A 288,358-nucleotide genomic window follows, 5' to 3' on the forward strand; every position below is an offset into this window, starting at 1 on the left:
AAATGGTCGACTATGCAACTTAAAACATGCATTTTTGTTTAAAAAAATGTTTAAGAGAACAGTTGCATATGGTCATTGCTTACAGTGATCATTCATTAAAATCCACTAAATGTTGTGTTTTGCCACAGTGGTAGAAATGTTCTGCAGCTGTTCAAAGCCAAACCATTCCAACTTGAGACTCCATAAAAAGGCCCTAACCAGTCACAAAACATAGCACCTAATGAGAAGCTTTTGAACTCCATTTAGACATGGAACACCAAATCCTTCAATTTGACTGAGGAGCTGCGATTAAAAAGGGACCTCAGCTGGCTCATTTTACATAATACCCACGTTAAGAGATATGTCTCAGTAAGTGAACATACATTCTGGAGTTTTAATAATGCACTGAGATGTTCGGAAACAAATCAAATATTCTGCACATTGTTTCATTAAAAAAACTGAGTAAAGTATAATTTTCTTTATTCCTTTTACAGAAGTGGTATTTAAAATGTACACACATTACACTGGCTCATAAATAAAACTTTTTCAAAAAAAACCAAAAAACTAAAAATTACCATAGTAGTTACAGCTAAGAATTGTCTTCATATATTACAAAGCAGTAGGAAAAATGATGAGGCTTGGTAAAAAGTGTATGAAAGTAGCATTTTCCTCATTTCATAATTATTTATATGAAAAATTCCCCCAAGAATTACCGCACGGTATGGCAATGCCAAGTGCTACATATGTTATTTTAAACAACTGATGTTTCATTAGGAATTCCACCAAATCTGATGTCCAACAACATTCCTTTATTTGTCTAAGATGAAATGCCCTATTATGTACAAAAAAGTTATTCTTCAGTTTGTCACAATTTGTTAAAAACAGTGCTCTATTGCCTACGGGTAAGAAAGTTCATTTCTCAACATGGTTGTTTTTTTCAGTGTCAGCCATATGTACGAATAATACAGAAATATTGTGAAGAGACAATATCTGTAGGATTAAGGATGAAAATTATCCTGTTTTTATAAACATAATGCATACAATATGTAGCATATTTTTTGTAAAAAGTCCTAAGACAACATAGCCTAAAACACAAATACTCTTTTTTTCCTATCTTCTAAGAATCATAAATGGATGCTCTTTTCACAATGAACAATTAACTTCCTTTTGATTTCACATTGGTTAAAATGACAGCATCTATATACAAAAGCAAAGGCTTTCGTAGAGAAAATTAACCCCAAAGTATTTGTACACCTGAGCCTGTACTTAGTAAGAAAATTGTGGTTGATCGCAATGTCTAAGAAAGTAACAGAAAAGGTTCTTGCATAGCAGGGTGAAGTTAAACCCAAGGAAAGCTTATCCATAATCAGATAAATTCCAGATCACAGAAGGGCAAAATTGTGAATTAGTGCAAAATCTAGTTAACACAGGTGTAGAGCTACCAAAACCAACTGCTGCTGGTTTATAATATACATATTTAAACTGTCATCAACAGCAGGCGTGATTGGTTGGGAAAGCAATTTTTTTAAAATCTGCAAAGCCTCTCTTTCTGTTGGCTTTTATCATTTTATACACCTTTCCTAGTAAAGAAGCCACAAAAATGAAACACAGTTTTGAGACCGACATGATCATTTGCTCCATGATATCTCACTTAGCAATGGACAATGACAACTCTTACACAACTCCTTCATCATCAAGGCAAAAGTTGTGGCACCACAGTAGAATTTTATTACATTTGATTAAACATAAGGAAAACCACACTGAGGGGTTAGTCCATCTTCCTACTTTTCCCTTCCACACTATCTTAGGATTGTTACAGTTCAGAACAAACCTCCGAAACCTCACAAACAGGTTAGCGAACATTCAAAAGACACCTACATCTGTGGAGAGAACAATGATCTCCATTTATTTTGTTTCATATACATCCATATTTTGAATTTTTAATACAAAAAGGAGAAGGGGAAAAAAATTAGAATCTGACAAATGTTTACAAACAAGATACCTTCGAATAGATTTTACTCTTATCAGTCCGGTGCAGAGTAAATGACAAATTGTACTGTTATATTCAAGGCAACAAAGTCTGTAGTACATGACCACTTAGCCCAACTTTTATGCAAGCTTAATTGTTTTCTTCTACCATGAACGATAAACTCATTGTTGATTCCCAGTTTGTTTGTGCACATGTGTACATAGCAGCTCCTTTCATAGAAAGAAAAGACATTTAGAGGTCATCTTGTACTTTTACCTACAGGAACCATGGTAAGATACAGAATGGGTTACATATAACCAGAGCTGGGGCTTATAAGAAAGAAAGAAAAAGCTGACAAATGAGGGCAGCAATAAAAAAGCGTCCTTTTGCAACAATAAATAAATACAGTCAAAACTTCTCTGTGTGGACTTTAAACCAGCTTCTTCACTGAAGAACAGATGTGGCATTTCTATGGGGTTAGGACTTGGCCCCATTTTACTGTATCTTGTTTTCTCTCGCTTGTTTTCCTCTCTCGTCCTTTAATAAAACGTTTTCCTGTTTCTGTCACAATTTGATCTTGACAAGAAAACGATGCTGCTGAATTTCATTCTTTTGTCCTTTGGACAAAATCAAGCCAAGAATATAATCTGATGCGACTGATAAAAATGCAGTTTACATCAAGACTTGTCAGGATGCCCTGACTTAAAAACCTCTGGCTTTTCCAATTAAAAAATAAAAATAAAAATAAAATTCAGAAAACCAGATTCTTGCTCTTTGTGTTAGGGTAACACGTGGAACTTTAAGAAGTTGTAGACTGCAGTTTGTTGTTATGAGACCTGCAGAATGCAGAAAAGGGGAACAATTAAGCACCCTTCATTTAAAGAGATCTCAGTTGTTTCAAGTGGATGCCAAGGGCCTGTCACTCAGCTGGAAATGCAGCCATCATGCCGTTCCCATTCATCTTTCGCAGGCAAACACCATATACAGAAAGAATCTTTCTCTACATAACCACTTTCAGTTGAGTATAAAAGCACACGATGTTCAATGGAAATATAAAAATAATAACCCAGAAATGTCACATGATACTCAGAGTGAGGTACATATTAATTATATGCAGCCAATTTACATTGCTTTGGGAGGTGTTTAGAGAAAAGTATATTTATTGGAAGAACATGAATTTAAAATATCACATTTTTGTTAGAATTCATCAAAACCTCTTTTGGGAGTTTTTATTAAAACTGATATTACATAGCTTCCTTTGCTATTACTGGACTTCATTTTGACACAGTATTCAAAGAACGGATCGTTTTATTTTCCGACATAGCTGCTAGCCAATGGCAGCTTCCACATTAAAGCGCAGTTTAATAGCGAACAGCACATATGGATTTATTTTTGTTTTTAAAAAAGTGATTTAATGACATGGTACAATGAAAAAGTAAGCCAAACATCCAGTTCTGATTCCAGTTAGAAAGGTCAGACTAAAGTTATCACAATCTGCAAAAAAAGAACATGGGTGGTGTAAATGAAGCAGCAATGGGAGTCAAAGCCAAACAATAAGTGCTGGTAATAAAATAAAGGATGAGACAAAACTAATGACAATCTGAATGAGTGTCACCTCAACTGCCGCTTTCCGCTCATGTTACTATTTCCTTATTTTGGCCTTGCTGGAAAACTACCGCAAATGAAATGCCAAGAGCACCTTCAGATACAGTAAGCATCAGGGAGCAACGGTGCTGCGGCACAAGTAGACCTTCTCAACCTTTGCACTACTGATCTTTAAAGCAACAGGGGAAGGGCTGGAGCAGACACAGACAGCAACACTGACCCCACTAAAAGTGACTCTCATTCTCCTGGAACCAGGAGCTCTCCACAAATTTCTTCACTAGAGGGAAACCAAGCACACGATTAAGTCAACGTTGGGCCCTTAGATCTCCTTTAGTTTCATCAGCAGGTACTTTGTTCTGCTGCATTTGTAATATAAAATCTTTAGCACCTTCGACAGGAAGCAAGTCCCACCGATTCCTGAGCACACATCCCGAGACTGATAGACCTTTGGGGGCACAATCAGCCTACGTAACCAAACAGGGCTTTTGCCTGCCACTACCAATATTCAAAGGCGCTATGGAAATTTTACACCTTCCTCATTATACCGTACACAATTTTTTATTTTAACAAAACTGCTCTGCCATTTCACAAGGATTGCACAATTGGTTTGACAAAACCTTAAGCTAGTCATGCACTCGTTCTACGTTCACTGCTGAAGGTTTACTTTCATGGCAAAATGTGCAGGAGAACCAGACATTTAAAAAATTGAGCATATAAATTGCTAGCAATAAACATGTATGCCATGCACACTTCATAGAAAAGCGTGCTAAGGGGGAAAAGGCTACTTACCTGCTTGCTTTGAATCCTTTTAGTTTCTGTACAAAGAATGATTCGAGAACCTCTGCACACTGATAAAAAGGGGAGTCACTTGGATTGTAGTAACGACAGTTATCAAAAATTTTGGTCATGTCAGCCACAAACTCGGTCACCTTCTTGTAGTAACGTTTCAGTATTCTTTCCTCCATGGTGGAAAGGTCTTCAAAGTAAACAAAGGGGGTTTTTTATTAAAAAAACAAGATGTCAGTAACCTATAGAATTCATCTCATACACTGAAAACAAGAAAAGCAACAGATTATAACAGTTAGTAACAGGAAGATGGAGTAGAGAACAGGATGGAGAAGGGGAGGGGAATGTATTCTCATTAGCTATAAATATGCAGATTTTTAAGAAATCCATGAAGTCACAATGGAGAATTTAATAAGCTTGCTGACATTCCTAATGGAGTTCACTTGGTTTTTATACCCTTAATTTTCAGCTTTGGCTTTCCTTATTTTTTTTATCACTCAAAGCAATTAGTGCTCATAAACATGCTTAATTTGCAGCTCATCTACTCCTGCTGACTGCTCCTTATTTCAATTAATAACCTTGGTTGACTGCTTCAATTAGTTGTCACTGAAATGCACATGCAATCACACAAAGAGCAGACTGTGATAAAGGACCCAGTTCTGTAACTGCCATAGTAACAACCGAGAACGCAATGAAAGCTGCGAAAAGGAGAAGAGGGAAAGCGGACACCTTCTTGTCACAAGAAAATAGTGATAAATAATAGTCAGGAAATAGAACCATTTCTCAAATTCTACGTGAACAGTTTTTCAATACAGGTGATACTCAAAAAATTAGAATATCGTGGAAAAGTTCATTTCAGGAATTCAACTTAAAAGGTGAAACTAACATATGAGATAGACTCATGACATGCAAAGCGAGAGATGTCAAGCCTTTATTTGTCATAATTGTGATGACTGTGGCGTACAGCTGATGAAAACCCCAAATTCACAATCTCAGAAAATTATATTATTAAATGAAACCATCAAAACAAGGATTGCAAATAGAACAATAGTGGACCTGTGAAAAGTAGAAACATGCCTATGTACTCAGTACTTGGTTTGGGCCCCTTTTGCATCAATTACTGCCGCAATGCGGCATGGCATGGATGCTATCAGGCTGTGGCACTGCTGAGGTGTTACGGAAGACCAGGATGGTTCAATAGCGGCCTTCAGCTCTTCTGCATTGCTCTGTCTCATATCTCTCATCTTTCTCTTGACAATGCCCCATAGATTCTCTATGGGGTTCAGGTCAGGTGAGTTTGCTGGCCAATCAAGCACAGTAATCCCATGGACACTGAACCAGGTTTTGGTACTTTTGGCAGTGTGGGCAGGTGCCAAGTCCTGCTGGAAAATGAAGTCAGCATCCCCATAAAGCTCATCTGCGGAAGGAAGCATGAAATGCTCCAAAATCTCCTGGTAGACGGCTGCGTTGACCCTGGACTTAATAAAGCACAGTGGACCAACACCAGCAGATGACATGGCTCCCCAAATCAACACAGACTGTGGAAACTTCACACTGGACTTCAAGCATCTGGCATTGTGTGCCTCCCCATTCTTCCTCCAGACTCTGGGTCCTTGGTTTCCAAATGAGATGCAAAAGTTGCTGTCATCAGAAAAGAGGACTTGAGACCACTGAGCAACAGACCAGTTCTTTTTTTCTGTAGCCCGGGTAAGATGCTTCTGACGTTGTTTCTTGTTCAGGAGTGGCTTGACAAGAGGAATACGACATCTGAAGCCCGTCTCCAGGATCCGTCTGTGTGTGGTGGCTCTGGATGCACTAACTCCAGCCTCAGTCCACACCGTGTGAAAGTCCCCAATACGTTTGAATGCATTTTCCTGACAATCCTCTCCAGGCTGCAGTCATCCCTGCTGCTTGTTCACCTTTGTCTTCCACATTTCCCCCTTACATAACGTTCCATTAATGTGCTTTGATACAGCACTTTGGGAACATCCAACTTCTTCCGCAATTACCTTTTGAGGCTTTCCCTCCTTATGGAGGGTCTCAATGATGGTTTTCTGCACAGCTGTCAGGTCAGCAGCCTTCCCCGTGATTGTGATTCCTACTGACCCAGAATGGGGGACAATTTAAAGGCTCAGGAACCCTTTGCAGGTGTTATGGATTGAGTAGCTACTGCACCTTTTCACAATATTCTAATTTTCTGAGATTGTGAATTTGGTGTTTTCATCAGCTGTACGCCACAATCCTCACAATTATGACAAATAAAGGCTTCACATCTCTCGCTTTGCATGTCATGAGTCTATCTCATATGTTAGTTTCACCTTTTAAGTTGAATTCCTGAAATAAATGAACTTTTCCACGATATTCTAATTTTTTGAGTATCACCTGTACACTTGCTATCACAAACTATGTAAAGCTTTTTATTATTAAAAACTTGCTCTGTCCTTGCACAGTCTTCTGCTAGTGGGACTCGTTAGTTGAATCCTGCATTTTGAGTAGGAAATCAGATTAAAATATGCTTATGTCGGACCAAATTTATTCCTAATTCAGAATATAGAATTAGCACATGAACTTTAACTTATTTAGGGCACAACCTGCCAGACATTAGAGCTAGGCCAAGCACAGGTGTAATCTATGTAACTAAGACTGCTTTACTCTTTAAGTTAACGGCGCTGTTGCACAGAGGTCCTGCTAGTCATCTTTCCATAAGCTTTTGGTTGGCCACCATGAGACCATGTTGCTGGCCTTTGGCCAGACCCAGCATGACTCTTCTTTTGTTCTTAACGTCAGGATCTCTGTTAGAAGACTTTAAGGCATTGGGGTAGGATATTTAAAAGACCATGTTCTCTCACACTGTCACCTTTGGTCCTCTGCCTTCACAGGCACCAATGACTGGGCCACAGAAGAGGGCCTGATTCGGTGGTGGCATCAAGGATGAGGACCTCCCTTCCACTCAAAGTTTGGTTGGCTCTGTGTTTTATAGCAAATACTCCAGACACCCTCATTTTGTCAGGATTTTGGGTTATTCTAACTTTGTACCCTACACTTACAAACGTCTTTTCATGTCGCACTGTTTTCTAATTCTTAGTTATGCTTTATTACAATGTTGTTGCAATTTTATTGTGTGTGTGTGTGTATGTATATGTATGTGTGTGTATATATATATATATATATGTATGTGTGTGTGCGCGCGCGCGCATTTGTTTTCAAACCATATGGTGAGCCACCATGGTGACCCTTGTAGTAGAAAAGTGGGATACAGCTCTCTTTTTAAAACAATTTTAAAATTGGTTTTTAAACAAATACAAATACAATAACCATTAAACACTTATCCAGCAGTACATTGAAGGGTGCATGTTTTATCCATTGTCTCTAGACACGCACTTACACATTCAAAACTCAAACATAATTACTTAATGTAACCGCTTCACTGAGAATACTGAATGGCTGGTATAAGAGAGTCTTCATTTTGGTCATTAACATGGTTAAAGAAAGGGGTCCATGTTTCCTGGAAGGTGTCTCTCTTTGTTGTGCGTTTAATTGCTCTCCTGTGCCTGGTGAGACACTCATAAATTGCTATATCCCAGATGTTATTTTTACAAATCTCTTTAAGGAATCTAAATCAGGGGTCAGCAAACTTTTTCAGCAGGGAGCTGGTCCACTGTCCCTCAGACCTTGTGGGGGGTCGGACTATATTTTGAAAAAAATAAATAAAAATGAACGAATTCCTATGCCCCACAAATAACCCAGAGATGCATTTTAAATAAAAGGACACATTCTACTCATGTAAAAACACGCTGATTCCCATACCATCTGCGGGCCGGATTTAGAAGGCGATTGTGCCGGATCTGACCCCATGTTTGCCTACCCATGATCTAAATAAATACATCATTTTGCTCCGTGGTAAGCTACAGAGCCGTATAAAAATTTCTTTGGCTGCCATTTTTTGCAGTGACTAGGCAGTAAGTCCCACTGAATGCAATGGCACATACTTCCAGGTATACATGAACAGGATTTACCCTTCTGTGTGATGAGCATATCCTGGATAACAGCTCTGTCAATGAAAGGCAGCGTATGTAATCAAATCACGTGGGAATACACTTACCCATCGGTTCTTTGATAACACCGTAATAATCTGGAGCATCATTGGGATCTACCGGTTCTAGGAATGGCCATGCCATCTTGTGAGCCTGTTTGGAAAAGGAGATATTCAGTTCAAAATTCACTTCATTCATTAATATGAACCCCATTTCACCCCAAGTCTAGTGGGCTGGATCGACTGTTGGCTGTTCCACAAACAAAAGGGCTCCTTCCACTCACAGAAGCTACTCAGAACCAGCAGAGGCTCCAGCTAAAGAAGAAGGGGGAGGAGAGATTATCTTTGCTGATTCCCACGCTGTTTCTGAGCAGCTTCTTGGGAGCACAGGGAGATGCAAGAATTGGCAATAATTGCCTTCCCCTTCCTACAGTGGAGCATCACTGAGCAGAAACCAGGATCCAACTCTGTGTGTCTGAACTGCACGGCTTTGGGAAGGGATGTATGAAGAGATATTTATAATTTTGGGCAATTTCTACCTACTATAAGTGGCCTGCTCTGGCTTCTGAGGGAGTTTTATGTACTCAATTCCATGCATTTAATGAAATTCCATTGCCAAAAGATGTATTAGAACCGAATTTAAATAAGCTGGTGGACTAAATTAAAATGAACCAAGTCTGGTCCTTACCTGTAATGAACGTAGCACTCTCTTCAGACCCTCATAATCTTTATCAGTCAAGGGACTGAGTACTGTCATGGCATCTTCAGTTGACTGACACTGCGGACAGACATACTCATCAATGAGGTCTGCCTCACTTTGCAAAATACCAACGCAACGCCCATGATACCAGTTCTGACACCGGTCACAGCCAATGTAAAATCTGCAAGATCCCAAAAAAACCAGTTAACCTTTTCATGAAAACATTCCACTGGTCAGAAATCTAAACAGAGTAAGAGCTTTTACCTCTCGAATTTGAAATGAAACATGCTATAAATGCTAACCAAGCTACATGTTTACTGAAATAATTATAACAGCATTCAATTGTGAAGAAGTTACCAAAAACCACCAGAATGCCTATATCACGCAAATCCAATTGAAAAAACACGTAAACGTAATAGGCAGTATAGTAACAATTGCAAAGCTATTTACTCGAAACTACTTTTCAAAAATTAGATACAGCTTCTTATAATGCCATTATAAGAAGCAGTATCTAATTTTTGAAAAGTAGTTTCGAAGAAAAATTACCAGCATCAACAACATTTAATCTCAAGCAATTGAAGTATCTACAGACCATAAACAACTTGCAAAGCTGAAAGAAACAAAAGTGAAGCCAGAAATCATACATTTTGCATTTGCAAACAGAGATGTTACCAAAAGTAATAGTTTGCCCAACTTTTTAATATATCTATATTCATTTAAAAATGGTAATTCAGAGTCCTGCAACACATAAAAGGGGTACTCATAACAGACTTAATACCACTCAGATACCCTTATCATATTCAGTTTAAAAAAAGCATAACTTTAATTGCAGTAAGTTAGGAACTCCTATTAGCTATTGTATTTTGTAGGAAATGTGCTGTAACAAATCAGTAAAATTTGCCTGCTTTAGAATATTGTTTTATTAGAAATATTGCAGACCCCCCCTTTTCCTGAAAGTCAAACATTCATCATTTTGAGCAACATTTCATATTTTTTTTAAAAGTCACATCACTAGATACAACATATGTGGAACAATATTTCTTTTTTGTTCAAGAAACACATTACCAAATTCAGAGCAGTTTGCTACCTATATATTAAGTAAGAGGTTCTTGTCAGAACTCACTGTGACTCATCATAAGGTGTTCTGCAGATACAGTATAATTCCTCACTGCTGCCCTCTTGTGCCCGTTTACACTCATTACAGATGTACACATCCATTTTCTTAGCCTCCTTTTCTGTGATGCCAACACATTCTCCATGATACCAGTTAGTACAAAGATCACAGCCAATATAGAACCTAAAAGTATTTACAATGAAAATGACAATGTAATTGTCATTTCAAATGGCATGGCACTTGCTAACCTGATTCCCTGAAATGTTCTGATTTCATTTTCCTAACTATATCAACCTACCCTTCCAAAGCTAACCTCTGAAGCTAATGCGGTGGACATAGTTCTTCAGGGCCTATTTCAATAAACAGTTGTATTTCTTAGAAAAACAAGTTGGTTGATATGCACTGAATTCTGAAATATGTGAATGTCTCAACTGTGAATGCACAAAGACAAGACCAAAGAAAAAGATATACATTTTCAAAACTGTGCAGCTAAGAAGCCACTTAATAAAGGCAATTTTTTTAAGATTTGAAAATGTCTATCTCCATTTTAAAAAACAAAGCACAGACACAACTGGAAGTTAACAGGTACACTAAAAAGAGCATGCATACCAGCCATGTGTAAAATACATATTGGTATAACATGACATGAAGGGAAATGGGACAAGTTGATGTAAGTTTTAAAATTTCTAAGAAACAGCCTGAAATCGGTGGAATTTGACTCTTTAAAACTGAAAGGCTATTCCTTCAATAATGTAAATTCTCAAGACAACACTGTGTGACAGATCAAGTATGGTATGGGTAAGGCATGAAATAAAATAAAATAAAAACCACACAATTCTGCAAGTATCTCTCTCACACTGGCAATTTTGCAAGTCAATATATTTTGACTGCATCGAAACTCAAATGCGACTACCAAAGTTATGGAGATAAAAGAGTCACGTCTGTGGCATACTGTGTCAAACCACAGTCTGATGCTCCAATTCTTTCCCATTTGTCCTGGTTTGGGACAAAACATATATCCAAAAGGACAAGCTACATTTTGTGCCTATCCTATACACTAGGATTGTAAAACTAGGTTGCAAGGGTGGAGATGTACTGTGTGCCCAGAAACAAGAAGGGAGGGAAGGAAGGAAAATGCAGCCAGTACGGGAAGAAGGAGCATGTTGATTCTTAATGGTGATTCCAAGCTCGTTCATGTGCCACCAAAGCTGGTTTGCTGTTACATCTTTAATGAGCTTCCATATCAAAGCTTGTGCACCATGTTAACATTTTTTATTAACGTTATGGGCTGAGTACCTGCAGACAGACTGATTGGCTTCAACACAAAACATTGCTGCACAGCAATGCTTAGTATATGTTCTGTTCCCTATCCCCACCTCATAAAAAAGGTTACCCCCCCCAAAAAAAATATTAGCTTGGAATTTATTTACTACGGCTTCAATGCTCTCTTTGTAGCATTGTTGAGGAACTTGCCCGCTACAGATTTTTAAAGCGATATCTCAGTTCACCACCTTCCACTGCTGCCACAACAGAATATCTACTGAGCCTAAAGAAACAGTTTTGCTACAGGATGGCCAGGCATACACATCACAAGGACTGCTAATACCAATACACTATGGCTTGGATCCAGGTAGCATGAGTAGAACTCTGTTCACACAGTGGGACTTCTCCACCTTCTCCTCCTCTGAGCACCCCCCACTCAATTCTGGGTAAGTCCCCTCCCCATCAGGAGCAGCAGAGAGGCAGCAGTAGAAGGAATGCCCCACCACGAGAGCAGAATTCTGCTCTCCCTGCAAGCCTATGGCTCCTGATAGATCTGCTTGTCTTACGTTCTGTCAACCTCTGAGAAGACTGAGCACGTTAAGGCTATGGCTTGAACCCCACGCTTCAAGGCTATGACTTGAACCCTAAGCTTCATCCCTACGCTTAGCATAATTTTAGCATAAAAACATATACAGAATGTGGTATGAACCATCAGCTCTCTTCCATGACATCACTGAAACTTAATGTTTTTTAAAAAATTACAAAACAGCTTGACTAAAATTTTAATAACCTGCAATTCGTAAATACCAATGCTGCTGTTCCATTTGTGCAGAAGTATTCTGCTTGAGCAACAAGACACACCACTTCTCTCCCCTGGTGTCCCTTGCACACTCCCAAAACCTCTTCCAGAAGGTTGGGAGATGGCCTCTGGAGCAGGTTTTTGGGGCATGAGGGAAGAGAAGAGAAAGGGAAGTCACGTTGTACGAGGAACTCTGTTCACGCAGTGAAGGATCCAACCCTAGCTATTCTACTCACAAACGGAATAAGTTCAGAGTTGGAGTAGAGAATGAAACACCCTTCTAATTGTTTTGAACTGCAAGGGAGAAACTACCGTATTTTTCGCTCCATAAGACACACTTTTTTCCTCCTAAAAAGTAAGGGGAAATATCTGTGCGTCTTATGGAGCGAATGGTGGTCCCTGGAGCTGAATTTCCCAGGAACCAAAAGAGGATCATGGTTTTTATTTTACAAAGAGAAAAGGGGGTGTTGAAAGGACCCTGCTCAGCAGCTGATCAGCAAGAGATCGGGAGAGAGATAAGAGTCCCCGGCTCCCTTTCAGCCCCGCCCTCCATTGTTGAATGTGCTGCAGAGGGAGGTTGTTTGTTTCCCCAGCGACATGTGACTGGCTGATTAGATTATCTGTCTGGAAACTGTAGAAAAGGCTCCCTTTCCTTTAGAAGCTGGAGAAATGTGAGTTGAACCCCATAAAAATGGGGCTTTTCCTCTTTGCTTTCTCCCCTTTGCAAAAGGAGCTTTGCTTTTCCCCCTTTGCAAAAAAAGCTGCAAAACTTTTAGCTGATCCTCAAAAAAAACAGGGCTTTTAGAGGAGGAAAAAATATTTTTTATCTTGTTTCCTCCTCTAAAAATGAGGTGTGCCCTATGGTCCGGTGCACCCTATGGAGCGAAAAATACGGTACCTTATTTGTAGAAATGTACCTGTATTAAAAATGCTGAACCCATAAATTAAAATCTGAGATCTACTCCTAAGACAAGACCCATTAAAATTAATATCAGATACAAAGGATCCAAGTTCAGTGGATCATGCTCAGTCTTAACAAAACAAATGCTTTTTCATGCAAATGGTGGAATTAATTTCAAATATGCCACCTCAGCTACATGGTTTCACTATACTGCATTTTACAATATCATACTTTTCCGTCTATAAGATGCCCCCGTGTATAAGAACCCCCCTATTTTGGGGGACTCAAGTTTAAGAAAATGAGGGGAGATGGCCCAAAGTTGTTGAATTTCTCCCCCAATGCAGCTGCATGCGGGAAACACTCCCTAGTTCATTTCCCGCGCACAGCGGCATCGGGGGAAGTTACGCTCCCGCCAACTGACGTGCACGCCACTTCTCCCCCCTCCCATGCCACTATCCATGTATTGGACAACCCCAGTTTTTTGACACAATTTTTGAGTCAAAAAACCTTGTCTAATACACGGAAAAATACAGTAATAAGTTCTAATAAACAAACATTAGGCTGCCTCATGATGTTGTTCCACTGCCAGCAGTTCTAACTAAATTGATTTGTGAAGCTGTTAACTCTTAAATCACAGTAAAAGGCTCATATGCTCATTCTGCTATAAAGTACCTGCAATCATTTACAGGAGAAACTCGAAAAATTAGAATATCGTGGAAAGGTTCATTTCTTTCAGTAATTCAACTTAAAAGGAAAAGGTGAAACTAATATATGAGATAGACTCATGACATGCAAAGCGAGATATGTCAAGCCTTTATTTGTTATAATTGTGATGATTATGGCGTACAGCTGACTTTGGGGTTTTCATCAGCTGTACGCCATAATCATCACAATTATAACAAATAAAGGCTTGACATATCTCGCTTTGCATGTCATGAGTCTATCTCATATATTATACTCCAGTAGCTAATGAAAACAATTGCTTACATAAATGGACTTTTCCACGATATTCTAATTTTTCGAGTTTCACCTCTAATTCCTTTTGCTCACTGTAGTCCAGAGGAAGGAAAAAAACCCCACATACGGCTGAAATTCCAGCCTATGTTAAAATGCAGTACTGCACAAGGGCTTGTTTTTAATTGTGTCCCTCTGCTCTTTGCTCCAGCAGATCTTTCGATGAACTAAAGTGGGAGAAGTGACTTTTAAATTTATTTAATCCCCCCCGTTCTTTTGCAGCCCCTGGTACTACTTCCCATATTGTTCTGGAAGGTTCCTCTGCGGTATGTCGGGGGACAGGGCGGGGAGGCAGCATTCAGGCAGCAGAGGGAAGGAGAAATCAGCAGGACACTCTGTACCCAAAGTTCAAGGAACTGTCTGCTGGACTGAAGAGCCTTTCTTGTGAGCGGAGGGACACAACTGGATAAAACGGAACAAGATTCTACCTTAATATCATGATCATTCATAAAGCTTTGCTCTAAATATGGGAACAAGAAATGGCATACTGGGGACTCGTGACTCCCAAAAATTTAGCACAGCTACAGCAGCTTAGTAAAAAGTCTAAAGTTGGCTTGGCAATGAATACCAGAGATTGGAGCAGGACAAGGCGCAGAAATGAATGCTTCGCTTTGGTACCATAACCAGAGATGAATTGCCGATTTTGATCTATTTAGTAAAAGTGAATTCTGTGAACAGAGCAGTTTCACTAAAAGGACCTTTTAGGTGCTACTGACTTTTACTGGTTCTCAAACTCTAATGAGCTACAAGTCAAAGCTATTTCTGTCCAACCCACCCTAATGTTTTCTCCATTACAGTAGTACCTTGGTTCTCGAAGGTAATCCGTTCCGGAAGTCCGTTTGACTTCTAAAACCAAGGCGTGGCTTCCAATTGGCTGCAGGAACTTCCTGCACTCAAGCAGAAGCCACGTCAGATGTTCGGCTTCCAAAAAACGTTTAAAAACCGGAATATTTACTTCCGGGTTTTCGGCGTTTGGGAGCCAAAATGTATGAGAACCAAGGTACGACTGTGCTTGTAGAACCCTCCCTTTCCTTGTTTAGTATTATTATTGTTGAACATATTTTATATAGAACTGCAGTTTCCATTTTGTTAAGTGCCTTCAGCTTCTAAAATACCAAATCTTAAAAGTCTAAAAAAGTATTAAATAATCTAAGAAGAAATAAACACTTAAAAAAATGTACTGCAGCACAGCAACTTGGACTCTATTGTAAACCACAGAAGAAATGCTTCTCCCCTGTGCAGAAATACAATCCAGAAATCTCTTTGGGGGATGTCCAGAGCCTGTTGAAGAGAAGAAGACTGGCCTATAATCCCTTGCTTCCAAAGCAGAGGCATAAAGACAAAGGAAAGAATAAAAGCAAAATAAAGGATGTGCAATGTGAGACATCATATAATGGAAACATGCAAATAGATAAAATATGAATCACAAAAACTAATAGACTGGTATTTAGAAATACAATCCTGAGTTCTTACATCTTCAGTACCTTCCCAGTGACTGTATAAACAACTGATATATATGATATACCTTTCAACCCCATTTCTGGTTATCTCCCACAACTAACTAAATGCTAAAACTAAACTAAATACAACACAAACACCTTTAAGATCCACTACTCACTTAGATTCATCATAAGGCGTCTTGCAGATGCAGTAAAGCTTGGTGTCCTTCTTGGATTCCTTTGAGGTAGTAGATATCATTTTCTTTTTCTTCGATTTAGAAGACGAGGACTCTTTCTCTTCCTCTCGTTTTCTCTTATGAGATGAAACGGGTGTCGTGACCGTGGTTGTTGATGCAACATTGGTACTGTGTGCTGGTGGTAGAGGAGGAGGTGGTGGTGGAGGTGGAGGAGGAGGAGGAGGTGGTGGTGGTGGTGGAGGAGGAGGTGGTGGTGGCACTGCTGCAGCAGCGGCAGCAGCAGCAGCAGCAGCGGCGGCAGCTGCCTGTGCCTTTTCTTTCTCTCTCTTAATTTTTGCCAGGTCTTTCTTTAGCTCTTCCTAAGTGAAATTAAAAGCAAAGAAACAGCAAACGTGGACAGTTAATTACAAGGTCAATCTAGATATATGCCATTAAACACATGGAGCTAGTTGCTCTTGCTGTGTATGCAAGTTTTTAGTATGGGTGGTAAAGATTTCGCACGGGGGTTCCGGTCCGGGCCTCTGTGAGCGTGGGTGGAGCACATATAAGCACACCCCATCCTCTTCTGCCTTCTTCCAGGTCCAAAAAGACCCGCGCATCAAGTTTGGCCAAACTGTGGGAGGCAGTGAAAGATAGGCGTGCCTGGCGTGCTCTGGTCCATGGGGTCACGAAGAGTCAGACACGACTGAACAACAACAAAATAGTCACCACCTGTGCTATATATAATGCTGTGAGCTGCCCTATGTACAATTTATTGGGCCACAGCATTTGTGGACTTGTGCATTTCCACAATGTTGTTTAATGGGTGTTTATACTTTGTAAACTGCTTAGAAATCTTTTCTGGCATTAAGAGGTAAATTAATTAACGATTATGGGGATGCCAAAGCTCTGTCAAGAAATCAGAAATCAGTTTGCTACTAATGAAGAGAACAAGCCGCACAGGAAATGTAAATTCTAAGAAATAAGCAGAATATGGTTTTATGAGAAGCAAACCAACAGGAAAACATTTAAATGGAATTAGCTTAATGTAGTATCTGTGCCTAATTTATCAAAACACTAACATTTCCTTAAAAATAAATAGCTCTGCATAGGCATATTCATGTGTATAACTTTGTATCAACTTAGCATTTGTTTTGGAGGCCTAAGGAAGCAAATCTCACGAAAACCCAAAGGAAAGATTTAAGACTATGATGAGCTACCGGTATACCTAGAAAAGTGAATGATTAGCCCCTTGCTCACTGCTATCACTAATCTTCAGTAAACACAAAAATTTATTTTTGCTATAACTACTAAAAAAAGTAAGAAAACACCCATATGAGGTGTTTTTAAGGATCTGACTCGGGACTAATAAGCAGTTCTACGAGAGACAAAAATTAGAAATGTATGTGAAGTGGTAACTTAATCCAAGATGACCAAAGGAATCACAAATTAATCTGCAAGTAGGTGGAACATTTACTTTCACCTAAATGTCGTTGTGTTTTGTGGTAAGACGGCATGGAATTCCCACAGTGCTAAATCTGTCTGGAACGGACCAATTAAGATTTCAGTGAACAGGGGTTCTGGATCATCAGTCAAGAGTGAAGGCCAAGGGAATATAATGGGAGAGAAATTGCTAAAATGTGGCGAACTGCACCGAGACAGAATGCACTTAAGTTAAAATGTATATATTGAGTGGGAATATCCATGAGTACAAAAAGTCTAGCTCTAAAATTTATCTTAGTCAAATAAATAAGCTCAAAAATTCATTAAGGAGAAAAATTCATTTTACCTGCACTTCAATTTGTAAGTCTTTGTCCAGAAGTGCCCTTTTCTTTAGTATTTCAGCTTTAAGTTGTTCCTTATGTTTGAAGAGCAGAGCTGAGAGTTTAGTTGCATTCTGTTTACTGCGCTTTTGTTCCACACTCTCTTCTCGCTTTCGTTTCTTAGCTGCCTGTTTTTCTTCTTTATCTATCTTATCCAGAATATACTTCATTACTTGGTTGCACACTATCATTCTGGGAAAGAAATAGCAAAAATACTATTATGAAGAGACTAATAACGGGGCAAGGGAGGACCACAAAGATTGCATTTGGTAATCAAATACAAATAAGAATAGTTTTAAGATACAGTAATGGCTAAAGCTGAAGAGCATTTTTAGGGAGAAGAAAAAAATACCAATCAGATCTTTTTATGGTACCACAGCCTCTAGATTAGATGTTAGTACACATTATGTGAAGCTACAAGGTGTACACACAGGCACCCCAACCAATAATATTCTGTATTCACAGCTTCTCTTCCTTTTCCACCATTCAAATTTTGTAGAATAGTAAAAATACCAGCAGATATGGGATGTCAGGTCATATTGTAAACATGCAGAAAAAACATGAAGCGGTTTAAGTAAAGGGATGTTTACTGCTATCCAATTTTGTAGTACTGTGCATTTCTGTGTAGGATCTGAGGTTGGAAGAAGTTATTTTAAAGAGATCGCCTATTTTCTATACCAATGTTAAAAGAAGCCTTATATTGAGTAGTATGGTCGCAGCAGGAAATAAGAGACCCCCTGGCTTCTTCTCTGCCTCTTGTCCCCCCCTCCTCTCCAGCCTCCGATTCTGGACTGCTCTTCACCACGGACTCTTCCTGCTCACTAAACCCTGTTACCTCTTCACCTACCTACACCTTCTCCCCCCAGTCTGCTCCCTTTTCTCCCTCTGATCACTCATTGTCATCCCACCACCAATCCCCTGGCTCCGGATCTTCTCCCTTGGGGGTTCCCCAGCTGTTGACTCCCACCACTTCTCTGCACCCAGCCAGTTCATAACACAATGGCTCAAACAAACATGAGCAATCATTTCTAGGAGTAAGTTGGTAGTAAATGTTTGCATTAGCACATATTTCTGGCTACACCAGAAAATACTGAAAGGCACCATACGCCTTGCTTAATGTCTGTCCATCTGCCTTACCGCTGATTCTCTTCCCGTTCAGCAGGGGTCAACGTCTTTTTCTGTTTTAGGTGCTCAATCACAGCGTTGTGCTTCATTACCACCTTCAAGAAAAGGGGGTGGGGAAAATCAAAACCTTTGATGGCAAGAAGCAACAAAATGAAAAACACTTTTAAAGCCGCAGGCAATTTAAAACCTGAGTGACACAGAGATTAAACCCATGCCCAGTACAGTAAAAGTGGTCTTCATTTGCTCAGCAGTTGCCTGTGCAATTCTGGTGAAGGGAAACAGGATCCCTTGACTCCTTCTAAAGCTGAGGAAGAACAGATCGGGGGGGGGGGGGGAATATTAGCTGCAGAGGAAGATTTGCTGGAGAATTACGTGAGCTAAGAGTGAAGCATTCTCTGAGTTTCAGTTCAAGAGGACTACAAAATGCTTTTGAATCTCTCTTTCAATTCTGTATAGAATTCCTAAAAGTAATTTAGATGTATGGCACTACAGCAGGGATAGCCAACATGTTGCCCTCCAGATGTTGCTGGACTCCCGCTTCCATAAGCACAAGGTAGCATGGCCAATGGGGAGGGATGATGGGAGTTGAAGTTTAACAAGTCCGGGGGGGGGGTATGCTACCTACTCTAACGTTATACTGTGGCAGCAGAATTGACCGTGTATGAATTTTCTTCCCCAAATCCATCACTAGTAGTTTACAACACTAGGCTGATATGCTGCCAAGTCTTCTCTTCTACAGAAAAAAGATAGTGCGGAAATATTGTGGAAGACTGAGCAATCAGATCCAAGTCTCTTCTCCCCTAAACTGAAGACGCCCTGGCAGCAAACTGTGATGTAGTAAATCATGACCCAGATGCTACCAAGTACTTAAAAAACAGTATTAGATATAGAACATCTGTTACATTTACAAAAAGAGATATGCAATATAGTTTAATAAAGAAAGATGCCTAAGATTTAAACCAAATGCACAGGCCAAAGGATTCACATGCATATAGCTTGATGGCAAAGAACAGGAGTGATAATGTCTTTGGATAAGTGTACCTGTTTCTGGATAATGTCACTCTGATTAGAAGCCTGGAGGGAGTGCTCACGTTTAATTTCAATATGCTGCTGTTTTTTCTTCTGCTGCTGCTCTCTGAGCTGCTGAACCCTTTGCAGTTGCTCTTGAACGCTGGCCGCCTGAACAGTTACCACATTCTGGATCTGATGAGCTTGCACTGGGCCAGCTTGCTGAATCTGAATAGGCAACTGAAGCTTAATTTGCTGAGGCAGACCACCTTGCTGGGCCTGTATCTGAGCCACAACATGGGACTGGAGCTGAGAGAACACCTGGACCTGCTGCTGAAGCTGCGGGACTGTGATCACCTTAGTCTGCGGCGGCTGGATTTGCAGCTGAGGACGTGGAGATTGCACGGTAACTTGATTTACATTTGGTGCGGGTGGCAGAGTTTGAACCGAAGTTGGAACCTGGGGCTGCGAAGTCTGAATTTGGATCGAAGGATGCGGCTGCATCGGGACGTGCTGTGGCGCTGGAGTCTGGACCTGAGCTGGCTGAATCATTTGAACTTTGGGCGGGGTCTGTGGGTGTGCCCCCGTCTGGGCCTGGCTTTGAGCTTGAGCTAAAGGCTGCCCTTGTGGAAGGCTCTGGGGTGGAGTCTGAGCAACGGCTGGAGTTACAGTTGGTTGCGATACTGGAGGCTGTGCTTCGGAGATAACTGGGCACGGAAGTGAAGCTGGGGGCTGAGCTTCGGCGGCTGCCTGGGCTTCAGCCTGAGGCGGAGATTGAGTAGGCTGCGTCTGAGCTGGAGGCTGAGGCTGAATACTCTGGGGCTGCGCCTGAGATTGGCCTTGGAGCTGACTCTGAGGCGGCTGGGGTTCAAGAGGAGGAGGAGGAGGAGGAGGAGGAGGAGGAGGAGGAGGAGGAGGAGGAACCTCTGGCACTGGCTGTGTTTGGGTCTGTGCTTGAGAAGTTTGCTTTTGTTCTCCTGCAGCTGGGAAAACAAAAAGCATGAGTTACCTTCAGAGCCATACTAAGAACAATCTGAGGAGCAGTTTTCCTTCTCTAAAGAAGCCACCACAAGGCTTCAGCATTTCTATGCCTGAAAAGCACTCCTTAAGAAAAACTACTTTTATTTCATAGCTGAAATGCATTTGTTTCCATTTTTTTTTAATCTACCTGGTGTTGAGGTGGACACTGTAGTCGTAGTAGTACTAGCTGCGGTAGCTGCTGCTGCTGCTGCTGGTACTGGGGTGAAAAGAAACCGCTGGATTGTACCATTTGGCATAGCTGCTTGCATTAGCTGTTGTCCTGGTCCTGGTATTACCGTGACACCCTGCGGGATCAACTGCAACTGCCCAGTGGTTTGACCCTGCCCCTGAATCACCACAGTCAAACCTTGACTGCCACCCTAAAAGTGGGGGAAATGTAAAAGTCAATACCCACAAAAGATCCCAATGGAGTATATCAATGACTTGCACTGTGTAATGAACTTTCCAACTGGAACGGTTAGTGACACCCAATGTTGGTGCGTCCCCTTCTCCTCCCTGAAATCACCCACCCACAATTTGCTCCCAGAGGCCCAACAACCTTCCAGAGAAAATCTTGATCGAATACACAGGAGCTGCAGGGAGGAGAGAGAATACCTTCCACCGCTAGTGGATAACATTTCACCCACGAGCTCTGGTATTTGGTTATGTAAAAGAGCAGTCTTTTCTGAAAAATCATTTACCACACCTATAAGTTGTCGCAAATAAAGAGGGGGGAAATTGAAAAGTTTTTCAACAACAAAGCTTACTGGGAAATGATATATATTGAATTGAAAAAGATGTTTAAAATAACACTTGTAAAACAACAACAACAACAATAACAACAACAACAGCAGCAGTTTTTCTTCTGGGAATTATAGGGGTAGAACAGGGTTCAGCAACCTCGTGGGCTGGTGCACCGTCCCTCAGACCATGTGGTGGGCTGGACTATATTTTGAAAAAAAAAATGAACGAATTCCTATACCCCACAAATAACCCAGAGATGCATTTTAAATAAAAGCACCCATTCTACTCATGTCAAAACACCAGGCAGGCCCCACAAATAACCCAGAGATGCATTTTAAATAAAAGGACACATTCTACTCATGTAAAAACACGCTGATTCCCGGACCATCCGCGGGCTGGATTGAGAAGGCGATTGGGCCGGATCCAGCCCCCGGGCCTTAGGTTGCCTACCCCTGGGGTAGAACTACCTAAACGGTATAGAAATTTATTCATGTATGCGACTACAGTGGCAATGATGTTATTTGCCCCAAAATGGAAAGAAGTTCTGACGAAAGAAGAATGGATACAAAAACTAATGGACTATGCAGAAAAGGTGAAACTTACTGGAAAAATAAGAAATCAAGATAACTTTTTATAAGAGGATGGAAATGGTTTACTGAATATGCACAAATAAATTGTAAACAGATAAAGACATTGGCAGGGTTATTGTAATAACCTGCAGTTTCATAAGAGTAAATAATTAAAGTAGATGAATAAAAGAATGTTAAGTTAATTTAGAATATGCAGGAAATGATAAAAATAAATTTAAGGAACCACAGAAAGAGGAGGAAGGAAGTAGAGTTTTGAATTTTTTTGTGTTTGATTTTCATATACATTTCAATAGTTTTACAGTCATTTTAACATTTCAAAATTCGACTTCTCTTTCTGAAAGAGTTTTGAAATGTTAAAATGACTGTAAAACTATTGAAATGTATATAACTGGAAATGATTAAAAAAGAAAAAAGAAAAAGTTTTTCAACAATAATGCAACAGAAACTAAACAAATTATTTAAGACCAACCCATTTACATCCAGTGGTAGAGGAACCTTAGCTTATCATGAATCTTTTCCAAACTTCTTACAAAAATGTAGCAGATGCACTTATTAACTCAGAAGATGCCTGCTTTAAATTGACATTGCATGTGCAAGGAAAGGCAAATCGTCGTCACACAACAAACATCACAAAAGCTTACCTGTCCTTGTGTGAGCTGTGTGAGCTGCGCCATTGTAAGTTTCACCTGACCCTGTTGAGGACGAGGTGGGTGTGGTGATGCAGCTTGCTGCTGCATGTGCTGCAAAGGGGCTCCTGGAGTTGTCACTACCTTTGGATTTGCAGAAACGGTGGTAGCACTAGACACTGCTGTGGAAACAGGCTGACCTCTGATTATCTGGGTCACTACTTGCTGGGTCTGGCCTGCATGGACATATCATTTGTATTATTAAGAAGCTGTTCCCAACACAAGAAGCCTCTGTGAAAAAGAATGCCAAGGCTGCTTCTCCCTCCCAACTACCAAGTTCCATTGACCAGTAAAATCACTGGGTCCATTGACCAGTCGTGTGCCTCTATGTTTCTTCAAAGCCATGAAAAAAAATGCAGCCTAGTATTACTTTTCCTCATTCTGCAGCTTAATTATAATATACGCCAATGTGGCTAAGCTTTGGTCCTCTGGATGTTGTTGGGCTTCAACTTCCAACAGCAAAGCCAATGGCCAGGGATAATAGGAGGTGTAGCCCAACTTATCTGAAGGGCCGAAGCTTAGCCACTCTAGATAGAAGCCAGGATGTACAGGAACATGTAACTAGTTAAGGAAGTCCAAGACGGGTTTGGACCTGTGTTTCTGAAAAAGAAGCCTCCAGTGCAGTCTGCAGTGGATCTCGGCTTTTCAAAGCACAAAAAAGAAGGCAAAGATTCCTATCGTCTACCAGAAGCACCTTGTCTGAACCGAAGAACAATTTGAATACCAGCCTGAGTATTTATCGTATTTATGATTCAGAAACAAAAATAAGTAGCAAAAGGTATAGTGCTTTCTTTTTAGTATTATTCAGCTGACTGGCCCTAAATGTTTAAGTTTTATCAGTAATTTAAAGCAAAATCCCTAACACAGACATGCCTGAATTAGTGTTGATGATACTTCTTTTTCTTTTTTATGTGAAGAAAAATATCATGGATTTCACATACTGGAGGTTTAAAAATCAAAATTAACCTACTAGTTGGAAAGAATACCTGCTGTACCACGACAGGTGTCCGAATGATGGTCTTTCCTAATGCCGATTGCTGAAGTGGTGTCCTTATGACTGTCATCCCAGGCCGGAGAGGTGTCCCAGCCATTACCTACAAAAGTTACAAGGAAAACAGTCAACTTTTTCTTGAACTATAAGGGTAAAAGCAGAAAAGGCAAAACTTATTTCTATACATATTGTGACTCGTATATGGAAAACAAAACACTTTTAATAAACCATTTTTTAAAAACGGTTTTTCAGGTAAGCAAAAAGTTGAAAAAAGCAAAACATCCCCCAAAGTAAAATATAAAATATAACAATATATAACAATATAACGTTAAGTTTTTACTTTGGGTTTTTTTGTTTTTGTTTTTCTAAGCTTTTTATTTATCCATCCAAAACACTTTTCAAAAGCCTTTTTAAAGTGCAAACTGCATTACTTTTTCTTTGGTTAATCCACCGCTCTTCAAACATCTCCATTCATATTTCTTTTCATGAAGTTTTATTTATGTAGTGCAACCCGAACATTTGCAGCAATAATAAAACTCTAGCGCTATGAAAAATGAAATCACATACGTTTAAGAAAAAACTGGAAGAAACGACAAACAGACCGAGAGAAACACACAAGAGGACCCATAAAAGAAAAAGTCCCTTGTGGCATTCTTCAAACATGGGTAGCAAGGAGACCTGAACCGGCCCAGAAGCCAGCTGATTTAAAGCAAGTCCCCATGGTAAAGATCTACTGAGAGATAAGTGACAAAAGTAGACAATGTTCTAGTTCGTGCATAATGCTCAGCCAGGCCATGACTTAGCAGAAACATGCAGGTTCCTACAGCAACCATGGCTTAGCCCCAGATACTGCTGGAGGAGTAGAAAAGTGCAGCGGATGCAAGCTTTGGTCCAGGATGCTGGCTTAGTGTTATGTGCAAACTGGGCCAATGAGTGTCTCTTAAGAAAATAAACAATTGTATGAAACCCAATGTTTAGATTTCAGATTTTTAGGTCTGAGTTCTGGAACTGTAAATAAGTTTCTAGATTAAATGCCATCTCAAATGGAGTCCAAGAGCAACCTTATTACAAAACTACAAGATCATTAATCATTCATTCATTCGTTCATTCATTCATAAATAAATATCTTACTTGTGATGCACTCGTTGTACACACAGTCCCTGTGTTATTTGGCCTAATAGTTACAGTTGCTGTCCTCGGCTGGAATGAAGTAAATGTTTGTTGGTTTGATCCAGTAGTTGATGGAATGATTCCCAACACTTTCTGCTGCACCTGAACTACACCTATGCGGGAAAAGTATTCATCAATTTAAAAACATTACTAAGTAAAAGATTAACACCCTCTTGCTTTAAGTGATGTGACTCACTCTGCAGAATATTTATACAGGTCTCAATGAACCCACATTCAGGAGGGTTTGTACTGGGGTGCAGCAGGGAGCATTGACACATGTTCAGTTAAATAAGAACCACACTATGCCTCAAACTTGTACATCACTAAAGAAAAGAAGCAATCTTAGTTGCTGAGAATAGTTCTAAATTGTGAAAGTTTACAAGGGAGTTAAAGCAGAAGAGCAGGTCTTAGTTTGGGTTTAAAAATGATTTAACAGACACATCTTGTAGAAAACCTGTTGAGCATAATGTCAGCTCCTTCTTCAGCTGAGTAATCGGGAACAGCAGGAAGGATCACACATATCAATTCTAATCTGGCACAGATATCTTTAGATGTTCCCTACAGAGAAATGGTATTTTGGCAACCAGTATTTTGGCTAACCATATTCCTTGCTAAATGTATTCCTTTATCATGGTTAAGACAGAAGAAAGAAATTCACTTGGTGGAGGGGAAAGGCAGTGCATGATTGCATGGTTAACTACCATAAAGAAAGTCTACACGTTACATCTCTATCTCTGCAGAGACAAAAATCAAATGCATAATTAAGTCTTTAATTGGTATCTGAAACTGAGGGGGAAATTGAGCTCCCTCGGGGAGAGAATGCTACAAAGGGAGCCTCAATGCAGAGAAGATTCTATATCATAGGACATGCAACCAACCCACATATTCCAGCTGATGGGACCACAAGCAGGGCCTCCCCTGCAGATATGAAAGCACAAGGCATTACTTGTGCAAAAGGCATTCCTGTAAGTAATCGGGCCTAAAGCCTTTTAGGGCTTTGTACACCAGTACAACCACTTGAATTGAGCCCACTAGCACACAGGTATAGTGCAGTATTTGGTTGGATTGGCCACTAAAGCTGCCTGTGCTTCGAGTGTTATCTTAGAATTGAGAAGAACCTGTCCGTTCAGGGTGCTCTATCACCCAGAACTGTCTGGTCTTCCAAATTCCTGAACTTGGGAACCAACTTCCCATAGCACCTCCATCTTATCAGGATTCAGTTGGTTAGCCCTCATTCAGCCAATCATGTCTCCAGATACTGGTCTAGCACTTTCATAGCTTCTCCCAATTCAGATGGATTTTTTTTGGGGGGGGGGGGAGAGAAAGAGCAAGCAAGCGAGCCTGCTGGCTACCTGGGGGGGGGGGAGAGAAAGAGCAAGCAAGCGAGCCTGCTGGCTACCTGGGTGTCAACTGCATATTTGCAACGCTGTGCTCCACATCCTCAGCTAACACCTCTGTTCAGTTTCATATTGATATTAACTAGCATGCCATCAAAGATAGTCCTGAAAGTAGGAGTGGAACTGCTGCGACAGTGTACTCAACCAGCAAAGCCTTTCCATGGTCAACAGTAATAAAAGTAAAAGCCTGGAAACTCACTAATATACCGGTAACTATTTCCCAACATACTGAAAGGCATATGCAGCCCTTCTATTAAGCATGAAAGTAGTTTTTTTCACTAAAGTATTCAAAAGCTGATAATGTGGAAAATTATGTAGGTCAGCAAAGGGATATCAAGATAGGTAATTTCAAACAGGAACAAATTCCCACTGGAGAAACTTAAAAAAAGCTAGAAATCATTTTTCAAAAAATATGTGATCACTCAATTTTCTTAGGAAAATATGCCTTTGGAACCCTCTTGCATTACATACCAGACAGGCACTGTCTCTACCGTCTTTTTGGCCCCTGCTGAAGACCTCCTTTTTTAACAAGTCTTTTAAGCGGGTATTTAGTTATTATTTTTATTCCAGTTTGCATTTGCATGCATGTTTTGATGTTTTCATTGTTGAATCGCTTTGTGATGTTTTATGAGAAAGCGATTCATAAATGGAATGAGCAAGAAAAAAAGAGTTCAATCTGCAACGGCGTTCTCCTACCTCCTTGAGTGGCTGGGACGTAACAGCAACTATCTTGCTATTTGCTGGTAGAGGCAGCTTTGTTATCACTTTGCCTGCCATAGTCACTGGGCTGCTTGCAATCTGGAAAGTCTGACCACTGCTGGAAATAGTTGTTGCTGATGTAGCAGTTGTGCTTGTGGCTAACAAAACAGGAATGGCGGTCAGTTTCTGTTTTCTTGAGACAGGCCACTAACAGCAAGTATCATCGCAGCATTGTAGAAACCTATGGCATGGTTGCCTTTAAAATGCTGTGTGCTCGAAATAACGTCTCTCGACAAGGAAAGGTCTTAAGATCTGGCACTTTCTTATGGAGGTTATAAAATCTTGAATGGTTGCAACAGTGGATAAAGAAATGCTTCTTTAAAAAAAAAACAAGCCCCCTCTTTATAGTACTTCAGTTTGCCCTGTGAAAATTTCAGGACAGATGAAACAGAAGGGCTGCTTCATGCGACTCAATTCATTACCACAAGGAATGGTGACATCCTTACATGAATTAAATCTATAAACTGCTGTTAGCCATGACTGCTATTTCAAACCTTTATGACAGAGGCAACATAACCTTTTGAGTATCAGAATATAGGGATAAGCTTTCCCATCACCACTATGCATTGCTTTGAGCTTCCCTGGGAAACGTGACTGTTCTCTTGAGGAGACACGAGTACTAGGCTCGATGAATGAGCCTTGGCCTAAACAGTTTATGCCCTTATAAAGCAGTTGAGGCACACCCCATACCCCATACCAACAAATGTGTTAACCCACAACTACAGCTTTTAACAGAAAAAAATGTTCTTCCCAGTTCAAGGATGTAGCTGAAGAGAGCATCAATTAGGTTTAAATACTTGTGTGACTGCTTTCCAGCTGCAAGCTTATCGGCAGTCCCCTATCCCATTGGAGATCATGGCTAAGAGATGCCTGGGCATATGAACCACCTCTAATAGTACAAGTAAAATTTAGTTATATGTTTTTGTTTTTAAAGGATGAAGATTCTCCATCATTTTTTTTTAAACTAACTCACTCATTTACCTGATGAAGACTGGCCTTGTTTAACCCAGGTAGCAAAGGTCTGGTGAAAGTTCTTGTTCTGCTGGAATGTTACTGTAGCTGGAGATCCCACTTTAGTAGCAAGCACCACTTTGGTTCCACTAGGAATAGAGCGCGGCAGTGGGCCAACCATAACTTTCTGAGGAGTGGAGACGGTGGTTGCCGTACCACTCGTAGTCGTAGCTGTAGCGGCACCAACACACCGGCAGGCAACTGCTTCTGTTGCTCCAGTCGCTTCTAAAGGAGTTAAGCAGAGGGATAAAATGAAGAAAGCTACCACTAGTCCGCTCTACAATATCAGCCCTCTCACCCTATGTTAAAGAAGCACACTTAAGGCTGCTGTAATCTTACGAAATGCTCATTGGAAAGCAAGTCATGCTAAACACAGCTGGACTTGCAAGTAGGCATATGCCCGTACCACGTGCTTCGGGTGTAAGTCATTTCAAATGTGAGAATTTTCAAAAGTGAGACGTCACCGTATTTGCAGACAGAGCTAGCAATAGGAAGGCTTCCAAAAAACAAGTGTTCACAAGTGCCAAGCTATTATCTGCTGAAAGTCTGCCTAGATTGGATCTGGCGTACCATAGCAGCTATGAGACGGAGCTACAAAGCAGGATCCCTTCGCTTTGAATCTCTCCTCTTGCTACGACCGCTAGGGGGTGTTCCGCTCTTGTCATTTGTAACCTGTAGGTGGTAATAATACTGATCTGCTTTAGGATTTCATATAAGAAATCCTGCACCCTCAAAACTGGGGTTGGCAGAACCCCCCAGAACAGCATGCAGGGGAGAATTGTTCCGTATGTGAAGCTGATATGCTTGCACAGACACTGTTTGCCTTAGCATGATGCTGAATTCCACCTAATTTAAAAATGTGTTGTATATGGTTTGTGCTTAATTTTTTTTTGGGGGGGAGAGGACAGGTTATATTAACAGAAAACACACCCATATAAAGCAATGCTTTCAAAACATAACTTCTGAAGAAGTGTGCATGCACACGAAAGCTCATACCAATAACAAACTTAGTGGGTCTCTAAAGGGCTACTAGAAGGATTTATTTTTTATTTTTTATTTTGTTTCGACTATGGCAGACCAACACGGCTACCTACCTGTAACTATAACTTCAAGTAAATAGCCTTTTCTGATTACATTATTTAATGTTTAATAATGTACAGAAAGGTGGTTCATAACATTAACCAAATCAATTTAAGGAAGATCAATTTAAGGAACACTAAAAATCTGAAAGAAATATTATCTTAATTCTCATTATTAAGTGGTTTTTAACAGTCTGAATAGCTGTATGCATTACAGTGCTTGGTTGTATTTCTATTTTGTTACATGCCCCTCATATACACAATGATTTGCTATAAAAATAGCACATTTTTAGAGAAAAGGGGAATTGGTTGGTTCCCCCCCCCCTTTTAACTGGAGAGGCATTGTATCAGCTATCTAAAACAGAAAGAATGGCTTTGTAATATGATCTCACACTTGTCATTAGAAATTTTAAGCAGTCACTGAATAAACTATTATTTTGGTGGACATTTTTGAGTTGACTTTCCTCTTTTCATTTGTCTTATTTTTGTATTAATGTGGGTTTAGTTTTTATTATAACGTATTTTGTTTTGAAAGTCAAATGTACTAAAATATATACAGCAAGCAAGCAAAATAAATAGGGTTGCATCTTAATTCATCATTAGCTACCCTGAGTGGACATTTTGTTGAGAGAGATAGACATAAGTTTTCCAGAAAATAAATAATGAATGAGATGTTTAAAAAGAATAAGTATTGAAAGAACTTTGCAGTGGTGGACACCATTCTTTACTGGGCAAACAGGAAAAGTTACAGATTTTATGACTGCATGCATGCGTCAGAATTAGGAGATTGAAGGTGTATCCACTTTTAAAATACTGATTTATACAAATTAAATAATTTAGTTTCATTCCAACATGGAAGCGTCTCCGATTCTATACTTGGCAGGATGCCAAACCTTACTTCCATGAGATCTAGGTTATTTAGGTAATCTTAGCAACATCTACCCCGACACTTTTGTAAGAATGAAACACAGCCCTGAAGGAGAGAGTCAAATTCCCACTGTATGTGTAATATTAAGAGCACATCAAATGATTAATTTTAATATCACAATGTACGGTAGTTTTTCCGAATAGGGATATGGAAATATTTACTCAAATGAAAACATTTGAACAATTTTATGTAAGAAAGAGACACTTTCCATGTTTATTTTAAGATGCACAAACGCAAGCAATGCAAACTTCAACAGGCGGGACTACCAAGAGCTACCCCACCTGCTGGGCAGCCAATCGCTGTTGTTTTAGTTGAGGCCTCCATTTGGGCCTTGAATTCCTCAGCCTTCTTCTGTTCACTAACCTAGCCTGTTGCTCAACTGCTTGTGCCTTTTCCTTCTCCACTCTGTCAAAGAGATGAACAGAAAATCACTACTGGGCATTGTAAATTACTACAAAACATGGATTTTAGACCACACAGCCCTTGTTACGTGATAGGAACCAATTCTCAGTTTTAATGAAAGCTACATCTAATTTCCAGAAATTTTCTAGTGCCACCCTGTTGCATATAGGCTTGCTTATGTGTGAACTTTCTTAGACCTGGCTGTCACTTTCTGCCAGTTTAATGACATGCAGCTCCCATGAACATTCTCACATTATGCACTTTACAAGAGAAACTCTATGGGTCGGATGTAGAGTTGTACTTCTGTTTGCAGAAGAGAGAATGACAATCAGCAAAGGCTTGCACTGAAGGGGAGAGAAGAGGGTGATTTTCCATTTTATTTCCCCTTTTCCCTGTAGCCACCAGCACCACCTCCCACATTTTTTCTAGAGGGTCTCCTGAATTGGCAAAAATCATCTCCCTCCTCTTTCTCCTGTGGAGTATCCCAGGGAGCTTCAGTGAGAAGTGACTGAGCTTAAATCTGAAAGGAGACATACAGTAGTTAGAACTGTGTGGATAAGCAAAAAAGGCAAAGGGGTGGGGGCATGGTCCAAAAAGTGTGTGTGTGTGTGTGCCAGGGGAGGGAGATGCCCAGATGGAATATACTGAGCTTGCACCGTGTGGCTGGCAGGGATAAATGTTAATAATGATGTGAAGCAAAGTGGAACCCAAGTTACAACAGAAACCAGGAAAAACATATAATGTAAGGATACACAGCACTGTTGCCATAATGAGACAAGAAAGGTTGAAGTTTAAGAGGTTGAGTGTAAAGAGATATCAGAAAGTAGGTGTACAGGCTATGTAGAAAGCTAAAAATATTGAAACTGGACAGAGATTTCATGAAGCTGATGAAAGCAGGGGTAAAAGCGAAAGGAATAGAGACCAGGGAGGGAAAGAGTAGGAACCAGTATGCAAAACAGCTACAGAAACTAAGGGCTGGGGAACAAAAAGAGGACTGCACAGTTTAAAGTGTTGGGAGTTGTACCCGATGTTGCACAAGCAGAAGGCAAGTTCGCGCAGCACATTTCTCCCTTTTCTTCTGCCCACACTGCATCACCCAAAATGTCAGGTTCTCCCAATCTCCTGGAGAGGCTTTTTGGGTAGAAGGTCATGGAGGGGGAGCAGTCTTTCGCTTGCTCAACAATGGATACCACCCTTAGTGTTTCAAATTCACATATTGATTGCAACTAGCCAACCAAATATTTGGCTTCATGTCTCTAGTTTCCCCGTTTTCCATTAACTGACAGCAGGGCATGCCAATGGAAGGTATATCTATTTGATAGTGTAAAGTGTACTTCTTTAGTTTCTACTTATTAGACTGTACACATAGTTCAAAATTATTGTGCAGCTTTAAACTTGTTATTTTTGATATTAAATCCACACCCAATGGCATATTTACACATCTAAATACGTTCAAAAAGCAAGTCAAAGAGCTTAATTTTAAGCTGTTAGTTTACCTTTCAGAAAATGCTTTTATTTCCCATAGTTCTAATTCCTCCTCTGCTACCCAGGTTTCAATTATAACAGGGCCTGTTTGTTTTGGAGTTTCTGGCCTTTTGGGTCGCAATGCACTTGATCGAAGCCCTTTCCTCTGAGGCGTAGGAGTTTCTGCAGGAACAGAAGGCAAATTAATATTCAGTTTTCGGGTAAGTATCTGATAGCGTCCCCCTAAATTCACATACGCCTCTACAAGTTAACTTGGGGATTTTATATTCATGCTTACCTTTGGGGGCCTCTGGAACACCAATCGGACAAATAATTTTCCGTACACAGTATTCTGATCGAATTCCATATGGTCCAACATCTCTTCGCTTGATTATTTCAGTTGTTGTTATTTCCGTTTCCGATGTGTCTACAAACATTAATTTCAAAAGTTTCAATTACAAGTCTAGTTAGAAATGTCTCTCCACAAATTCTGGAACAACTTATTCTCAAATGTCATGGTTGAAATATTGGTGTTTTGTTAAAAAACAGTCCAGATTTATTTTCAGTTAAAACTTAGTATTGGTTTTTAACGGCCTGATGTACTGCAGCTCAAAACATAATTACAGGACAATAAATATAAAAAGTCAAGCCAGTGTTATGAAGAAAATTTCCATTAATTATTCTATAATTGGAAAGAGAAAACTTTCCAGTTTGCTAAACTACAGTGTCCCCATGATGTCTGACATAGGTAGCTGGTTTAAGGCTCTTTGTAAATCAGGATTGCAAACCACATTTTGATATTTGTTTGTAGAGAATACTAAAACACAGTTTCCTGGTTCAGACCTCAAAGTAACTGTGGTTTAATAAAGCAGGAAGTCTCCATTGTAGTCAGGTACAGATAGAAGGAGCATTTGAGCTTGTGTCCAATGATGTTGTCCTGACAGTGCAAGGACTTCCACCTGCACAATGCACCGTTTTCTACCTCTCGTTGCACACCAGCTGTGCCCCCCCCCAAAATCAGTTTTGGGTTTCCTCCAACCCTTCAGTGCAAAGTGGGGGGGCACAGAGAGAGGAAGTATTGTTGCACAGGTAGAAGAACTTGCACTAACAGGATGACTTCACTGGATGCAACCCATAGTTTGGTTGACAGGGAATGTTACACCTGAATCTGGGCTCAATGTGCCTTACATTCCCTGTTCCAATTAAAGACACCCACACCACGTGGAATCATAGAGTTGGAAGGGAATATTGCCAGGAAGGAATGGAACCAGTGAAATACAATCACTCCAGTTGTCATCCCAAATGATCCCAAGGGGATAATCAACATGGCCAGAACTCACCCTCCCCAAATCTCCTGATGAAGCTTGCTTAGGAGGAAGGAAGTTTCAGTGCCAAACTGGAAACCAGACTGAGAAGGGTCTAGTGAATATGACAGAAGTTATCATGGATCCATCCATGATAAACTTTCTCAGGAAATAAATAAATAAACCCTTTTGATTCAAAAGACTCAAGTTTATAATGGGTATTGCAAGTTCTGAAATAATATTTAACCAGCAATGTTTTTATAAATTAGCAAAATTAAGTATTCCTAAAATATCTACCTGTACGTGTAGTTCCTCCACCAGGTGGGGGTTTAGCAGCCATGTCATCCCATTTCAGACATGCCCAGAGTAACCTCAACATAAGGCTAACACCTGCCAAAGATTTTACGGTTTGCAGTCGGTATCTAGGAAAAAAATTCATAAAGGAAGTCATATAAATCACTTCTCATAAACACCTGGTCTAAATGCTATAGCTCTCACGAGATAGGGCAAAGCTTCTTATTTTACAGCTAAAAGTGGAGTGTATTTTCATATAAATTACAAAAATTTGTGGTTCTCATTATATAGGCCTGTTCTATCATATATCGGATCTTGCTTCATTTAAGTTTTTAGAATGAATCAAATAGGTCCAAAATATTTCTGGAACAGAGGTCCACATAACAGCTGACTTTTTCCTACAAAGATGTAGGTATTAGGTGACATCCAACATCATACAATTGGACTTTGCTGTAGTCCCTCCCAACACCCCAACTTGGGGGCTCCATGCGAGGGAAGGGAGGGAGGAAGGGAAAGTCCCATTGCACCAAACAGAAATGCATTTAACTGCTTTGAGGTTTTATTATAGTCAAGCAGTATAGAAATGCTGCAAAATATGTAACTAAATAATAATAATATTTGTTGACAGATGGATACCACTGGATCTTACCCAAATGTTTCCCTACACCCACATCGATATTATAAATAAGGTAACATACAAAATGTGTAGAGAACACTAGCTGACAATCTCAAACCAAGTATGATAAACTACTAGATACTTGTTTCAAGTGCTCTTAACCAACTGAAAAAAAACTGTACATGAAAGCAAGGGTTTGCAATTAAAAAATCCTTACTCAAGTAAAGCAAGCTGAATAATTTTGGATGCCTTGATCATTCATTCATTCAGCATTTTAAAACTGCCTTTCTGGAAATCACCAAGGTATTATCAAGCTCCAGAGACTAGGCCAGTGGCATATTGCTAGGGTATGAACCATGGTTGTTCTTTTTGAAAATCCCATCACTAAATACTGACAAAATGAGGGTTGTTAAACAAAAGCTTATTTAATAAAGGTAAAATTAAAGGACCCCTGGATGGTGAAGTCCAGTCAAAGGTGACTATGGGGTGTGGTGCTCATCTTGCTTTTCAGGCCAAGGGAGCTGGTGTTTGTCTGCAGACAGCTTTGCGGGTCATGTGGCCAGCATGACTAAACCACTTCGGGCACAACGGGACACCATGACGGAAACCAGAGCACACGGAAACACCATTCACCTTCCTGTCGCAGCGGTACCTATTTAGCTACTCATACTGGTGTGCTTTCAAACTGCTAGGTTGGCAGAAGCTGGGGCAAAGCAATGGGAGCTCACTCGGTCATGTGGATTTGAACCGCCAACCTTCCCATCAACAAGCCCAAGAGGCTTAGTGGGTTTAGATCACAGCGCCACCAGTGTCCCTCCCCTATTTAAAAATCTAGATCAAGGTAAAAAAATAATAATTAAAAAATAAAATAAAAATCTAGATCAAGGCAACTTTATAACGTAAAATCTTTTGTCAAAACAATCTGTTTTTACAGAATATCAAATCATTTTGCGAGACCCGTTTTAACTGGTTCAAATCGCAATGGTCAGGCCAAGTTTTCAAGGCACCTCCATATAGGTTCTTGTGCCTTAAAGGTAAAGGGACCCCTGATCATTAGGTCCAGTCATGTCCGACTCTGGGGTTTCGGCACTCATCTCACGTTACTGGCCAAGGCAACCGGCGTACAGCTTCTGGGTCATATGGCCAGCATGACCGGAATCGTCGTTTACCTTCCCGCTGGAGCGGTACCCATTTATCTACAGTGGTGCCTCGCAAGACGAAATTAATTCGTTCCGCAAGACTCTTCGTCTTGCGGAAATTTCGTCTTGCGAGGCACCTTTTCCCATAGGAACGCATTAAAATTTAATTAATGCGTTCCTATGGGAAAAAAGTCCGGGGGCCCCTCCCGACCGGCACCGGAGCCAAGCCAAGCCGCGTTTTAAGACTGCAGTGAGCGAACAGCAGCGCTGCTGTTCGCTCGCTTCAGTCTTAAAACACGGCGCCGCGGCTCCGGGAGGGAGGGAGGGGGCCGTGGGATGATGCCCGACATCGGGCATGATCCCACGGCCCCCTCCCGACCGGCACCGGAGCTCCGCGGTGCTGTGTTTTAAGACTGCAGCGATCGCTGCAGTCTTAAAACGCAGCTCCGCGGCTCCGGGAGGGAGGGAGGGGCCGTGGGATGATGCCCGACATCGGGCATGATCCCACGGCCCCCTCCCGACCGGCACCGGAGCTCCGCGGTGCTGTGTTTTAAGACTGCAGCGATCGCTGCAGTCTTAAAACGCAGCTCCGCGGCTCCGGGAGGGAGGGAGGGGGCCGTGGGATGATGCCCGACATCGGGCATGATCCCACGGCCCCCTCCCGACCGGCAGCGGAGCTCCACGGTGCTGTGTTTTAAGACTGCAGCGATCGCTGCAGTCTTAAAACGCAGCTCCGCGGCTCCGGGAGGGAGGGAGGGGGCCGTGGGATGATGCCCGAATCGGGCATGATCCCACGGCCCCCTCCCGACCGGCAGCGGAGCTCCGCGGTGCTGTGTTTTAAGACTGCAGCGATCGCTGCAGTCTTAAAACGCAGCTCCGCGGCTCCGGGAGGGAGGGAGGGGGCGTGGGATGATGCCTGACATCGGGCATGATCCCACGGCCCCCTCCCGACCGGCACCGGAGCTCCGCGGTGCTGTGTTTTAAGACTGCAGTGATCGCTGCAGTCTTAAAACGCAGCTCCGCGGCTCCGGGAGGGAGGGAGGGGGCCGTGGGATGATGCCCGACATTGGGCACGATCCCACGGCCCCCTCCCGACCGGCACCGGAGCTCCGCGCCGCCGAGTTTTAAGACTGCAACGATCGTTGCAGTCTTAAAACGCAGCGGCGGGGCTCCGGGAAGGAGGGAGAGGGCCGTGGGATCATGCCCGACATCGGGCACGATCCCACGGCCCTCTCCCGACCGGCAGCGGAGCTTACCTTTTCGCTGCGGTCGGGAGGGATGTTGTCCGCGTCTGCCATTTTGGATCGACTGCGCATGCACAGTCGATCCAAAATGGCGGACGCGGACATCACCCCTCCCGACCAGAGCGAAAAGGTAAGCCAGCTTACAGTGGTACCTCGCCAGACGAATTCGTCTTGCGAAAAACAGGCATAGACGAATTCGTCTTGCGAGTCAACTAAAAACTCGCAAAACCCTTTCGTTTTGCGAGTTTTTCGTCGCGAGGCATTCGTCTTGCAGGGTACCACTGTACTTGCACTTTGACGTGCTTTCGAACTGCTAGGTGGGCAGGAGCTTGGACCGAGCAACGGGATTCGATGCGGTGATTCGGACTGCCAACCTTCTTATCAGCAATCCCTAGGCTCTGTGATTTAACCCACAGCGCCCGTGTGCCTTAAGGAGAGTGTACTCAACGTGAGTAATGTATATGCCAACTGTGTATCATTTGCCCTAACTCTTCACCATGGTGGATGCCAAGCTGCCATATATCACTGGCTATAGAAGTATGCGTTTCCCCCCTTCAATACTGACCCTATTCTTTGACAGTACACAAAACTTTAAGCCTGGAAGTAGGGTAACCTTTCAAATTGAGCACACCTGGGAAACAAACACTCCTGTTAGATAAATTTAGCTCAAATATCCTCAAATATGGAGGACCAAAAAATGTTGGGCTAATATTAAAAGGGATAACACCTGAAGTGCCAGATTTTCATGCTGGAATATAACACGCCTACCATTTGTATGAAGACATGTTCTCCCACCCAATGATTTTTAAGAGCTGTTAACACTGTACCTCCAAGTGATACCAAACGTTGGTCTCGGGGATGGATATGGCCAAATATCCAAAGCAGGCTTCGCAGTATAGTTGAAACAGGGAACCTCTCTTATTCCTCCTCTTCTTGCTAGCTTCTTCAAGTCGTCATTGGGCAAAACAAATATGCTCTTTTTACTGCTTTTGGTAACAAACTTCCGGTAAGATGGCAAGGCTGTTCCAGAACGAGTTTTTTTTCGGCCTTGAAAATTTCATGAGCTTCACTTTGTCCCTTGTGGAATATTCCTTGCTGACTGTCATAGAAGTCACCAAGATTCCTGCTGCAGTAGTCAAGGAATCAGTAACTGTTGCTGTTACCACAGTTTTGCTATGCTCCTTTACAGAAATGACATCAGTATTGCTATCTGTAGTGGGAGCAGTAAGCTTTCTTACAGTGGTCGTGGTGGTCGTGGTCGTTGTTACAGTGGATACAGAACAGTTTTCCATGGATGATACCCCACTTTCTCTATCTTCCTTGATGGCTGACAATCCTGATACTTTATAAGTAGTTTTGGATTCTGTAGAAACAGTTGATGTGGTGGTCACTTCCGTAACAACGGCTTTTACTACACTTTCTCCATTGACACTTTCGATTTTGTTGCTTATTGGTAATCCATTCTGATCAGCAAAGTCATTACTCAAGCTAGATTCCTCACAGGAAATTACAGGTGATGGAGCAGTTTTCGTAACACAAGGTGGTTCAATCTCCATGCATTCGGTTTCATTATATATATTGTTTTCACTGGAGGAATGGACAGATGTGATGGATGCATCATCAACAAGACTAGAACTCTCAGGAGAACACTGCTTTCTTCCAGTATTTTGATTAGACTGAGGCATGTTATCTTGAAGCAAATCATTTTCTCTAGAATCACCACCCACAGAACTCTGTACACCTAACTTACTGACCAAATTATCATTTGCATCTTCCACTGCAATATCACCATTCATAAATGGTTTCAGAGCTTCGTTAGAAGAAAATGATTTGACCAGAGGGTTGCTTTTGCTAATATTGTTTATTTTTGAGTCAACGCCGCTCTCGGTTTGTGCAAGTGTCTCTCTCTTTAAGCACTCTTCATTAGGTAATACTTTAAAATCAGTGTCTTTTCCATTAATCTGAAATGCTGCTGACTTCCCCTTTTCTGTTTGTGTATTCAATTCCCCGTTTTTATTGTTATTTTTGTCAGCAATACTCTTAATCTGATCAAAACACTTGTTTATAGAACTCGGTGGGACACACATCTCCTGGTCTTGCTTTTCACCATTTGTTTCAGTGATTTTAGTCTTCACTACCTCATCAATAATATTTTCTCCAATCACATCAGGAATTTGGGCTTCAAATGCCTTTTCTGAAATTAGCTCAGTATGCAGCGATTTTAGGCCCCCGAGGGTCTGCTTTGGATTTAATGCAATTTTGGGTTCAGATGCCTCTGCACTGTTTTTCACAAGACTCTCTTTTGCTTGCAGAGATACCATGCTGGGATGATTTTCTAACCTACGAGCTTCTGCAGAACCACAGTCGTGTTTTTCAGATGTTAACACATCATTTCCTATCTCAGTTGAAGATGAAGTGTCTCCTTCACAGCTGCTTTCAGTTACCATTGGCCGAATAACATTTCCGCACTGAGACTCAGTATTTGCTTGCTCCAAACATTTTGCATTGTCCTCTAAGATACCACATGTTGTTGTTTCTTTGTTTTCTATTGGTTTAGAGTCTTCTGTTATCAAACGGTCAGTGCTTTTCTCCTTACTCTGCATACTCTGCACTTGAGGGTTATCTGTATCCATGGATTCAGAAACACTTTCATTAGTATCCTTTGCTTTCAAACTTTGAGTATCTGGACACTGAACTGAAGTTGCATCTGCTTCTCCCTCTAAAAGCCTATTCAAGCAAGGCAAAGATTGGACTGATTCACTGGTTTTGGTAAAGTGGCGATTGCTGGGTGACAAGCGGTCTTTAACAGGATCTTCTGTTTGATTTGTATCTGAAGTATCAATTCTGCTTTGGGATGTCAAATCTACTTGCTTCTCATCCCCTGCTTTAGGTAACTGTAGGTCATCCTCACTCTCCTGTTGCCTCAACAATTTACAACCCGAAGAGTTAGAACTAGATTTGAGCTTTATTCTTTCTAGTCGCTGCTTTTCCTCCAGTGTAAACTGTTTTACTCTCCTTTCAAGCAGTCCATCTAGTTTTGATGATTTTACTTTCCTTTTGTAAAATGTCCTTAAGTGGAAACTCTCGCTGACGTTGATTAAATCCACATTGATTGGGGCTTCCTCATATTTTGCGGAGGTATCCACTTTCACTTCATCAACCTCCATAGATTCTTCCTTGATGTCTTTATCACCGTCACCAATTTCTTTCTTCTCTGTGAAGAACAATTTAAATTCAGTAAGACATTTTGGTGATTACTGGGTCCTTCTGAACTGTTTTGCCTAACCCACATGGTTCCATTCATACACATCACAACTGTGTGTGATCACAGCAACAGGAAGTGGCTTCCATATGTGTGCAGGTGAATGTGTCAATGGGACTTTAGTGTCTGACATCCAGAGTTTCAGATTTTTTTAAATGCCCCCCCGATTGTTCTCAGATTTACATAAGCACACATACATTCTGCTAAACAGAATTAATCCATGAAAATCTAAATACTCACCCACCCACCCACCCACCCATATGCCTTAAATGCTTAATACCTTCTTTTGCGTGATCTGATTTTTCAAAATGTTTGATTTCAGATTTTTCTTCATGCAGTTCATTTTCTTCCTTGGTTTGAGTTCTCTTTGTGGTCTCGGAATTTTCAGTTTCTTTTTGGTCCTTCTTGTGTGGCTCACGGAAATATTTTATCTTTTCTTTCGAAGAACCATGCTCGACCTTCACTTTTGCTGGATTTTTCCTTTTATCCAGTTCACGCTGTTTTTCTGGGATGGTAGCAGTTTCACTTTTTGCTGATTAAAAAAGGACACATATATTTATTTATAAGATTTCTATGCCACCTTTTCAAACTCTCAGGGTGCATGCATTAAAGAGAGCATTAAGTTACGGTGTGTAACCAAAGTATTCAAAAGTATTGATTCTTGCACCTAAACACAGTATTTTGAACTCAGAAATATAACTGTAATTAAAAAGGCAAAATTCTTACAATAAAATACTCAAAACTTAGAATAAAGCAATACGCGAATGCATTTGAGTATCCCATCCGTTATTTCTGAAATGCTTCTTCCTGAACGGCAAAAGTGCAAACCACCTCTTCTGTTTTCACTAGATTTTTCCTATCTAAGTAAAACTAGGCATTTCTTCCTATATAAGTAACACCAATGCAGAAGAAGAAAATTGAACTCATTTTTTGTTTTATTGCTTAATAGACACACTCGTCTCCTCATGAACTGCTAAATTTTAATTAGCGTAAAATAAAGATGAAGATCATCAAAATTTATTGCCAAGGCATTACAAATTTGTGTACTAAAACTTAAATGGGGAATGGGAAATTATTTATCCTGTAAAGGTCAGGCAGTAGAAATGTAAACCACTATTATTAACAGTATTCTTGTTATTATTATTATTTTTCTGTGTGTAATGGCTGTTCGCTAAACACAATAAACCGAACTAAGCTGAACTGAAAGATGAATTATTATTCAATTATTACTCAATCAATTTAGAAATCTGTATTAAAACCTGTGAGTTGGATCCAGGTTTGATCTTCTGCAATATGAAAAGGTTCCTTCTGTTCACAGAAGCAACTGAGATCCAGTAGAGCAGAGCTTTCCAAACTGGTGACACACTTTTTAGAGATGTATCATTTTGCAACACTGTAATTCAGTTTTATTAGCAAACTGGAGGTTAAACTAACCAACCCTTTTCCAGTAGGAGCGTGGGGAGCATTTGTGCGACACACCTACACACTGCAGATGTCACACTAATCGCAACACAGTTTGGAAAGCTCTGCAATAGAGACTCCTGCTGGGGGTAAGGTGGAGGGCAGGGAATAGACATTAATTTTCCCCAACAGAGGATGCCCCAACATTACAAGGGGTATAGGGAAAATCAGTGAATATCCCCCACTCCTCCAGTGAGACCATGGAGAAAAAGTAAACAGGGCCATAGTTGTCTCTGCTGAAAGACCAGCTCCACTGGGCCTTTCCTCCACTGACAATCACCTGGCAGAAGCCTTAAAAAGAACAAAACTACAGCATTTGTGTGGGCAAACAGTAGACAAATTTCCCAGTATTTCACGAAGTTTAATAGCAACAGAACTTTAGTGTAATATAGTGGTTTTCCTGGGTCTTCTGAGGTGCTTGTTAATATGATTACAGCACTGTTTTAAAAACAAATTCAGTTAAATCTTGGTTCTCGAATGGAATCCACCAATTTCAGCTTCCGAAATGTTCGACAACCAAAGCATAGCTTCCGATTGGTTGCAAGAGCTTCTTGCACTCAAACCGAAGCAGCATTGGATGTTCGGGTTCCGAAAAACCGGAACATTTCTTTCTGGCTTTTCAGCGTTCGTGAGCCGAAACATTCAAAAACGGAGCCGTTTGAAAACCAAGGTTTGACAGTAGTGCTGAGAAGGGCTGTTTATGGTGCAGTAACTAACAGTAAAATTTATTTCATAGCAAACACTCACCTGGTAGTAATTTCCTGTAATTGACATTAGTATTTCCTGGTAATCTGGGTACAAATCTATGAACATGCGTTTTACTAATCCAGATCCATCCACCATACCCTGTTACTCTATATTCTTCTCCTTTTTGTTTCCAAACCTGTAAAGCATTATGGATACATTTTAAAGTAATAAATTTACTTTAAAAGCTTATATACAATTACGAAAATAAAAGATGGCTTTTCAACAAATGTTGCAGGAAACTGCTTAAACTTTGGCTACAATGTAGATCAGCAACATACATGCATGAAAAAGGACTTAGCACACTACCAGAACGATTGCCCCTGCCCCAAACAGCAATGCATAGAAAAGCAACATTTTAGGGATGCAGACTTGCTATGACCACTTGGGTTCCTAGAACCCTGATTTCCACACAAAGAATACTAGGGGTGCATCTATGCAGCTACTGAGGTCTTTTTTTTAGAGGGGCTTATCAAAGGGTTCCACATAGACTTCTTAGGTATCTGAAGAAGTGTGTATGCACACAAAAGCTCATACCAAGAACAAACTTAGTTGGTCTCTAAGGTGCTACTGGAAGGAATTTTTTTATTTTTTATTTTGTTCTTAGTGATTGTTATGGATTAACTCTTAATAGATAAACGCTACTATATTTTGTTTTTAAGCTTTTTTTGTCATGGGGCTATAAGGAAAAGGAAATCATCTTCATTGAATACATGAAGTACATGGGATCTTGACCTGTCTCAAATTTCTCTTACACTTGGAACTGGGATATATAAATCCCATCCTATGCACATACAGTATCAAAGATGTTTGGTGAAATCTCTCTTCTATCAACTGAGTAAGATTACAATCCATCATGTCTTATTATCCAATTAAACAATGGCCAAGACACAAGTCAGTTTCAAGTTCTCTCTTTTCATCAATCCTATGTTAAAAAACAACACCCCCCCCCCCATACAGCCTTTTAAATTTAATAAAGAGCAGAAATCTGCTAAAAACATTTACTTAAGATTACTATGCAGAAACCGTACCTGATGTTTGATAGGAAATGTGTATTTCACCCATGTTGCTTGCTGCATGGTTTCTTCTTCCTCTTGTTTTCTTTCCTTCTTTTTCACTTTTTCCTTTTCTTCTCTTTCAATAGCTGTCATTCTGCGCAACCTAATCACAAGATAGACATTCTTTTGGGCCAGTTATACTACAGATACACAAACAGCTGCACGCTGCTGTACAAACAGCGAATGCAGTTGAGTCAAGAGCATTTAAAGTACACTGTTGTTGAACTTTCAAAGCATTTTTTTTCCATTTCTGAGATTAACTGACATAAGTCAACTTCCAGGTGGTGAACATATTGCAAAAACTGTGCCCGTGAATTTTCAATGTGCCGGACCGAGTTTTTATAATGGTGTTAAAATCTCCAGTACTTGCACATATTTTAATGTAGACTTATGTTTTTCACTCATTCAGACATCTTACCTGGTGTGTCCCAAGGACTCCCTCCAGATTGGCAGCATGACAACTGGCTTGATTGCACATTCCAATATAGCTAAAGCCAATGCAAATTCTCTAGGTTTACTACACATCTGCACGGCCTTGATCCAGTTAGACCTACAGGTGACAAAAATATTATCAGCCCTGCATTTGTTGCATACAGGAGGATAAATGCTATATCAATAGCACACTTTAAAACAAAACTTCCCAGAGTGGCTGGGGAAACCCAGCCAGATGGGCAAGGTATAAATCAATTATATTATAAAACACTACCTCTCTTCATTAAAATCCCTCCTCAAAGTGTTTCTATGGAACAAATGGTACAACACACTAATTCAGCCTGCAACAAAGCCTAAGCGCATACAACTGAGACAACTACATACTACTGCTCTGTTAACTGCGACCTCAATTTCCCTTCTTTTTCCCATTTCCACCCTGCCAACTTTTACTGTAAACTCATCTTCTTCAGCTACCATGCAAGTTGATGGTGCTAGTAGCTGAACAAACGGTTCATACAGGAGCAAGTCTGGATCCAATCTATATAATTTTAAAAACCACTGCATAAAAAATTATGAAAATCACAAATATATTCACCTGTGTGAAGCCCAGTTGGGGTGAAGGAATGAGGATGGGATGTTGTTCTCTAGCTGAATTATTGTTAATCTCAGGGTGGATATCGTGAGAACCTTTGACCCATGGACAGAGCCATTCCATTTGAACTCTCCAGCAGGACTCAGACAAAATTTGTGAGAGAGGTGTCGCCTCTTGTCATGATCTTCCCGGTGTTGGTGCTTGTTCAAAGCGAAAGAATTGGTGGCATATTGATTGTGGTACACACGGTACTTCCCTTCTTGGCCTAGTTTGAAATAATTGCTGATGTTTCCTTTCATCACTATTTCTTTCTTTGTGTTCAGTCGGGAGATTTCTCCTTGGGAATTAACCACAAGGACCTTATTGAAACAAAAAACAAAATGCACACAAATTTTTAAAAATTACACTCTTTTGTCTTATATTTTAGTGTCAGCCCAATCCCTGTTATCTTTAGGGAATATAATGTCGAAGATTAGCAAATGCAGCTCTTAATCTATAAATACGTGCACAGGATGAAATAGGCTCTGACTGTAAGAACTTAGGCTAAGGATAAACTTGTCTTCAAAGTTGATTTTCCTAAAGAAACAAACTCTATCTATACCCAGGAGTAGGTTCCATTAAAATCAATAGATCTGACTTTTGAACAGCCATGAATAAGATTGTGCTTAGTTTTCGACACCCAGTAGAAGCCGCCAGGTGACCATTTTCATTTTGCTTTCCGTGAACAGGAGTATTTCTGCAGTAAAAAGTCTGCAAAATTAACACAAACCTCTTTGCCTTCTTTAAATAGCTTATTTGCTTCATGTGCAGCAGCAGCAACTTGCTGACTTTTCAGCTGGCTGAGTTTGCTATCTGGATTTCGTAACCTGGTGACCATTCGTGTTGAACCCGGTGTGCCTCTTCCAGTGTTTGGAGATTCACTTCTTTCACTGTTAGCTCTATCCCCTGTCAAAAACCAAAACAAACCACCCATTTAAAGAGGACACAGAAAGGCCAATTAGTACCGATATTGCTGAGTGTCATTTTAGGAGCAGCAATCAGCTACTCCAGACATAGGCAAACTCGGCCCTCCAGATATTTTGGGACCACAACTCCCATCATCACTAGCTAACAGGACCAGTGGTCAGGGATGATGGGAATTATAGTCTCAAAACATCTGGAGGGCCGAGTTTGCCTAAGCCTGAGCTCCTCTAAAGACAGACTGCATTATTTTTACCTAGCTCCTCTGAGCTCTGGGATCCTCCTTCAATAGTTTCCACTTCATCAGAAGCCTTCACTGATTCGTCCTGCATGGAATTTAGTACATTGCTACAGCTGTTTTCTGGATCAGACAAAAGTGCTTCAGTGGAAGAACCAACGTTCAGGCTGGGAACCATCTTAGTTGTTTCATCTGTGAAAGATAGTAACTATTTATGTATGTAGTATTACCTGAAGGGTACTTTAAAATGCAAGATGAACATCTTGAAATCAAAAGGTGCTGAAACATCAATAGTATGAGAATATAAATGATCATTTATTTCTGAATTTAACTCAACAGGTGTTGTATATATATTAATTACGTGCACCACTTCTATAGAGAAAACCACTGTATTTCTTATTTTAGCTCAACAGTTAAGCACGTTGTTATTCCTGCATTTAGCAAACATGATTAATAACCAAATTATACATTCTGAAAAATCTCACTGGAGAGTGGGGGAAGAAGAAAGGTTGAATTTGTATGCACACCCACATTAAAAAAAAACACCTTTGAACACTGAAACGATTACATGGGAAGAGGGTTGGACTACAACTTTTCCCAGATACATGTTTTACATAAAGGGAGCTGTATACTGTATTTTGGTTAGGTGGGAGAGCGTACAGAGAGGATTACTGCACCCAAGGAATACGTAGCAGACATGAGTAATAGGATAGGAAGGAATAAACAAAAGTATTTTAATTACGAAAAGAACTAAAAGGGGGCAATTATTTTTGAATCACTGTTATCAATCTTATCATGAGTCACCTGAAATCAAGGATGAAATCTCTAGATGGCCAGAACTGAAGAAGATGCCACATTATTCAAGGCAGTAAATTCTCGGATCACTGGGCAACGAAACAACTCCTAACAGGTTCATAACAAGCTGCTGAGGCTGCTAATTGGGCAAGAAACAGCCATTCAAATAAGCCTGCACATATTGCTGTGGTATTCACAACTTCTACAGTCGTGGAATAGCACCCTAGAGACATAGTTTCCCAATTGGTCTTTATATCTATCATATCTTTAGCGGGAAGAGGGGGTGCGGGAGAGGCTCCTCCACGGGACGCAGGCAGCCAGCGCAGCACGAAGAGACAGGGAAAAGGATTCCCGGAGAGCAGCGTGTGCAGCAAACCAGAAGAAACAAGGAGGTCTTTGGGTTGCATGAACCTATGCAGCTGGGATCCGGAGCGAAAGAGAGAGGATTCCCGCCGTTTCCGGCTTAAAGGAAAGCAGGACACGCCCCCCCGGTCGACTGGGTTGGTCGGCCTTCGGGCAATGCGGCAGGAATCCTTCCAATTGCACAGGGGCTGAGCTCTCAGCCCTGAGCGCGTGATCGGGTCATGAATGCCCGAATTGCCACGTCCTGCGCATGCGCGGAAGTGATCTTGCCATCATTTCTATACAATGATACTTTCCCTCTATTTACATATTCTCCAAATCTTCCCGAAAGAGGTTCTCATGCATGAGATCGATGACACTGGTTCTGATCTATTCACATTCATTTTTCTGTGTGTAATCTACATTCTTGGCTATTACACCAGGTATTTCTACTGTTGGATGTCCCCAACATGGCACCCATGGGATCATGCTCTGCCACCCAAGAGGCTCTCACTCCTTTGCATACCACACTAAAATATAAGCCAATGCATTCTGGGAGTTCTAAAAATAAACACAGTGCAAATCCATGCAAAATGTAATTTCAAATGCCCCTATGAAGAAAGAGTTTGCCCATGTGGAGGTAATGTGCCTGAAGACTTACTCTACTACTTACTGGTATGCCCAATCTACGAGGACTCAAGAGCAAAGATTTAAATCTCCCAATTGGGAGACTGAGATGAGTATGTGATAAACTTTTTATTAGGGAACAAGCCCCCCTACGCCTCATAAAAAGTGGTCTGTTTTGCCTTTAGAGCGGCAATTTTAAGGAGAAAAGTTTGTGGGGATAAGTTAAATTCTTCAGGGGATTCAAACTCTTATCTGGCAGGATGCCTGATTTTAATAAATATTTTAACCATGTCATGCATTTTATTCTGCTTTCATTCTGTTTTATGTATTTTATCTTTCGTAATGGCTTCGGCTGGACAAAATAAATAAATAGTAGTAATCCCAAATATTTGAAGGATGCAGGAACACAAGTCTATCCACATTAAATCTGGGACACTATTAATTCAGTCGAAGACAAACATATCAGAGTCAGGGATGGCAGTGCAAACAAGCAGCACGAATAGCATACACTGTAAGTGGTTTTAGTTGATTTCCATTTACATAACTATTATGCTCCTCTAAATTACAGAGGTATTTTCTGTACCTGAGACATTCTTGAGGGCCTCTGATGTCACCAGCTTCTTGTTTGCCTCATTATCATCCACGATTTCTGACTCATTTCCGACTGCACTCTTTCCTTCAGAAGCACTACACTCCCCAGCAGGAGGATCTATGCTGTTGCCTCCAACAGCTGATGTCACAGAGTTGCTTTTATCTATAGCATCTGTTTGCTCTACAGTAACAAATGAGTAACAAAGTGCAACAGGTGTTTTAAAAACTGGCTTATACAAAGATACCAAGTTTTACCTACACTGAAATGAAAGTTCGTGAAAACTGCTTGGACTATGTCACTGGGGAATGAGAGCTGATTCTGTGATGAGAAGAATGTCTGTCTAAATCTGAAACTGTTGACAGATCAAAAGATACAATAATAAATGCTATCAAAAAGAAATACATGGGAGTAAACACTACTGCAGAAAATATGTTAATTTTGCAAGTATCGTCTTTACCTTCCTTTCTTCCTTTTTCAGAACTTTCATCTGGTGGTGTTTCTTTGTTTACATCCAGCAGTTGGTTCGAAAGTTCCTCTTTGCCATTATCAGTATCTGTACTGTCTTTATTCTCAACACTAGCCTTTTCCTTTTCCGTTTCATCAGCTATTGAGCTTTTATCTTCTGGTATTTCCCCCTTTCTGGCTCTGATTGCTTCCAGAATCTCTTCTAAAGCAAAAAATGGACAATAGACAACTAGTTCAAAGACTAGGGGCTCCAGAAGTATCCATTGTAATCACTGACAGACTCATCTAACAATTGGATACATGGACCACAGTGCAATTAACATCTGTGAAGTACTGTTTGCACAAGTAATTTTTAAAAAGTCATTTAACAGGTGGATTACAAGTCGATACAGGCGACTCTCAATTTACATGGGGGTTATGTTCCAGGGATAACATGGAACACCAAAATCTTGTATAGTCAAAACACACTGGGTGCAATGGCGGACGGGATTGCCAAAGTTTTTCTTCCCTGGACACCCAGCCCCCTTTTAATTTTTTTGCCAAGTGTGTAAAGTCAAATATGCACAAGTTAAATGCATGTAAATTGCAAGTTACCTGTATACATAGTCTCAAAAACGGCAGGGATTGCAAACTGACAACATAAACATGGAATTTTGTGTACATCACTCAGTCAATATGGATAATCTGCAACTCTACAAGCGATGTCAGAGAACGTGCATTAATTGCTATGGATTCTGCAGATTAATTGAAGTTTTGATAACATGCATATATAGTAACCTAACAGATCTACAAATCTGTGGCTCCTGGACATTAATCTAGCTCCAAATATGCAAAGACCGAAAAATAAGGCTGAGCTGTGGGATTATGGAAACATCAAGTTAGCGACTCTTCCAACAAGGATGATAATCAATCTGACCTGCTCCTGCCCTCAGTTTATTTATCTGCTGCAATGTTTTCAGTGCTCTAGAACTAGACACAGATCCTAGTGCCACCAAGAAATCCATTTGGTTTGAAACAAGTGCAGACTTGAGAAGAAAGCTGCGCTCTTCCAAAAGGCAGGTTTCTCCAAAAGGATGCTCACTGCAAAATAGGGTCCTCAGATATGTCTCCAGTTGTTGCCCTGTTTTAAGGCACCCAGCCTAAATATAGCCAGTAATCCATCCGTTTGCAAAGAAACGAAAATTTGCTACAGCTGTTACAAAACAGAACACTGCCAAGAAGGGATGGTTGTGAATAAAAAGTATGGAGCAGGTCTTGCCCATACTGACCCTGACACTGAAGACTGAAGTATTATTTTCTATAAAGCAGTGGAGGTTTTGTAAATGCCACTAGGTATTATGATCAACTAAGGAAACTGATAATGGACAAACACTAGGCTATACTGGCGACTATTTCAAAGGCACACTACAGCAAGCTATATTTAGGAGTGAAAAAGACAAGCTTAAAGTCATAAGAAGAGCTCTGTAGACTACAGGTGTCAGAGGAAGAATCATATTTTACCTACAGAAGAGCAAAAATATACCATTTTATCTTTAAACACACACACACACACACACACACACACACTTCCACAGCCAACACCATTCAATTTGTTTCCTACTGAAAAGAGCAGAGAAGTCACCTTCCGCTCACATCCTTCTGTATATAATCCCCTGCAGTTTCTCATGTTTTTTGCACTATAAAACAAAGACTGCATAGGTTAGCGCTTTTTCTGGGGCAGCAACAAGGGTAGCCCTGGACCAATGCTTGCCCATTTCCCTGAAAAAATCTATGAGGCCTAACAGGTTTAATTGAACCTTCTCAAATGTAGGCTATATGCATTCCAGTGGCACTATAAATGCAGTCCATGGAACTTGGCCTTCCCAATTTTAACAGACATGCCCTTTTTCTCATAAACCTTTCTTCACTAGAATACAGGTCAATGAGGTAGAAATTCAAAATGTGCTCGATAATCCATTGTGTACTGTTAGCAATTCAGGATTAGTTTTGTAGATTCTTACCATTTGCTGCAGCAAGAAAAGATTTGTTGCTACCCCGTGCTTTATTGGTAAGGTCCTCTGTTATATCCATATGCCGATGTATTTCTTCACGCATTTCTTCCAGAGTTTTGCAGATATCAGCTTCCCAGTAATCTTTGTCAAGGCATTCAATTAATTCTGCCAGCTGGACTTTTGTGCTATAGTACCAGATTTTCTTATCTTTCTCACACTCTGAATCTTCCTCTCTGTGACAGTATTAGAATAATTGTTTATGAGACAAATGGCAATGAAACATATGTATATATTGGGAAAGAAACAGGAATGAAAAGAATAACTGAGTTCATACCATAAGTTCACCGTTGAGCATGTATTTTTAGTCTACCACAAACAACTATTATGAAACTCAAAAAAATGTTATGATAACATAATTCAATTCTTCCATAATTCAACTGTACGAGTTGCCACATTTAAGAATTGTATTATCACAAAACACAAACATTTTCTTCCCTTTCCCATACACAAATAATATGCTTCTTTACTATACCGTACCATACTATAAAGTATTATGACATTCCCATACAAAAGGAATTTCGATGATAATTTCAAAAATTAGACACTAAATCATTCGAAGGAATATTTCTTCCAGAATGTTCTGTGGCTTCTCACCTAAGAAAAATCTCAACATAGGTTTTATTCACCATGAAGTCCTGTACAACCAGTTAATCTGGTCCAATTATTGATGAATTGGAACTGTATAGCAAAAATATGGTGACTCGAAATTAAACTGTCTATTTCACACAAATCAGAATCATTAAGTGGAGGGCAAGCACTTTGGGTACAGGCATTATTACATTACATCACATTTAGCCAATCTTGGTAGCCAGAAGAAATTTGCTGTAATGACTGACCCTGCCCATTCTCTTATTTTCGATATCATGCTGATCTTTGGGGGTGCTCCAAAGCAAAAATTACAGATATGGTCTGAAAAAATAATGCTCTGCCACTTTAACAAATCCACACTATGCACTGAGGAAATAATTCACTTTTAAAATTTAATAGTATTATATGACCTTTGCTTCTTTTTATAAATCCAAGAAGCAAGTAACAAATGTACATACAACGAGATGAGAGTAAAGATGAAAGATATAAAAAAAAGCCCTTAAGGTGGGAAAGAGGATGGAGGGAGTGGAGAAGGCACGGGAGAAAATACCACATCCAATGGGGCTGCACATAGGCTCTGTTCACACATCATGATAAGCAAGAAACCCTACTTTACTATGAATGAATGACCAATATGTTACTGAACATGGCTCAATCACTCCTGCTTTGCTCCACCCTGTCTGAAACTTGGAAGAACAAGCAATGAAATACTATATGCAATGGCTTTAATCCTAATGTTGCATACAAAATTGCATTTAAGTTATTGCGCACCTCAGCCTACAATATGTCTTGCTGCAAACAATGAAGTCATATGAATTAAAGTGTCTACTTCTTTGTCATGTATCTAGATGTCTGCATGATTGCCTGATGCAATTGGTATGGAGTCCAGAGGTTGAGTGGCAGAGCGCATGCTTCACACGCAGAGGGTCTCAGGCTCAACTGAAAGTTAAAAATGACCAGGCAGCAGGTTTGGATGGGAAAGCCATCTGCCTAAGACTCTGGAGATCCACTGCCCCTCAAAATAGACAATGCTAGGGGGCAAAATGGACTAATTCTTTGATTTGGTGCAAGGTGGCAGCATATGTTCTACCCCAAAAAGTAGTTTTTGCTGAATCAGTTTTGATAGCAAGTATGGTAAAGGTAAAGGAAAAGGCAAAGGACCCCTGGATGGTTAAGTTAAATATGGGTGCTGCACTCATCTCGCTTTTCAGGCTGAGGGAGCCGGTGTTTGTCTACAGACAGCTTTCCGGGTCATGTGACCAGTATGATACATCGCTTCTGGCACAACGGAACATCGTGTTGGAAGCCAGAGTGCACAGAAATGCCGTTTACCTTCCCGCCACAGTGGTACCTATTTATCTACTTGCACTGGTGTGCTTTCGAACTGCTAGGTTGCCAGGAGCTGGGACAGGGCAACGGAAGCTCACCCCATCGCGCAGATTCAAACTGCTGATCAGCAAGCCCAAGAGGCTGAGTGGTTTAGACCACAGCGCCACCTGTAGCAAGTATGGAGTCAACCCAGGGACTGGAGAGCTGAAACCAGCACACTGGCTTCTGCCAAGGGACCAAGGCTCCTGAAAGGTTGCTTCATTTTCATCATGGCATGGTAAAGACCAGGCTGACCTCATTCATTGGCCAGAAAAGAAGCTGCTTAAGAAGCTTCCTCCCCACACACTACCTGCCAGAGAAATGCAGCAACAACTGCCAGTTGCCCAGGGACCGCAGAAGTAAAGGAAAAGAACACTCTGGCCCTATCTATCAGCCAAAGGAAAAGGAAATGCCCACTAGTACTCAATAAAGAATACCAGCAAGGGAAGCTCAGCCTGTGCTCCCCCCTCTTACACCCACTTATAGCTCACCACTGTGTTCTGGCATTAGAGACTGACCTCCCTCTCCTACCTTTCCCATTTCCCTTTCCCTGTGTGTTCCTGCAAGCCTGATGGCAATGCCATCCCTTTTAACTGATGTGAGCAGCTTGGGGGGTAGGGTGGGGTGGGGGACATTTGTCTGAAAAGTGGAATATAGTACATATAGAAAAATATAGTAAGTAAATAGTTTGATGACATGCATTTTCCATTCAGAATTTGATATGGGAGACCCCCAGTTCATTTCCCTATTGTGCACTGCAAATTTAGTATGTGTGATTATCTCTTTATAAATTTACACTGCAGTCTTAAACAAAATATCTAAGAAGCCTAACAAGAGGAGAAGTATCAAGAGCACCCAAAGAGTCTGGCCTAAATTTGAAGATGAGGCACTTAAATTTTAGCACTGGGCAGTCTCAGAGACACTGAACTGTTACTATGTTTCAGTAAAAAACAACAACAATTTTTTCAACAACCCCCCCCTTACATGGCTTAAGGCAATATCTTTTGATATTGAGAATTTACATAGAAAGGGGACTCAGCTACATTAATAAAGAAGCAGCGAATTGAATGCGCTATACACAGGCAACACCAGATGGCGCCGGAGAGCAGGAAATTTTAAAAGTTTTCCATAGTGATTTTTTTCTTTTGTTAAAACGATCTAATTTCTGACTTAGTTATAGCATCCCCCCCCCCCCCGGTGTTTAGATCCACCCTGGGTCTACCTCAGATTCGTATGATTCTCCACTGGCACAGATGCGAGGAGGCAATCATAAGCTTTATTTTCCATTCTTGATTAGCCAGTGTTCAGCATTACACCTGAACTCTAAACTGCACTTCATCTTTAACTAGTAATTGAAAATAAGCCAGGTTTGTAAATCAGGGGTTGAAATTTACTTACTATGATATTCTTAAGACTAAATGCAGTTTGCATTTGGACATTTGGATATCAACGATAGCCATATGCTTGTAGGAAACAAAGTAAAGAGTTGTTCTCTAAAAATTTATTATCTATATTCAACACTATACTGCTATAGCAGACTTAAAAACAAGCAATAATGAGCCATGTCAAAGATCGGCCCATTCCCCTATGCTGCTTACAATTTTTTTTAATGGCATGCCTTTTCTCAAGTACCAGCATAAGATGTTTGAATAAAAAAGAAAAGTTTTTCAGTTTCATAAAAAATCCTCTGCCCTGTTGCCTAGAGGCAATTTTTGCTCATCATAGGTGAATAGCAAAAACAATGAATCTGGTAGGAATCAATGGGAGTTTTTATCTTCATGGTAAAGGAAACTCCTTGAGAAGCAGATACGTCCTCTCAAGTGATCAAAGTACAAGGGCTTTATCCAGAGTGCCATCTTTTCTTTCTACAGATCTTTACTGTACTCATTAGTGGTAAGATCACATGCCTACAAATGGATGTGGGATTACAGAGAAAGCCAGCAACTTTGCACTGAAAAAAGGTCCAACGGTTGATTCATACAAGACTCTTCAAAATATGAAGTACAGTGGTACTGTGGTTGTCGAATGGCAAGGTTGCTGAGCAAATCTGCTCCCGCCGCAAACCCAGAAGTGAGTGTTCCGGTTTGCAAAAGTTTTTCAGAAGCCAAATGTCCAACACAGCTTCTGACTGAGTGCAGGAGTGAAGTCAATGCCTAGGCCTGAATTTGTAAGTTATGAACAAGATAAGAAGGAAAGAATGGATTCCCAAAATACTAAAAATTCAGCAGTATTCTCAGGGTTAGAAAAATTGTCACTTTGGAGAAAAAGAAAGTAAGTACAATGGATGCTCGGGTTGCGAACCGATCCATGCGGGGGGCGCGTTCGCCACCCGCAGTGCTGTTTCTGTGCATGCGCGGGTTGCGATTCGCCGTTTCTGCACATGCGCGAGTGCCGAAACCCGAAAGTAACCCATTCCAGTACTTCCGGGTTTGGTGCGTTCGTATCCCGCAGTGAGCGCAACCTGCAGCGAGCGCAACCCGAGGTATGATTGCAATACTGCTGTTAAAGCTTGTTCATTCAAAAAACATTAAATACAAACACTAACAAAATAACACAAGTTTTCTGTTGGCAGACCAGATCTTACGGTTCTAAACCCAAACTTTTGTTTTGAAACACTGTAAGCATGAGCCTGGTATTTTTTAGTGACGGCCACTTCATTTCGCCATTGGCTCCTCATCCCCCGCAGTGCAATTTCTTTAATATTGCATGGAGATATAAAACACATTTTTGGCCCAATATAAAAGAAAATCCCATCTTCTAGATAATCCAGCATGCACCAATATTGTTACTGTATTTAGAACATTTACTTACATAACAAGCCTCCTGTTCAGGAACCAGTATTTCCGCCTGTTTCTGTCGTATCCAATAGGTTCATGTCGAATGTATGGTTTATTTTTTTGGATTTCAGCAATACAGTCCGTTACACCAGGCACCTTATGTGCTACACAAACTTCACACTGCCATTCATCCTCAGGTACCTCTTCAAGAGGTGGTTTCACACACTCCAAGTGGTACACAGCTGAGCAAGTTTCACAGCAAAGCAAATCCCCCAGTTTGTGAAAAATCTCACAATGGTCATCATATTGTATCACACCTTCCGACATTAATTCCTCACGTGCAATGTTTGTTGTAAGAAACTGATCCACTAAAACATGCAGGACTTCAATTTTATTCTCAACGGGTCATAGGGGTAGTCATCTGCCTCTTGGAAAGGAAGAACATGATGATATTCCTTGTCACTCTCACAATAAACCCGCAGAACCTCGGGCCACGTCATCCCGTCTATGAAATACAATGTGGAATTAACGCTATCTTTGAGGTCAGCAGGTCCAAAGGTAGTATTTGAAGTGTCTTCTTCACGTAAAACAGCTTTTAAAAGCACTATATGCATCTCTGCCATAAGTGTACACTGCTCCTGGCATACCAGAGCAGCACAGAAGTCCTCAAAACGAAAAGGGGACAGTCGCAAGACAGTGCCAAAGTTCCGCAGTACCTCATAGATGGCAATAACATTCATTATATGCTCATTAGGCACCATTAAGTCCTCTGAGGATTTAGGCAAGTCAAGATAAGGGACATCTTTTTCTTCCAGTATTGGAGAACGTGGACGATGTACTCTTTGTCTCCTCCTACCTGTAAGTAGAAAGAAACAATAAAAGATTAACAGGAAACAGAAGTGGATATAAGTTCACTTATTATACAATGAATGTGATGTGAAATAAGAACCATGTTAGAAGTTTCTCGCACACTCCAATGATCTTACACAGTTGTATTTTAAAATTCTCCTCTTAAAGTATTGAACTTACACTTCAACATAGGCAGTTATTCTTCTACATTAAATAAAAACTAACATACCATGTGTGTTGCACTTTTACCCATGACTTTCCTTTGATGAAAACATCTGTCATTTACAAGCGTTAGAACAAAACTTACCCCTCTACAAATGGAAGTGCTCTTTCAATTTCTCAAAGGAACCATTTTATATTGTAAACTGCCCTGTGATCCTCAGATGAAAGGCAATATAGAAATTTAATTAAGAACCATCACCACCACAAGGTGACCATTTTATCTGATTCTCTCTTTCCATGTAGTCTCCAACACCACTAATCCTAAACTTTTCAGGGGAAAAGAGGAATCAGCCAAAATTGCCTTTCCTTCTCCTTTTCTCTACCTAAAGCAGAACTTAGCTGAGCACAATCCAAGCCAAGATCTTGTGTCCTCTCCTAAATTTCAATTATGTGAGAGACAAGTTAATGTTCATTTTTCTTGTTTAAGATATTGATAGGAGTGAAAGAGATCTAAAGAGTCATTGTGCCACCAGTTTAAGTTTGCTGAATCTGTGGGCTTTCAAGAGTTCAACTAAAACATTACAAAAATATATTGTTTCCCAGATGTTGTAGGGTTTCAGTCCAGGAGGTATGACATGCATATATGCCATGACTGCATGACAGCTTGAGCTGTTTTTTTCTGGTTTTCACTGCACATTCCTCACTGCCTACAAATCAACTTGCTCTTTAAAGTGAAGAGGCAATGTGAACAGCTGCAGTAAAATCTGAAATGAATTTCCCTCTATTTGTCTACAAAATCAAAACACTTCTTCCTTCCTAACTCTGTAATTCAGTTGCAAAAGCTGGAAATGTTCCGTTTTCTCTTCAATGATGAACAAAACCATATTAATAACTGCAAATGAGAGAAATCACAGCACTCTAGGAAAACTTTACTAAATAATCATTGCAGCGGTTTGCATTCTGATACACTCAAATCTAGAACACAGTTTACCCTGGATTATGGTTTCCATTTAAAATATATCTCTCTTTTGCTGAAGCTACTCATCCATATTTTATACAATGTTTCTCTGATCACAAAAAAGCAATTAGCTGTCAAATTCAGAGTAGTTTTGATGTAAAAGTCCAGAGGATGTGAAAGTGTCTTGCATTTCCACTAGTTTTGTTGCTCCTGCAACATCCAGAGGTACACACAAATAAAATCTATGCAAACTAGATGTATATCCAAAGCTAAAAAACCTTTCCTGTATGAATTCACAGCAGTAGTGTAACAACTAGATATGTGAAACACTTAAACATATTCAAGGTACTGTAGTGGTAAATAGGTAAAGGCAGGCATAGGCAAACTCGGCCCTCCAGATGTTTTGGGACTACAACTCCCATCATCCTTGACCACTGGTCCTGTTAGCTAGGGATGACGGGAATTGTAGTCCCAAAACATCTGGAGGGACGAGTTCGCCTATGCCTGGGTAAAGGTAAGGTAAACAGCATTTCCGTGTGCTCTGGCAGTCGGCATGGTGTTCTGTTGTGTCAGAAGCGATTTAGTCATGCTGGCCACATGATCTGGAAAAGCTGTCTATTGACAACTTCCTCTGTCTGAAAGCAAGATGAGTGCCATACCTCATAGTCGCCTTTGACTGGACTTAACTGTCCGGGGGTCCTTACTCTTACCTTTAATGGTAAAGGGACCCCTGACCATTAGGTCCAGTTGTGTCCGACTCTGGGGTTGCGGCGCTCATCTCGCGTTACTGGCCAAGGGAGCTTTTGGGCAGCTTCTGGGTAATGTGGCCAGCATGACAAAGCCACTTCTGGCGAACCAGAGCAGAGCACGGAAACGCCATTTACCTTCCCGCCGGAGCAGTACCTATTTATCTACTTGCACTTTTGACATGATTTTGAACTGCTAGGTGGGCAGGAGCTGGGACCAAGCAACGGGAGCTCACCCTGTCGTGGGGATTCAAACCGCTGACCTTCTGATCAGCAAGCCCTAGGCTCAGTGGTTTAACCCACAGCGCCACCCGCGTCCCACTCTTACCTTTACCTAGTTGTAAATGCTGTGGGATCCAAAGCCTTTCTAAAGAAAATTAAAAGTGAGCAGAAACCCCCCTTTTTGTTGGCTCTAGGTTACAGTTGTCACAACGGAATATCTATTTGCCAGAAGGTTTGACTAGATGGCCCTCAGCATCCCTTCCAACACTACAATTATATGATTCTATGATCTCAACGACATTGCTTGATTGTAGCTTGCTCTTACAACAATCCACTGGTCCCCAGTATGCAAGAAGAAGTAACACACAGGGGAAATGGAAATAGTATTAACTATGAACTAAGCCAGAGGCTTTTAAAATGGTGGTCGCCAACCTGGCACCCAGAAATCTCCATAGTCTCAATTGGACCCGCACCAGTAGCAAAACGTGTCTGGCACCTGGGGAATTTCAAACACTGGAGCCAACTAAAAATAATTTATTTTTTTTAAACCAGGGCTTTTGGTCTTTAATTTGAAGGGCTTCAAGTAATTGTGGCCTATTTTAGTGCAGCAGGATCTGTAAGACCAGTCCTTTATTTGTAGAGATGCATTGTTTAGGTTTTCATTGGTTGTGCTTTTTAAATTTGGTTTTAGTGTTTATGATGTGTTTGTAAGTTGATTTAGTTCACTTTCATGAGAACAGCAGATAATAATAATAATAATAATAATAATAACAACAACAACAACAACAACAACAATAGTAATCCAGTTCAACTGCACCAAATGACATTTAGTACGGTAGTTTTCCATTTTAAATAAAGTCTGGTTAAGATATCAAATGCTGTTCTAAGAGACATATTAAGCCTGGTGGCTTTCACCATTTTCCTAAACCTTAGTATCCATCACAGCCCTTGTTTATGAGGACACCCCACGTCTATGGTGCCATGTACTTTTCTGACCTTCTTAGTTTTTGGTCTGTGGGGGAAGACTATTCCAAATAACTCCAACACAATAGTTCTTTTTTTAAAAAAATCACTTTCTTGAAGTGATAATGAACTTTTTTTCCATGAGGAGGCAACTACATCCATCCTGTACTTGTAATGTGCCTGTGAGTTATTCCAGTTATTGATTTGTCAATAAATTACTGCAAAATTTGGGACAAATTGCAGTTGGGAATCTTGTGTTTCAATTCTATCAATCCCCCACAAAAATAAAGCTCCCTAAGCACAGAAGCCTATCACCTGAGAAAGCTATAATAGCTCTGAATTGGTCAGTGATGTCCTATTCATATGTGCACATTCTGTAGTACTGGAACGTTTGCACAGTTAGAAATTAAGAGGTCAAACTTAAGAGCTGGTGCATGTTCAGAACTTAGCAACTGCCAAGTTTACAAGTGTGAGTGGCCCAGCAAAAGCAACCCTACAGAGTTTATATTTTGTGTCTCATTGCCTCAGACTCAATTTTAATAAACTCAACACAGTTTATACACTCAGGTGTGAGCCATGAAATATTCAATAATTTTAAAATCATCAACAGCTAAGTGTGTGAACCAGGTCTTTTGAGAGTTCACATACCATGTGCTTTATACTACACATACATGGTAACAGAACAAAACAGCTGTCACAATTTGTAAGCAAAACAAAACAAAAACAAGTATTTTTACCACTATTATTATTATTATTACTAGTACTATCACATGCCCTTTGCTAGCAGGTCCCTGGGCAGGTTACAACAATTTAAAATTCATAACTAACAACCATTAAAACAAATGTCAGTCACAAGAATATGGTGGATCCTGAAAACACACATCTTAGACCAGGGTAGAGAGGTGCATCTTCAGCATTTGCCAAAAGCTATATACAGTGCAGTTGCCAGATGCAATTCTGTGCAGAGGGAATTCTACAGTTAACCTGTTAACAGGATGCATCCTGATTTAAACCTGATAACTGCATATATCTTGTTGGGGGGAAGCAGAGAAACTTAGCACAACATACACTCAACATGCCGTAGCTATGACTCTGCACTTAAAATTCTGCTACAGCTGACTATAGAAGTTAGGGTACAGCCAACAGCTGCCCTACTGGTTCACAAAACAAAGCTCTGAAAAGTTATTATTTAATTCACATTATGAGGCTAGTTTGGTTGTGGGTCTTTAGTGTAATGGACTTCAGCACATGTCAGGGTTATCAGGGTTCCAATTTTGAGAACTGTTAACAACAGGGTTAAGTTGTCTGCCATATAAAGCTTAATAAAAACAATATAATCATGGCCAACTTCATAAGTTTGATGGGAGGCCAAAGACTGTAAAAATCTTTACCGATTGGATGAGGCTTTAGTTACACAAAAGTCCTGAATGAGAATGCACATTCCCTGATTTACATAAAGATATACCCAGCCAGTTTAGCAAGATGCAGATGTTTAAAGGGAAATGTGTACCCAGACACACACCTGCATGAGTACTGTATGCAAAATTTCCTTTTAGGATTTGGGCAATTAAACTTCAGATCTAATGCCAAGCTTAGGCGATATAAATGTGAACTTATATACAGTCTACCTTGGGTTACGTATGCTCCAGGTTGTGTACTTTTCGGGTTATGAACTCCGCTAACCCGGAAGCACAACCCGACATGCGCGCAATTTGCGCATGCACAGAGCGTTTTTTGCGGGGGTGGTGGTGTTTCGGTCTGCACATGCAGAGAACGGATTAAGTACGTAACCCGGGGTACCACTGTAAATATGTATTTGCTCCTTGCACTTTTAAGTTCTGTCTCCTCTTTTATGACCTTCTGTAATCTTTATCAACACCAACAGTACATCAAGTGCAACATATACACAAAGGGGAATGCCTATTGGTTTCCCCATGACTCTGCACTCCTCTTTCCTGGAGAATCCTCAAATCTGCATGTTAGACATCTTTCAGAAATTCTGCAAGAAGTTTTAAAACTTCTGCATTTTGACAGCTTGGTCTAAGTCTGCAATGAATGAATGAGATTTCATTCTGTGCACTTCAGCTTGTTTTACATGCTTTTATTTACTTTTGGTACATTACCAGTTATCCACTTTCAGTCTTTGGATAGGATTAGCAGCAGGTTTAAACAAAAATTTATCTTAATATACACTGAAGACATGTTATTTCAAAGTCTCATGTGCACATCAGAATACCAAGCCACTCATAGTTTGAGGATCAGTCCTAGAATGATTAGCAGACTAAGATTTCTGGTCATCAACAAAGAATGGTAATCTTAAAATCTCTTTAATGGAACACACGCAAGGAATGAAAGCTCACAAATGCTAAAAAATATACATGCATTCTTTGCAAGGAAACCATGCTAAACCATGGTTTGCATGACATGAACAAGCCACAGTGAACCTAAGGTTTGCAAATGCACATCCTCCTCCTGGGTTGTCATTAAGAAATTGTGAAGCTTTCAGTTTGGAAAAATGTGGTTTGTCAAGATGTCTAGAACGAACTGTGAGTAACGTTAACTACTGTTAGTTTAAGACATTAATCATGCACCCCTCCCCCCCACATGTTCAGAAAGGGTGCTGATATTCTGATCTTTTCAGTTGCCTTTCACAAGTTACCCAGATTACAAGTATTCTTAGATTGCCAACCTACATTTAAAAATAAACTTTATAGTGCTCTTGTTGCGAATAAACTCTTAAGGTATTTACAAACCACAAGCCATGCAAGATTTGCATGGATCAAGGGTACCTTATGGGCTGCCTTCTCTTGCATTAATGTAACTACCGAATGAGGCCTGGCTTCATCTCCTGTCACCATCTGAGATGCGGTTTATTTTAATTCATTCATACCAAAATACTAAAATTTATACTCTGTTTTTCCTTTCCAAAAGAAGTTGCTCAAAGTGGCTGACCAAAGTATTTAAAAAGCACAAAAATAAAATAATCATCCACCTTTTTTAAAAAAACTAACAATTGCACAAACCATTACTAAAAGCAACATCTAAGAACAAAGAGGAGGAAGAGCTGGATCTTGCAATAAACAAATCACATAAAGCAACAGCAGACACAAAGAAATGTCCTCAATTCCTGGCAAAATACAAAGAGGGAGGAAGATAACCTAACTTCTTAGAGCAGGGAGTTCCACATCTAAGGTACTGTCACAGAGAATGCCCCAATAAGCATATAACTAATGCACAAAGGAATGTGGCCAGGTGTGACAGTGACTGTAAGAGGAATGCAAAAGCTGATGCACCAGCCAAAGCTGGGTGAAAGCACTTCTGGTGGCATCTTAAAACAAGGCCAAGTCCAGTACTACTTCCAAACTATGAACTTGATTTTGTAAGAGGAGTGCAATCAATGCCAAAATGGGCTGGCATCCTATTCAAATAAACTATTATTTAATCCAAGCCTTTTTTGAATGAAAGCTTTAATTACATGCCTAGCGATTTATGTCATGTGACAGTTAAGTTGGGTGTTCTCGTAAACCTAACCAACTCATGGATTGTGAAGAGAATTTTCACTTCTGCAATGAAAATTCTCGGGGAGGTTCAATGGACCTCAGAAGAGTGCATACAACGTAAACAGAGCAGAACCCCTAACCTTAGCTCTGCCCAGAGTGATATATATTGCAACTGACATGTCAATTGGGCAAAGGTAATCAAATACTGGAAGGCACCTCTGCCCACTTTTGGCAGAAACCCTATTAATTCTGTGTGATGTGACTGTAGGACGTGCAACCGTTGGTGGAGTTTTTCCAGTCAAAGTGAGTGAAGTTTAATCAACAATCGGCATAACCATGCCCACTGTGATCTTGAATGACAACTACAACATATCAATGTGAACAGAGCACCAGTTGCTAAAGGGTAACTTTTAAACAGATCTCTTCTTCCACCCCCAGCTTTTACACCATTTTCCAAGGAGTGCATTGTTGAGGTCACGGTATGGATTACTAAAGCTTTGTAATGTTGCAAAAAATATTAATCCTTACCCTAACCGTGGGTAAGAGATTGGAATCACCTACAAGCTTGCACATTAATCCCCTGCTCTGCTTACCAAGATGCGCTATTTCTCCATCAGCATTTACACTTACCATGGTTAGCTTGAATAGCACTTTGAAAAGCTGCCTTCTAACAAACTCTAGTTTGAAGGAGTCTTAACACTGCCTGTGAAAAGCAAACGGAGGGAGAACTTGTATGCAAAGCGGGGAAGAAAAGAGCTTGCAAGTCTATAAGGCACATATTAGCACATCCCTGGGCCACTGTTGTACAGTGCTCATCGACATAATGTAAATTTTACAAAATGAAACATCCACTGCTCTGAATTATCAGTCACTCCACTTTACTCAGAATTATTTTCCAGAAACATCACATTCTCAGTAGTGTTCGAAATTAGCTTTCGGCCACTTGTGACCAAGTGAAGATGCCTGGGATGGCGCCTGACATCTTCACCATCTGAGGATCACTGGATCTGGACTGTTTTCACACACTAATACCCCATCCTGTAGAACTCTATCCATTATATTTTATCTGAACAACTGGAATGCATTTCTGGAACCCAATTGCCTTTTCTGTGCAGCCTGAGCAGGAGTGGTCACCACATCAGAATAGGCCAACATATACATGGACTGTCCCTGACATCGTCTTCTCTTCTTTAAGGTTTCAAAGCTCTTAACCTAGCTCAAAGTTGTTGTCTTGAACTAGCCAGGTGTTTAACTGAGAATCAGTCAGTCAGTCTATCATTTGAAAAACAAGACTTTAGAGCTGTCTTGCCCCAAAATGGCAACTAGAAATTCCATTTTGGCAACTGCAACCTTGGTTTAAGGAGTCATTTGGCACCTAGCTTATACACATAAGTTTCTAACATTGATACAGCACTTTAACAACACACATTCTAGGGTGTGTTTGTGGGTGTGGGTGTGCTTGCACCAAGTATGTCAACAGGTGGATGCAATATTTGCCATCCAGTACACCATCACATCCAAAAGATTATGGCAAAGCGAAACAAACTATGTCATACCAGAAGCCAGCAGAATGAAGGTGCACATTGTTCAAGTTCACCTGCCCTACTCTTCAGTTGTTCCACATGAGGAGGAAACAAACTACAGCACTGGATTAGCATTATGTTGCTTCTTGTTAACTCTAGGCCAGTGCTCTGGTTTGTTTCCTCCTTGTTCAGCAAAGAGGGGAGCAGCAGGGCAGGCATGATTTGACAAGTGTATACCACCTCGCTGCTGATGAACCAGGACAACAAAAACATAAGTATCTACTGAACCTGACTGATGGACCATCATTGGCCATTGTAAAAACAAGGAACCCCTGACTCCAACTGTCAGAAAGAAGCAGCAGCCACAAGAAATACCTCTAAAGTAAATCTGGCTGTTTTGTTTTAAGGGTCATTCCGTGTCAAGTGATCAAAATATATATATATATAACCTTATGTGATCCAATTTCCATAATATATTGTACTTGTTGAATGATCAAAACTAAGTTTAAATCTAAAATTTTAATTTTTTATCTCATCCCGTTTTTGAGTTATGAAGGTTGGAAATTAAAAATAATAATAAATTGACGATTTTTATCTTGCCGGGCAAAAAACTAAGAACTCAGCTCAGAATTGAGATAGTTCATAAAATGAAGTACAAACAATAATGCTTTCCAAGTGTTAATTCTATCAAGCAACAGCAAACTATCACTCTGCTTTGAAACACATTTTTAAAGGAAAAGCCTGACTAGCTTTTCAGATGCCTGAAAAATAACTGATATTATATTTTGAAGCCTAGTTTATTCTGTTATATTTTACTCCAAGAAGACCCATTTATCCTAAATAGAACCCAGTAAGGCAGACATGCATGTACTGTACTATACACACACACACACACAATTAATGTAATCTCATTGAGATGCCAAGATGAAATTTTGCAGGTAGCACTTAGAAATATTAAATAATCAATACATTTTTGGCAATTTTTGAACATATCATTTTTAATCACTTTTTAAAATTTAAAATTTTGTAACTCAACTTTAAATGTAAAGTAAGGTGATCATGTCACATATATTAAAGCAAATGACGTTCTGAAGAGATTCGTATTTTTAGTTTTGACATATTTCAATCTAGGTTGAGATTGTAAGGTTTTTGTGTACACCAAAATTGCCAATTTTTTGAAATTTCAAACCCTCATAACTCAAAAACAGGATGGGATAAAAAATTTAAAACTGAGATCTGGGACCGTCTCTTATACTACTTTTAGGAAACTGAAAGTGAAAGCAATATAAAATGGCAAGGTAAATGTGATTGGATCACTTGATATGGAATGACCCTTAACACCAACTCTTAACTCTTTTAAAAACTGTTAGAATTATCACTGTGTTTGTGTAAAAGTCATCTCCACTGCAAGACATCAAATATCTATCAATGGCACAATGTTAGCATACAACACAAATTAGATACAAAACAATACATATTTTAATTTGGGTATGATTCAGTTTCTGAATTGATCTGATTAACATTTTAGAACTGTGTTAAGAATTTATTCAAATCCATTCAGAAACTGAATCATATCCAAATTAAAATATACACTATAGAAGCAAACTAAACAGCACTAACATTTGCTTTTCTACAGGTGAACAATTATGAAGGTCTCCTTGGATCAAAATTCAGTTCCTATGTTGTCGATATAGAAAAATATTATTAGTACAGTACTATGAAATAATCCCTTGCCATTGAAAAGCCACAGTGAAGGGAAAAACCACAGCTAGGAACCATTACAGCTAAACAAAACTTTAAAACTTGTTCATGCAGTGTTCACTCTCATATTGTGAATTAGGAAAGCTTGCCTTTATAAAGCACCTTAACAATTAACCGCCTCTTGGAAAACTCAAAATTCATTTTAATATAGAAAAGTGTGTCTTTCGATGTTGTGATACAGATGAAAAATGGGTCCGATTTTCTTCCATAACTTTCACACAGCCACTGTACTGTACAGGCATATTTAGTAAAATGTAAGCTATTCCACACTGGGGTTTTCCTTGTCAAACTGTAAAAGCACAGAACTGTCATATCAATCACAGCTACCAATATATAAGTGCCAATCCTGATTGTTTACATACTTGATAAAACACATGCAAGTATATAAAAATAGTTGCCACCAAGTAAGGAAAGTTAAGCATGTGAGATTTTAAGCAATAATATTTTGCTGAATTAAATCTACATTTTTTAAAAATAAAAACCCCAAAACATTCTTTAAATGCCAGAAGTTCAGCATGATCCATGCTACAATCAAACTCTTAAAACTTGTTATAAAAAGTTGAATATAATTTCTTCCAATGGTTGAACTGGCAAGGTCACCATAAAATTAAAAACCACAAGTTCTCTTTAAAACAAGCTGGAAGCAAACACTGCTGCATAACAAAAATTGGTGAATGAAAACAAATAAATAAAAAGATATCCATTTGAATGTTTTCAATTACTACAAATGCATGTGATGGGCTTGCATGCTATGATTTAAACCATACTGCGCTTCCACCAATAAGTCGATCTCTATTCCCAATGCACTGCTTTCCTTTGTAAACACCACCCCTAGTTTTGTACAAAGTCAAGAGTCTGCAAGATACTTTCCGCTTCTGTTCCCTGAGCATCACGAGCTCCCTTTCCTCTGCTATTTTGCTCAGCCCCAATTGATTCTTCTAAGACAGTGGTTCCCAATTAGCTGATTACTGAGGATCCCCTATTTTTCAAGAGCAACGGATACCCACCCCACCCTCACTTTGGAACATGTTGATAACTGCATGGTAGCTGCCTCTGCAAAACAATTCTGTGCACAAAATGTGGGGCAGCCCCTAATAAGCAAAAGAGTTTAGGTATACTAAGAAAAAAAAACAACAGGCCATAAAATATGTGATATTACCACGCAAAAATGACAAAAATAATTGAGGGGTAGGGCAAGGGATGGGGCCGTGGACCCCTATTCTAATGACCCCCTATTTTTCAAGAGCCACGAACCCTCCCTCCCCGCTTTGAAACATGTTGATGGTGGCTGCCTCTGCAAAGCAATTCCCTGCACAAAATGTAGGGTAGTCCCTAATAAGCAAAGGAGAGTGGTATGTACTAAAACAAAACAACAACAACAACAACACAACAGGCCATAAAATGTATATTACTATGCAAAAAATGACCAAAAAAAAAAGTTGGGAGAAGGGAGGCAACGGATGGGGCCCCTAACTGGGAACCCCTGTTCTAAGACCATGTTTGCAATCTCCTCTTCCTGCGAACAAGTAGCCCAGGATTGCTATTTATTTTCTCTCTCTCTCAAGTTCTGCCACTGTGGCTTCCCGCACCTTGCCCTCATCCTGCCGGAGCCCCTCTCCCCACATCTGCCCCCCTTGCCGCGCGCATCCCCGTGGCGGAGGGGGGGGGTTCAGCACCGCCCCATTAACCCGCCACCTGAAGCAAAACCCGTCCACCATACCCTTCCCTAACGCGATGGGCTCCGGGGTGGAACAAGTGGGGGGGCGACCCCACTCCTCGGGCCCTAGACCCACCCAACACCCCACCCCCACTCGCCGTACCCGGGGTGCTGCTGTAGGTGCTGTGGCTCTTGAAGCTGCTCTCCGTGCAATAGCTGGCGTCGTCGTCCTCCTCCTCCTCCATCTCTTCGGGGTAATCCGAGTCGTCGTCGTCGTTCTCTTCTTCTTCCGCCACGGCCTCGTCTTCCCCGGAGTCGGGCTTCTCCCCGGACTCGCCTTCCTCGTCGTCGGACACGGCGCTCTCGTCCTCGTCGCTCTCATGGTCGTCGTAAACCACTTGGCTGCTGCTGCTGCGGCCGCTCCTCTTGGGAGCGGAGGAAGAAGCAGCACCACCACCGGAGGCGGCGGCGGCGGGCGCCCTGCTTTGGCTGCCTCCTCCTCCTCCCGCCGCCGCCGCCGCTCCAGCAGCAGACCTGCCCCTGCCCCGACCGCTATTGCCTCCCCCGCCAGGGGTGCTGCTGCTGCTGCCGCTGCCACCCTTCCTCCTGCCGCCTCCCCTGACTGAGGAGGCGGCGGCGGAGGGGGAGGCCTGGGCAGCGGCGGCGGCGGCCCCCCTCGGCTTGGGCCCTGCAGCCCCAGCCGCCTGGGCCGAGGCCGCCCACCTGCCCCGGCTGCTGCCCCTCAGGCGGGAACGGAGTCCCCCGATAGGGCCCGGCGGCGGGGCTGCTGGAGCCGGGGTGCTCGCCCGAGCCGGGGCCGCCGCAGGCTGCTGGTGCTTGGGCGGCCTGCCTCGCCGGCCCCGCATCGCTGGGCGCTGGCCGAGAGTGGTGAGGGGGGTGGTTGTGTGTGCGCGCGAGGGCCTTCGGGTGGCTTTCCGAGCGGGCGGTTGCGCTCTTTCTCCCTCTTCTTCCCCGCCCCCCCTCCCTCGCCGGGGAAGGAGGGCCTCCGGCGAGCTGCTCGGGCCGAGGGGCTTCAATGCGAAGGGCCGGCGTCCCGCTCGGGATCGCCGACGGCCGCCATCTTGTTTCTTCGCCTGCTTGCCTCGGATCGCTCCGCTCCGACAGGGGGGAGGGAGGGAAGCGGCGGCAGGGCCGGAGCGGGTCACGTGGCCGGGCCTTGCCTGCGCTTCGCCGGGAGAGGCAGAAGGGGGCGCGCGAGGGGAGCTCGGCGGCGATGATGCTGATGCTGCGGATGCTGCCGCCTGAGCCAGGTCTTCTTTGCACCGGCGAAAAGCCCCGTCCAGAAAACACACAGGGCGCGCTCGCTTTCGCAGATAAGAGCTAAGCCGCGGCTCATTTGTACACGCTACTAAAATGCACGCATTGCAAAACGGTCCCCTTCGCTTAAGTGTCTGAAAGGCCCTGTGTCTGAAACAGTCAGATGGTTCCAGTTACAGGTAGGTAGCCGTGTTGGTCTGCCGTAGTCAAAACAAAATAAAAAAATAAAATAAAAAATCCTTCCAGTAGCACCTTAGAGAGCAACTAAGTTTGTTCTGCGTATGAGCTTTCGTGTGCATGCACACTTCAGATACCCATCAGTCAGATGGTTACTGGGGTTGCCAGATTGTTTCACCAGGGCACTCCAAAAGTTCTTGTTAAAGGAAATTGCTGAACAATTGAAACACAAGTTCAATACCTTGTTATGCAACTTTTCTTTTTAGACAACCCCCCAAGTTGTTGAGCAAAAAGAATCCCATGATTTTTTGATTGACTTGTCTTTTTTTAGTAAGACCCCAAAATTCTTGAGCTATTTTTTTAGACAATGCCCCCCAGTTGTTCAGCTTCCCCCCTTTTTTGAGCCCCCCCAAATCCTGTGAGTTTTCAATTGACTTGACTCAGATCTAGGACAAAGCGCATTTTGGAAATCCCCACCCCCGGACATCAATTCCGTCTTTGAAATCCCATTAATGTCCGGGAAAATGTCAGCTGCATACAGCTGCAAATAAAACATTGTAAGTGTGTGGAAAATTAAATGTACTGTACATGTATTTTTAAAAACAAAACAAAAAAGCATTTTCAGAATGCTTTGTACATGTGTGTAGATTCCACCCTTGTTGAGCCTGATCTGCTCCTCAGTGGGCATCTCTTTCTTAGTTCATCTAAGAAACTATATTGAGCTATAGTGACTCTCTTAAGTCCAGGTATGGTATGCTGCATCCCATTTCCTTTCCAATTATTGCCCTTATTGCGGATGGGGAACCTGTAGCCCTCCAGAAGTTATTCTATTCCAACACCTGTCATCCCTGGCCATGTTGATTGGGGCAGATGGGAGCTGGAGGGTACCACTTGGGCCCACCAACATCTAGAGAGCCACAGGCTCCTCATTCCCATCCTATAGCCTCACAGTCCAGGAACAAGGAACCCATGGATCTTGATGTTGATGGGCCAAAGTGGTGCCCTCCAGATATTGTGGAATTCGGCGTCAATTGTCCCTGATCCATTCGAAATGTATTAATTGTATTCTGAACTTTGTGCATATCTTATTGTACGATGATTCTTTTTTTTTGTAAATCAGCTGCAGATTTTTGTTAAGAGGTATTTATATCTTTTGAATAAATAGTTCTTTTAAAAAAAAAAAAAAAAATTGTCCCTGATCGTGTTGGCACAGGATATTGAAAACAATGGGAGGGAAAGGGAAAGGATAGGTTTAGATACGCTCAGAAATGTGTCTAAATTCCATGTCTGGTCTGGGAAGATGCCAGAGACCCAAGTCTCTGCCTGGCACACTGACATCAGAGCTACGTTTGCTGAACCAGGATGCTAAGGGAGGTGGAACCTCCAGAAAGGGAAGCTAAAAATTGGATCTCCCACTCAGACCTCAGAGTAACATTGGCAGAGTAGATCCAATCTATCCTATGGCTCACTGGACTCCCTCCAAGAGGCCCTAGAATTGCACTCTTAAGGTACCCTCATAATATTTAGTTTGTAATATTTGGCACCAATAGAGAATGTCTTTCCAATGCAAACAGGAAATTCAGAGGGGCTGTTTCCCCATCCCCTCCAGCAACAAGCCACTGGACACATTCACATCTCATGGAGAACATACGAGCCAACTCCTAGGGGCCAAGCCCCCTTGCCCCCCCATTAAAATATTTTAGGTGGCTGCCTGCCACCTAAGTTGCTGGGCTTTGCCATTCAAATGGTATCTGTGCCTCCCCCCCCCAATATTTCATTCAAGTTGGTAGTCCTGATGGATAATGTGCGCATCATCAGTCCAGGGAATTGAACACCTTTCCTAGTCACTATACAGTGGTCACACTGGGTACCATGCTGCAGGCAGGGGGTGCCCAAACAATGCTGTAGAACGGAGCATTAAGGGTCAGGGGCACTGAATTTTAGCACTGCACAGGGTGCTGCTGAAATTTGAGGGGCCACCATGCTATACAGTACGTCCTCTCCAACAAGCCTTTAAGAATGTGCGTATCTCCGCGAGATTTTGCACCATCTCTGGCATTTTGCATTGTCTCCAATAAATGCACAAAAGCCTGCCTACATACGCACATTTCCCAAGGCACGTTGGGTAACTCGCACTACACTACCCCTAACAAACAAAATAATATGATAAATCAGCAAAATGATCAACAGCTTATTCCGCTTAACATATTGCTTATACAAACTGGCGAACAGATGTGTGATGATGAGCGAGCCTTTTAAGTTTATAATTGACTCCAGTTGAGTTAAAGGGCTGATAAACCAGAGTGTCTTCGGTATTTCACAGGCGTTTCACCTTTTTATATATGCAATTTAATGAATGTTGATTATAAAATCATCTGGGCAGGGCAGTCCTATGGAGGAGGTGGTGAGGAAGACTATGGGGATGACCTGCACTGTTAGGTTTGTTCTGACAAGAGCTGACACGGTGTGCATGTGTCTGGGAGGAGCAGCTTATTCTCTATCCCCTTCCCCTCTTGTGAGCTTCCTTCCCATTGAGTGTGCCATCTCCAGGATTGTAGCTGGTTTGGGGGCACGTGCAGGGAACTGGATGGCTTTGGACCCTGCAGACCCAAAGCTTCCCCAAATCTGCAGGGATGTGCTCTTTTTCATCCAGTGCTGCCATTGAAGGCAGAGAGATGCTACCCTACAGACTCCTTGGGCTCAGCCAGCGACAGTTCTAAAGCTCTCTCAGAGGTCTGCTACCTTGATGTGTTTAGGTCATTAATGCTTTATATTTCCATCCGTTTCGGTTTTAAAATGATTCTGCTTGTTATTTTTTAAAATGTGCAGTACTCCCACATTAGGCGGATGTGGGAGAATTTAGGCGATTTCAACCAATGCTATTAAAAAGTAAATATAAAGAGACTGGATTGAATCCATCCCTTCCACAGATTATGTTCATTTTTATAGTAACCCATACAAGGCTTCTCAGTCTCAAGCATCAGAATTGCTTTCTGAAAACCAAAAGCAGACTGGAAGCTCATTAGCTGTGCAAAGTCTTTGCGGATAGCCCTTATCCATAAATCAGCAGGTTAGAATAAAAACAAACACAAAATAAAACGTTGGACCTCCCCTTTTCAGTCAATTGCATCTAGATGTGTAGCTTGCACTATACAGTACAAATAATTTGCCTCTCTCATTCAAGTGGTGGAACAGTAAATACATTGGGTAGTATTCAACTACTGAGGACGTGGGTGGCGCTGTGGTCTAAACCACTGAGCCTAGGGCTTGCCAATCAGAAGGTCAGCGGTTCGAATCCCCGCGACGGGGTGAGCTCCCGTTGCTTGGTCCCAGCTCCTGCCCACCTAGTGTTCCGTTGTGCCAGAAGTGGCTTAGTCATGCTGGCCACATGACCCAGAAAAAAAACTGCGGACAAATGTCGGCTCCCTCGGGCCAGTAAAGCGAGATGAGTGCCGCAACCCCATAGTCGTTCATGACCAGACTTGTCAGGGGTCCTTTACCTTTCAGTATTCCACTAAGTTTTACTCAGGGTAGACCCACTGACATTAATGGGTGACTTTCAATGTAGTGCTAAGTGAGGTTAACAAGACTAGCCCCTAACCCTCTAGAGCAATTTTATGGGGCACAGCAAGGCAGGGAGAAGCTGGGAAAGTCCTTTCACATGAGCAGACCTCGAGCACACAAGAACTTAGCTGAATTCCACCCAATGACCCTAGTTTGGTCATATGAATTTAAATGGGTCTACTCAGAGAAAACATAGCAAAATTTTAAAATACAGCACCCTTTGAAAGCAGGTCAGATTTTGAATCGTTACCCCCTCTGCCTGTCAAACCCCATATGGCCTTGGATCCCACCTGCACCCTTCAATTCCAGAACTGCCATAATCAATGACAGGACATTAGAAGATCTGGAAAAGAGACATGTTAAATCGTCTTCAGGGGTAACTGTGGATCCTTTGATCACACAGATCAGATTGTTAATCATTTTTGGAGGCAGGAATATTTTGCCCCCTGAATAGCTTAAACTATGTAAGATTAGGTTTCTGTTTCATAGCCCGTTATCATTAGACTCACCTGTGCAAGTCATCATAGTTTATTCTGCAAGTATCTTCTTGAGGCCTGCTGTCTGCTTGCTCTACAATTGCAGCCTTGCGAAGTTCAGGAATTCCTATACTGTATTCTGTCGTATTGTAGACCACTATTCTGGTTAACTTGCAGTTCTGCCACGACAAGGCCACCACATGGGAAGGGTATTATAAAAGGTGATCCAGATAACAAATTTTCAAGGGAGACAAGACCTTGCACACTACCTGCTCCTGAGTTGCACTTTCCCCTATTCTTCCTGCAAAGGTGCACAAAAGTTGAATTCCAATTATTAATATAGCAACTGATTACCTGTAGATCAGGGGTCAGCAAACTTTTTCAGCATGGGGCCGGTCCACTGTCCCTCAGACCTTGTGGCGGGCCAGACTATATCTTTTTTTGGGGGGGGAATGAACAAATTCCTATGCCCCACAAATAACCCAGAGATGCATTTTAAATAAAAGCACATATTCTACTCATGTAAAAACACCAGGCAGGCCCCACAAATAACCCAGAGATGCATTTTAAATAAAAGGACACATTCTGCTCATGTAAAAACATGCCGATTCCCAGACCGTCCGCAGGTCCGCATTTAGAAGGCAATTGGGCCACATCCGGCCCCCAGGCCCTAGTTTGGGGACCCCACCTGTAGATGCTGTCCTTTATAGCTTTGTTGGCAAAGGCTATCACAGAGCTTTCTAAACTTTTTGTGTTGGTGATGTTAGACATGCGTGATTTCGTGACGTGGTAATTCAGTTTTACTAGCAAACCAACATTCTTCCACCTCCGGGAGGAGCTTGGGGAGCATTTGTATGACACACGTACACACTGCAGCCAACAGTTTGGAAAGCTCTGGGCTACTGGGTAAACCTCACAATGATACAACCTACTCCAAGGGAGTCTTGACATTTAACAATAGCATCAGGGTTCGACTACAATGGGTTAGAAAGATCCACAGGTACCCTTATGTGTTTTGATCTGACAAGAGACCCCCACAAACTTAAGGCAAGGAAGTCATTTTCAATATACTCAAATGTGAGAAAATAGTATTTCCCTTTTCCCTTCCCTTCCCTGAAAAATTTTCTTGGGAGGGATGAGGGGCTCCTCAGAATAGTACAAGTGGCCTGGTGGAAAAATTACAGTACTGGCAAAAGTCATCTCACATCCTTACACTTGTAGAAGCATTCACCAGAGTGAAAGCCTGTGCATTTTTAAATGGACTCGCTAAGTGAATGATAGGACATTTTTTGATGTGATTACAATAAATGTGATTACAATAAATGGTTGATGGTTGAGTAAAGCTATACAGCTTTAATGTTTATAGCCACTTTCTTTTGTGTGGACAGTCAAGAATGACAATTTGTCATTCCGTCTGGATGCCAGAGTATTGGTTTGCGTGAAGTACCTGTATATATGAACCAAAATTTTGTTATCCACTCCTTTCAGGAAAAGGCATAGCATTTTAGTATAATATTGAGGCCAAACCTTTTGTTCTACCTATCACCAAATTCATTCTGGTGTTGCTATATTTTCTAAGTGCTCCAACTTGATGCAATGCCTGGGGAAATGGCTAAGCTAAAGGACTTTCCATGTTCCAGTCTGCTGTAAAGCTCAGATCCTCATTACTAGAAGATAGCCGCCATTCAAAGGGAAGTTTAAGCAGCTCTTCAGAGATCTGAGGTGGAGTCTGTATGGAACATAGGTGTTCTAAATGTATATGAATCACCAAGATCTTCACACTCAACCTCCTTTGGTAATGTATGCAGCAATCAAAGCTTATCAGGTGGAAAATCAGGGACACTTGAAATGCAGAATAAGGCCTCCAGCAGAATACAATCTGCAAATTTTGCAGCATTAAAAGCAGGATGTAAGTTTTATGATGATTATCTGACAGCTGTACAAGGCTTTTGCAGCCTATCGGACTTGGTTTTGTAAGGCTGACATTTTCTGATTGCTCTGTTAAGGTACAAACAGTGCTTTTTCTAACTACAGTCATATCTTCTATTGCAAATGACAAAGCTCATCTGATTTCCATTTTAATTATGAAGCAACTAATTCATGAATAAACAAGAGGCCACAAATCTGTTTTTCTTTGTAGCACCACATTTTAACTCTTAAACAGAACATTACAGCTCTCCTAACCCTAGAGAATGGTTAGCATAATGCCTGAAGATGATAAAAAGGCACAGAGCACCACAGAACCTTCATCAGCAGTGAGTGGCAGGGAGATGCAGGCAAGGTACACCTGGCTTCCCAATGTCAATGCCACTGAGAGGGGGAAGGACAAAGGATGAGTGTGCAAGATGGCAGAGCCAATCCAATGCTTCTGCAGCAGGTTTATAAGAAAAAGGACCAGCGGTTGTCTACTAGCATATGGTATTCCCCTATTGGGTTGGCCCAGTTGATGGAATGCAGAAGACTTTTAAGTCAATGCTGTCTTAACACAGCAAACTATTGGAACTTGGTAATTTACTAAAATTACAGTGTGTTTTGACCTAGTGCTGCATGTGGCTTCTGTATCATCTTCTATTCCCTTGTGTGGGCAGAAAAATAACACCATATCTAGATAACTAGCTTGTGCGCTTTTTGTTCCGAAGTAATTCACAATACCAGTTCTGGTGTACAGAGCTGAAAATTATGTTTTCAGGAGCATCTTTCCCTGAGGAGCCCAATAGCTCTTTCCTGGTATGTTAGGCATGCCCTATTGAACATGGAAGCCTGACCAATTAAGGCATGGACTGAAACTTTTTTTGTAATACTTCTTTCAATTGAGTTTTCTTTGTGGGAGACTCTACCTAAAGTATGAAGCTTCATGGTTTACAAGACTTTCTTTAGCAGGTTTTAGGAGCTAGAGTTATCTCTAAAGTGTATTGTGTGTATTATGTATTATGCATGCAGTACTTTCAAGCTACTGACACCATTTACCTACAACTTTAATACTAGGTCTGAACTTTGCTGTTGTAATTTGCTTTTCCTGTGTTAGATAGCTTGCAAACAAGTCTACAAGACTAAGTGTGAACAAGCTAAGACCTCTTTTAAGAAATGCATGTTGCTTTCCTAATGACACCCTCGTGTCTTTAGTGTATCTTAAAGTGGATCTGAGCTATGGTTTATACATATATACATGATATTCAGGTCGGATGTTGCACTCATAATGTAACTTACAGCAGCCTCTGCCATCCTGGTACCCTCCAGATGTCAAAGGCTCCAAATCCCATCTACCCCAGTCCAAAACATCTGGAAGGCACCAAGTTAGAAAAGACGGCCTAGAAGGGGTATCAGTACAGATCACCAATGAGAAATTTGGTATTAATAAGTTTTTACAAGGTAGAACAGATGAGACAGAATGCAAAGAGGGAGAAAAATGTCCACAGTAGATTCGTAACAATAATTTTATGAGAAACGTGTGCCTTATTCATACAAGTTTCAGAACTTCAATGGAATATAAGCCCACATCATCTGGGTGCTGTATCCTTTGCAACTGCTTCAGGCTTCCTTCAATCTTGTTGAGTTCTGAGTAAAAACGTACCTAAAAGAGAGGGGAAACAAATAAGACTTGTTCATATTTCCTGCCAGCCCTTTATAAACATTGCTTTTATTCCCACAAGTGGAACTACTGTTGCCTTCATGCAAAAGGGCAGTGTGTGATAGCAAACAAAGGGTAACATTTGTGGTTTTCGAAGGGAAGCTTGGTTTGGTATCACCACCTACAATGTTCAATCTGTGCCTCTGGTGCTGCAATTTCAAAAGAAAGGGAAACTTACTTGGGCTCTAACAAACTTGTGCAGCTTAGAAAGTAATTCTCTTGCTTCTGGCAGCATCACAATAACTGTAAAGTGAGCATCTAGGAGGAGGCATATCCAGTCCATGATCTGAAAATTAAACCAGTGATAGATAAGCATAAGCTAGTGAAACTCAAGTGTGATACCTCAACCTTCAGCACATGTATGAGCAAGTCAGCACCAATTATTAGACAGAATTCCACTGCCTTGTAATTTTACTGAATGACACTCAATTGTGCCCATTCGTGAGCAGAACCGATTTCTATTTGTGTAATGGGACTTCTGATTTTAATCTAGCCCTCCATTCCTTGCCCCCCCCCTCAAGTTTTCTAAGCAGATTTGGGGGACTCTCTGAAGCTCCTGCACATTTAGGGAGTACGGAAGTTGGTGGGGGGAGGAGAGGCAGGGAAATTCTGTTCATGCAGCCTTCAGATGCAACCCTCTGCACTGAAATGGAAAGTAACGATATTCCACAGGAGATAGTCATTTCTGTACAATCATGCATATGATGAAGTGGGTTGTAGTCTACAAAAGCTTATGCCATTATAGATTTCTTGAAATTGGATTCAATGATGGTCCTACCCAAAATTAATTTCAATAGGGCTAATGGGTAGGACTTAGCTGAACACAACCCAATGTTTTAAAGGTACCATAAGACTCTTGCTTAGCTTTTATGAAAGAGACTAATACTCAGGACATAATTTCTTTATAATATAAAAGCTTCCTTGCCACACTTTTGGCAAGAAATGTACATGTAGCACATTTAAATTTAAAACAACCTTGGCTGCCGAGTGGGAGGGAGTTGAAACTGTCATATTTCAACAATGATTCTGCAAATGTAACAGTATGTAACGCAGGCATAGCTAAGCAACTGCTTATAGGAGCAGAATCTCCCAATGCAATCATGAAAGTCACGGACCAGCAAGTGCTTCCCTGTCTCAGTGTATGATTCTATCCCATTGTAAGGGATCCTATCAATGCTATCTTGTCAACTTTCAGATCTGTTTCCCAAAACAAGTTAGCTAGGGCAATAACATCATTCAAAATTGGGAAACAGATCAATACCACATCATGTGTGTTAACAATCCTTCTGTCACGGCACCATGAGCAACTGGAGGAGGGAAGCATATTTTTCTTGAACCATTAAAAAGGGAACCAAGGCATCCTATAAAACTATTTCTGCCATAAGAGCCCAAGCCTCACTTTTAGAATAAACATTAATTGAAGACAGTTATGTTTTCCATTGGGCTGAAACAGACTCTGAATACACAGAGGAGTGCACATGCAGTTCTAGTCCTTTCAATGAAGCAGACATCTAGAGATGACATATAGATGCTGATAACTCACAAGAACAATGATGATTTTAATTCCCACCTGCCCCTTACCTGGTTTATAGACAGACAAAATATTCTAGGAATGTCTGTAGCAGCCTCTTCATTGCACTTCATGTACAGATACTGCAGATACCGGAGAAATAACTAGGAAGAAAAATTTATCATTTAAAAGTAGTCGTTCAAATTTAAGTATATACAGTACAGAATTTTTTAATATATTTGCAAACGAGTATTCAGTCATTAGGAAAAAAATACTTGTCTCAATTTTCTTGCTACAACTCAATTCGGGGATCTCACTATATCACCAATCTATGCTGACATTTCCCAAGCAGAAACAAATATAAAATGCAAAGCAAGCCTTCCTTCCTATATTGATTTCAGATTCAGACATAACAAATCTACATCAGGCCTGTAGCAACTTGCATAGAAACGAAACTTCTGAAGGTCCTTAATCTAATCTGACCAATGTTATGCAGTAATTCTACCCTCCATTTCTAATTTATATAATATATAATAATCCGTGTAAGTGCAGCAAATTTAGTCACAAACACATCCTGAAGGTTACAGTAACGTACCTGATGTTTAAAATTCTATCTATCTATACCAGAGGCCGAGGAGGTTCTACAAAACCAGTGTGAGATGAAATATCATTCAGTGGATACTTATCTATTTACCACAGTAACAATCAACATGGATTTAGATATGCGATATTTAGATATGGATTTCATAACTGAAAAATTTCTCTAAAAGCCACAAGATGCTCAAGGAACAAATATGTAATCAACAATAATATCTATAAACAGTCAAGAGAGGAGTTGCTACTTACAATGACTTGCTCAGCTGTGAGATCTTTCAGATGAGGCAAAAGAAATGTCTCACTGTATGCTGAACGAAGAATGGTGTTTCTGCGTAAGATTCAGGTAATAGGGTCAAGGACCAATTTGCATTAAGTTTTTTTAAGAGCAACATCTTTGAAAAAGAAAGCATTTTTTAAAAGGCTAACAAAATAGGTTAGAACTGCAGTCTTCTTTCTGCAAGTTGAAGGGACCCTTCTGCCAAGGAAGGGACCAAGGTTCAACAGAAGCTCTCAATGAAGGAAGGAGTGGGGGAGGCAGCAAACTGCTGATTCCCCATACAGCCCCCCCCCCACCTCACCTTGTTCTCTAGAGCAGTTCTTCAGGGTGCAGCAAAATACCACCTTCCCATTCCTTCACGAATGTTAAATCTCCAAGAAATGAGGTTTCAACATGGTGGAACAATATGCCACAGGTGCCACATAACCGTTCTGCATCTGTAAGAACAACTTTTTTATTGTTCAAAGGATACAGCAACGTTGCCTTCTGTGGTCCAACAGGGCATATTTCTCTTGTGTATGTTATGTGAGATTTCTGATTTAATGGTGTTTCGCAGATGTCTTCTTCCGGGAGCTCAGAATTGAAGCCGTTCTGTATAACGTCAGACTTTCTGTTGTTGTGCACAATATCAACACAACCTGCTACAGAATCTAAATTCACATTCATTTCTTCAAGGCGGTCATCACCAATGCTAGGAAGAAAAAGAAAAGTCCCCAGATGTTGATAGTAGTTTAAAATGGCATTTTAAAAGAAATTTCTGAAATCGACATTTCATAACAACAACAACATCAACAACTACTATCTGGGATTAAGATGGACAGAATAACATGCATTTCCTTGCATGTCTAGAGAAGCCTCTACATTTAATTTGCGTTGATCAACTTCCCATAACACGCAAAATTGCATTTTAGAGATGACTGGGCATTTGGAGAATGCCTAAAGCCATCAGGTAGTTAATTTACTCTCCCTGATTTCATATACTAACCTTTTCTGACTGCAGTCAATTAAAAAAGAAGAAGATTCAGCATTTTCTAAATGAAAATGTCTCCACAATGGAAATCTCATCTGATAACTGCAATGGAGTCCATTATGAACAGCTCTCATATACAAGGGAATTAAATAGGGTAAAATACTTGTCATTTCTACTTCTTGCCAAAGTAATAGGCTAGGGTCCATACACCATGGTTCCTTTATTACACACAAAGTAATTTGAAGAGAAAAAATAGTACTTCAAAGCAAACTATTGCAAGCATGATCAGTAAAAATGTAGGATAAATTGCTTGATACTGACCTTAGGAAAGTCCTTAGGCAAGCACAGGTAATTGCTTCAGGGATGTCAGGAAACTGCTGGAGACATAGTTGTAACAAGTGTACATCTGTTTTCTCCAAGGCAACTGCCATTAGATCTGGGCACATACTTGAACAAAAGGGTGAACAGTTACATCTCCGGATATACTTGCAATTAGTTAAATATTATCTTTTATCCACAAAAATATTTCAGGTTTCTGGGAGCACCACAAGTTCATAAGAAATCAGTTTCTGATAAGCCACTATTCTCAAAGTTCCAGAAGGATTCCAGTTCCTTAAATTTCATTATAAAATAAGAGGGACGTGGGTGGCACTGTGGTCCAAACCACCGAGACTCTTGGGCTTGCTGACTGGAAGGTCAGCGATTCGAATCCCCACGACAGGGTGAGCCTCCACTGCTCTATCCTAGCTTCTGCCAACCTAGCAGTTTGAAAGCACGCCAGTGCAAGTAGATAAATAGGTACCGCTGCAGTGGAAAGGTAAATGGCATTTCTGTGTGCTCTGGCTTCAGTCATGGTGTTCTGTTGCACCAGAAGCAGTTTAGTCATTCTGGCCACATGACCCAGAAAGCTGTCTGTGGACAAACGCTGGCTCCCTTGGCCTGAAGCGAGATGAGTGCCGCACCCCATAGTCGCCTTTGACTGGACTTAACCGTTCAGGGTTCCTTTACCTTTTTACCTTATTATCAAATAAATACTAGCTCACCTGTAAGAGAGGCCTTGTGTCTGGATAATTTGCACCAAGCAATTGTGAGGGTAAAATGAGGACTCTCTTTTACACTTGTTCACAAGAGCAGATAGTATGCATCCAACTGATGCTTGGAAGTCTGGTATCTGAGTACTGGATAAAAATGTTTTCAGCTTTTCTTCAATTACATTCTGAGAAGAATCCTGAAAAAGAGTATTTTGTTCAACAGTCCCAGAAAACCAACTTTAACTAGCCAAAGTAATTAAAAGTAATCTTGGTTGCCATATAAGTTTTAATCCATTAACTGTGCAATCCTATGCATAACTACTCAGAAGTCGATCCCATTAAGTTCAATGAGCCTTACTCTCATGTGAATGTGTAAAAGATTGCAGCTGAAACCTACATGAGAATGTTTCGAAAGAACCCAAAACACTGCCTTTAGATGCCTGGATGTGTCACAGCTGCCACCATATTAGAAAGGCATTTCAGAGAGTTCTTTCTGGTGATGGTGGCAAGGAATGCCATGGTATATGGGTGGAGGAGGGGATGGGAAAACCTCCTTACCCGAGCCTTCCCCTTTCCTTACTGTACTCAGGCTCCAAATCGTAAGATTTTTCAGCAATACTGCCTTAACATGAATGAAAACACTACTAGAACATTGGATTCAATAGCAAGCATTTGTATCTGCTTTAATTTTTTAATGGGAACTTCTCAATAAGCATTGCCCTCCGAGGTAGGAAGTTGATTTAGAAAAGTTGCTTATTACTTGCAAAAAATCTCACCCAGCACAATTGTGCTGGTTGGGAACACTACCAGGAACATAGGAGCCAACTCCTTGGGGCCATGGGGGCTTTGGCCCCCACAGTATTATTGGGGGCTGGGCCTCAACAAAGTTGATGGGCATTTCCTTTCAAATGGTATGTGTGCACTGCATCATGTGATCAATTATGCAGGATGGGGCTTACCTGGACCCCCACAATATTTATTCAAGTTGGCAACCCTGACCAGGAACTTCTGGAGGGTACCATGTTGGGTCAAGGTTTCAGTTGTTATTTCAGTTTAGCAGAGGAATAAATCATGGCTGATCTAGTTCAGTCACATATTTACATTGCTAAAAAGCACAGCAAACCAGGTTCAGTTTTGCTAAAGTTGAAAGATGGGAGTATAAACCATGGTTTATTAAATCACTGTCTGATTATTGAAACCCTGCCCAACAGCTTAACTACAGTTTGCTTACTGCCAATAAACCATGTTTTGAAGGTATGGTTTGCTGCTGGTTTATGAACTGTGGTTTGTTTCAACTGCGGCATGGCATTATATGATTTGTTTGGCACCCCAGCCCTGGTGCTCATCAAGCTACAAAAGGCATGAGGGAAGAGGAGGTAGAAAACAAACTACTGTTTGTTTGATCAGCAGTTAAGACGATTCATTGGTTTGGTCTGCACATGTTACACCAACATATGGCTTAATGTGAATGAGCAGCAATGTGGGTACTAGGAGCAAACAATAGTAGCTGCCTCCCTCTTCTCTCATTCCTGCTGCTGCATTCCTGTCCTACATAAATGAAATTATAAGCAAGCTAATGCAAGCTCTGTCAGAATAAATTGTATGTATGTAAAATCTCCCATTCCACTTTGTAAATACAGCTCTATATTTCAGTGGGATTCTAGCTTTGCCAAATAATTACTTGACCGATAAAACCCCCAAAAGGTGTCCAATTGTTCCCACGATATCAACAGTGACCGAAATAAATCGATTCATTCAATCAATCAATAGAAGTTGGATTGTAAAACTTGAAGGACTCCTATTTTAAATTTGGTTTATTTATTTCAATGATCTGCATACTGCTTAATCAAAGTCATCTAAGCTGTTTACAAGAGACCCGACTTAATAAGACTTAAAACAAGTTCAAACTAAAAGTCAGAATTCAATTTAAAAGCCTGATGGAATAAAGAAATTTGTCAATTCTTTTTAAAGAAGTTAGTATACATATTTTTTAATAATGTGTATACCATATTTCCCGATACCATTTTGTCCAGTAAATGCATCAATGTGTAGAGAGAAAAATATTGCCACTAAATCATGGGTAGGCAAACTAAGGTCCGGGGGCCGGATCCGGCTCAATTGCCTTCTAAATTTGGCCTGCGGACAGTCTGGGAATCAGCGTGTTTTTACATGAGTAGAATGTGTCTTTTTATTTAAAATGCATCTCTGGGTTATTTGTGAGGAAGAGGAATTTGTTCATTATTTTTTTCAAAATACAGTCCAGCCCCCCACAAAGTCTGAGGGACAGTGGACGGGCCCCCAGCTGAAAACGTTTGGTGACCCTTGCACTAAATGATATCTTGTTCTCTACCCAACCACTCCAACTTTCCTAAGTGTTTTTCATATGGGTGGGGTATAAATAACAATTATTATTAATTATTATTATTACCTTGATAATTAAAAGCAGCTGTTCTGTTGTCAGAGTCTCCTGTTGAGTTTTTGCACCCATGCTCTTTCTTGACCTCAACTGCAAGTATTTAAACATGCATAGTAAGATTCTTTGAGAATTAAAGTTCCATGACAGTTAAAGAAAAACAACAGCCAATGGTAACACGTATCCTGGACCAATTACAACTAGTTTTAGAAATCCTGCCAGCAGATTCAATTCACCAGTAGTTATATTCTCTTTTGATCATCAAAACAAAAATGTTTTAAGAACAAAATAGGGTAATAATGTTAGAAAGGAAAGAGATACAAGCATCAGTTTTGAACTTTTTAGAAGACAGCATTCAGAGGTAGAGAGAGTAATCCAAGATTATGAAAAATATTTCATTATGCAGATTTTAGCACATGATCTTTGTTCCTGCCGAGAGCCACAATTTCTAAAGGACAATTTGTCTAAGGTCACCTTCTAGCAGTGGGTGCAGGTAGAGATTAAAAAAAATGTTCTGGATTAACTAATCCAGAATACAGAGCACCCTGTTTCAGTGGTGAATTAGATTTCCCAATCTTATGCAAGTCTGCCTTGAACTTCACCCAAACATAAGTAAGAAAGATTTTTTTTTTTAAGTACAATGGTCCAATACAACTAATTTTCTGGAAAGCATGTACAAGTAATTCCTTTTTTACTGTAATATGACATACATGCCTACCAATTTGTTTGTTGGCAGCTAGGCATATTTTTTCTCAAGTCATAAATCCACAGAATTTTTTTTTAAAAAAAATTCTATCAAAATAAATAGGGATGGGTAGGGGGTGGTGGAGGAAGCAAGTGGAAGAGGAATTTTTTGCTGATTCTTCCTGTGCAGCCCTGTGGAGCTGCCTGAAAAGCTGTTCCACAGGGTTGAAGGATCATCTGGAATAGTGTAGTGAGTTTGTGGAACGTTGGGCACAATATTCCTGCATTGAAGGGGGTTGGACTAGATAACCCTCGTGGTCTCTTCCAACTCTACATTCTATGATTCTATGGCACCAAGGGAAGGGGGAAATAGGTGATTAATGCACTCTGCTAGAGCTTGATCCCTTCTATGAACATAGTACAATTTAGCAAATGCTTTCAGGACTAATATTTTGTGCTGCCCCCCCCCCCGAAACAAGGTAACCATTTAAGAAGATCAATTTGTAATCAAGTGATGTGAAAAGTTATTCATGACTATGAGATCAAACTGCAAAAGCTTAATCTGGATTAAACCTCAAGTATTCAAGTGAAAATCTTCCAAAAACCAAAGCAAAAGAGTGGACTGACATTTCCAAATTTCAACTGTAACCATCATGCAGATCCGAGAGGTTAAACTTCATCATTAAAAGCTGGACTACAATTCCCTTAAATTCAACAGCTGAGTTTCTTTTTGTAATGATTGGAACTCCCTGCTTTGCATTCCCTATTAACGTTCTGGCTGTATTGCATAAAAACCAAGGATACTTGTACGGATTCCTTAAAATTGTACGCCTTTTTGTTGAAAATGCTATTTTATATATCTGTCTAAAGACTTTAATAAATAGTGAAATGAATATAGCAAAAGGAAGTTTGAATAGTGACTATGAAACCAACATACCAGCCTATTAGATTCACCCTTAGCAGGCTGATCTGGCTGTGCACCTATCAGATCATCTTCTTGAAGCATGTTCCAATTTGCAGGCATAATCTTCATTTCTGGAAAAAGTAATATAGACTATCACATTAAAGAGTGAAACCTATTATTGCTATGCACAAATTACCAAAAAATGATTTCTATAAAAATTATACCAGACAAGAACTTTTATAATGCATGGGTGTGGATGTCAAAATAAGCTATTGTTATGAGTTTACCATATTGAACGTCTAACTGAATTTAATCATAATAAATAAAGGTAAAACAAAAACACTAAATATAATTTTCAACATACCATCTAAAATCCACAGAGAATTGGACAATACAAATGAGAGTATTCATGAATATCAAAATCCAATTTGTAAACTGAAAAATCTTAGTACAATGCCTTCTCATAGGATAAGCAGCTTAAGATGGGCATTTTTTATATGTAGTTTTCTAAAGGCATTTCCAAAAGAGGATTATGTGAATGTAAATATAAGCTTTATAATTAAGCCCTACCTGATGTTTGTGTATCCTTAACTTTCCCAACAGCAGCAGCCAAGGAAGATGTTTCACACTTATACAATATTACTGTTAATTCGTTACCATGTGTTATGAAGAGTTTGTCTCCGTAACACCAACACTAGAAAACATTAAATACAAATAATTAGCAAGTAGAAAGTGATTTGATGGAATATACTCACAACACAAACACTCCCTTAAATGCTACAGATCTTTTGAGTTTTCTAATTTCTTTTGAAAGGTAAGTTTTGTCATCTATATATACCTGTAGCTCTGCAATAACTGAGCAAAGGGGCACACTTACAAAGATTTTGAATTATTGCTAGATCTGTAGAAAATTAATTGTAGACTATTGATCAATTTATACAACCAACACCCTTCAAAGAGATCTGTGATGAACTTAGAAATATCCAGTGATCTGGATGAGTCACTCTATAATTCAGAAAGTGGCAATGGCTCTTGAAGGATTTACCAGGGGTCAGCAAACCTTTTAAGCAGGGGGCCGGTCTACTGTCCCTCAGACCTTGTGGGGGGCCGAACAATATTTTGAGAAAAAAATTCCTATGCCCCACAAATAACCAAGAGATGCTTTAAAAATAAAATACACATTCTACTCATGTAAAAAAACGCCGATTCCCAGACCGTCCGCGGGCTGGATTTAGAAGGCGATTGGGTTGGATCCAGCCCCCGGGCCTTAGTTTGCCTACCCATGACTTATGCACATGCACTGAAGCAGCTATGCTTGCACTGCATTCACATATATGCTCTTCAAAGATAGTTGCACCCCTTACGCACCCAATCAATCAGTACACTCTGCAGGATACCTAATATGCGCACTGAAAAACAAGGAATGTTTTAAAATCTGAGTAGTACCCTTTTTCAGCATTATTTTTTCATATTTCATATGCTCTGTTCAAGGTTTTCCATTGTGAGCTAGCTACAAAGTATTAAAATGAAAATGGATTGTTCACATCTTACTTGTCCAGTGGTTCCCCGTGGCAATTCCTTCAAAGTCTGTAATGTTTGAAATTTTATATTCCATATGGAAAAGCAATCTACAAATAGGAAAAACAAGAGTACCATTTGCAAAGCTTTCAGTTATGAATGCTGTCTGCAAATCGAGTAAGATAACTTTGGCAATGTGCCCTACAAAGTAATTAACATACACAAAACCTTCCTGTCAAACATTGCCAAAGTAAGTCTCAATTCATAATCTGAGTCATTACTAACCTCTTACAAGAACAGTTCAACGAATCTATTTTTGAGAAAGTGAAGCTTCAGTTGTATAATTAATCACTCTATCATGTATGGTTTAACAGATCAATAACCATCAACTGTACAGGCAACTCCTATTTTGCTCGTGTTCCATGAACATTTGCACCATTTTCAGACACAGAAGAGGGCCTAAAAGGGTGAGCTTATGCGCATGATGACCCGAACGCAACCCCCATGCAAATTGGGAGTTGCCTGTATATCTTGCTCTGCTGTCTTTCCTTGCTCTTCTTTCTTATGCATCTGCATATTTAGATTAGCTGCCTGCAGACCAGACACTTGTTGCTTTTTATTCTACATTTTATATTGCATGATAGCCCTCCAGATGTTGTTGGATTCCAACTCCTATTAATCCCAGGCAACACGACCAATGGGAGTTGCAGTCAGTAAGTATCTGGCAGGCACCAGGCTGTTGTACAGCATCTTGACTTTAGGTGCTCAGTATTTGTTTAATGTTTATTTAAGAGTGCTTCTTGGATGTTTCCTTCCTGTTTACAGTCAACAACTTAAGCAGAATAGATTTAGTCCAGCTGTTGCCTTTTGAAGCGATTTACGTTACCTTTAACACGGCCATCTGGGGAATCCAAACATCCTGTCGTGGCAATATGATCTTTATCAAGAATAGCAATTGAAGTGCCTTTTAAAATACTGCTAGATACAAGAAGTCTGATCAGAAGAGACTTTTGTAAAAATTGCTCTTCTTCAGACCCACTCTGTTGCAGGGGCACCAGAACCTTATACACACATCCGTTGGAATCTGTAAGAATAGAAATCAGTTACGTAATAGTTAAGAATTAATAAATACTAGTTGGTATACACAAATCATCACCGTAAGACAGGGCAACAATTAAGAGGAGGCATGGTTTGGAATGGTTCCGTTTCTGTCAGCTGCTTCCATGGGCGTCCTGTGTAGCCCATGCATACCAGCCACAATTGCCAAAAATCCCCCAAGGAGTTAATGCATGCACATTGCCTGTCAGATATTTTTTATTGGTTGGGGAAGCCTCCTTCCTTGCGACTTCTGTTCACAGCTACATACTCTATTATCAATGGACTACAGTCTGTCCAGTTTCTACATACCACCCTCAACTAAAGGTTTTATGATTGCATAGGTACCCCAAACTAAGAAACAGTCTTCAGTTTTTGACCTTTAATACAGCAATCCCATTTGGATGCAACAGCACACTATGGTTTGACATTACAATTGTGCAAAGGCTTAGCAATTCTGGCAAGTGGTTAAAACATCAGACAATGGTATCATAAATACAGAAAGATTGTAAACTTATAACCCCCTCCCATTTAGTGGGAGGAGGCAGCAGTTGGTCCTGAGTTCATGTCTGTACATTGCATCTGAATGCAGTCTCAGTGTATTGAATTTGTAAATATGTATATATGTCTATGCTCCTCACAGAAGTATACAATTACACTGTTAAGAACTATTAACTACTATGCCTGTTTATGCAACATTTAATTGCAAAAGACTGATTGGAAATAAGGCAGGGTTCTCCTCCTGTACAATTAGAATATACCTTAATACTTACACAAGCAAAGCAACGTGACAACTTTGTTTTTCAAGTACGCTGCAAAACTCAGCGGAGTGGCTGACTCGCCACCTTGTTCCAGTTTAAACTTCTGAAGGATGCATGGATGACACTGCTGAACATATATGAAGCAATTCCCATCCTGAAGAAAAAGAGTGGCCTTCTTTCATTTCCCAGAAAACCAGGTTCATTAAAAAGGCATTGCAGCTAGACAGAAGCAATTAACTATATCATATAACTAAGAGATATTTGGGCCTCCCCAAAACATTTGCAATGGTAATTCCCCACAAATCATTGTGTAGCTATGATTTAAGCGAAAAAGCAAAGATTGTGTAATACCAGCAAGTTACAGTGAACAAATGACTGTCCAATAGTATCCTTGCACCATTAAGTTGGAGGATTCATCTTATAAGATAGTATTCTCCACTCCCTACAAAGCAAGAATTTCTAAAGCACAATGAAATAATTTTAGCAGAGGAGTTTTTTGTTGTTGATTTTGGACAACATATTGTACTGCAATATTGAAATTAAAATAGTTTTTTTCTGAGTTTGAGAATGATTCATTGCTCATCCTGTCCAAACCATCCCAAGAACTGCAAATAAAAACAGCACCACTGCATCACAGAAGCACTGCATCTTTATTAATCCTCTACTGCATAGTAACATTTCCATAGTGGATCATATGAAGAGACTTAATTCTAAGTAGGCCTGAGCAATCCTTCCATCAGTCACTGTATGGTTTAAAAAATAAATAAATCTGTGGAGCGCATACACATATTTCAGGATTCAGTTACGTGTGACCATTGCTACTACAAGCTCGTTCGACTTAAATAAATTTAAAATGCTTATCATGTAAAATAAATCTAAATATTTACATTTCAGTCTCCAAGGTTGGAAGTATCTGTTAGAGCACTTTTGTTGGGGAGACAGAGGTACCCAAATTAAATCACGTATTCTTATTCAAGTGTTAAGACTGATTCTGCATCAACAAAGAAGATAGTAAACAAAATGCCACACCTGTGACTTAAACACGGAAATGTACTTTTATGTTGTTGCATCACTACTTTAAAACCTTACAATATTTATCACTTACCTGCTCAGTAATAAATATAAGAACAGGATGTCCAACATCCAAGAAAGCATCACTCCATCTAAAAATAAGTTATATTATTATTGCAGGACAATCAAAACTAAAAACATGGCCACAAAAAATACTTAATACAATGGCCTACTTTGCACACTACGGTAAGCCAAACTATATCTTACTAGGACCATGCAAATATGCTTCTGGCTTCTCTGTGGCTTCTTTAGGTCTCATGTGGCATTTAAACGAAACCCAGGATTGTGGTTGAGCTCTCTTCTCCTTAATTTTTTTTTTATAAGATTTTTTATTATTTTCCAATAAAACAAAGAAAAAACACTACATAAACAAAAACACATTACATAGTGAACAATGAACAAAATAAAAACAATAACAATAACAACAAACAAAGAAAATCAAATACATACCTTAACCAACACCTATCTTTATACTTTTCTTATTTCTAACTTCTCTATTAGGGGGACTTCCCCTGTTCCCTCCACTGCCTTCAAAATCATATATACGTTTTAGATAACTTTGTATCTTTTTCCATTAACATTTACCATATCTCTTAAATACTCTTTAAATTTGCTTATTCCAATATAGATCGTAACTTATACTCAATATCTTAAAGTACTCTTTCACAATTAAATCATTCACTACAAAAAATTTCTTGTAAACATTTTGTTTAACATTAACCTGCTAAAGCCGGTTCTTCTGATTAATTCTGCTCAAATATTCAAATATTCAATTTTACACATTTAAGTAAATAGTCCTTAAATTTCTTCCAATCCTGCGACACCTTCTCCTCCCTCTGGTCTCGGATTCTAGCTCTCTTCTCCTTAAATCACCATTAGTAGCCAAGATCAAAACTTGGCTACAGCTTGTTATTGAAGAAAGAGCTTAACCACATTTCTGGGTTCAGACAACACACTAACCCAAGCATAGCTTCTGCACCAGAGAGAGCTTATAAGAACCAGAGAGGAGCAAAGCAGGTGTGAACATCTCCCTCATGGTCCGTACATTCATGCTAAGCCATGGTTTGGTCTAGCATTGCATGCGAACATGGTTATTATTTGAAATATGGTTCACAGCCAATACAACACAACTATGAGCATAAAGTATGATGCAAATTTGAATGTATGAAGTTATCCTTGCTTTGCACTATCCCCTTTTGGGGGAGTAAATAGAGAGCCTTTATTCACCTTATTCCTTAGTTCCCAAGCCTACTTAAGAAACTTTAATTGTTCACCTGCAGGAAGAATTAACTGAATAAGGCATTACAGAGAAACAAGTGATGGGTAGCTCTGGTACCAGAGTGAGGTTAAGGGATTTAGAGATCCAGCACCAAAACTATAGCTTAATTTTTGAATTGGAAAGCTTGCATTAACTGTGGAACTCACCTAATAACTTCATCTGAAACGACGCTTTCAATTTCTTGCTGAGGGGCTGTGAGTAAAGCATCTAAACTCTTGACAGCACCACCTTTGAACAGGACCAGGGGTTCGGTATTAGGCAGAGAATGTATCCGATACACATCTGCTGACAACTGCAAAATAAACTCTTAACTTTAGTCTTCAATTTAAATGTGCAATATGAAATGTAACAAAAGTGCAGGTATCTTTGTAACTTTTCCGTCTACAAGACACCCCCTATTTGGGGGGACTGAAATTACAGAAAATGGGAGGAGGTGGCAAAAAGTTGTTCAGCTTTTTTGTGGAGGATTGCCCAGGGTTGTTGATTGTTGAGCTTTTTTGGGGGGGATTACCAAGGGTTGTTGAGCTTTTTTAGGGGGGGGATGCTGAAAATCTCTCACCCACATGCATAGAATATACCACATTCAGTCTGTCCCCTTGCTATTTACACCTTTGAAGAAGGGTATGATACAGTAAGAACAATTGTAACAGCTGGAAAATTCTGCAGCAACTCAGTGACAGCATATGCATTACAATTCTGACTGATACTGAAATATAACTGTCTTTCAGCAAAACAAAATTGCTTATGCCCAAAAAGAAAATCCAAAAAGGTCATTACTCAGTTGAGTATTGTGATGATTCACAAAAATCCAAGTCTAGATATTGAAAGCACAGATATTGATTAAAGTTACTGCATAGCTTCTACTGTGCAATGGTAGTTATTAGCCCTAGGTCAGGCATAGGCAAACTTGGCCCTCCTGGTATTTTGGAACTACAACTCCCATCATCCCTGACCACTTGTCCTGTTAGCTAGGGATGATGGGAGTTGTAGTCCCAAAACATCTGGAGGGCCAAGTTTGCCTATGCCTGCCCTAGGTGGAAGGACTAATGTTTCAACAATCTGCAAAGGGTCCTCTATCTTACTAAGGCAGGAAGGAGAAAGGACAGGTGAAATATAGTTTTCTAGAAAGACACAATTATTTTATTTTTCAGTGCAATCCAGATTTCAGATGGGCAGAGTTCTGCTCACAGGGCACTTTCCTACAATAAGAGGTGACAATATTCACCTGTAGCCCCAACATCATCTGCCATGCCGTTCCAGGTTTTCTCCTGAACCTGCTGAACAGCTTGTCAAGAGGGGGTTATCAGTGAAAATCTCCTTCCTTGCTCCACTTGGTACCCCTGCTAGATCACAGATCAGGAAGGACCACTTTGGTTTGCAGAAGAACCTTTCTGGAGCCAACCCATAATTTGCAAGGCCAATGTTAGCATATCGAGAACTCATGCCATCAACTGTTTGCACAAGATAATTACCATGCTCTAAAATAATTTTAGAACAAGTTATCAGCGCTTACCGTTGCTTTAAAAGCTTTATCCAAGTTACTGTCATCTTCCTTCCAAATTTGTAAAACCTTTTGAAAAAAAGATCATTTTAAAAAGGCGCAAGATCTATTTGCAAAGTATTGCCTCAAAGCTTGACTAGACACAAGCAATTTAGGTTAGGATATTTAAGATACACTAGTTTTTATGGTCTGTGATATACACACAGCCAGGATTTCCAAAATAGATGTCTGTGCACTCAGGTATGTTTGTGCATGTAATCAAATGCTGCATAGAGGACAACTATGACAGACCCATGCCAACAGTCTCTTGATATGTGCAGAATTTGCAAATGTAAACCTACAAAATCCCATTGGCTTCTGCAATGTACATTTAATGCATTTTTGTTTCTATGGAAATAAATCCTGCTGATTTTGACCGAAGTATTTTTAGGGTAGCAGTCTTTGTGAGGCTCAGTTACCTATCAGAAATCAGTTACAGTTAGGTAGCCGTGTTGGTCTGCCATAGTCAAAATAAAATAAAATAAAATAAATCCTTCCAGTAGCACCTTAGAACAAACTTAGTTGGTCTCTAAGGTGCTACTGGAAGGAATTTTTTATTTTATTTTGTTTTGACTATCAGAAATCAGTTATTACACATTCTGAAAAAACAAACAAGTTTTCATCCACACTAGCATGCAGTTTCAAAACAGACTGATTAAACATTAATTGTTTTGCCTACTACAACTTCTATAAAGGAAGTTTTTTTAAAAAAACCACCATGGCTTCAATAAAACTATACCATATGCAACAATTTCCCACATAACTAGTTAAATTATTGCCTTAATAAGAAATCATACCTTATCATCATGGACAATAATGAACTCTCCTGTTTCAGCATTGCACACAGCAGGACATGTAATTGTTTGACCTTGTTTGACTGACCAGCAACCCAATGGTTTTTGATCTGAAACCTTAAAAAAAATCCAACTTATCAACTGTCAAGACACTAAATCCTTAGCATAAATTATTAAGATGCACACAAGAAAATCTCAATTTGCTATTGCTCTGTGTATTTAAAAGAGCTGAAACCCCACAAGCACATGCCCTATAGTTTTATAAACAATTATAGAAAAAGATAAATCGTTATACAGAACTATACAGCAGGGTCCTTTTTGCAACTATGATTTATGGGAGTTCTCTCAAGCTGATGTGCAAACTTCTCCATACTTTTGTATGCACTTTCTCCCAATTCCTTAGGCTCAAATACCAGGAATGATGACAAAAGTTTGTCTTCACCTCCAAAGGCGCACTCCTTCCTCATTTCCCAAGACCAACAACAACAGGACAGAGGAAAAAACTGGGTTTCTTTCTGCTATCCACAGAAGATTCTTCCTAAGGTAGCAGAATCTTATCTCTACTACAAAATGGAGCTGGGGGAAAGATTGTAACTGTAAGGCAAGTTTGCTATAATGTATTAGATTAAGGACACATACAGCTTGATACAAAAGATGATAAGAACACCCTGGATCCTTTATGATTTTGCTTGGTAAAAATAGAAGGAATGGAGTATGTAGGCCAGGTTACAAATGTAATAAAGGAGATTCAGAGAGAGGAAAACAAAGATCTCAGCCATTCACAATAAATATGCAAATAACCAGCATAAGCAGTTAAGAACAAGTAACGCAAGCAATTAAAAATGTCTAATCCAGCAGTAGACTAAAGGGAGGTTATAAAACATGAGTAGGAATGTAGCACTTGATACAACTCAACAATTCATTAAATTTGATCTACCGGTACTTCCCTCAGCCTGCCCAGTGTTAGAAACTGAGATATGAAACTAGGAGCTAAATGGCACCGTGAACCTAGATTATGGGAGCAACAACGGAATGTCTAGGCATACTTTTTTATAACAAGAATACAAAGCTGAAAATGAATGAACTGCAGCTAAAATATTGTGTTCATTTCCCACATGGTCTAATCCTTCCCCTGCCCTTCCCCTTGATATTCTTAGGAGGGTCTCTTCTCCAGTCTTCAGAGAGTAGCTGGAAGTGGAGAGGCAGAAAAAGGTCCTCCTTTTCTTCCACTCTGCAGTTTTAATCTAAAAGCCCAGAGCTCAGAAACTGCTCACGCTAATTAAATTCCCTGTCACAAAATGTGCCTAGAACTGGAATGAACAATACTCTCTTTTTACCAAGAAAAATCATAAAGGATCCAAAGTGTTCTCGTAATCTTTGGTATCAAGCTGCATGTGTCCTTGATCCGATCAATCATAGCCAAATAGACATGTATTCAATCACAATCTTTCCCCCTAGCTTCAGATTTTTTATAATACCTTGGGGAGAATCTTCTGTGGATAGCAAAAAGAAACCCAGTCTTTTCCTCTGTCCTATTGCTGTTGGTCTTGGGAAACAAGGAAGGAGTGTGCCATCGGAGGTGAAGAAAGCTGTTGTCATCCTTCCTGGTATCTATAGAGGAATTGGGAGAAAGTGCACACAAACATAGGGAGGAGTGTGCACATGAGCTTGGGAGAACCCCCATAAATCATAGTTGCAAGAAGGACCCTGCTGTATTGATCTTTTTCTATAATTGTTTATAAAACTGTAGGGCAGGCATAGGAAAACTCGTTCCTCCAGATGTTCTGGGACTACAACTCCCACCATCCCTAGCTAACAGGACCAGTGGTCAGGGATGATGGGAGTTGTAGTCGCAAAACATCTGGAAGGCCGAATTTGTCTATGCCTACTGTAGGGCATGTGCTTGTGGGGGTTCAGCTCTTTTAAATACAGAGCCATCGCAAATTGAGATTTTCTTGGGAGAGAAATCTTCTACGGATTGCAGAAAGAGACCCAATCTTTTCCTCCGTCATCTTGTTGTTGTTAATATCCGTCTGTCCCGGGGAACAAGGAAGGAGGGCGCCTTTGGAGGTGAAGGCGAAACTGCAGGAAGGTTTTCCTCGCTTTTGCCATAGTTCCTGCCATCCAATACTGCTGGGGATGTCGGGAACTCGAACCCGGGACCTTCTGCGCGCAAAAGAAATGCTGCCACCGCTGAGCGGCCGCTTAGGGGTCCTAGCCACTAGCCCCCCCCCTCTTTTGCGACTATTCCTAGGGATCGTGCCAGAAGGACTTTAAACAAAACATGTGAAAAGCGGCAAAGGGCTCGCTTTCCCTCCGTCCACCCCCAGTTTCTCCTCTCCCCAAGGAGTCTTTACCTTATACAGCGTCACCGTCCGGCCTCGGTCCGTAAGCAGCACCCGGTCCGCATCTTGCTCCAGGCCCAGCGGCCCCTGAGAGGGAACCCCGGCTCCTGCCAAAGGGCACAGCGCGAACTCCTCACAGAAGGCCGCCATCTTGAAGGCCACGCGAGAGCGGTGCACGCGAGACGAGAAGGGCGAAAGTGCGCCTGCGCCCACAGGACGGCGGCCTCCACCTCCTTGTTTTAAAAGGAAGGGGCGGCAATGAAATCGACGGGGGCTAACCAACCGGCCTCGGCGCAAAACCAGAGGCGCGCAGGCGCAGCGAGCTTCCGCAGCGGGAACAGTGCAAAGCGCCACCTGTTGGGGAAAGAGAAGACGGCGAGGAATTGGGGCGAGCCGGCCGAGCGCCGGCAAGATGGGGGTTGCCACACGTCCGGGATCCCCCGGACATGCGAGAGAACTGTATGTGCTGCGAAAATCCGGACGCATGGCAGCTTTCCCATGAAAAACGCAACAACTTTGTAAAAAAAGAAAAAACACCTCAATAACTTCTCTGCCTAGGATTCTCACTGTTTGAAATATGGCAACACTACACCCAGAGGCGGTTATTTTAACAGCACCCTAAGGGCCTGCCATGAAGTGCCCTTTTAAAATGTGGCTTCTTGGGGGGGGGGTTATGGGTTGTTTTTATTTTGATTATATATTTTGTGGTTTTTATATTTTTGATTTTGTTCTGTGAACTGCCCTGAGACCTCCAGGTATAGGGTGATATATAAAGTATAATAAAAAATAGATGATAGATGATAGATAGATAGATAGAAAAGGGCAAGTTGGCACCCTCACCAAACCCACGTTCTTTGTACAAAATCCAAATGGACTGGCGGCCGTGTTCACAGTGCCAAGACCCCAGAGGAGATACACGGCAAGGAGTGGCAGGTGCTCAGGAAAAGCAGAACATTGGCTCACTGATATACAGGTAATTAATTACCTGACTCTTTTTTTGTATCCTTGCAGCAACACTATAATCCAGGGGTGGCCAACTCCCAAGAGACTGCGATCTACTCACAGAGTTAAAAACTGGCAGTGATCTACCCCCCTTTCAGGTCGAGGTTGTTGAGCTCTTTTTAGGAAGGAAAGCCATCCATGTTTTGGGGGGTTCAGGGCAAAAATGTAGAGCTTTTTTAGGGGAGCCAAAGTTGCTGAGCTTCTTTGTGGGGAGCCAGTGATCTACCAGTGATCTACCACAGACGTCCAGTGATCTATCAGTAGATCACGATCTACCTGTTGGACATGCCTGCTATAATCTATGTTAGGCCAGGGGATGAGCGATTGTGGCCCACTGAGCTTCAGGGTTAGGGAGATTTTTTTGGTGGCTCATTCTGCATAAATTCACTTTCACCAAAATGACATACTCTAATGGTATATAAGTGAAAGTTTATCCCATGATAAATTTTTAAAGACTTTAAAATGAATGAATGAATGAATGAATAAGTGTTGCCATATTTTGAAGAGCAAAAAAGTCACACTCCTGGTTTCTTTTGATCTCCCTCTTGTCGGCACTCTGAGGCTTCCTAGCAGGCGGGGCACATTTTGTTAACGTCATTTTATTTCACAAACTTAAGGACTTCTGCAAACCTAGGACATCCCCTGGGTATGTGGAAGCAGCTACCTTTCGGGTTGGTGCCATTTCTCTTTGAACCCGATAGGTACTCAACCACCTGTGATTCCTGTTCATTCCTGTTCATTCCTAAGGGTTGCAGCAAACCCTTCCCTGCTCTAATTAGGGAAATTTTATAATTATAATTATACCACTCTTCCAATTTTCTTTTCCTGATGTCTTTTGTATTCTCTGTGGTGAGGGGAGGAGTTTTACCCTCATTTAAGTTTTTCTCCTACAAACCTGAGGTCTCCCGCAAACATCCTGATACCTGCTGCTGCTAAGTTCTGTTTCTGCAATATTCCTGTCGGAAGGTGTTTGAAGGAGCGATGACACTTGGCATTTGTATAGCAGAGTTGTGAGCGTTCACAAGTTTCACGTACATCATCTTGTAATCCTTTCAGCAGCTTTGCAAATTAGGTCAGGATTGCCACCATATTGCAGATAGGAGGACTGGGAGACCTGGTGCCATCTAGCGGGTGGGGCAAAGGTAGGATTCAAACTGTGAACCTCTTGATTTGTAAGTAGCCGTTCAGTGACTGTGGCTCACCAGGACTTGCATGTCAATAGAAATCCCCAAATCTCTTTGGAGGGTTTGGACAGATTACACGCAGTGCAAAGTATATTGCTTTGCAGCCCAGTCCCTAAAGAGCTTTATTGAGATTTAGTTGAATAGATGGGAGTGGTTGTAACGGAATAGTTTTGAGAACTGCAGCTTTACAAGCTCTACTCGTGCAAGTTTGCTTAGGAATTTCACCGTAAAGGATCACATTCAAGTAAGCGTACATAGAATGTCAGCCTTAATGGAGTTGCTTTCAGTGTGCCATTTGTAAAACAATAAATTTCTGGACTTCCAGCTTTCCAGGAAGTCATACCCTATCTCACATGTGTGCTCTTCTTAAGCCAAGCTACAGCACTATGGTTATGGTTCCTTAGCAGCAAGATGACACAACACTGGTACATGCTCAAAGGCATGTGTTCCTTTACTGCATCATATCTTGCACACTGAGCTCTGGCTTTAGCAACAGGTGTAGGGATATAAACCCTGGCTCAGGTTAAGCTTTGAATATGTTTGTGGCTAACCTTTCTAAATTACAAGTTATAACTTTTTTTTTTTTTTTAAAAATCCGCTATTGTTATTTTTAATGTTGTTGTTTTAGAATTGTTATTTACAGCAATGAGTGTAGATTTTGTTGCTCTGCAGTGCCTTGAGCACCGGTTACAGTATAAGCTGCATAGAGAAATAAAAAAAAAACAAATGCAACACTGAGCCAGTCTGTAAAAATGTTTTCAAAAGCTATTAGTCTGAAGTGATGGGGCCAAGATTTGCATTCTATTTACATATAGATTTTGAACTGAAAATACTATTTTCATATACAAAATATAAAAAGGGAAAGTAACACTTTTTCACCCTTGAGTTGAGATCAAAACCTGCCACCCAGAGTGGCTGCTACATTTTCCCACATGGTGGGGCTAGCCCTGCATACTTCCCAAGGTAGGTATGTTGAGACTTCAAATATTCTTTGGTGATGGTATCCATTATGTATATCCCTATGTGTATTAATGAGGCCTTCCCCACAGCCCTTCAAGCAGTCATATGGATGGTTGATCATGCCAGCGAGGTTTCATTTAAATGTAGATGAGTTCTACTGCATCTGATAAAAGAAAATGATTCAGAAATGAACAGCCCACACAAAAGCATGCATTTTTGTTATTTCATAAATGTTTTACACATTGCTTCTCTGCCAGATAAAACTGGCTGTAGGGGGAGTTGCGTTAAAAATGTATTGTCACTTGTTATTTGCAAGAACACAACAGCTTTAGTTACTAATGTTTAAAAGGAACCACCAAAGATTCAGGCAGACAAGTCCTAAAATGGTGGTACAGATTCCGTGGTGGAGATACTGCAACCATGCTGGCCAGGGTAGAAGGTGGGGTGAGGCAGATTTTCAGGACCCCATTTGGCATTTTAAAAACATTAACTCTCATTGAAACCAATGGAAGGTAAACTAAGTCCAGGTCCGGCATACGTTTTCAGCCTATCTAGGGGCATGTTAGGGATACAAAGAGGCTTTTTGATGCAACTGATCCAAGGCTTCCCCTGAACCAATGGCTTTAAGTCACAAGAAAGGAGATTCTGACTAAACATCAGGAAGAATTTTCTGACAGTAAGAGCTGTTTGACAGTGGAACAGTTTCCCTCAGAAGGTTGTGGGCTCTCCTTCTTTGGAGGTTCTTAGGTAGAGGTTGGATGGCCATCCCACATGTATGATCTAGTCAAGATTCTTCCATTGCAAGGGCCCCTTCCAACTTTGCAATTCTATAACAGCCCATTTGCAGGTCCACTACCCACGAAGCACCACTGATGGTATAGCCATGGTGGCAGAGCTTTCTGGCACCACACCAGAGAGACATCTGCCTGCATACCTTGGACTATGGCACTTAGAGTAGCTGCCTTAATAATTCTGTAAAATGTAAAAGTTCTTAGGACTGTACTTTTAAATATGGAATAGTCATTTCCTTTTCAAACTAATATAGCAGGCAGTTTGGCCGGCTATTGTTTCGTAACCCTGTGGCAATTGCTGCAAAATGTTTTATTAGTACCTGTAGTACACAGACGAGAACTGGAATGGGTACTTAGTGTGCTGAATACAGCCAAGTGTTTTGTTTTGTTTTGTGGAAGATTATACTTTACTTTAGTTGGAAAATTAGTGGTGTCCTTGCAGTTATCAGTTTTATATGGGGGGGGTTTGACGCTGAAGTTTGTTCCCTGTTTCTTATGCAACAAAGAACTGTGTAAATGCCTCAAATAGTTTATTTGATCCTACACTACAAAATATGAACCAATCCTCCATAGCATGCATCTCTATCGCCAGGAAGCTCTGCTTTTCTGCTGCGACCTCTCCTGGAGAAGGTAGACCAAGCCACCGTCACACGTTTATTCACAATGAAGTTAGACTGTTGCAGCATGTTCTACATGGGTTTGTCTTTGCATTGTTTGGAATCTACAACTTGTACGGAATGTTTTTCAGGGACTGGATAGACGCTAAGGAGTGGGCACCGGGAGAAGTGGGGTTGGAGACTGATTTAGATGAAGGAATCAGTGACCTGGGGGGACCTGTAACAGCCAGGAGAAGAGAGGCAGAGACAGGAGAAGCTGCAGGATTGGAGAGTGAATAGGAGGTGCAGGAGGAAGGACAGGTCAGGCTAGTGGAGAGAGTCAAGGACTTCCACACCACCTCCTCCTGCCCCCACCTCTCCTGCTCCATTGTCTCCCAGGACCAGAAGAGGACTGAAATGGGAGTAGCAGAAACAGTTGCACGTAGGTGTAGTCTAGAATTAACTGTTAATGCTGGCTGGCTCCCGCTATTTTTCTAGTGTCTGCCATATTGAATCGAGAGTATGTTGAGTTTAATGATTGCGAGCCCATTTTTTGTGCCTTCTGCCCCCAAAGCAGCATATAAATGTGAGCCCTAATAGTAGTAGTGAACCCAATGATTTAAAATGTGTCTCCATTTACCATTATTTTTCTGTTGCAGGCTGGCCCAAAGTATTCTGGTTCTTGATGTAAAAACAACGTATTTTGCACACACAAGCAACTGTAGGGGAGAAGCTCTAAATGAAAAGGTTTTCCCAGGAGAAACAATAGTGGTGAGCGATAAAATTGGTGATTTACATACAGAAAATCCCAGCTTCAATCCCTAGCATCTCCAGTTTTTATAAAGCCAGGTAGCAGATGATGGGAAAGACCTAGAGAGTCTGGTCAGATTACCGGTAGATAATGGGCTAGTTAAACCAACTGTATAAGAAAGCTTCACCATACACTCCAGCACTCTAAACTAAGTTGAAAAATTCTTACCCTTTACAAGGGACAAAGACCAAACGGAATATAGCCAACAGAACAACCCCATATGAAGTATTTCATTGTGTAAAAAATTGTGACTTATATTTTGATGACAGCAGAACTGAACTCATTTCCACCCCAAAGGACTCCTCATATTCCACTGATACATATAAAATATTATAGCAAGGCTTCAGTTGTCCCAGGCCTTGTAGTGAGCAGTAACAAGGCATCTTAGGGCTCAGTTTGCAACCAGAGTGGTATAGTAATTGTCACCACTTGCAGCAACATCTTAGCCAGAATTGAGAGACAGCTAAGGGGAAATGTTCATTTATTTTGCAATGTTCAGTAAAGTTTGTGTTGCACCACATATTTCAAGCTTCTGCAGACTGGATTTGAATAGGAAAACGTTAATGTAAAGTATATAAATTAACATTCTTATAAGATCTGGATCTCGTTGCACGAATTCATAGAAAGAAAACAGGCAGTCTTGGAAAGAAGATTGCTTGGTAGTTTATTTACAACAGAATGTAAGAAAAACGTGTAAAATGATAATAAATAACTGAAAAGCAACAATTAAGTGGTGTGTATGGAAACTATGATACTCGGATCCTTTTACTTAGCCTTGTATTGTTTTAACTCGGGCCGCTTGGTCCTCCTTTCATGGAACGAGCTTATCTAAACAATGTACTGTAACACTAAACCTATCAGCAAAAAACAATAATATACACAACATTCAAGGTCACAAGGATTGCCACAGAAGTAAAAACTTATTTCCATAAGTAACATTTAAAAATCAGAGACTGTAATTAAAAGACCATGCTGGCCACACAAACTAGGAGGTGTTTTTTTTTGGGGGGGGGACAACAGTTAAGAATAGTTGTAGCTTCAAGCCTTTATTGACACATGACATCTAAATTAAGGCTGAATAACAGCAAGTTCCTATTGACAAGTTCATTTATCCTCCCCTATTGCATTTAGTAGCTGTAGCTATTACAAAGTGCATACGTTTGATTTATTCTATATGACAGCATGTTTTAAAGTTATGGTGCAGCAAACCATCGAAAGAAGTGTGAGCAGAATTCAAAATTCTCAATGGGGCCTTCCTACCTTCTCCTCTCCTCTCCTCTCCAGCCTCTGGCACTGTTTGAAAATACTGCTTCTGAGGCTCAGGGGATCTCCAGAAGGATACTGGATGTGCTGTTTGCATTGGGAGGAGGGAATCGGTGAAAATCTTCTGCTCTGCTTATGACTGCTCAAATTAAAACCACAGAACATTTTTTGTACATTCTCATATTAACAAACCTCTTAAATATTCTGTTACTCAATGAAACGTCCACCAGACAGAAAGAGAAACAGATTGAAGACATCTATTCTGGAGGAGCACCACTCCAGCGGGGAGTTGTGCAGTGAATTATTTTAGGATTACAGCCTTGGAGATGATTAAGTTGCTTATTTCTGCAGATTTACTCAAATAGGCAAGCATAATGGTACAACTAACAGGAATGATGCCTGCTCATCAAAAGGACACTGTTGTCTTTTATGGCAGCTCAACCTGTTACTTGGCAAATTCAACATATGCATGTATTGTTTCTCTCAGCAAACAGGTAGTGTTGACAACATAACCTTTAAGCTACTCTGATAAGGGCCCAGTGAAGGTTTCTTGATACAAATATGTGTATATTCTCCACATGTTGTTGCAGGAATGCTAGATTTTTTTTCTATCAAGAGTGAAGCCGCGATTACTTGAACTTTTAAGGTGTAGCTTTTAAAAAAGCATACTTCCGTTAATATTTTGCCTGAGTACAATGTCAAGATTGGAACTTTTAAGTCAACAATTTTGGGAGTCTGTATCACAGGTAGGAGAGGTTGATTTGGAAATAGCGGCAACACACACCTCCTTTTTATTTCCTCCCTAGCAGTGCTTCAATGTATACAATTTGCCAGTCACAAAAAGGCAGGGTCAACGACACCATTGCAATGCCATAGTACTTTAGTTTTGCTGTGCTGCACCACACTTTTAAAAGTGCCAACTAAAACCACATTGTTCCACAAAACAAATAATATAAACACCCACAGCTCTGTCTGTTCCTCACAATCAAACCTAAAAAATATACAAACTTGTACGAAGTAATTCAGACAATTTAGCAGTGAAAACTTTTTTCTGTATAAAAGACATTAGTGCAACAAAAATATGTTAGAAATTTAATTTAGTTATTATTCTTGTGCTGGAAATATTTTTTTAAAGCTGTTGTCATAGTATTGGGGGGGGATGGAAGGAGAAAATGAGAAGTTATTTAATATTTGATAGCCTGATCAAGGCAAAAGCAGTGAGGGGAAACAGAAAATGATTGAGGAGTCTGCCATGACCCATGAAAAGCATAGATATAAGGATGATGTCAGTTCTTCAGAACAGATTTGTATCTGTTCACCCCCACAGACAGAAAGTAGGAGGCAGGAATGGAATGGGCTAACCCCACCATTGAGACATGCAGCGGAATTAAAATTGTGTCTTCTTCATTAAGCACCAAATTTAAATAGCATATCTAAGCGGAACAAATGCTTATAGCTACAATATGGAAGATTGGGAAGGTAAAGCAGAAGATTCCATTATTTTCCATTGCATGCAATATTGCCTTTCTCTGTTTCAGATATGCACTACGCAGTCTGTTAAGCAGCATCTTCTTGGGAGGTGTTAATTCATTTACACAAATGCCTCATCTCCCCCGCACCCCAAGTCAAAGTAATACAACAGGAGAGCAGGGAGTGAGACAGTTAAAACAAACACAATAAAGCAGGGTATTGTCTTGCCCTATTGATTTGTGCGGAACATTCAAAAAAGGAGATATAGGATAGCAACATTTATTTGTAGGCCTACGGAACTTGTCACAATTCAATTGGCAGTAGTGCCACCTGTTTGTTAGCTACAGCCACATGCTGATTCAGGGTAGATGTATATACAAAATGTTTTTGATAATAAGGGGGTGGGGGAGATACCACAACAGCCAAACAGAATACCAGGATGTTGAGAAAGATTGAAAAAAAAAAGGACAATAATTGAGAGAAGGCATAAAGCTAAGTGTTAGGTGTATTCAGAACTACAGATGGTGTTGGCCTTAGTTTCTTGAAGCTGTCAAACCTACGCACTGCATTCTGTCCTCCCACTCCACTTTTCTACGACTGAAACTACTCTTCTAAAATCACCTTACTATCTACTATTTAAACAAGCCACTTAGAGGTTGGAGGGGGATTTAAGTCAGCTACTTTTTCCACACGCAGTATCATGCTACCATGCTCGATAGAAATATATCCACTATTTTATTTCCCCCCCATGACTTAAAAGAGACGCAACACCCTGAGGTCTGGATCTGTATTTCTATTTGCTTCTGACAGAACGTGCATAATCTCACTACAAGTTTGTGACACATTCACCACTTCGCAAGGCCTGGTATAGCTTGGACAGAGCGAGTTACTAAGAACACGGCTAAAGAAAAGGGTGAAGGATTAATTGCAATTTGGAATCAATTATATCCTTAGCCCCTGGACAATTATGGGACAATTATGTCAGGAAATAAAAGGACTCCTAATTTAAGTTGAGATATGGGGAAGCAACTTTAATTCCTGAGATTGAGGGTGATGCTACTAACAGGCCAGAAAGAATTCATCTCTTTCCCAACTGTATGGCAATGTGCAACTGGTACTGTAATTCTCCATGGTTATTGTAGTAAAAAGGACATACCCCTACGTATTGTGCAAGCAGAAAGGCACTTCCATTTGCACAAGGGCCTCCCTGCTGATTTCCCAATCCTGCTGCAGTCCTGTGCCTCCTCCTACACTGTTCTGCAGGGTCCCTCAACCCTCAGGAGTTGAGTTTTGGGGGAGCACAAGGGGCTGTAGTAGGAAAGAGGTGCTAGGAAGGCCCTGTTGAGTGAACCTGTAAATTCTACTTTTCCCTGAAAGAAATTTAGCATAAAAGAAGCAACTCAGGAACTGACACTTTTTTTTTTGCTTCTCTAAGAAGCATTATATCTATTTTTGTGTGCTGTTGCGTACTCCAAAACTGACTGGGTGGAGACATCTCCATTAGCTTGTTTAGGTTAACTCAATTATACGAGGTTTCACTTTCCTCTCTGAAGTCAATGTGCTGCAGTCATAGGCATAATCTCCAGTTGGTCCACATACTGAAAGCTGAAACTGGGCCTCTTACACCCTTGAGCAGGCCATAGGCTTATAGGCTGCTCCTAGCTTTCCTTGAAGAGATACAGTTATTTAGAGAATTTTTCTTCCTTTTCAGAATTTTAGTTGGGACTCTGCACTGCAATATATTATTGTCTTGTTACAGTATTTTGAGCATGGGAGATCCTCTCCAAACTAGACATGATCTACTTGCTTTGCATGCAGCAGAGTACCTGCTTTGCAAGATCCCAGTTAAATCTCGAGCACTTGCAGGTAGGGTTGACAATGTCCTCTGTCTGAAACCTTGGAAAGCAGTTACTGTAGACAATATTAGTAATAGACAATATTGTCTATTACTGTAGACACACTAGATGGACCAATGGTCAGACTTAGGACAGCTTCCTTGTTATAGATCTGTTCCCTATACTCCCGTCTGCTAATTACTTTCAACTCAAGAGAGCTGCATGGGTGGTGTTCTTCCCTACCTCTGGTGGAAGAACTTCCTACAGAGTTTTTACTTCCCAGGATCCTATTTTGGGGGAATCTTAAAAACATAACAAATCTACATGGCTTTGTTCACATCCCATAGTTGTTACCCATAGTTTGGTGCCAGAATGAAACAGACCACATACTACCACTTAAAATAATTGGTTGTTTCCGTCTACACTTCAGGAGGCCCACTGTCACAACACTTAAAACTCTTGTCTTAAACTGCTTACCTAACCAGCCTTTGCCAAGCTGGTGACCCTCCAGATGTTTTGGACTACAATTCCCATTCATTCCAGTGAGCAGAGTTATACTGGCTTCGGCTGATGCAAGTTTTAGTACAAAACGTCTGGAAGGCACCTTGTTGGCAAAGGCTGCTCCAGTCTGATTAAAGAAACCAATGGCAGCACAATTACACAGTGATCACCAATCAATATGGTAGTAAACCAACTATATACTACCTTAAATCCCCAGTCAGATGTTAGCGTTGTCATCTTACCCTTAAGGTAAGGAGAATTTGGCCTGCCACCTTCCACTGTCTCCGCACCTGCTTGCGGGCTTTTCACCAGTCAGCAGCTTACTTTCTCCCTAACATATACTCTTTCTCCTCCTCCCTGCTGTTTCTTCTGGCAAGTGTTGGGAGCTATAGACAAGCAAGGCAGTGGGTAGGCTGGGAATAGCTTTTTTTAAAGCATACGGGATTGCCACAAAATATAAAAGAGGGAGGGAAGCTAGTAAGCTGAAGAGATTGACTCTTCTCTTTGCCTCCCTGCTGTTTTCCACATCTCTCCCTCTTTCAAGGTTGTTCCCTAAAATAATGTAGCCTTATTCAGGCATTATGTCTGTACAGGAAATGTCAACATGTATGGGGGGGCACATGCACTAGCTCTGCCCCTGCATGTACTCATCCTGCCACACCATTCCCAAACTTCTCACATTGAGTGGAAGAGGTGTGGTCTACCTGTGTTTGTATGATGGAGCAGGGTTTCTAACTGGCTTCTACTTGTACTCAAGTGATCCTTGAGACCTTCCCTCTTCAACACTGGAAGGCAGGGAAAAAGTGGGATGGGGATGGGACACTGGGCAGTATGTCAGGTCACATGCACCCCAACACAGGTCATTTCCTGTTCAGGCAAGACACCTGAATAGGGCTTCTGTTTCTCACAGCTAAGGAGGAGAAAATGGGTTGACAGCAACCCACCACAGAATGGCATCCATCACATCAGTTGCTGACAATTCTTGTTGGTCATTGGCAGAATGGGAAGCTTTATAGCCCAGAATAGCTTAACACCTGCTCACAGTGTGGTAGAAAACTGACTGAATGTTATCTTTCATTTTTAAAACTATTTTACATCGGGTGTTTTGGCTGGTTTCATAGGAATTCCGAGGGCTTGAAATAAATCACTGAACTATTCAATTGCTTGTGTTCCCATCTTGCTTTCTACAACAACACTCCCAAATACCAACACAGAACAGCTACACAACAGCACACCATAAAAAGGAGTCACAAATTTTGTGCAAGATACAAATAGTTCAAGGGTCTAAAAATAAGTATAATGAATTACAACCAGAGCTCACTGGTTCTTTAGTTTTGAAGAGTTTAAAGTGTGCATTAGCTGCACTCCAAATCCTGAGTTGTATTCAGTAAAACAAGAATCTGAATAATTACTGTTGGTATTCAAGTGTTTCTCAGTGAATAGCAGTTCAAAGGTTTACTTTAAGGTGCACTTGGCCTGAGAGTAAAAAGGATTTTAGAAATTGAGATATAATGGCTTGAAATGAGAAATGTCATTTGAAACTGTCCCTCAATATGTCCTCATTCTCTCAAGATGTCCTTGCCATCTTTATTAAATCCATATAACATCTCCAGTCATAAATAGTGTTATGCTATATATGAGAATATCTTTTGTTTACTACAGTTGCTATGTAGAGACAGACTTTTGCTTTTGCAAGCTTGTTTCATTTTGTGTTGATAGCAACATCTGTCATATGGCTTAGAGCTGTAGTCTAGGAATCGGAGCATATGAACTATGTTCTCGCATGCACTTAGCTAACTAGTTTAAGGGACAAGCCTGATGGGGAGGGGGGGAAAGGTCGTATTTCCAGATCAGTAAATTTTGTTTACATAAAACAACTACCATGAGCTTTGCAAATGCTATTCTTTCAGACATGGCTTGTCATGAAAACATGCTGGGTTTAGAGAGTTTTTTTGTCTGGATCTGGGAGCGTGAGAGTTTCTGGGGCAGATTTTTTCCGTTGCCGGTCTTTGGGAACTGCTAGAAATTCAGGCGCCTCTGTGGAGAGAGGTGTAGACGGAGCACTAGAAGGAGCACTGCGGATTGAAGAAGGGAGGGAGACATTAGAGATCGATATTGCAGGAGGGAAGATCCCAATTTTCTTGTTGGTGGCTTCCTGAGTTGCTCGTTCAAATTCCCGAACTTCATCCATGGTCATGTCTTCAATGAGAAGAAAAGGAAGAAAGACAAATTTATGTTAGAACCACTGCACATATTTGTTCCAGGCTTTTTAAAGATGCTAGTCTGCATGACCAATGTTATTCCAGTGCATTAGAACTCGAAAGGGAAGGAAAGCTATTGCCAGGAAATTTCACAACTGGCACTGAAATTTCAGGAGGCACATTTCAGGCACCGTTCGTATCATTCTTGCAACTGCCGACACTGAAAAGTACAGTAATTCCTCACATTGATACCAAAATTTAGGCGTATGTTTCTATGAATTTTGGGCAATTCCATTGTTTATATTATTGTCTGTCCTTGCTTCAACATGGGCAGAATTCACATATAAATGGAAGATGCAGCAGGCTTCGAATTCTAGCCCAGCACAAGCAAACCATTGCTTCTTTTATAGCTATTTCCATCTAGTGAACTGATGTTAAAAAGTTATTTTTGCAAATAGATGCTCAAGATAGGCTTGATGGTTACTTTATAAAAACAATTGATCATGTGAGCATCATAGATACGCTACACTGAATAGCATGCTATCTTCAACTATGGTGTAGCTGTTTAAGATCAGATGGTCAGACAACTTTAATTTTCTATATTATCAGCTAAGCTTTGTTAATGAACCATTTCCATTTTTATTTGTGTAACACACTGCATCTATTAGATTATTTCCAAAGAAAATGCCATTTAAGATACACAGAACACAATATTTTATCAATATTTTTTTACCTAATCGGCACAGACTTCATTTAAGTCAGTTGGAAATCTGGTGTTTTTAAAAGGAGAATATAAATCACTTCATTTATTGCTCCAGCTGTATATGGATTGTACCACTTCAAACTGGAGGTGGAAGCTCACGAGATTAAAAATTCTTTCATATAAAACAAACCTCCACAAAACGCCATAGATTCCAAGTAGAACAATTTTAGCAGATCATGATAATCTTCACACTGAAGTAGTTTATCAGGTGAGTCCCCACCAGCTTGGGCCCATGTTCAGTATCTCAACTATCTCATAAGCACTAGGCTTAGATAACATTATTATTATTATTATTATTAGTAGTAGTAGTAGTAGTAGTAGCCTTTTCTAAGGGCCACGAAAGTAGTAGTAGTAGCCTTTTCTAAGGGCCATGAAAGTGCCTCTCTATACAATGCCCTGTACAGATGATTCATTTGAGACCTGCTTTAAGGGTGCTTCCAGAGAGGGGTGATATACTACCAGGGGATTGTTCAGGTTTGATTTTCCCATGTGCACAATTGCCACAGGAGCTTTCCCATTTTCCCATTAGTGACTATTCCTTGCTATTCTACCACTTGCGATCCGCACCAGTGGACCTATTTTGACACAATGTTGTCTGGAGGTTTTTACTGCCCTATCCATCAGTATATCTGCCCATGGAAATCCAGAAAATTAAAATCCCAGGAACAGCACGAGAGCAAATGTTACCAGCCTTAGTTAGCATGTTTCACAATGGACAACATAGAGGGTTGTGTGTGTAGAATCATAGACTTGTAGAGCTGGAAGGGACCCCAAGAGTTATCTAGTCCAATCCCCTGCAATGCAGGAATCTCAGCTAAAGCATCGATGACAGTGGCCCTCCAACCTCTGCTTAAAAACCTCCAAGGAAGGAGGTGTATCCATTTCTCTTTGGTTATGTTTATTTTTTGACAAACAGGCACATATCATTTGGGATGCTGTAAATAAAATGGCTAGGGATGCAGGTGGTGCTGTGGTCTAAACCACTGAGCCTCTTGGGCTTGCCGATCAGAAGGTCGGCGGTTTGAATCCCCGTGATGGGGTGAGCCCCTGTTGCTCGGTCCCAGCTCCTGTCAACCTAGCAGTTCAAAGCATGCCAAAAAGTGCAAGTAGATAAATAGGTACCGCTCCGGTGGGAAGATAAACAGCGTTTCCATGCGCTGCTCTGCTTTGTTGTGGGGGAGGAAGGGAAAGGAGATTGTTAGCTGCTTTGAGACTCCTTAGGGTAGTGATAAAGCGGGATATCAAATCCAAACTCTTCTTCTTCTTCTTTAGTCATGCTGGCCACATGACCTGGAAAAACTGTCTGCGGACAAACGCCGGCTCCCTCGGCCTGTAAAGCGAGATGAGCGCTGCAATCCCAGTTGTCTGCGACTGGACTTAACTGTCAGGGGTCCTTTACCTTTATAAACAAAATGGCTAGGCTAGGAAGGAGAAGTGCAGTGCTAAATGCTATCCACTGAAACATCACCACACCTATGACAAACCAACCACCAGACCAAATGTGCTAATGAGCTTCTACACCAGCAGTATTTGCATATATATTTTTACTTGTTGGATATTCCACACTAAAGTGGAAGCCAGATTAAATGTAAAAAAGGAAAAGGGAAAAAAGTATCAGCTGGAATAGCTGGAATTTTGATGATGTCATAAGGACACTGGGGGGGGGTTATGCACATGAGCAGCACCAATTCCACAATAAACCCCTGTCTGGAAGCACCCTAAGTTAGAAGCATCTGTGTTTGAGAAAACATTCCAGTCTTGTTTTCATTCCAGTGATGAACCTGTTAAGAATCCAGCTGGTGAGTTCAAACCTGAAGGAATTACACTGCTGAAAAAAATGGCTGATGCAAAGCACGTGCAACCAGGCCATGGAACATGTCCTTCTTTTCACAGTGAAAGCCTTTGGGTTTTCATTCACAAATTAATCAAATATCAGTTAGACACTGCTGTGCAGTTCCACCAGAGGGCAGAATTACTTCACCGTAAATAAGTTTTCCCTCCTAGAAAATTCTAAAACACCATTCTTTTTGGTTATTTCCCCTCTACCGATACAAAATTCAAGATGGGTTCAGCAAAAGGTCATCTGAGATTTGCATGCCTCAAATCCAGGTTGCTGTTTTGAATACTAGCAAAGGGTTTGTTTATTCAATGCAAAACCCAGCTTGGTTTCGGTTTCAGCTTTTCTTCAATGAAATGGACTCACATGAAGGAAACTCAGAGCCTGCCCACATTTGAGCATTATGTAGCGGTCAATCCACTCAAATTAGACCAGACTAGGCCATATCCACACATACCTGAATTTAAATACGAGGAGCAATTCATTCTTTTTCATTCATACCACTAGTCACTTCCTTTTGTGTTTGCCCCCACCTTCTAATTTTATTTTATTGATTATATTATGTCAATTAAGTACCAGGGCACAGATAGCTGCATGCACACCTCTCTCTTTTTAATTCCCCCACCCAGGAAATGTGCATAAGCACAAAGGCAACTGTAAATGCTCAGCACATACCTTTATTTAGTGCAAATCTGGAGGATCAAAAGAAAAAACAAAGCTATACTGATGATTGATCCACACAGCCCATACCACCCAAACAAATTGTCTGCAACCCCAAATGGAGTGCTGGGAACCTGGTTTCCCCCCACCTTACTGGATTATCCCCAGATCTGGTAAACCTGAAATTACAGGAGAAAAGCATTGAGATTGGTGTTGTTTGAGGGTAATGTCATGTGGATTATGGAAATTTAAATGGGAATGCAAGCACACAATAAACTCCAGTGTGGACAAGCCCGAAGAGAAGATGAAACAGGGTAGAACCCCCCCCCCCAATTAATTGTAAGTACCACTGCTCCCAAGCAAAAGCTCTTTTGAAAAGACCTCAGTTATAGTGAAATGCCTCAAGGCCTATCAGCAGGCTAGACAACCTTCTAATTACCGGTAACTTTAGTTATTCATCACTTCTATGGGAAGAATATTGGTAAAAGACTAGGAGAGTGCAGATTACACTGGTATCAATATTATGAGGCTGCTAGAATCACTTGATATTAATGGCGAAACTGACACCCAAACACATGATAGGCAAAAGGCAGCAGATTATGAATTGAAGATGTGGCAGAGTCCCATGGGAATGGAAATCCGTGATCGTAACAGTTGAGAGCGGTGCTGAGCAGCTACACCGTGCTATAATTCGCACTGTCAATTGGGCTGCTGATGGGAGTAGACATTCGTTTGCCTATTTCTCAAAGCAAGTATTTCACTCATTTGAGATAATTGCCCCAGTTCTGCTCTCTTCTGTTTGCTGTTTGATTAATGAGCATTCACGTGGCTTTGAATAAATCAAACCGAAGCTCAGCACACCGCTCAGGAGATCTCTCGTGCCCAAACTTCCCCAATATTTTCAGTGGAGGGAGACCATCCTTGCGCACAAAAACAAACCCAGTCTGTTCTGGAGGAAAGTGCTGGCTCTCTGTTGCCTGGTCCTGATCTAACAGACCACCAATTTTGGTGGAAAGCACAGCTCCAATAGGGAATTGGGATGTAAATCTGCCACCTGGTATGCCCAACTGACTCTAACCTGACAATTTCATTTTCCACTGGAAGTAGATATCTACATCTGAAGTTAAAACAGGCATACCCCAAAACAGGAGCTGCAACACAGATCTCCCCAGACTGTAAGCCTGGCTTCACACTGTGTTCACAATACCAGGGACAGATGTAACAAACAAAGCAAATGCTGAGTCAGTTCACGGCCATGTACGCCTTTTAAAAAGTGTGCAGTATTTGTTCAAGCAAACATTGGTTTGTTGCCTGCCTTAAAACACACACATGCAACAGTCCATTTTTTGAAAATATGGGGGGAAAGCTGCTTTGAAGAGGGAGCGACACAATCAGGGTTGTGCATAGCTGTCTCAGAACTCGATTTTTAAGATAAGATTGTACATTTGGGGGTGGGGAAATGCGCTGAGGATATTTCTACAGCAGGCTCACCACTCAAATTTTATCTGAGCCTTCTAATTCTCCACTAGGGAAATGGTGCAAAGAAGGAAATGAAGGTGAGCCTTTGCACGGATGAAGTCTGCTTCCACAGAAATCATTGTCAGGCAAAATCTGACCACTTGTGTTCTTTTTTGCTCTAGCAGATGGTGGGCAATATTTTTAAAGAGGCTACATACACTTCCTTTGGCATGGCTCTCTATTTCACCCACAGAAGATGAATGTTGATCGCAAACTTTTATGTTGGTTTGTTCATGCATATTTTTCTCATATTCTCGAACATCCTCCATAGTCATATCTGAAAAAAGTTCAAGATGTTGGTTTTTTTCTCTCTATTAATTCAATCCAGGCTTGAATGAAAGGGAAGAGTCTAGGGAGAATTATCTTTCTAGCAAAAGCCAAAAAGCAGAAGCCGGCTAGCTTTATGAGGATTCATAATAAAGATTGTTAAGTTAAACCAGCCAAGGAAGGTATAAGAAGGTTGAGTTAAGGGATAATTGCAGAATGGGGGTGCTTGGAAGCTGGGATGTGTTTGTCAAGTGAGGTTGGCAGGAAGGTGTGGGGTGCAGGCTTTGCTAGAGGCAAACATCTTCTAAAATAAATTTAGAAGATTTCCTGGAAAAAAGAGGAAGGATTAAGGAACAGCACAGCACAAGAGTTTACTTACCTTGTCAGAGACATGCCAGGAAAATTCTACATTATGTATAATGACACACGCTTTACAAAAAAGTAGCTTCATTGTTTTAAAACTACACAGCTCAGCTTTGAGAGAGTATGTGTTTTTGGATTTCGACAATTTGTATAGTGCTTAATCATAGTCAACCCTACGCAGTGTAGTGAAGGACTGCAGAAAGTACCTATGAATAGTGAAAGGGTTCAAACACTTGGAAATGTAAATCCAAACAAACATTTGCTTTGTAGAGCTACCCAAGAAAGTCATACGCAAACCGGGTCCACTGGGATGTGTGTATATTTCAGGCATTTCAAAGTTTTGCAGGAGCTTCCACTGTGAAGTGGCTACCTTCACAGATCTTACATTATACTACAGGGGTAGGCAAACTTCAGTCTTGTTGGATCTACTTTGTAATTTTATTAGACCTGCCCCGCCGACAAAATATCTGCCAATGACACACAACAGCAAAGGACTCAGAGTTAGACTTTTTAAATGGGGTGCTCCTGAGCACATTCTGAGCCTCAGAATTGGATTTCAGTACCAGAACTGAACTGAACTCACGTCCTTTCATACAAATACTACTGATTAGCTTTGTTTGTTTCAGTGGCCTACTTCAGGTGACAAAATTCATTTTTGTGTTTCGATTTTTTTTTAATTTAAAAAAAGGGTATAAGAAACCATTGCTGATGTAGTGCCAATTCACCAGAGATCTACAGTGTGAATGTAGTCCTAACAATACGTTGTATCACCACTGGCATGAGTCATGGATCATCATATTTTAATATTAGTGTACTTAGAATTAAGGAGCATTAAAGAGTTGATAAAAGAAGCTTATAAGCAATGAAAATTGCACGATCAAAAGCACTTTAGCCGGGCAAAGTACATGCTCTTCATTAGCAGCACTTCAGTTAATAATGAAATACTGTTGTCTTATAGCAATGTTAATTGCATATTAAAATGAAACCCTAAGCTTATTTATCTGGAAGTAAAAACCATTGAAATAATGAAAATACTTCCAAATGAACAAGTTTAGGATTAAGGTTTAGAGGGCAGCACAACAACAAAATCCACATTTTTAGCATAAGCAAAATCCCAATGCATTAGCCCACTGAATGCTTGATACCATCAACTGATATACACCTTATAAATATCTAGCTTTAAACATATAACAAATATTGAGCTATGGTGACCAATTAATCATTACTTGAAAGGAAGCTTTCCTTTATATTACTTCTGCCCTTCATCTGAAGATCACAACATAACAATACAAAATGAATACAATAGAAGGCTATTCACTCACTGCTGTGCTCCTGGTTCCAAAAGGATGTGCATATTTTATTTTATTTTATTTTATTTTATTTTATTTTATTTTATTTTATTTTATTTTAGAGGGGTAACATTCCCCTTATGCCAGGATGCCACTAGCATCCTATTCTGCTTCAGCAGCATGATGTACAAAGATAATGAAGAGAAGGGAAGCCTAGTTAATGGGCAGAGGTAGGGACGGAAGAGCCTTTTATGAAAAATAAATGTTTGGCGGCATGCTTCGAGAGTGAATGTGCAATAAAATGGACATAAAGTGGCATGATGTTGCTGCAGGAAGTGGGTGGCTTTGTAATATGTATCACAGTGCTTTTGTGGATAAGAACTTATTCGTGTATTAAAGTTATTTTTTAGTCCATGAAAGCTGTTCTAGACCTTCCTGAGCATTATTCAATAGATGCAAACAGGCAAACCACATCTATCGCAGTGGCTCTGGTGTTTTTTCTGGGCATCTGGTTTCATCTGCATGAAGCACTAAAGAAACTTAGAAACTGAGTTTATCTACTGTGGGTGATGACTACAATACTGTCCCAAGTGCCTGAAAATCTGTCAGATGTGCACAAAGCTGTTAGAAAGGGTTGTCAAAATCCCCTTACAGTGCCAATCTAATATTAGATGCAGCGCCAAGAGGCTGCCTGAATTCAGGTTAACTGCACCATTCCTCAAACCACTTTCCTAAGAATTGATCCTGCATAGCAGTTACTTCTCGCAGTATTAATCTCACATTGAATGCCTGTGCAGACGCTAACTTGTAGAACTGTACAAATGAATGCTTCACCTAAACTTGTAGAACAATTCTGTTTTCCTTTCTGAAAACATTAATATTATATTCATAATGAAAACATTATTATTGTATTAATAACATAATGGCATATGGAAAATGAAGCAAGCTGAAATACCAGAAATCCCTTATGTTGGGAAACAGTTTTACAAAGCTCAGATGGAATGGTGGGACAACATGGTTAAAAATAATGGTTTAGAAACAGGGAGCTGCAGAATTAACTTGATTTGTTTTTTTGTTTTTTCTCCATAGAGGAAATGTTCTCAAGGCAGAGGATGGACAGTTAGTGTTGGACTAGTTCTAATAACCCTTCACCTTTCTATCTTTGTGTTAATTACTGACAGCACTAATCCTTGTTCTGACACTCACTTTTCCTTTGATCAAGTCACCTAATCATTCCTGTTCACTTTCCCATCTGTAAAATGCAGATAATAATCCTTATTTCACAGACTGCTAGGGTGATTAACCTGTGAAGTGTGCTTTGAAGATTGAACTTGTTAAGCTCCATTGTTGTCCAAGCCTCTTCTAGATTTTCTTCCTCCTGCTACTATATTTGCAGTAGTTTTGGGGGTGATTCAGTTGTATACTTATCTTTCTGTAGCTTACTTGCCATTTTTTATTTTTAACCAAAACTCTGTAGGCTTACTTGTATTTCATTGGGTAAACCTGAAAATGAAGGTCTTAGGACAGCTTTACACAAGACTATCACCCAAAATGAATATACACATAATGTATATACACATTAGCAGGTGACAAATGCATATCCAGAGTGATATCCAATATTAGTTGAATTTAGGGTAGATTCCTTAAAATTAATGGACTTAAGTAACTTAAGGCTATTCACATAATGCCAGCGTATCTCTATTTCCTTATCTATGAATGCTTTTAAATAATACTGAACACACATTGCTGCAAGATTGTAACCACAACTGTCAATTCTATATACACTCCAAATAACAAAAAGTGGCTGGATTAGAACCACACTCTTTAAATTGGCCCCTTTTTAAAAAAATTCCTTCTCCCACATTGGCTATGAAGGATACATTCTGTGTGAGCTCTGTATAAGGCTGCAATCCCATACTGGAATAAGCCCCAGTGAACTCAGTGAAACTTACATCTCACTAGACATGTATAAGATTGCACCGAAAGAAATGCAAAATCTGTCCTTTGTGATGGCTGCCTCAACAAGACTACCAGAGCAGAAAAAAGCATTGAGTGCAGTTAATAAGGCCTTAGATAATCCTTTTGTCCATGTGAGTTTATTTTGAAAACACGACTTACCATACCACTCATCCACCCATGTAAAAGCCTGTCGGTGGCCAATCAGCAATATATCTCTGACCACCTGTAAATCAGAACAAGGGTTAAAGACATCTCTGACAACAAACAAACAAACAAACAAACAAACAAACAAACAAACAAACAGGAATAGCATCAGTTACAGGTAGGTAGCCGTGTTGGTCTGCCGTAGTCGAAACAAAATAAAAAATTAAAAAAAATCTTTCCAGTAGCACCTTAGAGACTAACTAAGTTTGTTCTTGTGCGAAAGCTCTTACCAAGAACATACTTAGTTGGTCACTAAGGTGCTACTGGAAAGAATTTTTTAATTTTTTTATTTTGTTAGGAATAGCATCATAAAAGAGGTATGCACTAGATTGGAAGTGGGGAACATTTGGCTCTCTAGATGTTGCTGGCCTGCTACCCACTTCACCCCTGAACATTGAAATTGCTGACAGAGCTGATGTGAGTTGGAGTCCAACAACATCTGGAGGGCCACAGGTACCTCCTCCCCTAACATGTCATGCTGCTGCTGAAAGAATTGCACTGGCTTCAATTACCTCCTGAGCTAAATTCAAATTACTGTTTCTGGTGAATACAGTTTGGGACCAGGCTAAGTAAAAGAACCGACCACCCCTTATACACCCAATTGTCACTGTGCTCTGCAGGAGAGAGACACCTGCATATATCATCTTGTTCAGGCATAGGCAACCTTCGGCTCTCCAGATGTTTTGGCCTACAACTCCCATGATCCCTAGCTAACAAGACCAGTGGTCAGGGATGATGGGAATTGTAGTCCAAAACATCTGGAGAGCCGAAGGTTGCCTATGCCTGATCTTGTTAGATCTGTTCTGTAAAATATAGGAATTTGGCTTTCAGCATGGCAGCACTTACCTTTCGAAACTCCCTCCCATCACACGTCAGATAGTCTCCTTTGCCTTTCTGATGCCTACTGAAGACCTTCCTTTTTCAAAAAACCTTTTAAAATGAGAATCTTTTATCCCAGTCTTTATCTATCTTGGAATGAAGTTAACAATCAAAACAATTAAAGGGGATTCCATATAGGCAATGACCATCTTGTGCATGTCCAACTGGCACACGGCCACTGACACACGGGTCCTTTTGGAACTGGAAGAGGGCAGAACAGCAGCCAGGAGCGGGACGCCCATGTAAAATGGTCGCCACCCATATATGCAAACATTTCCACATATCAAAACAATTATTTTGTTAAAAATAATGATTTTACTGTAAAATCACTTCAAGATATTTTATGGGAAGTAATGTTATAAATCAATAAATTAATGCATAAAATAGATCTAACACCATCCAAATGGAGCCCCCATGCCAATCTAAACATAATATTTCCCTGTTTCCCAAATATAAGCAGAAAAGCCACTGCTAATTTTGTAATGCCCATTTGTTGAAAGGTGCACACACAAACAGTGCCATAAAAACTGTGCCAGGCAGCAGAAACACCAGTCAGACAGATTTGTGATGACACAAGTACGAAGAGGTGCAACAAATAGCCAGATTTTCAGCAGCTGGGCTAATGATATTCACATGGCTTTCATTTTAAAACTGATTATGTCCATTCCATATATGAAAGGCCAGTGCCCTTCAAAAATTATATCCTATCCCATGTGTTGGGCATTTCCCAGGGAAAAGAAAAGTAGAACAGCTTGTACCTTAGGGAAACAGAATTACAGTGTGTACCATAAAGGGATGATTTACTAAACTTTTCTATCTGTAGCAAAATGAGACCACCAAGCAAGCACAAAGCAGAAACAGCACAGAGGGAATACCTATTTGCGAGTTATTTTCCCCTTTTGTCATGCACAGATATTTAAGTTTCACACAAAAAACTGTTTTAAATATTACAACAAATTTACAAAATATTTTTTTAAAATCATTTTGATTAATTTTCCAATAAAAACAGCCAGTTAACATATACAGTGGAACCCCGGGTTATGCATGAGATCCGTTACGGCTTGCCGTGCATAACGCGTGCATGCGTAACTCAAACGCACGTAAAAACCCCCGAAAAACTGGAAGTTGCGCAATTTGAGTGCTTCTGTGCATGCACGAAGTGCGCAGAAGCATTATGCGCATCCAGTGGTTGTGCACTCTCCCGAAAACAGTTCCAGGGTGTGGGAGTGCGTGTCCAGAACGTACGCAACACGGAGTGTACGCAACGTGAGGTATGGCTGTAATCCAATTAAAAACAATAAACTAAAATTTAAAAACCAAATTGCAGTCCAAATTGTTAATTATTAATTTTTCTAGGCTCCCCACAGTCTGGACCTCTGTGGTATATCTCCACTCTTTGCCCCTGCCTTCTTCACAAATTTACAAAGTAAAGGACACTGAAATGTATAACTTCTTCACCTATTTCTATGTTGTATTCTGCAGTTTTGATCGATGCAGAGAGTAGTGAGGACACTGAAAAACATTCAGAATCAGTTCTGAATTCTGGGCCTGAAGGGCAAAAAGATTACAGACTAGCATCAAGGATATACAGCTTGAGGCAGAAACCCAGTGTGGTTTAGAATGTGGTGCCTTCCAGGCGGTGTCAGATTACATTCCCATCATTACTGACCATTGGTAATGCTGGCTAAGGATTCTGGAAGTTGGAGTCCAATAAAATCTGGAGGGCACCATGTTGGCTAAACCTGGGTTAGAAAGGTTTAATTCAGGGGGATTTCAGGATCAAATTTCTACCCAGCCATAAAGCTCATTGGGTGACCTTGGGCCTGTCAGTATTTCTCTACCTAACCTACTTCACATGGCCTACAAGAAGATCAAACCGATCCATTCTTAAGGAAATCAGCCCTGAGTGCTCACTAGAAGGACAGATCGTGAAGCTGTGGCTCCAATACTTTGGCCACCTCATGAGAAGAGAAGACTCCCTGGAAAAGACCCTGGTGTTGGGAAAGATTGAGGGCACAAGGAGAAGGGGACAACAGAGGACAAGATGGTTGGACAGTGTTCTCGAAGCTACCAACATGAGTCTGACCAAACTGCAGGAGGCAGTGGAAGACAGGAGTGCCTGGCGTGCTCTGGTCCATGGGGTCACAAAGAGTCGGACATGACTAAACGACAACAACCTACTTCACAGAGGAGATATTGCTACTTCTACTAAAGTTTGCAAGACAACTCGCCACCTTGATTCTAAGCGCAACAACTGACCCTTTTTCTGAGCATGGATGGGATTTGGGGACTTGAATTTGCAAAGGATTGCTAAAGATGTGGCTTGCAGCTGGAATTTTCCCCAATGAGCTGTGCCAGCCTACTTTCGTAGCTCTCGTGCACCGGTTGTTTATAACCTAAGGGAGATACAACATGCAAAGCTTGCGCGTTATGTGCAATTTGAAAGTGAAGATCAACTCTGTGTTGCTAGGTTGGGGTTGGGTGGGGATTATTCCTGACCTTGCATGAAAGTAGATGGAACTGAGGATATGGCACCATGCCATTTCTTGCTACATGACTCATAAACCTACAACATGCACAACTTTCTGTCTCTTTGAATCCCAGGAACATCTTGAAGTTTGAAATAGTCAGCATCTCCCACCATCCCCCAGTATGCTTGGATGAAATCTCCATGGGAAAGATAAGCTTTTAGCCTAATCAGTTGGCTACATGCAGCACTGTGCTAAAGGTTCTTATTTTTTCAAACAATACATATTTCTGCTTAAAAATAAAAACTACATACAAGGAATGACCATTGTGTGTGTGTTCAAAGCACACAGGACTGCACATGCGAGCCATTTTTGGACCTGGAAGAGGGAGGAATGGGACGGACTTATGCACGCTCTGCCAACACGCATGATGACCTGGAATGTGCCAATTTCTTTAGAGTTATTTCTGCATTTATTTATTTATTTGTTTGTTTGTTTATTGATTGATTGATTGATTGATTGTGGGGAAGTGTAAAACTTCTACTCTAGCCACAACTCACTGCAGAACACCCTCTTCAAAAAGCAGGTCAGAGACTTTATAAGGAATACAGAATTAGTTCAAAGCTGACGGGAGCAAATTCCAAGGTCTTTTAAATGAGGAAGAACTATTCACTACAACTGTGAATTTATTATGTGGACACTTTGAGCATGCACTAGGATGCCAAGTGTCCAAAGAGGAAGCATGCATGCAATGAAAATGAGGAACATTCGCTTTCTAATATTACTCTTATAGATTCCACATCCCATGTTATAATCTGCAAGGGTTTCTTTCCTACTTTGTTCTTCTTTGCCTGTTTTAGACCTTGAACCAAAGATAAACAAAAATGTGCAGAATTTTGAGTACATAAGTTACAAGCAGCCTCGCATGCGCAAGTATATACATAGTTCAAGGGTTTGTTTCTCTCAGACACAAAAGAATGTAGGGTAGTTACATTCTTGATGTGTAAGCTTCTTCGACAGGCTGGTTGATAGTTCTTGGGAAGAGCAGACAGGACTGATGCACAGTGGCACCAGAGACATGGAGAAATGTGGTCCTGGAAGCAAATGTAGGTACAAAGTAGGAAGCTGAAACCCAGGCCCTCCAATGTATGTGTGAGGTTCGGGTGGTGGTTTCTCATGAGTAACGAGGCAGGACTCTGTTCCTTCTATTTACAAGGTTAATAGTGCAAATATGTACAGTGCAGAGCTCCAAAATCCATGACCTGCTTAGTCACTCCCAGATTCCGGAAGTGGCGCTTTTCGGGAGCGCCCCCAGCAAAAGAACTTCGGCACCCCAAACCTCCTCCTCCCCTCTTTGCGTTTTACTCCTCTACGCAACTGGGGCGGCGGAAGCATTGTGTTTTCCTCCCTGCCAGCCTGGCTAGGTGAGCGCTGGGGCTCTGCAGCATACTCAAGCCCCCTCCTCGCCTGACTGGCTTCCTGTCTCTCCTCCCTGCTAAAGGACGTCCCGCTTTCCTCACTGGAGGTGTTGCTGCTGTCCCCGTGGCGCTGGGGCTCTCTGTATTTCCACAGCCCCTGCACCATCCCACTTAGAACTGATAGTTCCCTGGCAGTAGGTTTCCCTGAAACACCGCCTATTGCATGTGTTAGGCTGCCTTTGTAAGTTGAGCCATCACAATCCGGTGGAATATAATGGAGAAAAGTGGTAGCCCATCTATCTGCCTCTTGCCTTTCCCTTGCAAGCTGACTGAGACACTATCAGCTGCATCCCTGCTGAGCATGCAGCTGTCAGTGGTGACTATGCTGTGTTGGGGCTACCAACCCAGATGCTGAATGAGCAGTTCCCAGCTGCATGCCCCGCACCAGAGCATGTTGATGCCACTGGCAACTGGGCTGGACTGGGACAGACCTCCCACTTGCATGTGCTCATTATGCCCATCTCAGCTGTGGAACTGCAGAGCATACAGAATCTGGCGATGATTAGGCTTGGCAGGGACTTTCTGCCTGTCTGCACTCCCTGCACATGCAGCCTGAATTTTATTACATAGGACTCTAGATGCTAGTAACTAGAGCTCCCGGTCGCAGTGGATAAAAAGAATTATTTACATTCATGCTTCACAATATTAACATGGGGGGGGGGGGAGAATAGCAACTGCATTTGTATCCTGCTTTCCCCAAGGAACTCAGGGTGGGGTTTTCCTAGTTCATGTTCATGACAGCATGCAAAGCGATAATGGCTTGCCCCAAGGCCACTTAGTAAATTTAACGGCTGAATAGGAATTCGCACTTGGATCTCCCTGATCCTGGCCTAACGTTCTGCTCATTTCACCTTGCTGGCTGCATCCATCACAATGCTGTATGATCACAGCATCATGGTGACAACAACTGTTTCATGGCTTGTTTCTCCAAAGATCTGTATGTTTTCAAGTTCTCCTTGCCTCATGCTTTCATAGCCTGGTGAACGTGTAGACTATAGTGGCCAAACAAACCATGGTTAAGGGAGGATGCGGGGTTCACATATCAAGCCAGTGTTAAAACAAACCAAGGTTAATAGGCCAACAAAAAACCATGGCTTCAGATTATGGTTTATTGATAGTAGCAAAAAAAAAAAAACAACAACCCCATAGTTAACATTGACTTCTGGTTGTTGCTTTTTTCTCCTTATTTCCTTTTGACTCCTGGCATTCTTTTTTTCTGGACATCATACACAGGTAGATTTATAAATGGATTCTTATGCATAGACCTCATATTATGTGTAGTCATGTATATCAAGATATAGCCACACATGTCTCACTGAGATAAATAGGATTGTAATACAATTAAGAAGAGTGCAGATTTGCATGGAAATTGTCCTTATTGCGACAGAAGCGTTCTACCTTTCTTCAGAATAAATCGACAAATTATTTCATGCCATGTAATTGTTTGCACCGCTGTTTGTTTTTTGTTGAAGAAGAGTTCTCCTTTGAAGGTGTTTGAGGATCTTGTAGCAACTAAATTGGTTTCAACTGACGACATGCAAACTGTTTCAAAATCTGTGGTGCTTTATACATTAAACCCCTGGCTAAATATATGGACAGAGTTTGTAATTGGAAACACAGAAACCAGATCTGCACATCAACTTCCTAGCTTATACACACTACTGTTTCTGTTCATATTCACGTACATAACAGGATGGCAAGAGAGACTGGGAAACCGTCTTTCACTCACCTTGTGAACGAACTGCTCCACTCGAGTCTGAAGCCCCCATACTTCAAATTTCACAGTCACCAGTTTGTAGGAACACATGATGGGCTCTTGAGTGTCTCTCCAGCCTTCTTTTAATAGGCCTCTCCCAGTCTTCTCTGATTTGAAGTGTTTAGGATCCTGCAAAATGGAAAGGAAAGAACTCTAGGAGATAATGAATTCATGCTGGAAAAGTATCTGTGCTGGAATATTATATAAAATTATTGATAAATGGGATAGAAGAGTAACACACTTCAAAAGGGCTTTGTCCTGCTAGTAATAATTAACCAGCTTCAGCTGCAGTAATGTAAGCCAAGCCAGTGGATCAGGAATAACTTGCACTAGTTTCCTGTGACCTAAGATATATAAGAAGTGCCCAGTACCACTTCTGGTCACGCTTTGACATCCTCTTATCATGTCCCAATATACAACTCAGCTGCTAACTGGTGCAAGACCACTTAAGGTTTGCACATTTCTTTCCACAGAAGTGAAATTAAGTCTTGAAGCTCTTTGCTGAATATGTGCGCTTAAGTACAGTGGTCCTTTGATTCTCAAACTTAATCCTTTCCGGGAGTCCGTTCAACTCCCGAAACTATTCGAAAGCCAAGGCGCAGCATCCAATTGGCTGCAGGAGCTTCTTGCACTCAACCGGAAGCGGACATTCAGCTTCCAAAAAACATTCGCAAACCAGAACACTTACTTCCAGGTTTGTGCTGTTCAAGAGCCAATTTGTTTGACAACGAAGCCGTTCGAGAACCAAGGTACCACTGTACAGTAGGCACCCCAACCACATTCACAACAGGTTTGGCTCAATAAATAACACATTGGATTTGATTTTGGTTTGAGTAGTTTTTGGTTTTACTCCCAATTCATACTTGGGCTGTGTATAGACACCCAACAAGTCCCATCAGCAGAAGCCCTGCGTAATGACTTCCACTTACCCAACAGGGCTTCTCCCAGTCTCCTCCCCGCAAAATTGGCTCTAGGGGAAGTGAGAAGATCCCCCAAAACAGCACATGGGGGGAGAAGAAGGGGGACTCGTTCTACCTGGGAAGGTGAAATGTTTGCACTGATGGAACAATCTGAAAAGCACAGTGTTGAATTCTGAAGGTCTGTGGGAATGACTTCCAACTTTAATCCTACGTTGCGATTAAATCTAGCATTCGGGAACTGGAAAACTACAAATAGACAGGTATTTTTAAAGCTATTTTATTGTTAGTAATTGTAAACCAGTCTGTGATGTTCTGTTTCTGTTTTTGGTTGTTATGTTTATGGGCTTAAAGCCGAAATAAAATGAGTTTACAAATAGACAGGATAAAGTGGGAGACCCATTTATGAGAAAAGGATTATTAATACCTGTCAGGGTGCTGCCCTCACCTCAAGGCAAAGAGTTGCCAGGGCTTTATCGGTATCGCGAGCCCCCGCCCCAACTGCTTAGCAATTCATCTTCCTCCAGTGAGGAAGGCAGTGATCCCTCTAGTGGGGAGGGAGAGATGGGACCGGGAAGTAGGAGTCAGGGCTCTGACAGGGAAGGAGACCCCTCGCACCAAGCAGAGGCTGGAGGGGAGACACCTCTTCCATCTCCCCACTTGCGCAGGGGGGAAGAACGCAGAGTGGGTAGGCGGGGGTTCCGCATCCCGCGGCTTTTATGCTGGGCAAAGAACCGCAAGGGGTCATTCCCGGACTCTGGCGAAGGATGAGCTAGACGTACTTTTTGTCGCTGCACTGTACATATCTGCACAATAAAGAAACTTAGTTTAGGAACCTCGGAGTCAGGCTGGTTACTCATGAGCAATCACTGAACAACCTTACAATACCTTTTCTGATTGCAGCACTTCTCCTAGTTCCATACTGTTCTGTAACCTGGTGCACATGGTAATGCCTTAATCATTTAAATGTATTAAATAAAGGGCTTGTCCATGTGGCGGCTTGATCTCACCAAAACCCAATTTTTTCAGTTTGAATTTGATCTCAGCAGTCCACATCTGTATGCCTTTGAAGTTGAATCCTTTTTCATTCTACTAGGAATGTCATGTTGGACAGTGTCCTTGAAGCGACTGGTATGAGTTTGGCCAAACTGCGGGAGGCAGTGGAGGATAGGGGTGCCTGGCGTGCTCTGGTCTATGGGGTCACGAAGAGTCGGACACGACTGAACAACAAGGAATGTCGTACTTATTAGCCAATTCCTTTCCCCTGCCACTCCCTTCATTTCACAGAACCATAGAATTGTAGAGTTCGAAGAGACCTTGGGGGTCCTCTAGTCCAACCCCCTGCAATGCAGGAATCTCAACTAAAGCACCCATCTTACATGGCCATCCAATCTCTACTTAAAAACCTCCAATGAAGAAGAAGAAGAAGAAGAAGAAGAAGAAGAAGAAGAGGAGGAGGAGTTTGGATTTGATATCCCGCTTTTCACTACCCGAAGGCGTCTCAAAGCGGCTAACATTCTCCTTTCCCTTCCTCCCCCACAACAAACAATCTGTGAGGTGAGTGGGGCTGAGAGACTTCAAAGAAGTGTGACTAGCCCAAGGTCACCCAGCAGCTGCATGTGGAGGAGCGGAGACACGAACCCGGTTCCCCAGATTACGCGTCTGCCGCTCTTAACCACTACACCAAGCTGGCTCCAAAGGACACCTTCCAAAGGAGTCCATTCCACTGTGCATCTGCGCAAGTGATGTAGTGCTTATGCGTGAAGCCCTTATCATCATCATCATCATCATCATCATCATCATCATTATTCCTCCACAAGATGTGTGATTTATTGACTATGTATTGCTCTAATGCCTGAGATTTCATTTTATGCAGAAAGCTGAGAGTTTAACAGTAAAAAAACAAACAAACAAACCCACAGCTGCTCCATTGCCAAAAGTACACCCAACTGCTGCAAAAGGAATAAGAAAGAAAACAGAAGTAAGGGGCATGGAAAGAGGAAGTTGGCAAGCAGAAACCAGATCCACCCAGAGAGGAAAAAAATGATGTAAAAAGTCTGCTTCCCACACTGCTGTGGTTTCAATGCAACCCAAAAAATTAGATCGAGGTTATGTTATTCTTCATATAGCGAACATATACCAAAATCCACGTTTAGTTTGCAGTACATAACAGTTTTTAGCTTTACTCATGATTCTTTGTGTAGAACCAAATTATTATTAATAATTATTATTAAACTGGATGTGTTGGCATGATTTTAAGAGGATGCTTTAGCTGTGCTGCTCTATGTTAATTTGCAGTGTGATGGTTTTATGGTTTTTATTCATCATATAGATGTTTTATTGCTTGTAAGGAGTTTTCTAGCTTGTAAGGAGTAATACTAAAGATAAATACTGTATTGGCCTGAATACAGTGGTACCTCTACTTACAAACGTGATCCGTTTCGGGGTGCCGTTCAGGTGCACCCCGAAAAGTCCGTAAGTAGAGTGCTGCTACTGCCCGTGCGCAAAGCATCGCTTCTGCGCATGCACGAAGTGCGCAGGTTGCTTCTGCACGTGCAGCGAACCCGGAAGTAAACACTTCCAGGTTTGCTGCTGTAAGGTCCGTGGGATGGTTGCTTGCGAGTAACCAGGCAAGATTCCAAACCGTCTTTTAAGAGGTTTATTGTGCATGCTATTTACAGTGCAGAGCTACAAGTTCATGTCTGTATCACTCACTCACAGAATCTGGGAGTGGCCCCTTCCAGCTGTGACCCCAACATCAGAGTTTCAGTATACCAAATCTCCGCCTCCTCTCCCTACATTTCACCCCTCTGTGCACTTGGGGCGCCGGAACCGGCGTGTCTCCCTCCTCACCCGCTGAGCGAGGGGAGTGCAGGATCTCTCTAACATCCCCAGAGCCTCTGCTCTCAAGATCCAAAGCTGCCGGCTCCTCCCCGCTGGAAACCTTGCAGCTCCCACCGATGGAGGAGGAGGTGCTGCTGGTCAGGTGGGGCTGGGGCTCTCTGTAACATCCCAAGAGCCCTTCCACCACCCTGCGCTGAGCTGGGGACAGAATCATAGAATCATAGAGTTGGAAGAGACCACAAGGGCCATCCAGTCCAACCCCCTGCCAAGCAGGAAACACCATCAAAGCATTCCTGACAGTTCCCTGACAGCTTCATTCATAACCTGAAAAGCCACAATGTGAAGCAAACATAACACGAGGTATGACTGTATAAGTCTTACTCCCCCCCTCCAAATTCTGACTGTGAAAAGTTAAAAGTGTGGCTTAAATTCGCAACCTTACAAAAATTGGCTTTTATGATATCAATGCTGAAACAGACATATGGTAAAACGGAACGGGTGTGAGTGCCTGCATAATTTTTAGGGAGCGGCTTATATTGGGGTATTATCTTTTTTTCTCCTCCCCCCCCTGGAATTTTAAAGGTGCGGCTTATATTCGGGTACGGCTTATATTTGGGCCAATACGGTAACAACAACTACTGCTATTAATAGCAAGCGTCATATACTTTTTAAGGTCATGGCCATTACTGATAATCAGTTTCAAATTAATTTGTTCACCTGAGTGACCAACAAATTCAACTTAGTGCTCAAACTTGTTAAATTTGGCAAGACTCAGAGATTGTGACTTTAGCACCACAGAGCTGTGAAGAACTATATTCATTTTCTAAATGGCAATAAAAATAAGAGCTCTTCACACAATTTCCCCACTCCCAGCAAAAACAAACTAGAGCTTAATCTGATGAATAGAAATGTTATTAAGACCAACTTGATTATTAAACTGAAATGAGTATGTATGGATTCTGAATTCAAGTGATATATAATCATACAGTGAAGGAAAATTAGTTAAGGAGGAATTTTTTACCTTTATTTCTATAATATTGTGACCCAAGATTAGAAAATAGCATATATTTAAATTAATCTTTTTTCACAACCTGAAATATAGGTTAAGCGTAAGCACAAGTTGTCTAAAATATGTATACAGTAATGTCTATTTTAAATATGGATTATATGCATTGGGTTCAGAGCAAAGTTAGAAATATGGTTTTAATGGGTGTCAGCCTTTCATAAAGCAACCTCCTAAAATATAGACTACCAGGACTATTAAAGCGAATTGGGCCATTCCGTGAAAAATGAGCCTGATAAGAATGCTAGATGAGCGCTGGACTTTGGTGAGGAAGATTCCAAACGTGCAGTCTAACCATTTTTTTAAAAGCTAAAGACAAAAGAAGTTTATTTTATGGACCTTCTTTTCAAAAGTCCACCCACGTAGTCTTCAGAGAAGTGTTCAAGTTAAAAGTTTTCTGATGATTGTCCCACCCGTGACAGCATTTTTTCCTTAATTTTGTATCGTTAAATTTCTTAAACTTAATTCCTGATTGCATAGTTGTAACCAATAAACATTGATTTAAACAGATATGCTGAGTTTATCATTGATTCACCTCCCAACTCACAGAGTTTTTCCATAAATCAAACTTATCTCAAGCTCCATGTCCTTTTTTTGTCCCACCCGTGACAACACTTTTAACATTTAATAAAATTGTCAAAAATATCCGTAAAAATAATAATAAATTAGTAAAATGTTCAGTATCTTATTAAGAACATAGTTTAAATTTTGGTTGTTAATTTTTATGTATATTTACATTGTTACACATGTGCGAATACCAAAAAACATGGTCAAAGTGTCCCACCCGTGACAATGGAATGGCCCAATTGCAGATTTTTGCTTTTGATGTTGCAGGTACTTCTGCAATGATGGTACCAGGTAGTTATTTACACTTTTATATTTTCCAAATAAGTGCTCATTGCCTTCACAATTATGCAAATCTGAAACATTTTCTTCAGTGTTTTCAGAACATATCTTTTTGAAAATATGATTGAAAATTGGTACAATCTCTCCCGCCCCTTAAAAAAAACAGAAGACAATAATTACATTTGGCTTCCTATTTTTCTTTGGACCCAACAGAAAATCAAGCATGGGCAGCAGTACTTCTGCCTTGTTAACCCTCAATACTGAACATGCTATTTTTAAAGCATTCTGCACTTGGCGTTACAATGTACTGAAAACATGGAGCAATTTATGCCATTTGCTAGCAAAATTATTCTGTCAAAATGAGGTTGCCTCATAAATTAGAGCTGACAGAAGCACAGAGGGGAGGAGAGGGACATTCTAAAGCAAGTTGATAAAAGAGGTCTTATTATGGTGCAAGTGGAACCATTATTTTCTAAGCCAGACAGATGCTGGCTGCATCCCTGTGACAGTTAAGCATGAGTGAGCTCCATTGCTCTGAACAGGCATCTGTGCTGGGGCGGAAAGAGCACAAAAACTTTCTTTAATTAAAAAAAAAAGATTCTCTTATTAAAAAGCGGATTTACATTTGCTCTGAAGACTAAAGCAAATAAAACAGCAGGCATCTAAAAAGAACCAGCCTCTGTGAGTTCAAGTGGACTTAAGATTTTATTTTTCTTTAATAGCACAGCACCACATTGGCTGCCTCCGAATAGAAAACTGTTTTTAAACAGAAGAGAGTTTCAATAGTTTGGGCTGCATGACATTGAGGTGGAGGGCAGATTAGTCAGCAGCAGCTCTTTGGATCCTGGTCACTGACTTTGGGCTGCATCTTATGTTAGACCCATTAGAATGAATGAACCTGACTAACTTCTGTCCATTAATTTCAATACACCTGATCTTAGTTGGATACAACCCTCTATTTCCAGATCTGTTCTGATTAACATTTTACTATTTGATTATCTTCAGTCTTACCTTAATCAATTTTAAAGATTTTTAGGGGAAAATTTAATGTTTATATTAGATACTCTTATTTTAAGCAGATCCTATCTCTGTAAGATATAATTTTACTACACGATTTCTTCTAATTAGCAGCAATGAGACAGTATCTCTTGTCATGCATGTGCTGAGCATGCTTAGCTGATATCCTACAATCTAGATTGAATGAGATACACACTGATTTTGACACATCATAAAAAGGTATTTCTTTTTTACAGACTGATTTATGGCTTATTCCAGAATGGAATATTGGACCATCAGTCTCTGAAAACTTTCTGGGGCGGGGGTGCCCTTTCTTCTCTCCCCCCCCCTCTGTATTTATATCTATCTAATTACTACTGTTATTTCAGGAACATTGGTATTCTATATACTGTATTACTATTTCAAAGGTTTATAGTCCAGAAAGTAAGTGAAGGAGGCGTTCCCCCCCCCCCCCTGGACCTGTGCCTGCAAATTATGTGTGCCCTTGAACTTAAGGGGCAGATGTTTTGTGGACTGTCCATTTGTAGAGAATATAGAAATAAAATTCACTAAGTTTTCCTTCATAGTAATATGCTAATTTAATATTAGTGCTGTGGTGCTTAGCTCTACATCAGAGATGAATGCCTACTGCTCTTTGGTCTCTTTGATTTTGGTGCTATGGTCCCACAATGCAAAAATACTCAAGGAGGGTACATAGTAGGGTAAGGTAGGGGTGTGGCCTGGGGAGAGGTTATGTGGCTGAGGAGTATGTGTCACACAGGAGGAGTTCTGAGGGCCAAATAAAGAGGCTTGGAGCACTGATCTGGCCCCTCTGCTTTAAGTGCTAAGATAAGAGATAAGGGGTGTTAATGCTAAGCACCAAAGTACTATTGGAGAAAAGCAAATACATTTACTTACTTTGAGCTTCTAGTTATTAATATTTTTATTTATTGAATTTGTATAGTTAATGCATGTTTAAATCACATGAGGGCACTGTTTTGTCTAAGTTAACTCTACTCTTAAAAGCTGAGCCATTTTGTTTCTTCTCTCCCAACATGTTGAGACAAGAAGTTTGCTATTCTCTTTCATCCTGCCAATAGAAATCTTGCATGAATAAAGCCTTTGAATTCCAAAACTGTAAATGATATTTTTGATTTAACTCACCAAAGCTGCAAGCTCTCCTAACAATAACTAAGATCCAAGATAAGCCTCTGGTTGATCTTTAAAAGGCAGCAGGTACAGGGTTGTTTCTGACTTTAGTGCTGCAACAGTTCTTTGGCAGTAAATGGGAGCATTTTTGTCCACCCTCAAGATTTCTTGTTTGCAACTTTAGCTTGAGTTCAAGGAAGGTCGGCAAAGCAATATTCTTCATTTGCAGTCATAGCTTGAGTCACCTGATGTCATGATGTCAGGTGGATGGTTCCACAAAGGTCAGAATGGTCCATCAAGGATAGGCCAGCTCTGTATCCAGCCCTGTAGCTGGATCCAATTCCATATCTGTGCTTTACAGGGCCAACACAGGACATTCTGCCGCTGTAGGCAACCCACCCCACAATGCCCAAGCTGGGTCTCTGCCCCTTGCAGCTGCACTGTTGCCCTTCTTACTCTTAGGCCCAGGGATTTCCAAAGAGACACAGTTGCATGGTTGTCTTCTTTCAGACAAAACTGCAAATGGGACTCTCAAACAGGGGTCAGCAACAATGTGGTGGGCCGGACTATATTTTTTTTTGGGGGGGAATGAATGAATTCCTATGCCCCACAAACAATGCAGAGATGCATTTTAAATAAAAGCACACATTCTACTCATGTGAAAACATGCTGATTCCCTGACCGTCCGCAGGCCAGATTGAGATGGCGATTGGACCGCATCCGGCCCCTGGGCCTTAGGTTGCCTACCCCTGCTCTCAAATTAGAATGGAGAGAGCTTTTTTCACCCTTTCCACTGTGGGAGAGGCATCCTCTGGGAAAATGGGAGAGCTTTTGATTCTGTTTCAAAGCTTCAATATTCAAAAATTATGTCAATACTAGCTATCCAACTGTTAACATTTTAGACACTGTCTCAAAACACTTCATAAAAGTGTATTCTTGAAGAAAGAATCAAGGCTAGGGGCTTTGGTCTTCATGTAGCTTATTATCTACTCCAACTGGGAATTATAATAATTGCCTTCCAGACTTTTTGCTAAAGATGGAGGATGAGGGCAGACTTTTCAGCTCATCACCCATGTTGTTTCTGGTCTACAGCCCTTAAAACAGGTCACAACTGTTGCCTTCAGCATTTAGTATCATATATGGTTTCAGCATTATACCACTGTGTTAATGTATAGAAAGTCAACATAAAATGTTTAGATTTAGCCTTTTGTCAACTCCATAATGATAATAGCAGTTAGGCATAAGATGTGTTGCTGCAGTGTAATAAATGTTATTGATGTTGTAAATTTTCATGTAGATAATTGAATAACTTTGCCCATGAGCTATGACAAATAGAGCCCATTTGCTGCCAAGATATATTGGATTTTGTATGCTGCAAAATCGTATCGTGTCACTCAGTTTAATAGTGTATTATTAGAAATATGAAGGCATATTAATTCTATGGAAATTCCCTGGAGCTGTCATTTCCATGCAACAAGAAAAGTATTGAGTAAAGTCAAAACGATATGCAACTAAGTCATTCCAGCACATATTTACTGGTACGTAAAGCATTTTATGGTGCTGGAGGAGACTCTTGAGAGTCATATGGACTGCAATAAGATCAACCTTATCCATCCTTAAAGAAATCAGCCCTGAGTGCTCACTGGAAGGGCAGATCCTGAAGTTGAGGCTCCAGTACTTTGGCCACCTCATGAGAAGAGAAGACTCCCTGGAAAAGACCCTGATGTTGGAAAAGATGGAGGGCACAAGGAGAAGGGGACGACAGAGGATGAGATGGTGGGACAGTGTTCTCGGATCGACTGGCATGAGTTTGGCCAAACTGCGTGAGGCAGTGGAGGATAGGGGTGCCTGGCGTGCTCTGGTCCATGGGGTCACGAAGAGTCGGACACGACTGAACAACAACAAAAGCATTTTAACTCAGCTCTTTAGCCAAAAAGGCCCATGGAGCAGCTTAAGCTTCATATTTAAGACAATCCCTGCTTGCAGACTTATATTATAAAAGTCATGACAAATGTAAGGAAAAAGGTGTGAGAAGGGAGGAGGAAAAGAAAGTGTAATGCACTTAATCGGCACTTGGTGGGTGCAAAAATTCTTATCACTTGGTAGGATCAGAAGAGATATCCAAACTACACTTGGTCAAGACTATTTATCCCAGAGCAGTATGGATGTCTGAATGGGCTTTCTGCACAATGCAAATCTACACTGCTCAAGAGCATTAAGGTCTTTACCTACCTCTGATTCTTTGTAATAGCGCTCAGGAATTTCGTCGCAGGCAATATCAATAAAGCAGACTTCTCTCTCAAGATCTTTGGCTTCATTATCAAATATCTGCAAGATGTAAAACAAACACACTTTAATGTTCTGATGGGCATGTAGTCTAAACTTAATCATGAATGTTATGAACCGGTAACAGCTTGTCTTAAGGAACAAAGGCGCTGGTTCCAAAAACAGCAGAGTATGTTCTTGGCAATATCTCATAGTTACAGGCTGGCACCATGTGCAACTACAAGCAAGATTCTCAAAATATGGAACAAAACTCTGAGATATTTCATTCTCATACACACACACACACACACACACACACACAATATTTTGGACTTCCATCAACCACGTCTAGAGATTTCCCGTTACAGGTGGGTAGCCGTGTTGGTCTGCCATAGTCAAAACAAAATCGAAAATTCTTTCCAGTAGCACCTTAGAGACCAACTGAGTTTGTTCCTGGTATGAGCTTTCGTGTGCATGCACACTTCTTCAGATACCCATCTTCATAACAATCTTGTATTTCCATAATTTCACTATTACTTTTAATAATCCACAGTGGTACCTCTGGATGCAAACGGGATCCATCTGGAGCCCTGTTCACATCCTGAGCAGAACGCAACCTGCAGCACCGCTTCTGTGCACGCACGGGTTGCGATTCGGCGCTTCTGCGCATGCACAAACTGCTGAACCCGGAAGTAACCCGTTCCGGTACTTCCGAGTTTGGCGCGTTTGTAACCTGCGCCGTTTGCAACCCGCAGCGATCGTATCTAGAGGTATGACTGTATAACAAATTATCCTTTTCCTAAATTTTCTCTGTAATATTTCATATAGTCCTCCTTACAAAACTTCTTGCAATCCTACTAGCGTAATTCGTTGTTTACAGTTGTTCTTCAAATAGTTCTCAAATTTATTCCAATCTTCCAAGAACCTCTGGTCCCACCGGTTTCGAATTCTCCCTGTCATCTTATCCAATTCTGCATAGTAAAACTCTGAGACATTTCATTTGACAACATCAGAAGGCTTTCCAGTTCTTCAGTTTTTATTGTAATAATGATAGAAATGAGCAACGTGTTACAAAAATAATAAAAAATTACAGTTCTTCTTGCAATTGATAGTTTGGAAACATCATACAAGCAGTGTGGCCTAACTGCTCGGAGACACAACAGCTATTTCCCGCTGGTGACAGCCCCTCTGCCCACAGTAGCTCCTTGTGTCTCCTCTGGTACCTTGCTCCTAATATCCCAGTTGTTGCAAAAATACATAGAAATCCCTATTTTTAAAACATACTGTTCTTTGCTCAGCACTTTATTAATAAGTTATTAAGCAGTTCTAGGGGCAGTGCTGCTGGGTTTGGCTTCCTTTGGAGGAGGGAGAACTGGAGACTTAACCTGTCTTTGTAATATGGCTCATTTGTGAATTTGCTGTATTTATAAATTTATGTGTAGAGTCTCACTTAAAGCATTCCTACAAGGCCAGCAGACTCAATAATAATAATAATAATAATAATAATAATAATAATAATAATAATAATAATAATAATTTATTTATACCCCGCCCATCTGGCTAGGTTTCCCCAGCCACTCTGGGCAGCTTCCAGCAGAATATTAAAATACAATGATTCATCAAAAATTAAAAGCTTCCCTAAACAGGGCTGCCTTCAGATGTAATAATAATAATAATAATAATAATAATAATAATAATAATAATATCAGATCATCAGAGAGATGTCCTGTGCCACCAAGGTGTTTTTAGTCAGCTCACCTCTTGCTTTCTCCATCACACTTGTGATGGTGCACACTGGTCAAAAGTTACTCCTCCTCCATCTGTAATGCTGTGGATGAAGTCTGGTTGTGGTTTGTTTACATAAACAGTAAGTCAAGAACAAACCTTAGTTACCACTTGACGTTTGTTTGGAGGAAATAAACCATGAGCCTGGTTTTGGATGACATGTCCAGCCAGACTGTGGCTTGCATTTTCTGTGGTGCAGCAGGAGCAGGGGAGGAGCATCCCAAAAACTTTTGGAGGAGCATGTACCAACACACTGCTCATTCACAATAAACCACAGTTGGTTTTAAAACAATGATTTTGTGTGATATGTGAACCAGGCCACACATGCACTCCTCTTAGCACAGGGTTGTGACACCACCTCCCTCAAACTACAGTGGTACCTCAACTTACGAATTACTCGACATACGAACTTTTCGAATTACGAATTTAAAAAGTGTCCGCACGCCTACGAATTTTTCGACATCCGAAGGACATCCGTTGGCGGTTTTAGATGCGGTTTACTCGACTTACGAATTTTTCAACCTACGAATGTGCATTCGGAACGGATTAAATTTGTAAATTGAGGTACCACTGTATTTGATTCAAAAAGTCACACAGATGTTATACTACAGGGACGTTCAACAGGTCGGTCACGATCTACTGGTAGATCATGGGGTGTCCGTGGTAGATCGTGGTCTATCGCAAGATCCTTCCCCCTCCCCCAAAAAAGCTCAGCAACTTTGGCTTCCTAAAAAAAGCTCAACTTTTTGTCAATCCAATGGGTAGATCACCGCCAGTTTTTTTTAAAAGTGGGAATAGATCGCAGTCTCTTGTAAGTTGGACATCCCTGCTATACTAGAAGAGTAACATGAACTTTGCACAGGCCTGCTTTCCCTGTTGCACATAACAATAGCCAGGCTGCAGAGCACTGAGATATGAACCAAGGTTTTGTTGACTTACAGGTTGATGTTTCAGCCACTATGTTGCCCCTACTCTCTTATCCATTGTTAAATTAAGAGGTAATTTTCCATCTCCCCCAACCTCTTTCAACTGGAACTTAAAATCAGAATGACTCATTATTTGAGTGCCTGAATCTTAATTCATCCATACTTCTTTCTTGCACTGTATCACAGATGGAAGTTTAATCCCTCTAGATTTCTCATTAGTAGAAAAATAAGGAGCCATTAGTGTACAAGATTTATTTCTGTTTAGGGCTAATTCTCCTGGTGCTTCCTCTAGCCAAATACCCTAGAATTCTCTTGAAGCCTGCAGGGGAGATAATTTGATTGGTTTTGCAATCAGGCTGTGGATATTTAAGTTTGGCTTTTTTTAAGTGATTAAAGCTGATGGAAAGAAACATAAGGCTCCCAATCTGCGTCTCTATATTGGCAAGGAGCAGGAAGCAAATGGCAAGAACATTTTGTGTTCCTAACAATGCAGGGATTGTAGAAAGGCCTAATAAATATTATGATATCCAGAGGAAATTAGGGAGGTTTCAGGTTTTTGGAAGCAATATATTATGACCAAACCAAGGATTGTCATGTCAGACCAAAATTCTCATTGAAAGTTTAAACTATGGTTTAAATTAGGAGTAGGATTCTCCTGCTTTCAGGCTAAACAGGGCCTCCGCACCTGGCCTGAGAGGCCATTTTTCCGAAACCATGCCCATTTGCCCCACCCCAATATCATGTGATGTCAAGTGTGGTTCAGTTAGAGACACAGCTGCACAAAATCCTGTTTTGATAAGAGCCTATGGGGTTTTGTTTAAAGTGGAATCTTAATTATTTTATCTGCTTAATGGCTTAATTTTACAATGATCCCAAACTTGTCTATCATAAACACTAGTGTCTGCTTCAGACAGTGCTATTTAAGATGATAGGATCACTGAATTTTGCTTCCATAGGTCACTGCTGACAAGGACAACTAGCACCAGTTCTAAAAATCCAGCCAATTGCAAATACCTCTAGCAAAATTCAGTAAACAAGACAGCAGTGCTTCTAAAAGATAATTTTTTCTGAATAGCTCTGATAACATAATGCAAGATGAGTGCTCTTTTACACTTTGTGCCATACTAGTTTGACAGATGGATTCAAAGTACTTTACTGATCGATAGGTGCAGTGCTAAAAGCAAAGCAAACGTATTTTGAAGGCTATAATGGAAGAACTCTCCCTCAGAGGCAAAATCCTGCGAAGGCTGCTATACTGCTGTTTCAAATGGAATATATTAAAAGTACTCTATATTTGTCAGCAGGAACTGGGAAACATCTGCATTCACATGTCACACCAACACCAGCAATCCCCAAAAAATGTAGTCTGGCCCCCCACAAGGTCTGAGGGACAGTGGACCAGCCCCCCTGCTGAAAAAGTTTGCTGACTCCTGGTTTACATAGTGTTATGTGCGAACCAGATGACACTATACACAGTTTTGTCTGAACTTGGACAACATGCTAGGCTGCAAAACAGAAGCAAAAGCTTCCATGTCCCTTCTCATGCTACGCTGGAAGAAAAAGGAGGAGGAGGGAGGATCACAGTGGCTCGTTCTAGTAACGCCAAATTATAGCTTAGCATTACATCAATTACATGAATTTTAAACACTGTTAGTAGATATACTATCATGCTGGATGCAAAGGAGTGTTGGGAGGCCCCAGCTGGGGAACCCCCCAGGGAAGAAGCCAGGGGATTGGTGGTGGGACGACAAGAGTGGTCAGAGAGAGAAGAGGGAGCAGACTGGGAGGAGGAGGTGTCGGAAGATGAAGAGCTAACAGAGTTTAGTGAGCGGGAAGAAATTGCATCAGAGAGCAGTCCAGAACCACAGGCAGCAGCGGAAGTTGGAGAGGAGGGGGGATCAAGGGGCAGAGATGAGGCAGGCCGCTGAAGAAGCCATGGAGTCTCTCCTTCCTGCTGTGACCAGCTCCTCTCCCCTCTGGTCTCCCAGAACCTGCAGGGGTGTGAAGAGGGCGGAGTAAAGACAGATGAGGTGAAGAAATCTCAGGTTGTTTGGGAAGAACCCAGGGAGGAGGAGACTTAGGGAGCTGTGGGAAGGCAGGGAACTTCAGTCCTCATTGGGGCAAGACCTGCTGGGAAGAGTTGCTGTGTTCACTAGGCCTGAGCTGTTTTGTTTCTTTGAATAAAGAGTTAACTTCACTGATACCTTGTATTATTCCTGCCTTCCCAAATCCCACCTTGATGTATACTGATATTTATCCACATTTTTTAACTTACATCTGTGGGGATCATAATCCAGGCTTGTAGCACTCAAAAGTAGGCAACTGGAAACATGATAAAATAGCAAAGCTCATAACAATGCATCTTAATCACAGACTTTGTCCTTGTTGTTCAGCACTGAATTATCACCATAGTGCAACAACATACCAAACAGTGGGAAAAAGTGGGGGGGACGGGGACGGGACAAAAACTCAGCAATTAATAGCAGTGAAAAACTTTTGCCTTTGACAAAGTGGGATTTACAAGTGATTCAGGCATAAGCATGAATATTTTACATAACAAATAAATAAATTACATAACAAATATTTTTTTTTAAAAAAAGTATGTACTAAACTACAAAGTAACCTTTTAGCTAGCTAATCCAGGCATCTCACTACTAATACAATGCTTAAAAATCAACTATAAACTGTGCATCAAACTAGAATCTTTAGAAGTAAAAATATTGTTTAAAATTCTATATCTTTCAAAGAAATTTTATTTTAGTTTCTAAGACGACCCTAAGCACACTTATTTAGGAGCTAGTCTAACTGAACTCAGCGGGACTTATTTCCAAGTAAATGTACACAGGAGAGGTTGCAACTCCAAGCACTGGTCTCTTCGCAGTTGCTGGTTAACTGGCTCTGATCTTCTCTGAAAACTGCACCTAACTCTACTATCCAGAATGCAGCCATGGAAATTCACAAGGGCCTTGCTACTGGGCAACCAACCATGCTTAGTAGGAGAACATCAGGCAGGCAGTAATGTTTGCATAAGCTTTAAAACTAAAACCTAAGGTTCCCAGAGGTTAGCCTGTTCTTTTTTGAATCAGGTTACTGTATACTTTGTGCATTTGTATACTGTGTGCATTTTAATAAAAGCAATGCATGCAGTGCTAGTGCTTTCCCCTCTCCTTTGCAAGAAACAAGAACTAGAGAAATATTATGGCAAGGTGCCAGTAAGCTCCAACTTGTGATTCCAATCTTTGCGAACTGGCATTAACCCTGAACTGCTGTTGGCTTGTATTCAGCAATATAGAAGCAGCTGACAATCCCTTGTGTCAGCATTTCCACTGCAAATCTTCAGCTTTCTTACACTTCTAACTTGGCCAACTAAATGCAAATTTTGCTTTTTTTTAAAAAAACAACAACACCCTAATTTCTTAAATGCCTGTTTCTAGAAAAGATTCAAAGCATACAAAAAGTGAAAACGAAACAATATAAAACAACAACTTAATGTCCTAACTACCTCACCCTGGCAGACAAAACAACAGGGATAAATCAGCTTAAAAAGACATAAAAGCAGTTATCACATCCCTGGAAAAATGCCTGAAAAACATGCTGATTTATGCAAATATAGCTTCCCCCCCCCCTCCAGGTTCAGGAATTTGGGTTATTTTGTGGGAACAATTCATTTCATATGCGAGAATGCAATGCCTTTTGATAGGAGTCTAACAACCATTATAATTTGTGTAATCACACTAAATTAGCCATTAATACTTTATGGATGTAGAACCCCACTGCACCTGTTTTCTGCAGCAATGAATTTACTTAGCTTGCTTATGAATACACCTCATTGCATATCATTACCCTCAAAATCAAATATACAGTTTGCTTCCCTCTAATTACAACATGGTCTATTCATTGAATTTACTTATATTATATGAAGCTCCACTGGAAATAGTGTTATTTTATGATGCTATGGGGCTTCATTTAAAGTGGAATCTCAGTTATTCTATCTACTTAATGGTTGTTTTTACAATGAGCCCAAACTTGTCTATCATAAAGACTGGTGCATGCTTCAGACAGTACTGCTTAAAATGATACAATACCTGAATTTCCTAAACTGAGAACAGCCTAAATTCCCTGCATGCCTTGCTGAATTTTTGGCAAAAGCAAATAAGTGGAGAACTATCATTCTGCAATCTGTGCCGAAACAAAACAGACTCTAGTCTCTAATGCTATATGTATCAATCTAAAAATGCTTTCAACATGGGCAGACATAACTAGAGATGTCTTCTACATTTTTGTTCACTTACTTTTCCAATAATAAAGATGCTCAATTTAGTTTGCACAGTACCGTCTTATAATATTCTTCAGCAGTTCCCAAACTTCCCCCACATGAACTACATGAACATGGGGAAACCCAGCCAGATGGGCGGGGTATAAATAATAAATTATTATTATTATTAACATTGCTGAGGACTTTGGTGGATCAACCATTTTTCTGCCTGTTGTAGCAATTGTAATGTACTGTATGACTTTTAAATGTAATTCTATTGCTTCTTTTATTTCTTATATTTTATTTTATATTATTGTACTACAACTTGAAAGTCACTGAAGTCAGGTTGTATAGGATCTTCACATATGTGCTGTAGACCTCTGACCATTAAGTCCAGTCGCGGATGACTCTGGGGTTGCAGCACTCAACTCAACTTGGCTTTACTGGCCAAGGGAGCTGACCTTTGTCCGTAGACAGCTTCCAGGTCACATGGCCAGCATGACTAAGCCGCTTCTGGCGAAACCAGAGCAGCGCACGGAAACGCTGTTTACCTTCCTGCTGGAGCGCTACCTATTTATCTACTTGCACTTTGACGTGCTTTTGAACTGCTAGGTGGGCAGGAGCTGGGACCGAGCAAAGGGAGCTTACCCCGTCGCGGGGATTCGAACTCCCGACCTTCTGATCGGCAAGCCCTAGGCTCTGTGGTTTAGACCACAGTGCCACCCGCGTCCCTATGTAAGATGGCTATTAATTATGGTCAGTAATTATGAAGGGAAGCCCAGATCCCAAGTTAGCTCTGTCTGATGGGGATAAGACACTGTATCTCAGGGTACCCAACATGATGACCTCCAGATGTCAATGGACTTTTCTCATCAGCACTCGCCAGCATGGCCAGTGGTCAAAGATGATGTGAGTTGTTGCCCCTGATGCCTCACTGGAAAACAACTTTAAAATGTACTCAAATTCAAAATTTATTGTGGCTATAAGCCCATAAAATCATGAAATATGCAATATAAAACATGAAGTTACAACAATCAAAATACACTTGAAGCACCAAGTCCACAGGAGACCGTATCGTGGCTGTCACCGAAAGACACAGACACAGCTCAAACACAGTGGTACTGAAACTGCAATCTAGGGGAGAAAAACAGAAATCTTAATGGTCGTATCGTTGGCCGCAATGCCTTTTTTGGGATAGAACAGAATTTAAAAACCTTGCCACCTGCAAGGTTATGTAAGAATCATTGTCTTGCAGGAGTAAGGCAAGGTGTGACTCTGCGGGCATGCCAACAAGTTTCTGAGTTATTGGTCTTAGTAATTTTGCCCTAGCCTCTCTATATAGAGGACAAGTGAAAATTATGTGATAAAGAGATTCCGTCGACTTCTTATCACAATCACATAGGGCAGAAACTAGGCCCTTGGAAAATCTATGTCTCAGGACATTAGAAGGAAAAACATTAAACCTCGCTTTGGTAAAAGCGAATCGGTGGGAAGCAGTAGAGAGGGAGGATAGATATAAAGGGACATGATGCATTGGGGTAACGCCAAAATTCTAAGGTGAACAACCCCCCCACCCAACATATAATTATGTTGTAGCTCCGAATCGTCCAATCTTTGTTTAATGAATCTTTTTGCAGAAGCAAGATCTAATTTTAGCGAATCTAAAGGAGAGATTCCAAAGAGCAAAAGTTTGGCATGAATTTTGCTAGTCCAAGGGTTTGCAAATTCGTCACGCCAAAGACACTGGACGAGATAATGGCAGGGTAATCTATGCCAAAGGGTTAACCAGTAGTTAAATACTTGTTTCCATAAGAGGGTTTCTAATGAAGGAATCTTCAGTTCTAAACGTATAGATGCATTACTAACACGTGAAGGAAGTTTTAAAAGCCAGCGAAAAAATTGATTTTGCAACACCTCCAAAGGTGCAGGATTTATCAAAATGGCCCAAAGTGGTGAGAGCATAAGTAAGAGTGGTAACAACTTTTGCATTATACACCTTTAGTGCCGAGGGGACACGTAAGGCTCCATCTGAGAAAAAGAACTGGAGGAGTGCATGGGATAGAGTTTTGCCCTTGTTAGTAAATCTTGAATTTGAGATTTCCAGCTCAGGTTATATTGGAAAACAATCCCTAGGGTATTGGAACTTAAAAAACTTGTTCTATTTTTACTCCACCAAGCTTCCACTGAAAAAGTTTCCGACTTCTGGAGAAAACTAATACTTTAGATTTTGAGTGGTTAATGATCAATTGGTTAGATTGACAATAAGCGGCAAAGATCTTTAAAGCCCTGCTTAGTCCAACCCTTGAGTAAGGAAGAATCACCGCGTCATCCGCATATAGAAGCAGCGGGCAGCGGTAGTTCGCGATGCGGGGGGCGTGGATGTATGCATACGACTCGTTTAGAGGGTAATGTAAATGACTAGTATGCTAGTGTTCCAAACAGTGCTGGCTGAGTGCATGTAGCAAAACTGGCTAAAAGACTCGTTAAAGAGGTTTTAAAAGGAAAATTAGTTATAGTGTATTTCCTTTGTTAATAAGCACAAGAATTTTATTTTATTAGCAATAATCAGTTCTTTGGAAAGAAACTGTGGGGTGACTCTGGTATGTTTTCCTTGGAACTGTACCGAAACCCTTTCTCCTCATTGCAAAGGATTATACATTTCTCTGCTGTTAAGCTTAACAAATGCTTCCCTAATTTGGCTGCATTTATATATATGAGTATAATCTGAAATTAGAAGGATTTTTCCATTTCTGTTTGCTATGGTATCAATAAAAGTTTTGAACAATGGCCAGGATGGGTAGCCTTTGGCCCTCCAGATGTTGGACCATAAGTCCCATAAGTTAAGCTGCCTAGGGCTGATGGGAGCTGGAGTCCGGCAACATCTGGAGTGACCACAGGTAAACCATTCCTGACAAAGGGTATGCTCATACAGTAATATCATATTTAGACAATACAAGTTCATAAGTGAAAAAGGATTTCTTTATTTTGGGTGAATCCCCCAATTTAGTGCAGCTTAATATGCAAAGACAAAATCCATCTGTTATAATACAGCTGGCTTTAGTAAGCTCCGGCTGTTAATTTGTCAAATGCCATTGTCGTTATTCATCTGTACCAAGAATATGTACACTAGAAAATTGCCTCTCGGTTTCCATTTGTTTAATAGTCAGTTCTGAAACACTCATTTTAAAAAATCTCTCCTATGATGAGGCCAAAGAGTACATTAACATATATTATTTTCATTATCCGGAGAGGTTTTATATGTAGCTCCTAATGGATCAGCATTCTGAGTTATGTATCTAAATTCTGTGTGTAGAAGAAAATAATCTGCCATTTTAAAGATGGAAACGGCTTTCACTAATTGCTTCTAAAAAGAATGGCTTTTAAGAATATTGTTTAGCTTTACTGATGACAAAGCTAAATCTCTCTTAACAAAATGGTTTTCATGGCAGCACCTACTCATGTAGTCATCTAGTTCACCAATTATCTGATATCCATAGAAGCAGCGAAGAGTATTGCGGTACTGTATTGGCTATTGTGGCGTGGACTCCGCTGCAAGGATGCTCCTGGCCCAGAGATGGAAAGACAACGAGATGCAGTATTTTTCGTCCATAAGACGCCCCTTTGTATAAGACACCCCCTATTTGGGGGGACTCAGATTTAAGAAAATGGGGGGAGATGTATCTGTGTATAAGACGCCCCCCCCCCAATTTTTGACATTATTTTTTAGGGGGGAAACCTAGTCTTATACATGGAAATATATGGTACCTACTAGGTCGGACTGGCAGATGAAATTATTGGACTATGCAGAGATGGCAAGATTAACCGGGAAAATCGGAAATCAGGGGGATCAAAACTTCAGCAAGGAATGGGATAAATAAAAAATGCACTTGAAAGACCACTGTAAACACTTGAACTCTTCAGCAGGCTTTAAATGACTCTTGCAATGACACTTAGACTTTGGATACAATGGAGAATGAGAAACTAAACAGATTTATAATATGCAGTTTTAAAAAGTTAATTAAAGAATCCACGGAGGGTAGTCTCAAGATTCGGAAGAATCTTGGGTAAAGTTTAATATTTGTGATAATACGATTTGTGTGAATGGATCTGTAAAAATCAATAAAAATTATTTCAGAGAGAGAGAGCGAGAGAGCGCACTTCATCGGATGTCCACAAAAGCCAATGCCACAATAAATATGTTAGTCTTCAAGATGCCATTAGACTCGTTTTTGTCACAATACACCAACACAAGCAATACCACCCCCCAAGCTGCTTTGTACTGGTCCATTTAGCTCGGTTGATCCATTTGGAGCTACATATAAAACCTTCGGCTTCACACACCCCAAACCCACCAGACTTAGAGTCTGAAGCAGAATTTGACAAATAACTTGTCTGAAGAGCACAGATAACCAGACTCTGAACCTTATGCCTGAGAGTTTGAGAGGGGACCCACACCATCTATAGCTTGTCCTCTGCAGGGTACTCAGCAAAAAGGCACACTATTCAACAGTGCCAAACCCTGAAGATTCAAGGCAGAGCAGTGTTCCTTTATATTGGATTCTTTATATTGAATATAAAATTCAATACAATCCATTTATCTACACTATATTTCAGTTGAGTGCCGTAGAAAATCATTTATCATCTTGTTTAACTACGATAGGCCAATTCATCAACAGTGGCTGCTGGTTGCATTCTATTTGATTAACTCTCCTTGCTGTTTTTCCTTAAGAGGATCCCTTCCCTTTTAAGATCCTGTCACTTCCCTGGACACTCAAGGTTTCCACAAGTCCGAAGGCTAGCAGTCAAATTACATCTCAGTAACGGATACGAGTTTCCTTAGAAAATGCACATCAATAGCCCAATAATGGCACTGTGCGCCGTGACCAATGAATGCTCTCTGTTCACATTACCTTCCACCAAACTAAAAAGAAGTAGGGAGTGGAAGGAAAGGAGCTGAGAATCTCTACATACGAAACAGAAAGTCTGCTTTTTTGGAGTCAAGAAAAGCTCTGAAGATCCTAAGGGAGAAACTTGCTGAGCGTGCTAATGAAAGCCTTTACAGATAGTACATGCTGGATCTTTAAGAGGTGTCACTTACGTTATCATTGCTTCCTTTGTTGTCCTCATATTTTGTCTCTATGTGAATGGAGAATTTAGGTAAAAATGAACACTGCAAACAAAAGAAAATCAAAATCAGAAATGCAGCCATTTACAACTCACCTGTTCATATGTACATTACAACCTAGCAGTTATATTTTGCGAATGCTAGAAATGAATCCACTAGTTTCCATCTTGTGCATCAAGAGCTTTTGGAACAACCTGTTCAGAATCCTTTGAAAAAGATGCTTAAAAGAAAAAGGCAGGAAGGAAGAGAAAAATCGAAACAGTTCATGACACTAAATACTGTCACTCATTCTGGAGTGTCAATTTTACATTTTTTACAAGGCTGAAAACATATTTTTTTTTAGTCCATAGGTGCCAACATCCAATTTCTAAATGGACTTTTCATCCCTGAAAATTATGTCACAGCACAAATAAGTATCCCCAGCCTTTGCTGAGCAAGTGCACATGGAAGCATCGAGTCATTTCATAGTAGGGAGCTGTTTATTCAGTATTCATCCTGATTTGCTTGCACAAAGGTTATGCAGCCATTAGACTATGACTGGTCTTTATTGAGCATTTGCTCCGATTTATTTATGATACAGTTATATGACAATGTTTTGTTGAGCTAGGGTGTAAGAGCACTTTCATTTTGCAAAACTAATGTTGCAAAGTCAAACCATTGGAGGGTTACAGCGCCTGCAGTGACTGTAGAGATCAATACAGGAGAGACATGCTTTATTGGAGCTGGGGCAGATGAAGGCGTCCATTTTGCTGTTGCAGATGCAGCATGGCATTTTTTTCTTTCTGCACTTCTCCCAGCAGGCATTTCTCATCTGGTCACTGCTGTAGATACACAACCTGACTATTTCCAGTCACTAAGGTCATCTGCAAGGGATTCTCACACAGCTGGGTTAATGTTGTCAGCTTTCATGTCATGTTTCCAGACATCTTTATAACGCATAGTTGGTCTGCTAACAGGCCTGGTGCCTAAAGCTGTAAAGCACATCCTTTGGGTTCCTGCCATCTTCCATTCTGTGTACATGACCAAGCCAGCATAGATGTCGTTGACACAGAAGTGGGAATGTGGACTTGGAAGAGCACATCTGTGTTTCAGGTTCTGCCTGGCCACGTGATGCCCCAAATCTTCCTGACACAGCACTTATGGAAGGTACTAGGCATCCCTCCTGGAAGGTGTTAAGTTGCCCACGACTCACTTCCATAAAGCAGTATGCTCAACACGCAAGCCTGATAGACCTTGCCGTAGCTGCCTTACCAATACTCTTGCCTGGCTCAGCTTCAGTGGTTATGTTGGAGCCCAGGTAGACAAAATCGTCTAAAATGTTAAGCTTGTGGTCACCAATGCTGATGACCATGTGGAGTACTGGCAACATCCTAACCCAAGATGTTGGTCTTTGTCAGGCTGATGGTGAGGCCAAACCCCATGCAGGCTTGGGCAAAACTTGGGAGTGTGCTGTCAAGGCTGCATCATCTGCAAACAACATCTCATGAATAAGACCATGCCACACTTTTGTTTTGACATGGGGAAGTGTCCATTGCTCCTTGAATGAAAGTACACACTGTCTTCAGTCACAGTGCACAAATCTGGGTTAGAAGAGCAAATGGTCTGACTTCGTATACAGCATAATGCAGCCTCCAATGTTCCAGAGAGCCTTAACAATAACGTTATTTATAACCTTGCGTGGTCTTTCCTCTTCTAAGGCCTCAAAAGAAGATTAAGATCTTCAGAATTCTAAGGACTTCAAAACATGTATACCATTAATGGCACCTGCTGACTGGAATAAGAGAAATGAGAGAAGAAGAAAAGATTTGCCTAACCACTAGGTTGCAGCTGTTTTTAGTGCATACATCGAGGTTCTCACCATTTTGAAAAATAAAGCTAGCAATTCTTGCTAAGAACAATAACTAGCAATGGAAAAATTTGGAACTCTGTAAAATTAAGCCACATTTTAGGATCACGAATCAGTCTGAAAATACTTAAGCTTCTGACCTCAGCTGATTTAAGAGCAGAAGGTCTCAGGGAACATCTATTCAGAATGCCACACTCTTAAAAACCTTTCTAACACCTCACATTCTCCCTTTTTAATCACCAATGGTCACCCTCCTTTCTCCACAATCTTTACTGAGCCTCATCAGCTTTCAACAGCACTGGTCTGAATCTAGATTGCACTACAAGTCACAGAATATGTTTTGAGTTTCATCTCAATAATTGACATCGTGCTTCAGCAGAGCCAGGGAACTGTTTATGCATCATGCAGAGAGGTCCATTCATTACAGCCAAAGTACATTTTTTTCCTTTTAAGTGAAAGCATATTCACTTATGGGAGAATTAAAATCGGATGCAAGATACAAAGGCAGGAAATTATGTTTGCAAATGTATTGCATTTTAAGATATCATTCTTTCTCTCTTCCCACCCCACTCAAGCATATGTTCCTTCCAGCAGAAATCTGGTAATTTATGTTTACACATGGCACAAACAGGAATACACAGGGTGAATTCTCTAATTTCCCATTTCAGCATCTCTAGGGGTTGCCAGGTGTTTCTTTAAAAGGAAGAAAATAATCTGAAACCATAAAATCTTAATGGATTGTAAAGGTTTGCAATATTACAGTGAGGGGGGAAAGTATTTGATCCCCTGCTAAATTTGCCCGTTTGCCCTCTGACGAAGAAATGACCAATCCATAATTTTAATGGTAGGTTTATTGTAACTGTGAGAGACAGAATAACAATAAGAAAACCCCCCAAAACCCAAAAGACAAAAGTCAGAGATTGATGTGCATTATAATGAGTGAAATAATTATTTGATCCCCTATCAACCAGCCAGATGTCAGGCTACCTGGTATCTTCACTGTATGTAGCGAGCTGAGGTTAGAAGCACCTGCTGTAAGGGAGAGGTCTTACCTGTAACCCCAGCTCATTACAGTACCTGTACAAAAGACACCTGTTGACAGAAGCAATCAATCCAGCAGATTCCAAACTAGCCACCATGACCAAGACCAAAGAGCTGTCCAAGGATGTCAGGGACAAGATTGTAGACCTACACAAGGCTGGACTGGGCTACAAGACTATTGCCAAGCAGCTTGGTGTGAAGGTGACAACAGTTGGTGCAATAATTCGCAAATGGAAGAAACACAAGTGTCCATATTTTCATCTGTGCAACAAAGGAGGGTATTACTGCAGAAGAAGACTAATTTAATTGCAGTATTCCCCGAGTGGAAGGAGAGGAGAAAACAGCATATTGAAAAGGCAGAGCCACAGTTGTATTTTTCAATTCGCCACAGACACCTTCTTTAAAAAATAAAATAAAAAATAAAGTCTATTTTTAGTGTGATGATTGATTACTGTTGTCATAGCGATGAGAAGCAACTGCAAGAACACAGTATAATATAAGTAAGCCAAGACAAGTGCCAAAGAATTAAGGGAACAGAATACAAAACACATGGCATTTTTCAGCCAGCCTATGGGTTGCTGCTATAATAGCAATCTTTCCACTGAAATTGCATGTGAAGTGGATGAAGGGATTACAATGTCCTGAAATAAAAATATTGGAGATTAAACAAGATAATGCCGCTTCTCTACTTTTTTCATCTAACTAGAACCTGTGGTTCACAACCAAGGAAAACAATGTTCCAATGGGAACCTTTTGCAGAAACGTCAAACAGAAAATTCTTGTTGCTTTGTCATTAGAAACATTAATTCTGAATCACTGGAAACTATTTCAGGCCTGTTCAAAGCTGAATCCAGCTCTTTCCCAGAGCAGGAAAGGCACATTCATATAAAAACAGAGTGATTGACTTCGTACTAGCTGTTTTCTCCATAATTGACATAATTAATTGGCTCATTTTTTAATGGAAAACCTAGATCGAGCTGGATTCCAGGGTTTCCTGTGTAGTTCTGTGCTTCTTCTCAGCTGATTTTTGGCAGGGATTTTGGTCTTTAAAATCTGTGGCAACAAATAGCTTGTCCAGTGTGGACTGACACAGTACTATTGAAGTTTTTCAGGAACACTGGGTGGAATTCAATGTACGTGTGCATGGAAAAAGGTCTCCTCACACAATGGAATTTTCCCTCCCTCTCCTCCCCCTTTTTCCTCTAAACCTTTCCTGGATTGCCTTCCAACCCTCCAGAGCTAGGGCCACAAAGGGGGAAGATACCAGAGGAAAGTCACATTTGGCGAGCGGATCTCGCACACACAGTTTAGTTGAAAACACATTATGTCCATTTAATTAATAGCTTTCTGGGGGTTTTTTTTATTGGCTTCTGGCCCTGCAATTAGTCACTTCTTGTTCACTTGTGTGGCACCAATCCTTTATTCCATGAACTACCATGTCTATGTCTATTAGGAGGAGGAGGCATAGCAGGAAATTCAAGTCAGGTTATAAACACCACAATGCAAACTATGATGATGATGATGATGATGATGTGATCTAGAGGAGCCATTCCTGGTCACTGCTAAACTCTCTCAGTCTGGCGACTCTTTAGAGAAGGAAATCATTAGGCTGCCTGTCTGTTCCAGGTTGTTCCCCCCCCCTCCCCAATTGCTTCCCTGCTGTCTTGTGCCTCTCATATCTGTCTTCTTGTTGGCTCCCTGGGCTATCTTACCCTGCTGTGCTCTTCAACTACAGGATTTGGTGGTATCGGCTTTGGTGAGCTGCCTGATTTTATCCTGGCCCAAGCATTTTGCTCATATCAGTTTGTAGTCCCTATAACCCTCAAGGACTGCCTCTCCCCACATGAACCTGCCCAGACCCTGCAATCATAATGAGGCCCTTCGCCGTGTGTCTCCTCCATGAGAGATCCGGAGGGCGGCAACATGAGAATGAGCCTTTTGTGCGGTGACTCCCCACTTGTGGAATGCTCTCCCTAGCAAGGCTCGCCTGGCACCTTCGTTACTTATCTTTAGGCGCCAGGCAAAAACATTCCTCTTCTCCCGGGCCTATGGTTAATTTTTAAATCTATATGGCCTTTTGTTTTTGTTTGTTCCAATCTATGTATTTTTGTGCTTTTCTACTGTAGACTGCCCTGTGATCCTCAAATGAAGGGCTGTTAATAATAATAATAATAATAATAATAATAATAATAATAATAATAGCCATTAGAACCTAATCTTGCCAGCAGAGATGGATAATTTGATCTCAAATATAGTAAAATATTCAAGGCTTTATGGTTGACCTTAAGAGCTGTGTCATCCAAAATAACTGTTCAACACGATATGCATTTTAATTAAGTTAAATAAATTTTAAAATCTGCTTAGCGTTCTGCCAACTCACACACTTCTGGAATGCACTTCAAGTACTTTCGTTGACAATGGCACCAAAACACCTTTAGCTCAATGTCAGACAGAGCTGAGTCCTTGAAACCATTGACAGGAGAAGGAGGCTTAAGCTGGTGCCGGTTGCTGCCGCTGCCATTCCTGCGTTGTTTGCCGCAACTGCCTGTAAGCATGCTGTCAGGGCCTCATATTTATTGATTTAGAAAATTTCTACCCTTATCTTTTGGCCTCCAAAGTGGCACCCAAAGCGGCCTCTGGACTAAACACAGCAATAATGAAATACGTCTGGGTGCATGGGAAGCAAATATATCAATTAAATCGCTAAAACAGCAGCACATAAAGCAAGTGGGTCAGTTTAAAAATACATCACCACTGAAGGAGGCTAAAGGCGCAGGAGAAAAGAAAAAAATCTTTACTGCCTTCCTTAGCGAGAAGAAGGGTCGACTAAGCAGTGGTGGAGCTTCATGCTCTGGCACTGGGGGCGGGAAGCAGGCGGGGCGGGGCTGGCGCTTGTTCTGGGGGTGTGATGCGCCGCCCGCAGGGGCGTGGCACGCATTCTGGGGGTGGGCCGGGCCAAGATGAAACCCTATCGGGATCCCGCTGCCCCGGGGCGCCCCGCCCCCTACGTCCCGCTCTTCCTACGCCAGTGCGACTAAGGTTATCTTAGGAGAGAGCTTCTCCTTGGAAGTGCAGCTGCTACACACACACACCTCCAAAGGTGGCAGGATGTAAAGTAGAGTCCAGGTGTTGAAAGAGGTGGGCAAAAAGGTTCATGAGAGAGGAAATGGTTCTTTGGAAAACTTGGTGCCAAGCCATTTAGGGTTTTATAGGTGTCCTGAAACAGGAAGCTGGTGCAAATGAAAAAGTTATGGTGTGGTATGTTCTGAGAAGTGAAAACGAGAAGCTAATCTGGCTGGTCTATTTTGCACCAAGTGGAGTTCCAAACCCTCTCCAAAGGCTTATTTATCACCTTTATAGCCCAACTTTTTCTCCAAGGGGTACATGATCATAGATGCTTTAGTTGAGATTCCTGTTTTGCAGGGGGTTGGACTAGATGACCCCTGGGTTCCTTCCAACTCTTCAGATTCTATGGTTCACCCTACAATGACCCTGTGGGGTAGGTTAAGAGGTCTATTTTTTATTTTTCAGAAAAAAAACAAAAAAAAAGGCCTCAGGAAAAACCCGGAAAAAACCGTCCGCCGTCCGCCCCCGAAATTTTCCGGTTTTTTTCTGGGCCTTCACATCTCTAATCTTGAGGGCATCATGCTACCTGCATCTGCCATAAGTCAAATGTAAAACTGGAGCCACTGTATAAAGGTACTCCCAAGTCCTGTCCCTGCAAGATGCTCCAGAATGGTACCATAGTGCAGTGTTTTTCAACCTTTTTTGGGCAAAGGCACACTTGTTTCATGAAAAAAATCACGAGGCACACCACCATTAGAAAATGTTTAAAAATTTAACTCTGTGCCTATATTGACTATATATAAAGTAATTCTCTTGAATAGGAATCAAATAAACACAATTTTTCCCACGGCACACCAGGCAACATCTCACGGCACACTAGTGTGCCGCGGAACAGTGGTTGAAAAACACTGCCATAGTGAATGGTACTGAAAGCCAACCAGTTCCCAGTACAGATCACTTACCAAGGCAACCAAAGCTCTTTCAGTCACAAAACTGGACTTGAAACCAGACTGAAAAAGGACCTGAGCCAGGGCCATCTTAGGGAGATCGGCCGCTGTGGCCCGGTGATCCCTCCGGCGCCCCTGGCATGCCGCCTCCCTCCCGCGCTTGCCACCCCTTGGGAGGGGGTGTGGGCAAGCGGGGGATGAGGGGCGTGGAGCTGGAGCGGGGCTCTGCGCACCCTTCCAGTGCTCCTGGGACGGGAGGCGAGGGCAGCCAGCTCGCAGCCCGCCCAGGAGGCGCGTGAGTGCCCGGCCGCCAGCCCGCCCGTGGGGGTGGGTTGGGGAGGGGGGTGCCCGGTATGCCAGCGGGCTCGCGGGGCGCCCCTGGGGGGCCGGCGCCCTGGCGCAGTGCGCCAGTAGCCCCTATGGATGAGACGGCCCTGACCTGAGCTATCAATATCATCCAAGGAAGCTTGGAGCTGAGCAACCAATACTTGTTCAAGTGTGTGCAATGAGTGTCTATTTGGAAAGCCAGTGGACACTGCATGCTGGTCCTGACATCACAACTTGCAAACCAACATCAAACCTAGGTTACGTAAAATACATTCACAAACACACACAAAACGTAACCGGCTGCACATAAGTAATACTTTTCAATATATTTCTAACAGTATCAAAAGCATCAGCATGTAGAGATTGACAAAATGTAAAGATCAACAAAGTAAATAGAAGTCCCAATAAACCAGTCCCAAATATGAGCTAGTTTTTAATCCACATATGCCTCTGTTTATTCATAAGGTCTAGGAATCCAAATGGGAGCTTGCACAGTTCCACAACAAGGATTTCTGGAATAATAGCCTTGTTTCGCCCTCCTGGGCTTCATCAGTGGTACATGCTTCATATGATGTATATCAAAATTATGGATCTCATGACATAGTGATTGCTTGCTTGCATGTATTCTCTTTCCCTGGATTCTTATTACCTATTTCACTAGCCAGAGGTCAACAGTAGCCTCACCAATCAAACATTGGCACAATACTTTGGGGTGACAGCAGGAATGACATTTTTTAAAAAATGTGATGCACCTTTAGCACTATGTAAAAATCAGTATGTAATTTGGTTTGGCTTCAGAGTAAACACAATTTTTGCTACCTAGACTGCATCTTGGTATGCAAGTGGAGAACAGTCTCCAAAGGGTCCGGTTTTCCTAATTTAAATTTGCAAGTTTCTGGAAGTTGAGAGCATCCCAACCCTTGTTGCTGCCATTAATGTTGGCAGAATAGTTACAACAGGTGTAAGTAAATAATTAAAACGCAAGTTGGGTAATCCTGAAATGTTCAATGCGGCATAGTAACCTAGTTTATCAGGAAGTGCTGTTTCTGAGGAAGGCAATGGTGTGGCTGGTTTCTTTAACAGCAAAGTAAGAAATGAGTAAGCTTTAGCCCTCAGGAAAGCAAGCTACCATATACCATTTACTGAGAGACGGCCAGCCAAGAGATGTTGAGTTGGATATTTGTCATTGCATATATTTCAGTCTTTTCAACACTGCACTTTAAACTAAGCTTGGAAGCCTCTAGTTGGTAACTGATGGAGTGTGGAATTTATGATACAGCCACTCCAGATGTTTCACAATCAAAGGCAGATGTAATAGACAGGCATTTTTCCATGACGTTCTGAGCCTCTGGATAGAATTCACCAATTAACTATCCACTCAACATTGTGTGCACCGAATGAAAAATTTCTAACATTTCTGTGGCTGTTACAGCAAAAGATTAATGATGTCACATGGTAGGCCTCTTCCTAGCATTACTGAAGTAAATACTATAAAAGTTTTGAAGTTACCGTCCATTGCACGGACGACAAAGCCAAGAGAGGGGTCTTTAGCCTGCAAACTAAACAATAGCCGAAACTAGCTAACCCAATTCCTTTTAAACCTTTCTTTTTCATCCCTATCATTATTCATGCTGAGTGAAAGCAAGTCACTGTGCAGAAAATATATTCTGATTACTGCCAAAATCCAATCAATTGCAGATGGTTAATATACAAGATAACACAGTGCACTGTCCTCAATCCTGGGGTGAACCATATGCGCAGGCAGCTGTACTCAAGACCCCCCCCCCCACCCGATTTCAAAGATAGTAGGAATAGGCTTACCAACTCAACAAGAATCGAAAGCAGACAGGAGTCTTGGGGAGGGGAGAGTTATTTGGGCCAAGGGAAACTTGTTTCATGGTTTCCATTTGAATCCCTGGCATTTCCAATTACACCATCTCAGGTAGCAAGATTGGAGAACAATGTTAAGAGTAGCCAATACTGAGATAGATGGACCGATAGACTGACTTAGTATAAAGCAGTTAAGATACACTGAAAGTAGTCTAATATGTTTTTGGACATGGAACACTTTTGCTGCTCCTTCTGTCCCTGTCCCGTAAACAGTTTCTTATCAATGAGATAATGTCCCTTGTCTCAAAGCTGACTTATATTATTATTTAGAAGGAATATCGCCATAAAATACCTCTGGGGTTGAAGGCACAATTATTTCTATAGTCGCCATTATATACCGGTATATCAAGACAGTCCAAGGGAAAATAAAAATGGGTGAAGCCCCAAGGCAACATTCATTCCTCCCACCGCACAAGTGGGCAATGTTTGGGGGGCTGTGCCAAAATGGCATACTTCTCAGGTGGGGTGTGGCTTCCTGTTGTAACAAGGTGGCAGAAGGTCTGCTCTCCCTTCTATCCAGAGCAAAGTTTGGAAACTTTCATAATGACACAACTATGCAGCTCTCAAGGTGCACAGGCAAAGGACTGTGGCTGCTATCTTCCCACTTGGTCCCTGAAGGTCTGCCACAGCAGATAAATAAGGAAAAAATAAGAGTGATGACACCTGCAGCTTGTAAGGACGCCATGGAGTCAGCTATACAGCTGCAAATAAAACATTTCAAGTGTGTTATAAAGTACATTATACAAATGTGACACTAGATGGTGATGGTGAGCTATGGCAAATTCAATATATTTTTCAAAACTTTTTTTAAAAAAGCATTTTCACAGCTTTTTTTATTTGTGTGTAGATTCCATCCAGCAGCGGAGAAGGAGGGTGGCTTGCATCACTGATGTATTTCTACAATTTAGATCCCACCCTTTCGTGTGAATGAACCCAGGCCAGCTGATACATCAATAATGTATATATTTAAAGCATTCTAAAACAGTTTAAAACATTATTTCAGCCAGAAACAGCATCCTTCAGCATCAAATGCCTGAGTAAATAGGGATGTTTTCAACTTCCTCTGGAAAAGTCAGTAACAGGGGAGACTGGTGCACCTCATCAGGGAGGACATTCCACAAATGGGGAACTACCACCAAAAAAGGCCCCCTCATGAGCCAGTGCCAACCAGGAAGTCCCCAGTTGTGGCACCACCACCAAGGCCTCACCTTCAGATGACACCTCATAGAGTCATAGTTACAGGTAAGTAACCTGTTTTTCTTTGTTGTTTTTTCCCCGTAGTTCCACATACGGGAGCATAGTGAGCTAACTTGAAACAAGAGTGGGAAAGAGAGCAATGCTGCCTGCAGAACAGAAAGTTGTATCCTCCCTTTAGCAGGTGGGCAAATTTTTCACGACCCAATTCCATAACAAATTCGTTAATAAAAGACTAGAATAGGAACGGCACAAATACGTCCCACTGTTCAACATCTCAAGTTGAGGGAATTTGGTTTGGTGGGAAGGCACCATCCGTTGGAGTAATCACATGCTTATTAATGCAGCCTCAGTATGAGACACTCAGTCCTGAGACGCTAAGGTTTTCCTTATCATTTGTACCTTCTAATTGGCAGGCAAAACACCACTATGATTTCAACCGGTACACCTTTTTCCAAGTCTTTTGCCCACTGATGTATTTTATGAACACTGCCTACAGAATTAAGTCACTCGGCTACCAGTTATGAGCTGCGGAGTCAAACTCTGTAGTAATTCAGAGATGTAGTTTTGAAGTGTAGATGAGCAGGTTCAATACTATCCCCTTTCAACACCTTATATTTGCTATCAGTTTCTCTTGAAATGAGGCAAGTTATTAAGATCTTTCACAGCTCCATTGTAACACCTTTTCCCTTCTCCAGAAAGGCAATTGGATTTCAGGATATATGGCATTATCTATGGCACCATCTCTCTCTGCCCTGCTATCTTCCACCCCAAGAAGCTTCCACTGAATACCGTATTTCAGAGAATCGGACTCTTCCCCCGTTATAGTGTATTACATAGCATTAGGTTAAGAGTCAATCTAAAGTAACAGTTAGGATCTCAAAGCCTATGTACAAAATAAAAATAGCAATGTGTAGTCAGCTAAAAGAGCCCACAAGGGGGTAGGCTGTGGGGTTATACAACCACTAGGACATTTCCAGGCCTGGTTTGTTGTTGCTTTTTAGTGAGAAAGGAAGCTGGATAACTGTAGAATAAGCACCAACACAGCCTCTTTATTCATCCTTGGAATGTGAACCCAGTAGTGCCTGCATGTCATACAGGTGGTACTAATAAAAAAATAGTCTCCGTTTGATCCTAGCAGTTGCTCAGAGGCACATTTTCTAGGGTAAATGGAATCATCTGAGTGTAATCTGAAGGTACAGATCCTTGGAGTTGGCTGGACAATGTGCTCCTCTTGCCTTATGACTTGAGCTCCAGTGTTCTGCAACAGCCTTCAAACAGTTGCCAAGGTTACTGAGAGTGAGGGTTTATAGCGCTCTCCCTGGCAATAATTACTACAAATAAAGAGGCTGAGACTACCCAGTGAGGCTGAGACTTCTTTGGGTGTCCTCTGTGCCCGCCAACTTATCATGGAAGGCTTAGACGATGCAGTTGTCGTAGGAATTTCCTATTTCACAGTAGACAGCAAGCTAGACAATAATTTATTGTCTCTCTTAAACATGGACAGAAACAGTAACAGAAAGCTCCCAACTCTACCCAGAGATAACTAAATCCAGTCTGCCTAGTGACTGACTCCACCAAGATGCAACTACAGTATATATTATGCCACGTGGTAACTAAACTATGTAATGCTACCTCTCCATCCACCAAATAATCTCAAGGAATGGACAGGTTCACCATAAGGCATAACCAATGTAGTCCATAAACTGTTGGGTTCTGCTTCTGTTTGATCACTTGATTAATTTAGCAAAGACCCATCCTAGCCCTTTCTCATTTCATCAAACTATTGCTTGTTCTTATTCTTTGCTTTGGTCAGACAGCTGTAGGGTAAGGAACTGGATTGCAGAATAACATCTCTACAATTTTTCCATTGTGGTCTAAAGAGGAAAGAGTAAAAGGTTGTTCTGTTCCAAATCGAATCATAGAATCAGTGCACCTGTAGGTATATTGGTGCCTTTTCTGTCTCTCATTCTTTTATTCAGTTCCTTTTCTCCTTTCTGGGCACTGAGCCCAGATTTGTTTAATTTTGCTTGCAGAATGAAGAGTTTTCCCAGACACTGTATCCAGATAGATGACCATTTTATGAGTTAATAAAAGATAAAATAAAATCTGTCTCTTGACTACCAGCAATAACCGGCACTTTAAAGGCCCTGTCCTTTTCTTATTTTTATAGAGGCTTCATTTCTATTAGAACTACTGGGTAGCAAAATATATCACGCTTCTGAAATTAACATAATATTAAGTTAAATAATTGATGAGGCCCTCCTAATATTAGCTGCAATATCCTTCCCTAGTTATATAAAAGAGAATCCATCTTCTACTGAGCATTATTACCACTATGAAAAAACCCATTGTAGACTCTATTGCTATGCTTTACTAAAACCTTTTCGAGACTTAATTAACATGACAAAAAGTAAGCAAAACTTACCGTGTATTCTGATCCAAATTTGCCCAATGGGAAGAGGAGAAAGGGGAAAAAATAATGCCATAATTATTTTATTGTTCATGTTGCTTTATTAAAATGTAAAAATACATTAATCATTGTGCTGACATGCATATTGCGTTTCCTGTGGATTATATGGGAAGGAACAGTGCTGAAAGACTGTATTTCTAATAGCTGGTGGATGAGGAAGTTTGATTCCTGAAGCACCAGGGCAGCAGATATTTTTGCATACTTTTGCTCTCCCTGGCATCACATCCAAGCGCTGTTAAGGCACCCCAAGGAGACAGGTGGTAAACTCATCACCTACATACATGAATAGAAAACAGATAAGCATTCTACAGCCTGTTTGTAGCGGACGTCAGGGGAATGCCTTGCTTTTATTTTGTCTTAGATATCCTAGCTCTTTCTCAGTACTACCAGGGTATTCGAGTTTCTGATTCAGTTTATAAATAGGACTCCAGTGAGGTCAATTTCAGAAAAAAACCCACAAAACAGATTGAAGCTGCCCTGACAGATTAGATGCTGATTTCATAATGTATTCCTATAAGGTCAAATACTGTCCTTACAGAGGAATACAATTTAGGTTAGGCACACTCCTCAGAGGACTGAAGTCACCATTCCGTACCCATATTTAATTACCGGAATTACATTTGTTTCTGGCAAATGATTTAGTTTTGTGCAGATAAAGCTTTTGAAAGTAAATGCATTTCCTGCAAGTCAGCACGTTGAGCTTTCACCCTCAATTCACACCCCAACCTCCTATTCCCAGCAGATACTGTGGAGGTGAAGGAAAGTTTGTCCCCCAAGCAATAGCTGTGGGAGGAGAAATTGGCTCGCTTCAGCAAAAATATGCCAAAGCAATTGTTGGGGGAAGGGTGCCCTGTCTCTGAATCCTATTCCCCCTCACACTTGGCACTTCATTTGGCAGCAAAAGCAGGAGTCAGACTTTGTATGGGCATGAAGACTCAACAGTTCTTGGGACACAGAAAAAAACCTCCCCAGAACCATCCTCCCAACAGACAGAAATAGAAATATAAGGAAGCTGCCTTATACCAGGGTCTGCCTATTTGCTTATCTTGTTAATAATAATAATAATAATAATAATAATAATAATAATAATAACAATAATAATAATAATAATATATTTATACTCCACCCATCTGACTGGGTTTCCCCAGCCACTCTGAGCAGCTCCCAACAGAATATTAATAATAAAAAGCTACAAAATATCAAACATTAAAAACGTCCCTAAACAGGGCTGTCTTCAGATGTCTTCTAAAAGTTAGATAGTTGTTTATTTCCTTGACATCTGATGGGAGGGTGTTCTACAGGGCAGGTGCCACTACCGAGAAGGCCCTCTGCCTGGTTCCCTTTAACCTCACTTCTCGCAGTGAGGGAGCTGCCAGAAGGCCCTCAGAGCCGGACCTCAGTGTGTGGGCTGAACAATGGGGGTGGAGACACTCCTTCAGGTATACCGGGCCAAGGCCGTTTAGGGCTTTAAAGGTCAGCACCAACACTTTGAATTGTGCTCGGAAGCATACCTGGAGCCAATGTAGGTCTATCCTGAGTAGCAACCACTTTCTGGGGCCCCAGGCACTGGCTTCTCCAATCACCCTGGAGGGTGGGTGGGTATAACTGGAGATGCCAGGGGTTGAATCTGGGACCATCTGCCTGCAAAGGTATGCACTCTACACCCTGAGCTATGGTCCCTTCCCTTGTGTGATCCTAAGGAAACTCCAGGGCTACAGTTGGCAAGCTCTGGTGATATCTGCCAGCCTCCCAAGTGCCATTCCACTTAGCATCCCCAGGAAAATGGTTAGTGAGAACCTAGGAAGACGAGCACCATGGCTTGAGGGCATTTGGGACATTTTAGTTTAGAGAAAACGCAAGTAAGAGGCAACATGATAGCAGCATATAAAATCATGTATGGCATGGACAAAGTGCACAGAGAATTTTTTTTCTCCCTTGCTCATAACATTAGAACTCAAGTGGACATCCAGTGATGTTAATGTTGTAAGATTCAGGGCAGGTTTCAAAAAGTGCTTCTGCACACAATGCAAATTATGGAACTTGCTCCCACAGGAGACACTGACGGTCCCCAACCTAGATAACTTTAAAAGTAGGATAAATCTATCAACAGCTACAAGCCACAATGGCTATGCTCTGCCCACACCGTTGGAGGCAGCAATGCTTCTGAATGCCAGTTGCTGGACACCAAAGGAGGGGAGAGCTCTGTTGTGCTCGAATCCTGCTTGTGAGCTTTCCATAGGCATCTGGTTGGCCACTGTGGGAACAGGATACTCGACTAGATAGGCCACTGGTCTGATCCAGCCATGCCCTTTATTAAGTCGTTACGTTCTCCTGGCCTCAGCCCATTTAACAGTTCCTTTTGCTGGCTGCAACTCACTTCACCACAACTAACATAATTCTCTCACCCTTTGTTCTCCTAGTCTCCCACTACCACCAACATGCCCCTATTTAGGCCCTGGAGATGTCTCATTCATACATGCTGCTTTCCAAAGGGACAGACCTAGTAATTAAGTCAAGAAGAAATGGCAGCTGAAGTTAGCCTTTCCAGTAAACGTTTCAGAATCTAGTACCTGTTGTGATGTGGAGCCTCAAAGGACAAATGCACCAAAGGGCAAACATGACCTTCATCTTAAAACAACACTTCCCCTCTGTTCTTTAAAACGTACCTGTAATTGTGTATGGGTAGTAATTCCATGCCTTCTCTGTAACATAAAATATTTTGGGGACAACAGCTCTTGCCCAGCTTGGGAGTTTGCTGCAAAGAGAAACAAAAATTTAGATCACAAATACGAAGAAGCTTAATACTGACTTAGCATGAGGATATGTTCAGGGAAGAAAACATATTAGCGCAAAGTGCCAAACATGGACCTGGGAATTCACATATTGGTCATATAACAGAATGAGCAATAACACACACTGCATATTTTATATGACTCAAAGCCACTTCTCATATATCTATCTGCATGGTGGCAGTGGGGGATGCTTCTGTTTGCAACCCACCTTGGATCATGCTGCAACCCAGTTGTGGGTGTCCTATTCTCTAGTGCAGGCTTTGTTAACCTGGTGCTGAGACTGATGGGAGTTGTAGCCCAAAACATCTGGAGGGTACTACGTTGGTGAAGGCTGCTCTTGTGCAAGAGAATGACTTCCCAAAATGAATGCAGTATCTTGTTGATTTTTGTCAAAAGACACCCATTTTTGATATAAGAATACTAAGCCAGTTAATATTTGACTAGCTGTTCCTTCTGCACCTCCCAAATTCTATTTTTATTAACTTTTGTTGCCTTAAAAATAAATAAATCTTCACATAAGGAGTTGCCGGGGCGAGAAGTTGGGGGGTGCCTGCTTTTTAGCCTGTGTTTTATTTGTCTGGAAGGTTTACATAGCAGGTTCTCAGGAGTGTGGCCCACCCCAGTGACATCAGATGCCCTGACTGCTATAGTGGAGCCACCTGACTTGACCCCAGCACTGCCTCCTGTCATTTAACTGTTCCCCACTCCCAGGGAAGCAAATGAGGCTAGACTGGAGTGAGCTGGTTGTGTTGACTCCACTTCTAAGGATGCGGTGATGCCTGTGATGGCATAAGCAACAGACTCAGGAGACTCAACCTACTTTTAGGAGTGCCCACTTGCACGCTCAGTCCCGTGGCTTGGGAAAACAGTGGAAATGACTGTTCCAAAGGGGAGCTCAGGGGGCATGTCAGGTGTTGGGACTTCTTAGCTTATGCCTAGCCATGTATCCTAGAGCTTTGCTGTGACATCTGAACCTGTAACCTGATTTATGCTGGGGTACTGTAGTGAATTCTGGAATAATGATAATCAAGCCAAGAGTACGGAGTCTACAAGTGGCTGCAGGGGCTGGTTCAAGAGTTCACATATCACCAGCAATTTTTGTTTCATCTGAAACTTTCTACCTTCAGGAAATACTTTCAAATCAGTGTATGGGAAACATACTGGTAGTTTTCAAAGACTGAAAATGAGGATGCTTTTGAATGGTAGGAAGGTAAATTTAGGATGCTTTTGAATGGTAGGAAGGTAAATTTAGGATGCTTTTGAATGGTAGGAAGGTAAATTTAGGTCAAACCCAGGGTAGAAGAAACTAGTAGAGCTGCTCCTGGTAGTTCTTCAACACACGACGCTCCACAAGAAGGAATCTCCTGAGGGTTTTAATATAGTTATTTCTTCTTCTAGCAGCTGGAAAAACAGAAAATCTAAAACCTAATTCCAGATGTTTGAGTAATCCTCCTGAGGAAATACAGACTCAAATATTTTCTCCAAGGCTTCAAGCTCACAGGCAAGCTTCTCCCAGTTGGCCTCATATTTTACTCCTGTGCATGTCACTGGAGCGCTAAGTGTTAGCTCCACTTCCCAGCTCACCTCCTTATTCTCCCATATCCTGGCCCATCTGGCTCTTATGTATACACCAGGGATATACCTGTGACAAGTGCAAAGCATGTCCTCGTCCACAGGTGATTTCAGGGTAGGGGGAGAGAAGTAAACAGTGTCTTTTCTTGGAACTGGAGACTTGTACATGCAGAACTGCTTTGCTGTAGTTCACACACAATGGCCTGGGGTGCAACTATGCTTAACTATGGGTTTAATGGAAACAAACAGCATGCTGGTGCACACTTCTCAAAAGTCCCCACTTGACTTCTTGCTGGCCATATTGCAACAAACCACAAGCATTGGGCTTATGGTGCTGTCTCAACTCAGGTTCATGACTTTGTTTCTTTTCAAAGAAGCCATAAGTAGTAGCCCAGGCTTGGCTTACTGCTCATGGGTTGTTTGGGGAAAACAAACCACTAGCCTGTGTTCAGGTGATAAAATAAACCAAGGCTTGCTCCCAGGGTAGCATGACCCTGGGAGCAAAGTGAGGACTTTGATTTGTCTGTGGTTTAGCATGCCACACAAACACAACCTAAGGAAAATTAGCTACTACTTTTAAAGCTTTGTGTGGTACGAATGTAAGTGCATCTGCTGGACAACTGTTTGACAGAACCTGTGTACTGTCCTCAAGTACTCTGCTTAAATAAATATGAATTATTTTAGATAATAAAATTGAAAGACATATGTTTTGTGCAATGCTTTCCTTTCTCTCTTCAGTTTTATTTGACAAACCGTATTATTTTGACCTTTTGTTATTTCGCTCTCATCAAAGGTTGACATCTTAAAATTACCTAATAGTAATTCCCTTTAAACTACTGCTCTGGTGGTTGACTGAAAGCACAGACATTAAGAGTACATTATCTACTTACATTATCTACAGTATATTGATTTAATACAGTAATATTAATGGAAATCTCTCTGGTAAAGAGTTATGATCACTTGCTTCTTCAAGAAATTGTTGCATCCAAGACAGCACTTTAAAAACTTTAGACTTTCAGGGAGAAAACACTTTCCACATCAACTTGTCAGTGGGGAGGGAGGAGAAATTTGATTCAGTTCGCATTTAAAGGCAAACCATCCTAATTTGCACTTTTCAAAACAACACACAAACCAGCCATCAAAATGCACACATCTCCAATATGCATATACTAGGATAAAGGGTGCATGAAAATGTATATAGTGGAAATAACATAACAACAATGCATTATATTAGACAACGTTGCTTATTAAATGTGGATATTATGAGGAATTTGCTGGTGAATATTTTTCTTTTCCTTATTTTAAACTCACAAATTGATGTGGAAATGTGGAGAACTGAATTTAAGATTAAGAAAAGTGAGAAAGTGAGAGAAACTGACATTGACAGATCTGCCCTTCCTTCCTTGTCAGTAGAGAAACTATTACCGTATTTTTTGCTCCATAAGACACACTTTTCCCCTCCTAAAAAGGAAGGGAAAATGTTGGTGCGCCTTATGGAGCAAAGGCTTCATTCCCCGCTGCCTCCCTCCACCCCTCGCCGCGTTCGGCGGGAGGTGGCAGCGCAGATGTTGCTGGATCCTCCCTGCACCTCTGTTCGCAGAAACGGAGGCTGCGGGGAAGATCCAGAAGTTCCTCCTCCGCGCCGCCCAAGGGGTGGTGGAGGCTTTTGGGATCGGCGCCGGGCACAGGATGGTGGAGAAAGCAGCGTTCACCCCTCGTCCCCAGCTCCCTTTAAAGCAAGTGGGGATGAGCCGCTTGCTTCACCCCTTCTCCCCAGCTGTCTTTAAATCTTTAAACCTCCCTCGACACCAGCGAAAGTGTGTGTGTGGGGGGACAGGAAGCCCTACAGCATCGCTACCGGGCTTCCCCTTTCTCCGCCCCACTTTCGCCAGTGTCAGCAGGGCGGGGGAGGCAGGGGAGGCCCGTAGTATGTGCCTCTCCCAGTCCCTCCACCGCTGCTGCTTCCTCTGCTCCCCCTCCCAGCCTTTTAGAGGAGGAAAACCAGAAAAAAATGTTTTTTCCTGGTTTCCCCCCTTTAAAAAACCAGTCTTATGGTCTGGTGTGTCTTATGGACCGAAAAATACGTACACATTTGGCCCAGAACCCATGCACACTGCAGAAGTTAATGGAACAGACTCTGAATCAAACACGTGGTTCACAGGTCACTGACCATATCTCTTATGTCACATTTGCTCTGAATGAACTATGGGTACAAAAAGAGGTACATCTCTGTCTGTCTGCTTTTTCCTGTAGGACTAATTGCAGTCGTTAACCGTTGTCAACAAGTTTACCTCCATACTCATTCAGTCAATCACCCATCTCCCACTACCCTTCTGAGAAAAACCCCACCCCACCCTCCTACTATATATAAGAGTCTGGTGAACTTCTGTTTCAGTGTATCTGAAGAAGTGGGCATGCACACAAAAGCTTATACCCAGAACTAAGCTTATACCTTAGTTGGTCTCTAAGGTGCTACTGGACAATTTTTATTTTTATTTTTTTATTTTTTCTTGTCTGTCTGTCTGTCTTTCTGTCTATTGAAATAGAAGCAAACAGACATCCAAATAATAATTACAAGAATAGTTCACAAGAATACATCAGGGTGCAAGATATATAAGAATACATACTACAGCTATATACTGCCAGGAGAGATTGTTAGTTGTCCTGGCTTCACTGAAAGGTATTTTCAGTACAAAAGGGGGAAAGGCTGCTTTTGGAGGTGTCAAAATATTCCCTGAAGACCAACCAAAGTTTACAGCAACTAATACTACTTTTCTTTGCTGTTGACTGATTTCCCCACATCCTGGCTTCTGGTGCCATTATGGTACTTCCCCTTAACCCTCTCTTCCTGTTCCAGGGAATTTAGCCAATCAGGGATCACACTGCAAATGTGATGTTGTCACAATGACCTATCACCAGTCAGATTTGGACTCATCAGTGGCAGTAGTGACAGACAGCTATCTTTCAGGGAACTCGGTCCACCATTAGTGATCTTTCTATTGAGGAAAACCTTATCATCTTGTAAGAATTCCCTAGAACTTAGTTTGAAAATTGCTGATCGAAAACTTTTGGCTAGACCTAAGAACAAACTGAACTTCAATAAACCTATTGGAACTAGATTGGCTTGTAGCTTACAAACAATATAGCTTAATAAAGGCCTTATATCAAGTTTCTCAGAAAGTGGTACAAACTCGAATTCAATTTGAGTTGAAGCGATACAAAAATAATGAAATGTGTGAGGTTTTGGAGTTCACTACAAGGTAGAATGAAACCTTAGGGAAAGATTCCCTATTTCTTGATACACTGAACAGACCTGCAAGTTTTTAGCTGTGAAATTAATAGGTAGGTTCCATCTGCAGAACACAATGGGATGCATTTAGTGCTAACTCACACCCTAAGCAATTTCATTGATTTGAAGGGAACAATGCATTTAACACAAAGCTTTCCAATACCAGCCTGCAACTGAAACTGTGCTGAACAGTGAAATATAATTAGCACTCCTAAGGCATTTGAAAGGATGGAGCAGAGGGGGAAAAAGAAAAAGAAAAAAGGATGGCGCAGAGGGCAAACAGTGAGTGGTTTCTGTAAGAGAGAGCTTAAAACTGCTTGAATTTACTAATAATGGTCCAACGAGTCATCCATCATGGTGAATCACCAGGATGTGTCATTTCTGACCAATATAATTCCTATATTCATTTTTTAAAAACTAATTAATTCTTGACACTGCTGTATGAGCAAGAGCAATCTCACTCACACACAATATTATATACTTGTCATTTCTAGCAAAAGTGTCACTTCTAAATTAATATAGAGTCAAACCAAGAGAGACTTGAAATAGGCTGCCTGAAAGGAAGGGAAGTCCTTTAAAATGCATCATATTAGAAACTGTTCATTAAATACTGTACAGGTAGCTTGCATGGTAGAAAATATTAAAATTACAGATAGAGCTTTTGTACTAGAATATATGGCAAAAATGTATATTTAAAAATAGTGGAAACTTTCTGCTTCAAGAACCATAAAAAAGACATAAAGCTGTGTTACTTTGCTAGCGCATTTGCCTTAGGCAAAAATCAGTAAGTAAGAAGCTCACACTTGCCTAAGGGCAATGTGCTATAGAAAGAAGAAAACCATGACAGCAAAACAGTTTTGTTGCTATGAAGTTGAACATTGCAAAGGAGAAAGAGAAAACACAAAAGAGATCACTCTTTGCTATATGTGCTTTAGGCGCAAAGATAAGATGAAAGGTTGGATCAGACACCAAGTGGGATCAGACTCTGCATGCACATACCATGTTTCGATCTGACCATTTCTCCTTTACAGAGTTAAGGAAACGTCCAACATTCTTTCCTTGAACAGGATTAAGATAAAGCATTCCAGTCTGAATTCTTACTCCAGCTGGGACACGTACATTGGATTTCACAGGTTTTACGTATGTACTCCAAGGTCACTTTGTGCACACCCAGAAGAGTTAATGCATTCCATGAACATGGACCGAACATGTTTACTAAGACCTGCCATTAACTTAAGGCCGAGTACTAAAAATACAGCTGTTTTGCGAAGAAGATTAACCAAGTTTTTCCATCGCAAAGGGGGGCTACTTTTTGTTTTGCACAGATTTCCAGCCCAAAACATTCTGAACAGATCTTTGGAATTTTACTTATTCATTCCTCTTGCCAGTAGATTCTCCTTTAAAAAATTGAATGAACACACTAACCCAGGGGTTGGCAAGGTTAACCTTGTCTGGGCCAGTTCACTCCAGTGGAGATCCCTCTGTGGGCTGGATTGCACGTGTGTGAGAGTGCACGTGCCAGCGATTTCGGCGTCAGCGCATACATGATTTCCGGCACCACAGAAGCGAGCAGCACGCGGGGACTTGACAAGCGGGTGGCTCGGTTCGGGGGCGACTTGTGGGCCGGTTAAACAACTCCCATTGGCCACTTGTGGCCCATGGGCCTTAGGTTGCCTACCTGTGCACTAACCTGTCCATGTTTTTATATTCATATATTTGTAGTTGTGAAGTATTGTCCTAATAAGCACCACTGTGAAAGCTGGATAACCTGTTCCGGTTCTTATTTGTTAGAAGTTAACCCTAAGTTTGGGTCTGAAGCATGTTGGCATAACGTAATTTGCAAGCGGACTGTGGTTGGTAATCTTGTTGCTAGGCTGTGAAAAGGACAGAGCTGACAGAATTCTGGGGTAGCACTGCAGTGATACAATGGACAGAATATTGCTGTCACAAAGAAGCTCAATAAAAGTAAATGGACCTAAGGGAACAGAAGTGAATGTGCAAAGCAGCAAAGTTTGGTTAGGCTGCCAGAAGGAAAGCAATTGAAATAGATTAAACAACACATTTTGGATAACAGCAATATAAATCTTTCATTTAGAACCAGTCTTCAATCTGAGCAGAAGCACCAACCTCTCAACATTATCATGTAACCTCAGGATATTAATATATTTTGCTTAAAGAAATTGCAGAGTGCAAAGAGGAAAATAAGATATCCCCCAATCAAGTCCTTCACTTTACTGTTATAGGTTACTGATGCTCAAGGCTAGCGGTCATCCATAATGTCACCTTGCTTTGCTGACATAAACCTGTTGCCCTCCCAAATCAGTCATTTCTCTTGTAGAGTGATGTTTGCTTATACTTCCACAAACAATTCTCTGTGCGTTGTGAGCCAGACTGACTTTATGCACACTGCTGATGTAGACAAGTAGAACCATTGTGTCAGACAGGATTTAATTTTAAAGCACCTTTTCCCAACACTGCAGCTACTGATTTGAGTGTTTCAGGCAAATAAACCTGCTTTGTTGAAAAGAAAAAAATTGGCTTCAACTGGAAAGATGACACCTTTTATCTTCTATTATACTTTACACATTAGAGAATCTGAGAGACCATGACAAACATGAATTAATTAGTCCTCTCAATCCTTTTGAGCTAAAAGCCAAGAATTATTATCCTCAGCTTTGGTGGGACATAAACCTCAAGAAGGACTGGACCCTGAAGCTATCCTACAGCATCTGCTCATTGGAAGTTCAATGAAAGTGCAATCCTGACTTGAACTTTTGATAGCCAACTTTTCACCATGCAGAAAATCCTTATCGTCCCAGAGATACATTAATGTGGACAAATCTAGTGTGTAAAATAGACATTTTCACAACATCGGCAAACTTTCCCTAGGGTTGTTCAGCTTATAAATGATCCATGAGTGGAATTTTCTTCTATGCATTCCAAACATTTATAGCTCTCGTGATTCTCTACAGCAGTGTTGGCCAAACTTGGGTCTCCAGCTGTTTTTGGACTACAACTCCCACCATCCCTAGCTAACAGGACCAGTGGGCAGGGATGATGGGAACTGTAGTACAGTAGAACCTCTATTTACAACCGCCTCCACTCGCAGATGTTCCAAGTTGAGACCACGGCAAAACCAGAAGTAACTGGCGGGTTTGCCGCCATTCGCGCCTGCACAGAAGCGGCAAACGGCATTCGCACATGTGCAGAAGCGGGCAATCTCTGCCCATGCCTGTGCACAACGGCGCCTCTCTCAGCAACCTGTTTCACCATAAGGACGGGGCTCCGGAATGGACTGTGGTCGTGAGTAGAGGTTCCACTGTACCAAAATAGCTGGAGACCCAAGTTTGGCCAACAATGCTATACAGTGTTCAGAATTGTTGGCTTGAGTCAGAAACCAGTCATTAATCTTGGTCATCACCCATCCTTCTCCTTGAAGTCCTCTGGTATGTATAAGACACTTGCGGCAGGGAGTTGTCTCACATATTGCACTGAGAAGGCAGAACCAAGGCAAGTCTCTTGCACTGCCCGTTCCAAATTCCAGAGCTAGAGAGATCATCCACCCACCTGACCAACTCTTCCACACTGGGCTCTGGGGAGGCCCGATGTTGCACTGAGCTTTGCAACAGCAATTCCTTGAAATTCACTGGGAGCTCCAGGGAGGGGAGAGGCATTGTATGTTGCTGCACGTCCTGACTAGGACACAGGCTGTCACCAGAGGCAGTTCCCCTGGTGACTGGATTTATGGGGAATCACTTACACAAATCCTTAACTTCAGTGCACTTTAAGCATCATTGTATCTGGAGTCCTGCCTGGTCTTCATTCATTTCACCTTATAGTTGTTTTCTCACAGGCATAATTCTTAGAGTAATCTATACAGAAAGGGGAAGGTGTGCTGACTTTGCCTCACATGCCAGCTGCGTGGCCAGTGTGACCAGTGGTCTGCGAGCTTCATTCAGGTGGTCTGTGGGATGTCTGTGATGAACGCTTACAATTTCAATTCAAATTGGAATATATGAAGTAAAAGAAGCAATAAAAATAGAATTAAAAATCATATGCGGAATCTAGAGCATTAGGATTGCTATAGCAGGCAGAAAAATAATTAAGGTCAGCCAAGACCCTCAGCAATTTCCAAGTGGGCCCATGGAGGAGGGAAGTTTGGAAAGCACTGAGACAGAGAGTTGTACAAGTGCAACTGTAATGCATATATACCAGGTGTAAAACCTAAACAAAATGTCTTAAGAAGAAATGGAGAGGAGGAATGTACCGTATTTTTCCATCTCCAAGACGCCCCCATGTATAAGACACCCCCTATTTTCGGGGACTCCAAATTAAGAAAATGGGGGGAGATGGCCCCCGTGTATAAGATGCCTCCAAATTTTGGACATTATTTTTTAGGGGGGGAACCAAGTCTTATACATGGAAAAATACGGTATGTCATTTCCAAAGCTACTACTCCGCCCCCATGCCACATTCCTTTTCAATGGTAAAGGCTGCACATTTAGAAAGAACCTTCACTCCTATGGCCCCTCTCATAGATAAATTCTATAAACCAGTGGTTTTCCATCCCCACCCCCTGTGCTTGAAGCAGAACAAACTGCACAAGAAGACTTTACCTCCCAAATCTGCATAGACGTTCCAGGACAATGCAATGGCAGAAATGTTTACCTGTTCAGATAAACCCGTTTTTCAGTCAGTTGACCATTCCCATAATTTGGATCTTCATAGGGTTCGTTCTGCACCACTTCTACCCCTTCTCCACGATCACTTTGCTCGTGGCTGTGTTTACTGATCATGTACAGCTGTCCAATTCTGTACTGCAAAGCAAAAGTAGAAGTAAAACATTTAGGTCTGCCGCAAAATCATCGGGGAAAGAAGTAAACCTCACCCTAGTAATCAGCATAATGAAAAATTGATTGTAGTAAAACCTCTAAAGCGGTTGACAGGAAATGTTAACATTATCAATAAAAACCATTAAAAACATTTAAAAATAACTAAAATTAGGAGTAAAAGAAATTTATTTCAATTAACAGAATGCATATACTGCAAAATGTTATAATGTAAAACTTAAAGGACATCAGTTGTAAACTGTCCACAAAAATATTAAATAAGTGCAGAAGTGCAAGTGTTTAACAACTTTCAGAATAGACTCAAATTTCAGTTAAACCAAGTTAAATTCAGTAGCGGCTGAGATTTTTAAAAGTAAACATAAACCAAGGGGGGAATTCAGGGTAGTGCTAAATGGGGTTATGTGTCATGGAATGGCTCTGCTCATGTAAAAAGGCTTTCCCTCCTATTCTCACCCCCCCCCCAAAAAAAAACCCTGTTCCGGGGTTTTCACCATCACTCTGGAACAGAAATAGTGGGGCATGAGGAAGAGCTGAGGGGGAGAAGACCTATTGTGTGAGCAGACCTCTTTGTGTGCATGCAACAACTTAGTTGAATCCCACCCAAGATATTTGCAAAAGTCAAGTCTCTATTTATTGAGTACATTTCAACATTAAAACATTTTAGTAAAAACCAAGTAAAGTAAAAAACAAACAAAAATATCAAGTACACATTGTACTTGATCTTTTAAAATGTACATTTCTGAAAGTACTGTGTTGAGTTAAAACCGCGATAATCTAATTACAGATAACAAAGTTACAGCATGGCCCTTGTGCCTTGAAGTGGTATTTAAAAAGCTGATGCTTATATTGTGGCATTAACCCTGCAGATGAAGTGTTATATCGTTATTACAAACTGTGCCTACCATAGCGCAAGTGGCTTTTTGTTATACACTTAATGTATTCATAATTAGAACTTGGCTACTAACGTCTACTTAAAAGCTTGTGGATCATTTAAACCGTGGAGATGTTTTCTGTATAAAAATTGCACAATAGCAGATTGATCTTTATACTCAATCTCACCTCTGGAAGCCAAGGACGATTTTGCAACTGATCGCCATACAGATTACATTAATATATTGTAGAATATAGAGCTATCATAGAATTCATCTGAACAACAGGAAAGGCAAGAAAGGGGGATGGATTACAAGTTTTACTGTCAACAGAGGGTTCACAGGTACAAGCTGCCCTAGCCATAAAATTATAAATTAAAATGTGAACAATAGATGCTGCCAAGCAGAGATTCAGTCATTTGCTGGGACACATTTGCTGGGACACATACTGGTCTCATGGAGAACAGTAAGATCCAAAGTGTCCCAGCACATCATCAGAATATGTTCAAATCCTCCAGGGATATAAGTGGAACACTTGTGTATCTTTGGTCTGCAATCCCATTCCATCTACTCAGGGTCTGAATGGGAATGGATTATATATGCACATATTTGTTAGGGCTGAAAAGAGCGTAAACATGTAGCACAACCCAGCAGCATCTAGGCACTTTTAAGTTATATTCAGGGCTTTTTTAAATTATTATTCAGATGGAACTCTCCGGAACTCTGTTCTGGCACCTCTTAGGTGGCTGCCACTGCCATTCTAAGAGAACAAGGGAGGCGTTCGTGGTGAGTTCTGGCACCTCTTTTTCTAGAAAAAGAGCACGGGTTATATTACTTTCAAGCGTACTGGGCAGAGCAATCCAAAGCCTGGCCAGGGAGCAGCAAAACCCAGCAAGAAGAGGGGCAGACCTGCCATTGCATCCAAAGCCCCACCGCTTGTACCATCAAAGGCAGAAGGATGTGTGTGTCCCTTTTCTCGCTACACCAGCTCCTGACTGGCAACTGAGGGACCCAAGGATTGGGCCCCTTGGGGACTCTGCTGGTGCCTCGCCATTTTCCAGTGCTTTCTGCCACAGGATGTGCTGCCTCCCCTCCCCCAACAGCAGTGGCGTCGCTAGCCTCTGCGCTGCTGGGGGCGGCGGCAGCGCAGAGGCACCCCCTGGGGGAGGGGCACGACGCGCGCGCCGTGACGTCATCATGACGTCACGACGCACGTGTATACAGAAAGGGGGGATTTCCCCCTTTCCGAGGCTTTTTTTCGGCGGGGGGGGTGGTGACCAGCGAGGAGGGGGTGACGGGTGACCCCCACCTCGCTGGTCGCCCCCCCCCCGCCGAAAAAAAGCGGCGGAAAGCGGAAAAAGAAGCAGAGCGGGGCTTAAACGCGCCTGCTCTGCTTCCTTTCCAGGCTTTCCCCGGCCCCCCCCCCCCGCGGTTTTTTCGGCGGGGGGGGTGGTGACCAGCGAGGAGGGAGTGACGGGTGACCCCCACCTCGCTGGTCGCCCCCCCCCCCCGCCGAAAAAAGCGGCGGAAAGTGGAAAAAGAAGCAGAGCGGCGCTTAAACGCGCCTGCTCTGCTTCCTTTCCAGGCTTTCCCCGGCCCCCCCCCCCCGCGGTTTTTTCTCGGGGGGGGGTGGTGACCAGCGAGGAGGGAGTGACGGGTGACCCCCACCTCGCTGGTCGGCCCCCCCCCCCGCCGAAAAAAGCGGCGGAAAGCGGAAAAAGAAGCAGAGCGGCGCTTAAACGCGCCTGCTCTGCTTCCTTTCCAGGCTTTCCCCGGCCCCCCCCCCCGCGGTTTTTTCGGCGCGGGGGGGGGGTGACCAGCGAGGAGGGGGTGACAAGGGTGACCCCCACCTCGCTGGTCGCCCCCCCGCCGAAAAAAAGCGGTGGAAAGCGGAAAAAGAAGCAGAGCGGCGCTTAAACGCGCCTGCTCTGCTTCCTTTCCAGGCTTTCCCCGCCCGCCCTCCCGCGGTTTTTTTCGGCGCGGGGGGGGTGACCAGCGAGGAGGGGGTGACAACCCCCCTCGCGGGTCGCCCCCCCCCCCGCCGAAAAAAAGCGGCAGAAGCACCCCATCCATGTGCTGCTGCTCCGGGGGTGACGGAGGGAGCGGCGGCGCGTGGGAGTGGCGGGAGGGGCCGCCGCTTGACACCCCCACCCGCCGCTGCTCACCCTGTCACTGGGGGCGTCCCGCCCCCACCGCCCCTCCCCAGCGACGCCCCTGCCCAACAGTGCTCCTTTTTGCAGCCAATGCTACATACTCTCCTACTGGCCCCAGACATTGCCACAGGAATGGAAATGGAAGGGGCTGGGCAGCACACGAGATATCTGCATGCCCTGCAACATTTCACAGGTGAGAGCAAAGACGTTCCTGAGCATGGGTACCTTCCACAGCAAAAAGAGATCTGTGGAAGGGAGAGACACGGAGACGCGAGGGAGAAAAAGTCCAAGCTGCATCTGCAGCAAAGGGAGGCATGACATTCAGTTCAGGGGGTTCAATGTACCCTTTCATTCTAAGAATGATTTACTGAAAAACATCTACAAGAAAGATTTATAGGTTGTTCACCTAAGCCTGTCTGTAAATGCATTCCTGCTCTTAAAAAAAAAGCGCACTCTATAACTCTTATTTAGCTAGCTCAGAGAGGCTCAAGGCTACAGCACATAGCTGCCGATCAGCATGCCTGGATATGCCTTCAACTGAGCCTGTGTGTATTTAGTGTCAGCACCGAGTGAAACACCAGCGTTTTCTGCAACACATCCTTGTGGTTTTGTGACAAAGCCTACAATTAGAATAATTTTTAAACCAGGGAACCTTCCCTGCTCTGGAGGCAGCTTCAGGATGGCAGGGAAGGGAACTTCATGTTCCGGAAGGTTCCTCCCACAAAAAAACACCCTAGAAGATGGGTTTAGGGAGGAAAAGCTGAGTGTTGCCCTGCCCCCCTCCCAGTATCTGGCTTGGAAGGGAGATATATAACTTCCACTGTAGCCTTTTAAAGCACTATTAAACACCACCACCACCCCCGAGTGTTCTGCAAATGGTGGAGGGGGTGCTGTGAGGTATAACAGGACTGGGAATATCCTAATTAGGGGAATGTAAAAATCTGTTCCAAGTTATTCCAAGTCAAGTTTTTGTTTTTGTTTTAATCACATCACCCTCAGGAGCCCCAAAGTGAATATGGGCAGCGAATGAGGCTGTGGAGAGCAATACAAAGGTTACAAACTTTTTTAAAAAAATGTTTAAATGAAGAATACAAACACATAATCTTCAGGCACCTTGTAACATTGATGAGGTAAGAACCACACCAAATCTCCATCACAATAATACACGTAAAGCTTGCTGGATCAGGCCAGGGGCTCATCTCATCCACCATCCTGTTCTCACAGTGACAGCTTAGATACCTGTCGGGAAACCTGCAAGTAAGACCCGAACACAAGAGCACTCCCTCTTTCTGTGGCTTCTGGTATCTAGAAGCACTACTGCCTCCAACTGTGGAGGCAGAGCATAGCCATCATGGCTAGTAGTCATTGATAACCTTATTCTTCTCCATTGGATGCGGGTGGCGCTGAGGTCTAAAACCACTGAGCCTCTTGGGCTTGCCGATTCGAAGGTCGGCAGTTTGAATCTGTGCAATGTAGTGAGGTCCCGTTGCTCTGTCCCAGCTTCTGCCAACCTAGCAGCTCAGAACATGCCAGTGCAAGTAGATAAATAGGTATTGCTGCGGAACGAAGGTAAATGGCGTTTCCATGTGATCTGGTTTCTGTCACGGTGTTCTGTTGTGCCGGAAGTGGTTTATTCATGCTGGCCCCCTGACCCGGTAAGCTGTCTGTGGACAAATGCCCCAACCCTATACAGTGGTACTTCTGGTTACGAACTTAATTCGCTCCAGAGTTCCGTTCTTAACATGAAACCGTTCTTAACCTGAGGCGCGCTTTCGCTAATGGGGCCTCCCGCTGCGTGCGCGCCTCCAGCACACGACTTCCACTCACATCCCGGGACAAAGTTTGCTTCCAGGAGCACCTACTTCCAGGTTAGTGGAGCTCATTACCCAAAGCGTTCGCAAGGAGGACGCAAGGAGTAACCAGAGGTATTATTGTAGTCACCTTTGACTGGAGTTCACTATCCAGGGGTCCTTTACCTTTTTTTTTTTTTTTTTTTTTTTACATTTCTGCTCCATTAATTTGTCAAATCCTTTTAAAAAACCACTGAAGTTGGTGGCCTCCTGTGGAGTGAGTTCCATAGTTTAACTATGTGCTTCATGAAGAAGGGCTTTCCCCTTGACAATTTCTGCAGAATTACTTTTCCAATTTGGGGGCAACTTCTTCTCACCCCTTTCCCTTGTGAACTGTGGTTTAAAAAAAATATCAGCATAGTGCTAGCAAGCAGCAAAAAGTGGAAAAGCAATTAACAAGGCTCTGGCCTGAAGCTAGCCCACTTCTCTTCCAAATTGGTATGTACTTGCCAATTTCTCATGCACTTCCATCATCTGCTCCCTTCCATCCTTTAAGCCATGGTAGAAATTACATTGAGAAACATGGAGAGCTCCCTTCATCAAGAGAGCAACTATTCACTCCCGAAGATGAAACATCAATAACTGCAAGAGGGATGTGCTAATTACTGGAGGTTGTTATTTGTCCCAGACTATACATTAACTGTACATTAATTGACTTAGATGTTATTGTATCAGCTTCTTTGGTAGGATTATTTAATGGCATTCCATATGCAAATTGTGTGTATCTGTATGGTACTGAAAAACCAGAAACTGTACTATACGCATTATTGTTGTATAATTTTTAGAGATGGAAGAATCAGACTTTCATTTTTGTTCCCTTTCCAGGAAAGTCTCTGTCTGTCTGTCTCTGTGTGTACACGTGTATTTTAGTATTTTAACTTTTCATATATTTTGAACTATTTTTTCTTGATTTTATTGTTTTATCATTTTGTAAACCACTTTCATGTTGTTGTTTTACAATCAAATTTTATGAAATAAATAAATAAATAAATAAATAAATAAATAACATTTTTAGATCAAAGGGGGCACAAGCAAATGAGAAGAGCTAAGCCCACCTATATCTATCACTTCCTTCTTAGGTCTTCCCTCAAATACTTTTTCACCCAGATGAAACAGATTGGCTGAGGAAGGAAATATATGAAGAGAGAAGACCGAGATAAAGGGGGGAAGAGTTAATCATCCTTATCTACTTTTGCTCTAAAAATGTCCCAGCCCTCTGCTTTATAAGTAATTGAAGCAGGCCTGGTTTGAAACAAAAAAGATCGCCAATGACATGCCTAATTTGGACCTTAATTCTTCTTTTTCCCTCTGAAGCTGAAAAATATTTCTTAAAAGTTAAGTACTGCAAGAGTGCCTGGTCATACCACTGGTGAATAATGCAGCTCTAAGTGCATTCCATTTGTATCCAAAATTCAAGAAATAAAAAAAGAGGAATGACAGGAATCTGCTAAGGAGACGTGTGTCAGGTGAATTCAAAGTTCATACAAACGCAAGAAATGTTTTACCCCTTTAAACTGCAGAGGTATTTCAACTTTTTAAAAATTACAAGCTTATAAAAAACTTAGAAAATTGTAAAATTGTTTTTACAGTTAGAAGAATACTTGGACATTTACCGTATATATTTTCCACAAAACTGCACACACAGGGCTTTGTAGAAAAAACAATAATCTATGGGGTAATATCCAACATTAGTCAAAATATGTTAAAGCTAAACACTCACAAATTTGCAAAGTTCAATAGTCACTGGCTACCAAAAACAAAACAAAAAACAAAAACCCTCAAAGCAAAATATAAAAAGAAAGTTTGAACCCCTGAGTCCTTTGGGGACATAGAAACAACATACACCTGCATAAGAAGACAAGTTCTGGCGGATTTAGCGGATGAGACCACTAGCGGGTCCAACGGTCAAGAAGGAAGCTTCTGCAGAAGTGAGGGGCAGATGGGGCTCCTCAACCCTGGGAAGGCAGCCCATCTAGGAGAAGGAAAACTCTTATCCTATACCTCCACTGTCTTCTGGGACATTTTTAGGAGAAGAAAAGGGTAAGGGGTAAACCCTACACAAATCCGAAGTGGAGTCCCTAAGATGGTTGGCTGGCGCCTTGTATGCTCCTCCTCCCGGCAACTCCTGCAGCCAAACATATTGCTCTGCTTTCCCTGTGGACCACATAAACAAGGCCGGGGTGTATGTGTGTGTCCTGTTATCTGGGCAGCTCAGGACCTCCATACATACTGTCCAGGCTTGCACCCTGAGGAACTCACTTTGGTGCTGCTAACGCAGTGGTTTCACTTCACCCCCGGAGGCGCACTGCATTGTCTCTTGAGACAGATGGATGCAAACAACAGCAGTATTCTCCCACCAACCCATGACTGAAAGCCGGGTGCCAGCTGGAAAGAGGCACCCTCTACCTCCCAGTGGTACTGCCAACTTTTAAAACCATATTACTCCTATAGTGAAATATACTGAAAGTTTTCTTTGCTGGTTACAATAATTAAATTTATGGTTGCCAGAGGCAACTGTGTTTGTGGACCTATACTATGAACTGTGTGTAATCTTTTTCTTTTCTGTTAAAGAAAGAAGAGCCACCTGCTTTGAAAAAGAACAAAGCCTTTTTTTAACAGATATAGTCTAAGAGATAAAAGTAATGTTTTACTTTGTTCTAGCTTTCAACAAGGCAATTTTTGCAAAGCCTATTGTTCTAAATCGTGCTTCGGGTAATCAATTTCAATTATATTTAAAAACCCGTTGATTGGAGTTCAGTTACCATCTGAGCAAACAACAAAGTGGTTTTTTGTGAGCATGAGAAACACAGAGTAACTCAAAGTCAATTCAAGGTCTCATTTTGAGTGGAATGCTAATTAGACAAAAATGTAGAATGATATGAATTGATTTCAATGTTTCTGTGAGTGTCGTGAGGTGGCAAGTCTCATCGGCTGCCAAATTGAGCACCAGCTGAAGTTTCTAAACCATCTAAAGAGGCAGGCCTATGTATAACGCCTTCCAGTAATCCTACCTACAGGTTATCAGAACACAGACAACAGAAGTTGGGTTATCCCTGTCCAGAAAGAGGCGCAACTGGGCCACCAGCCAAAGTCGATAGAAAGCAATCTGTGTCACCGAGGCCACTAGAGCTTCAAGATATAGCAAAGGATCCAGGAGTACCCCCAAGCAACATACCCGCTCTTTCAGAGGGAGTATAACTTTTTGTGAACCCTGTTTATAATCTGCACAGGCCTAGGCACTGTACCCATAAATGGGGCACAATTAGGTACAGCATCTTGCAGTGTCTCCAATCAAGAATCCAGAGCCCGCGCAGAACTTCGGAAGAACGTGTGGACAGTAGGAGAGGGAGGCCGCCAGTCACAATCCCACACCCTTGCCGTCTACTCATTGAGATATGTTACATGAACAGGGTTCATTCTCTGTTAAATCTACCACACAAGGCTTTAAAAGTTCTTGATTGTAGAAGGCATCTCCTCCCAATACCTGCTGATTTTCCCGTCCTACTATTGCCCCACAAAAAACTCCATATATCATTCCAGGAGGCCTTCCGCAGCTCTTATGAGCAGGTTTCCAGCAGTTGCGGGGAGAGTCTATTTGCATAAGCTGTTTTGAGCATAGCAACAGCATTCCTAGAGAAATTCATTTTATGCCTATTCTAGCCTTTATGACTAGAAAATGTTTAATAGGCACTCTGTAAAGAAAAAATGTTATACATGATTGGTAGGCATAGATTTCAGAATGGGTTTTAAGCTTGGAGAGCAATCTAGTCCATCTCCTGGGTGCAGTGAATGTACACAATGCTCTGTGTATGCAAGGGGGTGTAGGAGGGAGGGAAGCAATTCCGACAGAAAGGGACAATTAGATAATTATTGATTTACATATAACCTCTCCTATATTCAAATATGTAAAACATATTTGCTCATGAGAGTATACTGAGAGTCCCAGGGGGCGGGCCAAGTTCCTGCAAGATCTCAACAGAGCTTGGTAAGCAAATGAGAGCTCAAAAGCTCTTTCTGTGTTAGGAAAACCCTGCACCAAAAGAGCTTTAATGCTCTCAGCCTTCTGTGCATACAGTTGTGTGATTCCAACCAGCTGGTTGCCAACCACGTAAAGCTGACATCGCGTAAGTGAAACATACGTAAGTTGTGAGTTGACTGCACTCCTCCCCTGCTGACCAGTCATCTTTGAAGGAAGAGCAAGAGCTGCTAGCCAATGGCATAAAAAGTGTGGGAATGCACAGGCATAAAACAACCCACCTTGATAAATATATGGTGTTAATAATAATAATCCTTATACCCCACCCATCTGACTAGATTGCCCCAACCTCTCTGGGTGGCTTCCAATATAATAAATACACAGCAAAACATCAAACATTAAAACATCCCAATACAGGGCTGCCTTGTGCAGTCGTTTATCTGTTTGACATCTGATGGGAAGGTGCCACTACAGAGAAGGGCCTCTTCCTGGTTCCCTGTAGCTTCACTTCTCACAGTGAGGGAACTGCCAGATGGCCCTCAGTGTCATGGAGGTGGAGACGTTCCTTCAGTTATACAGGCCTACGCATAAGGCAAAGAGAATTTAAGTTGGGGATGGGAAATTAACAATCTGCCAACTTTCTCCATTGCACTCCATACAATTCCTACTTACTTAAAAGGTTGATCCACACGCTGACTTGAGTGCTTTTCTCCATATTCTGGTGCACCACAGGACACCACCAGAGAAAAATGGTTTAAGCCATGCCTAGCTGCTACCAAGCCTCATTAGAATGTCTTAGATCCTATGGGACTGGCAGACCACTAAGCTGTACTTGCAACCAATACTGGGTCCATACACTGTGACCCCTTCTCCAAGCATCATCTCCCTCACAGCAGTGTTCAGGAATGAGAATCATGGGAAATTAATGGTGGATGGGGCAGGTTTGTAATCCATAACCTATATATCTTCAACATATTCATCCTGCCGCTACTGCCACTGCTATCACATCTCTTCTTGCCACAACTTGTCCTAAATCACTAGACCAGATGCCAGAGAACTTCTGATGTGCCAAGTTGCTGGTTTATGTGTGGTGGGACTCCCCAGTCTATTCCACAGTTTTCTAACACTTACATGTCCTGACAGATATGAACTAAAGTGTGCTCACCCTCTGGCTTTTCCTCTGCTATTAGCTGTGAATTAGGTCTCTCCTTCCTACATGGGTGATGGTGGCCGGGTACGGGTGGAAGAGGCAGCTGAATTCTGATGCACTTGGATGAATTACCCAGTGATTCTACCTCTCCCTGCTGCTTGTAATTGGGAATAGAATCTTGTTTTATCGTCATTTTTTATGTTATAAATAAATCCAGATTAAAGAAAAGAACTGGCTGTGCTTTGCTTTGACAATGCTTTATGTGACATTTAACAATTTATGCAGCTGTTCTATCCCTGCTGCTTAAAGGTTACATTTGCTAGCCTTGTGTTTCCCTGTGACACAAAGAGAATGCACAATTAGAAGTCATATCCTCTAAATGGCTCCAAAGGATGCTAAATCCACTTTCTCTATTGTGTGCCTCTCACAGCTTATTTTACTTAGTGCCAAGAGATAAAAACGCTTTAGAGTGTCCATCCTGAGTCTGGCTTCATTTGACATCAACACAATAGGCCAAAACATATATATTAGAGTGGGAATTATCAATCTTCTGCATTATCGCCTGAGACAAACCAAGGCTCTATTTACAAGGAGCACTTGTGGTCTTCTAATAGCCTGGCTCCAAAAGAAGAGTGCTGTTATTAAATATTATGTTGTGTATCACTAAAACATGCTCAGCATCAGGCAGTGCATTATTTGTCAGACAGATTGGAGGGCTTCCCTTTTGGAATGAAAATCCCTTGGTCCTTTGTTCCAGGGTGAGGTTATATCGCTCGCAGTGTTTGAAACTCCCATTGTTCTAGGCGCATTTTGTGACAGGGAATTTCATCAGCGCGAGCAGTTTCTGAGCTCTGGGAACAGTACTGCACCTAACATTTTCAGATTAAAACTGCAGAGTAGAAGGAAAGGAGAACCTTTTTCAGTCTTCCCACTTCCAGCTACTCTCTGAAGACTGGAGAAGAGACCCTCTTAAGGATATTAAGGGGATGGGCAGGATAAGACCATGTGGAAATTTGACTGTGTGAGGTGGGGCTTACCTGCCCCCCCCCCATTTTTTATTCAGGTTGGCAGGTGCAGGTGCAGAAGACAATTCAGGAGCTTTCTCATAATCTTAGTTGAACCAAATTTAACCTCCATAAATGGAGATAAAAAGCTGCATCCAAGGGCTAACACTAACTATTGTTGTATGTCATATTCCCTAACCAAAATATCATATTTTTACAATAAACTGTTTGAATAGTTGAAAATTAGCTCTGGTTTAACTATTTTTATGCTGAGGGCACATGATTGAAGTTAGCAGAAGTAGGACTGCTACAGAGCTGGGCAAAGTATAATTGCATTAATCACAGTAGTAAGATGTGAGGAATTAAGGCAAAAGGTAGAAAGACCTACAACTCCCTTCCAGATGACCTGTTTATTAAGCATTCATCTGAATTTGTTTGCACAGTTTTCAAAGACGTTATAAGATATCTATTATGTCGTGAGTGTTCATTGTGTCTCAAGCAATTGTTAACCCTCACTTTCCTTATGACAAAAGGTCCAGTTTTGGGACTTAGGAGTTTGTTGCGCAAGAGCACTGAATCAACTTTATTACACAACATGATTTTGCCATTATGTGATTGAATCCCACCCAAAAACAATTGACAGTCTGGAAGTGCCCTAACAAGTTTTTGACAGCATATGCCTCCATGAACAAAATGTGAAAAGCTTATGGCACAATAAATCTGTTAATCTTTAAGGTGCAACAAGGCCCTTTGTTGCTTTCAAAGCAGACAGACTGTTCTAAGTAATGATTTGCAGTGCAAATGGAAAACTAAAGCAGACAAACAGCTTTACACATTGTGGTTTGGTGAGCCCACAGGCTGCTCTGTACTATTGATTGTCTAAATGTCTGGAAGCTCAAATCATGATCTCAGTTCTAAAGCAAAGTTAATATACAAGCCATGGGTTGGTTGGCAATGAGCAGTAACAAGCAATGAAAGAAAGGGGCTGTTAACATTGGTGAGGGCTAATCATCGAACCTACCTACTGGCAATGAAGGCAGCAAAGAAGGCTGCCTCCATTGCATCCTCATGAGCCTTTCTGGATAGTGTGGAGCCTCTTACAGGCTGGCCTGAAGAACGTTGCAGAACCAATGGTAGCTTGCTGTGACTAGTTTGCAAAATGTAAAATCACTTGCATCCACAAGGATATTGACCAGGCATAGGCAAACTGGGCCCTCCAGATGTTTTGAGACTACAAATCCTATCATCCCTGACCACTGGTCCTGTTAGTTAGGGATCAAGGGAGTTGTAGGCCAAAAACATCTGGAGGGCCCAGTTTGCATATGCCTGATCTTGACTCTGCTGTTACAACAAATGAATCTCAAGGGATATCTAGTCCTCTTGTGTTGGATGAATTTATGGACAAGGTGTTTGGATCTGACAGGGCAACCACTTGCACTGTGGACCCTTGGCCTTCTTGGCTGATAAAAACTAGCAGGGAGGGGAGAGGTGGCTGGGCCAGGGAGGTGATTAATGGGAGTGGGTGGTCCCTACCTGCTTGAAAAAGGCAGTGGTAAATTCACACCTCAAGAAACCCTCCTGGATGCTGAAAATCTAATAATCTACTGTCCTGTTGCCAATCTTCCCTTCTTGGCCAAGATTTTTAAGTGGGTAGCTGTGGACCAGATTCAAGCGCTCTTGGAGAAAACTGTTTTTTTAGATCCATTTCAGTCAGGGTGTTGGCCTGGTTTTGGCAGAGAAACTGCTTTGGCTGCTCTGTTGGAAGATGAACAGATGCTCCCCAGTCGTTGAAAACAGGCCCCCAATGCAAACGCACAGCAGCAACTTAAAACATGTCCTATGTGATTACCACTACACACATAGAGAGGTAGTTGTCTAGGGATGCTAGGAAGTGATGACTAATTGGTGGTAAATAGAAGCATGGCATGCTAATGCTGGACTGACTGCATGACGAGAAGAAAAGGCAGCAGATTCTTTTATGTAGCCTGTGCTGCCAGATATTAACTTTATAATTAGCTACTGTATGTATACTTTGTATACCTTTTAGACACAATCTTTGATTTATATAAAAAGTTTTTATCACAGTTTTCACCCAAGTGTACGGCAAACTTGCAGATCATATAACACAAAATAAGAGCTGTAGCAACAAAAAAAGAGAAAGAAGCAGCAGTTAAGACATCAGAGGCAGAATTGGAAGGCTTGCTAAAATATTGCCATCTTCGACATCTGTTCAAAGGCAAGCCGTCAAGGCCCAAACACACACCTCCATAGGCAAGCTGCTCTACAATCTGGGTGCCACTGCTGAGAAAATGCTGCAGTGACTTTGCAATCACCAACCATCATTTATTTTGGGCATAACTGCATCATTTATGCAGATTGCCTAGTTTTAAAAATCCTGCTTGGGGAAACTAGACACAGGGGAAATGTCAGTGGCCAAAATCTTTTTCCACTTAGCCCAAACCTTTAATGCAAAAGGATTTATCCCAAAGTTGGATGTTATGCTTTATCCAACTGCTGTCCTTCAACATAAGCCCTCTGTGTATCTCTCTTCAGTAGATAATCACATGTTGTTGCAAAGCTTTCAACTGAAAGACAGCTATTTCTCAAATGAGGGATGTTGTAGTACAACAAGAAGTCTGGTACCCTCTAAGATTTCTCATCTAGGTGTAGATGAAGCAACATATTGATGTAACTTTCTTTACCAGTCTTACAAATTCTTAGACACTACTGTCACTACTGTTGTTGTCTAGGGATGGGATTATAATTTTGATTTGTCTGCATTTGAGTTACAGATGGTCAGTTCAGATTTTTTTTTTTTTTGCATCCCTTATTATCTTTTTTGAAAGCACTCATTAATTGCATTTGATTGTTTCAGATAAAATACAGTTGTTCTTACAAGAAAGGGCACCAGCCTCAGAAGTGGCATGAAAGCTACACACAGTTCATTCCTTCAGCTTTTATGTCCAATTAAATCTGGGACAAAAGGAATGTATGGGCAGTTGAGCAATGTCAGAGAAATAAGCTTGCAATAAGATCTGTGTGAGAGATGGGTACGGCAGTGATTGATCCTATGACAAGAACCTAAGATAGATGAGCTTGGTGCATCTGTCTCATTTTGTTTCTATTAGTTTAGCTTTTTATAACTATTTTTAACCAATCATAAATCTGGTCCTCAACTAGGATGACAGTGTCCTTTTCAGCCTAATTGCCCAGACACAGAAAGATGGAGTGGAAAAATCCTGTTTTGTATAAATAGAAACACTGAACTAAACGTGAACACATGGGATCTCAGTCCTTATGCAAATCAGGCATAATAAGGCATATATTAGTATTCTAATGAGTTCTGGTGCCTGTACAAGGTGCAATAGGTGACTGTGAATGAAGAAATATAATTGAAGATACAGTGGTACCTCGGGTTAAGAACTTAATTCGTTCTGGAGGTCTGTCCTTAACCTGAAACTGTTCTTAACCCGAGGTACTACTTTAGCTAATGGGGCCTCCCACTGCCGCTGCGCGATTTCTGTTCTCATCCTGAAGCAAAGTTCTTAATCCGAGGTACTATTTCTGGGTTAGCGGACTCTGTAACCTGAAGCGTCTGTAGCCCAAGGTACCACTGTATTCCTGTTTGGGGAGAATATTTACATATGCACTGACTAATTAATAGATTGATTTTCATAATTAAGCTAGTTTATTTTCTTTATAATTTGCCTACAACTTAATATACAGTTCTCTTACTTTCTGTATGAAGACTGATCCAAATAAATAACACTTGACCCATAGCTCAAATTCCTTTTTCTCAAATTTACTAACTCTGGATGAAATACATTATTTTGGGATGTTAATGTCTTTGGTGGAAAATACTTAAACTAGCAGACACCTCAATGCCAGCTTTACCTATGAGTTTAAGAAGTCAAAGCTCTCGTTATTTTATTGTCTCAACATTAGCTCTGCTATGTGGCAAATATAAATTAGTGGCAGATTAAAATCCATCTGTCCCTGTATTCTCTGCAGGCTTCAAGTTTATAATAATCCACAGCAAAGTGAGGCTGGGGAGTCAGTTAAGAGGAAAGGATAAAATGGTTTACTGTCCAACTGCATGAATTTTTAATCTAGAAATGCACTGTCCTCAACATGAGAATAAATCATATTCACTCATTTACGTATGTCTGAATCCACCACACTGATATAAATCATTGCAGTCCTTGAAAGAAGTGCACAGTCCAACAATAAACATACGAGGGGCGTTCATTAAAGATTTCCCCTGATGTACTTCCCGTGGACTGTGACAAACAAAACTGGGTACAGTTATTAGTCCTTCTCTACATAGCTACCAGCAAGAGCCAAACACTTCTCCCATCGCTGTATGCAGCCGTGGAGACCTCATCTGTAGAAGTCTGCAGGTTACGCCAGAAGCCACGACTTGACCTCAGAAATCAGCATTTCGTCTGGAAAAGGTTGCCCGTCAAAAATAACTTCATGGATGGAAAGAGGTGGAAGTCAGATTGTGTGAGGTCGGGAAAATAAGGAGGGTGAGGGAGGATTTCACAGTCACAGGACCGTGCTTCCGTCTGAGCAACATGCGAGTTGTGAACCGGTGTGTTATCCTGCAGGAGGCAGACACCTTTGGTCAGCATACCATGCCTCTCGATTTTAATGGCCTTCTGCAATTTCTGCAGCAGTGATAGCATATTATGTCCTGGTGATTGTGGTACCCTTTGCCAGGAAATCCATCATCACTACTCCACACTGGTCCCAAAAGACCATGAGCATGACCTTGCCCACTGACAGTTGGACATGTGCCTACTTTGGAGGTGGTGAGGCAGAGTGCTTCCATTGTTTGGACTGGGATTTCATCGCTGAGTCATAATGATGGACCCATGTTTTGTCCTGAGTAATTAGTCTGGCGAAGCAGTCATCGTGGTTTTTGTGACACATGGCCAAAAGAGCGCATGAGCACGTGACTCATTCCTGCGTCTGAGAAGGCATCAGCAGCTGGGGAACCCATGGTGCAGACACCTTTCTATGTGGATGATTTTTTTCTACAGCGCCCACATTGACCTTGACATCTGCAGCTAGTTGGCAAATGGTTATGCAGCGATCCTCCAAAATGGCGGCTTCCATTTACCAGATGGTGTCTTCATCAATGGCAGAAGTTTGACCACACTTGAACTGATGCTTGACTACGTGATACTATGGGGCATCCTCCCCATAAGTCCCTTTCATCTCATTGAACGTCTCCTGTGATGTGCACCCTTTCAAGTACAGGAACCTGATAACCGCACTGCATTCAACTGGTTCCATTATCAGAGGTTACTCCATGTTAGCACCCATAACAGAGAAACCACTAGGAGTTCAGAGCTACAAATTACCACGTTACCTATGGAGAGATGTAACATTATACATGTGCAATTTTATCCTCCTACGATAATCAGAAGTGGGTAATTGGAAATCTGTAATGAACAACCCTCATAATTATGCTGTCCTAACATCCACTAAGACTTCATAGAAATATTTCAATGTAGTAGTAGTAGTAGTAGTAGTAGTAGTAGCAGCAGCAGCAGCAGAAGCAGCAGAAGCAGCACAGTAGTAGTATTTACTGGCGCTTCACAATAAGGTCCAAAGGAAGGCTGTAACAATATTAAACTACAATGTTAAACTCAGTTTAAACAATTTACATAGGGTGGGTCCTAAAATATATACAGTAAATCTCAGGTGTCAAAAGCCAAGATAAATGGGTGCATCTTCAGGATATGAAGGAAGCTATGCAACGAAGGTGAGAGGCACACCTCTGTGGAGAAGGAATTTTGTGGTTTGGCCTGTTACACAGAATGCCTGCTCCTGACCGGCACTCTTAACAACCTGCAGGAAAAGAGGTGGCCTTTCAGATATTGTACATCTATCGCAAACTTAAGAAATTTATTGATAAGCAACACACCAGGACGCACAATACCTATAAATCCCTTTTAGCAAAGCCATGTTCCTTCTTATTCAGAACACTTCCATATGAAGACTTTTTGGGTATTAGGCATGTTCTTTGTGTATAAACACACACACTAAAGCCAGAGGCAACACATGCTCACCAGCTGCCTGCCCAGGATTTCTACACAGGATATTCTGACCATAAAGTGTATTTTGGAAACAATTGCAAAGAAGGTACACTGTCAACATGTGGAAAAAAGCAAGGTGGAAGGGGGTGGGGAACTGATGTGAGAGATTTATATCTTTCTTGAGGAATACTACTACTATGACTCAGGCTGTGTGATAAAGCTTACAGGGAAAGCAAGGAAGCTGTCTCCATACAGACTCACTTGTAGAGTGACTATATTTGGAAATCCAGGTGAATTTCTCCAAGATGGCTGAAAATGAACTTTTGCATCTTCCCCTGTGGCAAAATGAGCAAGCTCCCAATGCAGAAACAGATTTTGCACCCTACTGCAGGCAGATAGGAAGTAGTCTTCCTTTTCAGATTTTTTTTTTATTATAGATGTAGAAAACTTAAGAGAAAATAAGCATTATTAACAACAACAAAATAACATATGGACACCTGCCTGAGACAGAACAATAAAATAAGGTATATACCTAAGCAATGACCATCATTATTTTAAAAATATGCGGAAGAACTAAATACAAAATATATAAAATATGGGGTTCAATTATTAAACAAGAGCATGCCGAGTTGTGCTGGCCTTCTAATCAAGGATGGCTCTTTAAGTCAGCAAAAGATTCTATGAACAGAAGGGAGAGGGAGATGAATTTTGCTTATTCCTTTCCCCTCTACAAACACCCAAATCTGCTCCAAAATGTAGTGGAACCCTCCAAAGCACCACTGGAGGTAAGGTAGAGGCTTCAGGAGAAAAAGAGAAATTGCTACAATTGCCTGCCTCTCATCCATGGAAGTCTTCATTCTATGAATGGATTGGGAACAACTCATAGAATTCCGTTAAAATTGTTCTTTTAATGCAGTTGGGAGAACTATAGTGCTCAAAGCATACGTAGAGCTCAAAACACTTGCTTCTCTCTGTCCCATGTTATCTTGCCTCTAAAGCAACTTCATTAAGCATTAGCATGCTATAAATCACCAATCTAATCACAAATGTCTCCTTGAAGAAGAGAACTTTCTGATTTAGACTCAGATTATCACATATGACTGAACTGTAATATCTTGATCTCAGAACATCTAAATGGAGAGATTTAACGACAGCCTGACCTTTAAAATCCCTCTTAGGTTCCTGCAGTTAGAATTGCTGTTTACATTGCATGGTATTACAACATAAAACAAAATGAGAAGAATGAATCATTCAGTGAAAAATATATCAACAAGATGTACAACAGCACTGCCACAGAAAACAGTGAGCCACACCACAGGCTCAAAAGCTTGGGGCCTAATAAGATTTCTCCAAAAAGGGCATGTCCTTGTGGAGGAGAACTCTGCAGGCTAAATAACTAATGAGTTTAAAATACAGGGGCAGACTTTGTTAAAATGGGCTTTTCAAGCTTGTACAATTTTATATAGATAAACAGCTTGGTAGTTAGAGGTGCCTCATTCCTTCTACATCATGAAGATAAATTTAATAGAATCACAGAATCTCAAGAGTTGGAAGGGACCCAAGGGTCATCTAGTCCAACCCCCTGCAATGCAGGAATCTAAGCTAAAGCATCCATGGCAGATGACCATCCAATCTCTGCTTTAAAACCTCCAAGGAAGGAGAGTACATATCTCTTGTGGGAGTCTGTTACACTGCCAAACAGCTCTTACTGTCAGAATGTCCCCCCCCCTAAAAAAATGTTTAGTAGCACTCTCCTTTCTTGTAACTTGTAGCCATTGCCTCGAGTCCTACCCTCCAAAACAGGACAAAACAAGCCTGCTCCCTCCTCCATGTGACAGCTCTTAAGATATTTGAAGATGGCTATCATCTCCTCTCAGTGTCCTCTTTTCCAGGTTAAACATACCCAGCTCCTTAAAGCATTCCACTTAAGGCTTAGTTTCCAGACCCTTGATCATCTTGGCTGCCCTCCTTTGCACACGTTCCAGCTTGTCAACATCCTCTTAAATTAAGGTGCCCAGAATTGGACACAGTATTCCAAATGTGGTCTGACCAAGGCAGAATAGAGTGGTACTATTATTTCCCTTGATCTAGACACTATACAGTGGTACCTCAGGTTAAGAACTTAATTCGTTCTGGAGGTCTGTTCTTAACCTGAAACTGTTCTTAACCTGAAGCACCACTTTAGCTAATGGGACCTCCCGCTGGCGCTGCGCCGCCAGAGCACAATTTCTGTTCTTATCCTGATGCAAAGTTCTTAACTTGAGGCATTATTTCTGGGTTAGCGGAGTATGTAACCTGAAGCGTATGTAACCTGAGGTACCACTGTACTTCTGTTGATGCAGCCTAGAATAGCATTAGCTTCTTTTGCTGCTGCATCACACCGTTGACTCATGTTACGCTTGTGGTCCACCAAGACCCCTATATCTTTCCACATGTACTCCTAGTAAGCCAGGTGTCCCCCATCCTATATTTGTGCATCTGGTTCTTCCTGCCTAAGTGCAGAACCTTACATTTGTCCCTACTGAAATTCATTTTGCTAGCTTGCGCCCAGTCCTCCAATCTGTTAAGGTCATTTTGAATTCTGATTCTGTCTTCTGCGGCATTAGTCAACCCTCCCAGTTTGGTGTCATCTGCAAATTTGATGAGCATCCCCTTAATTTCTTCTTCCAAATCATTTATAAAGATGTTGAACAACGGACCCAGAACAGAACCCTGTGGCAGTGCGGCACCCCACTTGTCACTTTTTCCCAGGGTGACAAGGAACCATTAATGAGCACCAGTAAATTGATCTCATAAATCTGAAACTTTGAACTTTGAGAATACTCATGATTTTAATGGTGTGAAGCACTTGTTCCCACAGAACAATAATTTAAAACTTTATTATATAGCTTGAGAAACGAAAAAGGTTTGTCTGTTGCCTGCAATGAGATATGCAGAAGTCAAAAATAAAAATTCAAGAACTCTGGCCAGGCGAGAGATCAGTTTTAAAGTCTTCAAACAGTTTTATTATTAAGGTATTGGAACAATTTCTACAGTACTGCAATGAGATATGCAACATGTGCTATTTTCTTCAGCCTTCCTGGTCTTTCTGAAGTTTTTATGTTAAAATTCCAACACCAGCAGCCCAAAAACAGGGTCAGCCATTACCGTCACTAGTATTTCATACAATTTCTAAAGCACCACTGAGTGGTGCGCTACAGATCAAAGTAGCATCCCCTATTATCATGGTGCCTCTTTTCATGTTTTCATAATGATGCATACAAGAAGTGCAGTGAAAAGGACAATCATGCCCAACAAAATATATATAAATCTATGGATGCAAAAAGTACAAATTTATCACAAAAATAATTCAACATGCATACATCCAAGTTTACACAACTTTCTAGAGCAACTTTAAAAAGTAAAGACAGTTACTTGGAATCCAAACAGCTTTCACTCAAACAAACGACACACACTTGGCATGTGTCCAAACTGATATGGTGCTGCAGTTAGTGTCTTTTATCTTTGAAATCGCAAACATCTTCAAAAATGCAAGGTAGCTGTTACCAGGGAAAGGGGAAATTTCACAGGACTAAGAGCTGGGGGGAATCACTTTAGCACATGGTTTTTTTTTTAGCTTGCACCGCATGAAAAGAACTGATGCATTTCAATTAGGATTCTTGTAGGTTTAATAATCTTCAAGAATTTGCTCCTAAAATTTGTCCACTTCAACGTAAAAGAGGAAATGGAGAGACAGGGCGTAGCTATGCTAAGATCTGCTGAAAAATACAGCAAGGGAGAAACTGACAGGTCAGTGCATTCATGTGACTTGACCTTCCAAAGTTAATGAGATTCCTTCATTAAGTGCTGGTTGTGCAACTTAATGCTACCAAGGGATTTATTTACGTGAAACACAGTGTTTCTTGCTCATAACTGAAATAAAGTATGCTGCCTGTCCTTTTACCAGAGCTCTTCTCCCTGCTTTGTATTTTATATAATCCTTGGATACAATGATTTCTCAATGCTGTCACCCTGACAACGTAAGTTGGGCCTCTAATCAGGGCCTCCATCAACGCACCTCCAACACAACCAACACTCCCAGAACACCTGTCAAACTAGACCCTATGTCAAGGATGCCCTCTAGGCTACAGTTCTAGCCTGAAGAGAGCTGAACTGTTTCTCTACCACTGCCTTAATATTGTCAGCTGACTTTACATCATGATGCATTGTACCCTATAAATCCCTTTTAACCAAGCCAGATTCTCTCTCTGAGCCTTCCATAATGGTAAAGTCTAAAGTTTAGAAAGATTGGCAGCCGATAGGAGTATGAAGCTGTTTAGATGTTCTCATGCGGCTCAAGGCTCACCTATCCGAAAGAAGTTCCTTCAAAACTGCATAGGTACTTAAATAATCTAAGCATACAGGCTGGGCTCAGTGATGTTCACTGCTGTCAACCCAGTTGTGGAACTGACTTTCACTTGTGTAACAGACTTTCACTTGTGTAACACGACCCTCGAGAGCAGATATGGTGGAGGATTCCGTGGCGAGGAGAAGGGAACATTCCATTGCGTCCAACTGGTAAGATGTTGGATATCCCTCTTGGTGGCATTTCTGTACGTAAGATCTATACAGCTGCGCCTCACCCATGTTCGTATCATTTAAAACATTCTCCCAGTCACCTGATTGTCACTTCCAGATAAGTGGCAGGGGAACAGCAACTCAACACTACAGAGGTGCCGGAATGCAAAAGAGGTGCCAATGACTTCCAGTTGAAAAAAAGCCCTTGGTACTGGTTTTGGTGCACTACTACAATTTCTCCTCATGATTTCCAATTATTTTTGTTATTCATTGTCTCTGCGCTTTACAACTTTTAAAAAGTTGAATTCTCATGGAGTATCCTGAACATGAGAATTCAACATTGCAACATTTGGTTGTTGCACCCAAATGAAAATGCAGGCTATTACTGTTTGTACATCATCAGGGTCATCAATATTATAATCCCTTCTGCCCTTGTGAATGTAAGTAGACACTCCTCACACTAGCATTCATCATGTACTAACAGGAAATGTACTCCACTTTTGCAGTTTGCACCCAAATACACAACTCACCTAATTACTATGCCTGTTATCTGTATAATAGGAAATACTATATAAAGTAGGAAACTGTTTGAGCTCATTTTCTATCTAAGAAAATCAGAAAAGTTGAGGCAGCTGACTGCCTTTGTTGTAATTAATATTCCTAAAATGGTTTTAGGACAGGCAAAGTGTTGATTATTTAAGACACAATTATTCACAGACTTACGAGGTCTGCTGAAAAAGCAGCACTGGCCTGGTGCAGAAATAAAGCTCCCAGTCTCTCCTCATGTGAAACATGCCCCCCTGCAAACCATTAAGTACATGACTGATCATTTGTGTTGTTTTTCCGAACAGTATCTGCTAAGGGCCAGATCCAGCATAGGAGAAAATGGTGATCTGTTAAGCATCAGGGGTCCATAAGGTTCACTCAGGTGTTCCCCAGCATCTCTCTGGATTTTTGACTGAGGATGGGAGATGATGATAATGGTGGTGATGGATGGCACATCCATCACACTGAATATTAAAATTGGTTTTTAATTGTATTTTTATTGCTTCTTTGATTGTATCTTAACATATTACAATTTGAATTTTATGAAATTACAATTGCTACAGAAGACAGAAAAATCAGCCAAGATGCTCAGCAATTTTCAAGGGGGTCTGGGGTTGGGGGTTGGGAACCACTGAATTATGCCCTTCCCTAAGTCCCTGTTTGCTGGTGGAGACAAACAAAGTGATTACCATTCTATATCTGAGTGAGGAATACACAGATGCCAACCAGTTAGTCTGTTTAGGCAGCCTACAATCCAATAGTTTGCTGTGAGACCATGGGGCTTAGTTTGCTGTAGACACCAATTTAGAAGCAGCATATCCAAGTGAATCTAAGCAGAGAAGTCAGTGTTACTTGGGTGTTTCAGAACTCAAGAAGCCAATCTACTTAAATGTCCCCAAACCCAACAATTTTTGGAAAGTCCCTTGGAGTTTGCTATTGCAGACCAAATAAGAGACTAATCTTTCCCCCATATTTTAACCATGGCTGTCCTTTATTATTCTTTTAAACAAGGTTTGAAAGTGGTTTGAAAAAGTGGTTTGAAACTTGGTTAGTGCTAACCATGGAGACATAAGCTTTAACCATGGTTAAGATCATAAGCTGAATGGGGCTGGTGATGGCAATAGGAAACACACCTCTGTTCTCTTAAAATGGCATTGGGCTTTGAGAAGTGTGATGTCCTACTGCTGTCAAAGCATCTCAAAAATCAACAAGAAGTCAACAAGCAAACAAGAGCCACTACTGTTCTCCAAATTTCATACTGGTGGTTGCTCTTGTCAGAATACAAAATGCATGCCACTGTCAGCCAGGCAGGCTTAGCTTTAAAAGAATAAATGGACTTAATTACATGTAATTGCTAATCATTTATTTAAATGTTTCTAATCCACGTTTTCCTTCATTCACATTGCACCTGAAGCTGATTATAATAAATAGAAATAAAAAATACAAATCACAATAAAGCTATAACAACTCTGCATTGTAAACTATCAGATTTTTAAAGAAAATAGATAACAACGCAGCACCATAAAAGTCTGCCTGCCAAAAAACCCAAAAACAACTTTCTGAAAGAGCAAGGAAAAACCAGCAGTGAGGGAGCCCAACAGCTCACCAGGGTAAGAGCTTTTCACAGTGCAGATGCTGTGACAAGGAGAGCCTGTTCATGTACCCTCATGAACCTCCACACCTTTATAGAAGGAGAGTACACAGAAGAAAAGAAGCTCCGTAAAATACTTCTCTAGACCAGGCATGTCCAACAGGCAGATCGTGATCTACCAGTAGATCACTGGGTGTCTGTGGTAGATCACCAGTAGATCAAAGAAGCTCAACAACTTTGACCTGAACCCCCCAAAATGGGGTAGATCACTGCCAGTTTTTAACTCTCTGAGTAGTTCGCAGTCTCTTAGGAGTTGACCACCCCTGCTCTAGACCATATAGGAAGGAAATGAGCTGGAATTTTCTGTATTAGCTGAGGCTTCAAACCCATATTCAGAGGCAGCACAATACGGAGCAAACTGCAGTTCTTCACAAAGATGACTGCCGCATTAGTGGCTGAGAGCTGAACTCTATCTCAGAGAAGCAGCTGCAGCTGGCTGACCAGCCTAACCTGATAAAAAGGCACTGAAAAACAGTTCTGCCACATTGGAATCAAAAGAACAAGTTGTTTGCAACCCTCAGGCTGTAAACATTGCGAGTGTAACCCCTTTCAATCCACCAAACCACTCTACTGTCCAACCATCTCTAACTTGAACTACCATCAACACTTCCATCTTGTCTGGATTAAACTTCAGTTTAATTCAGTTTTTAAAGTATTGGCTATACTGCATGTGTTCCGACTCATCAAAAAGTTTGCTTTCAGAAAGTGACTTGCTGCACTAAGCCTGCAAATATCTTGCAGCACAACAGGGATCAGGAGGAGCCTCTGACCTGGAGCTGTGGGTGGTATCAGGTAGGGGACCTGGAGCAGTTTTGAAGCTCCATGTGATGACCCCTTCCCCCTTAAAGGGGGTAAGCACAATTCCTATTTGCCTACAAAGAGGGATGTAAGAAGGCATAAATTTTTATTCCAACCTGCATGTGTCGCAGGCAGCCCTGTTTCCATTCTGCTGCACAACACCTTCTGACAAAAACTACAGTACATTATTCAGCTTGCTGTCTGCCGTGACAGAATTAATTACATTATTATCGTGTGGTTACACACCATTCATTGAAATGCAAAGGAAACAAAATGCAAAAAAAGACATCAATTACGTATCATTTATGGACTGAAAATAACAACTACAGTGAACACTGACTCCATTTGCTGGCTTGATTTCCATTCCAGGCATGGGAATGAATAAGTGAGTGTCAGCCATTTCCGCACACATTTCCGTTTTTGTTGGAATTCTTAGACATTGCTACCTACCAAAGCCCACCAGAAGCTGTGAACCCTTAAAACTTTGGTTAAGGACACTTTTAACAGGTGGAAATCAGCACTCTCAGAACTGCATCATAAGAAACTGTATGCCAATTTTCAAATCTATCTGCTCCCCAAAACTAAATTTGTGCGCAACATGCCATCTCTCAAGGACGTAACTGTTCGATATTTTAGACTGCTGTTCAGCAGGAATCTAACAAAAAGTATGGAACTGCTAGCACATATTTTAGAGGAAGTCTCTAGGAAAGAGACTGACTCCAGAGAAGAGCTCAAAGAAAAGATGGAGGCTACCATATATATACCACACATAGGCTACCACACGTATATGTGTCCAAATGTTTATTCATACCGGTATTATGTAAACAACATAGGAGATTGACTAATTCCAAGAAGAATTGGCAGAAGCACATTTTCTGCCACTCTGATTTAAAACTAATTACAGTATAGATTCTAAAGGAGACATGCTTTGGTTAAATCCCTGCAACATTAATTACATATAAACTTTCTCTTTGCCCCCCTACCCACCACTGTTTTCATTTTATGTTGCTTTTTAATGAATTCTAAGTGATACTTAAGTAGTAGGAACAATTGTCTTCGAGTTGTGTTTTACCAGAAAAATAGTTCATCTCCAGAAAACACATCAGGTCTCAACTCTTTTGTCAAAAGAAGGAACAGTTTCTACCTTCTGAATGTATACAGAATTTTGTAAATAAATTAAAAGAGAATCATCATTTCAGATGACCAACAGAATCATCCAAACTCTCCTTACACCAGGCTGTGGTGGGGATGTATTAGGCAGGTGTCCCTCCGCCCAGTTCTTTCAGCTCAGCTGGTCTCCCACTGTTGGGAGTGAGTAGAAAGCTCTGAAATGGGGTGTTGTGATGGTACGGAAGAGTTGAACCAGCCTGGGATCCACTGGACTCTGAGCTAGTATCAATGCCAACACAGAACAACATCAGGGCCAATTGTTTTGCAACCCCCCAAAATTCTGCTGCTACCTCCATGCAGCAGAGCTCTGCTGGACAGAGAGGGGAGAGGGTAGTTTGGTGAAAGATAAGGCAGTGTTTCCCAATTAGCTAATTACTGAGGACCCCCTATTCTGGAAAAGCACAACTGGGAAAGTATGCTAAACCATTTTCTAACTTTGAGACAACAACATATTCTTTTCTCAAAAAGTAACATTCGCAGACAGCTCTCCCACATCAGTGCACTTAAGGAGTCTGAATAGTCACTGTAATCCAGTTCCTAGTATCTTAGATTCCTGCCAGCAACTCTCATTTTAGCACTGATGATTAAGTTGAACCACAACAAAACTCGGTAATTAACTACCTAAGGGTTTTATTAGCTTCATCTTTTTCAGAGTCCATAAGGCAGTTGTTTACCTTCTTTATGTCTAATATAAGTAAGCTTATGTGACCCTACCAAAACAACAACAACTAGACATGACTTAAAACCTGCATTTGGAACACTTTTGGATACTTGCTGGCTGCAAGCCAACTGAAGTCGGCTTTGGACAAATTCCAATCATAGAGAAATGAGACACAAGCTATAACCTTGAAAACTAAATAACCTGAGACCTGGCAATCCTTTTCAAATAGGCAAATCACTGCATCTACAGCTTCTGTTTATATAATTTCTGATGTAGCTCCCACTGAGAAGCCCAAATTTGAGTATATTTCTAGACAGCAGAGACACAAATGCTTTTCATTAACATTTGAAAGGGATGACTTTCCTAAGCTTTATGATTAATGAAAGTTAGGTGGTCATCCACAAGCTCTGATTTGCCTCAACCTATTTTTAAATCAGCATGAAACATACCATATGGCCTTATATAATCTCTATCAAGGCTGTCACCTTCTTGAATCAGTACTTTTGTTGCAATTATAAAGCAGATTCCACATAAGAAATTGAGAGCTCAGAATAATAATTTTTAAAAAGCTACGCACATTCTGAAAAGATATTCTTGGATTTGGGCCCCTGTCTTTCATTTATCCACATACTGAAAACTCAAATTAATCCAACCTGACTTTTAACTTTTCAATTAATCCAAGGGACAAAATAATGAGGATTTCTTTTACTGCTCTCAAATTCCACTGGAGGACTAAGATTACAAATAAAGCAATGAAAACAAATATTTGTATGTTCAGTAAAAATCAGATTATAGCCCGGACACTTAATATGTGCTGCTAACTAATCTAATAAAATGAAACAGAGCAAGAGTCTGTTTTTTAAAGAAAAAGTATGCTGGCTGATCTCTGGTTCTACCCCGCAGATCAGAAGATGACAGCAATTTTTGAGAACATATTTACTGGCAATTTGAAGGAACTATTTTATGCTACTATGTGGGCAAATGCTGTAGAATACTTGAACTTATTGAGAAGACTATAGAAAATGAGGACAATCAAAACATTAATCTCAAATCTAAAAGATAATTCAGCAAACCAATACTCAGTTGGTATCACAGAATTGTAGTTAGAAGGGACCCCAAAAGTCATCTAGTCTAACCCCTTGCAATGCATGATTGCTGGAATAGCTCAGTTGGTTCAGCATGAAACTCTTAATCTTAGGGTCGTGTGTTCAAGTCCCATGTTGGGCAAAAGATTCCTGCACTGTAGGTGTTTGGACTAGATAACCCTCTGGGTCTCATCCAACTTTACAATTCTATGATTTTATGAATGCAGGAATCTCAACTAAAGCATCATGAGAAGAGGCTGTGGTAAAGTAAGCAAGTGATTCAAACAAATAACCACCAGTCTTGCCAGGACCCTAGAGAATTTTCTTGATAACATAGGCTGCTGGAAATTTATCAGGGCTTTAATAAACCCAAGAACTATGGTGGGTGGAAACCTATTACCTTCGATTGACTTGTGGAAAATTATAGCTGCAGCCAACTAAATTCTTAGGCCACAAAAATCAAATTCATTCCAGAAGGTAATCAAAACATGTGTTTATGTGGGATGGTGTTGGGGGAGGAGAAGGAAAGAAAATAATAATGAATGCTGGATATCTAGCTCTGCTGGACAAAAAAAGAGGAAACATTACAGTATTTCACTTTAAAACATTTAATAATGATGCCACAAGTCTCCAGTGCCCTGTGTTATCAAATAAAATATTGCTATCCTTGGAGTATTTTGTTCCATATAGAACACTGTATTAACCTTTGACATTTTGTCAGCATCCCAGATGGGACAGTTAATGGGATATTTATAGGTATAAATAATAATTCAGGTAGAACATTCATTCTCCCATACCATCACATATGAAGCGGATACCAAGAGTCTAATTCCTTCTCTACTTCTCTATAGTTTTGGATGGTTAATCTTTATTATTTCATCTACATCATTTGTGATCCATATCCTAAATTATTTCATTTTTTGTTCATTTCTCAAAGGTATGTTTGTTATTTTTACTAGAATCTTTTTAGCCTCACTTGTGAAGTGAATGGCAAACTGTTCTGTTTTACCACAATTTCTTTTGTAGCCTGGTGCTTCACTATAACATGTTAGTATCTTTATGACTTCTTTATAATATTTTTAGAGAGTGAGATTACCAGTAAAACTTCATCTGCATATTATATTATTTTGTTAACTAAAGATCCATATTGCACCCCATGAATATCTGTTCTTTCCCTTAATGCTAAAGCTGGTGGCTTGACGGCAGCAGCGAAAAGTACAACATTTCAATGGAAGTGGGTGGAAGCAACATATGGGGTAAGATTTAATTCTAGAACAGATTCTCTCCTCTGATCATGCACGAATACAGATGTTATCTTACAAGAACTAGGAGGCAAAAAGACTGAATCACTAAGAGTTAACAAGTCAATAATTAAAATAGATAAATAGATAAATAGATAAAAGGCCAAAAGTTGTAATTTTGTGGCCCTATGCAGAATGAAGAATAGCCCTAATGCAGTAGTTCTGAAACATAATACACAATATAAAGGACTAAAATTTTACATCTACAATAGGTAGGCATGAAAATTTCCTGAGAGATTCTGCAACAGTTCAGTACATAACCTAGAAAGCTAGAAGAACTGACCAGAAGCAGTGAACACCAGTGTGGTATAGTAGTTTGAGTCTTGTACTAGAAGAGGTGAAACCTCAGCTCAAATCTCCACTCAGCCATGAAGCTTTCTGACAAGTCCTTTGGCCAATCGCCATCTCTTAGTTCAACGTATCTGACAGTTACAGCAAGGATGAAGGGGGTAGGGGAGAACCATATATATCACAGAAGCTCCTTGGAGCAATACCAAAATATATATTTCTTTAAAATGCATAAATACCAATCGCCTAATCTTTTTCAATAAATCTTCATTAAGATTACAGGTAGGTAGCAGTATTGGTCTGCCATAGTCAAAACAAAATAAAAAATAAAAAATTCCTTCCAGTAGCACCTTAGAGACCAACTAAGTTAGTTCTTGGCATGAGCTTTCATGTGCATGCACACTTCTTCAGATACCTGATACCTGATATCTGAAGAAGTGGGCATGCACACGAAAGGTCATACCAAGAACTTAGTTGGTCTCTAAGGTGCTACTGGAAGGAATTTTTTATTTTTTATTTTGTCTGCATTAAGAGACAGCTTTCATCTTTGCTAAAAATCTGTGCTTTTTAGTGGCCATTTTTGCTAGCAGTGGGAAGCATGCAGGACTTTTCAGCACGAAACATATACCCGCCTATGAAGTATAAGGATCACTCAAGCCCTGCATGGAAACTGGCTGTGGATAAATATTTCCTGAAGCAGGTTTTGGGCTATTTGAACAGTGTGGAACACTACCAAAAAGTAATTTTCATTGCTGATTCATTATTCCCAGTAATTGGCCTTTTTTGCCTCTCTGTTCCAATCAGCAGTGTCACAGGGCAATGTCTCCTTTATCCTAGAACTCCCAAAGGAAAGAAACTGGTACATTACATAGAGCAGCACAGCTAAAGCATCCTCTTAAAATCATGCCGACACATCCAGTTTAATAATAATTATTAATAATAATTTGGTTCTACACAAAGAATCGTGAGTAAAGCTAAAAACTGTTATGTGCTGCGAACTAAACGTGGATTTTGATATATGTTCGCTATATGAAGAATAACATAACCTCGATCTAATTTTTGGGGTTGCATTGAAACCACAGCAGTGTGGGAAGCAGACTTTTTACATCATTTTTCCCTCTCTGGGTGGATCTGGTTTCTGCTTGCCAACTTCCTCTTTCCATGCCCCTTACTTCTATTTTCTTTCTTATTCCTTTTGCGGCAGTTGGGTGTACTTTTGGCAATGGAGCAGCTGTGGGTTTGTTTGTTTGTTTTTTTACTGTTAAACTCTCAGCTTTCTGCATAAACTGAAATCTCAGGCATTAGAGCAATACATAGTCAATAAATCACACATCCTGTGGAGGAATAATGATGATGATGATGATGATGATGATGATGATGATAAGGGCTTCACGCATAAGCACTACATGACTTGCGCAGATGCACAGTGGAATGGACTCCTTTGGAAGGTGTCCTTTGGAGCCAGTTTGGTGTAGTGGTTAAGAGCGGCAGACGCGTAATCTGGGGAACCGGGTTCGTGTCTCCGCTCCTCCACATGCAGCTGCTGGGTGACCTTGGGCTAGTCACACTTCTTTGAAGTCTCTCAGCCCCACTCACCTCACAGAGTGTTTGTTGTGGGGGAGGAAGGGAAAGGAGAATGTTAGCCGCTTTGAGACTCCTTCGGGTAGTGAAAAGCGGGATATCAAATCCAAACTCTTCTTCTTCTTCTTCTTCTTCTTCTTCTTCTTCTTCTTCTTCTTCTTCTTCTTCTACATAGCTAGATGAACTGGCAAAATAGGTTATGGCCCGCAGAGCAGATGGCACAATCCATATGCTCTGGCAAGCTGATGTTGACAGAGGGCAGGGAGGCCCTTCAATCCCCTAAGCTTTGCAGTCTGTACAAACACGGTATAAGCAGCAATCTCAAGGATCATTGAAGAGATTTGCCCAAATTTCTGCATCTCAAGGTGCGAGAGCTGGAATGGTGAGATGCTGCAATTATATGTCATTAACTGAGCAATCCAACAGGGGAGCAGGAGAACCAAAATCGAAAAAAGTGCCATTCCAAGCCCTACCAGCTTCACTCTTTTCCAATCCTTGGTTTTCTGAGTAGGAGTTTTGAGTTTTGGCGCAAGTTTCCCTCTCATTGATTTCAGCTGGAGGGGAACAATGCCAACTCAAACCATGATGCAGGTTGTCCACCCACCCACCCCCACTGTTCCTGGATGTGCCTCCAGGAAACACTTCCTCTTTGCCCTTGGGAGCTGGCCATGGACTCTTCTACTATTTTTATGGAGGAGGCACCCAACATCTCTCCTTCTGTGAGGATAGACTGTTTTCTTTCTGCCCCCTGAATGGAAGATCAGATGGATCCTCTGACCCCATGGACACCATCCCAGGGACCACAGGATTGAAGCCTAAAAGAGCCTAAAATATGACTGCTTGTTGCAAATGCCTATGGAATGTTCACAGAGCTGTTTGTGTAATGAGAGCCCTTCTAAGTAGGTTGTACAATATTAAAACTCATTTTCTTCGAGCAATGACCTGCTGGAGCAAGATCCCTCTGCCTGATCTTGGGTGATTCCCCTCAAGCACTGGAACCTCATACAGCCCCCACTGTTCAGGGGAGCCTGTTGTTGTTGTTGTTGTTGTTCAGTCGTTCAGTCGTGTCCGACTCTTCGTGACCCCATGGACCAGAGCACGCCAGGCACGCCTATCCTTCACTGCCTCTCGCAGTTTGGCCAAACTCATGTTAGTAGCTTCGAGAACACTGTCCAACCATCTCATCCTCTGTCGTCCCCTTCTCCTTGTGCCCTCCATCTTTCCCAACATCAGGGTCTTTTCCAGGGAGTCTTCTCTTCTCATGAGGTGGCCAAAGTACTGGAGCCTCAACTTCAGGATCTGTCCTTCTAGTGAGCACTCAGGGCTGATTTCTTTGAGAATGGATAGGTTTGATCTTCTTGCAGTCCATGGGACTCTCAAGAGTCTCCTCCAGCACCATAATTCAAAAGCATCAATTCTTCGGCGATCAGCCTTCTTTATGGTCCAGCTCTCACTTCCGTACATTACTACTGGGAAAACCATAGCTTTAACTATACGGACCTTTGTCGACAAGGTGATGTCTTTGCTTTTTAAGATGCTGTCTAGGTTTGTCATTGCTTTTCTCCCAAGAAGCAGGCGTCTTCTAATTTCGTGACTGCTGTCACCATCTGCAGTGATCGTGGAACCCAAAAAAGTGAAATCTCTCACTGCCTCCATTTCTTCCCCTTCTATTTGCCAGGAGGTGATGGGACCAGTGGCCATGATATTAGTTTTTTTGATGTTGAGCTTCAGACCATATTTTGCGCTCTCCTCTTTCACCCTCATTAAAAGGTTCTTTAATTCCTCCTCACAGGGGAGCCTACAACACTCTAAATAGGTTTATTGGGGGGGGGGGAGTCGGGTTTAAACTTTAAAGGAGGTTATAGAAGAATGGTGGAGAAGAGTAAGGTCAGTTGCACAAACAGTGTTTTACTCCCACAACCATTCAATAAAACCAAGCACGTTTTTTAAAGAGACAGAACATACTGCTAAGCAAGGGAACAAAGATTAAACTCTGAATAAATCCTACAATAAGGGTGTGGGCTATCCCATCCAAAAGCACAGACTATCCAAAAGGATTAATGAGTGAGAACATGCCAAATGAAACAAAGCAACTTGTGCATCGTTAATAAAACGGCTGACAAGCCAAAACACCCTGCTCTGAAATGCACAGTATAAGAAGGTTCTTGTTATATAGCTGTTCATTTTCAGCACATCACTGCCATGCCATGCCTTGCCACTGGAAGCAGAACAGAACCTTTCAAGTTCCAGGGTTTGTGCCCTAACAGAGGAGTCATTTTTCTTTTCTCTCTTGCGCAGCACAGGCAGATCTGTTTCAATTAATTTATGACATGTCCCAAATGCAGAGGAGTGGGTGGAAGCAAGTGTTCTTGCTCATGGATAATATTCTCTGTGTCTGCCAAGTTAAGATGATTAGGGAAAATAACTGTTTTTCTTGAGATGTATGGTATAGCAAACAACATCTTGTATTTATTCTAAAATGTCCACCAAGGCCTAAATATAAATCGCCTCTGACTTTTCTTTTTCCCCTGCCCTTTTTCTTTCAAGAGATCAATGCTCTCTATGCTTAATTTTGATACTCTTCTGATTAACTCCCTTTAAGACTTTGTAGCATTCTTAAACTTCTACTTGCATATTAACTCTCTTAGGAGGGAAAAACCAGCCAATAATCAAAGGAAAATATGTTGATTCCTTTCAGGCATTCACTGAAATATGAAGCGTTGTAATCAGGAGGGATATACACAGCACATCATTTAAATAACTACACAAAAATGATTGCGTATTTGGAGGTTTCGAAAAGAAAGGTTTACGAAGGCGACTTTGGCCAGCAGAAATGGAAACAGACCGTTTAAGGAATACAAAATGAAATATGTGACAACCCTCCCACCGCCCTGCTCTGCTACACATTGTTTGAATTTCATATCACTTCCATGGGTGTTTTTTCTGGCAGACTGAAGCACAATTTAAGATGGATGTAGCAATCCACCCACTTGCAGTGACTCAGAAGGCTAGGTCTTGGACCGTACAAAATAATGGAGACAGTAATATGATCTTTCTGTGTGCATGGAACTCATAACTTTCACACCTCCACTGAGCTCTTGCTTGAAGCAGACAATTTTCTCAACTCATTTCCATTATCATTTCAAAAATCACCTTTAGCTCATTTCATTTCGGAGTATGTTGGCTGCATTGGGCAATTTGCCTCCTAAGCAATATTCCCCCAACCAAGCAAGCTGAAATCGTGTTAGATGCAAAGCGGCTGCTTTCTTTTCTACTTTCAACCAACAGACTGCTCTCTTGCAATATAACATGATACAAAAAGGGTCTTGGACAAGTAAGCTGCAGTTGCACTTTCCCTTAAGAACAATGAGGTGCAGAATAGCTCAGTGCTTCTGGATTCTATTTACCAAGCTAGGACTGGTTGAATACTTCAAGCAGGATTTGGCCATCACCAAAAATATTTCTCAGGGTTGAAATGGGTGATTCAGCCACTCCTGTCCAATGCAGTTAGGTGTACCTAGCCAGCTAATAATAATAATAATAATAATAATAATAATAATAATAATATCATCACATATTTTTCCCAGCCAGGGACTCGAGGGTTCACACAGATAAAATAGAAGAAGCTAGTTTTTGACGTATAATCAAACACTTATTATTACAATATTTATCAATGGGCTTAACTAAGCAAGCCTAACGGCATATTTGGTAATACAGTGGTACCTCTGGTTACAAACGGGATCCATTCCGGAGCCCCGTTCGTAACCTGAAAGGTCCACATCCTGAAGTGCTGTGTCTGTGCACGTGCGTGACGCGATTTGGCGCTTCTGTGCATGATGTCATTTTGCGCGTCTGCTCATGTGCGAATCGCCGAACCCGGAAGTAACCCATTCCGGTACTTCCAGGTTCGGCGCGTTCGTAACCCGTGATGAACACAACACGCAGCGTTCGTAACATGAGGTACGACTGTACAAAGATAGACACTTGGAGCACTGCAATCTATCCCACCTTTAGATCCAAATTAGCAGTCATAGCACCAGCATAGTTCCGTTATTCAAATTTCAAAAAAGGCCAACCACCCCACTTTATTTATTTACTAGCCATCTTGTACATGACATAGTTTGGGAATTCCAAGAAACAAACAAACAAAACCCCAATGCAGTCTTGAAATCAGTGCAGTTTTGAAAGGTTAAGTCCACCATCTAATTGTATAAAAACGTAAGACAAAACACCACTCCTTGATCTCAGGAACTGTCATGCAAAATCTGGTTACGAAATCTTAAGTGCTATCCAAAATAGCACTAGCCAACAGCCAGGGAAACAACTTTCTAAAACGTATAGTAAAGGTAAAGGTAAAGGGACCCCTGACCATTAGGTCCAGTCGCGGACGACTCTGGGGTTGTGGTGCTCATCTCGCTTTACTGGCTGAGGGAGCTGGCATACAACTTCCAGGTCATGTGGCCAGCATGACTAAGCCGCGTCTGGTGAACCAGAGCAGCACACAGAAACGCCGTTTACCTTCCCGCCAGAGCGGTACCTATTTATCTACTTGCACTTTGATGTGCTTTCGAACTGCTAGGTTGGCAGGAACAGGGACCGAGCAACGGGAGCTCACCCCGTCACGGGGATTCGAACCGCCAACCTTCCGATCGTCAAGCCCTAGGCTCTGTGGTTTAACCCACAGCACCACCCGCGTCCCCTTAAAACTTTTAGTAGATTTATTATATTAAATAATCTGCATCATCTAGAGTTGAGGAGTCACCACCACAATAAAATGGGTAAAAAGGCACAACTGTTATATTACAAAGCAAAATTAGCAGACTTGGAGGCAGTACAGCTGTCTAAATCTCACCCTTCTGTCCTGAAGTCCAGCACTCTCTACAGGCTCAGTTGCTGGTGGAAAGTAACTTGATTAATGCATGACTTTAAAAGAATTGATGCATTATTAATTTATGACAGTAGTCTGCAGTAAGTGGCTTGCATTTGTAAATATCTACCACAATTGCTAGCAGTATTGCGATTTTTAGAATAGCAAAGTGTTAAATACTGAGTTCCTGCTACCCTCTCATGCTGTTCAATGTGATATGTTGACATCTTGAACTAAGGAAAATGCAGCTGGTGCCAGATCTCAGCTGGAACTCGTAACACAGCTGGAAATGGAGTTACATCTATGCAAGAGGTCTAATCCTATAGGATGTTAGATATCTTCCTTGCTTGGCCAGGCTCAATCTGCCATGAAATGCAGCTGGTTCCACTAATTCAGCTCCAAAATTACACTTAACCACACTACTCTTCTAGAAATGAGCCCAGTGAAATTATATTAGTAAACGTTCTGCATATTTTAATAGCTGTATTGTCTATATACTTTACAGCACTGTTGCTGCACTAATAGGTCATTTATTACAAGCAAGATGAAAAAGTTTATGTTAACATCCATTATTTAATTAAGCACTGGCACAGTTGTGTGCATGTAAGTAGCAGCAGCTTTCCCAATTACATTTACAAATTGCTGCAGAAATCATGGTGGCATTCAGCTTTAACCATATGAATATAAAAGCAAAACAAAAGTTGGTTTAAATATACTTTTAACAGAACTCAGATTAAACTTTGTGGAGCAGTCACACCACCACAAAGCCTATGACCCATTAAAGAAAAACTATTAGAAATAATTTTGAAATTTACAATTGGAGATTTTTGAAAGGGAAAATCAGAAACACGTATACAGTACTTATGTTATGATATTCCCCTCCAGCCTAAGTCTGTGGGAAACAAAACGGTGGTATTAAAGGTTATTCTAAAATATGAAACATGTGGATGATTCTGTCCAATGGTGAACAAATAATTGGTTGTGGTTCAACTAACTTTTTGGCAGTCCATCATTGGTAAATTGCAGATCTGCAGAAGTACCGGTATGTACTTTCGAGACCTATATTATGCACTGTTTTCCAAATTTGTAATTCGAGCATTCTCTTCCTTATGTGTGAGAACAACAGTATATTATTCTAAAAACACCTCCACCCAGAGCAGGACCTGTTCGGTAAGTCCTAAAGTTAACACCACTTCCTTCCTAGGGAAATCCTAACAGCTTTTATGTCCTGTTCTATTTTGATTGCTGTACTGTTGCTTTCAGATTGCATTATATATCTATGTATATATTGCTGCTTTTGTTTTTTCAGCTGTTGTAAACATGTAAACTACAGCTAATAGTGTTATAGAAACAAATAAGGGCAAATTCAAGGTTATAGGCCATAGATTGCCAAAGATGAATAGTGAATTGGTGGTTGACATCAACCAGCCACTTTTACCAGCCGCCGTTTTTTACTCTGGAAATTGCCAAACTGCTGTGGCCTGAAAATAATGAAAGGTGGCTAAGCTTTTGACACTTTACAAATGATAAGTAGCAGCAACACGTTGCATATAGTAAAAGTACTGGTAACCTAGAGCAGGGGCTATATATTTGTGAGGGGGGGAAGCATAATAATTTTATGCCTGAGTCAGAGAACCACGTCTGTCATCTTTGACAGGAAGACAGATGGTTGCCACTAAAAACTGATTCCTTCGTGCCCTAGAGCACTACAAATTGCATATTATTAAACTGCATCAGCCAACAGCAAATCTCATGGCCTGAAGAGTTCTTAATGCTTGTGACATGTGTCTAAGGCTTATAAACTGCAGTGCTGTCAGCAGCCATTACAGAATGAATAGGTTTTGTAATAATAATAAAAAAGTTCAGCATGCTCCATCCCTACAATTATCATCATTAGTATGATCATGCTAACGCACTAAGTGATTAATGAGAAGACAACCCTGTTTTAAATTTGACTTCACATATTCTAGTGCTTGAATCACGAGTTGTTCCCAGTGCATGTGCACATGGAGGACAAAAGGGAAACTTATAATGGGAAATAAGTAGCTGCATTTGAGCTGCCTGTATACAGTAGTTTTATATTTTTGTTTAATTGTTTGTGTTGTTTTTTAATTCTTGATGTAATTTTTAATGCACACTTCCTATAAATCAATTTTTGGATAAAGGTATGGTATATCAAAAATAAAATAAAAAGACCCTGCCATGTACCTCTCTTTATTTGACATCAGCCTCTTCCTTAGCCTTCCCATATGGTCTGTACACTGCTGCTTCCTAATTGATGCTCTCCACTTCCCGATTATAGATTTAATCCAGTAATTGCTTGACCCAATCTGAATGCTGTCTCTATACATAAACTGTCTTTAATAAACTGTATAAATCAATTGCTCTGGTTTATTTTCTCATTACTAATTCCGCTGTGGTGCACTGTGCTAAAAAATGTCACAATACACATCATTCAGGTATATGTGTGTATTGCTATATGTGTGGTACATGCGGCAACAAAATGCAGGGTGATCCTAGGCATATTTACTCCACAGTAAGTCCCACTGTGTTCCATATACTTTACTCTGAGGTAAGCATTTACAGGATGTCAACCACTGAATTAACTCAAATTTTTGTAACATTATGTAGATAACATTTGCAGCTGTTTTATTGTTTGTGCTCTGTTTTGAACCTCTGGAAGGAGCCATTTGTATTACAGGTATTTGATTTGCAGGGAGAAACAAGTAGATTTTTAAAGTAATCTGTAATATCATGTGCTGTCCCCACAAAAGATGGGCTTAGGACACAAATTAATAGGCATGAAGTCTGGGGGCAGGGTGGGGAGGATGGCCAGTGACAACACCAGATGTTAAATGCATGCTATGTACCAGCTCATCCCTTCTGTATATTTGTTTCAAATAGCTATTTCATGAGAAGAAGCTAAACATTGGCTTTACAGTAGTAAATTTTTTCATATCTTTGTTTTTAAATACTACATCATTTTTACCATTTTCTTTTCTTGCTATTCATTAAGTACCAGCATAGATGCTTGACACCAGTGGGACTACAGCAATATAAACAAACATTTTATGATCCAATGTTCTTCAATCAAGTTATGACTATAAACAAAGAGATGAAGCAACAATGAATCTACAAAGCAGAAAGGAATTGTTAAATTCAGTAAGCACGGAAAATTAATTCCCGTAATTCACCTCCCACAATAATGGTCTAGAAGCAGGAATACGAATCACACATCAGAGACTACACTGCAGGTAGTAAACTGAATGTAGAGTTGTGTCGCTTTCATGAGGAAGAACATTTTGCAAACTGTTCTTAATAACTAATTCTATTACTAATACAGCTGTTGAAAGTGAAAAAGTAACACCCAGTTCCCATAAACATTTTATCTCCCTTCACATACAATCATAAGGACAGAATTCAGTGCAGCCTGCCTCTGAGTTATGTCTCTATAGATTTGGGGCTAATAACAACCATCTATATTTTGAAGACAAGGCATTAAAGCTCCATGGAAACTGGGTCCCCAAGAGTTTCCCTATCTTTCTTGGCACTTTCAAATTCCTCATAGATTAAACATGATGGCTGGTCCCCAGTCACACGAGGGAGCAGAGGTCATTTTCTCAGTTGTAAAGTAATCTGAAAAAATACTGCAAGTTTGCCAGGCCTGGGCATAGCACCATAATGTCTCCAGAAAATAATAGTTCTATGCAGGAGCTGCATGACACAGGAAGGGTATTATTTTCATTTTCATATATTAGTTCTCTGCACCTCTTGGATGTAGTTATACAGAGGAAGTGGCATATAAGGGAGAAATATGGAAGAGAGGTCCACACATTCATTTTAAGCACAGCAGTTTTATAAATGGTGCTCGCCCAAATTTGAAAAAAAGCACCTATCTTGTACATGCCTGCTATATTAAAAGGAGGTTATAGTGCATAGAGCACTTCTGCTAAAGGAAAGCTAATGAAAGACGCAAGACATTTGGGAATCATGTGCTTGTGTCTTTCACAATTGAGTCTCAGCCCCCTTAGTACTTCAAAATGGACCCTCGCCTTAAGAGAAAAGTTCAAAATTACTAGGTACATTCAAACAGAAACATTTGATAGACACAGTAATGATGCCTCAGGAAAGAACATTTTTTCCTCTATAAATTTAGAACAGTCCAATTTAAATAAAGTTGAAAGCCATACACAGGATAGAGGGGCCTATTTAAAATAGCTTATGATTGTTAGGAGACTTTATTGCAAAGAACATTGATCCACTAATTATATTCATTATCAAAATATCTAAGTCAGGAGCAAAGAGAAATCTTTTATTCATGGTTTAAAAATAAGGCTTTCAAATATTTCACAGAGCATTATGGACAAATTGTTATATTATAAAGTAGAAGTGATTTGTTGTTCCTCAAATCAAATTATAAAAAAAAAAGTTTTCTCTGTTATAAAACAGGAAAAAAAATATGTCTCTTACCCTATTCCAACAACTACATTTAAAGTAAACATTTGGTCTTTTGTTTTGTAGCACATATCTTTCAGGGCCATTTCCCAATAATGATGTTCAGGAAAAATGTTTTTAATATCTAGAATATAATAAACCTAACAGAAGCTTCTATTATACATTTGATATCCTATATATTATTTTCCCTATAAACTAAGAGAGAAGGAATAACTCCAAAACACATGCACACACACCTCAAAAAAGTAGAGACTGTTAACAGCCTGATGTTTGATTCTAACTCTCATCAGTACAAGCCAGCATGCCCAATGGTCAGAGTGGATGGGAATTGTAGTCCACCAATAACTGGAAGACCACAGTTCCTCCATCTCTGGTCTACAATCTATGTATTTTGGCCATCTACAGTAACAAAAATACAGTTGAAATATCAATGGCATTTGGTAGCTTTGTAGTGAAATCCTGTCCATGTACACTAAATGTGATTTAGGACTGGATTCAACTACAGACAGCTCCCAATTTACGCATGGGTTACGTTCCAAGGCACCACGTTTAAGTGACACTGTGTATATTTGAAATTGAAACACCAATGAAAAGCCTGAAACACTCCATTCCACCTCTGCCCCCTTTTTGTGACGTTTTTGGGTCACTTCTAGGTTTGGTGCGATGCACACGTGTGCAGTCATGCACATATCGGACACATCTAAAACAGTCTCTGCCTGTACTCCGTTCTACTAACAGAAACCAGAATGGTGATCCTGCTAGCTAGCACAACAGGGCTTCCCCCGTGTGCCATCCCCAAATCCACTCTAGAGGGTCAGGAATTGCCCCAGAGCAGCACATGGAGGAGAGGTCATTCTGTTAGGCAAGCAAGAATGCTTGTGCTGATGGAACCATCTCCTTAGCACTATTTTGAATTCACTAAACTGGTCTTAGGTTACAACCCTATATTCATTTACCTGGAACAAAGACCTATTAAATTCAACAGGACTGACCTCTCAGGAGATATACATAGGATTGTGTTATCAGCCAGGTGTTGGTAAACCAACAAATTTGTTGTCTTGGTAAGACAATTCTTTAACTAGGTTTTATTTTATATTTTTAAAATATCAAGCAGCCTGTACTGACACATTATTTTTGCAATCTTTGTGGTGTGTTGCTGTAATTCAGCCACCCTGAAGCCATGGTTGTTGTGGCCTTTCTGATTATTGCTTATTAGGAAGCAACAAACATGATAACTGTTCTGATGTAAGCAGAAGTAAAAGGTTTCCCTCATTTGTTTATTCTACTCAGGCCAAGAAGGGGCAAAGTGGGAACGACTGGCACCATGCATCAACATGCCTCTCTGTCCTGATGACTCTTGATAAAGCAGATACTCTGATGCTATCATGGTTAATAGCCACATTCTGTATTAATTATTGTACAGATTATGAATATTTGCACTGTCAACATGGCTATATAATTTCCATGTCATGAAGGAACAATGTTCATCCTAGTCACTACCAGCCCTTGGTTCTGAAAAGTTCTGGGCACTTGTCTTCAGTTAAGACTAAGGAGTCTTGGCAGGTGTTCCTATATGTGAAAAAATACAAGAAGCAAATTGAAATCCTTCATTTAAAAGTTATTCCCGTTATTGCCTCTAACTCCTAGTACAGCACTATCAGTTTTCAAGTACAGAAACACAACCAAACTTGCTCAGATACAAAATTCAGGATTAAGAATCCTGCTAACATATTACATTTTTAACTGGCTAATTAAGTAAGTCTATAATAATCACACAACACTCATTTTAAGTTATATGCCAATCTACTTATACTGTGTATTATTTTTCAGCTTCATCAGAGACCAATACTAACCTTGGTAGTTAAGAATTAAAACAGGTTTTGCAAAGGCAAAAGTGATCCTACAAATAGCATTTAGGAATGATCAATACATAATTGTGTTAATCTTCTGCTTCAACAGTACTTGAAAATGCAGTATATTTTGCCTATATTCACAAAGTGCAGCTAGATAGGAGTAAAACTTTTTCCATAATTGAAGAATACTACAAGTACAGCGTTTCCGTGCTCTGCTATGGTTCACCAGAAGCGGCTTAGTCATGCTAGCCACATGACCCAGAAGCAGTACGCCGGCTCCCTCGGCCAGTAACGCAAGATGAGCGCCGCAACCCGAGTCGGACACGACTGGACCTAATGGTCAGGGGTCCCTTTATCTTTACCTTACAAATACGAAAGAGCAAGTTTCACACCTAAGTGGAGTTGTGGGAGTTCTAGATGCGTGCCTATTTCATGTACGTCACCAAAGGTAGAACAAGTGTATATTTATCAGCAAAGCATTTTCCACAACTGTCAGTGAGTTATCAAGGGTTGATTTTCGACACTCTGGAGCCTAGAACGTACCAGTCTCTTCACTACCCAAAATTAGAACTTCATAAATATGTAACCAACTGTTATGCTGTTATTTTGGTGCCATTGCATCTATTTTTATTTGTCTTTACCACCAAGCATGACATACAATACCATGGTAACATAAACAGAGGTGTCTGTATGAAGAGGTTGAGCTATAAATAGTAAAGTATAGTCTAAAAGTAACCAATCTATAGACACCTGTTCTTATGACATAACATTTCCACTACAAGATGTTTTGCCTTATTCCAAAATCAATGAAATGTGGAACAAGTCTGCGGAAAATAGAGGGGTAGAGAAATATTAAGTAGATCGTGGCAAAGATGAGATGGGAGAGGCAATCCATTATTATAGTCAAGTTCTTTTTTTGTTCAAAACAACTGCTACGATAGCATAGCAGCAAATGAACCAGAGCAGTTGCTCTTAACATACAAGTTGAGCTTCACTGTTTAGAGTAATCATAAAGGGAGGCATTCTTCCTGTTTATGAAGCTAAGAAAATGCTGTTTGCAGAACGCTACAGTAGTTTGCAAACTGAAAAAAAATTTCATCGTGGGATATAGATCCAAATAATTTGCTACTTCAAGCAAGATACTTTTAACCTTGATACCTTTTGTACTTTGTCAGAAACCGGCTGGCAGGATCTCATCCCAAACAATGCAAAAACATCCATCAGATTGAGGAATTAGCCAGCAGCAGGCTGAAATGACTAGGACAACAACAATCGTCTTCTGAATCATGAGAACAGGCACCAAAATTGGGGGTATAGGCTTTGAATTTGACAGAAGTAGAGGAACGAAGGCAGTAAAGAAACAGAGCCTGGTATTGGAAGAGTGAGTAGGGGAAGAGGTGGTGAAACAAAAAGCAACAGAACATATGGTGAAAGATCTCCAGTGAGTTTGATTGGTTCTACAACTTACACCCTGGAAAGGCCATTTTCAAGAGGATAAACAAGGAGGCTTGGCAAAACAGCAACAAAGTTAAGCATACCTTAAATCTATTGTTTAACTGGATTGTGTTCAAATATAAGAGTTAGTTAGGGCTGCAATATATCGGGAATTTCCCAGACATATCCGGAATTCGGCCGTCGGAAATAGCGTCCAAGCAGAATGTCTGGAAATTGGTAAAACCCAGGTGTATGGCAACGCTTGTCAGAAGTGTTGGGTTTTTTTTTGCCAAATTTCCTTTTTAAAAGGGGGGGGGGGCTCAACAACTTTTTTGTCTGGATTTTCATTTTTGAAATATGGCAACCCTAGAGCCAGTATGTATATGTATGAACTAGCCTATAAAGTTACAATACACTGATCAATTAGTTTTAACTTATTAAACTGGCATATATTTGCACATAATTAAATAAGTTTTGAAAAAATCACTTTTTTTACAATGATGCATTGTGCAATATGCACTGTCTATTCCTGTATGAAGTGAGGGAATGTTTCATCTCAGAAAATTAACCAAATTATTGTTTTTCAAGCACCAGTGTATATCTTACATTTTGTGCATCGAATTAAGAAGACTGGAATAATACATGTGCTAGTCTTTAAAGGTACTGCAAACCCGTTTTTGCTGCAGTACAGACTGACATGGCTGCCCCTCTGGAAATGAGTTTATTGTGTTGATAATTGCACTTTTACAAAAAAATAAATCCTGTGACTATGCCACTTTGTCTCCTATACCTTCAACATTTAAAAGTTTTGTTTTAATATATTACGCCCGTTTGACTATTTTCAAATATAGGATTGAGAGCTTATATAACAGCAATAGGTAATAGAATGTATAGCTGAAGGGTAAAACTACATGTTCTTTGAAATGTCTTTGGATCCCATACTTGGGATTCCCCTCTCTCTCTCCCCTCCCCTCCCGCCCTTCCACTCCTGCTCCCTATAAGCAGCACTGGTTGGCTTGTGTTCTTGAGCTGTTGCATAGTTTACTTACCAGCTTGTAAACCTCAAGGTCAGTTTAAAGTCATGCACTCAGGAAGGCCTTGTGATGTAAGCAGATACGAGTGCTCAAAAGAGATCAGATCTCTTTGTTCAAGCAAGTCTTTTTGCATACTTGTGGGCAGGGAAGGTAAATACACACAAAGCAACAGCAAAAGTATAAGAGATTTGGATCCACTTCTTTATCACTTCTTAATGTTAGTTGGCTGGAAACTGAACATGGAAGGAAAATTTACACTTCTTCTTTTAAAAAAAAAAAGTAAAAATGTGATGAGGGAAGGGTCGTAGCTCAGCAGTAGAGCATCTGCTTTGCATGCAGAAGGTCTTAGGTTCAATGTAGACCTGGAAAGACCTGTCTGAAAGCCTGGAGAGACACTGCCAGCCACTACAGACAGTTCTGTGCTAGATGGGTTAATGGTTTGGGCTCAAGTGTAAAGCAACTTTCTATGTTCTGTAAGATGAACAAATTGAATAAACTAATGCTTTATTTATATCAGCCAATTGCTATTCTTTAAAAGAATACCTTTTCCAGAGAAGTCTGAATTAAAATCTAGGCATGTTGAGAGTGAGAATCCAAAGGCTAGTTATTTTCCTCCTGGAGTCCCAAATCATCAAGGTGAAACACAAGTTGACTCCTGATCTTCTTGGGGCCAGTCTTCACTTTCTCTCAAGACAAGCGATCAGAGACGATGCTGCCTATGGAACGCTCAAAAATCCCAATGTGCTCACAGGCCTAAAGAGGTTGCCAGCCCCTGGTATAATGGAATCTATATACAGTGGTACCTCGACTTACGTTGTTAATGCGTTCCAAAGGCACCCTTGTAGGTTGAAATTTTCCTAACTCGAAGAGCGCTATCTCCGGATGGAAAAAAATTTCATATGTCGAGAAAACCGCATTAAAAACCTCGCAAGTCCCCTTCATAGGTCGAAAAATTCAGAAGCGGTGGCCATTTTTTTTCTCCCGGAAGTCATTTGCAAGTCGAAAACGACGTACGTCGAGGAGCTCATAAGTCGAGGTCCCACTGTATATAAAATCCTTCAAGCTGCATGTTTGTTTGTTTGTTTTCGCCTTTCTCTGTAACCGCTTGACCGATTGGCATCAGATTTGGATACAACATGCTTTGGTCATATGGGAAGGATCTTAGGTACCTAGATTGTAAAAATATCACACCTTTCCCAGGTAAATCCATGAATTTGTGCAAAAAAGCGCCCTCCAGTGGACATTAAATAGCACAGCACACAACACCCGTTGCCGATCCCTTCTCCTCCCCCCCCCCGACGTCACTGCCACCATCCAATCAACAGGCACGCCGCCCGCAAAAGGCAGCCCACACGCAAAGACAGAGTTTGGCCTTGGTGGCTTTTAGATGCCGCCTGCAGCAGCTATAGAGAGAAGCCGTGCCATAGCCACACCGCCCAGAAATGTCCCATCCGCCTTTTGGGAGGGCGGACGGAAAGCTAAGCCGCCCGCTAACACGAGATAGCCTGCTGATAGAAGCGGCAGGTACACAGCGAAGCAACGGCACAGTCAGGCCGGCTGCAAACGTTCCGTCCACCATTTCCGGGTTCGGACAGCCTAACCTGATACTGTACAAACACATATACTGCCCTCCAATGCACATCAACAACATCAAACCAAGACATACAAACAATTCAAAAAAAAGGAATCAGAAAATACAACAATACTAATAATGAGTTATATACACATAAACAATAATGAGCAAGAAAAGAAAACCAAAACAACCTCAACTTCAACGCAAAGACCTATGGTGAGACATAAATTTCTCTTTTATACTGCATCTTCCTTTCCCATTACACTAAAGCAGTCACAGCAACGCGTGGCCGGGTCAGCTAGTAACTAGTATTATTAAAAGAACCAATGTTAGGTGAGGGAATATCTATCTTTTCCAAGGGGCAGTTCCAGTGTTAGAAACAGATATGAAAGCTAGGAACTAAATGGCACCTTAAACCTAGGTTATGTGTGTAACTATGTAATGTCTAGGCACATTTTTTAAAATAAGAATACAAAGCTGAAAATGAATTAACTGCAACTAAAGTAGTGTGTTCATTTTTTACACGGTCTAGTTCTTCCCCTGCCCCCCCCCCAATATTCTTAAGAGGGTCTCTTCTCCAGTCTTCGGAGAGTAGCTGGAAGTGGGGAGGCAGAAAAAGGTATTCCTTTCCTTCCACTCTGCAGTTTTAATCTGAAATCTTAGGTGCAGTACTGTGCCCAGAACACAAAAACAGCTTGCACTAATGAAATTCCCTGTTGCAAAATGCGCCTAGAACAATGGGAGTTTCGAACACTGGGCAGTTCACAAGGAGATTAGTAAGGAAGATTTCAGATCCTTTTGTTTTGTTTTTTTTAATAAGAATTTATTGACATTTTCATAAAGAAACATATACCCACACCCTCACCTACAAATATAAAACAAATACAAATATTGCCATGATTCTTCTTCTTATTCATATACATAAAGAAAAAATTCTATTTCTGAATCTTGACAGTTGACTTCCCCTGCCTTTTCACCTTCGGTTTTAAATCCATAATCTACTTTAATAACGTCTCTCTAAGAATTAAATTCATTTAAAGAAACAATCATCTTAATCTATAATAGCTGATAGTAAACAATCATCTTAATCTTTAATAGCTAATATTAGCTAATAATAACTAATTATAAACAATCATCTTATTCTGTAGTAGTTAATAGTAAATCCTTAAATCTTAACAAATTATTCTTATAACAGATCTATACTAACTTCTTCTATCCCTTATACTGCTGCTAATAACATGAAATTCCAAATATCCCTTTTCTTATTAAAAAAAAGATCAAAATAAAACTTACAGTCTTCACCCTCTGATTTCAGATTACTATAACAGACCATTTAGATTTTACACTTAATAATTCACCCTACTCCCCCTCTGTCCATTGTCCATTTCCATCTATCACCGGAACCAATCTTCCAATTTTCCTCTTTTCTTATCCATCCACAGATCCAGACACAGTTCCCAACAAACCTTGCATCGAGCATCAAGGTACACATCTCATCTTTCGGCTTCTCCGCTTCAATGTTGCATTCTTCTTCTATTTGTAGAAATCTTGATTCTTTGTCCCTTACTCCCGAGCTCACACCTCGGGGGCTGGATATAACAGTTCTTACCGTCCCGGGGCTGCCACCCCCGTAGGACGTGTATTTTTCCCGGAGTCGCCCTGTCATTTCTCTCTATCCTTCAAACATCCCTTTCAGCTCTTTGCCAAGGTTTTCTTCCATGGTGTCAAAAACTTGGAAAGCCTCCTCTGTGGGAAGTAAATTTTTTTTCATGTCCCCACTCAAGACCTTCAATTTCCGATTAAGCAGTTCCAGCTTCAAGATAGTAAGCCTTTGTTCATCCGTTAGTCCAAAGTTCAAAACAAGTTCAAAAACAAAGTCCAACATGTTGAGAAAGGGGATGGGTATCAAATTTCAGTTTCTATTTCTATGTTCTCCCTTTTGTACCAGTAGTTTTCCACTTCAACTCAAACTTTTCGCAGCCATTTTCCCTGAAACCAGGGCGCAAAGACCAAAATTTTAAAAGGGGATATTTTCCACAAACTTGCTCCCCAAGGGGAGATCTAAAAAGTCTCACTTGTTAAAGTTCAGATACTTTGTAACCATCTCTGTAACAGCAGCCTCTTAAACTGGTTATTTTCTTTCCCCCGAAGGGAGGGAGGCAGGCTTCCTTTCCAAACGTCCCCCGGATCGATAATAGAACACAGAAAGTAGTCCAATCAAATACTCACGACCACCGGGTTTCTTTAGTTCCGATCATAACAGGTAGAACTTTGACGCTCGTCGCGGGGGTGACCGCCGCTTTGCGTCCCGGTTGGGGCATGTCCCCTATAGCCCGGCTCCGTTGTCCCTTCACCCCCACTCCCCCTTTACAGGGGGAGCGAGGGAAGGGTTCAGAGCCATAATGGGCACAGCTGGGGAGCCCGGGGTGCGGGACGCTCTTCCCGCACCCCACCGGAGCCCCGCTTTGCGGTAGCGGGGCTCCAACCCCCGGGACGGAGATTTCAGATCCTTTTGAATGCTTCTTAGGAGAGCAACAATGATTAATTCTTTAATACTTGTGATGCTCAATTTAAATATTTTATGGATTTATAGAATGGAGGTTTAAGTATGCATTTAGGAGTTACTGAACTAAAATAAATATTGTTATTCATACTGTATCTGCTGATTATATTTAGACTATATTTGTTTGTTGGCTTGTATGTGTATTTTTAAACATTTAATTATATACTGCACATATGCATGTGTGCACTATATATATAGTCACAGGAAGGATGACCAGAAAGAGAGGAAGACGCAAATAACTATGGCAGCAGAGTCGATGTGAACAGAAGAGAGACAATAAAAGACCAGAGAGAAAACTGCAGTGATCAGTGTTGGAAATAACTAGGCTGGACATGCATTAGAGTTTGCATGAAGGAAAAGGAAGGCTCATATTCTTGTAATGTTGTAAAAGAGAGAAGCGCCATGAGTTTGCATAAGGCTGCATATGGGGAGGGGGTTCGAGACTGCTCAGACAAAAAAGAAGTTGGCTCACACCTTAGTCCAGCCTTTTTTTTACAATTGCTGTGTACCAACCTGAAAACTTCATTGAGCTATCCAGTACAATCCCAAAGTCTTATTTCTGATCAGTCACTGCCAGTTCAGACTTCATTTGTGCCTTTTCTTTGCCACAATATGCATCACTTTACACTTGCTTATACTGAACTTCATTTGCTATTTTAATGCAAATTAAAATAGGGTTCCTTTTGGAGGTCTGCTTATTCCTATTCTCAGCTTCTATTGCTTAACCAGTTGCTGACCTATAAGAGGACATCTCCTATTATTGCAAGACTACTAAACTTACTCAAGAGTCTTTGGTGAGGGATTTCATGCATAACCTCAAAGTGTCCTGTTTTAAGCGGGACATCCTGGAATGACAGACGCCACCCCACCTTCTTATCCCAATTCAGGATGTCCTGTTTTTCTGGCACAGGTAGGAGGGGGACAAGCAGATGGGCAAGCAAGGGGGCGGCAGCAGGGAGGAGGCAAGCAGGTGAGTGGCAGGGTTGTGGGTGGTGCCCCAATTTTCCTCCCAAAATGTTGGCGGATATATTTAATCAAAAGCTCTTTGAAAATCTAAGTACACAATGCTGAATGGATCACCTTCTATATGTTTACTGATATTTTAAAAGAGCTCTCAAAGGTTAGTTAAACTTAGATTAGCCATGCTGGCTCTGCTTCAGCAAGACCCTGTTTGTCTATATTCTTGGTACTCTATCTTTAATGGTGCTTTCTACTAGTTTTCCTGGAGCAGCCAGTAATTTCCCAGAACTCCCCTGGATCCTGTCTATTTCCAGTGCTTACGTATGGAGGCTGATCTTAGGGACAAGTTCATCTAAGCTATTTAAGAACTCTTGGATGGATGCCATCTGTGATTTAAAACAGTGATTTGTCTGTTTTAAATCTGTCAATAAGGCCTATAACTTCATCTCATTGTTTATTTTCCCTTCCTAAGAAACTTAGTTCAAGGGCAGGCAGCTGCTCTACATCTTTCACTGTGGAAACCAATGCAATCAATTCAGCTGCTCTGCAGTCCCCCCCACCTTTTAATACACCTTTGACTCCTTTGCTACCCCACCTCGCTAGCTGGCTTCTTGCTTCTAACAAATTTAAATATTTTGCTGCTGGTGGCTTTAATGTGTTTAGCAAAGTGCTCCCCAAATACTTTTTGTTGGCTTGCATTTACTTTGCCAAAGTTTATGTTCCTTTTTGTTATTTCCGTTTGCATAGGACTTCAATTGTCTGAAGGAAACCTTGGCCCTGAGTAGTTTCCTGACAGTCAATACACTTTCTAACTGATCTTCTATTATTGTGGTTTTGACTAACCCTAAGTCATTCTGAACAGATTTGATCTTCTTGACTTTCACCTTCCACTTTAGTTAGAAGTGCTGTGAGTCTTTAGCCTTGGAAATTTATTATTATTATTATTACAGTGTTACCTTGGTTCTCAAACTTAATCTGTTCCAGAAGTCTGTTCCAAAACCAAAGCATTCCAAAACCAAGGTGCGCTTTCCCATATAAAGTAATGCAAAACGGATTAACCCGTTCCACACTTTTAAAAACAACCCCTAAAACAGCAATTTAACATGAATTTTACTATCTAACGAGACCATTGATCCATAAAATGAAAGTAATAATCAATGTACTGTACTATAAAGTAAATAAAAGAGTCTTGAAGATGATAAAAATTAAAATAAAATAAAAATTATTACCTGCACTGATGATAGTCATTGTTCGGATGAGGGGCTTTTATCCATTTCCACAGTCACACAATCAATCAATCAATCAATCAATCAGAAGCTGAACTGGGTTCCATACAGTCACAAAAACAAATTAACCGAAAAAGCCTCAAAAACAAAAAACGCAAAATAAATAGCAAAAACAAAAGCACCAAATATAAGCTCCAAATATCACCTCAGAACATTGCAATTCTGAAACGGAAGGCTTGAATTACAATGGAGGGACACAAATTAGCAGCACAACAGGAAACACGGAAACAGAAGGCTTGGATTACAATGGGGAATGCAAATTAGCAGTGCAACAGGAAACACGGAAACAAGGCTTAAATTACAATGGGAGGGTGCAAATTAGCTGTGCAATAGTAAAAACGGAAACTCAGGACTCAAAACGAAGCACATTCGGCTTCTGAAAAAAGTTCAAAAACCGGAACACCTACTTCCGGTTTTGCAGCATTCGGGTTCCAAGTTGTTCATGAACTAAGCTGTTCGAAAGCTGAGGTACCACTGTATTATCATTATCATTATTATTATTATTATTATTTGATTAATTGAATTTATATACTGCCCTTTACCCGGAGGTCTCAGGGCAGTTCACAGAAAAGACTTACTGGACTCTCAACTTCTATAACTGAATATTCTGCTCACTGTTATGATATTGGCTATCTTCCTGCACTACTGAATTATGTTCCTTAATACTGGATGTTTTATTGTGTTGCTTTACTGAAATTGAACTGTTTGGATTGATGCTGTTAAACCATCTTGAAGGTGTTGTTGAACAAAAAATGTGGAATAAAATACTTTTAAAAAACAACAAGAAATACTATTGTACTTACTTCAAGATAATGAATATGCTAAGCAGAATATATTTTCCTACATTTCATGCTCTTGCTTAAGAACGATCAACTCCTTAGGGCAAATATATACTCAGATGTTTCAGCAAGTGCCATAAAATCAATACTAAATTATACCATAGGGAATGTTTATATTGTAAACAATTGTTAGTTCTTTTTACTAGCTAGACAGGATAGGAAAAACATTCATTATGGTTGTATTTTTTGAAAAAGAAACTGGCCTCAGGCTTACAAACTGGAGTCTTCAGCCTTAGGTGGGCAATCTCATTCAGCTGAAATAGCGATGAGTGAACTAATTTAATGAGATATGCCTTCCACCTTGGCAAGATTGCCCAAGAAAACATGTTTTGCAAGATCTGCCTTCATTCTCGGGTAATACCAAGCCAAGCCAAACCATGGCCTAGTGCAAATGACCAAACGTGGGCTTCTCAAGACGACAAACCACAGGGCACACCTTGATTACAGCCCGTGATTTGCTTCGTAAACAACTAAACCATGAGCCAAGCATTAGCTGATACATGAAGCCAAACTGCGGTGTAGTTCAGCACAGCAGCATAATGACCATGGAAGAGCAAAGTCATACTTTCCAGGGGCTCATTTGTTTCTTGGTTTGGCTTAGTGGACCTGTGAAGTTTTTTGCTGATGTGTAAGTAGCTAAGACAGGGCTGGGCGATATCTGGTTTTCAACATCACAACATAGCACGATGTTGGAAACAAGGATGGAGCTATATAGAGGCATTGGCTGGCTTCATGGGTTTTTCCCACATTGTGATTTTTGCATAGTGCGCGCGCACACACGCACACATGCACATCATGATTTGCGATATATTGCCAGGTCAAAAATTATGAAACCTGTATCACAATATGCACTTCAAACCAGTTTTGGACAATATATTGATATATCGCCTAGCCCTATAAGCCATGGGACATACAACAAAATGTTGCCGTGTGGAAGCCTCTTGTTCACCATATTCCATTCCACCTCCCCCATTTCTTATTCCACAACAGTCAGTCAGCATTCCATGGCCCCTGAGCACACTCAGTTTTCATTAGGTTTTGTACCTCACCCCCCCCCAAAAAAATTTATTGTACTTCCACAAATCTCAGGATTATCCTGAGCCTGCTGATCTCTGTCTCTTGCACACAAATGGCATCATTGTGGTTACATGAGCATAGGCACTCAGAAGACTTGAATCAAGTCTTCTGTTGTTATAATAGATATGATTTATCAGAGTTCTACATGCGCTGGAAATAAACTGTAATCATAACAGAAATTTTTACCACAAAACTACTGAAGATGGGATTCTGACATTTTACTCGACGCACTCAAGTCACATGAGATTTTGAACAAATATATTAACTGTTCAATGAAAAAGTCCCCCTTGATTATGAATGTTTAAAGGTCATATGCTCATAGCCTTTTTTAAAAACTAAAGGAAAGTAACAGGACAGCATGAAGCCAAGGGAAGCAACAGTTAGTTACTAACATCTTAATCACACAATGTTCCTGTACATTTACCAATGCTTTCTGTACAAAACAACAATAGTTAAAAAGAAAATTACCAAGATTACTTAGGCTACAGTCTCAGAAGAGGAACATATTTCAGAGCCCTCAATAAACATGCTCCAAGGCAAACTAATTTAAATCGATTTTCAAGTTTTCTATCAAATGTTTACTGAATAAAAAAAGGTTGCTTTTGAAACTACCGGTAATTAACTTCTATATTACCAGGGCATAATCCAAAATTGCTTCTCATGCAACTAACATGTATTTTCTACTACACAATGTAGAGATGAAGCAATTAAGGACACTAAGCAAGTTCAGATATGTGAGCTCTATCTTAAGCCTATCTTAAAATGCATCTTGGTTCATCAAGCCATTATTTGATTTTATACGCACTAGCCAAAGGTGAGACCCAGGTTTGTGTGCTTCCGTTTGCCCTTCATGCATAGGGCTTCCCTGCCCCCTATCTTTGTTTCAGGCAGCCAGCTTGCCAGTTTTATCCAAACTGGAAAACTAGATTGTGTTTGCCGCCTTGCAAAACAGAATTAGACACCTAATTTCCAACTCTGTTTTGTGGAGAAAGCACAAACCATAGTTTGCCAACCAAAACTTCAAACTAAGTTTTATCTCAAACCAGGAAAGGAGGCAGGAAGTGCAAGAACAAGGAACAAAGGGAGGGAGAGGCAGTAATCAAACCCAATAATCCAGCAATGCATAATGTCAAACTGTTTGATGTCACATCTGAATCACCACAGTGTGTTTGATAGTCAGTTTTAAGTGGTTAGAATGTAGGCTTTGTTTGTATTACATTCAGATATCATTTTAAAGTAGGTTCTTTTATAGAAACACTCGCAAACTTCCAAGTAATATCATTAAAATTAACTGTTACTGTATTAAAGTTAAGTTTTTCCTCATCCAGGGTGGCATCCTGTTCAGATCTAAAAGTATGTATAATTTCAATGCCTATATGCAAAGTTGTCCATAACTTGTTGCAGATAGCCAACAATTACTAATTCATTGTAATTGTTTGGGGCAGTGAGCTCAGCACAGATACTGTATAAGAGTGAAATATAGACTGACTAACATACATACGTAGAAGTAAGGTCCATTAAGTTCAATAGGACTCATTCCCAAGTTAGCGTGCATCAGATTGCAATTTTATTCACAGTATAAAGTAGCAGCAAACTGTACCAAGGCACATCCAGAAATCTTTGTTAAAAGATGGTTTTGCATTTGACACACTTTGATGGCACTACAGGAATACTTTAAAAGTCTACTTAAGCTGCCCTTGAAGAGGCATCAAAGGTTTTCAGATATTTACACCAACACCTGGGGTTTTAATTCTCACTCATGCAAAACTATTCTCTTCAAACTACTAGGCATAGAAACTTTTGAAAATGAGAATGGGGGGGGGGGAAGGTGAGCAGGGGTTGCTTTAAGGTTGTAAATATCCACAAATGGCTAACACAGTGGTTATTTTTTATGGACTAATAATTCATTTGGAATTATTTGCAAACCTGTTTTAAAAACTAGAATGCCTGCTTTGCTGGGAAGGCTGGAAAAGATAAGAAACTACTGAAGGAAAAACCAACACAACAACCAATTACATGTACCTCCAGCAAACACTGTATGAGCTTGCTAGTTCCCAACAGGTTCACTATCTGCAGATGTACGGAATACTATGTAGCCAGCAAATACACACAGGTACAAAGCAGATTGCACTGGAAACCTCAAAACTGTATTTCCCTTTAGTCATTTTACACAAGGAAGGCAGAAATGTGGTACTTTTTATACATTTCACTGCTACTTCTGCAACAACCGAAATGTTTCATGCCAGATAGTCCAAGCAGCCTTCCAAAACACATGGAGTGCAAGTGCTATGTTTATTTATTTTTTACAGAAAAAAGAAACCTGCAACAATCTAGTAGTGATATTCTTACCACTATTGTATATATTTCTGCATCAAAAGATGAGAACAAAGTTCTATGGAAGAACATGTTCAAAGCTCCCCCTTGTGGACTACAGTACTGTCAAGTGTTGTTTGTTAACAAAAATAAAATGAATGTATTTGCGCATTGCCAAAAGATGAACAAAAGATGAAACGGAAAATAAACTTCCATGATAAGGAGTGAATGGCAATTAAAACAACAAGCATAACATTTTAATATGAATCTGAAAACAAAGGGGAAGTTAGATGTTCACTGTATGTACAACATCACAACTTTATTCCAATAAATATACCGGTAAACATTCATCAAAGCTGTAGCTTATGTACTGAAGTCTGTTGCCTTATGAATATAAAACTACCATGATCAACATACTTAATGTTGTTTTGCCTTTGTCTGCCATTTGTTCTCAATATGTGTGCTTCTATTTAAATATGTGTGTGCTACACTCAGTACCTAAATACACTGTGCTTTAGTAAAATATACGGTATCAACAATGGAATGGCTACATTAAAAGTTTCACTGGAAGCTCACTTACAAATGCTACTTTACATAGGAGAAACTTTGAAAAATTATCACAGTATCTAAATTTGAAGTATGGAAGGAGCACGTTTTGAGAACAGCATGACTTTACCAAACATTTCTATTTTATTTTTATTTTTTTGAAATTTCACTGGATTAATTCTTGCCACATGGATTTCATTCCAAATCAGTCCTGCTCAAAGTGTGCGTACCTGCTTATGTTTGCATGTGTGTTCTTAGCAAAGCTTAGTAGCCAATCAGAACTCTGATGACACAGTAAATTGGTATATTTACTTTTTGCTTGCATGCACTTTCCTTCCATCGCAACAGAAATACGACTCCATGAACTAGAGAGGAAGGAAAAATCATTTCATAATAGTAGAAAGAACCCAATAAAACACCACGGTCATTTATTAACTCTTCTCCACTCCAGTCACATTCAGGAACAATTGTTAAAACAAAGCACTAAGCATTATCATCCTCTGCACTTACCTCTTCAACTGTCAAAGGCATACAGATCCGGTACTCCTTCATGAGCATATTCCTTCACATTAAATGCAAATCAGCAATTTAGGAGAAACGTAATCACAGTGCACCCCAACTGCAGCAACAACAAAAAGGGGAAAAAATCTTTTTTATGTATTTAAAAAAATCAGCAAGGTCTACAGCACACTGTAGTATGTGTGCTTGACAATGTATGTAGAAATTGCCACTGCCACCATCTAGAAAGCTGATCTAGCAAAAAAAGGGGGGGTGTAGAATTTCTTCTATCTTCCAGTTTTCCTGCTTCAAACTGAGATCATGTGATTTTTCACTCCCACATACACAAAGGAGTCTCAAACATAAAATGCTATCATAGTGAATGGAGAAACATCCACTGGAAAAGCATTAAAATCTACAATATCTTTCCAGTTGCATCAAGACATTCCTAGAGCAGCCGAGGTGGGGGAGGAAGTAAAAATAAATGAAATAGTCCACAGATGTTAATGTCACCAGCAGCGGCAGCACACTGGATCAGCAGCAGCAAAGATGCAAAGCTTATTTCCAAGACAAAGGGTTTATAACGTTTCCTTCCCAAACTGGTAAACAAGGCTCTCTCTCCCCGCCTTACTGTACTAAAGCTGATGTTATGCCGTTCAGCATTACTGCACCCTGAGGGAGAGACAGGATGTGTCTTGGCTTTTCCTTCCACCTTTGATCGTTCTTGAGGGCTGGGTTTCCCCCACCAGAGCTGTGTGTACGTACTCGGGTCCTATCTGGTCGTGCTGAGAAGTCTCTGCAGCAGCAGCAGCCTTAGAAAGGGTGTGAGTGTGTGTCTGACATCAGCAGCCACAGCAGGAAGGATGGCCCCATCCGGCCAATAGGGAAATGGCATAGGGGGGGAAAAAACGCAAACGTTTTAAACAAAACAGCATGTCTCTGCTGAAGTGTCAGCCAGCACAAGGAAAGCAAGCTGCAACTGAATTCAAATAAAATCCAAAGGGATAATTGCTTTCTCCCCGCTCTCCATGCATATCTCCTTTTGGCTCTTGCAGATTGATTTCAGGCCATTTAGAAAAATGCAGGAGCAGCAGTTGAGTCAAACTGACATACAGTGGTACCTCGGGTTACATACGCTTCAGGTTACATATTCCGCTAACCCAGAAATAACGCTTCAGGTTAAGAACTTTGCTTCAGGATAAGAACAGAAATCTTGCTCTGGCGGCGCAGCGGCAGCGGGAGGTCCCATTAGCTAAAGTGGTGCTTTAGGTTAAGAACAGTTTCAGGTTAAGAACGGACCTCCGGAACGAATTAAGTGCATAACCAGAGGTACCACTGTATATGACTAATTTAGAGGCAATTCCAGACAGCGATAGCTACTAAGCTGTTCCTAGAGATCCGAAGGGACCTTTGATGGATGTGTTTAGAAATATAACTAAGCATGAGATACATGCAAGAAGAAAACTCTTCTTCACTGGAGGCAACAACACCTGCAAAATATTTTATGTAATTGCATTTTTTATAAATTTCTGTGGTAATAAACCAAGAACGGTTATGGTGGTGGTAGTCCCACCTCTACTTACACTTCCCACCAGCCTTTTTATGGTGCTCTATTTCCTGCTATCTGTGGAGCTTTGGGGCATGATGCATTTCACATAACAGCTACAATTTTGCTGGAGCGTTTAATAGTAGCAAAGGAGTGCCTTGTGGCCTTTGTGGTTCCTGACAAACTTCTAAAGACACTCAAACGAAAACAAATGACTCATGGGGGGGAAAAGAATCCCTCAAGAGGATAATCACCCAAAGCACCTGGAGAGTTTTAAAGCATCAATATACACTCCAAAGAAATAGCTTCAAAACCCTCCATGATTGCCTGCCCCCCATATGAAACATCTCTGCTCTTACATCCCAACAGATCTCTTCCTGTTTCACTTGTCCAGCTCCACCAACCTCATGGAAGGTCTCCTGCTCCTTGAAACAATTGCACCCTTTCTTCCTTGACTCCTCTAATTGCTTGGAGCAGCCTCCCAGAATGCCTCAGTGCAACCACTTCCTTTGTTTCCTACAAATCCCACTTCAAAAGTCATACTTTCTTGGAAGCCTTTGGAACAACCCCATAGTTCCAATACCATATTGTAATGAAGCCAAAGTATGTGTAATTGAAATAATTACATATCCCTTCACAAGGGGCAAAGCTAGGCTTAATTTCACCCAGGTCAAAGACCCAGTATGGCACCCCACCATGGGCATTTGAATGCACACACACACACACACACACACAGCCCAGGTAGTTCCCCATAGCTATGGCTCTGCCTTTACCTGTCTGTGCCAGCTTCCATTTCCCATCCCCTTTCTCTGGCAGTTTCCTATGGGTGACATCCAGTTGTGACAGCCTGATTGCGCAAAGAGCTTCTTCTCACAACAAACAGGACTTCTCCTTCCACTCCTTCCCTCTGCACACACACACACACACACACACTCCAGAGAAATCTTCCAGAGAAATCAGGGACAAGAAAGGTTGTAACTTATGAAAAGCTGAAGGGTTGTTGTATCGTACCCTATATAGCTGTTGTTAGATTGAAAGCCAAATGAGATAGGGAACAGCAGTTCACAAGGGCCAAACTTCTTCTTTGTAAATGACCATATGGATAATGCCATTAATATGTCTTATTTGCATTCTATGCAGATCTGATTTAAAAAAACAGCAACTACACTGGTCTGCAAAGGCTTGGAAGCAGCACAGTAACAGCAGCAGCACAGATTCAACCGTAGCTCTTCTGCTTTTAATTGTGCAACTTCTGCAGAAGCAGAACAACATCCCTGCATTTGTTTTCACTGTTATATCTCACATAGAATGTTGTAGGAGAAAACAGCCCTTGCATGAGTAGAAAATGACTTCTATCCAAACTATTATTTTTTGTAAGTCATTCTGAGAAAAGCAGAGGAAAGATGTTCTAGATAAATAAATCTTACTGCCATGCTGAAATAACATCTGAAAGAAACTAAAAGCAAGTGATGAAAGATGGATTATGTAAAAACAGGTCTTTTCTACTTCCTCAATCTTTGAGTTAGGAATCCTGAACTAGAAGGCTTTTGTTCTGATCCATGACAGCATTTTGCAACAAACAGAATAATAATAATAATAATAATAATAATAATAATAATAATAATAATAATGCAGCTATTGCAATATTAAGCTTGTATTCTTAAAAAGAAATGTTTAAGTCCTTTATAAATATAAAAGGACAGCACAGGACATACAAAAACAGGATATAACAACCTCACCCATTTCCTTTTTGAGCAGCATTTCATTAACAGCCCCAACTCTGTAAAGCAGTCATAGCTTCTCATATCAGTTAGAAATGCCTCAATGAAAACACATTGCCATTATTATCTTCTTTTAGCAGGCATAATCCTTTTCCACTTTTGAAGCAAGCAATGTGCAGCAGATAAAAAGCTGATACATTTTAATTATGTTTGAATGTCAACATTTAAAGCTCATTCATTAACATGCATAATAATTTATATTCTCAAATTGCCCCTGAAAGTTACGTCATGTAAATTATGTGTGCACTTCCCAAAATGTAACCATGATCTTGAAGAACCAGCAACTGCAACATTTTATATAAAAATACACCAAGCACTAAAAATAAGCATGAGATACTAACAGTACAGTACTAACCACATCTACTCAAAAGCAAGTACTATTGAATTCAATGGTGCTTTCTCCCAGGAAATGGGTTAGGATTGCAGCCAAACTTATTTCTATTTCTTTAACACTTTTGCACTGAAACATCAACACAATTGGCATTGTACCTCCTTATAGTACATGAGGACTCTTGTTAGAATGCCAGCTGTATTTTTTCCCGTCCAAAAAATAGATGAAGGCAGTACTTTCTACTAAAGAATACAGTACCTGAAATCAGTTACCAAAACTTTAATTTACAAGATGCAACTATTAAAGTTAAATTTCCTTACAAATATCAAACAAAATCTGAAATTCAGATTTGCCTATATGCAACCTTAGGATCTGTAAGCCTTAGTCCAGAGACAAACACTGCCATCTAGTGGTAATATAAGCCACTTCAACTCTTGGTTTGCTCTTCTGCACTCCAATGCACACTCAGCTAGAAGGCCCACTGATGGCTTAACACATCTAACAAAGAAATGCCTGCTCTACTGTTACCCAGAGGAAATAGCTATATTTAAAATTTGGGTTCTTTTATGGCTACAGTACATTATAATTTTAGATTACGTTGACTTTTAATGCAGCTATAGATTTGGCCACAAAAAATAGAATAAAGGCTACTCTCAAATTCCTATGTTTGACCATATTCTCACATTTTTACTGAATGGGCGTCTTGCTCTACATGCTCCTGTGGTGCAAGCAAAAGCTTCCACTGCAGCTACTACCATAGTGTCTTACATGAAGTAAACAGGGCTTGGTTAACATTCACAAACTTTGCATGTGAAAGCAAGTGGAACCCCACCTCCACTTGTTCAATTCCTAGATAAAACTGCATCAGAATGTGGAGCTGCAGAGGTTCTCTGCAGGCTGCAGAGTGGAATGCAAGAACCATGAAAACAGAGGCAGATTTGGGGCAGCGCGACCAGCTCTGCCACAGTGAACGCTGAGCCTAGGGCAGGGGTCTGCAACCTTTAAGACCAAAAGAGCCACTTGGACCCGTTTCCGAAGGGGGGGAAAAAAACTGGGAGCCGCAAAACCATTGCGACATTTAAAACAAATATAACACTGCATTTTATTTTTAAAAATCCGATTTAAATTTAAAAAAATCCGATTTAAATTTAAAAAATCCGATTTAAATAAAAAAAAATCCGATTTAAATAAAAAAAAATCCGATTTAAATAAAAAAATCCATTTTTTTTTTAAAAAAAAACCATTCATTTTTATCCACCCTGGGGACCACTACCAGGTCACAGCCTGATCCAAGGTGGGTTGCAACAGCATACAAATATTTGATTTGTTGTTGTTGTTTTTTAAAAAAAATTGAGTCCTCAACTGCACACTTGTGTTAAATGTTTGTCCCATGTCTTATTGAAGACTGCTGGCTTTTACAATAATCTTAGTGTGTTTTACCCTTAATATTCCAGACCAGAGGCTATGTTCACCTCTTCCAACCTCCTCTCTTGCTAAATAAAGCACAGAATTGCACCAGAGAAGCCTGTGATGTTTGTGCTGACTTGCATACAGGTGGCTGTAGTAGTTCGTAGTGTTCAAACCTTTTTAGGGGAGTTCCCTGCCCCCTTAATGACAATGGCGATAGATTTTGCACATGAACACAGATCCAAGTTAGGACTCCTCTCTTCCACGCCAACAGGTGCTTTGTCAAGGCTCCCCTAACACACACTCAGGACAGAGGAAAAACTGCAAAACGTCCCGGCCTTGCTCCGGGGCGGAGAGAGCGCGCGTCTGAGGCTGCGAGCGGAACCAGGAGCGAAGGAGGCAGCGGCAGGGAAACAGGCGCCGCTTCCTCAACCATTTTTAAAAAGAGGGCTTCCCCCCTCGCCCGCCACCCGCCGCCCCTGGCCCAGCCCGCAGCTGCCTACCTCGTCGTCGCCTCGACGCAGCAGCCAGCAGCCTTCCGAGAGGAACCGCGGCCAGCCCTCCCCCGCGGTCCCACGACCCAGCCGAGGAGTCCTGGCCTCCAGTGTCCATGCAGGGACGCGTCTGAAGGCCCCCTTCCTGCCCCCATCCCGTCCCGCCTCCCAGCTGCCTCTGGATGCCGCGGGGTCCCATATACCCGCCGACCCCGGAGCTCCCCTGTCCGCCCCAAGGCCACCTCCCATGCTAGGAAGACTCCCGGAGCTGGGCAGGGTTGGTCCCGCCAGGCAGGCTTGGGGGGCAGCCTCTCCCATGGGCGCCTGCTTCGGAGGCGGAGGCGGGGTCTTCAAAGTTCCCCCTCCCGCTCGCCCAGCTCCATCTCTTCCTGAAGGAGCGTGCGCGCCTCAGGCGCGCTCCCCGCCAGAGCCCTCGGCTGAGCTGCGCCACCTCTACTGCGTCCCCACCGCCTCTGAGCCCCACTGCCCCGCTGTTCAAGGCCAGGTTATCCTGGGTACACCCCTGAGCAGCGCCCTCAGCCTCCGGAGGGCGGGCCGCCGGCCAGCTGGAGGGCGGTCGCTGCCAGCTGGAGAAGTGGGCGGGCGTATCCGCCCCGGAGCCGCGGCAGCCGTGTAAAAGAGCCGCATGCGGCTCCGGAGCCGCAGGTTGCTGACCCCCGGCCTAGGGGTTACAGCAGGGTGTTGCAACTATGACATAGTGAATTGAACAGAACGGAAGGCAAGAGGCAGGGTGTATGCCAAATTTGGGTCTTGCACAGGGTGCTGCTGAAATTCAAAAGACCAAAGCCCTTCCCTGATGAAAAATCCTATAGAATTATTTGAATGAGTTCCTTCATTGCTGAAGGACGATAAGGGTGGGTCTGCTCCCAAAATCAAACAATAGCTCCAACACCCACACCATGCTCCATGCAGCATAGCATTGACTCAGTCTCTTAGTACCAGTTTGTGCTTTTGAAATACACATGAAAATAGCTTACTCAGTTCAGTGGTGGTTTAACATCAGAGGGACAGAAGACCATGACATCACAGTTCTCTTTTGTGATGAGCCAGAATGGCTATGTTCTACCTGCACTACTGGAAGCAGTATGCCTCTGAATGCCCAGTTGCTGGGAATCACAAGTGAACAGAATGCTGTTGCGCTCAGGTCCTGCTTTTGTGCTTCCCATCAGCATCTGGTTGGCCACTGTGAGAAGAGGAAGCTGGGCTACGTGGGCCAGTGGCTCGATATAGCAAGCTCAACTTACGTCCTTATAAGAAAAATGATTTTACATAAGGAAGTATTTGCTCTTATTACAATGTAAGACCCAAATCTTATAGCTGAATTGTCTAATTCAATTTTTATTTTCATATAATGCACAAATACACATATATACACAATTTACATATTTACAATTAGTAGCACAACATGCAGACATTTCGCTTATTGTTTCATTCCATTACAAACTGACTCCAGTTAATCTTAAATTATCTCAAATTTATCCCAGCAGTGAAAAAGTTTTAAATAGGTTCAGATTATGCTTATGCTTCATGTAATTAGTGAGGAGGAACCAAGTTCTCTCAAACTGTTTGTTCCATCTCCCTTTTCTTAATCCAGCGGTGTGGATAATAACCGGATCAGTGTGATATATATATTTAGCATATCAAATATCCTACACATTCTTAAATTCAGATGAGAAACTGCTTTATAGAACTTCTCTTTCCGTTCTTGGAAAACATTTTAATACTACACCCATAGGCTGCACAGAAGCAGAACTTGATAATTTATATGTTAAGAAGTCTAAGCGCTCCTGCTGTGTTATGACTAATGTATTAAGATGCTGACCCACTGAAATGATGTAAGGTGTCAAGGCTATAGTAGCATCTGTCATATGTTGTGATTACAAGTGCTAAATATTCCTTACCCTCTAAATACAAAAGCAGAAGAGCCACCGCAGAAGAGATTATGTTTAGGCAGATGAAAGAGGTGAATGGTAAGAGAGATTGTGGGAGATGAATCCATAGGGAAAGTCTGGGGTGAGCTGATGAAAATCAAAACTATTCAAAATCATGACTGAAAATGCCAATTTAAACAAGGAGGGCCTATCACTAGGGGGTGAAGCAACTGTCCCAGTCAGCAAATGCTCTAAAGTATCACCAACCGCAGTGGAAGACTCTCAGCCATTTCTCTTGCATCCACCCCCCCCAGCCACTCCCCTTTGTTGGAGATCCAAGCAATGTGTCCCATACACCTGCAACACCAACCCTAAAATATTTCCTTATTTATTTATATACTGCTTCAAACTGAAATAGCTAAGTATCTTACACAAAATCATCAAGTACACAAAACCACAATAAGATCCAATTTCAAATGCAAAATACAGTTATAAATGCATAGCTGAGTAAACACTGTATGGAGATGAAATACAATCCAACCTGTTTGGCAAGGCCTGGGCAAGATAGAAAGCTTTCACTAAAAGACGTACAAATTTGGTGCTTATTTGATAAAGGGTAAGGATTACCCAACCCAAGGCTTGGGTGTAAGGAACTGCCAACTACCCCACTTAGCATCTTCACCACCAATTTCCCAGCCAGCTGCGGTGCTCAGGCAGGGGCATATAAAGGTAAAGGGACACCTGACCATTAGGTCTGGGGTTGCAGCGCTCATCTCGCTTTACTGGCCGAGGGAGCCAGCGTACAGTTTCCAGGTCATGTGGCCAGCAAGACTAAGCCGCTTCTGGAGAACCAGAGCAGCGCACAGAAACGGCGTTTACCTTCCCGCCGGAGCGGTACATATTTATCTACTTGCACTTTGTGCTTTCGAACTGCTAGGTTGGCAGGAGCAGGGACTGAGCAACGGGAGCTCACCCTGTCGCAGGGGTTCGAACCGCCGACCTTCTGATCAGCAAGCCCTAGGCTCAGTGGTTTAGACCACAGCGCCACCCACGTCCCGGTCTCCCAAATAACCAAGTCTCATGCCATACAGTACAGGACTTTGTGTGCAAATACCATAACTTCAACTTGAACCAATAGCACAGTGGCAGTGCCAATTACTTGAACAAGGGTAGGCTATCATATGTTGCTGTTAGGCTGCTCCACAGTTGCAGCTTTCGGACTAATTCTAAGGGTAGATCTATATTTAGTGTAGCGATTATCTTCAGGTTACCACGGCATAAACCACTACAGCTCAGTTATCCCATTCCAGGAAAGGTCGTAGGTCATGCACCAGCTGAATGTGGATAAAGGCACTCCTGCCCACTTAGCTCTCCAGTGATAATAATGGATGAAGGAGCACCCCCAGGCTATGGACCCAATCCTTCAGGGGAAGTACAACTCTCTGCAGATTCAGAACAGGTAACCAACCAAGATCCCAAACTCAGGAACTACCCATTCATAGGGCTTCCATTTTGTCAGGATTCAGCTTCAGTGTATTAGCCCTCATCCAGGCTATTACTATTTGCAAGTACTGGTTCCACACATGTACAGCCACACTTGATCCAGGCATTGCACAGAAACAGAGCTGTGAGCATCAACATGCTGGCAACACTGCGACAAATCTTCTAATGATCATCATCAGTGGCTTCATAAAGATGTTAAAGAGCACTGGGGATAGAACAGTGTCTTGTGACACTCGACAGTTCAACAGTCAAGGAGCCAAAATGCAATCTTTGGCCTGCTGCCTGCAGGTGCACCAGATAATGTTATCTCGACAGTGTTGAAGTTAAGATTCAACTGCCAGTCCAGTTGAGGACATCTTGTCCTTTGCCTCAGACAGTAAAGTATCTTGGGCTGGACTTAAATTAAAGTAATTGCTGTGATTAGCAGAATTGGCACTTCTACACTGTACCCATTCCATATTTGTAAGAACTTGATTATTTAGTGTGATAGCACCTGCCCTTTAGAACTCTCTGCCTATTGAGATCAAGCAGACACCTTCACTGTACTATTTTGGGTGCCTACTAAAAACATTCTAGTTTAGACAAACTCACCCAGATGCTTAGAAAGTTAAGGTAATATTAATCTATTTTAGTATTGTTGCTAAATAATACTGTTTACTGTTGCTGCTGCTGTGAGTGTCTGGGAAGACCGCTCCCTCCTCCGGCCAACTCCATCGCACCTAGGAGGTGGGCCTACACTCACCAACACAGCTTAAGAGGCGCCGAGAAGGGCAGCCTCGGCTCTTGCTCTGTAAATTACTATTGTTTGCATAATGTATTTTACATTGTAATGTAGCCAAAGCAAATTCCAAGTATATTGAAAAATGTACTTGGCCAATAAATTATTATTCTATTCTATTATTATTCTATTTTACAGAAACCTCATTTTTAATTTATCAACCAATAAGTAACAGATTTTCTCCCTGCTGCTAAAAACAACAACATAAAATTTTTTCAAGAATTTCTTTCAAAAACCTATCCCTAGGGAAATTATAAAGGGAACAAAATAATACATAAGGAACAATATCCTCCCTCTGCCTGGCCACAATACAAAAACAATGGTTTACAAGGTATTTCACTATATCTCCTCCTCTCTAAATATGCTATGAGCATAGCTTGAAATTTCAACAATAAATGCATTCCTCTTTGTGCCAACAGAAAATTTGACAAAATAGGAAGAGCACAATCAGATTTAACAGAATAAAACAGCAAAAATGGCAGTTTGGTGATTAATATCTGGTTACTGAAAGGTCCCACCCTTTAACTTTATTTTTTATGCACAACTTTGCAGATATAGGAGTACAGGAAAGAGTCCATAAAGATTAAAATCAAGTTTCAGCTATCTTTTATTTTCTGAACAAGCATGCACACTAAGCAATCGCGCTAACAATTAAAACTTCTAGATTCAGGTAGGTAGCCGTGTTGGTCTGATGCAGTCGAAATAAATTAAAAAATTGTCCAGTAGCACCTTAGACTGAGACCAACTAAGTTTGCAGCTAAACTTTTATTTTAAAATCTTTCATTTTGCCATCCATGCAAGGTTCTCATAGCAGTTTCGAAACTGAAAAACAAATACGCATCATCTGCCAGTAAATTCATACACTTGAGGTGTATGTTTTTAGGACCCGCCTAATTTTTATGGTTGGAAGTGGTTTTAAATTGTTTTTATATTGTGTTTTAATGCTGTAACCTGCCCTGGGATCTTATGGTGAAGGGTGAGTAATAAATAAATTATCAATAGTAACAATAAACTCATGTAATTAAAAAGAAAAATAACACAAATAACCAAATTGTCTCAGTATTATATATATATATATATATATATATATATATATATATATATATATATATATTTGCAGCAGTAAATTATTAGCAATTAATTATCCAATTTAAATAAAAATATCTGATGTATTATTATTTCAAGTCATTGATTTACATCTACCCTGGCACAGGCAGTCAAGAATGAAGTAGAGTTACACTCTGAGCCCATACAGAAATTAACAGGCTTAAGCTTATCTCTGCATAGATCAGTATCTTAACCTTACAACGACTTTACTGGGCAGGTTATACAGGTTTATGTTACGATGGACAAACAGAGTAACAAAGTGAAACAGAATTGTCATCAAACTTGACCTTGACGTTTGTAAAGAAAATTAGTAGACTACACTAATGTCAAGAAATTGCAAAGTAGAACCACCACATAAATTAAACATGGTTTTTTGGCAAAGAAACAGAAAGCCAAAGACTTGAACATTTTTTCAAAGCTGGGAAAACTGGGGGGGGGGGGGGGACCAAGGCACAGGAATGTGGTTTTTAATATCTTGGATAATCTAACAGGCAGTTTTGCCCCCTCCTTTTAAAGTAATGGCCACTGTAATATGTTTTTAACTACAAGTACACTCCTACTTCCCTGAAGAAAGGAAAAAAGAAAGGAAAACAACAAAAAAGACAGGGAAAAGCTCTCACAAACAAACACTAAAGTAGTTTACAAATCCACTCAGTTTTATCATTTAACTACTATGATTGGATAAATAAGGCTGAAACACTACACACACTTACTTGGGAGCAAGTCCCACTAAACATACTGAGTAAACAGGATTAGACTAGCAAGGCATTAAGAGAGAGAGAGAGAGAGAGAGAGTACAAAATAGTATCAGTATTAAAATAATCATAAACTATAAATACAAGTAAGATATTCTTAAGCAGTAACTTCCCCTTTTTGTCAAGTCTAGCAAACTCATTTTTAATATATTGTTAGGGGTTTGTGGGTACCAGATTCCCCCAAATTTCTGGGTCCAGTAGGGGTTAGAATTTAATTAAGTCAAATGTTAAGCCATGCCAGTTTCTTGATCAGGAAACTGCCTGGGGTGATTGAACATTTGGAAGACAACAGGAAGGTAATATGCCAGTAAAAAGGTAAAGGTAAAAGGAACCCTGACAGTTTAAGTTCAGCCGCGAACGACTCTGGGGTTGCAGCACTCATCTTGCTTTACTGGCCGAGGGAGCCGGCGTACAGCTTCCGGGTCATGTGGCCAGCATGACAAAGCCGCTTCTCGCGAACCAGAGCAATGCACATAAACGCCATTTACCTTCCCGCCGGAGCGGTACCTATTTATCTACTTGCACTTTTGGGTGTGCTTTCGAACTGCTAGGTTGGCAGGAGCAGGGACCAAGCAACGGGAGCTCACCCTGTCGCGGGGATTTGAACCGCCAACCTTCTGATTAGCAAGCCCTAGGCTCAGTGGTTTAGACGACAGCACCACCCATGTCCCAGTAGGAAAGCTAAATGAGAAGGGACCGTGTGCCAGACAACAAATGGGAGGGGGCCCCTACTTCCTTCAGCTCATAGTTAGTTAGAAGAACAAAGGGCAGGGTTTAGAGTTTTAGAGTGGGCTGGATGCGGGGGAGGTGGGGATGTTGCAGGCTGTTAAAGTCAGCAATCTAGAGAGAGGAATGGCTTAGGGGGTTGGACTAGATGACCCTCAGGGTCATCACAACTCTACAATTCTGTGATTCTTTTAATAGTTGCATCTGCGGGAAAAGCAAGACCCTCTTGGGGGAGTTAATGCTGTGAACCCCTCCATCATAGGCTCAGGTTGTATATATGTGTAAATATACCATATATCACAAAGACACCACAGTCTCCTCTATGCCTCATTCTCAAAAGGAAACCCTGGGTAAACAAGCCTGGAACTACAGAAATCTCACGAGAGCTTTTCAAACTGCATTTCTGCCTTTCACACATGCAATCCAGCAGGAGGAGGGAAAGCGCAAATGGATTGTAAATGCTATGTATGAAATCTGTGTGGTGTACCTTACCTACACCACTGTGTGAAACTTCTTGTACTCCGGCGTCTTTTCATCTCTTCGCTACTGAACCAAGGACTATCATGCGCAGCAGCATAGTACAAGCAGGACAGCACGTTCCTAGCCATTGGACCCTCCTGTACCTGTCTAGGCATGCCAAAAAAACAAAACAAAACACTGCTTATGCTGCTGATTAGGAACCTAGGAAGCAGCCTCACAGAATCTGTCTACTTCAGTATTGTCACCATGATTAAGAACAATTCAGACAAGGGCCTTTTCCAGTCCTACCCAGGGGGGTTGCCAGGGATTGAAATGGGAATTTCTTGCACGCGGAACTGGTGATGCGTCACCGAGATGAGGTGCGAGGCTCTTTGGAGTATAGACCCCCTGAAATCAAAGTGCCTAACTGAGCCGCATCCTCAATTATATATAAATCTAACGAGTCATATATTTTTTAAAAATCAATTCGTTTCAGTGGGGCACTCTGGGGACAGCGAGTGTCCGTATCCAGAACGGAACAGGGTGTTTCTCAGCGCCCTCCTTTCTGAAAACGAGCAAGGCCTTCTATAATAACAGAAACAGGCCTAACCTTTCCTTTCCAAGTAGCCCGTCTGACGCATATCTGTCAACCTTTCCCTTTTTTGTGGGAAATTCCCTTATTATAGCATTGGGAAACAGCAAGGAGGATTGACAGCTATGGCTGACAAGACTTTATAACGGCCAACATCCTTCCTGAACCCAGGGCCCTTTCATTGTGGGTTTTTTTTTGTTTTTTTTACAGAGTGTAGGTTGCACTATGAAGCCTCTGGAAGAAGGCACGGTAGGCAAGCAGCCTCCTCAAATTTCCAACCGCTTGCCATTGACAATGTTCTTTTTGTAATAATAATAATATATTTATACCCCGCCCATCTGGATGGGTTTCCACAAACACTCAAGGCGGTCCTCAACAGAATATTAAAAACACGATAAAACTTTTGTACATCAAAAGTACCTGGGTCTAATAATAATAATAATAATCCCAATATACCTACAGATTTTTGTCACTGAAGTGCATTTTTATTTTTATTATTATTAGCAGCAGCTTGTGTCTCAGCTGATGTCAGTTTACTGGGGTTAAAATAAAAATAAAAAGTGTCCCATGGGGCATTTTCAACCCCCTCAGCTTTCAGCTCCGTCTTCTTGGCCTCCGCCTCTCACCCCGAAGAAGGACCCCATCACTCGAGGCGGGAAGAACAGCCGAGCCTGCTTTAGGCGTCTTTCGCAGTGCCTGCTGCTGCTGCTCTTTTCTCAGAGCAGAGCGGGGAAGAGGTCAGGGAAAGGGAGGGGCCCTCCCGGGATAGCTGTCCTTGTAATCGCCTATGCGCCTATGGGTTTCCGGTTCCGGTGAGTCAGTGTCTGTGTCTCTCTGAGGGAGACCGAGCGAGCGGTTTTGCCTGTGAAGAAGCTGCGGGAGACTCGGAGCCGGACGCGGGCCCACCATGGCGGACGGCGACGCGGAGCGGGCCGATGGCCGCATTGTGAAAATGGAGGTGGACTACAGCGCCACCGTAGACCAGCGCCTGCCTGAGTGCGAGCAGATGGCTCGGGTAAGGGGACTGGGCCGAGGAGGGGCTGAGTCATGGCGCGGCGGGCCGACCTAGGCCGCGTCGCTCAGAGCCGGCGGCAGCTGGGCCCAGAGGGGAAGGTCGCCGCCGTCCAGCCAAGGGAGGACCGCGGCGCGGGTGGGAGGGCTCTCGGGAAAGGGGATCGCCGGCGTTGGGCGAAGCCGCGTCGCCCCCGAGGATGACCCGACGGCTACGAAGGTCTATCGTCACGGGCCCAGTTTCCTCCGCTGCTCAGGCAGCTGGGGCCACACGGGAGGCTCCTTTTGCGAAAGGGACATGCATGTTTGGGCGGCGAACGGGGTGGCCGCAGAAAGTGTTTCCCCCGCAGCACAATCCGAGAGACATTTTTGCGGTTCAAAACCGGGATGAAGCTGCTCCATTTCGCGCGCCCCTCCCCCACTCACCCCCCCTCCCCGGTATTCTGAGCAAGGGAGGCCTCCCAATCTTCAGTTAAGGGGCTGTGCTGGTCGCGATAGCTTTGTGTCACCGGGACAGCCTCTTGCGCCCAAAATTAGAATGTTGGACCTGAGTAGCTTGAAAGAATGGAAATAGGCAAAAAGACGGAGGGAGAGGGTTTGCGAGCATAGTAGGTTTAGGTAATGGTCGGAATAAGGCTGCAGCCCCACTGAACATCTCGAGTTGACATGTATAGATAGATCGGGGCAGCATAAGTAATCAAATCTTCTTTTGGATTACAGTGCTGTTCTTGGAATTTGATTAACACATAGCTCAAAATGTGCACTGTTGCAAATGTTTGCTGCATTAAATAAAGCCTATAGAGTACAGTACTGTACTGTGAATTGCTTTATCTTGCTTTCAGCCTATGGTTATCCTGAGAGACTAATCAATACAAAGTTTCTCCTTAGTGTCCTTCCTAACAGTTGTGGGTACTTTTAAACCTCTGTGGCTCTTTTTAACCATATTGCTATGGCTATTGGCTGATGCAAATAAATATTCTTCTGATTCTGAACCATTTCTTGGAGGTACATAACTCCATGGTGTGTGCTGCACAGTTTAGAATGGTCCTTTAGTTTTGTTGCAAGTCTGCATTGACTATAGTTACAGGAGATACCAAGGGAGGAGTGAATGCACCTTTTATTTCTGTAGGAGAGTTAATGTATTTTCTATTCATTTTCTAATATATAGCACTGGGGCTCATGACAATAGTACAAGAAGCAATATAGTGGCTTTAATTTCTAGAGTGAAAATAGCTAATTGAGAATATATTCTAATGATGCTCCTGTCATTTACTCTCCAAAGTACTGTCACTACTTCACTGGGATTATTTGCTTCTTCCTTCCTCTTAGCTGGAAGTTGCAGGCAAGTTTAAACATCTGAAGGCAGGCTTATTCAGGGAAGTTTTTAATGTTTGACATTTTAGTATTTTTTATATTTGCTGGAAGCCGCCCAGCATGGCTGGGGAAACCCAGCCAGATGGGTGGGGTATAAACAACAAAATTATTGTTATTATTCTCCACTGCTCTTTTTCTTGGTTGGGATACTGTTAGTCTGCTGTCTTCTCCCAGCAAACAGGGTAAGCAGCAATTGTAGCTGAACTTGTTTTTGGGCTGTGATAAATTTCTGGATGCTGGTCCTCTAAGGTGGGTAAAGGACAGGTTACCCTTCTGCCACCCTAATGGGAATGAGGGAACTGATTGTTGCTTCAGGATTCAACTGAGTAACTGTAGAGCTTCATTTGCTTACCATAATTTGTACTAAACACAGGGGACAGGATAGGCAGTGACAGGGCTCTCTTATACCTTCCCCTTTAAGGAACAAGGCTTCCAAGTTAGAAAACTAGCTAATTTCAGGCAAATTGGGAGTATGTTCACTGCTTTTCAAAAAGTCAGGGATCCAATTTGCATCTGGCAAAAAGGGTTGCACAGCAACAGTTAGGTCCATGAATTTCCTCTTGTGTATATGAATACCATACATACTTCACAAAAGAGCTTTTGATAACACTTACCTAGATAAATGATGGCTGAAGACTTGGCTTCAGTAGCCTCTTATAACTTCTGGAAGTCTTAAGAAATATTGGTCTAGTCATGACTAACTGCAGTCCTATTCAAAAGTCCTGTTGAATTCATTGGGACTTACTCCTGGGTAAGTGAGGTTAGAATTGTAGTCTAATTCCAGTTGAAACCAACAAAACAATATTTTGCAATGTATTTAAATCCTCTAGTTTGTAGTGGGAAGTGGCCACAAATGACTGATGGCCGTGACTGATTTGGCCATGATTGGGCCCTGTTACCTTCAAAACCTGTACAATAAAGACAACCTATTTTAACTCAGCTTTGTTAAATGTCATGTTGGATATATGGTACATTTTTAGTACTTTTTCTTGTATTTTAGGATGGAAGGCTTCAAGAAGCAATCGAGACTTTGCTTTCCTTGGAAAAACAGACTCGAACTGTAAGTATAGCACACTGAGTAACATTGCTTTTTAAAAGGTCGTTTTAAAAGCCCCCTATTCATGGAATATATCATCTAGCCTGAATTTGTCACCCCTTACAGTAATTACTTTTAACCATCCTATTGTACTTAGCTCTCTTGCAGGGGTCAAAATGGTGAATCTTTCCCCAGACTTTCAATGCATGCATATGAATGGGGGGGATTTTTATTCATTCTCATAACTATGATTGCAGAAACAAGAGGGTGCAAAAAAAGTTTTTCTTCGTTACTACAGCCTACAGGACCATGTGTTGTGCCCAGTGTTGGGCCTCAACTTGTCTTACAAGGTTGAGGACAAATTTCCATTAATAGCTAGTGACTTTTTTTGTTACTGCTACTCCATTTGGAAGTGCTAGGAATCTTTCTTTGTGTTTACACTGTAGAAACTTCTGTGCTGAAGTCCATACTTCTGTTTTTTAGGCTTCTGATATGATATCCACATCTCGTATTCTTGTTGCTGTAGTGAAAATGTGTTATGACGCTAAAGACTGGGATGCTCTTAATGAAAATATTATTATTCTGTCAAAGAGGAGAAGTCAATTAAAGCAGGTAAGATTGTGTTAAGGAGGGTTACAGGAGAAGAGTAGTGGGCAGAGGGTTTGTGTGCAGTTTGCAGCAGTTGCTCTAATCCATGACACTGGTGCTGCATACTACAAAGTTGCAGCCTGTTGTCATTTTGAAAAAGGGAGTTGTGTCTCTGTGCCGCTGGTGGTTTTTTTAATAATTCACTATTCCTGTGGCAAGTACACTGGAGGCTTCCCTTGCTGCTCTTGATAATATTGGTTGTCACTAATATCCTGGCAGCTGTCAATAGAACATCTTAATTGTGCTGTGGTTTATAGAGTGAAGTTGGCAATGAGCATTCAAAATAGCCTAATAATGCATGCATATTCTGAATGTAGACAATAAAAGAGCTTTGGGCTTATCAGAAATGCTTTATAAGGCATAGGTTTGGAGTGAATATATATTAGGGCAACATCCAATAATGCCAGCCTGCTTGCTCAGAGGGAGTTTGTCTTCTTCCCCCTGTGGCCAAGGGCCGCCCCTCCCCCCAAAAAATAATCTAGTCCTGCAGGCCCTCTAACCCTGGTTGCTTTATGAAGATGTCCTAAATTTGTAACGTACACATATCTTACTAGATGGTGTACACTTGACTACTTCGTTTATTCAACAGTTGTAGCAAGAGCATGCTATGCTTCCTTTTGTTTAGTCCCCCTCCTTCATTGGGAAGACTTGCTTCTTAGTTTTGAGCAACACCACAGGGATATAAACCACAATTAGTGTGGAAAATGTGTGCATCCATACATTTGAGACACTTGCATCCAGAAATTATTACTGTTGATTAGATTAACAAACTGCTTAATCTCTACAGATAAATTAGGTATGTGTTTTAGAGTTATGTGTAGGTAACTTGTTGTCCTATCGGAGGTTGGGGGGTGGGGCATGATAGACTGATACTTCTTGTATCCAGAAGTAAAACCTCTATTTCTCAGCTATTTAAGCTTCTTGAAAAACGAAGGGTTTTTAAAAAAATAAATAAACTTGTTCTAATGAATGATGACTATTCATATAGATTTTAGTTTGCTTTGGCCATCTATTTGCTGGAAAGTGGATTAAAATAAATGATAGTGTACAAGAGACATACAATACTGTATTTCCATGGCTCAAAGTGTTCAGTACCATCCAGGCATGCTCACTTGGTTGGTTGACTGTCAGGTTGAATATCTGAGCTTTTTTCCTTTTCCTTTTTAAATTTATTTTATAAAGATACCAAACAAATACAAAAATATGAGAAATGACAAAGGGGGTCATTCTCTTTAATTTTCCAACAAAATCATAAGATATGAGACATTTGTTAGTAGAAACATAAAGAGGCACATATTTCTCACATTGCTAGCACCAAAGAGTCCTGGAATGTTAGTTGTATTGGTATAAATGATGAAAGTCTCACCACACATTATTAAAATGTTCTGGCCTGCTCTGTTTCTTTGCTTGCTATGGTGATCATCAACAGATTGGAGGCATTTCAAGAGGGAGAGAGCAACAAAGAGGAAGAAAAGGAATTATTTCACCTTGAGGCACAAATTTTTAATGAAAGATGTTGAAGATAGTTCTGGATTTAAAGACCAGCGTGTAGGACTTTTACCTGCAGCTCTGGGAATAGCCTGCATGGGTTCAATTTTAAAATATCCATAAAGTAAAACATCATTGCTCTATGAACATTTAGACTTTGAAGTAGAGTGCCTAAGGGAGGTAATAAAATTTCCTTCATCAAAGTTTTTGAAGACTAGATTAGATATGTGTTGTATACTCAGAATACTCTACTTTTGAAAGTGTATGTTTAATGTTACGGGTATAACATGTTATGGCAGTTCTACATTACGATTTAGCACTGTATGCAAGACAGCAATCAACCATCAGCATGGGAAAGTAGATGGGGTAGTATTGTAAAGCATTGTAGATCATGAACCATCTTGGAGAAAAGATGCTACATTAATTGGGGGAGATGATGATGAAGGAAGGAGAATCATCTGATACATCGTGCCTGTGTGATACAGACAACCAAGTTCCACTCTTCAATCAGGTCCACAGTAGTAACACTAGCTGAAGAAATTGTGCTTTGGGTATTGGAAAAATCCAAGAAACCAAAATCCTAATTTGGTGGAAACTTACTATTTTTCTATAATAAAAATGTTTTTGAAAAATATTTTGCCCCAATGACATTTGGCACCTTCAACAAAAGTCTGATATACTTATAGTGTGACACAAACAAATTGAAATAGTGGTCTATGGAAGGCCTTTGTTGCACAGGAGGGGAAGCTCGCAGCTTTTATAATTTACCAAAGCCACATACTGTGCTAGTATATAATGTAAAGGCCTATGTTAACTGTATTGTGAGCTTTGCTCACTGAGAAATAAACAAATATTTCTTCTAGTGGAAGTCACTATAGGATACAGGCAAGTCCTGTTGTTTTGCATAAAATGTCTTTTAGACTAAATATCCATTTTAGCAGCTTTACAGCAAAGCTGCCAAAGTGAGAAAATGGGAGGAAGCATTTGAGCTGAATCCTGCATGAGAGCTGTCTGCTCATTGTGGTTTATATCTAAGTCTAGAAGCAAAGAGTTAGTGGTAACTTCCTTTTCACATTAAATGTTGCTAACTATTTTGACAGGTATGAAACGGCATAAAATACAGTGTTTGGATAAATGGGAATCCTATTTATGTAAGGCTATGTTGGCATAGGATTACAAGTTTTCTCATTATTTGTATTAGGCTGTTGCTAAAATGGTCCAGCAGTGCTGTACTTACGTTGAAGAGATCACAGATCTACCAATCAAACTGCGTTTAATTGATACACTGCGTATGGTTACGGAAGGAAAGGTAAGTATTTTTCCTTTTAAAGAACTTTGCACTTATTTCATGACTCCCTTGTGTACACTTGAATCTTAAGACAGCAGCTCCTCTTGATTCTCCAGAGCCGATTGTTGGTGGGGACTGCAGAGGGAAGAGCAGAAGGAGAAATCCTGTTACACAAGCAGAAGTCCACTTGTGTGATGTTGGATCTCACCAATGAGTTGTACAGTGGTACCTCGCTAGACGAAAAACTTGCTAGATGAAAGGCATTCGCTAGCGAAAGCCTGTCTCGCAAGACGAATTTTCCTATGGGCTTGCCTCGCAAGACAAAAAATTTCCGTGATTTTTTCCCCTCTTCGTCAAACTGCTCTTCCCCCGTTGGTGCTTCGCAAGACGAAATTTTCGCTATAAGACAGCACTCGCAGAACAAATTAATTTCGTCTTGCGAGGCACCACTGTACCTCTCTATGTCATCTTTGGAGTACCCAATCACCCAACACTAATTCGAGTACCCAATCAGTGAAAAAGATTATCTAAGGTCTTCCCTGTTAGCTTTGGGCAGGCTTCCTCAACCTCAGCCCTCCAGATGTTTTGAGACTACAATTCCAATCATCCCTGACCACTGGTCCTGCTAGCTAGGGATCATGGGAGTTGTAGGCCAAAAACATCTGGAGGGCCGAGGTTAAGGAAGCCTGGCCTTGGGCATTAATTTTTCCTAATTGTGTTCTGACAAATCCTGGGATGCTGCTTTGTCACGGCTGAGCCCTACATGGGGGAGTCAGGAGGGGGGCTGGCCTGTTTATTGAAGAAGAAGAAGAGTTTGGATTTGATAACCCGCTTTATCACTACCCTAAGGAGTCTCAAAGTGGCTAACATTCTCCTTTCCCTTCCTCCCCCACAACAAACACTCTGTGAGGTGAGTGGGGCTGAGAGACTTCAAAGAAGTGTGACTAGCCCAAGGTCACAACAGCTGCATGTGGAGGAGCGGAGACGCGAACCCGGTTCACCAGATTACGAGTCTACCACTCTTAATCACTACACCACACTGAGAGTGCAGCCCTTGGTTTGGTAGCAGTAGTGCTGTGGCCCATTTTTGCACTGTGGTGGAATGGGAGTTGGGACACTTCTCTCCTGGCCCATAAAGAAAAGCCCATTCCTATGGCTGCAAGCAGTGCCATCACCAGCTTCCCCCCCACCCCATAGTTTGTGATAATGAGGCAAATCACACAGTGCTTGTGTGGGTCAAACATAGTGCATAAAGTTAAGTGCTTTCTGCTTGTTTTTTAGATCTATGTTGAAATTGAAAGGGCTCGGCTTACCAATACTCTTGCAACAATAAAAGAGCAGAGTGGGGACGTGAAAGAAGCTGCTTCAATTCTGCAAGAACTTCAGGTGAAGGAGTATATATGCTGGAATACATGACATTGTTTGAAGTACTGCAACTTTAATCCTTTTTAAATATACTTTTAAAAAAAATCTTGCTTCAATTGTCACTGTAGTAGAAATGGAAAAAATTAACAGACCAGGAGCTTTTGGTAATACCTTTTACAGCAGTGCATTTATATCTTAGGCTGGATCCACACAATGGGGCTTTCCTGACACCTTTTGTTCCTCACTGCATTGTAGTGGGGTGGGTGGGACTGTTTAGAAAGGTTTGGGATGGAGCTTGAGTGTGTGTACACGCACGCTGCGGCAAGACTGGAAAATGGGACAAATTCAGTCGGGACTGTTTCGCACACTTTGTAGAAATCGTTGCAAAGCTTAGGTGCTGTCGCTGTGAAGATTGCCAGCTTTCTAATAATATTCTTATAGTCTCATTTTCTGAGCTGATGTGCTAAACTGATTTCTGTCAAGAACCAGAAACAATAAAGGTTCTGTAGCTGAATTATGCAGACTGTATTTAAACAGATAACAAATCGTTAATACAGTGGAACCTCAGTTTTCGAGCATCTCAGAAGCCAATCGCTTTGGAAGCTGAACACCGCAAACCCAGAAGCAATTGCTTCCGTTTTTGAACACACTTCAAAAGTTTAATGGCTTCTGCTGTGTGCTTTCCCATTGTTTCAATGGATTTTGCCAACCGCTCATTGCGGTCTTCTGGAAAGGATTACGTTCAAAAACCGAGGTTCCACTGTACATTTCGCCCCCCCCCCCATACTGAATGTTGCAATGTACTTGATCCATTTGGACTTCTAGTACAATTATTACAAATTTCTAGTTTACTGTCCTTAAATGGATAAAAAATGGAATTAGTTATTGAATTGCTTTTATCACAGAATGTTATTATTTGCTATCCTTAAACAGTTTGAAAAAGCTTTCACCCGTCAGCTATTGGCTGCAATGGTGTCAGGTGACTTTATTATCCAGTTGTATTTTAAAAGGTATTATTATTATTATTATTATTATTTTATTTGTACCCCGCCCATCTGGCTAGGTCCCCCAAGCCACTCTTGCGGCTGCCCATAAAAAGCAAGACTAGAGTGAGAGACTAGGGTGATGTCTGCTGTTTCCAGGAACTCTTCTCTTTCTGAGAGTTTATTTGAACCCTGGGTGAGAACCCAGAGGGTGTGTCAGAAGGAAAATGAATTGATATTGATTTATATTAATAGCAGCTATGCATTAATGTAACTTTTTTGTAATATTTTCAGTTGTCTGTTGCTTCAGTTTTCTGCACATTGCTTAATTTTTAATATATTAAGCAGTATAGAAATTAAATAATCACTTGAATATTATGGGGCAGGGGTGTATTTTTCTTGTCAGCTGTTAGTATAATAGGGCTGGTAAAACATCTTCAGATTCCTAAAGGTTGATGTCAATTTTCATAAGTCTTGAAATAATGTCTGATGAAAACAAATTAATAGAAGTCTGGTTATGGAAATATGTACAGTATATAGGGTATGCAAAACAAGTTATCTGCAGATCAACAATACATACAAATCAGGGAGTGGAATTCAGTGTTGTGGTAAGATGATCACTCTGTCAGTGGAAGCATTTCTCCCTTCTTAACCAGCCAAATGGGCTTTGAATGATGATTAATAATAATGTTGAACTGGCTTCCTCTCTAGCACAACAGTTCAGTTGAATCCAGCCCAAGATTTTTAAATTTCAAACTTTTTCTAAGAACGGCAGTACCTGAAGTTTAAAAATTTAAAGTACACTAACTGAAGCATAAATGCTGGCATGTAAACTGTATTTGCATGCCTACAGAAGCCATCTTTCTGCACACTTTTGATTTAGTTGCAAGACAGCTTTGATGGATAATTGTACATTGCAAGCTTTAGTTTTGCATATCGGTCTATAAAGTATTAATACATTCTGAATTTTAGGTGGAAACCTATGGCTCCATGGAGAAAAAGGAACGTGTGGAGTTCATCTTGGAGCAGATGAGGCTTTGTCTGGCTGTGAAAGACTATATCCGAACTCAAATTATTAGCAAAAAAATTAACACCAAATTTTTCCAGGAAGAAAACACAGAAGTAAGTCTGGTGGTGGATGACTTATACTAAACTGGCTGAGGGAATGTTATGGGCATGTTTTAAATGGATGTCTCTGTCACATTGGGGAAATTTTACAACCATTTCTGTGTTTAACCTGACACTGTGTTATATTTCAGAAATTAAAACTGAAATACTACAATTTAATGATTCAGCTGGATCAACATGAAGGTTCCTACCTTTCCATTTGTAAGCACTACAGAGCCATTTACGATACTCCTTGCATCCAGGCTGAAGGTGAAAAGTGGCAGCAGGTAAAAAAAGACAGAAAGAGAAAGTAGCAAATACACTGTAACCTGTTCAATTGTCTGCAAAAAAATATCATGTAAAGAAATATCTTACTTTTTTTACGGAACATTCTTCTTTTTTATCATTTGTTATTGTTTTGGAGAGGACTGCTGTTTCTGCACTGTGGTCAAGATTTCACTTTCTTGAATTTCTTCATGTGGCTTAGTTTTCTTTTAAGACAACCCACCCACCCCCCAAAATCAATTGGTCACAGGCTGGTATTGCAACTTCAGAAGGAGCAGGCAATTAGCCCATCCCAGCCTTAACCCATGTATCATGAACCTAACATACAATATCTGTTTTCCTTGCCTGCATAATGTAATGAGAGGGTAGGATCTCTCAGCATTCCATTATCTTTGGGCTTTTACTCCACCACTATCCACTGCAGTGTCTACTCAGTAAGCATCTGAAATGGGCCTGATTCTTATACATGTGAGATGTAGAAAGCTGCTAAGGAGGCAAGAACTCCTTGTAGTCTGCTCCCACTTTTGCACTTGTGTCAAGAAACCAGCATCACCTGAATTATCTTCCTTGCTTTGGTTATATTTGGAAAATCTCTGTCATCCAATTCAAGTGTGCAGATCAAGCAAACAGTATAGTCCTACTTCAGGCTGTGGGTGGGGGCTGAATTAATGACTGCTAACTTACATTGCAGCTTTCCAAAGGAAGGAATTCATTTAAATGCAAGACTGCCTTTTTACTGTTTGCATGTTACTTTTCTTACATGAATCATTACTTCCATTAAAAAAAAAATCTAGGATGTCCCTAAAGAGCAAGGGATGTATAATAATTTTAAAATGCTGGTTCTAAATAATATTCCTGCTTGCAACACAAGATTGGATTTGATGACCGATGTAACATCTTGCAGCTCCCTGCTTGTGTGATCCTATAAGGTGGAGTCAATTTTAGTACCTTGGGTTGTATCCAGTGGTTGCACAGGCAGGTGTTAGCTCATGCAGCCAATCATTCTCTTAATTTCTCTTTGTGTAGCCATTGGCTATAACCCTCCATAAATTACAGAAAGTTAGATGCATAGGTTGTCTTATTCTGATCAAGCTGGTGATTTCAGCTTTGTGTGTTCGCTTTATTGCATTGCTGCCTCTTGTTCAACTACAAAATCAAGTTTCTTCCTAACTTCTTTTAAACAGGCACTGAAGAGTGTTGTTCTCTATGTTATCCTGTCACCTTATGACAATGAACAGTCTGACCTGGTACACAGAATAAGCACTGATAAAAAACTAGAAGACATTCCTAAGTACAAGTATGTAGCTTTCTTGTTGGCATGCTAGTATACTGAGAAACAATCCCTGTAGAATTTGGTGTGACATTTGAAATGTTGTGAAAGCCACCAATCAAAATGTTTATTTAAGGTAGGGTGGAGAACCTATGACTATTATTGCAACTCCCATCATCCCTGAACATTGGCCGTTCTGGCTGATCTGGAGGGCCACAGGTTGTCCACCCCTAATTTACAGTTTGTAAAATGGCTCAGGAGTTTGTACCCTGCTATTACACATACAAGTAGGGATTTACATTCACAAACTTTCACATATTATTTATAACAAACCAAATCAGAACTGGCATCCTTGAAGTACCGGTACATTGTGCAGTAAACGTTGACATACATTTCTGTATACTGTGTCAGTGCACTTCTCTGAATTAGTTTTCTAATATATTAATAATAAAAGAGAAACTGCTGTATTAAATACATTGGTAATGCTGGCAGAATTCTTAAAGGCAAACCTATGTTAAGGTGAAGCAGAACAACTTTGTCAACCAACAATTTACTGAGGCTTTTTCATCCCCCCCCCCCAACAGAGATCTTTTGAAATTATTTACCACTATGGAATTGATGCGTTGGACTGCCCTGGTTGAGGAATATGGAAAAGAATTAAGGGAAGGTTCTCTAGAAAGTCCTGCAACAGATGTGTTTGGTTACACAGAGGAAGGTGAAAAGCGATGGAAAGATTTAAAAAACAGAGTTGTGGAGCATGTAAGTTCAATCTGCTGTCTAGCAACAAGTTAGGACTAGGAGGAATACTATTTCTGACAATCATCCTATTTATAAAATGATGGTTTTTTATTAAAAAAAAAAAAGGCTGTCAGGAACTATTTTGGGGAATATATTACTGACACCCCCTCTGCTCAAGTCAGGATGTAGTTAACACATTCTAGGAAAGTGTTAAGACCCTTCTCATACACACACACACACAAAATATAATATCTCAAATGTTCTTTTGGAAGCCGAACATCCGGTGGGGATCCCACGGCCTCTGATTGCCTGCAGGATCTTCCTGCAGCCAATCAGAAGCTGTGCTTTGGTTTTTGAAAGCTTTGGAAGTCGATCTGACTTCCGGAACGGATTCCATTCGACTTCCTAGGTACTACTGTATAAGTGTATAAAATATTTTAGAAAACCTACATCCACTGGGGATTAAGGTAGGTTTATTATGTTATTATATAGTCCCTTCTGAGGGTGTCTTACATACTTCCTCAAATACCAAAACTACATAATTGCTTGGCTTGTGCTACATAAGCCCTTGATTTCATTACAGCATATTATTTTTTGTATTTCAACTGCTACTTTACGATCACCTTCTATTCTTATTTTATTTTAGAATATTAGAATAATGGCAAAATATTACACCAGAATTACCATGAAGAGAATGGCACAACTTCTGGATTTATCAATTGATGTAAGTGATTCTCAGAATTGCTGAGGGCTTTTGTATCATCCCCTTTCCAAAACTGCCGTCTGCAGGTTTCATTCAGGTGGTCCATGATGTGCCTGTGAAGAGAGCTTAGAGTAAATACAGTAAAATAGAATATAAGAAATATAAGGAGCATTTTAAAAATACAATTGAAAATCATACAGCATTTTGCAGTTGCTACAACAGGCAGAAAACTCTTGAAGTGGTCTGTCAAGACTCAGCAATTTTTAAGTGGGGTGGGGTTATTTGGGAACCACTTTTGTTTGAATTTTTTAGTTGAACCTGCTCTTCAACATGTGTTGCAAAAGACATTATATGGAATTACATGATCTCAAATGCACTCTTAACCAGCTAACCTTTCTGCAACACTGTTATCAAATATAACTTTGGCCTGTGTAACACAAGATTTCCTTGACATGCAATAGTACTTTTCCTATGTGCTGCATCCTGGTTTGAGAACGCTCGATATAGTTGCATTGCTGGAGACACAATTTTTAAAGAACTGTTTGACATAAGAAGGAGATAGCCAAACCAATGAAGTTGAATTGTATTCATTTCAGTGGAACAAAATCAAAGTCTGAATATCTTTGTCATGTTTCTATTTATTTATTTATTTATTTACTCCCTTTTCTCTTGAAGAATTCCCCTAAGAGACAATAGAATGTCACTCAAAGCAATTTTTAAAATTTTATCACCTAATTCAGTGCTGTTTGTTTGCTTTACAGGAATCTGAAGAATTTTTGTCCAACTTAGTGGTGAATAAGACCATCTTTGCAAAAGTAGATAGGCTGGCAGGAATTATCAACTTTCAGAGACCCAAGGACCCAAATAACTTGCTCAATGACTGGTCTCACAAGCTCAATTCACTGATGGCTCTAGTTAATAAAACTACACATCTCATTGCCAAAGAGGAGATGATACATAACTTGCAGTAAGGTGCCTCAGTCACCTTAATGCTTTAGGGAGGCATTGAATTGGTTATAGAAAAAGACTTTATCCCACTGTATATTTGGTTTTTTCATCTCTTCTTCCAGGTGAAATTTAGAACATAATCTCTCTTGAAGAATTGTTGAGAATTAAGTTCCTTTGATTATTCATTTGGTTTATAACACTTTTCTGCTGCAATTGATGGAAAAACACAATAAAATTGTATTGCCCGTGTAATGGAAATGGCCTTTGATTTATCCCAGTTTGCCCTCATTTGTCCTGCATATACTTTTGCGTTGTCTATCTCAATGATCATCTTACCCTTCCAGGTGTATAAGTATGTTGTAATGTTTTCTTTTATAAAGAAATGTAACAAGATTATACTTCAGTGTTAACCTTAAGTACCATTGTGTCTAGAAATGTCAGGTATGGAACTGAATTCCCATTTTCATTCCAATGTTGTGGAATGGTAGTTTTATAGCAGAATGTGACCTAACAAAGGCAGCATGGAGCAAGTTGTACCTTATTTTCAATTTCCTATGGATAAATGTCTTTTGTTTGACTTGTATCTTTGCTACAGTAACACTTGAGTAATTTTACCACAAGCAGACTACGTATATAATTTCAGGTGGCTCATCTTGTCTCGATAACTATCTAGACTGTTTCAGTTATTCTTAAGACTTTAAAATGAAAGCAGAATGTGAATTAGTGAAGCCGGTGTTTTAATCTTCTGTTGTAGACTTCCACCTGAAGAAAAACCATATAGCTTAGGCTGTGGTCCCCAAAGTAGTGTCTGCTACAACATGTTCAACAGATATGTCTGTTATAAAGATATGTCATTTTTAATTAAACTAGATGAGCCACATTTGGATGTAAAATGAATTATTTTCCCGTTAAAGTTTTTGAAAGTTCTTAGAATGGTGCTTCAGTATGTAGCTGTAAGTGCCTCAGAAACTCTTGGGATCTAAATTCTTAGAAGTGTTTCAGGGGGCTGCCAGCAGGAGGAAGGGACAAGAAAGAAAACTTGTGTTCAGTCTGTTCCAGCACTTGATATCTGCTGCTTTCAGAAGTGTTCTGGACTCCGCACCTTTAGACTGATTCAGAATTTTTTATCTATAGGGTTTCTTAGCCACTGTTTACCATAAGGTTGCATGATGGGTTACAACCGTATAACAAAGCAACGTTAAAAATATTCCACCAGCATGAATTTTTGCTTGATTGTAGTCCATTCCACTTAGGGAATTAGCCCTTCTGTTAATAGAAGGCCCTCCAACTTTCTGAAGCTGATGGGGGTGGGGGGGTGCTGAGGTCGCGGTTACTGGGAACTGCTTCTTTCCCTGTTCTGTGCAAGGCTTTCGTCAGCTCCACCAACAATATTGAATATAAATCATAGTGTGCTTTTATATATATATATAAACCAGAGCTTCAGTTTACTTTACATAGTACTTTTAAGGTGCTGTTGTCCAATATTAGGCATCTTAGACATAGGATGGGTTGTATCAAATGCAGCCTGTGAGCAGAGCAGTGCACCTTCCTTTCCCCCCTCTACCCTTAAAATACCCACAGAACCACCCCACAACACGGGGTGGGGGTTTCTGTAGGTGAAGACTGAAAGCCTTTTTTTGTGAGCAGAAGTACACTTGCCCAACTTCAAAACCTGCTCTATGTTTATGCCATTGACTGAATGAGGAACTGAGCAGTATGTTTATTGTGCAACATACCTTATTTTTAAAAAATGACTCAAGAACTGTGACCAGGAGGGAAATAGCCATTACTAATGAACCACACACACACAGTTGCAGAGAGTGAAAATAGGTAGATCATTAGCAATTTTGTGTGTGTGTGTTTCTATACCACCACAAGCAGCCCAGTGACTTGATTTCACTCTTGCCTGATAATGTAGTGTGAGCTCTAAAACAGCTTCTGTAAGCAGGAGGGCAACTTCAGATTCAACCTGTGGATTTTGCAAAGTATGTGGTAATTCTTGGTAGAAACCGAAGCCAACAAGAGGGTAAATGCAATTACCAATGAAAATGGGCAAAGTTTCAGTATCTTGCATCTGTCCTTTATCCTTCTCATGATAATTGGAAACCAGTATAACCATAAGCCACGTAGTACAAACTGTTGGATCCAAAAAGCAGCACTTTTACGGGTTGGGGAGGTGCTGACTACAAGCAGCCTGGGCAAAACAGTGGCATTTGGGTGGTATAACATGCTTGCTGGGACTTCTAACAAATTGCCTTTGGAAAACTCAGTTCATGCTTATCTCTGTAGTAACCATATGTGACAATATCTGCAGGAGTCGGACTGAAATGGTTTTTATATGGCTGAAGAAACTTGACTCAACATTTCCAAACACTAAACTTGAACTCATTTTCATTTCTGATGCAACCAGTTAAAATTCTGAAGGAAAGGGTGGTGTATTAAATACAGTAAGATGGGGAAACGAGACAAAAAAAAAGGTTTATTTTAAATTTGAGTTAATTTGTATACAGCAGAAATAGGATTTCTTCTTTGGTAGCTGATCAAGTGTTCAGCAGTGTTTCGTGCACCACCAAGCCCATCTTTATAAGGGCAAAATTGTGTAGGATTATGGTTGGCAACCCTTAATTCACTTTAGCCCAAAGTCAGATACTGTACCGTGCCAGATCTGGACATTGACATGAGGTTCAGCATCTTCTACTGGCCAACCAGATGCCCATGGGAAGCCTGCAAGCAGGACTACAGTTGCATGTTAACAGTAGGACTGGCCTATGGGCAGATGTGATACCATGGTATTAAAAAATAATAAGTGATCAGTAAGTGATCCAAATAGGTCCAACAAGAAATTGCCATTCTTAATGGCTGTCAGAACCAGGAAAATAAATGTAAAACACAAGTAGGAAAACAAACTTATTTTATAAAAATTAAGATGCCTTCAAGAAGTGCAGAAACCAGAAGTTGTGCCTTTGGTATCCACATTTAATATAAAGGACCATTTCCCTTTACTTGATGAGCTAATTTTTTTGGGGGGGGGGGGAGTACATACTCTGCCTCTTAATAAAATGATCACATTTTCCTTAAAAGAGACTAAAGCATATGGAAATTAAAAACGAACGCTGTACTGTCAATAAAAAGGTTGCTTTGCTTTGCTATCCTTTAGCACCTCAAAACCTCATAAATAATAATTTAAAAAACTTTTAATTAAGGCGATGTGTGTTCTCACTTTGAGTGAATTGGCAATGGAGCCAACGCTTTAAACGGCAGCCAAGATCAGCCTTGCTCTTAACACTCACTTAAAATTTTACTGTCCTAAACTGATAAAAGGGAACAAGTTTCAACACTGCAGTTACCCTGAAACACTCTTTTCTTCATCATCCAGGACTTTAAAGAGTTCTGTTTTGTTCCTTTGAAAGATCACGATGCTATCCATTCTGCATTAACTCCCTCCAGCTTCCAATCTGCCCCCCCATGCCAGTGATGATTTATCTTGCTGCTCTATATAGCAAGGTGTTTTGTACTGAATATCTGTATTTTAAAGTTTGTTGCATCTATTACCGTATTTGATGCACAGAACATAATAGGCCACCTGGATCGGTCCAGAATTCTGCTCCTCCACAATGGCCAACCCCACACCTTTTCCAGAAAGCCCTGAAGGCAATAACCTTTCCTGCTGTTGCTCCCCAGGACTGCTGGTCCTGGAGATTTTGGATATCGCACACATGACAAGTGGTTGCTGTTGACAGACACTCATCCCCCATTAAAAGCCATATAAGCCAGTAGCTCTCACTACATCTTGCTGTAGTAAATTTCAGACAATTATGTGTTGACCTTTATGCATCTTTTCTAGTTCTAAAATGCTCCCCACAATCCTGCCCCCCTTTTTTAAAAATGTGAACCTAGCTTCAAATTCCTAATCAGCCACAAACTTTACTGGGTGACATTGAAACTATTTTTTTCTCAGACTAGCCTAGCTCAGAGGCTTGGTGTGAGAATACATGCTCATTCGTTCATTCATTGATTCATTCATTATTCCATTTATATCCAGCCTTTCCTCCAGGCGGCTCGTTGTGATATAACGTACACTGTGCCTTCTGCACCATGTTATCCCTCTCAACAACCCTGCAAGGTAGGCCAGGCCGGGAGTTGTTGAGTGGACCAATATCACCCAGTGAGTTTCACGGCTGCATGGAAATTTGAACTCTGGTCTCCCCAGTCCTTGTGCCATGCTCCACTCACTACATCGCAGTGGCAGAACTAAATTAACTTCAGTAACATTCCCCGCAATGTGCAATTTGAAATTTTTCTCCTGTTGAGCAATCTGTACTGATTTGTTTATTTCATTTCTGCTTTTAATTATGTTTTAATGAATGCTTTTTGGTGATTTTCTTTTCTTTTATGAAAGTGCAGGTTATAAATATGCAAATAAAAATAAATAACCAAATACTACCTGTAGCTCTTTGGGGCAAAGATTGGGATAAATGTGAAATGATGGATAAGCATGCTTAGCACTGCAGCCATTGGATAGCTTAGCCCTTCTAAAGCAGTGTTGTTGTTTCCTCCCCAAAAAAGTTTTGAACTTTGGCCCCACTTCTGAGTTTGCTTTACTTTGCGGTTCCTGTAATCCCAAAATCTGTTTTATGGGTGACTGTGCAGAGAATATCCTTCGCAGCTGCATGCAGGGTTATTTGGACTGGCGTGAGAATATTTATTCATCAGTGGCAGCAGAAGAGGAAAATAAATGAAAATATCTGCCCTCCACCCCAAGAATGATTAGTGTTTTATTTATTTATTTCAAAAAAATATTTTTTTAATTTTTTAACTTATTCCCTACGTTTTCCTTAATAAATATGATTAACTGCTTGCTTTAAATTAATCTTGCTAATGAATTTTGCTGTTTACATTTATTTTTCAAATAAGCTACGAATATTCCCCATTCTTTGTTAAAAGTTCTTTCTTTCTTTTTCTTACTCTTCCACTAAGTTTTGCCATTTCAGCATCAACCATCAATTTGATCTGCCACTCCTCCTTGGTAGAATTATTAGTGTTTTAGTCCTGTAACAGGTTAGCCACCTTTGTTGCAGGCAAAACTCACAATTTTCAAGAGTGTGTTTAAAATAGTAATAATAATTGTTTTAATTCAATACTTAATACAGATATAGTGAAAAGCTAAATAAAAACACTGCTAGATTAAAAAAAAATTACTGGATCTTGAAGGAGGCATGAGAAATACCGGTATTATGCCCTCTGCATGCTACCCTGTGGGCTTTACAGCTTTGTATGTGTTGCCAATTTTTCAAGATGCCGATTATGATGGTCGTTCAGTTTATTTTTCAATAAAGCATGTTCAGTTGTGTGTTGGGATTTATGTAGTATACTCTCATGTTACTAGGTGCTTAGTACAATTGGTGTTTTATGACAGAATTGGGCATACTGAGCAGAGTATTTTACTGAGCAAGGAAATATTAACTGAAAAGTGATTAATGTTACATTGCTGCTTATACACAATATTGAACCCTTAACCTGCAAACCTTTGTTTCTAGAAGGAAGAAAAACTCCTGAATATATATTTAATACTTGGTTTTGGTCCAAGTCGGTAACAGTTTCTATTCACTTTTTTACCTACTGATGACCTAAATTTTAATTTCCAGCTTTGCAAACATATTATATTCTCTCTGTTTATTTTCTATGACTTCTGCAGGACCTGCGTGTTCTGAATAGGCAGATCTGAGTAACTGCGAGATCCAGAACTGACCATTTTTGTTTCTCTATTACAAGAGCCCTCAGGACAACTTGAAAATCTGTTCAGCACTTCGCAGAAGCTAATCTAATCCAAGGCAGCACAACAATTCGTGGAATCCATTTGAAGCCTGTTTCAGTCTGCATATGTTTGGGCTTTAATATTATGCCAGCTCCCCCTCCCCCACACACACATTTTCTCCTCCACACTGCCACCTAATTTTGCTTAATATCCAGTCTGAATCAGAGCTCTTAAAAGCTCGCTCATTATTTTTGTTTGGTTAGTCCTAATAGATAGGTCACATTGCCCTACTGTGTATCTTGACTCTGCAAGGCAGGATTGGGTAACCTTGAATCTTCCTTATTTTGCTGAATTCCTATCAGTCCTAGCAGGCATGGCCCAACGATCAGGGATGATGGGAGTTTTAGATCAGCAACGTCTGGAGGGTCAAAGGTTTCCCCAAAATGTGATATGTAGGGATAATGTGTGTATTTTCAGGGTCTTGCATAAAACAAGCAACATTAGTTCCCAAACATTTTACAAAAGTTAGGGCACTCCACCCCTTTGCCTCTCCACAAAGACTCCTCTTCCACCTCCTTTAACTGTGTGTCCTGTCGCTACCTCAGGCCTCACAATATAGTGATACAAGTAGGTTGTCAAATATTTTGAGCAGTGCCGGATTTATTTATAAGCTAAACAAGCTATAACTTAGGGCCCCACTCTCTTGGGGGACCCCCCAAAAAATAAAGGGAGAAACCCTGATGTACATTTCCAAAATATAAGATAAAAAAACCCAAATAAAATAAAACCTACATACAGCAACAGTGTTTTGTTTTGTGTTGTGTAGGCTCCTATGATGTAAGTAATGGGCCGCGCCTGCTCCCTAAAATATCACTGCTTTACTCATTTCTATATATGGGGTGCCTACATTCTGCACAAAAAATCAGTGACAATTTGTTATTGACAAAGGATAGCTGGATATATAAAGGGCCCTATTACCTTCATTAGCTTAGGGCCTCATCAAAGCTAAATCTGGCCCTGATTTTGAGCAGGTTCGCTTGTAATGTGGTTGTTGTTGTTGTTGTTGTTTTAGAGAGCTAATACATACTTTTTCTTTCAGGTGATGCATTTTCTCCTGCTGTGAAAATTACAAGTGACATCTGTAGAATAGTAGTAATAGCAAATTGCAGTGTTGTGCTTCTCCATAGCAAATAATTGCAGGGCTCCATTGAAGTTTATTGGCTCTTACACACTTGGGAGAACGCCCCCCCCCCCCCGCTTTGTCATGTCTGAGACTTTGCCTTGCTATCGACAGCACAGAGATAAAGAGCAGCAATCTTGGCGCCTAGAACACCCTTTCCCCTAATACTTTGGATGGACAAGGTCTCCTTTAGACACTTTTAAAAATAAACAAATTAAACGACAGTAGCAATGACTGGGGAAGGGAAAGAAGTTGGAGCTCCTGAGCCCTTTACTGTAAACCACTTGGAATATGAAATGGCACAGACTAGAGGGAATGTTTTAATGTACTTTATGCTCAAATTACCAGCTGTTGGAAACCTCAGGAGGAGAGATTAAGTATATTTATAGAAGGAATCTTTTATTTTGTGTTTTCCTTCTGATAAACGTTGTGCTTATAAAATACTCAATCATTTCTAATAAATTTGTATCTGTATCTAGAATAATAACAGAAAAAGGTTAATAAACAAAAAAATAAAATACCTATGAGCTCAAGTATACTCTGTATTAGATTATAGCCCATAGAAATAAGAAGCATATTCTGAATGTTAGCATTTTAATTGAAAATGCTTATTTGACTCCATTTCACATTAGACATATTTAACTTAAAATACTTTTTAGAATGTCTGGTTCTGCATTTCTAAATGCAGTTAACATCATATCGTCAAACTATATATATCTAAATAATTCCAATGACTTCAGCATTTTGAAGACTGCAATTAGCAGACACTGTGCTTTTCCTCACTGGTGTAGGATACTATTTTCTTTTTGGTATAACAAGTGACTGCTATAAGCACGAGATCTTAAAGCATACAAATAACAACCTCTAAATGCTTAAGATGCTGATCATGAAAAAACGAGTTAAAATGGGACTGGGCATAAACTGCTGGTCCTGTTACTTCTGGATGCCTTTGGTCGATGGGAAAGGTGCTTACATTAAAATAAAAGAAATGGGTAAGTTTGAAGATACCTGGCAGGGCTTCTTTGACTTCTCTGGGGATTGAGAAGGTGTGTGGAACCAAATGATTATCTGGCACAGCTGCTGAAGAATATTAGAAAATATCACATGCAAACCCACCCACACGCTTTCAGCCAAGTTGTCTCTTGCACATGTCAACAGAACATCTCAATGTAATGGAGTGGTTTAAAAAAAAATGCCCAGCTTACCAAACTTAAATATCCTTTTAGCGCAAGTCAACATACACATATTCAATATACACGAGGAAAAGGGGTATTTAAAAACCATTGGAACAGTGACCCACAATGGCCAATGGCTTGCGCCATCTTCAAACTATTGGTGAGGCCATAAAACTGACACCTTGCGGACTATTCAGGAGAGAGAGGAAGAATTAATAAATCTTTTGAAAATAATTGCTGTCCAAGAAGTGGCAGTGGATAACAGCTTTACAACCATAAAAGTCTACAGCATTCTTTATTCATGTGCCCATTTCATAATGAAATGTTATGTCCCAATCTGTAACCACTGCACTCAAGCCCCACGCTCCAGATAAATCAATAGGGTTTATTGAAATTGAGCAGTTTGAGGATTGTAGCCAAGCAGTGTGCCTGACCTTACATGCTCACATCTCAATCCCAAACACATTTGGTTGAAATAAAATCTAATTGATTTTAATTGTACTAGATAAGGGTCCTTTAAGATTCCAGACTTTTGTTGATTCATTTACATTTATTTAAACTCGGGCCTCTATTAATGACTGCCGTTATATGAATCTGCCGTTCTAAATCTGGTGGGGGTCGTATCCATAGCTCAGAGACAGAGCAAACTGATCTAAGCTTACAGTAACTGGGGAAAGTGTAATGCTGGTGGTCAACAAAAGAGGTTTAAAGATTCTCCAAGGCAAATCTAAAATAATGTACAGTGGTACCTTGGTTCTTGAACGGCTTAGTTGTAGAAAAAAATTGACTCCCAAACGCAGCAAACCTGGAAGTAGGTGTTCTGGTTTGCGAATGTTTTTCGGAAGCTGAATGTCCGATGCAGCTTCTGCTTGAAGCTCCTGCAGCCAATCGGAAGCCGTGGCTTGGTTTTAGAATGGCTTCTGGAGTTGAACAGACTCCCGGAACAGATTAAGTTTGAGAACCAAGGTACCACTGTAGTATAAACACCAACAACTTGGAAACACTGGCCTACAACTGCTCCAATTGGAGAACAGCCTTTACCAAAGGTGTCATGGGCTTTGAAGATGCTCGAACTCAGGACAAAAGGGAGGAATGAGCTAAGAGGAAAGCATGCTTGGCAAATCCTCGCCGTGATCAACTCCTGCCCAGAAACCTATGGCCCCACTGTGGAAGGACGTGTGGATCCAGAATTGCCCTCCACAGTCACTTACAGCCTCACTGTTAAAACCGTGTTCATGAAAGACAATCTTACTCGGCTACGAGTGATCGCCAAAGAATAAAGAATGTCTACAATGAGTTATTTAATTCATTGCATTGACAAGTAATCAGACACTTAATTTATGTCTCTGTTTTAAGTTATCCCAGTCACAAAATTTGGATTTTCAGAACTGAAGGGGGTGGGTTACAGAAAGGAAAACAAATTAGCATAGTCTTTACCTTTACTACCAGAGTTGCATAGCAGGGTGGGGGGAAATGAATGGTATGAATGGTATGAGACTGCAGTTGAGAATGGGACTGGAAAAGAGCAGAGCAAGATTTCTGTTGGGAAGGGTCACTGTGCTTGTTGGAATTAGGTGCACTTTTTGCATTTTATTTCCTTCTGACCACGTTGCTTACACCCCCAAGGTGCATAAAATAATAATAATAATAATAATAATAATAATAATAATAATAATAATAATATTTATTATTTGTACCCCGCCCATCTGGCTGGATTTCCCTAGCCACTCTGGGCGGCTTCCAACAAAAATCAGATACAAAAAATATTACACATTAAAAACTTCCCTGAATATATATCTGGATGTATGTGTATTTGCGTGCAACTGAGGATAAGACCTGAAGAAGTGCCACAAAATGTGTGCTAGTCTTTAAGAAGCTACGAGGCTCTTTGTTCTTCGTGTTGCATTGCAAACTAACAGTGGTATTTACCCCTCTGGAAGATACATAAGGAAGAAGCATGAGAAGGGGTGAAAGCGTACTGCCTCCATAGACTGTAAGGAAAGGTGGGGATAAGAGGTGGGGTGGGGGGAAGTAAAGTACTGTAAAAGAAGGATAATGATCAATAAACAGGAATGTAGCAAAAGGTTGGACAGAAAGTAGCAAATGATGATCAGAGAGGAAATGTGGACACATATAAGAGTGAACAGCATGTAAACTGTATATGTATTTGCAATAATGTGGTTGATTTTATTGTTTTGTTCACCTGCACTCCTGCCTGCATTGCAAACTGTATATGAACAAAAACATTTACTTTGAAACTGATTAGGAAATGGACACAAATGGCATTTTTGCACAGGTCAGTGACAAGCTCACATGATTTAAACAACTGCCTTATCTCAGCAGCACATTAAGGCTGCCATCCTATACCCAGTTATCTGGAAGCAAGCCTGACTGAATTCAGTGTAACTTACTTCTGAATGGACAGATAGAGGGTTGTACTGTAATTGTGCATTGATTGCCCAAATGAGCAATGCAGCCATTAGATATGCTGGTAGAGTCAGTTATTCAAAGGTTTGTGTAGCTTTAAAAATGTGCCTCGTGTTCGAATTGTTCAATGTTATGCTGGTTTGAGAGGTAATCTCCCTCCTTTAAAAATAAAATAAAAAAAATGCTGTTTCACTTCTGAAAGACTGCAGTCTAATCTTATGAAGATTTACTCAAAAGGAAAACAAGCAAATTTAATGGAATGTGTTGGGAAAACCCCTCCCCCCTTTCCTTGGTTATATAATTATAGCTGAGAAGTAAAGCCCAAGGGAGTTATGTCCTTTAAAAATGCACTGATATTTGACAATCTCCACTGCACGACTTTGTACCCGAAGTCAACTTTGGAAGTAAATACAAAATATGAAAATATGCAAGAAATTGTTATTTATCCTTGGCAAGTTGAAGAATGGCTACAGGTAACTCTTTCAGGTCAAATCCACATCACACATTTGTTTAATTATTAAATTTATACCCCATCTTCCTCCCAAAGGAGTCCAGGATGGTAAACATTTAAAAACATTTCCAGATGTAGACTGGGGGAAAAATCAACCTAGCTTGTTGGAAAAGCATCTAAATCACATGGCTCCCCCCCCATCATGGAAGCTGAATTTTACCTCCTGCAGAGCTACAATTCCCAGCACCCTTAACGAACTAAAGTTCCCTGGATTCTCTAGGGGAAGTCGTGATTTAAATATATGGTGTTGATGTGACCAAGACGGTAAAACAGTAGTGATATTAGGTTGTGTGAGTTAAATCAGATAGCTCATTTAGTATAGCATGTGATTCTTAATCTAAGGGTTGTGGGTTTGAACGCCACAGGTGAAAGATTCCCTGCATTGCAGGGGGTTGGACTAGATGACCCTAGTGGTCCGTTCTGACTCTACAATTCTATGATTTTTATCATTCTGCTTTAAACACCATCAGCTATAACTACTACAAATCATATTCTGTACATTTTATGGGAAATGCAGCAAAGTTTTATATAGAATTTGAAAAACTGCTGCTGCAGAATGTAGTTGAATCCAATGAATCCAATTATGTGCGCAAAGCACAGCACTTTACTAGGACTGACCAAATTGTCGCAGCACTGTATTTAATGTTGGAAATAATAAATAAATCTCCTAAGTGCTGCCAAAATGAAACAACCTTACAATTTTAGTCAGTTATTTACTGTCTGTGACCCAGAGACCAAGACTTGTTATTTCTTGAGACCGTGGACTGCCTTTTGCTCCACAATGCTACTTATGGGATGGGAGTGGTGACAAGCCAACCATTTCACATTTTCTGCCCTCTCTTTCTCACAAAAAACCCAAATCCCAAATATTTTTTTAAAGAAAAACCTGCAAATAATAATAATAATACCTTTATTGTCAATGTACAACCTGTGTACAATGAAATTAACCGAGCCTCGCCCCACCCACAAACACTCAGTTTCATTGCACTCTGTGCGCTTGTCGCACAACACACCAACCCCAAAAGTCAGTTGCAAAACAAACCAGCCGCTTTCGATAATCCCACTTATGTGAACTGCTTAGAGATTTGTTCTTTCAAATATAAAGAGGTACAGAAATGATGATGATGATGATAATGATAATAATAGTAATAATGATAATAATACCACCAACCATGTTGCCTTCCACCCCCCCCCCCATCAAACACAGATCCCCAGTGTGTGGTGTTTGTGCATGTAGCGTTGGGGTCTAAACCACTGAGGCTCTTGGGCTTGCCAATCGGAAGGTCAGCAGTTCGAATCCGCATGACGGGGTGAGCTCTCATTGCTCTGTCCCAGCTCCTGCCAACCTAGCAGTTCGAAAGCATGCCAGTGCAAGTAGATAAACAGGTACCGCTGCAGCGGGAAGGTAAACGGCGTTTCCGTGCACTCTGGCTTATGTCACGGTGTCCCGTTGCACCAGAAGCGGTTTAGTCATGCTGGCCACATGACCCAGAAAGCTGTCTGTGGACAAACGCCGGCTCCCTCTGCCTGAAAGCGAGATGAGTGCCACAACCCCATGCCGTCCAGGGGTCCTTTACCTTTTTCACCTTTACCTTTACCCCCGCAGGAGTACAACCCTCCTTCTGCTTGCTTCACTTTTCTTTGCACCACACCATGTAAACCGCTTTGAGATTTGTTTCCTTTAAAGTATAAAGCAGTATAGAAATTATGATCATGATAATCAGTGCTTTTTATTTCAGCCAGAACTCTCTGGAACTCTGTTCCGGCACTCCTCTCTGGTAGGCACCATGGCCATTCTAAGAGAACGAAGGAGGTGTTCATGGTGAGTTCTGGCACCTCTTTTTCTAGAAAAATGGCACTGGTAACAACAGCAGCAGCAATAGTAATAATAATAATGATAAGAATAATAATAAAATAGTTATGATAATAAAAATTTAAAAATGATAATAATATAACAATGATGATGATGATAGTAATAATAAAAAATAAAAAATGATGATAATAATAATAATAAAACCAAGATAATGATGATAATGATAGTAATAATTACTATCATTCCTCCCCCCCTTCCTCCCCCCCCCGCTTATGGCTGAGCAAGCAATTCTGCACGACCTTCCTCCTTCTTGCTTAACTTTTCTCCGCCGTCTTCCTGAGGCGTGTGTGTGAGAGAAGGGGTGGGAGGGACAGGGATGAGGGAAGAAGAGAGCTCCCCCCCCTTTTCCTTTCCCCCGTTCCTTCCTTCTTTCCTTCCCTCCCTCTCCTCTTCCCCCCTCCCTCCCTCCTTACCCACAATGCTCTGCGAGGACGTTGACAAGTGGATCCAAGATGGCGTAGAAAAGCAATGACAGGTAAGCCGGGACTTCCCCGTTCCCTCTCGGGGAGGGCGAAGGGCGAGGAGGGGGGCGTGGGCCGGCGCCGGGGCCGGGTCGGGCTCGGGGCTCGGCGGGGCCCCGGGGCTCGAGGCGGAGTCCGCCGGGGTCGGGGCTGGAGCGAGGAGGCCGGAGGCCGAGCGGGGCCGGCGGGAGAGAGAGGGCCCTTAGGGTGCGGAGGGGCCTGCGGGAGCCGAGCAGCTCCGGGGCTGTTGCCCCCTCGGGGGTCCCAGTTGCCTCAGTGCGGAGGTAAGGGGCGAGCTGGGGCGCGGTTCGAGCCCTGGCTCCTCCGGGGGAAGCGGGACCTTCGAGCAGAGGAAACCAGACCCACACACCGAATGGGTGGGGTGCGTGTTTGCGGGCGGGCGGGTGTTTTTGCGGATCTTTTTCTTTTCTAAACAGCTAAAAGGGGGACATTTCAGGCCGGCGAACGTGGAAGCTTTGAAAGGGCGGGGGTAGTTTAAAAAAAAAATCAAAACACTCAAAAAAACACACAACACACGCAACTCTTAAGGTTCACGGAGACCCAAGGGCTCAACTAGACGGGCCAAGAAAAAGCGGTTTATATGCGTTGTATATACGCGATATAATAACCTCGCGGCGCCAGATGGCGCTGCCGAGCGTCGTTTTCCTCTGCCCGTTTTACCTGTTTAAATGGACGGCGCTCCAAAGTGAAACGCTTCCTCGTGGGGGGTGGGGTGGGGGTCTGGATCCAGCCCAGGTCTTTGTGGAACTGAGCAGGGAGGACAAGGACTCCAGGATTTGAACGGGAGGCTTCCCCTCCCATCGACGACCCCACCCCCAGTCTCTGCCCCTCCATGATCGAAGTTGGAAATAAATACTAGATTAAAAGAAAGAAAGAAAAGAAACGCACGAGAGGTTGAAGGGGTTGCTGTGCGTTTCGGAGATGGTTGGGACGGGCAATGGTGAAATCGGAGATTGGGGTGGCAGGGAAATCGGTTCTTTTGTAAGCAGGCAAAATGTTGGTGCCTGGAAAAGTACTGTAATGGCGTGGCAAGTCAGCGAAGGCCGCGCTTAGTTCAGTGGCGTGGGGAGTAAGGGGAAGTTGTGACCTTGCACCCTTTCCTAACTGAAAATGTCGATGGAAGCAAGTGAGATTTTCAAATGGAAAAAAATGTCTATGTCACAGAGGCTTGCTTTTTTGTGGTGTTTCAAATACTATTAATTTTTAGCATTTTGATACACCTTAAAGGCAAGGCACTTTTTTTTGTAACATCCCTCTCCTTTGCAACTAGACTTGCTTGCACAAAAGTTGATGGCCAGTATTAGTTGTACCTGTACTTGGAGTAGGCCCATTGAAATCAAGAGTTTTAAGTACATTAAGTCAGTTAAAGAGTCTGCTCTGAGTATGATGAACATAGGATGTTGCCCCAGAGAACTAAGCTGTGTGAAATACATTGTTAAAAAACAACAACCTTGATTGTAGTAGCTTCCTGGGTTGGGATAGCTTATGGAAAGGAATTTTCTTTCCAGTGGAAGCTATATTTTGGGCTCAAGGCTTGCCAGGATTTACTACATAGTTTAGCCACCAGAAATAACAGAATGCTGTTCAGGCTTGGAACTCAAAACAACTTCACAGTTATGTGTGACTGAAATTAAGGATATGTTGGTGAAATAGTTTAAGCAAGGAGGGAATATGGTTGTGAATGTAGTGCAATCTGGAAAAAAGGCTTTTTGAGTAACTTGGCTGAAGCCACAACTGAGAAACAGCCTAAAAAGTAAGAATTACTATTTCAGAACAGTATTAAAAGTAACTTTGACTGAATATTAGAGTGATATTATTTGCAGGGTCAAATATGCTGTAATCACAAATGCTGTGAATGAGGCTCTCCACTTTATAAAGCCCAAAACCATGGCAGTTATTTTGTGTATATTTTATTCTACGATTATTCTTTTAGTAAAAGCGCAGCTTATTTATTTCATAAAATTTATTTGCTGCATGACTGTTAAGAAACAAACCTCAAAGCAGTTTACAAATTTTGAGACATGGTTGTGTAGCAGCTGTTTTTTATTGTAAGATACATACTGTACAAGCAACATTTTCTCTCTCCTGGGTTCCAGAATCTTATACAGTATTGTAATTGGTAAACATAATTTCTAGTGGATAAATGATTTTTTATATTTAAAGTTAAGCACTTTTAGAGCTGGAATACAGCAAAGACTGAAAAAATATTGTAACTTTTTATATTGTATTTGCTTATATAGGTAATTAGTTCTTTTTAGAAAACCTATGTCAGCAAACAACAGTTTCAACAGTTCCCAGACTTAAAGCTAAGGAGCCTACTAGTGGAATTCCTTTGATGTGTTTGAGTCACGTGATGGTCCCACCCGTAGTTGATTCTGCTGTTATGCCATAATGCCTTCATGGTTGTTGCTGATACCTTCTGTTGCTGATCTTCCTTGTAATCCTCCCACTTTTGAGAATTATTGTACTACGGCTAACTTAAGTATAATGAAATCTATGGGCTGAAGGACTTTAATCTTAGCAGAGCTGGTTATGTAAGCAATGCCTTATTTGCAGTGAACTTTCATGTGGATCTGGTTTAGGCTTGTAGAAAATATTCACAGTGCACCAAATGCATAGTGGTGAACAAGTGAGGAAGTTGATGGCTGTTGTAACAACATTTATATGCTACTTTCCCACCACTCACTGGCCCCCAAAGTGGCTTGCAGTTAATAATGGATAGCATACCAAAAATCCTGGCGACAGCCCCCACAATCTTCCATGCATTTGCTAGGTCAGCCTTCACCAATCCCATTAGCTCCACCCAGCACCATGCCCATCTGTGTAATGGGTATAGTGGTGCTGATGTCCCTTGTGGATTCATTGAGATAATGTCTGTGAAGAGTGCTTCATAAATGCTAAATATTATTAATATTTTATTATCTTTTTTCCAGTGTAAGAAAGTGCCCCATCTGTGCCATAGATATAGAACCATCAGGCAGATCTCCCTTTGGCTGCTTTGTAGCAACAGAGTAGATGCCTGAATGCAGCTCAAGAAAGAATGAATGAAAAGGAAAAGAACTCAAAAGAAGAGATGCAGGCCTCAAACTGGTGTTTGGTAGGATCTTTTTTTAATTTGGCAGAGTAAAAACTATAAAATTTCCCAAGTATTTCAATTTGTAAACTTCCATGGGGAGAATAACCAGATACCTTTTTTCCCGAAGGAAGAATCACTTGAGAGTAAGGTACCTAAGGCTGCAATATACTAAACAGGAAGTAACACTATAATACAAAACTTACTTACTTCCTTGTAATCAGTGGCACTTGAATCTGAGTAGGTATTCATAGCATAGTGCTGTAAGCCTCAATGAACACAATTGTACTTCTGAGTAAACAGATATAGGGTTGCACTGTAAGGAAATAATCTTTGTAGGAAGATAATATCTTATCTCGTTACCCTGATGAAGATTTCTGATCAAATTCCTTTGGGCAGATGGTGGTTTTGACTCTGCTGCAATACAATTTTTCTACCAAGTACCAATTTGAGGCTTGTCTGTCATTTTTTGAATATAGTTCAAGGCAACTCTTTTTATTTACACACACATCTATTCTACAACTTAATGTATAGCATAATGGGTGGAATTAATTTTTGAACTAAGTATTACAGAATCTGAGAGTTGGAAGGGGCCTCAAAGTTCAACTAGTCCAACCTGCTGCTGATGCAGGGAACCTATCCCTGATAAAGGTTTTTAAACAGAGGCTGGGTGTCCATCTAATGATGAAGAAACCATCATCTTCTGAGGCAGTCTGTTCTGTTGTCAAACAGCTAGCAGCATCAGCAAGTTCTAATGCTTAGTACAAATAAATTTTCTTTGTCATTTGAACCCATTGGTTTGGGGCCTACCCCTCGCAGATGTTGATGTTCACCCTGCAAGACAGGGAAGTGTTATCTTCACTTTTATAAACACAACACAAATATTGTACAGGTGCTCCCATTTAGAGTTTATGTTTAACCTTCGCTACACATTCACCTTTTAGGTTGCAAGTGACTATTTGTATACCACAATCATAGGCTAGTTGGTGTGTTGCTCAGTGGCAAATATTATGTGTTGCAGAGGCTTTATTTGGACATTCTGTTAATCTTGTGAATCACACTCGCTCTATTTCATTCATGCAATTTTAAACCCACTTAATAATAAAAATATTTAACTGCTTTACACAAGCACAATAAAAATACAATAGTACAGTGAAACCTTGGTTCTCGAACGTAATCTGTTCGACTCCCACAACGTTCGAAAACCAAGGCACAGCTTCCAATTGGCGCAGGCGCCCTGGAAACAATAGCCGATAGCCACATCGGATGTTAGGCTTCTGAAAAACATTCGAAAACTGGAACACTTCCGGGTTTTCGGTATTCAGGAGCCAATTTGTTCGTCAACTAAGCCGTTCGAGAACCAAGGTTCCACTGTATTCAATAAACCTACCTACAAGCTGGAAAGAAAAAACCCAAAACTATATACCATGGATAAAACTGAGCAGTGCATAGAACAGAGAATTAAAAAACAAGTCAGAGTCCATGAAAGCTTGTGTAAACATGGAAATGTTTAAGAGGCGTTTGAAGGTTATTATTGCCTCTGCATCACATATTACAATGATGGAGGGCATTCCAGAGAATGGGTGCTACATAACCAAGAAGGTACGTTACACGGGTGGCACTGTGATCTAAACCACTGAGCCTCTTGGGCTTGCTGATCAGAAGGTCGGCAGTTCGAATCCGTGCAACGGGGTGAGCTCCCGTTGCTCTGCCCCAGCTTCTGCCAAACTAGCAGTTTGAAAGCATGCCAGTGTAAGTAGATAAATAGGTACCTCTGTGGCGGGAAGGTAAACGGCGTTTCTGTGTGCTCTGGTTTCCGTCATGGTATTCTATTGTACCAGAAGCATTTTAGTCATGCTTGTCACATGACCTGGAAAGCTGACTGTAGACAGACGCCGGCTCCCTTGGCCTGGAGATGAGCACCATACCCATAGTCACTTTTGACTGGCCTTAACTGTCTGGGGTCCTTTACCTTTAGCTATTCTGCTGGTCAGAGAATAACTAGCAAGGACTTCTCAGGAGGTCGTAAAGATTGACTAGGGGTGGTATTGTGCAAGGTATCTTGGTCCAAAGTTGTTTAGGGTTAGATGGCTCAGTATCTAGAGCCATCTCTGTATGGATCCTATTCATATTGTCTTGTTTGCAGTGATTTATAAGCCTACATCGAAGCCTTTTTTGGCTGGACGATGGGATGAAAAAAATCTTAAGTGGTGTGATGTAGCAGTCTGCCTATGCTAGGTATAGTGCCTATACTTTACTGCCATGGCTGCATGTTTCATGGTAGTTACACCCTCCACCACATGCTAGTGGAAACACAGTCCCTCTCTTCCTGCCAGAAAAGGTAGGTGTATAGTTGCACCTCCATTGCATTTTCTCTTTCAGCGGCTAGGAAAGGAAGGAGAAAATGCACAGCTAGTCAAAATCAGTGTTGCACTCTTAGAAAGCTCTTTGAGCAATAAAGTAAACTGGTATTCACAATTTACTTAGGACCTACATTTGATTCCTGAGCATGGTTTGGCCTTTTTAAAAAAATAAAAAAATAGTCTTTACTGCTCATCCACATAGTTGCTCCTGCTCATTCACATTGTGCTAAACCATGACTTTGTGTAATGTTTGAATATGGCTGATGGCCCAGATTCCACTAACCTGGTGCACTAGCAGAAGCCAATGCAAGAACTCCTGTTAGGGCAACAGAATTTCCCATCTCTCCTCACCCTGTGTGCCCCTGTGCCTTCCCCAAATTTAGTCTGGAGGGTCAGGAGAACTCCTAGAACAGCATGCTGAGAAAGGAGACGGGGATTGTTCCATTGAGCAAGCAGAAATGCTTACATTTAGAAAAGGATCACCTTAGTGCGATGTTTAATTCCTCAACATGTGGTGAACTTGACTGGCCAAGTCTTGTCTAGATTTTTTTTTTAAAATGCTTTAAATAGCTTGCAATGTTATTTCAGAAAGCGTAGAAGTATTTTGGGCATTAATCTTTAGTTTTTAATTTTTAAAATAAATGTTACTGGTTCATGCATCTGTTTTTTTTTTTTTTTTACAAAAATTGCAGCATCTCAAACAGAGTTAAAATAGACCTGCTACTGCTTTACATTGAGCTTCGCATTGAGCTCAGTTATATTTGTATTCCAAACTATTTATACTATTCATAACTATCTAGGAATTAAACAGGTTCAGCATCTCAAAGTGGATGGCGATAAAGTCACATCCTAATATACTCTGACACTTCTTTGCTATTCTGGAAATGTGATAATGAAAGCACCCTGCATTTTCATTGAGGTTCTTGCTCCATTTGAGCCATTGCAGCCACTTCAGGGATTCCATACACAAAACACATGGTGTTCATAGCTTTTGCTCCCTCTGCCCTATTTTTTTCCCTTCATGACACATTGCTCACTCACCTTTCACAGTGTATCTTGCTGGTGATAGATACAAAACAAGGCCTTGTTTCATCCATTGGTAATTCCAGCTGTTACTGCTGTCTTAAACCTTTTCAGAACTACAAGTGGAAGGAACTCTGTGGAAGATGCCACTGACCACTTTTGTCCCTTCCCAGCAGCCACTGCATTGCATCCCATGCTATTCAAGGGGGGCTACCGACCCTCTGGATAATTTATTCAAGGAGTGCAGGGAGCTGAAATTTTATTTTGCAAGCTCTCTTCTCAAGATTCTTGGAATCCAAAATCATAAACTTTTTTACTTAAAAATAATTAAAGTACTTCAAAACAAACAAACAAACAAACAAAACACAAGAGAACAGCGTGTAAAAACAAACGGTGCAGGAGAATCTTTAGTGAATCAGTGGGTTGTATGCAAAGCTGTCCACGAACAAGCAGAATGGACTTCAGTGCATACAGGTGGACTTCCTCTTCCCTGCAGCTCCTGTGCATGCCATCAGAATCTGCTCCCAGTGGTGGAGCATGTTCCCATGGAACCTGGGGCGCAGCGCGGAGGGTGAAGGAGCCAGCTGCACATGGCTAGCCCTCGCTGTTGGAATGATCTCCACAACAGCTATATACCCTTCTCACGTGCTCTCCCTGAGCGGCTTTGCAAGGAGTGTTTCAATGGCGGGGCGCAGAGGGCGAACAAAGCCTGCTGCTCCAGACTGCCGCTTTGGTGGTGAGGGCTTGCCTAGCGCAGTGGGCTCCATTCATCCTCTGTGCCCCACCATGGAAACACTCCTTGCAAAGCCGCTTGGGGAGGGCGTATGAGAAGGGCACAACAGCTATGCGCCCTTTGATCCCAGCCTCACCTTTGCAAGGCTGAGGCCCTTCTCATGCTCCCCTCCCTGAGTGCTTTTTCCTAGCCTCACAAAGCCATGCAGGGCTGACTTGGAGGGCGGTGTGAGCAGCACGTGCCCAACCCAAAATTCGCCCAGGGCAATTGCCCCGGCTGCACCCCCCATGCTACACCTCTGTCTGCTTCAGAGGGTTTGGGAACTGTTCAAACCAGATTTGGGGCTGTAGTGGGGAGGAGAAGAAAGTCAAGTCCCATTGCATGAGCACAACGATTTATTGACTTTCTGCTATGGAATCTTTATTTTTTCCTAGAGAATGTTACATAAGAATATAAGAAGAAGTTTGCTGGGTCGGGCCAATGGTCCATCTAGTCCAGAATCCTGTTCTCATAGTCTCCAACTAGATACCTATGAGAAGCATGTAAGCAAGACCCGAACACAAAAGCACTCCTCATTGCAGCAACTAGTCTTGAGAACCACACTGTCTGTAACTGTGGAAGGCAGCACATAGATACCCAGACTAGAAGGCATTGATATTCTTATCCTCCATGAATTTTTCCAATCCTTTTTTAAAAGCCGTTCAAGTTGATGGCCATCCCAGCCTCCTGTGGGAACAAATCCCATAGTTTAGCTTGCTTCTGCCAGTGGGAGATCTATGAGCAGAACTCCATTCATGGGAATATCTGGATATAAATCAATGTATTTAGAATTGTAAAGTCAGAGTAAGTTTGAGATCAAGGGAGCATTAACGGTTACATGCAGGGGGTAGGTTGTTAATCTGTCAGTCTCGCTATCTGCAAAAGGAATAGATGTTGCTGTGTTAAAACTGAAGTCCTTTGCTGAGTCGTAAAATAGGTCTGTCTTTTAAAGTGATCTAAGTTAGCTTTGCAAGTCCTACTGTGATTTTTTTATGATACAGTCTCCAGAAATACATCTGGTATTGAGAACAGACTGAATTAGCTGAATGTTGTGTAATCTTTGGGTTTGCAATGCCTGGGGACTATGTCTCGTGATCTTGCCTGTTTATAAAGGGACCATATTTCCAAGAGATTTAATGGGTAAATAGTGAAAGGATAAGGGAAGCAGGATAGTTGATCTGCATGCTTGTATATGTTCAAATTGCCAGAAGTATTAAGCAAAGTTCATATTCTCTAATTTGGAGGAATGTGCTCCAGATTTCTAGTTGTATTGGTGGTATTCAACTAAGTTTTACTTAGAGTAGACCTGTTGAAATTAATGGTTCTAACTTGTCATGTTCAGTAATTTCATTTAGCCTACTCTGAGCAGGACTTGTGTAGCCTGTATGAGAGCAAAGGAGACAAACAAGATAGCTATAGTATCCACATATTGTTGACAAACTTTCTTTTTTGGAGATTTGCTTGGGCCTGCTACTAGTGTCAAATTAAACAAGCCTTCTTCACCTCTCTGTTTGAGTGGTGATTCTGGATCACAGCTAGAATTTTCCTCTGTATCGCTTGCTCTTGCTCTCATTTTGAAAATACCGGTATGTCTATCCATATTACTATACTATACTACACAACACAACACAACACTGAAATGTTTAAATCTTGCTTTGATTGTCCTTGAATCTTCCTGCCACACTTGCCATCGCCTTCAGCCACGCCAATGTGGTGTGTCACACACTTTGAGAACCCCTATATTAAAATTTTCAGGTGGCATCTGGGTCCACAACAAAATATTAGAGGGATATGCTGAATTCCTTTCCAGTTCCTAGTGCACACTGATGTACTGGTGGGTAGGGGAAGTAAACAGCAAGCTTTGGTAAGTAACAGATAGGTGTTGCTAGGTTTGCACTTGTGTTGTGTCACTGCTAAATTTGTCGGAAAAAGCACTGCTAGTTGGAGTGTGTAATACAGCTTCACTAAATACAGAAGAAGCAGAGTTTTAATTTGGAAACTTTTCAAATTGGCTTCATATAGAATGGGCATAATGTAGGAGTAAATTTGTTAAAGTATACGCAAACCAGACTAGCTGTGTGCAGTATGCCACCCTTTAAGAACGATTGTTTTGTGAGTAAAAGTGTAGCTTTGTGCTGGATGCTATATTTGCCTCATACTATATTGTAAAAATTCAGACTTGTAATGCTATAATGGAGGTATGTTCCTTTGGTGCAAAACTCTATTTCAAATGTCCAACCAGATTTCCCCCAATATTCTACAGCATTTTGAAGAACTGTCCAGCTGACCATGTTTAGGTTTAAACACATGTAACTGGAAAAGTGTTCTGATGATTCGTGGGGTTCGTTTAGACGCAGTGGTGTCCAAACTTTTTCCAAAGAGGGCCAGATTTGATGAAGTGAAGGGCTGTGAGGGCCGACCAAAGTTGTTTACCTTTTTTAAGGATTGAAATTGTTGAGCTTTTTTTGAATTGAAGTAGTTGAGGTTTTTTTTAGGATTTTACTGCCACAGGGGCCGAATTAAACCGACCGGTGGGCTGGATTAGGCCCCCGAAACGGACTTTGAACATGCCTGGTAGAGGTAGTTGATAAAATCTGACATAATAAATAGGTATTCTCCATCTCACTGATATTAAAAGAAACCTCAGAAGAAAGCAGCTTATCTATATAAGTTACAGTTACAGGTAATTTCATAAGTACTGCCCCGATGAATCAGTAGTGTTAATATGTTGATAGAGACTTGTGTTCTGTGTGCGTTCTGATAGGGCAATGGTTTTCAAAGTGTAGTCTAGGGAGGTCTGAAATCCCTTGGAAGCTTATCAGGGGAAAAGTAATGAAGGTCAATACTCCCAGAGACACAACTTGCTCAGCATTACTATGCAGCTGTAGGGGCATATTCTGTGTTCACGCAGGACAGAAGCAAGGACCAGCAGGCCTGGTATGTACCACAATGAACACCGCACACTATGACATGCCTCAAAATCCTCTAATAATAGGGATTCCTCGGGAGAAAAGCTAATGTGGAAAGGGTTTCCTGAAGGTAGAATCTTTCAAAATCACCGTGCTGGATGCTCCTTTTCAAAACTGGATTTTGATTCCATTTTGAGTTAGTGGGATTCCCTCCTGCAAAACTTTCTAAACTTTGGGATTTAAATGCAAGAGTAATCCTCTTTAAGAATTTTTTTGGGGGGAGGGCAGTAAACGTGTTCATTCTGAATTATGTCTCATGGAATGCTTGATGGATTTAAGCTAAACAGCAAAGCATTGCTCCCCTCCTTTATGCAACATTTACACACGCAAAGCTGTAGTATTGAATTTTTATAGTATTTCCAAGCTGCTTGTCTTAAAACGTTTCTGCAAGTTTACTTACAATGAAGATTGAATTATTTTTATAACATTAGAAGTTAATCAACCCAGAAACTGTAGAAAATAAATAAAAGATGAGAGATGCTTCTAATGTGGGCTTGATTTGTGGGTGTGTTTAATTGTTTGCTCTCTACTTTTAGTGGGGGAAGGTATTAGCAGGCTGCAAGCAAGCTAATAAGAATTAGTCCTTGTGAACAACATACTTCTATAATCCTGCATACACTTCACCACTTAACTGTCTGTGTTTCATGTCCGCTGGCTTTTAGGACAGTATGATCATTTCTTATGCGGGGGTTCAGTTCCAAGAGTTCTACGCATGCACAAAAATCTACATAGTGGTTTCTAAAGGATTTTCTTAGAGTGATTTTAATGTGATGCTAGGAATGAGGATTGCAGGATGCCAGCTGATCTGTTTTATTTTCTGACAGTTATGAGTAGTTCATGTTCAGCAAAGTTGACTGTTATAGTTGGAGTCCTCAGGTGGATGTAATTCATTCAAGTGTGAGATACAGTGCTGACTGAAACATATTTCCTTGCCTCCATCCCTTTGCATTCCCCCCTCTACACAATTCTGTTGTTGGCTTACTTGGATGAGTTCTCTTAGCCCTTGCTGTGCCCCACAGACACCTGTGTGTGTGTGATTGCACCCATCATTCCACTGTAGTTATGGCCCCGATTCTCACTTTAGAGCAGGGATGGGGAACCTGTTGCCAGATATTGTTGGAATGCAGTTTCCATCAGCCCCAACCAGCTTGAAGTATGGTCAGGGTTGATGGGAGTTGTATTTCAGCAACATCTGTAGGACCACAAGTTCCCTATTCGTTCAGTGTATTTGGGGGTGTATAGCGTGTTAGGGAGACTTGGTAAAATGAGTCTTTGCAACTGGGTTCTATAAAAGGAATAGTCCTATACCAGTTGTTCTGATTTATATTTAAATGAGCCAAGCCTCCCCAAACATTCCTCTCATTTTCTATTGCACTATGTGAAGCAGTGATAAAGGGAATAGCTCTTCAGTATGTGCCACTATGTTACACTGAGGACTTTCTCTTTTTGAAGATCAACCTAGGGAAAAGCTGTTCGCATTGTGCTGCTCTGTATTGAATCCAATTAAAATCCTTGCCAATCTGCTATTATTGATAAGGAGAGCAGTTGAAATCCTGTTTATATCTTCATTGATCAGTGTGTTCAACAGAGGTAAATATAAAGCAAGGTATGTTGCTGTGAAGGGATGCGGGTGGTACTGTGGTCAAAACCACAGAGCCTAGGGATTGCCAATCAGAAGGTCAATGGTTTGAATCCCCGCGAAGGGGTGAGCTCCCGTTGCTTGGTCCCTGCTTCTGCCAACCTAGCAGTTCAAAAGCACGTCAAAGTGCAAGTAGATAAATAGGTACTGCTCCAGCGGGAAGGTAAACGCCGTTTCCGTGCGCTGCTCTGGTTCGCCAGAAGCGGCTTAGTCATGCTGGCCACATGACCTGGAAGTTGTATGCCGGCTCCCTCGGCCAGTAAAGCGAGATGAGCACCACAACCCCAGCATTCAAGCATTGTCATAATTTTGCTGGAAACTGGCAAAAAAAATCAGCAAGTGCTCTAAGGCTAGAGTAGGGTTGCTAATTTGCCTTACCTGTCTCTTCCCAAATTATGCACAAGAAGTAAGCTAAAAGGTAAAGGGCCCCTGGATAGTTAAGTCCAGTCAAAGGCACTCATCTCGCTTTTCAGGCCAAGGTAACCAGCGTTTGTCCACAGACAGCTTTCCGGGTCATGTGGCCAGCATGACTAGACCGCTTCTGGTACAACGGGACACCATGACGAGTGCCAGAGCGCACGGAATCGCTGTTTACCTTTCCGCCGCAGCGGTACCTGTTTTATCTACTTGCACTGGTGTGCTTTCGAACGGCTAGGTTGGCAGGAGCTGGGACAGAGCAACGGAAGCTCACCACTGTCATGCGGATTTGAACCGCTGACCTTCCGATCGGCAAGCCCAAGAGGCTCAATGGTTTAGACCACAGCACCACCCACTCCCTTGCACAAGAAGTAGATTTACTTTGGCTAATTTTGCTTTGCATTTGGAGGAGCAACTCCTTTCAATATTCTCAACTTCTACTTTCATCCTTGCTCAGAGGATGTCATCTGCGATGCAGTTTTAATGTGACCAAGTAAGAAGGAATATGTACCTATTCGTAGCTTCTTAATATCTTTGCTAACGGCACAGATCACATGTGACTATAGGTCATGATACTGTAGGAGGGAGAAGTTAACTCTTAATACTGTGTTTCCTTAACATTTTGTAGCACTAAATTGAGAACCTTGCCCAGAAGTTCTTACAGAAGTAGTTGCAGCTTAAAGAATCAGCACCATAGGTTTAATTTGGGACTTTTGTATAATATATTCAGGCACTATTTTCATTCAAAGTTCTCTGCCCTACCATTCCTAGCTGCTGTGATTAAATCAAAATATTCTGGGTGGGACGCAAGTCTCAAATGCATGGAGTGTGCAGCTGATAAATTTCCTGGTTTGGACTGTGTATTTGGGGGAAGCTTAGAAAACCACTGGGCTAAAAGCAGATTGTTGAGGATTGTTTAGGATAATATGCAGTAACTGTTCAAGCATTTTCCACATGTCCCTTGTCAAATATTTCTTTCTTGTAAAAATGTAACTCGCTACAGGGCTTGAAGGGAATTGCCTTTGCATTTTAAATAAAGGATAACTGCTCTATTGGGACACTAATTGAAATATCTAAAAGCTGTTATTTTCCTTTTTATATACTTGGTATATAAATGTTATTGGTAATACCCATGCAAATGCCCAATTTCCTACCATTTCCGAAGAAAACAGGTTTTTTTGTTAGTTTGCTTTACAGTTGGCATGTAGTGTACAGTACTGCTTTCCTTCACAAGCTGCAATATCAACCATTAGAATGAAAAAATATTCGTGCTGTGAAACTGGCCTGTTTTTATTGTTGTTTTGTGTAGAGTGAACCCTGCTGGAATCATTCAGTTGTTTTCAGTATATTTTGCAATGTTGGACCCTTTGTACAGTATGTGTTTGTATGATTGTGGATTAAAGCGCGGTAGGGAAGAAAATGATCACTGATGGCTATTTTGCAAAAGTAGCATGAACTAATGCTGGGATGGAGAACTGTAAGTTGTTGGACATCAGCTCACATCTCCAGCCAGTATGGCCAATGGTTAGGATTTAGGAATGATGGGAGTTGTAGTCCAATAACAGGAGAGCCACAGGATAATCTTTCCTGACCTAGGGAATTCTGGTATAAATAATACTAATGGTAGTTCTTGGGGTGTTTGAAGAAATTTACAAGACTTAAAACTATCTGTAAGTGTTGAATCACTTCCTAGCCAGTGGTAATATGCCTGTAGACTCAGAAAAGCCATAACAAAAAAGTTAAAGCTTTCACCACATATTTAACAGTCTTGTGTATTTAACAGTGCTTCCATTTTTGTTAAGCTCCCCCCACATCATATGACCCACTAACAACAGAGCAGTGTGGGTGCAGCTTGGTGAAAGGATTGTTGCCGCTGTCACAGTGCAGGTATGAAGCTCAGTAGACTGCATTTACTTTTACAGTTGGCCAGGTTTTGCCATCTTTTGTGGCCAATAAATTAGGAGACTGATGAACTGTTAATAGTTTATTTTCTCAAGGCTGTGGAAGATATGCACGTAAGTTAGACATAGTTCTCTATATGCATCTGACCATTTCTTCTGACTCAGGACACCTCTGATTACAGTATTGTCAGAAGTGTGTGAGAACATGCCACTGGCAAGTTGCTTTTCGTTGTGTTTTGGTAGTGCATTCTCCCCCCCCCCCCCGGTCACATATGCATGGTGGTGGCAAAAGTCACCTTCATATATACGAAGAAAATCACAGTAGTATTGGTCTTGGCATTGACGACTGGCATGAAACAAAATGTAGGCAAAAGTTTTTTCCAGTGTAAAATGCAACAGAGGCTTTGGCACGATGCTCCCTTTGTGCAGTTTAGCTTCTTATCTCCTTGATTGGATAAAGGGCTTTTAAACACCTCCCCCTGCCACTGTGTGACTACTGACAGAGTTCATCTCTCATGCATCTTATCTTTGAATCCTCTTTGCTTGAAGCACATGAGCAATGGTTCCTACCAGAACCACAGCTGTTGCTCACACTGGGGTTCACACAGTGTGTGTGTTTTATGTGTATTGAAGAATTTTTATTATTTTTTGGTTCATGGGGAGTGGGGGAAGCTGCTATGGTGTGAAATAAATGGCAGTTCTGGGCCAAAACTTCCCCAAAAAACTTTTTATGATGGGTAGTGGTGGAGGAATAGATATAACGTCAGGAAGGTGAAGAAAACTGCATTCCCTCTTCTGCATTTTTTGGGAGAGCCAACTTTCGGCAAAACTGAGTTTTAAGCTAATTTTCATGTTCTATTTTCTGAAGGGGGTTGTAAAAGTTGTATGTATGTGTGTGATTTTTGCACTCCTCAAAACTCTGGAAGGTGAAAGGGGGACCCACTGGAAATGACTTGGAAAGGGGCCACTGTGGGGAGGCAGAATCTGCAGAAATTGTGTCCTTTTTTAACAGAATGAAGCCTCCACTGGATCAAAGAGCCTTCCATCAGTGTGAGGGACACTTTTGGATACACCCCATTGCATTTCTTGCAAACGTTTATTACCCATTGGAGTGCTTGGAAGAGAAGGATGGTAATTTAAACAGCTGAATAGTTTCTTAGAACTTTGAATTCCCTAACAAGCCATAACTTCTATTATAATTCAGCTATTATTTTAAAGATTTTGGGGTGCCTGCTGTGCTTTTCCAAGGGCTCAATTTTGAAGGCATATTTCTTAATTCATTTTGATACCATTTTAAGGGGTAGGTTCATGCAGTTCATTCTGAAAGCATTGACTGGAAAGACTGATAAGTTTAGATAGTGATTTATTGCTGTTGTCAGTCAGCCACAGCCATATATACTCTAGTGAAGTTTTTAAATTAAAAATGGGCATGTCATTTCTAAAGTGAATGCAAAAGAACCATAATCACTTGTCTTGAGAAGTATTTAAGAGATTTCTGTGGTCCATATGGTGCTCTGACAGTGGAATACAGCTCTTTCACTTAAATAATTAAATCAAGTATTTTGAAAAAGGTCAGGTGGTCAGTAAGGATCAATATATATTTCCTTAGACTCAGACAGAGCTACTCAATCTTCACCAATATCTTTTCAGGATTTCTCTTAGATTGGAAAAAGTGCACAGACAGCACAGAAGTGAGAAGCACTCAGTGTGTTTTTCCTTTCCACAACCAATAACAATCTGAGGCGGCCCATAAGAAGCTGCAAGAAGAAAGGGCATCAAGGGTACAGACGCAAAATTAAGCCTTATGAGTATTTTATACTATATTGGTAAACATGTATTTTATATTTCTGCGATTCATTGCACCATTTTCTGTTGAGAGAAGAAAAACCAAATATGTTTCCTTCCAAACAGCATATTAAAATAATACAAATGGGAAATATAGATTGTAAAATAGTTTTATCTTGATTGATACCATACCATAGCAGGAGGACCAGCCAGATTGCAGGGTATATTTATATTGATATTTATCATTTCTGTAGCACTTTAGAGTGCTGCACACACTTCACATTTATCATCTAAGTAATCTTTACAACAGCTACATTATTTTTGGCATTGCTGCTATGATTAGTTTTGTTATTGCCTTTCAAATCCTTGGGAACTGCCCCAAATATATATTGATACAGAAGAGTGGAATATAAATGATAGGAATAATAATTCTGAAAGTTATAAGTTATGCTGCTATTGTAGATCAGGGTCTGAGGCTGAGAGAGAGAAAGAGAGAGAAAAGATGAAGTACGAGTGTGTGTAGGACTGCAGCTTTGGTCAGGAAACTCACGAGAGCTTCCAGGAAGATGATTACCGGTAGGTACAGAAAGTTGCAGATGCAGCCATTCCCTATGGCAGTGTTTTTCAACCTTCTTTGGGCAAAGGCACACTTGTTTCATGAAAAAAATCACGAGGCACACCACCATTAGAAAATGTTAAAAAAAATTAACTCTGTGCCTATATTGACTATATATAAAGTAATTCTCTTGAATAGGAATCAAATAAACACAAAGAAAGTATTTTATAATTACTTTAGTATGAAATAGTAAGTAAACAGAAATATGAAAAATTATAAAATACTTTATTCAGTGCGCAACCAGGGCCTGTTTGGCTGAACACAAAGCTGATATTCTGGCTGGAATTTTTCCCACGGCACACCAGGCAACATCTCGCGGCACACTAGTGTGCCGCGGAACAGTGGTTGAAAAACACTGCCCTATGGGCTAAAAGTCTATCAGGGCACTTATTCTGTTTCCCAAAGGATAGCAGTAGAGGAATCTAATCATGTTAAACTGATCAAAACAAAATCGAAAATTCTTTCTAGTAGCACCTTAGAGACCAACTGAGTTTGTTCCTGGTATGAGCTTTCGTGTGCATGCACACTTCTTCAGATACTAAACTGATGTAACTCTTCACGTGAATGTATCCCAGGTAGTGGGCTGCAGCATGTTTCCCTTCTAAAATGGTTATATATTCTTTGCAAATGGAGTTTTTGAATGCATCAAATCAACTGTGCTATGTTGCAGTAGTGCATAACCGTGTGCGGTTTTCCAAATGATAAATGCTCACTTTGGTTCCACTCTGCACATGCTCCTTTTTGCATGTTTATTTTTGTCTTATTTCTGAGCCATGAAATTATTTTTTTAAAAACAGCTTTTTGTGTGTCCAGAAGAGGGTGATATTTATACTATCCCAGGAGTTCCCAAACAGTGGTCCATGAGCTTCATTAAGGTGGTCTGTGGTGTTTCTGTAAAAATACATTTAAAATCGTACAGCATCTAGCACAGTGTATTACAATTTGTACAACAATAGTCCACCAAATTCTTGAGCAATTTTTTCAGTGGTCTGATGGAGGGAAAGGACTGGGGGGGGGCACGGTTTATGTGTCCCTTTATCTTCAGCCAACAACTCCTTCCATTCCCAGGACTCTCTGTGACTACCGAGGAGCGACACAAACAACTTTATTTTTCCTTGTCCTCCCCTCCATACCAGCCAATTTACATTTTGTTTACAGTTTGTGTTACCTATTATCGCTGAAAGACTCTAAAGCCTGTAAGTCCCAGTTCTGAGGATCTCTTCAGCTACTCTAAGCACTAAACTATCAAGTGGCTTTTACTTGTAACTTCTCTGTGAAGAATTCCTCCTTGGGATATTAAAAGGGTTGCTCTTTCTCTCTCTGTAGCATTGTTTGTCTTTTAGCAACAGCAGAGGTTTACCCATCCCCTGAATGGGTTGCTATGCATACTTTGGTTAGGCTGTTTTCAGCCTGGTGGGTTGCAAGTTGTGCAAAGATACTCTGATATTTTTTGAACTACCCTATACAGGTGTATTGGAAGATAACATATGTGCAGTGTTAAATAGTTTTCTATGTTTTAATCTTTTAACTAGGGCCACAAAGAAAACAACACAAAGGAACCAGAATAAAATATCCAATTAAAATATATGATATAAAATCAGATTAAAATTGCTGCCACTAGTACAGTGGTACCTCGGTCTACGAACAGTCCTGTTAACGAACTATTTGGACAATGAACTCTGGAATACCGGAAGTAGGTGTTCTGGTTAGCGAACTTTGCCCTGGAAGCCGAACGGAAGCTGAACGGAACGGTGGAAGGGCACCAGCAGTGGGAGGCCTCAGTAGGGAAAGCGCGCCTTGGTTTAAAAACACTTTGGTTTAAGTACGGACTTCTGGAATGAATTAAGTTCGTAAACCGAGGTACCACTGCATGCGGGTGCAAAGTGTCTGATTCTCTTCAGAATCAGAAATAATGAGAAACCATTTCATGTGTCATAATTCCAGGATAGGGTATTTGGTATTTCTAACATTGCTTAGTGGGTTTTATTTACCGGTACATGTGGGCAGTCCATTCTTATGGTTTTGCTTTATCTGTTTCATAACAGCAGAAGTTCCAGCTGATGCAAGGCGAAGGGTGGAGGAAAGAGCCAAGAAGTAGTTGTGCCAGCAGCATTAAGTTGATTATGGCACGTGCAGCTGCCCATGGCTCTGTCTTGCTCTCCAGTTCTGGCGTGTGATTTGAAGTTTGCAAAAGAAATTTACAAGAACAACGCCACTTGCCTAGTATATCAAATATTCCACAGAGAGGAAGCACTAGTTGCTAGAGGTCAACTAGCATATTGACCCTTGTCATTGAGAAACTTTTCCTACCTAGAGGGAATTCTAGAATGATTTTCATAATTGCAGGGAGGAACTTTTCAGTCAGGTAGTATTTAATAAATGGGATCCTGAGGCTTGTCCTATGTACATAGGTTATATATATGGATTAAGCCTTATGACTCTCATACTTTTACTCACTGCATGTAAAATATTTAATGTGAACTGGGGCTTACACAAATAAATACTTGGTCATAGAATTCTTATACCCTTCCTTCCACTCTTTTTTTTCATATTGTGTGAATGTGCACTATTGGCATAAGCCTTTATACAGTGGTCACTAGTTCATTAGCAGTCACTAGTTCCTTGTTGTCTGCAAATCAGCCCTAGGTAGTTTTAAAGCCAGATCCTAAATGTGTAGTTTCAAAGCCAGAACCAGAAATGTGTTCATAGAGTTAATACTAATTCATTATGCCAAATGTCACAACTGAAATTATGGCCATTTATATTTGCATTTTTTCTTTTCACACATTGCATTGCTATGGGGAAACCTATTCAATTGCTGTGTGTGTTTTAACACTATGTCAGCATTGTTCAGCTCTGTAATTTTCCTTTTACTGCTCTGTAAGATAAGTAAAAAAACCTTGTGTCCTCTTCTTGAGATATGAATTTTGTTTTGTCTTTGGGCAGCTGAAACAAAAAGACTCCATCTTGTTATGCACAGGGTAACAGAAATAAAATGATTTTATTTTATTTTTTTACATAGTGCCCATTGAAAAGTAGGAGAGCCCTTTAAAGTTGCTGAGCTTAATTTCAAAGATATTTTTAACATGACTCGCAACTGAACAGTTACCATAATGATCCTTGAGAATAAATTTAGTTCTAAACTTATTTAATAGCTATATATGGTTGTTGTTTGTGGACAAAGTCTTCCACAGTCTATCAAAGAGCTGCATCTGCGAAAGAAGGTCTTTTGCATCCTGGCTTGAATTTAAGATGGTGTGCATGTAAGAATCGGATGCATACTTAAGCATGTGCTCCTAATTTTTCATTCTTTTAACCGTGACTTGAACTTTCCTGCGCCTGACATCATATATAATGGCATGCCTGCAGGAGGTAGGTGTTGTTTTCCCAAAATGGCTTGGTGGACCACCCTCTGAGACCTGGCAAGCTGAACTAGGCTTGTAGGCTGGATGTTCCCCACCATTGGCCTCTCTCCTTATCCATGTACAACTTAGTGTACGAGACAACTAGACAATAGGATCTGCAACTGACAGAGTGATGAGAACAAACGTATCAAAGTATAGAGCTGTAGAAATGTTGGTGAAAGAAATATTTTATCTTTTGATGGGGGTGGGTGGGTACTCTGCAGTACAAAACACTGACCAGATGTGAATGCTTTCCTTTTGGTTTACTGGTGGGATGACATAGGATATTCAAAAGGTAAATCCTTTAGAAGATGAATGCGGATCCCATTGTTTCCCCTGTGGTTTTTCTTAAGCATTTTCCAATTTAATAAAGAAAAACTGGTGTTGCTTTGAACTTTGTCAGGATTGTTCTAGGACACAATTTGAATGAGCCAAAGATTCCTATGGAAAATGTGATTTCCCACCAGCAGCCATACTTCTCTCCTAAACTGCAGTTCGATCAAGGAGATAATAATTTGGCAAGCTATGAATGAATAGTTTTTTAAAAAAATCACATTAATGCCTTTGAACTGTAGATGTGCATGAGACCCAGACAGGCTGTAAAAAGGTATTGTTAAATGTTTATGTAACGAAAACCAACAATTTCCTCTAACATTTCCCCTAAAAGTTTTTATTTCTCTTCAGCAGGGGGTTCATTTACAAG

The 288,358-nt window shown here is 41.0% G+C and overlaps 4 protein-coding genes across 7 annotated transcripts; 1 reads left to right on the top strand and 3 right to left on the bottom strand.

The window, feature by feature from the left end:
- Positions 1-442: 442 nt before the first annotated feature.
- Positions 443-67,650, bottom strand: BPTF (bromodomain PHD finger transcription factor). The gene is given in 36 exon segments (XM_033138889.1): positions 443-2,784; positions 4,343-4,529; positions 8,442-8,526; positions 9,061-9,253; positions 10,196-10,369; positions 15,782-16,158; positions 17,568-17,793; positions 18,739-18,821; positions 19,768-20,717; positions 20,903-21,134; positions 22,730-22,950; positions 23,745-23,868; positions 24,897-25,048; positions 27,029-27,049; positions 27,052-27,189; positions 28,073-28,294; positions 28,297-28,324; positions 30,469-30,514; positions 32,008-32,158; positions 32,274-32,402; positions 33,577-33,701; positions 37,400-37,614; positions 37,616-39,786; positions 40,115-40,366; positions 42,043-42,178; positions 43,071-43,200; positions 43,516-43,647; positions 44,125-44,480; positions 44,891-45,066; positions 45,338-45,511; positions 47,667-47,855; positions 48,133-48,342; positions 50,141-50,364; positions 54,959-55,331; positions 55,334-55,780; positions 67,429-67,650. Coding segments are annotated over 36 exon segments (9,168 nt in total). The 5' UTR covers positions 67,511-67,650; the 3' UTR covers positions 443-2,747.
- An 8,526-nt stretch (positions 67,651-76,176) lies between these two features.
- Positions 76,177-95,361, bottom strand: NOL11 (nucleolar protein 11). 2 transcript variants are annotated; one of them, XM_033138871.1, is made up of 18 exons: positions 95,190-95,361; positions 92,836-92,949; positions 92,012-92,068; positions 90,645-90,790; positions 89,254-89,311; positions 88,161-88,302; positions 87,179-87,376; positions 86,326-86,402; positions 85,345-85,468; positions 84,808-84,905; positions 83,202-83,279; positions 80,786-80,970; positions 80,064-80,189; positions 79,245-79,463; positions 78,745-78,823; positions 77,970-78,062; positions 76,567-76,674; positions 76,177-76,331 (listed from the first exon to the last, which is right to left on the bottom strand). In XM_033138871.1, exons 1-18 carry the CDS (start codon positions 95,325-95,327, stop codon positions 76,218-76,220), a joined length of 2,154 nt encoding a protein of 717 aa, XP_032994762.1. In that variant the 5' UTR covers positions 95,328-95,361; the 3' UTR covers positions 76,177-76,217. The 2 variants fall into 2 exon arrangements, with proteins under 2 accessions (XP_032994762.1, XP_032994763.1); XM_033138872.1 differs by lacking the exons at positions 90,645-90,790; positions 95,190-95,361 and having other exon boundaries at positions 92,836-92,891.
- A 5,800-nt stretch (positions 95,362-101,161) lies between these two features.
- On the bottom strand, positions 101,162-233,283 carry PITPNC1 (phosphatidylinositol transfer protein cytoplasmic 1). Of its 3 annotated transcripts, none has more exons than XM_033138882.1 (10): positions 233,233-233,283; positions 226,688-226,796; positions 170,509-170,657; positions 160,854-160,942; positions 158,143-158,150; positions 145,377-145,448; positions 133,280-133,375; positions 123,206-123,361; positions 116,607-116,670; positions 101,162-107,789 (listed from the first exon to the last, which is right to left on the bottom strand). In XM_033138882.1, exons 2-10 carry the CDS (start codon positions 226,733-226,735, stop codon positions 107,530-107,532), a joined length of 942 nt encoding a protein of 313 aa, XP_032994773.1. In that variant the 5' UTR covers positions 226,736-226,796; positions 233,233-233,283; the 3' UTR covers positions 101,162-107,529. The 3 variants fall into 3 exon arrangements, with proteins under 3 accessions (XP_032994773.1, XP_032994772.1, XP_032994771.1); XM_033138881.1 differs by lacking the exon at positions 233,233-233,283 and adding an exon at positions 233,074-233,153; XM_033138880.1 differs by lacking the exon at positions 233,233-233,283 and having other exon boundaries at positions 226,688-227,497.
- A 7,576-nt stretch (positions 233,284-240,859) lies between these two features.
- On the top strand, positions 240,860-254,553 carry PSMD12 (proteasome 26S subunit, non-ATPase 12). The gene is made up of 11 exons (XM_033138877.1): positions 240,860-241,061; positions 243,432-243,491; positions 243,951-244,079; positions 246,805-246,912; positions 248,173-248,277; positions 250,212-250,361; positions 250,499-250,633; positions 251,816-251,928; positions 252,486-252,660; positions 253,286-253,363; positions 254,104-254,553. Exons 1-11 carry the CDS (start codon positions 240,954-240,956, stop codon positions 254,311-254,313), a joined length of 1,371 nt encoding a protein of 456 aa, XP_032994768.1. The 5' UTR covers positions 240,860-240,953; the 3' UTR covers positions 254,314-254,553.
- The last annotated feature ends 33,805 nt before the right edge of the window (positions 254,554-288,358 follow it).

This window comes from Lacerta agilis, chromosome 2, assembly GCF_009819535.1.
Source record: "Lacerta agilis isolate rLacAgi1 chromosome 2, rLacAgi1.pri, whole genome shotgun sequence".
In the NCBI taxonomy this organism is placed as follows: domain Eukaryota; kingdom Metazoa; phylum Chordata; class Lepidosauria; order Squamata; family Lacertidae; genus Lacerta; species Lacerta agilis.

Coding starts and splice junctions, on each gene's coding strand:
- NOL11 (XM_033138871.1), bottom strand. CDS start 95,327: ATGGCGGCCTTCTGTGAGGAGTTCGCGCTGTGCCCTTTGGCAGGAGCC. Junction 80,971..83,201: donor AGCTGCTTTTAATTATCAAG/GTAATAATAATA, acceptor ACTCTTTTTCAG/GATTCTTCTCAGAATGTAAT. Junction 80,190..80,785: donor ACACAAGGCCTCTCTTACAG/GTGAGCTAGTAT, acceptor CTTTTGTTCAAG/TATGTGCCCAGATCTAATGG.
- PITPNC1 (XM_033138882.1), bottom strand. CDS start 226,735: ATGCTCATGAAGGAGTACCGGATCTGTATGCCTTTGACAGTTGAAGAG. Junction 170,658..226,687: donor TGCCTTTGACAGTTGAAGAG/GTAAGTGCAGAG, acceptor TTTGCTTTGCAG/TACAGAATTGGACAGCTGTA. Junction 160,943..170,508: donor AAACGGGTTTATCTGAACAG/GTAAACATTTCT, acceptor TTCTCTTTGCAG/CAAACTCCCAAGCTGGGCAA.
- PSMD12 (XM_033138877.1), top strand. CDS start 240,954: ATGGCGGACGGCGACGCGGAGCGGGCCGATGGCCGCATTGTGAAAATG. Junction 241,062..243,431: donor AGTGCGAGCAGATGGCTCGG/GTAAGGGGACTG, acceptor CTTGTATTTTAG/GATGGAAGGCTTCAAGAAGC. Junction 246,913..248,172: donor GTATGGTTACGGAAGGAAAG/GTAAGTATTTTT, acceptor CTTGTTTTTTAG/ATCTATGTTGAAATTGAAAG.